Source organism: Schistocerca cancellata, chromosome 10, assembly GCF_023864275.1.
Source record: "Schistocerca cancellata isolate TAMUIC-IGC-003103 chromosome 10, iqSchCanc2.1, whole genome shotgun sequence".
Classification (NCBI taxonomy): Eukaryota; Metazoa; Arthropoda; class Insecta; order Orthoptera; family Acrididae; genus Schistocerca; species Schistocerca cancellata.
In genome coordinates, this window is record NC_064635.1 from 1914288 (window position 1) to 2202645 (window position 288358).

The following is a 288358-nucleotide window of genomic DNA, read 5'->3' on the forward strand; positions in this document are numbered from 1 at the left end:
GAACTGTGTGGTCGATGTTTTCCAAGAGTCTGATGGTGTATCGCCTGTGACACACTTTCTACACACCAACGTGGTAGTTACACAAATAGAAACATGGTCGCCGATTAATAGCCGTTTTGTTGCCATTTCCACCAACGACTTGAGAAATTTCGTTGGAATGTTATCTATTCCTTCTGCTTTATTTGACCTTAAGTTGTCCAAAGCTCTTTTAAATTCTGATTCTAATACTGTATCCCGTATCCCTTCTATATCGACTCCTGCTTTTTCTTCTGTCACGTTGTCAGACAGGTGCTCCCTCAGCAGACCCTCATGTACTCTTTCCACCAATCCACTTTCTTCTCTGCATTTAACAGCAAAATTCCCATTATATTCTTAATGTTACCGCCTTTACTTCTTACTCCACCGATGATTGTTTTGGCTGTCTCATATGCTGAGTCGATCCTTCCGACAGTGAATTCTTTTTCGATTTCTTCACATTTTCCATGCCCCATTTCGCCTTAGCTTCCCTGCACTTCCTGAGGCTTGTACTTCTGTACCCATGAATTTCTCTGAACATTCGTTGCACTTCCTTCTTTCGTCGATCATATGAAATAATTACTGTCTTACGCATGGTTTCTTGGCTCTTATCTTCTTTGTACATATGTTTTTCATTCCAACTTTTGTGATTGCCCTTTTTAGAGATGTCCATTCCTCTTCAACTGAACTGCGTACTCACTTATTCATTATCGCAGTATCTATAGCCTCATAGAACTCGAAACTCTAAACATATCTCTTCATTCCTCAGTATTGCTGTATTCCACTTCTTTGCACATAGTTTCTTGCTCACTAGTCTCTTAAAGGTCAGCCTGCTCTTTATCATTACTAAATAGTGATCTCGCTAATGTCTTACAATCCAGTATCAGATTTAGCAATCTCTGCCTGATCATGATGTAAGCTAACTGAAATCTTCCCGTATCACCCTGTCTTTTCCAAGTATACCTCCTCTTCCTGTTGTCCTCAAACAGAATATTCGCTAATAGTAGCTGTGATATGTTTTCTGACTTGTGTAGAAACGATGCCACTTTGATCTTGGCATTTCCGTGTCCGACTTAGAAATCTGGTGGAGACGTCATTACGCTCTGCAAGTCTTTAAGCAGCGCGTATGGAGTGTGTCGTATTCTGCTGTCGTGGTAGCGGTGAACCGACCGCGCTCTCGACAGAACCTCACCATTCTGTCGTGTGTTCACGGCTGTGCACGACTCTATTCGTACTCATCGTTATAGGAACAGAAAGCTGGCTAAACCCTAAAATAAGTTCTGCAGAAATTTTTACGAAGTCTCAGACGGTGTTCAGGAAAGATAGATTAGGCAGAATTGGTGGTGGAGTGTTTGTGTCTGTCAGTAGTGGTTTATCTTGTAGTGAAGTCGAATTGGCATGGGTGGAGATTATACTTAACAGCCTAACTAAGTTAATAATTTGCTCCTTCTACCGATCCCCAGACTCCGATGATGTAGATGCTGAACAGTTCAGAGAAAATTTGAGTCTCGTAACAAATAAATACCCCACTCATACGGTTATAGTTGGTGGGGACTTCAACCTTCCCTCGATTTGTTGGCAAAAATACTTGTTCAAAACCGGTGGTGGGCAGAAAACATATTCCGAGATTGTCCTAAATGCTTTCTCCGAAAATTATTTCGAGCAGTTAGTCCACGAACCCACGCGAATTGTAAATGGTTGCGAAAATACACTTGACCTCTTAGCCACAAACAATCCAGAGCTAATAGAGAGCATCATGACTGATACAGGGATTAGTGATCACAAGGTCGTTGTAGCTAGGCTCAATACCGTTTCTTCCAAATCCACCAGAAACAAACGCAAGATAATTTTATTTAAAAAAGTGGATAAAGTGTCACTAGAAGCCTTCTTAAGAGACAATCTCCATTTACTCCGAACTGACTATGCAAATGTAGACGAGATGTGGCTCAAATTCATAGATATAGCAGCAAAAGCAATTGAGAAATTCATACCTCATAAATTGGTAAGAGATGGAACTGATCCCCCGTGGTACACAAAACAGGTCCGAACGCTGTTGCAGAGGCACCGGAAAAAGCATGCGAAGTTCAAAAGAACGCGAAATCCCGAAGATTGGCTAATATTTACAGATGCCCGAAATTTGGCACGGACTTCAATGCGAGATGCCTTTAATAGGTTCCACAACGAAACATTGTCTCGAAATTTGGTAGAAAATCCGAAGAAATTCTGGTCGTATGTAAAGTACACAAGCGGCAAGATGCAGTCAATACCTTCGCTACGCAGTGCCGATGGTACTGTTACCGACGACTGTGCCGCTAAAGCGGAGTTATTGAACGCAGTTTTCCGAAATTCCTTCGCCAGGGAAGACAAAACGCTTGATACGGGCAAGTCGTCAGGTCCAGATTGTGTACCGATTAGGTTCCTTTCAGATTACGCTGATACAATAGCTCCCTACTTAGCAATCATATACAACCGCTCGGTCACCGATAGATCTGTACCTACAGATTGGAAAATTGCGCAGGTCGCACCAGTGTTTAAGAAGGGTAGTAGGAATAATCCATCGAACTACAGACCTATATCATTGACGTCGGTTTGCAGTAAGGTTTTGGAGCATATACTGTATTCAAACATTATGAATCACCACGAAGGGAACGATCTATTGATACGTAATCAGCATGGTTTCAGAAAACATCGTTCTTGTGCAACGCAGCTAGCTCTTTATTCGCACGAAGTAATGGCCGCTATCGACAGGGGATCTCAAGTTGATTCCGTATTTCTAGATTTCCGGAAAGCTTTTGACACCGTTCCTCACAAGCGACTTCTAATCAAGCTGCGGGGCTATGGGGTATCGTCTCATTTGTGCGACTGGATTCGTGATTTCCTGTCAGGAAGGTCGCAGTTCGTAGTAATAGACGGCAAATCATCGAGTAAAACTAAAGTGATATCAGGTGTTCCCCAGGGAAGCGTCCTGGGACCTCTGCTGTTCCTGATCTATATAAATGACCTGGGTGACAATCCGAGCAGTTCTCATAGGTTGTTCGCAGATGATGCTGTAATTTACCGTCTAGTAAGGTCATCCGAAGACCAGTATCAGTTGCAAAGCGATTTAGAAAAGATTGCTGTATGGTGTGGCAGGTGGTAGTTGACGCTAAATAACGAAAAGTGTGAGGTGATTTATATTACGTAAAGTTTTTTGAGATACAACACTTGGAAATTCACTATTGTCAATTGAAGGCAAGTCTTTCTGTTCTAATAGCACATTTAGCAGTTCAGAGGCGACCTCTACGGTACGCTCCTACCAGATTGTATTTCGCCCTGACTGAAACTACTCCATGAAAGTTTGCAATAAATGTTCAATGTGGTGTCATCGCCAGACACCACACTTGGTAGGTGGTAGCCTTCTAAATCGGCCGCGGTCCGTTAGTATACGTCGGACCCGCGTGTCGCCACTATCAGTGATTGCAGACCGAGCGCCGCCACATGGCAGGTCTAGTCTAGAGAGACGCCCTAGCACTCGCCCCAATTGTACAGCCGACTTTTCTAGCGATGGCTCACTGTCTACATTCGCTCTCATTTACAGAGACGACAGTTTAGCATAGCCTTCAGCTACGTCATTTGCTACGACCTAGCAAGGCGCCATATTCAGTTACTATGTCTTCTGAACAGATAATATTGTGAATCATGTACCGTCAAGAGTGACGTTCATCATTAATGGATGAAAGTTAAGTATCAAACTAATTACGTCCGCTTTCTGAATTCTCATTCCTTGTCATGTTCCAGACCTCACGTCAGTATAATTCTTCCGTCCTCACGCCAGCCTGCGTGAGCTAAAACGCGTGGATTTCGACCTCCACTAGTACCACGGTGTTGGCTCTTCTGCCAACACAACATTCAAAATTAAAGTTCGCCGTAAAAGTGGAAATAAAGTCACCACTTGGCACGCGGAATTGTAATTCACACGGCTCACTAACAGTTACTTTGGCAAATTCTAAGCGACCCAGTCCTCGCGAGTTCGCTATACGTTTTTATCGCAAAATACGCAACTGGTCACAGCTCGACTCTGACGTCCTCCGAGGCAGAGAGCGATCCGACGTTTGACAGACGTGCGTCTCACAGTGGCTGAGTGCGAAGTGAACCTCACCACTCCCTGCCTGCCGTGACTTTTATTAGGCTTCTTGCCTAGTTGATACGTAGGTTAAGCAGCCTACACTGCTATTCCCACAGCTTCCTATGTGTTCTTCTTCCATCTCTTTCTTGAATTGTCGTCTCGGTGTCACTAGTGAGGTCTTATTCTTCTTTTGCTGCCGGTGCGTGGCCGCTACTCTCGCAGCAGGTCCGGCCGGCGTGTGGTCGGCCGCCAGTGGAGTGGATTCCCAAGTCCTCTGACGAATCGGTTGTCGGCTTCACTCGTTGCCGCGTAAGAACTTGCCGCTGCTTACTGGAAATGGCGTGGCAGGTGCAGTGCGAGCCCGAGGGCTTTGTTCTGCACGCTGTGGAGCGTCTCCACTGAAGTGTCGGCCGCGTCTCCCCAGACTCCAACACTGGCCTGATGAGCGTTGGACAGAGTGTTCTGCCGCAGTCTGGAGGCAGGGTCGACTCTGGGCTCAGCAGCGGGTACAGCACGCGCATCCTGGACACCGCCTCTGCCCGCACCTCCACGTCAGGCGTCTGTAACCTCACTACTGCCTCTCCAGTTGTATTTACACAGGGTGTTACAAAAAGGTACGGCCAAACTTTCAGGAAACATTCCTCACACACAAATAAAGAAAAGATGTTATGTGGACATGTGTCCGGAAACGCTTAATTTCCATGTTAGAGCTCATTTCAGTTTCGTCAGTATGTACTGTACTTCCTCGATTCACCGCCAGTTGGCCCAATTGAAGGAAAGTAATGTTGACTTCGGTGCTTGTGTTGACGTGCGACTCATTGCTGGTTCAAATGGCTCTGAGCACTACACGACTTCACTTCTGAGGTCATTAGTCGCCTAGAACTTGGAACTAATTAAACCTAACTAACCTAAGGACATCACACACATCCATGCCCGAGGCAGGATTCGAACCTGCGACCGTAGCGGTCTCGCGGTTCCAAACTGAAGTGCCTAGAACCGCACGGCCACTCCGGCCGGCAAAAATGAGACTCATTGCTCTACAGTACTAGCATCAAGCACATCAGTACGTAGCATCAGAAGCTTAGTGTTCATCACGAACGTGGTTTTGCTGTCAGTGAATGTTTACAAATGCGCAGTTGGCAGATGCCCATTTGATGTGTGGATTAGCACGGGGCAATAGCCGTGGCGCGGTACGTTTGTATCGAGACAGATTTCCAGAACGAAGGTGTCCCGACAGGAAGATGTTCGAAGCAATTGACCGGCGTGTTAGGGAGCACGGAACATTCCAGCCTATGACTCGCGACTGGAGAAGACCTACAACGACGAGGACACCTGCAATGGACGAGGCAATTCTTCGTGCAGTTGACGATAACCCTAATGTCAGCATCAGAGAAGTTGCTGCTGTACAAGGTAACGTTGACCACGTCACTGTATGGAGAGTGCTACGGGAGAACCAGTTGTTTCCGTTCCGTGTACAGCGTGTGCAGGCACTGTCAGCAGCTGATTGGCCTCCACGGATACACTTCTGCGAATGGTTCATCCAACAATGTGTCAATCCTCATTTCAGTGCAAATGTTCTCTTTACGGATGAGGCTTCATTCAAACGTGATCAAATTGTAAATTTTCACAAACAACATCTGTGGGCTGACGAGAATTCGCACGCAATTGTGCACTCACGTCATCAACACAGATTTTCTGCGAACGTTTGGGGAGGCATTGTTGGTGATGTCTCGATTGGGCCCTGCACGTTTCAGTCGAAGTGTTCGTAGGTTTCTCAACAACAGATTCGGTGACCGATGGATTGGTAGAGGCGGACCAATTCCGTGGCCTCCACGCTCTCCTGACCTCAACCCTCTTGACTTTCATTTATGGGGCCATTTGAAAGCTCTTGTCTACGCAACCCCGGTACCAAATGTAGAGACTCTTCGTGCTCGTATTGTGGACGGCTGTGATACAATACACCATTCTCCACGGCTGCATCAGCGCATCAGGGATTCCGTGCCCCAGAGGGTGGATACACGTATCCTCGCTAACGGAGGACATTTTGAACATTTCCTGTAACAAAGTGTTTGAAGTCACGCTGGTACGTTCTGTTGCTGTGTGTTTCCATTCCATGATCAATGTGATTTGAAGAGAAGTAATAAAATGAGCTCTAACATGGTAAGTAAGCGTTTCCGGACACGTGTCCACATAACATATTTTCTTTCTTTGTGTGTGAGGAATGTTTCCTGAAAGTTTGGCCGTACCTTTTTGTAACACCCTGTATATAGGTGCCGGAGCGAACAGCCGAGTGAACATCTATTGTCTACGGCTATCTGCATTCTGCAGCAGCCTCCGAACGACCGCTTTCTCGGGCCATAAACTTTAATAATATAGTTTAAAATTGCTTCACAAACCTCTTAATTTTTATTTGTATTCAGTTAAGTTATTTCAAATCTACGAAAAAGTTTCAGCTCGCTAGAATGAAAATTTTGCCTTCTAGAATTTTTATAGTGGAACTAACGGTAGATCGTTACCACTCAATCATATCTTTACTAGAACTTATGTCAGCTGTTATTACTGCTACAACTCTCAAATTTAGTTTAGCCGTATCACTTGGTACGTTTTATCATCCGCTTTAACCAAAATTCTCTATCATTAAAATCACAGGTACTTAATCTACAACAATTGGGTACATTTTAGTTACGAAATTCCTTTTTACTTAATTACTCAAAAACTATAAGAGGAAGCTTAACGTGGTCTTTCAGTTATTAATTTTGGGGTGAACTGAAGCATAAAACAAATTTTCATGTTTCTATGTATTTACCGCCTCTCATTTTTCCTAAAAATTTGGATTTCGGTGTTAATTTTTGATATATGGTTTTGGGAGCCTGCACCACTTATTTATGAGCTCTAACTGCACCTTCTGACCAAATTCTCGCTTTCTAGCTTCATTATTGAACGCCATTTATTTTTCTCTTAAAACGGCATTTTTACGTAAACTATTAAGTCGAGAAATTAAAGATTTGGTATTTGGAACATTATAACACTAAACTATATTTTAACAAAGTATTAAACAGAAATTTTCATTTCTAGTTTCTACATCTACATCTACATGGATACTCTGCAAATCACATTCAAGTGCCTGGCAGTAGGTTCATCGAACCACCTTACAATTCTCTATTATTCCAATCTCGAATAGCGCGCGGAAAGAATGAACACCTACACTCCTGGAAATGGAAAAAAGAACACATTGACACCGGTGTGTCAGACCCACCATACTTGCTCCGGACACTGCGAGAGGGCTGTACAAGCAATGATCACACGCACGGCACAGCGGACACACCAGGAACCGCGGTGTTGGCCGTCGAATGGCGCTAGCTGCGCAGCATTTGTGCACCGCCGCCGTCAGTGTCAGCCAGTTTGCCGTGGCATACGGAGCTCCATCGCAGTCTTTAACACTGGTAGCATGCCGGGACAGCGTGGACGTGAACCGTATGTGCAGTTGACGGACTTTGAGCGAGGGCGTATAGTGGGCATGCGGGAGGCCGGGTGGACGTACCGCCGAATTGCTCAACACGTGGGGCGTGAGGTCTCCACAGTACATTGATGTTGTCGCCAGTGGTCGGCGGAAGGTGCACGTGCCCGTCGACCTGGGACCGGACCGCAGCGACGCACGGATGCACGCCAAGACCGTAGGATCCTACGCAGTGCCGTAGGGGACCGCACCGCCACTTCCCAGCAAATTAGGGACACTGTTGCTCCTGGGGTATCGGCGAGGACCATTCGCAACCGTCTCCATGAAGCTGGGCTACGGTCCCGCACACCGTTAGGCCGTCTTCCGCTCACGCCCCAACATCGTGCAGCCCGCCTCCAGTGGTGTCGCGACAGGCGTGAATGGAGGGACGAATGGAGACATGTCGTCTTCAGCGATGAGAGTCGCTTCTGCCTTGGTGCCAATGATGGTCGTATGCGTGTTTGGCGCCGTGCAGGTGAGCGCCACAATCAGGACTGCATACGACCGAGGCACACAGGGCCAACACCCGGCATCATGGTGTGGGGAGCGATCTCCTACACTGGCCGTACATCACTGGTGATCGTCGAGGGGACACTGAATAGTGCACGGTACATCCAAACCGTCATCGAACCCATCGTTCTACCATTCCTAGACCGGCAAGGGAACTTGCTGTTCCAACAGGACAATGCACGTCCGCATGTATCCCGTGCCACCCAACGTGCTCTAGAAGGTGTAAGTCAACTACCCTGGCCAGCAAGATCTCCGGATCTGTCCCCCATTGAGCATGTTTGGGACTGGATGAAGCGTCGTCTCACGCGGTCTGCACGTCCAGCACGAACGCTGGTCCAACTGAGGCGCCAGGTGGAAATGGCATGGCAAGCCGTTCCACAGGACTACATCCAGCATCTCTACGATCGTCTCCATGGGAGAATAGCAGCCTGCATTGCTGCGAGAGGTGGATATACACTGTACTAGTGCCGACATTGTGCATGCTCTGTTGCCTGTGTCTATGTGCCTGTGGTTCTGTCAGTGTGATCATGTGATGTATCTGACCCCAGGAATGTGTCAATAAAGTTTCCCGTTCCTGGGACAATGAAATCACGGTGTTCTTATTTCAATTTCCAGGAGTGTATATCTTTCCGTACGAGCTCTGATTTCCCTTATTTTATCGTGGTGATCGTTCCTCCCTATGTAGGTCGGTGTCAACAAAATATTTTAGCATTCAGAGGAGAAAGCTGGTGACTGGAATTTCGTGAGAAGATTCCGTCGCAACGAGAAACGCCTTTCTTTTAATGATTTCCAGCCCAAATCCTATATCATTTCAGTGATACACTCTCCCATATTTTGCGATAATACAAAACGTGCTGCCTTTCTTTGAACTTTTTCGATGTACTCCGTCAGTTCTGTCTGGTAAACATCCCACACCGCGCAGCAGTATTCTAAAAGAAGACGACAAGCTTAGTGTAGGCAGTCTCCTTAGTAGGTCTGTTACATTTTCTAAGTGTCCTGCCAATAAAACGCAGTCTTTTTCTGTATATTGCTTCCAATTTAAGTTGCTCGTAATTGTAATTCCTAGGTATTTAATTGAGTTTACGGCCTTTACATTTGATTGATTTATCGTGTAACCTAAGTTAACTGATTCCGTTTAGCACTCATGCGGATGAGCTCGCTGTTTTGTCTCTTCCCTCAAACAACCCAACCCGGATGACCTCGCACTTTTCGTTATTTAGGGTCAACTGTCAATTTTCGCACCATTCAGATATCTTTTCTAAATCGTTTTGCAATTTGTTTTGATCTTGTGATGACTTTATTAGTCGATAAACGACAGCGTTATCTGCAAACAGCCGAAGACGACTGCTCAGATTGTCTCCCAATAAGGAACAGCAAAGGGCCTAAAACACTACCTTGGGGAACGCCAGAGATCACTTCAATTTTACTCGATGACTTTCCGTCAGTTACTATGAACTGTGACCTCTCTGACAGGAAATCGCAAATCCAGACACATAACTGAGACGATATTCCATAAGCACGCAATTTTACTACGAGCCGCTTGTACGGAATCGATCTGAAATACCTTGTCAATAGCACTCAACACTTCATGTGGTTAAGTAGCCAGTTGTGTTTCACAGGAACGATGTTTTCTAAACCCATGTTGACTGTGTGTCAAAAGACCGTTTTCTTCGAGGTAATTCATAATGTTCGAACACAATATATGTTCTAAAATCCTGCTACATATCGACGTTAATGATATGGGCCTGTAATTTAATGGATTACTCCTACTACCTTTCTTGAATATTGGTGTGATCTGTGCAACTTTGCAGTCTTTGGGTACGGATCTTTCGTCGAGCGAACGGTTGTATATGATTGTTAAGTATGGAGCTAATGCATCAGCTTACTGCGAAAGGAACCTAACTGGTATACAGGCTGGACCAGAAGGCTTGCTTTTAAGTGATTGAAGTTGCTTGACTGCACCGAGGATATTTACTTCTACGTTACTCATGTTGACAACTGTTCTTGAATCGAATTCTGGAATATTTACTTCGTCTTCATTTTTGAAGGCATTTCGGAAGGCTGTGTTTAGTAACTGCTTTGGGAGCACTGTCTTCGGCAGTATCTCCATTGCTATCGCGCAGAGAAGTCATTGATTGTTTCTTGCCGCTAACATACTTCACATACGACGAGAATCTCTCTGGATTTTCTGCCAGGTTTCGAGACAGAGTTTCGTTGTGGAAACTGTTATAGCGCTAAATTTCGATCTTCTGTAAAAGAGCGCCGATCTTGGGGATCTAGCGTCTGTTTGAATTTGGCATGTTTGTTTCGTTGTTTCTGCAACAATGTTCTGACCCGTTTTGTGTACCAAGGAGGATCTGCTCCGTCGTTTGCTAATTTATTTGATATAAATCTCTTAACTGCCGCCGATACTATTTCTTTGAATTCAAGCCACATCTGTTCTACACTTATATTATTAAGTTGGAATGAGTGGAGATTGTCTCTCAGGAAGGTGTCAAGTGAATTTTTATCTGCTTCTTTGAATAGATATATTTTTGGCTTATTTTTCGGGGATTTGGCGATTACAATATTCAATCTCGCTACGACAAATCTGTGTTCACTAATCACTGAATCGGTTTTGATGCTCGTTATTTGTTGCTAAGAGGTCAAGTGTTTCTTCACAACCGTTTACTATTCGCGTGGGCTCATGAACTAACTGCTCGAAATAATTTCCAGAGAATGCGTTTAGCACATTTTCGATGATATTTTATGTGATTCCCTCCGGATTTAAACGTGTATTTCCGCCAACATATCGAGGGTAAATGAAAGTCACCACCAACTATTATCGTACGAGTCGTGTACGTGTTTGATATCAAACTCAGTTTTCTTTGTACCTTTCAGCAACTGTATCATCTGAATTGGGAGGTCGGTAAAAGGATCCAATTATTATTTTATTCCGGTTGCCAACAATGACCTCTGCGCATACTAACCCACAGGAAGTATGTAGTTCAGTTTCGAGACAAGTTGAGCTACGTCTGACAGCAGCAAACACGCCACCGCCAACAGTGTTTAGTCTAACCTTTCGGAACACCGTTAGGTTCTTCGCAAAAATTTCGCATGATCTTATATCCGGCTTTAGCCAGCTAGTGGCTATAAAGATTTGAGCATCAGTGCTTTCTATTAGCGCTTGGAGTTCTGGCACTTTCCCAACACAGCTACGACAATTTACTACCGTTATACAAATGGTTCCTGTATCTACGTTCTTTCTGTGTTCAGCCTGCACCCTTTGTGACTGAAGCCCTTCTTGTGTTTTCACGAGATCCTCTAACCTAAAAAACCGCCCAGTCCACGCTACACGGCCCCTGATACCCGTGTAGCCACCTCCGGCGTATAGTGGACGCCTGACCTATTCAGCGGAACCCGAAACCCAACCACCCTTTGGCGCAAGTTTAATACTTAATTGTGGTGTAATACTTGCACCACAAGAGCCAGTCCTGACAAAACGCTACCATCTGGTGAGCAAGATGTACGAGACAGGCGAAATTCCCTCAGACTTCAAGAAGAATATAATAATTCCAATACCAAAGAAAGCAGGTGTTGATAGATGTGAAAATTACCGAACTATCAATTTAATAAGTCACAGTTACAAAATACTAACGGAAATTCTTTACAGACGAATGGAAAAACTAGTAGAAGCTGACCTCGTGGAACATCAGTTTGGATTCCGTAGAAATGTTGGAACACATGAGGCAATACTGACCCTACGACTTATCTTAGAAGAAAGATTAAGGAAAGGCAAACCTACGTTTCTAGCATTTGTAGACTTAGAGAAAGCTTTTGACAATGTTGACTGGAATAATCTCTTTCAAATTCTGAAGGCGGCAGGGGTAAAATACTGGGAGCGAAAGGCTATTTACAATTTGTATAGAAACCAGATGGCAGTTATAAGAGTCGAGGAGCATGAGAGGGAAGCAGTGGTCGGGAAGGGAGTGAGAGAGGGTTGTAGCCTCTCCCCGATGCTATTCAATCTGTATATTGAGCAAGCAGTAAAGGAAACAAAAGAAAAGTTCGGAGTAGGTATTAAAATCCACGGTGAAGAAATAAAAACTTCGAGGTTCGCCGATGACATTGTAATTCTGTCAGAGACAGCAAAGGACTTGGAAGAGTAGTTGAACGGAATGGACAATGTCTTGAAAGGAGGATATCAGATGAACATCAACAAAAGCAAAACGAGGATAATGGAATGTAGTCGAATTAAGTCGGTTGATGCTGAAGGAATTAGATTAGGAAATGAGACACTTAAAGCGGTAAAGGAGTTTTGCTATTTGGGGAGCAAAATAACTGATGATGGTCGAAGTAGAGAGGATATAAAATGTAGACTGGCAATGGCAAGGAAAGCGTTTCTGAAGAAGAGAAATTTGTTAACACCAGGTATAGATTTAAGTGTCAGGACATGTTGGTAGGACATGTTCTGAGGCATCAAGCGATCACCAATTTAGTAGTGGAGGGCAGCATGGAGGGTAAAAATCGTAGAGGGAGACCAAGAGATGAATACACTAAGCAGATGCAGAAGCATGTAGGTTGCGGTAGGTACTGGGAGATGAAGAAGCTTGCACAGGATAGAGTAGCATGGAGAGCCTCATCACACCAGTCTCAGGACTGAAGACCACAACAACAACAACAACACTTGCGCGCTACGCGCAGATAGGTCAAGGTGACGTGGCGCTACTAGCAGTGAACTGCGGCAGGTCCCGGCACGCTCGCTCGCCCCTGTACGCCACACACGACACACGGCTTGCTTTTCTCCAGCTTGTCGCCGTGCGACTCGGCGGCCGCCACTTTGCTGGTGGTCGCGCGGCGGCGGCGGCTCGGCCCCCTCTGGCTCTGGCCGGCACGGTGTGCCTTTGCCCGGCCTCTGCTCGGGGCGGAGCCGCCGGCGTGGGGGAGGGGGGGTGAGGGGGGGGGGCCTGCTTCTTGTTTGAATAAAGGCGCATCCGGAGTTACGAGAAGCAGCCGTCGTGCACCTCTGAGTGAATGTGTAGCTGCTGGTACAAGGACTGAGCCACTATCTCGAATATGGGCCAGTGTGCCCAAATTTAACAGCGTTATAAAAGTAGCCCGACACGTTTGAGCTGCACTGTGACGTCATAAAGCCAGGCCCTAGTACCTAGAGTCTGGAGCAATATGGCGGAATTCTGCACTGTTATTATCACTTCGACAGGTCTGAACTCTCTTGTAACATCATAGAGGTGCGCCAGAACGGGTCCGGTCGTCTTGTTCGATCTCAGTCTTGGTCCCCAGGTCAGATTTGGATTCTGACGTCATAGTTAGGCCAGTGCTCGTCTTCGAAATCTCGGATTATTAGGTCACAGCACCTGCCCCAGTACATCTACATCTACACCTACATCGATACTCCGCAAGCCACCTGACGGTGTGTGGCGGAGGGTACATTGAATCCCTCTATCGGTTCTCCCTTCTATTCCAGTCTCGTATTGTTCATGGAAAGAAGGAGTGTCGGTATGCCTCTGTGTGGGCTCTAATCTCTCTGATTTTATCCTCATGGTCTCTTCGTGAGATATACGTAGGAGGGAGCAATATACTGCTTGACTCCTCGGTGAAGGTATGTTCTCGAAACTTCAACAAAAGCCGTACAGAGCTACTGAGCGTCTCTCCTGCAGAGTCTTCAACTGGAGTTTATCTATCATCTACGTAACGCTTTCGCGATTACTAAATGATCCTGTAACGAAGCGCGCTGCTCTCCGTTGTATCTTCTCTATCTCTTCTACCAACCCTATCTGGTACGGAACCCACACTGGTCAGCAATATTCGAGCAGTGGGCGAACAAGAGTACTACAACCTACTTCCTTTGTTTTCGGATTGCATTTCCTTAGGATTCTTCCAATGAATCTCAGTCTGGCATCTGCTTTACCGACGATCAACTTTATATGATCATTCCATTTTAAATCACTCCTAATGCGTACTCCCAGATAATTTATGGAATTAACTGCTCGCAGTTGCCGACCTGCTATATTGTACTCCAAATCGGCCAACATGATAATGCAGTATTTTGAATTTCCCGCCGATGCATACTCAGGCAACAGCCCTACTTCCATAGGAAACGCACTAACAAAACTGCGCAATTTTTTTATTTCACGTTAAAACTCTAGTTTCCCGCAAACACTCGAGTTTCCCGACATTTTATACGTGAGGCAATTATAAAATGTCATCGATGAAGTCAGCATCTCAGGAAATCACGCCAAAATGCCCCACAGAGCAACTACTGAGGCACCGCATCGATTTAGGAGGAAAAGAAATTTACGGCACCGCTCGACTCTCGCAGGTGACCGTTCTATAGGACGCGTCCTCACGCGTGTAGGTATGGTCACTTCGGTAATGGACGACCTTGCCGGCCAAACACCGGCGGAGAGAACTTCCCCCACCACCGGGGCTCGATAGGGATATCTCCGACTCGAGCATTAGTTATCCAGTCCCTCGGAATGCCGCCGACGTTAGTTTCACTTGTGCAAGAGATCACTGCGTTTTCGGACACGTCCTCTTCGTGTACACTGAGACGAAAGATTCTTTTGGGGTAGTCTGCGTTGGCAGATTGAGCCGGACAGCTGAGCCGCGTGCTGTGCGTGTGGGTGTGTGGGCTGGGCGGCTGTGAGCCGGTCGCTGCCAGCTGCGGCATGCGGGGGCGGGGGACCCCGGGCGCCGCCGCCGCCCCCAGCCGCCTGCTCCATATGGATGCAGCGGGGCTGCCTGCCTGCAGGCGCGCCTCGCAGGACCCGCCGCGGCAGCTGCAGCCCGCCGTGTCCGGGGGCGAGGCGGCGGCAAGCCGAGGGCCACCTACGCAGGAGACTTCCCCAAGGGTGTCATCATCGATGAAAGGTGGAACTTTGGAAGGCACATTGAGTCCGTAACCCAAAAAGCACTACAAGTACTCAATAACCTTATCTCGATAGGGCACAAAAGAGTTCACCTTCCACCACACCTAAGAAAGCTGTATCACAACAGTATACTAACTTCGATAGTGGGTTACAGATCGGGATGCTGTGCGCACAGGCTCACAAGGGTGGTGCCTGCCATGACAGTGATAAGAGTACAGAGGAACATGCTGTTAAGATCTGTATGGTCTTACAGAACATCCCCAGGAAGTGCCCTATTAGTAATAATGGGGCTCTGTCCTCTAGATATCAAAATACTGGAACAAGTAGCAAGGTATTTGGTCAAGAAAGGGAACGACATGAATATAGAGAATATCCTGGGAGATCTGGCTAGGGACAAGTGAGCAATACGAAGAAGGAGTGAGGACTTATGGCAGACTTCTTGGGAAATGGATGAATCTGGCAGAAGAACCTTCGGATTCCTGCCAAATGTTAAAGAAAGGTTAGGCATGAGGTATTTTGAACCAACACGGGGTCTAATACATTTTCTCACTGGTCATGGGCCCTACCCGACATATCTATGTCGGTTTCGGAAAAGGGCTACACCTGTGTGTGACTGTGGCGCTTTGGAGGGCACTCCCGACCATGTGGTTTACGAGTGCCCCCTTTTCGATGATGTAGCAGCGACATTAAGACAACAACTTCCAAACAACAACAGATACGACCTATTAAGACATGAAGAGACTTTTGAAACTCTGAACAACTTGGCAAATGACGTATCACGAAAAGTTCTGACTGCATACCTGAGGGACTTTCGCGACTAGAGACAAACACTGAACGCGTCCTAGTACCCTAGTCCTGTACCGCCTGTGCGTGGACAGGTCGACTTTCAGTTGGAATCCGCCACGTGCAGGACTAGGGGGACCGGGGTACATCTATTCTTGACTAAGATAGCACCGGATTTGACGTAGGTTAGTACAGTAGTTTGTAGCATTAGAAGTAGATACTAAATTAGGAACCTGCAGTGACAAGCAATTCTGGCCTTCCCGGTGTCAGGGGCACGCTCATCGGGATTAGCTCGATGAGCAAGGCCTTGGAGTAGGTTTATATCTAACCTGACACACCTGCAACGCTGCAGGCAGTTAGGAATTAAGAAGTAGGTAGGAAAATTAACAACTAGCTAGTGGCGTATAGATTAATAATTGTAATCTGCCTATTAACATGTACTGTGTCATACTGTCTGTAGCTCATAAATAAACATTGTAACACTGTAATAATAATAGCTGCTGATAACACATAATATTGTATTAACATTAGGACCCACTAATCACTAAGGTGGTGGGTTAATTTGTTTAACTATTATAGATGTTACTGAATAAAGATTTTAAAAAAGATGCGAATATGAGGGGCGACTTTCACCGTTTTACAAAAGCAAAACACGTAGTGAGGGAGGGTTTAATCCAGTATTTGAAACAGCAAAAGGAAAAGCCTGTCTTTGTCACCAAACGCGTTTAGTTTAAGTAAAACGTCATTAATCGGCTGTAATGAAAGATATTTACAATTGGACCTGGTTTTGGACCGAAAAGCAGTTCGTTGCAAAAGATGTTGAGTTTCACCTAATGGTATTTCATGCCTGGTTTTGCACAGTTTTGGAGTTTTTCTTCGTTTGTTGCTATTTATTCTGGCATAATCTCACGATGTGTTGCAGAAATAAGCATTTTCTGATGTTAAGCGTAACACAATGTTCTACTATCATCATCTATTTGTATCCTTCAGGCGAAATATGTATCGTGTCTTTTGTCTAGTGTTGCCAACTAAACCACTTCTTTTTATTTGATCTAAAACGGTTATTTCTTCTAGTGACAAAACCACGCATTTTCTTGCAGTTGCAAAGACGCAATTAAAGTGCACCCAATAATTGTAAAGCAACTACGGACAACACGGCCAAACAAACGAAGAATTTAGACACTTTATGTTCGGCATGGATTTGAGTCGTGTCTCTCGAATTGGAATTTCCTCTTAATTTTTTCCCGTGTTTGCGAATTACATTTGAGTCTTTGAAGCTCCGCTTTATGCAAAATAAAATATACGAGGCGTATTCGGAAAGTAAGGTCCGATTAGGGGCGAAATGGAAACCACTATGGAAATCCGATGGAACTTTGCACAGATGTGTTGGGCAGTGCCTTCAGTGTGCCTGTCGATCGCTTCACGGCGCTCTTTTCAGTTCAGAGCGCAAAGAGGTCACGTGGAAATGTCTGAGACAACAGTGTCTCCCGACAACTATGTGGATCTGGTGAGAGATTTCGCCTGAAGCTATGCAGCCCACATAACGTATATGTCATGCATTTCATTCTTCGCGACAATTTTCAGCCGCATTCTGCAGGGGCAATGAAGTAGCTCCAGCAGTGTATTCATAATTGTCAGGATGAGCATTACTGCAAAGGGCATTTGATTCTAAAGCATTATGTCAGGGAGAAAAACACTAAATAAATTACTTTTTCTCTCTTAACAACAGATGGGCAGGGTGGGTTCTTCCTAGGCTCAGGTATGAGGTAGAATGAAACAGCATTTTTACATAAGATAACTTTTATTGAAAGTTTTGTACAACGGTTTCCTTACTGGACTGTTCTGGCTGGGAGAGCGGCAGCTGTGTCGTTTGCGAAGCCTTCTGCTTGCGTGAGCGGCGGCGTCTGATTACGCCTGGCGGTGTGTATCTCGTGTCGCCGTCTCGCCCAGTTGACTGGAGACGCGCCTCGTCCGGTGGCCCGTTTAACTATTGAGAACGAAGTCGCGAATCGGATGGTGATACCTTGGGTGTGGCGTCCCAGTGTTTCTCTTCTCTAAGCGGTCGCGTGTGTCAGTGTCGTGCGTCGGCCAGCCGAGCCAGTGTCCCGGACTCGAACAACGGACTTCCGCTTCGGCTGTCAGATCTTCATCCCAGCTCACAGGTGACTGCTGATGTGAGGCCGTCTCCTTCCCGTCCTCACGAGCCACCCGGGTACGTAAAAATCAGACTTCAAATACCTCCTGACTTCTGTCTTCTGGCGGCGAGGTTGCTGCTTGCTATTCCATTACAGCGGCGGACTTGGTGCTTCTGTGTACGACGTAATCTCTTCCTGCATGACGGTCTTCAGCTCAGAAACTGAACTGAAAACTACTCTTCTTGGGCCCACTGCGTCTTGCGTATTTATTCATTTCAGTTCACTGGAGGTGAACGACTTCACGGTCACTGCCTCTTCTGTCACGTTGAAAAGCTTCTCGAAGAATCTTCTTAACGTCGGTCATTGGATCTTGGAATGTAGGCGCGGGCCTTTGATCACATGTGACAATTGAGAAACACGTGACCCGGTAGGGCGATGCCCTGACGGCTGAATCGACAGCAGCGTCCGCTTATGGGGGGAGGGCGATGGCTTCTCCTGACGTACTGACTTCATGGTCATTGGCTCTTCTGTTACTGCTGCTCTGAACGCTGTTTGCCAGTGTGTAATTCTTCTAAACTAAATTAAGTTTTTCATTTATTTTCTAATTTCTACTTCACTTCACACTGATTTCACTAATTTATTTACCTATCTTAAGTACCACTCAACAATATAGCCATTATCTGGCTCCCCCTGAGTTTCATCTCTGCTTCCGCAAACCGCTGGCTATGAAGACAACGAAAGGCAGAGCAGTGTAGAGAATTGTCGAAGGCACTGGCAGCTGCTTTCTCTGACGAGGGTACTGGAAAGTCTGTACAACGCCACGACAAATGTCTAACTAGGATCGGCGACTATTCAGATATGTAGCTGGAAGGTGTGGCTAACTGTTGTGAATAAAATGTTTCTGATTTTCACTGTGGTTCTCATTTCGCGACCGATCGGACCTTACTTTCCGAACAGCCCTCGTATTTATATTTAATTTACCAAGAAAGATTTCGACAGCTGTGTGTCATCTTCTATGAGTCTCCATTTATTTCTGTATGTTTTGTTTGCTTTATTCTCTCTCTCTCTCTCTCTCTCTCTCTCTCTCTCTCTCTCTCACACACACACACACAGATATATATATATATATATATATATATATATATATATATATATATATATATATATTCTTTCCTAGTACACACCCTCCAATAGCTCTCACCAATACATTAAAAATTAGCACCACGCCGAACTATGAACAAGAGAGCGGTGAAAAAAAAAAAAAATACGGCACCTCTCTAGCTTAAACTGTAATGCGCTCACACACGGCTGCTGCTACTCGAGGAGAGAGAGGATAACAGCATAATCGCGATAACCGCGGGAGACTAAACACAGAATAGCAGTCAAGGTTTAATCCGACGCATAACATGAGCCAGCCACGGCTCAGTGTGGTCTGTGATCTGAAGTTTCCCCGGCATACGGAAATCTTGAAAACTTGTCGGGTATTCAGCCGGGAGGCGTCGTCCAGAAGGCGCAATACAGCGGCAAGCCGACTTCTGATGAGGCCTGGAGACGGCAAGTAGTCGGCTCGCCGGAATGTCACGGCCTTTGGACGTCCTCACTCGGCTGGATATCGGAGAAATTTTCAAGATGTAAGCGGTCTGTCACGTGTGGAAACAGCCAGCTGGTGATTCTGTTCGTCCGGAACAGGAAGTCGTCCCTGGTGGAGCTTCTTCCAGCTGTGCAGCGGCCTCTTTCGGCCTTCTTCCCCCCTGCTACAGGAGCAACGAGCAGGCACAGAGCCCTCCAAGCCACTTAGCATTCTCCGTCCTGTTCATCTCTTAGGAGCAGATTTGTCAATGAGGAGTGGAACAACAGATGGAACAACAAGTGGAATATTCGGATTATCTACTGATTCTTGGTAAATGAGTTGTCACCTAACTTGACAAATAAATACAACACAGGTCATTCACATTTGCACAACGCAGGATACATCGTCAGCAACAAGTGAGCATGAGGCAGATGTGTATATTAAACAATGTTCCAAAGTGTGCATACCGATTGTGGCTTGAAATGGAAATGACGCATTACAGATGCATGAGTTTACCTACACTTCCTGCAGGTGTATCTGTCAATTTTCAGGATGACAGCACCAGAAAATTGGCTTACGTATCGTACTTCCGTTCATTTATGTAATATGGGCACGTAGACACAAAGTATTCATTCGCCAGAAATGTGTTGTAGCGACAATGCATGTCGTCCATTCTTAACGACAGCCGGTCAACTGTATAAAAAAAGCCAGGCAGGTCAGCAGTAGGTCCACTGTGCGTGTACTCGCTTACGACGTTTTGTTGCGAAGGACCAGTCACCATTTTCCTTCGTAAATACAACTTCAATAACTAAAACAGGCTCCATTATCGAGCACTTAACTTCAGCCCGCCATAGAAGGAAGCGAAGAACGCAGCCTACAAATGTGTACCCACCTCCCTTGTGAATTAAATGTGCTAACAGATGACGCAAAGTGTTTGAAAAACAAACTAAAATCAATTCATTAACATAATAATACTGTTACCGAGTAATTCATTCAGATATTTTCTTGATGGGCTTTAATTCTTATTATCGATTTCGAAAGTATACAATTTTGTTTTGAGAGGTGTTTGTGACAGTCAAATGCAACTGAAACACTGAAACTAAAACTTATCCAAAACGTAGCCACATCGAAAATCGGTAGTGCTACTGTAGCACTAAAATATACTAGCTCTGGTGTTCATTTAATATTAAGACGAAACGTAGAGTAACGTTTCATACCTACTAAACGACAACTGCCGCATTTTATGCTATCAGTAGCGACATTGGTTTTCGCTTCCATAGCGTTTTGCATCACTTTATGTACTTCAGTGTCTCTGTCGAGCTGGACTGCCACAAACATGTCTGAAGATGAAAGTGCATAATTCCGAAATCGATCATGAGATTCAAATACCTGCAAAGCTCCCAGTGTTTCATCCATGAAGATCAACTACACAAAAAATAGATAAATAATTTATTTCTGACATGTCCTTCTACTTCACAGGTTATTTTGTTTATTAATGTTAGCTTATGTGGCTATTTGACCTTTGTTAACTATTAGTGCAGGTGGAGATTGAACTAAAACTGTATCTATTTCAATGGCCATATGCCGTCATGATTTCTCACAGGAATATATATCTAGCTCTGTGCTGTGGGGGTAACAGCTGGCCTGCAACTTTAAAGTTCCGGATTTCAATAACCAGTCAGCTCCAAAATATTATTGTATTATTTGTCGCTTCTTTGACGTCAGGTGATATCAAAATGTGAAACCGCGGCGTTGCTTGGACTGCACACTAAACTGTACGTCCGTGCTGTGCCCTGGCGCTTAGGCAGCACTGCATTACAGATAGGTCCGCCGGGTCGCATAGCACAGCAAACGTCAGGAGCTGGTGACGTCCCCGACTTCCTCCTCTCAGCTGACTGTTCGCTCGAGACAGACGCCCAGCGCCCCTGGTGTTTTATTCATGAACTGAGTCTCATCTGTTTCGAGCGGTCATTTTTGTTTACACGTGAGCTCAAAATTGCCTGTGTTGTAAGAGCTGTCTGCCGTGCAGTTGGCATTTGAACGGTGAAAGTGAGGTTATGAGGGACAATCCTTTTCTCCAAACTATCGAAATATAGTAACAAAATGTAGGAGCAAGCAGAGATAATAAACAGCCCAGTAAATTTCGGGCATGCACCCGCGTAGATATTGCCTGCTGAGTTATCAGTCACGTACCGTCCGTCCATCCTGAGAGCGAGTCTTGCGACTCACTCCGTAGATGGCCAGGCGGTATGCGACCGATAAAACAAAAAAAGAAGTAGTATTTGCGTGGCAGGATGACCGAAATTTCGTGGATTATTCATTACGGCGTGAGAAGTTAAAAATCCACAGAGGTAATAGATATTATTAATCTAAAATTCACAGTGGATATTCTTGTCAAAGGTCCTGCGGTAAATTCGTTAGACTTCTGAGAACTGAGAACTAAAATAATAGGAAAAGTGTCATCCAAACGTTTCAGCATATACATATTTATTTCTCAGAGAAAATATATACTCCTAAACACATCAGATAATATGTAGAAAGCAGTATATATCGCCTTTTTGCTTTATCCTTTGTATCTTGCTTCTTTGCTAATTGCCAAATAATGTGGAAAATTATATTCCTCGCCAATTAGTTCTGATTTTTTAACGTCTGAATTAATTTTCATTAAACACTTTCATCTATTTACGTTCTTATTTAAGAATGGTGTAGGATTTTTCTCAATAAAATATATGCTTTTTTGCTTTCAAACATTTTGTCTCTCCTGTAGCAGGACACTAGTAAGAAAAAATACCGATATATTGCGTAACTTTTTAATAATTCAAGAAAACAAAGCAAACAACACATTAAAGATTAAGTAGACACGAAAGCACCAAATTAGTGCTACGTTCTGTCAACCAATTACATGAATACTTTTCTGTTCCCTTTTAGATGGTGATGTGGACTTGTGCGTACTGTATGACCATATTTACTCTCTGTGCCACGTTGTTATGTGATCTGCCTCCGTTTCTCCTGTTTTCGATGTTAACTTAATGCTAGAATTAGGCTAGTTTAGGGAATTTAGGAATTGAAGACGTTGATTATTGCCCATAGGCCCATATACAAGGTGTCATACGGATGTCGCTTGGAAACGCAGGTGCCATTTACGTAGATGTACGGCGGGACTCCTTTCTTTCTTTCTTTTTTTTCACTGTTTCGTCTGTGACTGCGTATTGCCCACCACCTCATTTTAACAAGTATAACGGTGCCTGCAGAGCGGTGTGGCTGAAGCATGGTTAAGGCAGGGACTGGACCCAGTACAGGAGCAACCGCCTTCCTACTCATATTTCGGTTCTCCGCGGTCTCCTTAATTGCTTCAGGTAAATGTTGGGCTGGTTCTTTTGAAAAGGGCGCGGTGTGTCTCCTTCGCCGTCTCCCTCAACCCGTGGTTTTTCTCATTTCGATAACAGTACAAAGGACAAGAGGATGGAAACATTCGGAATTTGATGTTAGAGAAGAATTGAAAAAAGTTAGATAGATAGATGGGATAACTAATGAGGAGTTAACTGAATCGAGTAGGAGGAAAAAGAATTCTGTGGCAGAGGCTGACTGAAAGAAGGGACCGCCGGCCGCAGTGGCCGTGCGGTTAAAGGCGCTGCAGTCTGGAACCGCAAGACCGCTACGATCGCAGGTTCGAATCCTGCCTCGGGCATGGATGTTTGTGATGTCCTTAGGTTAGTTAGGTTTAAGTAGTACTAAGTTCTAGGGGACTAATGACCTCAGCAGTTGAGTCCCATAGTGCTCAGAGCCATTTGAAAGAAGGGACCGTCTGACAGGACACACCCTGAGGCACCGAGCAATCGTCAGTTTTGTTGATGGAGCGAAGTGTCTTTACTGCAAACAGCAGGTTGAAGAAACGCATCTGGGCTGCAGTAGTTGGGGAGGCCTGCTCAGGATGGACTAACACTGAGGCCTTGAAACATGCCAGATAACAACATGGACAATAATAAAAACCGGAGTTCACCTGTTGAAATTCACGATGCTATCTTACACTACTGGCCATTAAAATTGCTACACCAAGAAGAAATGCAGATGATAAAGAGGTATTCATTGTACAAATATATTATACTAGAACCGACATGTGATTACATTTTCACGCAATTTGGGTGCATAGATCCTGAGAAATCAGTACCCAGAACAACCATCTCTGGCCGTAAGAACGGCCTTGAAACGCCTGGGCATTGAGCCAAACAGAGTTTGGATGGCGTGTACAGGTACAGCTGCCCATGCAGCTTCAACACGACACCACAGTTCGTCAAGAGTAGTGACTGGCGTATTGTGACGAGCCAGTTGCTCGGCCACCATTGCCCAGACGTTTTCAATTGGTGGGAGATCTGGAGAATGAGCTGGCCAGGGCAGCAGTCGAACATTTTCTGTGTACAGAAAGGCCCGTACAGGACCTCCAACATGCGGTCGTGCATTATCCTGCTGAAATGTAGGGTTTCGCAGGGATCGAATGAAGGGTAGAGCCACGGGTCGTAACACATCTGAAATCTAACGTCCACTGTTCAAAGTGCCGTCAATGCGAACGAGAGGTGACCGAGGCGTGTAACCAATGGCACCCCATACAATCACGCCGGGTGATACGCCAGTATGGCGATGACGAATACACCCTTCCAATGTGCGTCCACCGCAATGTCGCCAAACACGGATGCGACCATCATGATGCTGTAAACAGAACCTGGATTCGTCTGAAAAAATGACGTTTTGCCATTCGTGCACCCAGGTTCGTCGTTGAATACACCATCGCAGGCGCTCCTGTCCGTGATGCAGCGGCAAGGGTAACCGCAGCCACGGTCTCCGAGTTGATAGTCCATGCTGCTGCAAACGTCGTGCAGATGGTTGTTGTGTTCCAAACGTCCCCATCTGTTGACTCGGGGATCGAGACGTGGCTGCACGATCCTTTACAGCCATGCGGATAAGATGCCTGTCACCTCGATTACTAGTGATACGAGGCCGTTGGGATCCAGCACGGCGTTCCGTATTACCCTCCTGAACCCACCGATTCCGTATTCTGCTAACAGTCATTGGATCTCGAGTAACGCGAGCAGCAATGTCGCGATACGTTAAACCGTAATCGCGATAGGCTACAATCCGACCTTTATCAAAGTCGGAAACGTGATGGTACGCATTTCGCCTCCTTACATGAGGTATCACAACAACGTTTCACCAGGCAACGCCGGTCAACTGCTGTTTGTGTATGAGAAATCGACTGGAAACCTTCATCATGTGAGCACGTTGTAGGTGTCGCCACCGGCGCCAACCTTGTGTGAATGCTCTGAAAAGCTAATCATTTGCATACCACAGCATCTTCCTCCTGTCGGTTAAATTTCGCGTCTGTAGCATGTCATCTTTGTGGCGTAGCAATTTTAATGGCCAGTAGTGTATTTTATTTTTATTTTATACTTTTTATCTGATGAAGTTTGGTGCAGCAGCTGTGTTTCCTTTCTCCTACTGGAAGCTTTTTACAGCACCTAATTTTCTCTCTTCATTCAGTCGTTGTGCTGCAGAAGAATGTTGACAATTAGGTGCAATGGGAAAACGAAGGATGATGAGGTTCTTCGCAAAATCGGAGATGCAAGGAACACATGGGAAACATTGGCAACAAGAAGGGGCTGGACGATACGGTATCTGTTAAGGGGTCAGGGAATAACTTGTGTGGTACTAGAGGGAGCTGCGGAGGATAAAACTTGTCACTGGAGTAAATCGAATATGTAATTATTTAATACGTTGTGTGTATGTGCTACTCTGATATGAAGTTGGTACAGGAGAAGAATTCGTTGTGGGGCATACCAAGCCAATCAGAAGAATCGTAGCCCGAAAACAGTCTGTGCGTGATTTGAAATCGACGCGGTATTCTTTCTCTCGCTTGTGAGTACAGCATCGCTGCTAAAGACCGTGAGTGAGGTTTAAAAATGGCTCTGAGCACTATGGGACTCAACTGCTGAGGTCATTAGTCCCCTAGAACTTAGAACTAGTTAAACCTAACTAACCTAAGGACATCACAAACATCCATGCCCGAGGCAGGATTCGAACCTGCGACCGTAGTGGTCTTGCGGTTCCAGACTGCAGCGCCTTTAACCGCACGGCCACTTCGGCCGGCTCGGGAGTGAGGCGGTGGGGGCTTCGTGTCAGCGCCGGAGCGATAGGCAGTGCTGCCAACTTCCCTGTGATCGTTACCCCTCACAGCCTTTGTCACGGGGTGGACAGACTCGGTGTGCGGCGGTGAAGACGCGGCTGTGGCGAAGTGGACACTGAGTCCCGAGTTTGCTCAGCAGACGCCACGCGCACCCCCCACAGAATGCTTCGTGACTCACCTGGAGGAGATGTCGCTTTATGGCGCAGAATTGTTCACAACCGGGACGATAGCGAATGGGTAATTCAAGGTAAATACGCCAGCTGCCGAGACAGGTAAGCCTGTGTTTGAGCATCTGCACAAGTTTTAACGAGGTTATACATTTCGCATGCCGACGAGACGATTCCAGCTCGTTAAACTTTGAAATGACTGCCGATAACCAATCTGGCCGCAATTACCGCGGGTCCTCGTCCGACTGCCACACCCGCCGTTACGCGCGTGTCGATTACTTGTTTTCCGTAGTAAAAGTGCTTAGGGTGTAAATTTCATTCATTCATTAACGCTTGAAACGACCTGACGGGCTCCGCGGCAGCACGGGTCATATGTCCGTAATTAGTTTTCCAATTTTCCCCGCAGCGGAGTGTGTGCCGATCTGAACCCTTGTGACAGTTTAAAACTGCGCTCCGAGACGGGATTCGAAGTGGGGCCTTCCCCTTTCCCGCGGGAGGATGTGGGCCACGACTCACGCCCGCCCGCCATAGCTCAGACTCTTTTCTGCTGTGCGCTTACTCGTTCCTCGGGCAGCCGCACGTCTTTCGGTGGGCGAAGTTATTTGGCTCCGTCACGAATCAACGCCTCGTGCTGGAATAGTGCAAACATTTCACACATCGCACAAAAGTGTCGCCACTAAGCCCTCACACCTAACATATAATAACAGAGTTCGAATGACTTCGATGCTTAAGTGTCATCAGGTAAGATACGCGTTAGTTGACATGCTATTATAATACTCGTGCCGTTTAGCACATTAAAAATGGCTTACGAATGGATAAATGCATGATATTATTCCAATAAGATCACTGCGCACATTTTCAATGCTGAAGAGGTAGATCCATACAACAAATACTCTAAATCCTAGCAAGTCTTTTTACGGTCAAGCCTCAGTACGTGTCCACAGGCAGGGCCACCTGACACTGGAGGTGGGGCCCCTCCTCAGCGCGTCCCAAGTTTGCCGAGGCTCCTCAGGACTCACCCGATGTTTGAGTGACCTGATTTTTCTATTGTCTCCTGCTGTTCCACCTGCCAGGCCTCTTTGCCTTACATTTCAATTAACATTAATTTTAATTTTATCCACAAAAGTACGTCTCCCTTATTTATTCATCTGTATTTCGATTTTTGTATTGTTAATTATTAATTTTGAGTCGCTCAGTGTGCGTACGACTTAAAAATCTGGGAGTATGCGTACGGAACGATTTGAAGTGGAATGATCATATAAAATTAATTGTTGGTAAGGCGGGTACCAGGTTGAGATTCATTGGGAGAGTCCTTAGAAAATGTAGTCCATCAGCAAAGGAGGTGACTTACAAAACACTCGTTCCACCTATACTTGAGTATTGCTCATCAGTGTGGGATCTGTACCAGATCGGGTTGACGGAGGAGATAGAGAAGATCCAAAGAAGAGCGGCGCGTTTCGTCGCAGGGTTATTTGGTAGCCGTGATAGCGTTACGGAGATGTTTAGCAAACTCGAGTGGCAGACTCTGCAAGAGAGGCGCTCTGCATCGCGGTGTAGCTTGCTGTCCAGGTTTCGAGAGGGTGCGTTTCTGGATGAGGTATCGAATATATTGCTTGCCCCTACTTATACCTCCCGAGGAGATCACGAATGTAAAATTAGAGAGATTCGAGCGCGCACGGAGGCTTTCAGACAGTCGTTCTTCCCGCGAACCATACGCGACTGGAACAGGAAAGGGAGGTAATGACAGTGGCACGTAAAGTGCCCTCCGCCACACACCGTTGGGTGGCTTGCGGAGTATAAATGTAGACTTGCGATTCTGCCGCCAGGCTACCTTTGGATTATACCCAGAGCCGAATGCGGGGCTAAAGGCGATAAAGATAATTGAAAACTGCATAATGAATGTAGAGAATCCGCTCTTACCGAATGAAGGTTGTTATTGTGAGGTTATACAAGGTTGGAGAGCAACATCGACTGTTGTGAACTTCGAGTTAATATATGCAGGAACTCACTTCGTCTCGCTGTGTTATTAGTGGAAGAAAACCACTCTTAATGTAAGCTGTGTACCGGGGGAAGCGAGGTAGTGCAGAACTTTTGTTATGGTGTACACCTTACCGCCACCAGAGGTACAGGACTGCGGAAACCACCTGTACGTTACCGAAGGTGAGAACAAACAGCGTCGAGAACTAATGTACCGAACACGTTCAGAGACAATGGTTCAACGCGAGGAACAGCTTTTACATTCCTTGTAGCTCTTTGGCTAGTGCACTTTTGTGACTGTCGCTTTCTCGCCTTCTCGCAGATGAACAATTTCTTTTGCCTCTAGAGAAATTCTGTCTCAGTCGCCACGGCAGTGTCCTACTTGTTGTCTTAGTGCATCTTTTTCTGGCGAAACGTGCTGTGTGCACACACTGGGACAGGTGGGACAGTCACAGACGACAAACAGTAGAAGCTTAGCTCAGCCTCAATATTAACCAAGTTGGACTCCACACGGCACAGTTCTGCACAGCGAGTGTTTATTCTTGTAAGAAAGGACAGGAACACAGCAATCAGTCGGAACCCCTATTGGTTTTTATTACTCTATCATATCCAAGTTTCAGCTACAAATATCCGTCTTCAGTGCATCTGACTGAGTGAAAACCAACAAATTCATAGGAGTAAGTGTCACAATAAGATTTTATTACAATGAAGATGGCAATTTATAGCTCAAATCTTGATGTGTAACAGTAGGGAAAACCTATGGAGTTGCAACTGGTTGCAGTATTTCTTCCCTTCCTTTAACACTTTAAGTATATTCTTCAATAAGAATGACAAAACTGCCATTTTGGATACCATTAGTCCATAGTACCAGATTATTCGCTGCCTTCGCATATGTCAGACTAGTTTAAAGTTCCTGAAACTGCTGTAATTAATGCCGTATTATATGTTCTGATGAATTTTCGCCTCGTCTCCCAGTGGGACAAACACGTCTTACGGCGTGTGGTGATTACTTTTGAATGGAACCATTCCATGGTCTCGTTGTTTCGGGTGTCCGGTTTTCATTTGACTGCCCCTTGCAACTGCAACAGTATACGCAAAGAGCGTAATGTAGCGAAAATTCATCAGAACATGTGGAACGACATTAATTACAGCAGTTTCAGGAACTTTGAACTAGTTTGTCGTGTGCCAAATGCACGTTTCAGTTTTTTACGGCAGAAAAATGGTCGATATGCGTATTGCGTAACCTCCCTCCTGCTACGGTTTCACTAGTTCTTAATTGAAACAGTTTTGTTTGCGGCCGACGGACAAGGTTAAGGCGTGGTTAACACAGAGAGCGCACACCATACGAGATCCGACCCTTTCGCCCTGATCCATTTACTTCTTTTATTTAATTCGACAGTAACGCACTTCCTAGCATTCTTTATAAGAATGATGTTCGTGTTAGCAGCCACATTTAGTTGCACTTGCACACTGAAATTCCCCATCGTTCTATTGCTTTTGCGTATTAAACTGTCATGTTATAAAGACTCACTGTAGCGTTAATGATTGTTTAAGTAATAATACAGACAGCCAACGGATGTTAATGCGTGTGTGTGTTGTTCTTGGCATAAGTTAGCTTCAGTAGTGTGTAAGTTTAGGGACCGATGACCTCAGCAGTTTGGTCCCCTAGGAATTCCCACACTTTTGAACACTTTTTTTATGTTAATGACTCAGAATGACGATAGTGGATAGTCCACTGATTTTGGTTGTAATTACACGCACCTTCAACGAATGGACGGGGTAATGGCTAACTGTTACCCTACCACTCGACAGAAAGCTTTCCAACCCGTATTTTATGAACATCTGAAAACTATCCATACACTCTACCTGGCAAAACGTTTGCGGAGACCCCTACGTAAGGCGGCACTGACAAGCACACGTGACAAGAGGCGGACACGCCAGTATGAAAGGATGCGGGGAGCGTCGTGTCCTCAGTAGAGGCGCAGAAGGAGGGGTCACTCGCTTCGAACGTGGAGTAGTCACTGGGTGTCACCTCACGCCAGCGGCGTCACGGCTCTTCTGTGGCTGCCCAGGCTCCCTGTCGGTGAACCGACTGTGAAGCGGGAGCACGTGGGAGCGACGCCGGCTGAACCGACACGAGGCGCACGCCACGAACTCGTGGGCAGGGAGCGCCGCGCACCGCAGAGGCTGGTCGTACAAAACAGCACTAAGTCAGCGGCAGGAATCGCTCGCGAGTTCCAAAGTGCCACCAGCAGTCCACCCAGCACAATGACTGTGGAAAAGTGTGTGGCAGAGCAGATCTTCGTAACTTTTCTGTAGTCGATGCTAAGAGGCGCCCGAGGTGTCCTAAACAGCCACGCCACTGGACACTGGATGACTGGAAACCGGTGGTTTCTGGTGGTGAATCACGCTGTACCCTGTAGCGATCCGAGGTAGGTGTCTACGTTTCGCGAATGCCTGGAGAACGTTATCTGCCATCAAGTCTGGTGTGTACGGGGTAGTCTTAGGTAAGGGCTGTTTTTGTGTTTTGCGTGGCTACTGCGTTGCTCTTAAGAAAACGCTAACTGAGGAAGGATATGGACACAGTTTTACAGCGCTGTGTGCTGGGTACAGTGGAGGAACTGGTCGGAGATGACTGTTGGATAAGCACGGAAACGCTCCCCTTCACAAAGCAGTACCTGTGAGGCGACGGTCTGCGGACACTGACCAGAGTCCTGACCTCCACCCAGTGGGACGCCTGTGGGACGAGTCGGAAGCTCAGCATCCCTGCAGACCCCAGCGTCCGGTGTCACTGCCTCCGCTGCTTTCAGCTTTTGAGGGTGTGCGGGCTGTCAGTTGTCCACAGACATTCGGCCAGTGTACCCAACGGAGTTCAGACACCCCACAACAGTGTCCAGAAATAGCTGTCTGTATACTTCTGCTAGTGTAATCCTTATTCTTTTCTACTAATTTCCCGTATGCGCTCCGGCTATTTTCACTAATAATCTGGTATTATGGCTTAGAGGCAGCCAAAATGGCGGTTTTAACTTTCGTTCTTATTGAAGGATATATTCAGACTGTTAGGGGAAGAGGTTTTCATTACTCTTTCATATCCAGATTGTACAGGTGGGTTTCCTCCAACCTGTACACCAATCAAGTCGTACGGTGACATGTACTGCTGTGAATGCGTTGTACGTTAATAAGTTAATCGTGTGAATCTGTGCCGTGTTTCGAAAATATTGAGCGTGTGCGTTGTCGCAAAACATAGAAAGTGCGGTTTAAAGCTGTTGCCAGACAATTTAACAGCATTCACCTAGTCCACGTGCAAAAATGTGTTAACTTTAAAATCGACACCATTAATACAGGACTCATTCGCGTGCAAACATATGCACCACGTGAGTTTTAGCCACATCTCGTCTTTTAAAAACTTTAAAATCATTTCATTAATGTTCCTGTGAAGGTGAAACAGAAATAAAACAGCTCTCGCAGGTTTAGCGAACTGTGAAGGAAAAACCTTTTTATTCACCTTAGTACAGACAACCAGTGACAAGTACAAAATGGGACCCCATCACGAAAGTAAGGAGAGTTTTCACAGCCACCAAAAGATGGATTTCTAAGACATCTGAAACCAGTAATGGTTTGATTTAAATACAAAGTTTCAAAGGAAACTTGTGGCTGCTTCCCGTCTAAATTGTAAACATTGTAGCTGTACTAAAATTACGCTCCTCATCTGAGCTTTCCACAGGATCATTGTAAAAGTAGCTTGTGCATACGTACTTCGACCACTTCATCAAGTGTCCAGGGAAGGAGGCGACTGCAAAGCAACGCTTCACGCTTTACTCGTACGGTAGGGTCAGTGACGTGCGGCGTGAGCCAGGAGCTCTGGCGCACACCTGCTCCTTCCTGTGTATGGAAGGTGTCGCCTGCTCCAGCCACGGGCGAGTTCTGAAGATCTTCCGCGTCAACAAAGAGTTTGGTGTGAGGTGAGGTGAAGTGAGGTCTTGACTCAACCAGTGGGTAAACAGAAAAACGTAAGAACTGCTGTCTGTACATTAGCTGTACTCAATGCACGCTGTTCGCAGTTTTATATGCACTGAAGTACATGAATAATGTAGTAACTCGCTGCGATTCGTGAAATCACATGGGACAGCCGACGTACATTTCGTTTTAGTGCTGCTAACTCTCTCTCTCTCTCTCTCTCTCTCTCTCTCTCTCTCTCTCTCTCTGTGTGTGTGTGTGTGTGTGTGTGTGTGTGTGTGTGTGTGAGTGTGTGGGGGGGGGGGGGGGAGGGTTGGAATGATCTGTCATAGATCAGGCACGCTTTGTATATGCGCACTTTGTTATTCTTCGGAGACTTGACCTGAATTATGGAAATGCTACAAACCGAAAGGGCAGCCTCTGCGGATGCCACGAAAGCACTGTACAGAAGGCAATATTCTGCTAGCGTAACCAGATTGTGTTTTCGTATAATGACAGCGCGCAAGAACGCGTGTCTTGACTGGTGCACTCTTTATCGTGGACTCGCATGATGCTACGTAATGACGTCATCCGAGGTTTGGTGGAGCATGCCGCTCCAGTTACACGTCAGTCATCAACCAATTGTCGCTTCTAAGATATCCGTGCCAAAGATTGCGTGACTTTCTTCAGTGAACACATTAACATTTTTTCTATTTGTTTTTGCTTACCAAGCACACACACACACACACACACACACACACACACACACACACTTACTACATATCGTCCCAGAATTAAATTGAAACCAGCTGCCAACCTTGGGTGGTTCTGACCAAGCCCTTCGGACGGTGTGCCTTTGTTGTAAGGGAGTCGCGCCACCTGCCACCCCTTTCTGCCCCTCCCCTGCCCACCCCTCCTGCAAGCTTACCAGACCTTACTCTACCATGTGGGTGTGTCTCACTCCACCTCCATACGTACCGCTCACGCAGTAACGAGTAACAGGTGACAACGAGCCGTCAGAAGCGTGAAATATGTGCCACTGGGGCTCAGCAAGGGGCAGTGCATCAAGCAACACAAAAGAAAACAGTTTCCGACTATGCGCGCTCACAAAACTGCCTCTAAAATGTACTCCGGAGAAAAAAACCAACCGTTTCAAGACTACTGGTGATATTGGTGTTATGGGTATTAGGTCGTAGTGCGACGCATAATTCTCTGCGTGACTTTTCGTCTTACAATTGAGCCGTGGCGCCATTGAGCCGTAGACTTCTGTCTGGCGCCCCTCGCTCAGGTCTAGTACCGACTATCCCTCTTGCGGCCTCATTGCCAGTGTCTATGACGAAGAGATGGTATCTGTGAGTTGTGCCCTTAGAGGGTCTTTGCTTGCCGATATATATACGGGTTTCTCTGGCCAGAGAGGAAGGCACGAAGTTTGCGGATTGGCCTTTCCATTCTGGTTTGTACCCGATCATTAATGTTCTAATTAATCAGCTCTTGGTCGTAAATACAGCCAGAACAATTGTACTAAGGCACAGATTGCCGTTAAACAAAGAGGAACCTTGTGGTTGGATTTAGCTGTTAACCGGTTCAATTCTGTGATTGTAATTGCATTTCTCAGTCATTAGTTATAATCTGAACAACCTGTTGTACTAAGCTGTTCGTTCTGTGTTTGAAAGACCGGGTCATTATTGCTGTATTTTAGCTGGATCTTGCGCTTCCGCCGAGTGAGTTCTCTTGTAATCAGTATTCACAAGTGATGTTTTAAGACGTTCCTTCAGAGCAGTCTCAGTAACTGACAATCAGTTTAACTTTGAAAATATTAACAGAAAACTGGCACCAGGGCTTTAGTCACAATGAAATTGTCAGAAGGGACGGGCTGAGATCCAGTCGCACCTTGGTTACCGATTGAAATTAAGAGGTTGGTTGCTTTGAAGCAAACTTGACCACTGTCATATTGTTTGCCAATCTGTTTAACCTTTACGCGCAGGTGCGCATCTTAACCTCGAACCTCTAAAAGACAGCTTTCAAATTAAAAGTTAAGTCATCTGTTTTGAGTAACTGAATCACTCTTGTCATCGATGGTGCTTATATAGTTTTCATGTGTTGCAGAAGGGAATTTAATAAGATAGGCTGCGTCCAGCGCGGTAGCAAACACCGCCGTTTGACCAGATAATGGGCGGACTGCAGGTTCGGCCGTCTTGTAATCATTGTCATATTGTTTGCTCGTTTGCAATACAGCACGTCAGATTTCTTTTGCAAAGATTAAAAGCTTATTCAACTTATGGTTTGAGGTCAAAAGAATTTTGCAAAATTGTTCACTTTGTTAGAGAAAATTTTATGGTTAAATGCTTCGATTATCTTTAAAACACAGTTTATATATGTTGTTAAATAAACAGGTTGTGTGAAAAGAAAGTTATATTGATGGGTCCTCCTTTCCACGTTTTCTTTAATTCCAGTAAGTACCACGTATCAACAATGTCGAAGACATCAACAGGGGCTATGACGACTCGGAAACCAGTTAAAGTATCAAACAAGCGGTTCGTGACGTCATCAGAGGGCTGACTGGCGAATTTAAAGTATGTATCAATAACCATTAAAATTACGGGTATATCTGAATCCATTACTCTCATGTGAATATTCTCTCGTATCTACAACATCAGCCTGCCATAATTCCTCCAAACCTTTAATCGTAACATGCCTACGTGGGTGTGTTTTGCATGCTGGTTTGTGCAGTTCTCGAACTACTGTCTCCATATTTACGCGATTATACGTCTCTCTCTAAGCTCTGAAACTACGGCAGTCTCATTCGAATGAACGGTATTTCCCGCAACAGCTGATGCCATGAGCAGTCGTAGTGGATGTGTTCTCTCATTGGGTCTTCGTAGTACCGGGTGATCAAAAAGTCAGTATAAATTTGAAAACTGAATAAATCACGGAATAATGTAGATAGAGAGGTACAAACTGACACATACTTGGAATGACATGGGGTTTTATTAGAACCAAAAAAATGCAAACGTTCAAAAAATGTCCGACAGATGGCGCTTCATCTGATCAGAATAGCAATAATTAGCATAATAAAGTAAGACAAAGCAAAGATGATGTTCTTTACAGGAAATGCTCAATATGTCCACCATCATTCCTCAACAATAGCTGTAGACGAGGAATAATGTTGTGAACAGTAATGCAAAGCCGGTCCGGAGTTAGGGTTAGGCATTCGCGTCGGATGTTGTCTTTCAGCATCCCTAGAGATGTCGGTCGATCACGATACAATTGCGACTTCAGGTAACCCCAAAGCCACTAATCGCACGGACTGAGGTCTGGGTACCTGGGAGGCCAAGCATGACGAAAGTGGCGGCTGAGCACACGATCATCACCAAACGACACGCGCAAGAGATCTCCCACGCGTCTATTAATATGGGGTGTTTTTTTTGTTCTAATAAAACCCCATGTCATTCCAAGCATGTGTGTCAATTTTTACCTCTCTATCTACATTATTCCGTGGTTTATTAAGTTTTCAAATTTATACTGACTTTTTGATAACCCGGTATGTATCCTGAGGAGGTTCACTGCTGAATGTCAGTACCACACTGCTACACCCACCATCTAGTAACAATGGTTTTATAATGTTTCTGTATTTCGCACTCCATTGGTTTCCTGCTTTCCAGTGTACTCCGGTCAATTATAGTATTTCACCATACATCTCCAGATCTTTGGGTGAAAATGTTACTGTTTTTTGAGGGTTTTAGGAAATTGAGGTTGAGTAGACCTGGTGTTCTTCGAAGTTGCCTATCCGCTACCTGCATCGTTTCCTCATTTAAAGTTACAGGCTGCGTACCCAGCATATATGGTTTTTCGCCATTGATATCCTATGTTTTGTCTATCCTAGCGTTGCTGTGACAGCTAATGAAACTGTCAGTAGCTTTGTTGTCGCCTTCGTGTATTTCGCTGAGAGTTCAGCGAGAGATTGAGTAACTGGTTTAAACGTCTCTCGCAGTGTCTGCTCTCGATCCAAATGTCCTAACCTCACGGTCTTCCGTGCAGCGGTGACCTTACGCTTAGTCGACATCTTGCTGTATACTGAGCAGGTTGCTTCACAGGCTGCACGTTATATACAATTCCCTCAAACTTTACAGTTAAGTCATGTACGCACCGTTCAGTTCCATCAACCTTTACAGCTAAGTCGTATACTTACTTTCTCAGAATGATGTAGTTGTGCGTCTCTGGGTCCTTGGCCTTAACATCTAACTCGTTGATCAGTCTCAGAAGGGTCTCGGCATTCGTCTCTAGCTCGTTAACTTTACCTTCGAGAGACTGAAATTTTCCATCCATGTACACACGTATTCTCTGCACAGCTATTCTCTCGGGCTGAGTGCCTGACAACCTGCGAACTTGCCCATGGTGAGATGTATACTTGACATACTCATTACTTTCCTCATAGATATACAGATAGGAACTCCTAGAAGTTCACTCTATACCTGCCGTCATTCAGTTTTCCTGATTTATCACTAACAAGAAACACGTACTGTGCGTGTTTTCAGCAATTTTCACAGATCTTTACAAAATGATTGAATGACTTGTCTGTTCCTACACATGCCTGGTAAATGTGCTTTGGTTACAAGTTGTCTTGTCTCAAAGCTGTAATAAGATATGCGCTATCCATCACGTACTGTTTCGGGATTCTGAAATATGTCTAACTCAAATAAAATACGTCAATACCCATAAGACGTCCAAAACAGAAATATCGTAGAATTTGATCTCGGTTTCCCACAGCTACATAGTCAAATACGAACTTTGTGTTTGGCTTTACTCTTTCTGGTGGCGGAATTTGACATGTTTGGCTGAATGTCGTGTATGTTACACCTTCAACATCATGCAGTATCTTTTGCAGTAGCTGGTATTTGGGTTGAGACAGCGTTTTTGAACATCCACACACATGCTCAAAGCAGACTCCATCCGGGTGTGTTAGTAGTGACATGACAACATTTGTCTTTAGATATTTGGATGGACCTACACTTATCGCTCTAATGCTATCGCATAGGAGTACCCCGTTCTTCTTCTTCTTCTGCTGCTTCTTCTCCTCCTCCCTATCTTGTTTCACCCCATCACAGGACCAAAGTCCTGATGCTCCACCCACCCGGCCATTATACACTACAATGCGCCTTGTCGCCAAACCACAGTTGTTCGCCATCCAGATCGCCCAACATGGATCCCATCGAACATTTATGGTACATATTAGAGCTCCCCCTTATGAATTATGGACCTTACGTGCCGCAGTATACAGATAGTCATACCGTAGGTGCAACCACAACGGAGGGGTATCTGTTGAGAGGCCAGACAAACGTGTGGTTCCTGAAGAGGGGCAGCAGCCTTTACAGTAGCCGTAGGGGCAACAGTCTGGATGACTGACTGATCTGGCCTTGTAACACTAACCAAAACGCCCTTGCTGAGTTGCTACTGCGAACATCTGAAAGAAAGGAGAAACTACAGCCATAATTTTTTTCCCGGGGGCATGCAGCTTTACTCTATGGTTAAATGATGATGGCGTCCTCTTGGGTAAAATATTCCGGAGGTAAAATAGTCCCCCATTCGGATCTCCGGGCGGGAAATATTCAGGAGGACGTCGTTATCAGGAGAAAGAAAACTGGCGTTCTGCGGATCGGAGCGTGGAATGTCAGATCCCTTAATCGGGTAGGTAGGTTAGACATTTTGAAAAGGGAAATGGATGGGTCGAAGCTAGACATAGCGGCAATTAGAGAAGTTTGATGGCGGGAGGAACAAGACTTCTGGTCATGCGAACACAGGTTTATAAATACAAAATCAATTAGGATTAGTGCAGGAGTAGGTTTAATAATGAATAAAAAAATAGGAGAGCGGGTAAGCTACTACGAACAGTATAGGGGACGCATCATTGTAGCCAAGATAGACACGAAGCCCATCCCTACCACAGTAGTACAAGTTTATAAACCAAATAGCTCCGCAGATGAAGAGATTGAAGAAGTGTATGAAGAGATAAAAGAAATTATTCAGATAGTGAAGGGAGACGAAAATTTAAGCGTCACGAGGGACTGGAATCCGAAAGTAGGAAAAGGAAGAGAAGGAAAAGTAGTAAGTGAATATGGAATGGGAGTAAGGAATAAAAGAGGAAGACTCCTGGTAGAATTTTGCACAGAGAATAACTTAATTATAGCTAACACTTGGTTCAAGAATCTTGAAAGAAGGTTGTATGCGTGGAAAAGGGTTGGAGACACTGGAAGGTTTCAGATAGATTATATAAATGGTAAAACAGAGATTTAGGAACCAGGTTTTAAATTGTAAGACATTTCCAGGGGCAGATGTGGACTCTGATCACATTATGTTAATTATGAACTGTAAATTAAAACTGAAGAAACTGCAAAAGGTGGGAATTTAAGGAGATGGGACCTGGATAATCTGAAAGAACCAGAGGTTGTAGAGAGTTTCAGAGAGAGCACTAGGGAGCCATTCACAAGAACGGGGGAAAGCAATATAGTAGAAGAAGAATGCTTAGCTTTGAGGGATGAAATAGTGAAGGCAGCAGAGGATCAAGTAGGTAAAAATATGAGGGCTGGTAGATATCCTTGGGTAACAGAAGAGATATTGAATGTAATTGATGAAAGGAGAAGATATAAAAATTCAATAAATGAAGCAGGCAAAAAGGATTAGAAACGTCTCAAAATTGAGATCGACAGTAAGTGCAAAATGGCTAAGCAGGGATGGCTAGAGGACAAAAGTAAAGATATGGAGGCATATATCACTAGGGGTAAGATAGATACTACCTACAAAAAAATTAGAGACCTTTGGGGAAAAGAGAACCACTTGTATGAATATCAAGAGCTCAGATGGAAAACCAGTCCTGAGCAAAGAAGAGAAAGTAGAAAGGTGGAAGGAGTATATGGGTGGTCTACGTATAAAGAGCGATGTACTTGAGGGAAATACTGTGGAGATGAGAGGACATAGATGAAGATGAAATGGGAGATACGATACTGCTTGAAGAGTTTGACAGAGCACTGAAAAACCTAAATCCAAACAAGGCCCAGGGAGTAGACAACACTCCATTGTAACCTTGGGAGAGCCAGCCCTGACGAAACTCTCCCATCTGGTGAGCAACATGTATGAGACAGGCGAAATACCCTCATACTTCAAGAAGAATATAACAATTCCAATCTCAAAGAAAACAGGTGTTGACAGGTGTGAAAATTACTGAACTGTCAGTTTAATAAGTCACGGATGGAAAATACTAATCCGAGTTCTTTACAGGACAATGGAAAAACTGGTAGAAGCCGACCTTGGGGAAGGTCAGTTTGGATTCCGTAGAAATGTTGGAACGCGTGGAGCAATACTTACCCTACGAATATTCTTATAAGATAGATTAACGAAAGGCAACCGTACGTATCTAGCATTTGTAGACTTAGAGAAAGCTTTTGACAATGTTGACTGGGATACTCTCTTTCAAATTCTGAAGATGGCAGGGGTCAACTACAGGGAGCGAAAGGCTATTCACAGTTCATACAGAAAGCAGATAGCACTTACAAGAGTCGAGGGGCATGAAAGGGGAATCAGTGGTTGAGAAGGGAATGAGACAGGGTTGTAGCCTATCTCTGATGTTATTCACTCTGTATATTTAGCAAGCAATGAAGGAAACAAAACAAAAATTTGGAGTAGTAATAGAAACTATGAGGTTTGCCGATGACATCGTAATTATTTGAAAGACAGCAAAGGACCTGGAAGAGCAGTTAAAAGAAATGGACTGTGTCTTGAAAGGAGGATATAAGATGAATAACAACAAAAGCAAAACGAGGATAACGGAATGTAGTCGAATTAAATCAGTTGATGCTGAGGGAATTAGACGAGGAAATGAGACGCTTAAAGCAGTAAATAAATTTTGCTATTTGGGAAGCAAAATAACTGATGATGGTCGAGGTAGAGAGGATATAAAATGTAAACTGGCAATGGCAAGGAAAGCATTTCTGAGGAAGAGAAATTTGTTAGCATCGAATATAGATTTAAATGTCAGGAAGTCGTTTCTGAAAGTATTTGTATGGAAGTGAAACATGAACGATAACTAATTTGGACAAGAACAGAATAGAACCTTTCGAAATGTGGTGCTACAAAAGAATGCTGAAGATTAGCTGGATAGTTCACGCAACTATGGCACAACTTGACCAGAAGAAGTGATCGGTTGGTAGGACAGGTTCTGAGGCATCACAACGCAATGTTCTCTCTCTTTCAAGACTCAGAAAGCGCTTCAAATAGTTTCGAATTTAATTTTTTTTCTGTGACAAACTTTTCTCAATATTTCTTTTTCTTGACTAAATATAGCGTTAGTGTGGGTAGGTCAAAATTCTTATATACTGACATAGCTTGCCTTATTATTTTTCTGTCATTCTTTCTCTTATATTTTATTTTGGTTCTCATTGCACTTGCTTCTCCGTATCTTTCCGAAGGGTACGTTTCTGCATGTGCGTGTAGTGGTTCTGTTGATGCTTTTGCACACTGCCAAGTGGTATATTGTAGATTGCGTGCTCGCTCCACATCTTGGAATGGAGAACGAAAAGATTAAGATAGACATCCCATAATTAGATTGGAATCCACCTTTCTGTGGCGTCTGCCACTAATGTCCAAGCTCCGACCAATAGAAATAAAGCTATACACTTGTCATGGTAGCTAGCCGCAAAATCAGTGAGAACTTGAAATTTGACAGTCGATGAACTGTGAGAATTATGTATAGATTCTGTTGATTGTCATATTACAACATACTCAACGTCAAATGTCAGTTTATTTCCTGTAGTTATAACTGTGTAACATTACACCCTGTTCCACTATTGATGACAGGATTTTACAATAGATACACTTTTGGCTTCTGTTCATCAAATTCTGACACAGATCATTTCAGTAAATTTGGCAGTGAAGTGGGTTCTTTTGAATCTACAATAATCCAGATTTATTTTATTCAATTTTTCCACGTAGAATATTCAGATAAATTCACTGTTGGAATGCGCTTATTAGATGTCTTGAAACTAATTCCTTTACACAGTCTTCACATTAGAGCTGATAGACTCCAGGATAGATCACATAACTAATGAGGAGGTATTGAATAGGATTGGGGAGAAGAGAAGTTTGTGGCACTACTTGACCAGAAGAAGTGATCGGTTGGTAGGACATGTTCTGAGGCATCAACGGATCACAAATTTAGTATTGGAGGGCATCCTGGAGGGTAAAAATCGTAGAGGGAGACCAAGAGATGAATACACTAAGCAGATTCAGAAGGATGTAGGGTGCAGTACGTACTGGGAGATGAAGAAGCTTGCACAGGATAGAGTAGCGTGTAGAGCTGCATCAAACCAGGACTGAAGACCACAACAACAACACAGACTTCAACTGTATTGTGCTTGTGTTAGTATTGATTGTCTTCAAGTTTCCTTTGCATGTTGTTGCGGTCTTCAGTTCGAAGGTTGATTTGATGCAGCTCTCCACGCTACTCTGTCCTGTGCAAGACTCTTCACCTCCGAATAACTACTGTAAGCTACAAACTTCTGAATCTTGTTACTTTATTCATCTCTTGGTCTCAGTTTCTAAATATTACCCCCTCTACTTCTCTCAAATCCAAATTGGTGACCCCATGATGTCTCAGAGTGTCCTGCCAACTGATCCCTTCTTCCAGTCAGGTTGCACCACAAATTTCTTTCTTCCCCAGTTCTGTCCAGTACTCCTTCGTTTGTTACGTGATCTATCCATCTAATCTTAAGCATTCTTCTGTAGCACCACGTTTAAAAACCTTTTCTGTCTGAGCTGTTGATTGACCACGTTTTACTTTCATACATGGCTACATTCCACACAAATACTTTCTGAAATGGCTTCCAAACACTTAAATGTATATTTATGTTTCAAATTTCTCTTCTTCAGAAACGCTTTTCTCACTATTGATGGTCTACACTTCATATCCTCTCTCCTTCAGCTATCATCAGTTAGTTTGCTGCCCAAATAGCAAAACTCATCTACTACTTTAACTGTCTCGTTTCCTAATTTAACTCCTCCAGCAACACCTGATTTACTTCGATTACATTCAATCGTCCTTGATTTGCTTTTGTTGATGTTCATCTTACACCGTCCTTTCAAGACACTGTCCATTCCATTCAAATACTCTTGCAAATCCTTTTCTCTCTCTTTGTTTAAGAAACTGACATTTATTTATTGTTATCGTTGTTTCTTATTCCTTTCTGTTGTGTGTTTACGTTCTGTGTGTTTGTGCTTACGTTTTAGTGCTCATCTGATTGTTGTGTTCAAAAAGGTTCAAATGGCTCTGAGCACTATGGGACTCAACTGCTGTGGTCATAAGTCCCCTAGAACTTAGAACTACTTAAACCTAACTAACCTAAGGAAATCACACACATCCATGCCCGAGGCAGGATTCGAACCTGCGACAGTAGCGGTCGTGCGGTTCCAGACTGTAGCGCCTTTAACCGCTCGGCCACTCTGGCCGGCGATTGTTGTGTGTCTGGCGTATGTTTCATTTTTTAATTTCGTGGTTTATTTTGTTTGTCACGTTTGTTTTATACCAATTTCTAACAGCTGTTCGTTTGATAGTCGGCAGTTTATGCTTATAGTCGTCATCACTGACCGGAGGTTTATTCAACCTGTGTAGCATATACTGGAGACTCGTTGTTGGAAACTAGTTATTGGTGTGTTGTAGAGTGGTTTGAATTTTTGTGTATGGCTGTGCTGGTGGTGGGTTTCCGGTATAAGGAAAATTTACGTTTATTGCTGCATCTCTGTATTGTATTGTTTAAGAACCTTTTACAATTTTCTGTTTCCAGAATTTTATCTTTGAAGGGACTACGTTTATATCATAGTGGAGGCTTTATGCAACTGGATGTTTCACCTAGAACACAAATAATGTCATCCACGTAATGATACCGTTATATTATTTTGTACTGTTTACGTTTCACTGTGTTCTCGAATATCTGGTCCTCAGTGTGACTTAAGATGGTGATGGCGTGATGGATCTAAATCCACAGATTGGTGATACCATGGGGAGCCTGTTCCATTGTGAGCAGAATTATTTTTTAAATGAGAAATGCTTCGTTGTGTGATTAATGTCAGAATATGTGTTAACTCCGCTATGTGTGTGATCTGAGAATGTCATTTTGTTGTTGTAAGTGTTTTCGATGATGTCGATGGTATCTGTAGTGAGGGATGTCGGTGCATGAGGAAGTAATATTAAGATATTCAAAACTAATCTTGTAATCGGATTCTACACGGTTTATCCTGTTTGTTATAGGCTTTATCTTGCATTTATCCACATGTAAATAGAGCTGCTACACATTACTCCAAGCGGAAACGGATAAAATTTCTTTACTGTTCATTATTCTTTGCTGTGGACAACACTGTCTATGAACAATGTAATAATGCTGCTGATAAACTTTTTATGTATATCTAGAACTTTAGAGGTCCTATTTCCTGGGTACCTGATTTTACTCTAGTTTTTGTATAACATTGGGCACCGCGTAACCGCACACGCATACGCGCACACACACGCATACACACATTACATGTTGGACATAACAACAAGGGAGATGGAGAAACAGAAACACGAATCAGAGAAAAGGCAGGACACTGGAAGTACAAAGAAGGACGTTCAAAGAGTTTTGCACAGTCGTCTCTATTTTTTTTTCCAGGAGGAGAATAAAACTTTTTGTGAACATACTTGGAACTTTTAGCTATACGTTGAGCCTACTCAAGGTAGCCTCCATCAGCTGTGACGCATCGGGCCCAACGTTCTTTCCATAATGTCAATGCACTTTGGTAGAATTCTGGGGATTTACTTTCACACCATTTCTTGACACAGGAAATAATATCTTTCTCGCTATCAAATGTTTTACCACGCAGATGGTCCTTCAGAAGACCAGATAGGTAAAAATCAGACGGAGCCAAGCCCAGATTGTTGGGAGGATGAGGTACAATATTGCAACCCATTTTCCAGATTTTCTCCTGCGTCATAAGGGCTGTATGGGGTTTGGCATTGTCACAGTGCAGTCTGATCAGCTGACCCTGAAGTTGTGGTCTGTGGGTCTCGATGGCACGTCGCAGCTTGTCCAGTGACAAACAGTAACGGTCCCGGTTAACTGTGGAGCCCGGTTCCAAAAAGTCAATCCGCATCGTGGATTGTCCAGTAGAGAAAAATCACCTTCTTTAAACCTCTGCAACCACCGCTGAATACAGCTGTGATCCACTGCGTTCTCCCCATAAACAGGGAGCAACTTCCTGTGAATCGATGTGGTAGAGTCATCGCCGGTCTTGAAGAAAAACTCCATCACCGACCGTTGTCGCAACCTGACATCTACTTCACGGCCTATTATGACTCACCTGTAAATAAAAGAAAATACTTTTATATACCAACTTATAGCTACATGTCCCAAGTACGTTCACATAAAATTTCATTCTCCTCCCGCAAAAAATAAAAAAAAATTAGAGACGACTGGGTAAAACTTTTCGAACGTCCTTTGTATCAATTAAAAAACTCCTTCAGTCACAAATTTTCGAGTTTTATTAAATAAACGATGCATTTCGGACCCTGTGGATCAATCATCAGGCGTAATTTGTCTTAACACTTGATTTATATTGTCTCTTGTATAAGGTAAAATGCATATTTCTGGCCGGCCAGTGTGGCCGTGCGGTTCTAAGCGCGTCAGTTTGGAACCGCGTGACCGCTACGGTCGCAGGTTCGAATCCTGCCTCGGGCATGGATGTGTGTGATGTCCTTAGGTTAGTTAGGTTTAAGTAGTTCTAAGTTCTAGGGGACTGATGACCTCAGTAGTTAAGTCCCATAGTGCTCAGAGCCATTTGAACCATTTGCATATTTCTGTCATGAAAACTTTGATCTTAAGTTGTGAATTTCGTAAGTCAAACGCGGAAAATATGTGAGAAATCGTGAAAAAAATGAACAGTATAAACTTACTGCATAATCCAAGAAAAGCGTTTTTACCTTTTTACCACCATCGTACACTCTTTTCTCCATCCTGTTAGCACAAATCACTTCTCTCAAGAGTCATTGATATATGCAGGGAATAACTGGAATACGTCTTTAAAAGTACTGAAATAACAGTGACTTGCGAAATCTGATCATTTAACATAGATTCTAGGTTATTGATTTTGTGGAGATATATCTCCAGTTGTTCTAACAGACATAAGGTCTTGCCAGTGGCTCCATTATGTAGCACTACTAAATTGTCTTCTAAACTGTTGATATATTTCGTTTCCAACATACGTCGTGCAATAACTGATTTTTGAAGTGTTCAAACCTGATAGCATTTACTTGTTCTTGAAAAGGAGTTTTGAAGTTTCTGCCTCTTTTCGCTGCATAGTAAGCAGGACAACTGGAGCACGATACTTCGTACACTCCATTGTTGTTGTATGTTTGTGTATTTGATTTTATGTTATGGATGAATAAGTTTGCTAAGTTATTATTAGTTTAGAAGGCATCTAATACATTCCTTTTTGAAAAGGTTAGCGATTTTTTCTGATATGGGGGTCGAGATATGGGATACTGGAAAATATTTTCTCTTCTTTCATAGTACAGCTTTTTGTTGTCTTGCTTTTGTGTGTTTCTCTCTCTAAAGTGTCATTTTTTTGGCTGTGTAGCCATTGCTTATGGAAATGCTCTATACTGTATCTACCTCATTCAACGCTTTGTTGTTTTTGATCGCATGTCAGTTTATGTATGATTCATCGACAACAAAGTTTCCTCACATCTAACTGTTGATGTGAAATGTTTTGGATTTGACTCATACCAATGCTAAATGTCTCCCGAATATATTCGTAAAATGCCTGTCGACCTTCTTCAAGCATTGCTCGACGGGCGGTAATATTTTCATCAGTAACAGGAGTTCCTGACCACCTTCACGAAACTCGTCACAAAAAAATCTACTTTTAATTCCCTGCCGATCTGGTCGCGAGCCCAAAAGAGGCCCTGCAGGCGTCGTCGTGCTGTTAGCAAAGGCAGTCGCGAAGGCCGCCTGCTGCCGTAGCCCGCTAAACGCCAGACCTCTACACGCTATCCTAACGGATACGTTCCTCGTAGGTCTCTCATTGATTTCTGCGATTATCTGGCGTAGTGCTCCTTGTCAATCAGCGCTGGCAACTCTGTACAAGTGCCGCTGCTCTCGGCCGCTAAGTGGAGGCCGTCGGCCACTGCGCTGTCCGTGGTGGGAGGTGACGCCTGACGAGTAGCACTCTTCACACTGTGGATCTCAGAGTATTGAATTCCCTAATGATTTCTGATATGGAATATCCCGTGCATCAATCCCTAATCACAGTTCCCGTCGTGCAGCCATAATCACCTCGGACATCTTTTCACACGAATCACCTGAGTATAAATGCCGGCCTCTGTGGCCGAGCGGTTCTAGGCGCTACAGTCTGGAACCGCGCGACCGCTACGGTCAACGGTTCGAATCCTGCCTCGGGCATGGATGTGTGTGATAACCTTAGGTTAGTTAGGTTTCAGTAGTACTACGTTCTATGGGACTGATGACCTCAGATACTCAGAGCCATTTTTTTTTTAGTATAAATCGCAGTCCGGTCATTGCACTAGCCTTTTATACCTTATCTGCGCGCTGCTACCGCCATCTTTCTGTGTGCATCTCGCTATTCCATGACTTTTGTCACCTCAGTGTAGAGTGACATTCTGTTCTTTTCAGTAACAAATATTTATGTCTCTCCCCCACTGTCAGGATCGTGGCCAAGGTGTAAATAATTTAGAGCGTTAGTAAATCCGTTGCACATATTAAACTCACACTGAGGCTCAAGGTTGTGCCTGATTTACGATTAATTCTGATTCGGTTAAACTCTCTTACATACGTGGGGTTTTGCGACGTTGGATTAGTTTTATAGTATAAAACAAACCCCTTTCAGTCGCACATCGTGATTTTCATTTAAATCTACGATGCGTTTCGACACCCGGAGGCTCATTTTCAGGTGCTTGATCAGTCTAAATAAGTTTTTCAATGCACGATGCTACTGACACTGTCATTTGAACATAGGTATTACAAGATGGTTCACTGTGACTACAATTTTTACGAAAAACGGTCAATAACGAAAAATTACTTTCTGTTTCCAGTGGTGGTTATATAGAGTTTACGCGCAGTGTGACTAGACGAATGTACATAGATATATACAAATTTCGTCTCTCAGCACGCAAAAATCAAAATACAGCCAAGTCAAAGGTGCTACATTTCCACGTATACACAAATGTTGCGATTTCTAAGATGTTCAGATATGTTATTGTTTATACAAAATGTCATTTGCAAAACAAATTATCTCTGCAGATATCAGATGTCAACTTATGTTGTAAAATGCTTGAAATGTCTGAAGTTTTGCTTCTTTCGGAAAAAAATAAACTTTTGAAATTGCTGAAAATCTGTGGCAGTTGTACTCTATTTGTCAGCGTAATACTACATTATACTTTAACCTGCGAGTATATAAGATGCCATGATCCCGGTTTCACTGGCATCAAACATTCCCCTTCTTAAACCAAACCTGACTCATAAGTGAACAACAACAAGTTATAGTTACCGGGAACTGTCTCATAGCGCTACAGAATAATGATAATGGGATTTAATTTACGGTGCAACAAAATAACTTGAAACCATAACTTTCATAACAAACCTCATGTGACCAGTTCCTATCTCTGTGAGTGAATCACTCCTTACAGGAATATTTTCGAAATTAATTCTCTGACTGCTGATTCCTTGACATCAGCTGTATCAGGCATAAATCTGCTACCGAGTGCTGCACGGAAAGCCAGAGTGGTTGAGGCGGCCGCTCGCGATAAGCGGGAACTTTGGTTTCGAGTCCCACTCCGGCACAAACTTTCTACGTCATCATTCCATTATGCAGCTGATGGTTGTCACAATTCGCAACTGCGAATACGTTTCATGTTAAGTGTAATTTATGTAGTCCGCTGTGTTGGTGTTCGTACAGAAGTGCTAGTAACTTGTATTATATGATTTTAGCTGATTTTATACCAATACATTTCTCTTGTACTACAGGTATCTTCATTAGTAAAAGAAACAGTCGAATTATTACAGATGGCTCTTGAGGTGCTATTACAAATTAGATCTATGAGTGATGTTTGTCATCGGCAAGAAGAAAGTATTTAATTCAAGAATGATATTGTCTCTCTGCATCCGAGTGTGCGCTGATATGAAACTTAATTCGAGATTGTTTATCTATTTTGACAGCTGTGGATAAATTTGATGGTGAAAATCTTATAAACGAAGCATTTTACCATTTGACTGTTAAAAAAGATAGGGGTGTGTAACTAAACTGAAGGTTTTCTCGGAACCTGTGATTTGGGTTTCAGTTTCTGCTTATCAGAAAAATGAACATAGATGTGTTTATTTCTTGAGTAACCTTTACCCAGACAGCACAGAAAAAATGTATCAGATTCCGCTCTGCCCTTAGTTCGTGCGTTTTCCTATCATACATTGCTGTAGTTCGTCGTTAAGTGAAATTGCAGAATGATAAACCATTGTTCAGCATAGCTTTTAGGGTTTCGTAACTGAATCCGTAAAAACGGAACCCTCGTTGGATCACTTTGTCTGTCTGTCTGTCTGTCTGTCTGTCTGTTAAGACATCTTTTTTTCTCAGGAACAAGTAGAGGTATTAAGCTGAAAGTTACATCCAACACAAAGGTTTACATCCCCTGGACGGCACAAAAAATTTTATGTTCTGTGTCAATGCGATCAGAATACGGCCACGTTTACCACATATTTTGATTCAAATTCAAGTTATATAACCTACCTACCACCACCACCACCACCACCACACCCCCTCTCACGGAAAACAACAGCCATCGCAGGTGCAGCAGAAGTTGCCAATTCCAGTTTCGAACGTGCACAGCTACCCAACGACGAATCGGTTCGAAATCGGTAATAGCACTATTCGTTCTTAATAAATAGCATTACCGACAGCTTCTGGCTACTGGTTTCTGTTTTTTTGAAACAAATTATCCAAATTTTTGCGTAGCAAAGATTTCACTATATCAAACTTCAGCGCAACAGCGTTAACTACACAGCCGGAAAAAAGTAGTACACCCTGTTATAGGTTTCCAGTTCACTCATGTACATCTACATCCATACTCCGCAAGCCACCTGACGGTGTGTGGCGGAGGGTACCTTGAGTACCTCTATCGGTTCTCCCTTCTATTCCAGTCTCGTATTGTTCGTGGAAAGAAGGATTGTCGGTATGCCTCTGTGTGGGCTCTAATCTCTCTGATTTTATCCTCAAGGTCTCTTCGCGAGATATACGTAGGAGGGAGCAATATACTGATTGACTCCTCGGTGAAGGTATGTTCTCGAAACCTCAACAAAAGCCCGTACCGAGCTACTGAGCGTCTCTCCTGCAGAGTCTTCCACTGGTGTTTATCTACCATCTCCGTAACGCTTTCGCGATTACTAAATGATCCTGTAACATAGCGCGCTGGTCTCCGCCGGATCTTCTCTATCTCTTCTATCAACCCTATCTGGTACGGATCCCACACTGCTGAGCAGTATTCAAGCAGTGGGCGAACAAGCGTACTGTAACCTACTTCCTTTGTTTTCGGATTGCAATTCCTTAGGATTCTTCCAATGAATCTCAGTCTGGCATCTGTGTTACCGACGATCAACTTTATATGATCATTCTATTTTAAATCACTCCTAATGGGTACTCCCAGATAATTTATGGAATTAACTGCTTCCAGTTGCTGACCTGCTATATTGTAGCTAAATGATAAGGGATCTTTCTTTCTATGTATTCGCAGCACATTACACTTGTCTACATTGAGATTCAATTGCCATTCCCTGCACCATGCGTCAATTCGCTGCAGATCCTCCTGCATTTCAGTCCAATTTTCCATTGTTACAACCTCTCGATATACCACAGCATCATCCGCAAAAGCCTCAGTGAACTTCCGATGTCATCCACAAGGTCATTTATGTATATTGTGAATAGCAACGGTCCTACGACACTCCCCTGCGGCACACCTGAAACCACTCTTACTTCGGAAGACTTCTCTCGATTGAGAATGACATGCTGCGTTCTGTTATCTAGGAACTCTTCAATCCACTCACACAATCGGTCTGATAGTCCATATGCTCTTACTTTGTTCATTAAACGACTGTGGGGAACTGTATCGAACGCCTTGCGGAAGTCAAGAAACACGGCATCTGCCTGGGAACCCGTGTCTATGGCCCTCTGAGTCTCGTGGACGAATAGCGCGAGCTGGGTTTCACAAAGATCGTCTTTTTCGAAACCCATGCTGATTCCTACAGAGTAGATTTCTAGTCGCGAACACAAAACGTGTTCCAAAATTCAACAACTGATCGACGTGAGAGATATAGGTCTATAGTTCTACACATCTACTCGACGTCCCTTCTTGAAAACGGGGATGACCTGTGCCCTTTTCCAATCCTTTGGTTCCTGTTCCAACAGTGGATGTGGAGCACATGAAATGATAACATTTACAGATCAATGGCACCAGGTATCGACGCGTGCTGAGACGCCCACGTATTGTCACGTGATGTAGCCTCCACAGGTAGCAATGCTGGGGCTGACTCCGGCACCCTGTCGATCGTACAGATGGAAAAATGCTGTCCCGGGGTACGTTATGCCACGCCTGGTCGAACTGCTCACGTACTTATGTAAGAGCTGTTGACTGACGAGTCGCACTAATAACTTCTCGTCTGGTCATATCCCACAAGTGCTCGACTGGAGGTCGTGCCGGCCAGGGACGTCTTGCAGAGCACGTCGAGTTTCACACGTGGTGTGTGGGTGAGTATTGCCCTGTTGGAACAACACATCACCTTCCTGTTGCAAGAACGGCAAAAGAAATCTTCTAACAACATTTAGCTCATACCGAACGCTGGTCAGCATCTCCTGCTGAAACACGAAAGCTGAACGAGGGTCGAAGTTTGTCGCACCGCAGACCATAGGGGCTGTCTCTACGAGACAAGGTTCACCAGGTCTACGTTGTACGCGCAAAAGACCGTCACTTGCGTGCAGGCAGATACTGCTTTCATTGCTGAAGACCACGGCGCGCCATTCCATCTTCCAAGTGATCCACGCCGGTGCTGTGGCGTGGGTGGAAGACGGGCTGGAGGTGTTCGTTCCCGTAGTCGCACTGCTGATGACCGGTTCGCAGCAGTTCGTGTTGACACGTCTGGGCTCACAAGCCTTCTTATCTATGCTGTGGTAGCTGTACGGTCTGCCACTTGTGAGGTGACAGGCTTTGGCGGACGGATGTTGAGACCGCAGTTTCTGTAGTAAAAATCGCGGCAAAGTGGCGGTCGAGAATCTGGCGTGTTTACGTCTAAGATGGGTGTGTGTCAGCCGTCCTGACAGCAGCAGAATCGTCCTAGTTTCGGCACTGACAGGCAGGTGGCGGTACTTCAAAATGAGTACGGTCAGTTTGGCGTCCGGCCACGTGACGGGGAAACTCAACGGCAGGCACGCTGGCTCATGGCGGGCTTTCTCCGGGCCGCTTTTAGTATAGAGATAAAGTGAATGTATGATGTAGAAATAAATAAAAATTGACCCCAATGGGGCACAAAGGAGCTTGCAGGCTCATTTTAAAGCAGAAAATTAGCCGGTTGTGTTCTTATAAACGCGCCTCCAGTCGCCCTGGTAGTTTATGAATTATGATAAATGGAATATTTTAATAATTAAGTAAGATTGTAAATTGGACACCTTGGCCAGGCTTTGACAAAATTTTACGAACGAGGTGTCAAATGAAAGGTCTGAATGAGTAGTATTAAGATATCTATGTAACTTTCTTTACATGTTTTAAAAATTCAAATGGGGATCCAGAATATTGTTTTCGTGATTAAAAATGCAGAATTTTGATCAATAAAAATAGGAACTATAAAGATAGCGGCAGTACGGACAAATAGATATAAGTAAATTGGTAATTCAATAATAGTATCAGTTATTTATGCAGTTTTTAAATAATGAAAAGTTCTATATGAAGAACACATAAATTTTAATAATATGCGACTGAGATCCCGTACAGAAATTCTGATGATGAATCTGAATTCAGCGGAAAATTTCCGCCTGAATAGAAGTGTTACATGCATTTTATTGTCTCTATATTAAGTGTAAAAGTAAATTTTATGTGCAAACCAACTTTATTTGACTTCAGAGTGTTCAAACCGAGGGCTTTTACGGACGACCATTTTCTGTGGTAGGGGCAGTTATTCAGTTGAGTTGAAAGGGGTAGGACGTGTGACTGGCAAAAATCCGTGGACGAATTGGACTGGAAATATTTTCTGACCGCGAAGTCGTGTCGAACTTTAACTCAGAACAACCGCTGTGGGACCTTGTGATTTGAGGTTGCGGTTGGACTTGGGATTGTGTTTGGTTTATTAGTATTTTTCGAGAAGTATTCTCCGCTCGGGACTTTGATCATCTTGGAGTTACAGCTATTTTAAAAGAAACATTAAGTGAATAATTGCTGAACGATTGCGATGAATATTTGAGTGGCGCTGTTCAACTAACTCGGTAAATATCTGAGGTCACATCAAGTATTTCAGTCAAATCTGTCCTGAACAAGTTAAAATAAATTCCAATTAGTTAAAACTGTGTTGTGTTCGCTAAAAATTATTCCTGCCTGCTAACATTTCTTTTTGCAAACGAGCTCGTTTTGTATTATCGCGAAATAGGGAAGATAGTGTCACAGACACGATAAGTGAATTTAATTTTTTCTTTGCGACGGGAACTTCTCATGAAATTTCAATCACCAGTTTTCTCCTCCTATTGCGAAAACATTCTGTTGGCACCCACCTACATAGGGAGAAATGATCAGCACGATAAAATAAGATAAATCAGGGCTCGCACAGAAAAATTTAAGTGCTCGTTTTTCCCGCGTGCCATTCGAGAGTGGAACGGTAGAGAGACAGCATGAAGGTGGTTCATTGAACCCTCTGCCAGGCACTTTATTGTGAATTGCAGAGTGATCACGTAGATGTAGATGTAGACATTAATTTAAAATTACTGGGGATAGTGCAGCGGATGTAGTTGGCACCGCTCAGACCTAACGTAGCCAATTTAGTTAATAAGTCCAACCACATTTTACGCAACCCCAAGGGGATGCATGCTATATAGGTGCTTTGGTGATTTTTTTTTTTGGGGGGGGGGGGTTGGCTCGAGCCATCTAGTTTTACTAGATAACTGACTTTCAACTAAAATTATTGTGATCACCCAGTGCAACCAAAGTGTTTCGCCCGATCTCGCAGATATAGAGAAACCGTAGCACATCGCAAATGGTTTTCTCCACCCAGCGAAGCTCGCAAATGATGGGTATTTCTCGTCCGTAGCAGGTCGCACACTGCTGTCCTTACAGTACGACGATTGTGGCGTGGACGTCCACAGCCTCGTGTGAGGGTGTGAGAACGTCCTCGTGGCCACTGATACCAGCATCGTTGCACAACTGACACAGCGTGTCCAGCTTGTGTGGCAGTTCTCCGAAAGGACCATCTCACCACTCGGAACGTCATAATTTGGCCCCTTTTAGACTCGCTCAGTTGGCTGTAAGAAGCATGAGTGCACCTTCATGGCAGGGTTGTCTGCTTGCTTCACATGTCTGCACCACACTGAGCCTTACGGTTAAAGAGTAGACAAGTAGACACGGATGGCGCTCTGGTAGCCATCACACTACGATACCTGCCGGCAGACGACGCTGAAGCGATTGTAAGTCAATTTACAATCCCTCAGGTAGAATGTGCCGTTATCGGATGAATATCGATATCGTCTTTCCAGGTGTACTGTTATTTTCCGGCAGTGTATTTCGTGTTGATGCGGCTGAAATGGGCAATCAATGAGAGTTTCTCGGAGGACTTGATTCTGTTCGCAGAGAATCTTCAGATTCCGTTTTCACGTCAGGGGTCTGTGTGACGGGATTAACGTGCGAGCGCCGTTAATATTTACCAGCCAGCAGCTGCCGGACGAGGCGCAAAAATTGCCTCTGAAAGTTTCAGGGGCGCTCCCGCGAGACCTGCGTCGTAACCTCAGGCCGTTAATTCTGGAGATTCCTGGAGAACGCGAGAAGCCGCACGCTGACGCCGGAGCGGTGGCGAGGAGACGGGCTGAAATAAAACTGTGTGTGTGTGTCCAGGTCTCGTTGGTGCCTCTTTGTCCGAGTCCCCGACGTCTCGCAGATCAACATTTCTCGCAGATTACGTCCCATTAAATTTCGTTCTCGTTGTAAGCATTAGTCGGTTCATGAGCGACGTGTTGCATTTACAACCGAAAAAAGCGATGAACCTACGTGGGGTAATAGCTTCTGCTCCACCGATCGCAACAGGTCACCTACGTGTTTGTACGTATTTATTTGTGAGTGCAGTGGCTGCTTAGTGTCCATACTTCAGTCTGGACAGTGAAAAATGGTTCAAATGGCTCTGAGCACTATGGGATTTAGCATGTGATATCATCAGTCCCCTACACACAGAACTACTTAAACGTAATTAACCTAAGGACATCACACACATCCATGCCCGAGGCAGAATTCGAACCTGCGACCGTAGCAGAAGCGCGGTTCCGGACTGAAGCGCCTAGAACCGCTCGGCCACAGTGGCCGGCTCTCCGCAGTCACACTCTCGGTTCCTAGCCTTCCTTCGATATCTGTCACCCGTCTTATAGGCGGTAGACCTGGAGTCCTCTGTAATCCTCGTTGATACTCTCTTTGGCCATCTGTTACCGTCAAATCGTTCTAAGTGACCGTAGGAAGTAACGTCTTCCATCAACAGTATCCGTAACGTCCCCTTCCGCTACACCGGTTTTCCTGATCTCTTCGTCTACAGCACTCGGCCTCCGTCTACTCCCTTCGCTCGCTGCTCGTGGTGTAGCGGTTAGCAGCACCACTGGCTCTGGACTGTGGGGTCCCGGGTTCGACTTCCCGGCCTGGTCGGAGCCTCACTGCGCTCGGGGACCGGCTGCCGGTGCTGCCCTAATCGCTGCAGACCGTCACAGACACGCACAGATCTCTGAAGTGGCGGCAGGCGGAAAAATCTAGCTTTACGCCTCGCCTGGGTCTGTCAACACCGACATTGGACTGTTGAAGACTGGAAACATGTTGCCCTATCGGGCGAATCTCGATTCAAACTATATCCTCCGGACGGACATGTACTGGTATGGAGACAACCTCTTGGGTCCATGGACCCTGATGTCATCAGGTGACTCTTCAAGCTGGCGGAGGCTCTGTAATGGTGTGGGTCGTGTGCAGTTGGAGTGATATGGGACCCCTGATACGTCTAGATAGGACTCTGACAGGTGACACGTACGTAATCATCCTGTCTGATCTGCTGCATTCATTCATGTTGACTGTTTATTCCGGACTTGGGCAATTCCAGCAGGACAATGCGACACCACACACTTCCGGAATCGCTACAGAGTGTCTCAAGAAACACTCTTCTGAGTTTAAACACTTCCGGTGGCCATTCAAACTCCCCAGACGTGAACATTATTCATCGTATCTGGGACGCCTTGCGACGTGCTGTTCAGAGGGGATCTCCACCCCATCGTATTCTTACGGATTTGGGGACAGCCCTGCAGGATTCTTGGTGTCAATTCCCTTCTGCACTACTTCAGACATTTAGTCAAGGCCATGGCACGTCGTGTCGCGCCACTTCTGCGTCCTCGCGTGGGCCCTACACAATGTTAGGCAGGTGTACCAGTTTCTTTGGCTCTTCAGTGTACATCTGTTGATGACTCTCCATCCAAGGTAACCTGCTGCGTCCTTCCTACCAAAAAATCCTCAGTCCAGTCACAAATTTCGCTTCATATCCGATACGATCGTACTTTCGATGACAAATATAGATGTGATAGTGAGCCCAATAGTTTTCGCAAAACGAGATATACTGCGTCTACTCGACTTAATCCATGGCTTTCAGTATGTCGTGTAAAAAAAGTGCGGGTTGGGTTTCATACGATAGCTGTTGTCGAAATCTGTTGTGATTGACATCTAGCAGTTGATTCTGTTCGAGATACCTCATTACGTTTGGGCTCAGACAATGTTGTAAGGTTCTGCAAGGAATCGATGTCAAGGATACTGGATGGTCGTTTCGTGGGTCGCTTCTGCTACCCTTCTTGTAGACGGGTGTGACCTATGCGTTCTACCAGCTACTGGACACGGCTTTTTATTCGACTTATATACGAGACATTACAGTTACAAGAGGGATGAACTCAGCCACAAACTTAGAATCTGATAGGGATTCCATTGGGCCATTCAACTTTCTTCAATTTCAAAATAGCTGTTTCCGAAAGCCACTCGCGCTAATGTCTATTTCACTCATCTTTTCAGTTGTACGAAAGTTAAATTCGGACAATTCTCCTGAGTTTTCCTTTGTAAAGGAACATTCGAAAACATCGTTAAGCATTTCTGCTTTTTCTTTGGTGCCGTCCACTCAGTTCCCGTTTCATTCACAAGTGACTGGATGCTAACGCTGGTGCCTCTAGCAACCTACGACCAAAATTTCTTTGGGTTTTGTGAAAACTCATTCGATAGTATTGTGCTACGGTAGTCATGGTTCCGAGTATTCTCATATCTACGAGTCTTATGAGATGACATTTTCATTTTCTCGGAATTTCCAGTTTAATACCGATTTTCAGTTGCATTCCAATGAAACTTTTTATTATTTCCCTCTGGATGGCAGTACAGCTCTACAAATTCTCCACGATGACATCTGAATGAATGAGCTAGCTATGTGAATTTATCACTTCGTTGTTTTTGTTGTGAGGTCTTCAGTCCAAAGACTGGTTTGTTGCAGCTCTTTCGTGATGACTGGGTGTTGTGTGATGTCCTTAGGTTAGTTAGGTTTAAGTAGTTCTAAGTTCTAGGGGACTGAAGACCATAGATGTTATGTCCCATAGTGCTCAGAGCCATTTGAACCATTTGTTGCAGCTCTTCATGCTACTCTATCCTGTGCAAGCCTCTTCATCACCGAATAACTGCTGCAACCTACATCCTTCAGAATCTACGTACTGTATTCATCTCTTGGTCTCGCTCCGCGATTTTTATCTCCACACTTCCATCCAGTAATAAATTGATGACCCCCTGATGTCTCAGACCGACCCCATCTTTTGGTCAAGTTGTGCCACAAATTCTTTTTTTGCCCAATTCTATCGAGTTTCTCCTCGTTAGTTATTCGATCTACCCATCTACTCTTCTGCAAGTAACTTCACACGTACAACTTTACACAAAGCTAATTCGTGGCAATCACGCACAGGTGCCTACACTGATAGGATGACGTCATAGACAAAACAAATACTGCGCAACAAACACGTACTGACGCGATGTATCTGTTGATGGCCCGACCATTGTTTACGCACCGTTAGGGTCTCAGTTATTAGCGATTCAAATGTGACGGTATTTTGCCGCAGAAGAAAGTTCGTTCGCCGAGCGAACAGACGTTTTCACGTGGAAAGTTTCAAGGACTACGACAATGCGGCCTGGAGGAATCAGGAGCAACAGAGAGGAGCGTTTGCGAGGTGCGGCGCTTTCTCGTTCCGCCAGATGAGAGAAGCGCAGAACGCCAGCCAGTGAGGCGAGCAGCACCTGCATTCACACAAGAGAGGGGTTGGAAGGGTGGGAGGAGGAGGGGGAGGAGGAAATTGAAGCAGCGAGAGCGATAAGGGGGCCCGGAGACGCCTCAGGAACGCTGGGTGGCGCGAAGCGGTGGCAGGAACCGGGGGCCAAGGGCCAGACATCACGGACCAGATGCAATCGCCGCTTGCTGTCCTGAAGAAGTCAGCGGGGCGGAGGTGCGAAACGCTCGTGTTTCCTGTGTCTTGTCTGCCAGGCAGCAGCCCGGCACAGGTGGGGCAGGGAACGAGAGACATCCCACAACCTGCCGGAGCGCTCTTCCAGTCGAGAACGACTCGTGGGGCTCTCGAGAGCGTGGACACGCCTCTGACGTAATCAGATGGCATTAATACCAGCCGCCATAGATAATACAGAATCCTGAAACCACAAGTCCTATGGATAATACGACAGCCTTGTTTTGGCTGTAGCGCCATGCTCAGGTAAACACCTAGTTGAAATGGACGCCCATATTGCATCAGTGAGCTGTCGACTGTCTGCTTATTACTTGACTGTTTAAGTCGCGTAGTTTCTGTTTGAGTAGAATTACTCCGTGAAATGCTTTTGACAGCTAGATTGACAGGTAAACATAAAGCGTCAACTAGAATAAACTGCCAATCTAGCTGTTAAAAGTATTTCACGAGAAAAATTATATACAAATAGAAATTACGTGACTTACAACAGTCTCGCAATAAACAGACAGTCGACAGTTGACTCGCTGATGCAAAACGGGCGTTCACTCCAAGTAGACGCTTACCTGAGAATCGCGCTAGACCCGAAACAAGCTTGTAGTGAGGAAGAAGCACTACTAATTAAACTATTTGCATATTGCTTGGAGTAAGTCATTATAAAACGTCATATTATAGCATATTCTATGCTGCGAGTCCGGCCTAAAAGAAAAAAAGTTACCTTGGATGGTTATACAGGCATTTACCGCCCAGGCATTCAGGCGGGAAGCTTCATTTTACGGCTGAGGTGTTTCGGTGGAGCGAAAATAAGACCCCCTAGAAATTACACAGTGAACTTTCTCTCGATTTTCATACCCAAATGAAGAGTCAGAAGTCAAACAATATTACTTTGGTGTACATCGAATGACTCCGTTCAATCAGAGTTCTACGTAACTAAAACTGGATTTTTCTCTAGGTAATGAACTAACGGAGTTCTCGGTGTTTCTTTATCGTCGTAGTAATAGTAACTAAAACACTGTCTCTGAAGTAGAACTAGTCGAAGTGTTTTATCTTCGTGCTTTCATTGGAATACTTTGGTTGCCCCGAAAGGCTTTCCTACAAAAGAAACGTTTCAGCAGGCTTCCCGTGTCACGCTTGACGAAAGCCATCCACACAAAACGCGGTACGATTCCGACTTCCAATAAATGTTAGTAGTGCTGTCAATAATTACTAAGCAAGAAACCTAATGTGAAAACTTCAATCACACGAGAAAATCTGATAAGGTCATTATAAGTAAAAAGAACGATATGGAATGGGGACAGATAATTTCAAGCACTTCAGTGTAGTGGCCGAAAGTGTGTGTTACATTAGAACTAACGTACACTATTTGCAATTGTAGGTAATGTTTTACAAAGGAGTCTTCATCCAAAACAACTGACGAAAAGCTTAGACAACTAAATGCAACTATTTCCACACTGATTCCACATGCTCGAACGACATACACAGCTGTCCATTTCTTAAAAATAATTTATTAACAGTAAATGTGCAGTCTTTCCGCATGATACTGACATATCCACACCAAGTAGCACGCATAAATGTCTTCGTTATCAGCCCGTTATAAAAGTTCCAGGTTTTCTTCACACCAATCAGCGTTCCTCGTTCTCTCACAGTCTGGAGCCACAGCATCGCCACTTTCAGCGGTTCGATCGTCGTCGTCGTCGTCGTCATCATAATCATCATCATCATCTTTTTCTTCTTCCTCCTATCATCATTGTATTGTTATTATTATTATTATTATTATTATTGTTGTTTTTGTTACACTGAGATGACAAAAGTCATGGCATACCACGATATATTGTGTCAGACATTAAGCATGGCGTACTGCAGCAACTCTGTGTGGTGTGAACTCTACAAGTCGTTGGAAGTTCCCTGCGGAAATAATGAGCCATGCTATCTCTATAGCTGTCCATTGTTCCAAAAAGTTGCCGGTGCAGAATATTGTTCACGAACAGACCCGATGTTTATGTCCAGAAATACTGAATGCGATTCAAGTCAGGCGACCTGGGTTGCCAAATCATTCTCTTGGCTGCCCAGAATGTTCTTCAAACCAGTCGTGAACAACTGACATCCATAAAAATTCCATTGTTGTTTGGGAACATAAGTCCGTGAAAGTAGTAGGGTAAACCGTATTCTTGCACATTTGGCAGTGCGGATTGCATAAACTCAGGGGCAGAGAGATTTACGACCCCCATGCGGTAATCGATCTCTCTGAGAAACCCCCAAACCTGCCCCTCACCCTCCTACTGCCCCAGCCCTCTAGGGAATCCCCTCCAACACACTGATACAAGCACGCTTTTGATATCAAATTAATTGGTTAATTAATTACATCGATCAATTAATTATCCCCTTCCCTTATGGGAAATCTCCCCAGCCCTCCCTTCCCCTTCCCCACTCCTTCCCCATCTGAAAATTGGTGGGAAAAGGGCTCTGTCTGCACCGGAGAGGAACGATCCCAGGATATGAAATTGAAGTTAATGTCAGTTACGTAGTTTAGCATATAATGTTCATCTACAAAATATAATTTTCACGAATTGAACCTCTTCATTTGGTGGGAAAAGCTCACATCCAGCAAGTACAGATTTGGGCTGTTGTCTTTTTGGAACATTTTAGCGTGTGCACTCAACTTGACATACAGGAATCAACTGAGCTGTTGCACCAGAGGATGTTCCACCCCTAGCCCTCATCCCCCTTCCAAACTTCTCAGGAAAAGAATGTTCAAATGTGTGTGAAATCTTATGGGACTTAACTGCTAAGGTCATCAGTCCCTGAGCTTACACACTACTTAACCTAAATTATCCCAAGGACAAACACACACACCCATGCCCGAGGGAGGACTCGAACCTCCGCCGGGACTAGCCGCACTGTCCATAACTGCAGCGCCTGAGACCGCTCGGCTAATCCCGCGCGGCCTCCCAGAAAAGTAAAAAGACTTAGTCTGTGCAGAGAAGGGTCTCACGAAACGAAATTCATATGATTATCAATAATATATTGATGCTTATTCTTTATTTAATCAGTTTGTGGGAGACAGAACTCCCGACTCCTCCCCTCCCCCCCTCCCCCCCCCCCACACTTGGGTAGAGCTCAGCCTGATTCACATGATGTAATAACTGTAAGTACAGAGGAATGGAATGAAGTGTGGTATAGTATCCACCGTCTGGCGTATCTTGCGGTTATATCTGTCGCCTAGGCGTCGCCACGGAGCCCATAAACGCCCCAATGTTCTAAGTGTAGATTGCGATACTAAATACCCTCACTATGGACCGGCTGTCGGCTTCCTTTGATATCACAACCCCGAGCAGAGCACCAGTTGGTAGCATTCGGCTGACCGCAAAATTCCAAACTAGCTTCCTGTCGCTGCTTCTCTCATGTGGTTACATCCTGTCCCTGTGTGTGAACCAATAGCTACAAAGACCCCACACATGTTTTTACCACTTCTCAAAATACTTTGTCAGTGTTCGTTAAAGCTGGGGACAAAGGGAGACATGACACAATTTCAATATCATAAATAAAGGGAAATAGTCCACTTGCACTAACCTACCAAATTAATTTATTAGCAATTCACAGGAGTCAAATAGATCGTTAAAACACTCATCGCAGCCTTATGATTCGCCTTCTGCCTAATAAAAACGTATTTTCAACGTTTGTATGTCACATGCAAACATTATTCTAATCAAATAATTAAATTGCTGCCACAAATAGATCGCAGTGCTAAATATAAGTGTGGTCTTGTAAGCACTGATGTCTGAAAACAGAGGCACCCTCCCCCATGCAGCATTTCGCTTAACATCTCTGGTGAAAAAATCCTACCGATCACACACACACACGTGACCACGTAGGGCGCTCTGCCTGCCGACTGCTGGGAGCCGGGCTGCACCACCGGCGGAGACTTCACATCGTCTGACGTGCGTCAGTCAGCAGAAACCGTGGGGGCAGCTGCAGGCCCGTCTACAAACATCCCCACGTCGGCCCTACCGAATGCTCAGAGGTCGGAGAGACTCCCACCAGGCACTCGACAGATCAATTGATATGGGGGAATAATCACAAGTGGAAACACCCACTTACTGAACTTTCTCACACAACACACACGTCGTCAAATTCTTTGTAAATAATCAGTTATTTCCGGTCAATTGACACCTCGTGCCCACTTCTGCTACCCACTGTGGCACACTGTAAGACAAGCAGCAGTGGCATCGACGTATAGCTCTAATCCGCAATTGTACCCCGACACAGGCCCTTCCCAAATTAAAAAATCCACTTTACCTAATCCAAGACAGGGATATTGTTGAAGCCACACCTCGAACGTCTCATACTAAATGTATATTTCTTCCTTTTACACAAGTTATATCCGAGGACAGAAGAAATATGGGTATACACGCAATTTCACATCGCTAAAGTATCGTTACTTGTGAAAATCTTGTAACAGTATGACATAGACAATTCTTGATGACGGAGTGCTAAGATCTACCTCTGTAACACGATGCTTCCTCACTTTCAAACTCTCTAAAAGTAACCAAATGCTTTGTCACATGCCAAGTCTCTTAAGGTCACAGCACAGGGATAAATAAATTTCAGGATGTATCACATTCGGTAATACAATATATTTTATTAATCCCTGTGTAGGTGAGGGACTGAAATTACGTTGAAAGATCCTGTCGCAATGAAAAGACGCCTGATCACCGCTCCAGCTCCCGGATAATGTCCGTGGTACTCTAGCCCTCGCCTCTGTCCACGGAGCGACACATGAAATTGGTGGGCTGATTAATTAGACTGGTGGTGAGAGTCACTTTTCATGGTGAGTTATTTTTTTTTCCAAGTGTCGGATTACAACTGCCATGTAACTCAAATTGGAATCCCTGGAGGGAAGATTAACATCTTTTAAAGGAACACAATTAGAACTGACATTTATAGGTGACCGTACAAGGAACCTATCGCCGCCAACGTACATTTCGTGGAAGGGCTATGAACATAAGAGCGCAAGGCATAGCAGGAGTTAATTCGGGGTCTGATCCTTCGGCGTGAGGACACAATTGAAATATCCTCGTACCGAGATGTGATCATATCGGCCACGGAATAGGGGTGCAGTCTCATCCGAGCAGAACTGGTCATTCCTCCGTCGATTGTCAGGTCCGGAGGGTGCACGGATGTTGGCAATACGAATGCCTTTCACGGTCATCCCCAAACTCCGACTCGAAGGAAGATATACAGGTCACACACCGGAATCCCTTCCCGGACGACGAGCCTGCCGCTGTGGCCGAGCGGTTATAGGCGCTTCAGTGTGGAACCGTGCGACCGCTACGGTCGCGGTACTAATCTTGCCTCGGGCATGGATGTGTGTGATGTCCTTAGGTTAGTTAGGTTTAAGTAGTTCTAAGTTCTAGGGGACTGATGACCTCAGAAGTTAAGGCCCATAGTGCTCAGAGCCATTTGAAACAACACGGACCACGATCGCCATGCCACGTGCTACGAGTGGAGTCGGTGCTAGGTAACTGTTGTAACGACGCACGTATGGAAGGACAACACTGCAAGTTTACTGCACCTGCAGGATGTCCGTGTCCGCGGCGTACATCGTGACCCGGAAAACTCGAAACTTTGCAGGCGATCGTGCGATATTAATGTTCGCTGTTCTCACCCTATATGGTTGGATCGTTGTCGCCGCCATGCTCGTGTCGTGTCGTCGTAAACGCCACCATTCGTTGCCCACCAGCGTGCTTCCCTCCACTGCCCTCGTTCTGTGGTTTGTGTCACGTAAGTGAGCCATCATCAAGTGGGGCTGCCAACTCCGCTACCTCTTCGACTTGTTCTGTCCAGTCACACTGGTTATCAATCTCAGAAACGCCCTCTGCTGGATTTCGATGCGATTACCGGGACGCTATCCCTGACTCTTCCATCGGCCTTACTTGGTCAATTGGTGTCAATGAAGAGGGACCATCTGTAAGGCAGGGCATCCAGTCACCATCTGAAGGAATCGTTCAGACGTCCTCTGGAGGCACGTCTTCTCCTCGGCTGGAGAATCTTACGTCTCCGCCAGGCTAGGGGAGGACGTGTCGCCCGAACTGTGGTGGCGCTTTCTGACGGTTCGGTGATCGTTGTTTTCGCGCCCCGTTCTCTGCGGCCGTAGGCGACGCCTCGCGTTGTTCGTCGAGCGTTCGTTAGACCTTTTCACTTTCTAGTTATCTCCAAAATGTTATATCGACAGAGGCCGTTGTAATCCCTGACAGCACGGTAGACTGCCACATCGGAATAGGATGCCGTTTCCACGGCAACCCTCGATGTATCGTTGCGAGTAGCGTCTCCCTGTTGATTTAACAACCTTTGATGCATCTTCACAGAATAGACGTTAGAGGGCAGCATAGTTTTAGCTGATCTTAAAACAAGCAACCTTTATAGTTTATATTTTATGACGAATAATGATTTATAATGATGTTACGATGTAATTTAACTATAACGAACTTTTTTATCTCCTTGTTGTGCTTATCTAATCATAGAGGTCTTTCTGATTGGGCGTGACCGAGCCTATTTAACAACCGTTTCCTCCTCGTCCGATCAGTAGTTATCCCAGCGTGGAGGGTCGGTGCAACTTGCGCCACGGAGCCCAACCACCGTTCTGGGTACATTTATTTATTAGTTCTACATTTTGCTATATATACTTACTATTATAACTATCCCTCTACCTGGTTATATATTTTTTCAGAGTCTGAAGATGTTCTTAAATAGAATCGAAACCGGTCACTCTAATAAAAATAAAAAGTTGCCATCAAGACTGTTTTTAATGTTTAAATTTTAACTTTAAAGATCGCAGATAACGTTTTCAAAAAATTTTATGTTCGTTAGTCCGTGGCAGCCGCCACATTCTCGACTTTCACTTCCACGCCGCGCGGTACTTCTGAAAGTGCAGAAGTTTCCTCCCTCGTCTGCCGCGAGGAGGGCGTGGGCGCACGCCCTCCCCCCGTCACCTCCCTGCTCCCCTGCCGCGGCTCGCGCTCGCATCAACACGTGCCTGTCACGCCCCGAACTCGGCAACACCTCCCGGCGGGCCGCCGACGCGTACGTCATCTGCAGATGCGTGCAAAGTTCTGCCGTGGCGCTTCTCCACGTGGCAGTTGCGTGATACGGCTTTGTACGCACTCCTCCACCACGGCCAAAACGTGCTCGCGGCTGGCCTTCGTAACTCACGAGAGCTCGACGTGCTCCGACATGTATTTGTCCAAGGCGACCCGCACCTGTCGGACGCCGTTCAGTACCGGATAGGAGCCATAACTCGCCCAGCGTTCACGCGTATGAGTCATTACCGGCGAGTACAGTCGCAGCGACTCAGTAACCATCGATTGTGGTACCTCAAACGGCAGCTCAAAGGTCCGAATGATCCTCATTGTCGAGCTTGAATGAGCCACTGTTACGTCGTTGGTATGGCCAGCAGCGTCGAAATTTAAATCCCTTTTGGGCAACAGCGATAGTTCTTTCGCATGCAGCTTCGTCGGTTATCTTGACGAATATTCTGCTGCTGACGCTGGACAATACTGACCCTACGACTTATCTTAGAAGAAAGATTAAGGAAAGGCAAACCTACGTTTCTAGCATTTGTAGACTTAGAGAAAGCTTTTGACAATGTTGGCTGGAATACTCTCTTTCAAATTCTTAAGGTGGCAGGGGTAAAATACAGGGAGCGAAAGGCTATTTACAATTTGTACAGAAACCAGATGGCAGTTATAAGAGTCGAGGGACATGAAAGGGAAGCAGTCGTTGGGAAGGGAGTGAGACACGGTTGTAGCCTCTCCCCGATGCTATTCAGTCTGTATATTGAGCAAGCAGTAAAGGAAACAAAAGAAAAGTTCGGAGTAGGTATTAAAATCTATGGAGAAGAATTCTGTCAGAGACAGCAAAGGACCTGGAAGAGCAGTTGAACGGAATGGAGAGTGTCTTGAAAGGAGGGTATAAGATGAACATCAACAAAAGCAAAACGAGGATAACGGAATGTAGTCTAATTAAGTCAGGTGATACTGAGGGAATTAGATTAGGAAATGAGACACAAAGTAGTAAAGGAGTTTTGCTATTTGGGGAGTAAAATAACTGATGATGGTCGAAGTAGAGAGGATATAAGATGTAGACTGGCAATGGCAAGGAAAGCGTTTCTGAAGAAGAAAAATTTGTTAACATCGAGTATTGATTTAAGTGTCAGGAAGTCGTTTTTGAAAGTATTTGTGTGAAGTGTAGCCATGTATGGAAGTGAAATGTGGACGACAAATAGTTTGGACAAGAAGAGAATAGAAGCTTTCGAAATGTGGTGCTACAGAAGAATGCTGAAGATTAGATGGATAGATCACATAACTAATGAGGAGGTATTGAATAGGATTGGGGAGAAGAGGAGTTTGTGGCACAACGTGACTAGAAGAAGGGATCGGTTGGTAGGACATGTTCTGAGACATCGAGGGATAACCAATTTAGTATTGGAGGGCAGCGTGGAGGGAGACAAAGGGATGAATACACTAAGCAGATTCAGAAGAATGTAGGCTGCAGTAGGTACGGGGAGATGAAGAAGCTTGCACAGGATAGAGTAGCATGGAGAGCTGCATCAAACCAGTCTCAGCACTGAAGACCACAACAACAACGGTGGACAGGTGTATCCCAGCTAAATCTGTAGTAAGTAAATGAGCTTCATCCCACAAAAAACGTTCTGCTTGAAAAGCTTTGGATCTGGCATATTCGTTGTCAAATGTAAATGGGATCCTAGTCTTTCTGAAATTGTGTGCCGTGTCGATCTATTCAGACAACAACAGGCGGCTGTGAGCGGTGTAAACACTTCCTCTTCCGCGCGGCGCCCCTGCCGGTGCAGACTCCAGACTGGCTGTTGCGTTGTTGTGGTGTGGTGTGGTGTTGTGTGGGCTGGATACACGTTCCTCTGTACGTTCCGATGCGCTGCACGAAGTGACAGTGTTGCCAGCTCCTCGTTTCCGTACGTGTGTGTTCAAAATGTATCCAATCTGATTTTCCTCGATGAACTTCTTTTGTGTCTGGATCAGAAATAGCATGCCGACCTCGAAGTGCGGCTCCTTTTCTTCACCGTTTATATGTTGTAGTATGTACCAGCATCCACATTGTAGCATCGTTCGTTGTTCTTCGGTATGCGAGTCTTTCTGCTCGTATGTGTTCAGTTATATTTGCTTTTGTAGTCGCTGTCCTATCGATTACATCCGGTTTCTGACGGAGAAAGTTCCAGATATCTCTTACTTGATCACAAGTATCTCTGTTGATCGATGTATCGAAAGTCCTACACACAATGCAGCCGTCGGTCTGACTAAGGTGTACTCTGTATGGTTTCTCATTGACCAGTAATTTGCAACGACGATGATGTAGCATTTAGGTTTCAAGGCTGACGTGAAGTGAACATTTTGTGCACTTGTCAAGATGAAGACCATTTGGATGGAGGATATTTTTCTTCGATTTGGCTACAGTTGGTTGTTGCCGCCAGGTTATTGTAAATGTTTCTTGTGGTGTCACCGTCAGACACCACACTTGCTAGGTGGTAGCCTTTAAATCGGCCGCGGTCCGTTAGTATACGTCGGACCTGCGTGTCGCCACTATCAGTGATTGCAGACCGAGCGCCGCCACACGGCAGATCTAGAGACTCCCTAGCACTCGCCCCAGTTGTACAGCCGGCTTTGCTAGCGATGGTTCACTGTCTACATACGGTCTCATTTGCAGAGACGACAGTTTGGCATAGCTTTCAGCTACGTCATTTGCTACGACCTAGCAAGGTGCCATATTCAGTTACTATAATGACTATCTTCAATAATGTATTCTGAACAGATAATATTATGTATCATGTATCGTCAAGAGCGACGTTCATCATTAATGGATTAAAGTATCAAAGTAATTACGTCCGCTTTCTGAATTCTCATTCCTTGTCATGTTCCAAGACCGCACGTCAGTATAATTCTTCCCTACTCACGCCAACCTGCGTGAGCTAAAATGCGTGCATTTAGGCCTCCACTCGTAACATGGTGTTGGGTATTCTGCTAACACGAAATTTCTATATATAAGTGATTTCGGTTTGCTTGCCTTACTGCTTATATAACTGAACTGACGGTAGAAATAGTTGATTTAAGAATGTAAAACGTTAGTTTAGTCGGTGTCGTGGTAATTCTCAGGTTATGTTTGAGTACCAGTTTTTGGATTAGACTTCGATTTTGCTTTCTGACTTACGTTTCACGGTCTCAGGTTGACGCCTCCCTTTGAAACTGGTACAGTTGCCGTGTCGAACTGTACTTCAAACGCGTTGCCTCTCGACAAGAACCAGCAAAAGTCTCGTCGGTTGTTGTTGGCCAGTAGGTCTGGAACGGGCCCGATTCGCGCCCCTTGGCGTAGTTTAGTTGCTGCTGCTGCGTCTGTGGGCACCGCATTCCGAAGTGGCACTACACCGAGCCACAGACGGGAGCGCGGCCTTCTTTCTATTCGTTAAGCAATTTTAGTCAACGCATTGTCGATACGTCGTGCCAGACTTCAGGAAGAGGATTCATCACATCGCTTTTATATGCAAAATGAAAGCTTTTTGTGCAGGATTGAAAGATGTGACACAAATTTGCAACATACGTACATCTGGAGATTGGACTGTATTCAGCTGTTATACAGTTTTGTTCAGGAACACATAGCGAATCTGTATCATAGGGACTTGTGTTCAATAAGAGATCACCATTCACCTCCTGGTTAGTGAATCGTACGACACAATTTTTTCCTATGTTTGCTTGAAATTTGCACATGTTATGTTCGCGTAGGGAGTTTTCGGGATCTACTTGTTGTTTATAAATATGTATTTGAAATTTATTTTCTTATTATGCTTGTTCTGTTATATTCTGATAGAAAAAAAATCGCGACAAAATAAAATAATTAATAAAGAGTAACGAAATTTCGGAAATGCGTTTGTCTATTGGAAATTGAAATAAGAACACCGTGAATTCATTGTCCCAGGAAGGGGAAACTTTATTGACACATTCCTGGGGTCAGATACATCACATGATCACACTGACAGAACCACAGGCACACAGGCAACAGAGCATGGCCGGCCGGAGTGGCCGAGCGGTTAAAGGCGCTACAGTCTGGAACCGCACGACCGCTACGGTCGCAGGTTCGAATCCTGCCTCGGGCATGGATGTGTGTGATGTCCTTCGGTTAGTTAGGTTTAAGTAGTTCTAAGTTCTAGGGGACTTATGACCACAGCAGTTGAGTCCCATAGTGCTCAGAGCCATTTGAACAGAGCATGCACAATGTCGGCACTAGTACAGTGTATATCCACCTTTCGCAGCAATGCAGGCTGCTATTCTCCCATGGAGACGATCGTAGAGATGCTGGATGTAGTCCTGTGGAACGGCTTGCCATGCCATTTCCACCTGGCGCCTCAGTTGGACCAGCGTTCGTGCTGGACGTGCAGACCGCGTGAGACGACGCTTCATCCAGTCCCAAACATGCTCAATGGGGGACAGATCCGGAGATCTTGCTGTCCAGGGTAGTTGACTTACACCTTCTAGAGCACGTTGGGTGGCACGGGATATATGCGGACGTGCATTGTCCTGTTGGAACAGCAAGTTCCCTTGCCGGTCTAGGAATGGTAGAACGATGGGTTCGATGACGGTTTGGATGTACCGTGCACTATTCAGTGTCCCCTCGACGATCACCAGTGGTGTACGGCCAGTGTAGGAGATCGCTCCCCACACCATGATGCCGGGTGTTGGCCCTGTGTGCCTCGGTCGTATGCAGTCCTGATTGTGGCGCTCACCTGCACGGCGCCAAACACGCATACGACCATCATTGGCACCAAGGCAGAAGCGACTCTCATCGCTGAAGACGACACGTCTCCATTCGTCCCTCCATTCACGCCTGTCGCGACACCACTGGAGGCGGGCTGCACGATGTTGGGGCGTGAGCGCAAGACGGCCTAACGGTGTGCGGGACCGTAGCCCAGCTTCATGGAGACGGTTGCGAATGGTCCTCGCCGATACCCCAGGAGCAACAGTGTCCCTAATTTGCTGGGAAGTGGCGGTGCGGTCCCCTACGGCACTGCGTAGGATCCTACGGTCTTGGCGTGCATCCGTGCGTCGCTGCGGTCCGGTCCCAGGTCGACGGGCACGTGCACCTTCCGCCGACCACTGGCGACAACATCGATGTACTGTGGAGACCTCACGCCCCACGTGTTGAGCAATTCGGCGGTACGTCCACCCGGCCTCCCGCATGCCCACTATACGCCCTCGCTCAAAGTCCGTCAACTGCACATACGGTTCACGTCCACGCTGTCGCGGCATGCTACCAGTGTTAAAGACTGCGATGGAGCTCCGTATGCCACGGCAAACTGGCTAACACTGACGGCGGCGGTGCACAAATGCTGCGCATCTAGCGCCATTCGACGGCCAACACTGTGGTTCCTGGTGTGTCCGCTGTGCCGTGCGTGTGATCATTGCTTGTACAGCCCTCTCGCAGTGTCCGGAGCAAGTATGGTGGGTCTGACACACCGGTGTCAATGTGTTCTTTTTTCCATTTCCAGGAGTGTATTTAAGTGATCAACGCTGCAAGATCACAGGTTAATATAAGCGCGAGATAAGCCATAGCAAATGTGAAATGCTCGTATATTATCGAACGGTGTAACCGGCAGAATGTTGAATGCAAGCATGAAAAGGGTCATGCATTGTGTACAGCTTCCTGGTGTCCATTTGTAGGATGGAGTTCCATGCCTGTTGCACTCGACTGGGGAATACAGGAACAGTTAATGCCGTTTGCGGATGACGCTGGAGTTGTCATCCGATGATGTACCACACGTGTGCTCGAGTGGAGACGCATCTGGTGACTGTGATGCAACGACATAAAAGTGATGTTATTCAGTGGAAAAGTTGGAATTTGAGATTTCGCTTAATGTTTTATCAATCACAATTGGCGTAAGAATCATGGATTGACCATTGTCATAAAATATTGCATTATGAAATGTGAATAGTCTTTACTTGCAGTTTCACGTGGCTTGAAGCAGTCACCGCTAGCGTGCTTTTGACTCAGAAGTTGCATTATCGTCTTTCTAATTACTTCATGATCGTAGATACGATCATACCCGGTCGTGAAGTTATTGTTATGACAAGACAATTTCCTAAGGGACCAGAAAGTTCTTAAGGGCGCAAAAACAACTGTAACATCACACAAAAGGGAAATTCAATATTAAAGGTGAGGCAAGAAGACGATAAAACAGTTTTCTTTTTGTCAATGTAACACGCACATTGGACTGCTGATCTTGGCGTCTGTAATCTTAGCAAAATGCATAATTAAAATGAAAATAATACTGAGGAGATGACAGGAATGAGCACTGCTAAATGATTCAGTATTTTCAGAACAAATATTTATTATAACTAAAACATATATCGTACCTTATGCTTAGTACTACAATGACAGTAGATTTTGGTGTCCGTTTGATTTCCATTGAGCGCTCTTTTAGATAGCCATTGTCGTCTTGAGTCGCTCGTGCGTCGTCACGATAAGTTATAACACTTCTTCTTTTTACACTTCACTCAGACTTGGACGGAACACGTTTTTACTTATTTAGTAAAAAATTAGATCAGACCGCCACAAATCTGCGTCCGTCTTACTTAAGAAAAACAGTAACAAGTCTTTAGCGCTCAGGGCTTCATTTGTTGTCCAGCGAACAAGATAGTGAAGGACCGCATATCTATCCATATGCTTCTGTTTATGTTCCAGCCCGAAGACGACGAAGTACATTATTTTGGAAATTCCACCATCGCTATGCGAAACCTTATTATACAGTAACATTCTTTATAAACAAGTATTTGCCTTCTGGCTGAAAGTATTAACTATTTGCTGTTTTAATGAAGCCAAAAAGCCGGCCGCGGTGGCCGTGCGGTTCTGGCGCTGCAGTCCGGAACCGCGAGGCTGCTACGGTCGCAGGTTCGAATCCTGCCTCGGGCATGGGTGTGTGTGCTGTCCTTAGGTTAGTTAGGTTTAAGTAGTTCTAAGTTCTAGGGGACTTATGACCTAAGATGTTGAGTCCCATAGTGCTCAGAGCCATTTGAACCATTTTTTAAGCCAAAAATAGCGAATATCACATGATCGAGCAGGCCAAGTCAACATGTCAGCTGTCTGTATAGCACGTTGGGTTACGAGTGTGGTTTGTGACCGAGCGTTATCATATTGAAAAACACCTCCTGAAATGCTGTTCATAAATGGCAGCAGAACAGGTCAAATCACAAGAGTGACGTACAGATCTGCAGTCATGGTGTGTGGGACAAGGAAGAGAGAGCTCCTGCTGTCCGAGACAATAATTCCAGGTTCAGGCCAGCGTGACTAGCACACAACACACTGGTACCGGGGCAGAACCAGTTTTCATCAGAAAACAAGACAGACGTTCTCCCTGCCCTCGCTTGATACCACTGCAGTCGCAAATAGCGGCGGTTTGGGGTCAGTGGAGTGCACGCTACAGGGCGCGTTGCTCGGAGCTCTCCTCGAAGTAACCGATTTGTAACAGTCCGTCATGTCACTATGGTGCCAGCTGCTGCTCGGATTGTTGTTACGGTGACAGTACGATGTGTCAGAGCCCAGCACCGAATACGATGGTCTTTCCTCTCAGTAGTGCCACCTGGCGGTCCGTAGACCGCTGATCCTGGGACCGTACTTTCTGGTGGCCACCACTGCCAGAAGTCATGCGCAGTGGCTAAGTTTCTGCCATGTGTTTCTGAAGTATCGCAGAAGCAACAAGCAGCTTCTCGTAGCCCGATTACACGACCTCGTTCAAACTCAGTGAGGTGTTCGTAATGTCTCTTGCAGCGGTCTCTCCGCGATATTTTCAGAAATTTTATAAATTATATAACTCAGTACATACCTCGAAATATCTCTTCTTATCTTACCGATTCCTAAACTTTAATATACGATGATTATCAATGCAAAGTAGTTTCAAGCCCTATTATTCCTTGGAGCGTGCATTTACTCCATGGAATAGCTTCTCTGCTATCTATGTTTCCTCTTATAAAAAGAATGATTCAGATCTTGCCGATTAGCCGTGAAAGAATGAAGATGTATATGTATGTATTGTTGAGCTAGTCGCCATCTTGATGAGATTCTGTATGAGAAGGAATTTAATACATGAACTAAACTGAAGTAAGTGTGTTCGCGTATTATTTAACTGATTATTATTGACAGTGTCTGCTTACTACGCTGTGTTGCACGGGATCAGTGGGGAACGTCTGATTTACACTGGACGAACCTGCCGTTTTGTACGCTCAAGATATCCAGTTTATTACTTTCAATAAATGGGCTAACACGGTCTTACCAGCAGATCTCCGGTCTTCCCCATGTGATCACCGAAAGTTAATAATTATTACGAAAATTGTCAGTCGATCTTCTGAAAACATGGGCTACGGCAGCAGACGACCTAGGCGAGTGCCTTCGCTAACAGCACGACACCGCCTGCAGCGCCTCTCCTGGGCTCGTGACAGTATCAGCTGGACTCCAGACGCGTGGAAAACCGTGGCCCTGTTTCAGTTGGGAAGGGTAGATGGTAGGGTCCGAGTGTTGCGCAGACCCCAAGAAGCCAAGGACCCACGTTGTCATCAAGGCACTGTGCGAGCTGATGTTGCCTCCAAAATCGTGTAGGTTCTGTTAACATGAAATAGACTGGTCCAATTGAACCTCATATTGACTGGCAACTGTTATGTTCGGCTACTTGGAGATCATTTTCAGTCATTCATGGATTTCATTACATTAATAGTTGTTCCATAGGTCAGGAGCACGAATTTCGTAACGATGCGGAATGTGTCAGTTTAACCTAAGGCTTAGTTACACGATCTACACTAATGTTCAGCAAAAAACAGAACACCTTGCACCTTGAACGACTAGAGATAGTACGCTCGGCTCCTTGTCGCTATAAACCGAAGGTAATGGATCAGTGTGACCTGGGCAGACGTGCAAGATGCTTTGCAGACGTATGCGCGGACTGTACCGTCAAATCAGTCAGTTACTCGCATGAGAGAATGTGGTGCATCCATCCAGGAGACTGCTGCTCTTGTAGGACAGCTCTCGCACCAACCAGACTACACTCCCCCCCTCCCCGCCCCCAGAAGGTCGACACCTTATCCGAAGTCAGTGCGTCCTGTCGCCGTTTATTACAACATGGGTTACTTGCACGCCGTCCATTTCTCCACCTATGTTTGACGAATGTGCTGAAACATATTAGACAGCGGGGGACAGAAATGGCACCAGGGAGCGTTTTCGGATGATTTTAGTTTCCATTAGTTTGATAATGGTGGCCGCATTTTGGCTCACTGCAGAGAGGGGCAGAAGAATCACAGTGACCGCATTCGCACAAGACATACATACCAACTCAAGGCCTTATGGTGTGGGGTGCTATTGTGTTCAGCCACAAATCGCAGTTTTTGCCTGTCCAGGGCACTGTGACCATCGTGACCTACGTGAATGACATCCTGCTACCCACAGCCCAGACCCCATTTTTCAGCAAGATAATGCACAACCACTTGCTGCTGTACGAACGCGTGCCTTCTTGGTGTTACATAATGTTAGACTTTTGCCCTGGCCCGCCACATCACCAGACATGTCGCCAATCGAAAATGTGTGGGATATAGTTAAATGACTTGATGCAGTGCTGTGACCCAATGCAAACTACCATAGATGAACTGTGGAACCAGGTGAATGCAGCGTGAGTGGCTATACCACAGCACGCCATTCACGCCTTATTCACGTTGGTGCCATGACGCATAGAACAAGTTATCAGGGCTCGTGGCGGACCTTGTGCGTACTAGGCATCAAGACACATGCTAAACTGAGGTGACTGTAATGGTAACCATTTCTGTGGAAAATATGATATGCGTCTCCTCTGAATATGAGCGTCCTATCTCTACTATCTCTGGTCGTTCAAGGTGTTCCGTTTTTCTGAACATTATATATATAATACACAAAGACTTCTGTGGCAGCATAATTCATCCTTTTCTGTGACAAAGCCAAATTTAACTCAGAATATTGATCATGGCTCAAAAATGGTTCAAATGGCTCTGACCACTATGGGACTTAACATCTGAGATCATCAGTCGCCTAGAAGTTAGAACTAATTAAACCTAACTAACCTAAGGACATCACACACATCCATGCCCGAGGCAGGATTCAATCCTGCGACCGTAGCAGTCGCGCGGTTCCGGACTGTAGCGCCTAGAGCCGCTCCGCCACAGCCTCTGGCAATATTGATCATCATCCCATCTTCCAGTGTTGTAGCTATGCACCTTGCTATTGAACTGGGATGGGTTATTAATAACAAATGTCATAAGTCAATACATTCGTTGTGAATGTGCTGTGAATATCCCTAGTTGCTTGAATAAACGTCTGCAAGGTGATCTTGGGTGAGCTCCAGCTGTTATTCTGATTATATGCTTTTGCGCAATGGATACGTTTTCTCTTAATGATGAATTTCTCCAAAATATGATGGCACATGAAATCAGTGAATGAAAATAGACATAGTAGGCCTATTTACTGATATGTTTATCACCAAAATTTGCAATAACCCTCATAGTGGAATTATCTGAACTCAAATGTTTCATGAGATCATCAATTTTTTCCTTCCAATTCAATTTCTCGTCAATCCACACACCCAGAAATTTGGAATATTCTGCCTTAGCACCAGACACTTGTTCAAAATTTATATTTATCAATACTATTATGCCACTTAGTGTTCAGAACAGCATATATCGCTTTTTTTACAAATTTAGCGAGAGTCAATTTGCAGAGAACCACTTAGTAATTTTCTGAAAGACATTCACAATTTCCTGACCTAATTTTTATTTTTTGGGCTTGGTTACTATACTTGTATCATCAACAGAAAGAACTAGCTTTGCGCCTTCATGAATATAGAGTTGCAAGTCATTAATATATATTAAGAAAAATAAGTGACCAAAGACTTTTTGCAGGCTATTTGTACTGTTAATTTCAACCATCTGCATGCTAGTTAAATGTGAATTAAATAATTTCTGCACTGTCCCACTCATACCACAATACTTTCTATTGAAAAGCCTTTCTCAAAACCAAACTGACATTTTCTTAGTACTTTATTTTCATAAATGCGTGAAGCTACTCTTGAATACATTACTTTTTCGAGAATTTTGGTAAAGATGTCAAAAGTGAGATTGAACAGTAATGTTAGCGTCAGACCTACCCCCTTTCTGTTCAATGGTTTAACAATTGCATATTTCAATCTACTCAAAAAATGCCCTTTTCCAGTGTGCTACTACATATGTAGCTAAGAATACTATTTATCTGTTGGAAACAAGATTTTAGTACTCTGTTGGAAATTCCATCAATTCCATACAAGCTTTTACTTTTGAGTGAATTTATTCCTTTGCTAATTACAGTAGGGTAGTCGAGTTGAATTTCAGTTTTATAACATTGTATTGGTGTTACATTTTCCATATACAGCCTTGCATTTTCTAATGAACAGCTGGATACTACTTTCTCTACAATACTTAAAAATGATTATTAAAAATATTTTCTATGTCTGACTTTTTGTTAACAAACTTTTCATTGAGTGTGATTCAAGTACACTCTCCCTGTGCTCTCGGTTGCCATGTTTCTCTTTTAACAATATTCCAGATTGAGGTGCTAATCTCACACATAATGCACATACCTCTGGGTTTTTTAATAACTTTCCTTAATACAGTGCAGTAGTTTTTATAATGTTTCACTGTTTCTGGATCATTACTCCTTCTAGCTATAAGACTCATTTCCCTTTTCTATTTACAAGATATTTTTATCGCTTTAGTAAGCCATGGCTTTTTAGATGGTTTCTTACTATTATATTTCACTATTTTTTTAGGGAAACTGTTTTCAAGTATGCTCACAAAAGGTATTGTTAAATTTAAATTTAAATTTAGTATCACGTTTCCCATACACCTCATCTCAGTCTAATTGTTGCAAGCTTTCACTAAAATCTACAATTGTTAAATCGCTAATTGACTATACTATTTTGGAGGACTGTTTTTTATTACTGCATATACTGTAATTAGCTGTGCATCATGATCAGATAGAGCGTTCTTAACAGGAAAAGTTTTTATTTGCTTAAATTTATTTTGATCTTTAAAAACATTTCTATCAGTGTGCAGCTCCCTGTACTAACGAAATCGCAAAATCAGTAACTGATGTCAAACTGAAAGAAGCAAGTAATACTTCAAGGTCACTGAGACTCTTTCCGAAAATCTACATGGAAATCCCCACAATAATTTGTTTGTATAGATTAAATGCCGTCTTTGGCAACTGTAATAAATGACTTATTGAGACCAGATAGAATTCTTTGTTGAATTCCAAGTAATTTTGGCTAGTAATGAGGTGCAGGAGTGTGCTTATCTCTGTTATGTGTTATGTGGTAATTGATTGTATTTAGATCCTGTTTTATTATCTTGATTGTTTCTGTGACTGGGACTGTTACTCTGAATTCGACAAACAATTCTACCTACAAGAATAAGGACTGACAATGGTATCCCCAATTTCAGAGGAATTAGCAAATATCTTTATGAAAAAAACAGAAGAAAGAATTTTCCATACAATTTTACCAGTACAATATACTGTACTGGTGGAGATACATGGATGACAACGTCTGGTTGATAGTTGAACCAAAAAGTCAAATATGAAGATTACTTGCAGAAATAAACACATTACACAAAAATATAAAGTTCACCTTAGAGGCAGAACAAACAGGCCAAATAAATTTCCTAGATATACCCATCACCAAGAAAAATAACAAATACTCATTTAGTATTTACAGAAAAAATGCCATAACGGACACAATATTACATCAATCATCCAACGACCCACTACCCTCAGATATATGCTCCACTTGACAAAGAACACTATAATAACGAATCGAACATAATTATTCAGATTGCAAAAACTGATGGGTACCAAGAATTCCTAGAAAGAAAACTGAACAAAAAATCCAGAAAAACACAAAAATACAAAAACACCACACAAATACAGAGACCGACATCCCTCACTACAAAAAACATACATGCACACACACAATCACCATTATCACTACACAAGGGAACAACACAGAAATTCAACAGACGAGCTGGCACACACATGCAGAAATAAACTGACACCCTGAATTGGTAACATCCTCAAGAAAAAAGGAATAAAAATAGCATATCAAAGCAAGAAGTCTATACAGAAATGTCTTTAAAAAATGCAAGATCAAATGGAAATCTACCAAATATCTGGCATTTACCAACTCCAGTGTATTAGCTGTGATGCTCTACGCCTAGGACACGCTGCAGAACCTTTGAAATAAGATATAAGGAACGCAAAAGAGCGTGGATTATGGCATCAGCCAATCAATATCTGCACAACGCATCAACAAAACCACCAGCCTACCGCAAAAGAAAAGTGCATGAAAGTAGAATGAAAATTTCCCTCTACAGCGGAGTGTGCGCTGATATGAAACTTCCTGGCAGATTAAAACTGTGTGCCGAACCGAGACTCGAACTCGGGACCTTTGCCTTTCACGTAGTAAAGCAATAATTTACAACACACACACACAATCAAAGAAAAATACTACCAATAACCTCAATTGTAATTTTTAAAAAGTAAAAAATTACTTTATAGAAAAAGGGGGGGGGTGGCAGTACTTCACCGGGAACACATCTCATTCTGTCTCTGTCTCTGTCTGTCTCTCTCTCTCCCTCTCTCTCTCTCTCACACACACAGATAGATAGCAGACGCCTCCACCACTAAGAAAACACGAACTCATTGCGTAACAGCAAGACAAAACACAAAAAATGCTGTGTACAAAAGCAAGTAGTTAACACATACAAGTGGAAGACGAAGAAGAATGGAATAAACAACAAAAACCTTGAGTAACGAAAAGAATAAAAACTGTTTATAATAATAAGTAAAGGACATGAACCGTTAATGATCAAAACAAACCAAATTGCAGGAGAAAATACCATATCGTTACAGTGACGACTGAAGACGCTTTAAAATAAAGCGAAATGCGTCTGGTCTGGATAAGACTTTTATTACAGTTGCTAAAAACCATAATTAACCTTTAATCATGTATACCTGCAACTCCGGAAAAAAGAGGCCAAAAAAAAAAGGAAGACAACATGAACAATTTGCTTCCCTCTGTCTGACAAACAGCAGAACAAAGAATCCAAGTTTTTCAGAAATAGCTGAAAATTTCCCAGTGGGGACCTATACGTAACTACAATTATAAAAGTATTATTATTTAGTACAAGCTCACAGGCACCTGCTTCTATATGTTGCTCTACACTTTTTTTTTTACTTTCTAAATTGTTCACGCTATAATAAATTGAAACATGTGGCAACCTCCGCTCTCCATAGACTCCACTTACATGAGATGAAAGCTTATAGACACTTACATTTACCATATCTGTGGCTATATTATGTTCATACAGGCATTGTACATCTATTCTACCCTTAGTCTCCAAATCTAACAAACAAAGAAGCTTATCTACTGAGAGGCACCCACCTGCCTTTCTCATACTGTCGCATCAAGCAGTCAGGCCTGCAAGATGAGTGGTCTGCCAAGCGAGTGGATTCATTCTTATTTATCGAGTAACATGAACTCTCGTACTCACAATTAAGTTACAAATTATACTTCTGTATGAATAATACGCAACGGAAACACGCATCTGACTATCAGTAATTTACAGAACTCTGACTGTACACTACGCACTGGCAATACCACATTTTCTTTTCTTTTTTATTTAACGGCTTTTGTCTACACGTGGCCACCGCACTGAATATGAATGGCGCACACATTATAAATTCGGGACATTATGGCAACATACAATTCAATGGAAAAGTCCACCAATCTTTTTCTTTTCACTATCTTATTTATTCTGATAAATTCTCTAACCTAAACACACAAATTCTATAACCTACAACAATAACACATGATAAATTCCGCCCAGTGGGCATGACTTTACATTGGTGAATCTCTATATTATGGTCTCGTAATTATTTTAACGCTACAGTGCACTTTCTGGATAGGATGGTGGATCTTTTATTATACCTCACACTTCGACTCTCACAATCATCATCACGAAACTTTCCTCCAGACCGAGCGGTACAGAAGGAACAAGCATAACCCACTAACCTTTTGAAACTACCTCGCTACACTCCCATGCAAACCACACATACCCAAATTACATGACATACACCACACTACAATATAAAATACAAGACAGTGAACAGTCACAACATTATCACTTTCAGCTTTCCCACTTCAATTACTATTTATCCCAGTTTCACATGACACTGCCCCACTTCGTAATTCTACTTTCCTACTATGAACTCTGGAGATATGTGCGCGTCTTCCTGTGCAATGCAAGCCATGTGGCGTTGCTGGATAGACAGCCGACTCACCTTGCTTCTCTCTCAGAGTTTGAATCTAGCGTCACACGGAATCGTATCACCTTACTGACCAATGCAAAGTAATATTAAGAACTTATTCATCACACACGTGAGTCCTCAACTGATACCATGGACGAGTACTTCTCTTTATGCTTTGTCTCACACACAGTTTGAGACTCACACAGTACTCACCACGTGGAAGTACTCGTCTCTAATGTCAAGTCCTGCACACGCCATTTCTGAAATATTTCAACTTATGGTACACACGCTATTTCTTAAATACTTCAACTTATTGTACACACGCTAGTGATTCAGCTTAACTTAAGCACACGGAAGTATTTCAACTTATTGCTACACGTGGTTTCATTGTGACCGTTGGTCACTTCCGAAGATTACTACAATCCCATTAATATTACCTGCCTGACATTTAATTCTCCCCACAAAAGTTCCTGAAATAGAGAAATTATTATTTCAAACTACTCTTAAATATTCCACATGCATACCATGACTCCACTCTTTCGTCATTACGGAGCATAACTAAAACAGGTGTTAACAGCACAGGATCCAGCGGCAGAGTGCTGAAACATGGCCGTTCTCGAGGTCCTCTCACACCTCTGTCGAAGTGGGGGAGCACCTTACTACCCTATTGGTCAGCCACATTTCAGGCGCTCAAAGCTCAGGTAAATTTCATCTCTTTGGTCCCACCAAAGGTGGCCAAAGGATCGACTCAAAGATGATCATATATTCACATTCACTATGTGTGGTTAGCAGACGACCATACATTCATTCATTTCAAAAGATCTCACCAAACTGGACGTAGGGATTTACTTTGTGGGAGTGCACATGTGATCAATTAAATAAATAAATTGTCATTCTTTCCCACACTGGTATCCGGCTTCGCTGTATTAATTGAAATTGAGTTATTTTACAAAAAAAAATGTGTTGTTCTGACAAAAATAATGAATGTCCATTATAATTATCCGGGCTGTTATGCCGTGGTCGGTTGATGAATGCTGTGGTGATTCCCAACGTTTCGTTTCCGACTGCGGGAGACATCTTCAAGGGGGTCCGTAGCTTGATGGAAGGTCCAACACACACACTGGCTCGCTACTGTCAGTAGCAAGCCAGTGTGTGTGTTGGACCTTCCATCAAGCTACGGACCCCCTTGAAGATGTCTCCCGCAGTCGGAGACGAAACGTTGGGAATCACCACAGCATTCATCAACCGACCACGGCATAACAGCCCGGATAATTATAATGGACATGATATTTCCGGCCGTGAAAGTTTACATTTTAGTAAAAATAATGAAGTATGTTGTACCTATTTTCAATGTCGGGCGGTACTGTACCCTTTCACTACTTTCATTTTTAACCCCTGACATTTTGTTGCAATGTACTAACGATATTTTTCTTTGTACTTTCATGAGAATGTGGCGATATAGTAACATTACTTTTCACTGCATTTTTAATGACAATCTAGTGATATTTTAACATTTCTAGAACCTGCCTGTCTGAGATTCTTTTTAAGCTTAATTTCATTCAGTATTGAATCATTGGACACTGATCTTAGCCTAAAAGAGGTGGTCCCGTGAATTTCAGTGCCCTCCCTTAAAGATTTTGTTATCATCCCGACGAATTTACCTTTCCCTTCAACACTGAGATGCAGGTCACGCCTTCTGAAGTCCCACCTACCGATAGTAACAACATGAACCAAACCCATTATGACAAGGTGCAGCTGATCTAACTCCATATTGACCCTCCTGACAAAGCTGCTCAATTGGGGTCGGTTATACCGCATCAAACTAGGAACCAAACCGAAATTTGTATTGTTCGTTGCAGATGCTATTTTATCAGGCCACAGTCAATATTGTAGCGTTGAAACCTGTCAACACAGTTCCCTGCTCCAATCACTATCACAACACGATCCCGCTTTCTAAAACCCTTGCACAATGATTCTACATCCTCTGTCACATGGCTAAGACATGCACTGGGAGCCGGCCGGAGTGGCCGTGCAGTTCTAGGCGCTACAGTCTGGAGCCGAGCGAACGCTACGGTCGCAGGTTCGAATCCTGCCTCGGGCATGGATGTGTGTGATGTCCTTCGGTTAGTTAGGTTTAATTAGTTCTAAGTTCTAGGCGACTGATGACCTCAGAAGTTAAGTCGCATAGTGCTCAGAGCCATTTGAACCATGCACTGGGCTTCAAAAGACATGTGACCTGGTATATGTCTTCTAATTTTTCCTGCAATATCTGGCCCACATCTCTACCATGGCTAATACCCAACAACAGAACTTTCCTTCTACTTTCTACTTTTCTTGAAACAATTTGTTTCCTAGTGAAAGCCTACTGAGTATTAACTGCGCTTACATCTACTTCAGCCTCTTCCTTATTTAACTAAGCTAGCAAGTCAAATCTTCATGTTCCCAAACAGTGATGGAATTTTTATGGATGGCAGTGCGCAATATGAGGGGGCCACAGTTGTTTGAGATTGGTTTGAAGAACATTCTGGAAAATTCAAACGAATGATTTGGCGACCGAGACCGCGAGACATGAATCACATCGAACATTTATGGGGTATAATCGAGAGGTCAGTTTGTACACACAATGTAGCACCGGCAACAGTTTCGTAATACGGACACCTAAAGGGGTATCGTGGCTCAGTACTTCTGCAGGGGACGTGTATCGACTTGCTGAGTCCACGCCACGTCGAGCTGCTGCACCACGCTGGGCAGAAGGCTGTCCGACACGACACTAGGAGGAAACCCTTCACTTTTGTCACCTGAGTGTATTCCCGAAGATCAGCGAACGGTTAGGAACGAGACGTATGGACCCCAGTTGAGGCATGGTCCACTTCCTGACTGAACAGAGCCCTTACAAAATTTATTCACCCCACATACATCTCTCACAAAGGGAAGAATATACATGTAGGGGGAAACGGTTCCCCGGAGCACATCGTGACACAATGCGCCGTTGTCACACAGGGCGCACGACTAGAGCACAGGTAACGAGATTACATACGAAGCAGCATGGAAAGAACAACACGGCCCTGCACTTTCAATGCGCAAAAGAACAGCAAAATAGACTTTACATGAGACCTGGGACACAATAAACAGCCAGCATAGTACACACCTCACAGGAAGATGGCGAAACCGACCCAAGAGACAATGCATACGATAATGAGAACAACTTGCTTGATCAAATCACGTAGTACGTAAACACTGACAGGTTACTGTACCTAGAGTCACGTAAAACCCGTACTGTAGAAGTAAGGGAATAGCTTAGCAACAACAGGAACCAACGGTTGTCGCAGGCCTCCATGTTTTTCGGATGTGGATTATATCTGCCCTCTCGCACCCCCCATCACCACCACAGGTATCTCCGCCCACCCCCTGTCCCCGCCTGCCGAAAGCTGTTCTTTGATGGCGCGAATCTACAACCCATCTCTAATCTTTCCCACCATCTTTAGACTTCCTTCAGTTTCGATAAGTTAGTTTCTTACTTAACACCCTCAGTTTCCATTAACTAAATTTTCTTTGTAACTCATTGTTAGTACTTCGAGTTCTTTTTTTTTATAATATGGTTAGTGTGTCTGCCTAATGGAGTACAGTAGGGATTGTCTGTGCAATATTGTGAATTCTTTGCATGAAATATCTTGTAACTTATTACGTTGTGCCGTTTCCGCCCTGACTTTTTCTTCGACAGTCGACTTTTCGACCCCTTCTAACGGGATCGATCTACCTCAGGAAGTTTTCTGGTGTCTCCAATTGGCTGAACGTAATCTTTTTTTCTCGCAATTACCTGTGCTTAATAATGCTATTCAGAAATATTGCCCTTATCGTCGATACCTTTCTAGATCATCATAAATATGGACGTAAGTAACATGTCACTTACTGTCTGGAAGGAACCACTGCGAGGAAAAGAACGACCTGCCTCCCATAGGGGTGGGGATGAAAAAAAGTGTTCTTTACTGCGATGTCCGCGGTCCCTGCGCTACGGCTGTGCTTCGCAGATTGCATAACGACCCCTGCGAGTGAGATGCCAGCAAACGCTCAGTGCGTCCGCGACAGCTCTTTCGATTTATCGAGTCCGTTATTCAGGGCCGCCTGGCACATTCGTGAGTGTCCTGGTGACATTTCACCCCCAGGGACGGGAGAGGATAAGGGAAGTCTCAAGCACACGACTCGCACGCTATGTGGAAAAAACTACTGCAACTGTGAGATACTGCTCTGGGGGAGCGTTGGGCTGAAAAGGGCTGACACAGCGGCATAGGTCAGGAACGCCTGTGGCAATCTCTACCAAATTTGGTATATACGTGACCCATTTTTTAAAAATACTGTAGCAGTATTATACCCCTTACTACAGCTGCGGTGAGGATGAGAAGCGGCGACATGTAAAAATGTTAGGCAACAACTGTTAGTATTTCTTTCCTGCAACTAGTTGTCTTGGAATACTTTAAAAGTATTAAGCGCTATCTGTTGTCGTGTTGTTTAATACGTTGGCGACGCAAATCACGAATACATATAAGTTCCTGTCCGTAATCGTATAATGCAGAGCGACGGAGAATCGGTTGGGTGGCAGCGTGAAATATATGTGACATATGCGCATGTGGGCGTGGCCGCGGGCCAAAAGTTGGTGTGGAATGTGACGCTCCTGCCGTTGTAAGGAGGAGGACTGCGGCAAAGTTTCGCGGTCGCCTTTACATATGTATATTGACTGCTTGTCCTGAAAACAACTAACCAGACAACTGTGTTGCTAAATCTTCAACCAATAGACTCATCTTCCAAGATGTAATGTCCGTGCCAGATGCAAACAATCCCAGACACCAAACGGTACAAAAATTATTTCAAGTTCTGCTTCTTTATTACTCGTATATTATACCTCCGTTACCAACCGTACATTCCACATTACAACTCACGAGAGTTCTGACTTTCTCTTGACCAGAGACGTCACGGCACTTGTTCCTCCCCCCCCCTCCCCCCTGGTGTGGTTCCGTCCTCCGCATCAGCGAGTCTTCCAGGAGGGAGCAGGTGGCTCCAGGCGCGGGCGTACCGCACGCCTTGCGGATACGCTGCGCCCAACCCCGCCCTTAAGAAGTGGGAGAAAGAAGACAAAAATTAGACGCGCAATATGTGGGCGAAATCCAAAGACTTACGTACTGAGAGAAGAAGTTGCTTACCCAAAGTAAAGACTACCCTTCGTCGGTTGGAGTGATCGAGGGAATAACATATCACTTTCTCCGAAGTAAGTCCGGAACCGCGCGACCGCTACGGTCGCAGGTTCGAATCCTGCCTCGGGCATGGATGTGTGTGATGTCCTTAGGTTAGTTAGGTTTAAGTAGTTCTAAGTTCTAGGGGACTGATGACCACAGATGTTAAGTCCCATAGTACTCAGAGCCATTTGTCCGAAGTAATATGTTACAACTCAAGTGGAAAATGAAATTCACGCAATATTTGAAAAGAATTTTTCCGCCACTCCGCTAAGGAGTCTGCGCTGGGTTGGAACATTAAGACTGAGTGCCGTACCACGACTCTAACCTGCAGCCTTGGCCTTGGCGTACAGCGCGCTTTCTGACGGTTCTTTGAAATGTAGCACTAACCTTTTTACACATTCCAAGGAGATGATGGCGGAAATGAATATGTCGTCTTCTCTCTCTCTCTCTCTCTCTCTCTCTCTCTCTCTCTCTCTCTCTCTCCTCCTTGTTCTTTTCCTCCCCTGCTGAGACGTCGCTCCACTTTCCGCCGCCATTTGTCACAGTCGCCCACAGCGCCCCTGGAGGCACATCCAGGAAGCTCCGTTCGCATTGGGTGGGAATTTCTTCCGCAACGCATATGGAACGCTGAATTTCTGTTGCTCACGCTGTGTGGCGCAGTGCCACAAAGTTTGTATGCCGCTCTACTAGAGGTTGTCGAGAAAACTTTTCTGAAAGAAATCGAAAAGTTACGCGCCACACAAACAAATAGCAACAACAGCTATTGCCACCTGTTTCCACGTCGCAAACGACGAGTCAGGAGAACACAAAACTAACTGCTGCGTAAAACGGTCACACACTAGAGATTTCGTAGAGCTGATTCACCTGAACGAGGCACGTTGATAACAAACTGCGCGAAAAGTTCCAGTAATGACTGACGGAAGAGCCCGGGCAGGCGTAGCCACGTGTCTGCCTGTTGCGTCCACGGTCGGATTCCTGACAAAATTGACACGAACAGAAAAGCTGGGCGTTAATTACTCACTTAACCGTTGGCCAAACGAAAACTGGAACAGCAATTTTTTTTCTGCACAATATGTCTACTTCTTTGCAAGTGACGATCCGTCATACACCTTCGAGTCACCTAAATGTAAAGTTTTACATTCAAACATGTGTCCGGCAACTACCAGTTTCCATCTTACAATGAAAACAAAACCACGTCGCTGTCGCAACTCTGGCACTGCCTCGGACGATTTATATACAGTTAACTATACAGTACTTGCATGGAAAGAAGCTCTTGTCATCAGCTTGGTTCGGTGTCCTCATTCCCATCCTTTTCATCTCATACTCAAAAGGCGTCTTGCGGAAGTGTTCTCCCGTACTACTGCGAATAGATCGACATTGAAGGAGAGCTACAGAGACAAAACTGACGAATTTGAAATGTGCGATTGCAGGAGAATGGACAGAATAAAATGGGTCGATGAAGTGGAGTACACTCCAATACCGCGAAAGGTAAAGGAACAAACAACTCCCGTAAAGCTGGTTAAAAAAATTCGAAAGCAGAAGGTGTAGAAGACAGCCTACCTCGTCAGAAGTATGCGGACGCCAACATGTAATGCGGGACTGACCACTAGATGTGACGAGAGGTGTGGAGTGTGGTGTTGTCTGTGGAGAAACAGTGGCAGCAAATTGGAGGAGGGGAGGAGGAGATTAGTGTTTAACGTCCCGTCGACAAAGAGGCCATTAGAGACGGAGCACAAGCTCGGATTAGGGAAGGATGGGGAGGGAAACCGGCCGCGCCCTTTCAAAGGAACCATCTCGGCACTTTCCTAATGCGATTTAGGGAAATCACGGATACCGTCGTCCTCCCGAATGCGAGTTCGCTGTGCCAACCAATGTGCCACATCGCTCGGTCAGCAGAATTAGTCGGCCAGGAGAACTCAGTGCGGACTGGTCACTGGATGTCATCTGAGTAACAAGTCCGTCTGACACGTTCCGCCCGTTATCAAGGGGACCACGTCCACTGATGGTGATGAGGCTGTGTAGCGGAAGCGCGAGGGGACGGCCGCAGCTGAGCCGAGACCACGCAGTCCTCGCGTACTGGTGGGCAGCGGCCATCGAGCATCGCGGAGGCTGGTTGGAAAAAATTCGAATGTAATAAGCTTAAGAAATCATTGGCAAGTTCTAAAGTGCTGCGAGCAGTTCAGTGCCTGATGGTCGAGCAGTTCCTCATTAGTCACAGACTTCAGTTGGAGAACGCTAAGTAACGCTTGAGGTGGTGTAAAGAGGGAAACCACTGGACAGTCGATGACTGGGATAGAGTGATTTCCAGTGGTCAATGAACTGTACCCTGTGGCAATCCGACGGAAGGGTTTCGATTAGCGAATGTCTGGACATCGTTGCCTGCCATCATGTGCAGTGCTAACAGTAAGGAAGGGAGGAGATGATGTTACGGTATGGGGGCTATTTTTCGTGGTTTGTGTGTGGTCTCCTTTTTGTTCCCAAGGAAACGCTAATTCGGAAACATACGATCCCACTTTAGAGATCTGTGATATGTGTACAATGCAGGAAGAGTTCGGAGACAATGATTGTATCAGCATGACAGTCCGCGGCGACGTGAAGCAGCCACACTGAGGCAGTGGTTTGTGAACAGATGCATTTCTTTAATGAACTGGCCTGATTAGAGTCTCGAGCTGAGTCCAATGCAGCACCTGTAGAGTGAGGTACAAGGCCGACTTCGTTCCAGACAAAAGCGTCCAACACCACTACCTCCTCCAGGTTCCGCTCTTAAGGAAAAATGGGCATCCGTTGTTCCCCAGGGGAAGTCAAGCCACCTTACTGGCGAAGAATGGACACACACCGCATATTAACGTCCATTAGTAGGAGTCCGGATGCTTTTGGTCAAATGGAGTATATTGCGAGGAAAAGGAATCCTGACAATTGCTATCGAAGGTACAGTGTAGACTTGGCCACTGTTTGTATGTTTCGATACAGTGTAGCGATACGTGGAACTGTTTCAGTGTTTCGGAACGGCTGTGGTTCACTGTTTCGAAACAGTGGTGTTTCATTCCGCCACTGTCTCGGACAAGAGGACCAGATTCGATCTCGAGCCAGACACAGAAACTGTATCGTTGTTTCAAAATAAGGCTGTTTCAGTCCACCTGCGCTTGGAACGGACTAATTGTATCGAAACAGTGATGTTTCATTCCGCTCTGTGTCGTACGAGATTCGGGCTCGGCACAGATACTGAAACACAACATAACACTTCATGAAACACTCTCAAGAGTGTGGAATTCATTTTGACAAGCAATAGAATGAAGCTTAAGATATCCGAAAATAAAGCCTCGTTTCTAGCTGACTGTCCTATTACGAAATGGCGTAACATCTGCTTTATAAACACTAACCAAACAATGAAACAACGCGTACTATTCCCATTCAAAATAATAAATATGTGAAAATCATTCGATTAAATTACACTTTTTTTTATAAGATACGCTTCTCTTTTCATGTACAGTAATCGTATTAAGAAACGCAAGTAAGCCTACAACATTTTGAATTAAAAAAGGCTTAGAGTGACAGTTATTAGACATATACATAAATTTGATCTTAGTATAGTTGCAAGCAATCTGTTTGACATATCACTGATAGTGTAATGGTGAACGGGAAGGGCTGGGAAGCATGGTGACTTTATAGTAAAGGTTCGAAACACCTTGAAAGACAAAATTTTTTCCTGTTATATTTTGTTATTTATTCGAATTATTTGGCGTTATTTGTGTATAGTCACTGTGCCTATTATCCACAATGATTCCCTTTGTGTGCATGGAAATTAGCAGGATGGGTATATTACCCATACTAACGGAATGTGGGAATCCCAGTAGCATATCCGTTGTTTCTGCAGTTTGCTCCTACCTCCAGTTCCGTTCGTGGTGGTTCTTCTGTCTTCAGCTATGGCTGTCCTCAGCAAATTGAAAAGTATGAAAGTCACACTACACGAAAGCAGCGCATTTACTGCAGGAAATACGAAACTGCCAAGACGCCCAGGTGATAGTTTCATACTTTCTGCGAAATGATTACCGCTCTCGCACCTCATTTGTGTTTATATGGACATACTTATACAGTAGACATTCAAGATGATTAAATGTGTACATTTATTAGATTACAAAACACAAACTGTTTCACTGTTTCGAAACAGCGTATCGAAACATTACATTGTACTGTTTCATTTGTTTCGAAACAGTTAAGTGTTTCAGTTTGCCCATCTCTAGTACAGTGGAAGGAAAGAAGAAATTACTAGGGAGAAAGTAAGGTGACAGGAATTTATCAGACTACGAAGCAGATGTCCCGCAACAGGATCAGTTGCAGACAAGAATGGTGTCAGAAAGCTGCCAGTAGACGGAAGTCCTTAACGTGACGATGAACCTAATCAGAAAACACTCCTATCAGAACTCTCGTAACCTGCAACTCGCTTCCTTCGCAAAGTCAACAAGTCTTGTATCCCAGCCAACCGTCCACCTTGAGAGTTGCGAAATCGCTCACTGCCCTCAGGCAAAAATGCCGAACATCAGGGGAACACATTATGTTGCCGTTTTTCACCATTTTTTCTGTTTTTTGACAGAGAGAGAGAGAGAGAGAGAGAGAGAGAGAGGGAGGGAGAGGGAGTGAGGGAGGGAGAGGGAGGGAGGGAGGGAGGGAGAGATACCGCTGACATCGCGTTTACTTGTTGTGGGATCACTGCGGAACACCTTTATCACGACATTTTCGATATTGTGTCGCTCCTCCACCGCCAGTGTGATCAGGACGTATTGTAAGTCTTCACCTGAAAGGTTTGATGGAGCTCTGCAAAGGTCTCTGTAATTCATCCTAAATGCAGAACCTTACATTGAGATAGTATCTGGCGAGGCACGGTATAGCCTTAAAGGCAGAACTGCAAGTAATAACAAATAACGGCAGCACGAATGTTGACATTTGTTTTACCAAGAACAAAGAGTCACGGAAATGCTCTCAAAAATGAACCAGCAGACGCTTCGAATCGTCACCTACTGCCCCTTGCAAGCTCACTCAACGAAGTGTCAAGAACCAGTTTAAATGTGGGAAACCACTATGGTATGCATTGGCGGCATAGAGATTAGACTAATGACAGAGACTTTTAGACAGTCGTTTCAACAGTACGGATGTCGATGGAGAACTGCGAGTTGGCTCGGTTCGTACCATAAATAATGCAACTTACTTCCATAACCCTTAAATGCCAGACAGGAATAAGAAGATTTACGATACCATATTGCAGCGCCTGTGTTATTCAGAAGTATGATGCAGTACCGTATTGATCCGCCGACATCAGGCAAGTTTCAATTAAAATATCTCCCCTGTACAGGAATAAACATAACTGGTGTAAGAGTGCAGGTTGTAGGCACGTGGTTGACGACGTACGGAAGTTTGGATCTGGCCGTGAAGCGCCCTCAGGTAGCCCAATGGGAAGGCGGACCCTCGCCAAAAGCGGCAAGTCCGGGTTCGAGTCCCGGCCCGGCACAAGTTTTCATTGTCGTCACTCCACTAGACAGTTGTTGGTTGTCCGTATTCTCCGCAACTGCGAATACATTTCGTGTGTAGAAATGGAAGTGTTCCGTAGTGTCAGACCCCTCTGTCGGTGCCTTAACGGCCCCTCAAATTTGCTAGTGTGGCACTGAAACACCTCGAGTGTACAGTGTTGAAATGGTGCGCCTTTCAGTAGTGTAGCAATGACCAGCATGTTGTCGCAGGCGCGCGCGAGCGCTCACACACACACACACACACTGAATCAAATCTTTAGAAGCAGTCTGCAATTTCATTACCACGTCGTTTCTGTAGGAACGTCGTGAACGACACACAGAATCTGCATTATCTACCTAACAAAATATCACACTTGCTTCTAAACGAATCTTATCCAATCAGCCTGCCAGCTATACTCTTATACCAGCTCCTGTTATACATATTTTTGTTTATTTATTCAATTAATGTGACCACATAGAACCTATTGACCCTCTCTTTAATTGAACTTGGGTATTCTACATCGCGTATTATATAGTTTTTAAAATAATAACTACCAATAAGCTGATATTAACAGAGTTGAAAACGATGTGAATATATCTAATGACAATAATGAAAATGTGTATAAAAGTGCTAGCTAATAAACAATAGCGTTAATACTAGCGTTACTGCCACTTCTGCTCATTATTACTATTACTACCAAGCCTGGCAATGCTTCGCGATACATGTGGGAATTCGATATACGTTCTAATCTCTCTCCTCCTCCTCCTCCTCCTCCTCCTCCTCCCACCCCCCCTCTCTCTGTCTTCCCCTTCCCCTTCCGCTTCTCAGTGTTCATTTCCTCCCACCCTCTCTGTCTATCTCCTCTGCTGTCCCCGCCCCCCGGCTTCATTGTTACTACAAACGAAACCCTCAGTAGGGATTGAAGCCGCTTAGAATGAACGGTTAAATCAGTTGGAGTGATTGGTATAGAAGGTATGAGAGAGAGCTGTCCAGCTGCCGGCCCTGTGACGATGCTGGCTCCTGTGGCAGTATTTCGCGTAATTTATCTGCGAATGGGCACGATTGCAAACTTTCGGACAGTTCAGATTCCATAGTAGAACCCTAATCAAATGCTGGTATTCCACAAATACAACTTACCTGTATTCTGTTAAAGCCGACTGCGAGGAAGAAAACAAAGAAGCACCTTTGTACGTATACAATTTTTATTTAAAATCGTGTGTAAAGAGAATATATATGGGAGAAACAATTTGTCTAACCATTTAAATGGTCAGCTATCATATAGATACAACCGCGTATGGTAAAGAAAAGGGAATCACACAGTTTCACAACACAGCATTTTCTTTCCCTTAGTTGGTTTTAACGGAAAATCTAAACGCTGTTGTTTTTAAAAAGTCATAACTTATATTCGTCTGATAGTTCATTAGAGGACGGTGTAAAAATTTGAAGTAAATCGGTCCTGCAACACCTCCTGAACTTTCCATGTTAAACAAGGTGATAGAAACGTGGTCTTTTCCGAATGTACTTCCAACCAAAAAGCGAATCTGGTAGCTCGGGTCCAAGGTTTTTGTAGATCATGCCTTTTGCGCGTTCTTGTGGCAGTGGCGGATATCTATGATCTAACTCTCACCCAACACCCCCCCCCCCCCTTGCGGGGGAAAAACAGGCGCATAGAATTCATCATTTAAGGAAGATAATCACGATTGTGACTTTTTTTATATGTTAAGATAGCATTATCTTGTATTTGTGTATAGCCAGTTTAAGTGAAAGTTCCTTAAACTCGGCATGTGACTTGATTATTTTTTTATTACGGTAAAAGTAAAGGTAGCTCAAGGTATCTTTACAGCCCCCTGCTTGAGGTTTTTCTGTATCCGCCACTGTCTCGTGGTGATATTTCCATAGAAACTTCCCTCACCTAACATATATTTCCTTACATCTAACCGAGAAGTGAAATGCCAATTTTCATAAATTTAGCTTTAAATATTTTTAATATAACGAAATGTTTCCTTAAAGTTTTTCATCCCCTGTTTTACCGTTTTGGGTGTTTCACTTCCTGAAACAATGAAATAGGTATTTTTTATTTCTAACAGAGAACCCAAAATGCAAATTTCCATAGATTTAGTTTTGAAAATTCTTTCATAATAAAATAATTTCATAAAACACTTCATACATAATTTCATTCCGTCATGGAACTGAATTTCCAAAAACACTGAAAGCGAGAAGTCAAATACAATGCAGCTTTAAAATGCTTTAGTAGTTCTTTAAGAATAATTTATTTTCAAAAGAACTTTAACCCACTATTTCACACCCATAGGGGTTAAATTTCCAAAAATGCTGAAACGCGTATTTCTTTATTTGATCGAGGAACCAATTTCCGTAGATCTTGCTTAAAAATTTCTGAGTGGTCAGCACGACGGAGTGTTATGCCAAGGGTCCCGAGTTCGATTCCCGGCTGGGTCGGAGATTTTCTCCGCTCAGGGACTGGGTGTTGTGTTGTCCTTATCATCGTCATTTCATCCCCATCGACACGCAAGTCGCCCAAGTGGCGCCAACTCGAAAGACTTGCACCAGGCGACCGGTCTACCCGACGGGAGGCCCTGGCCACACGGCGTCTCTGTTTACCAGTTTCAGCAATGCAATGTGCCCTCTTCAAGCCCCGTATGCACGTCATGCGTAGACAATCAGATGTATCGATATTAGCGTACAGAGCCATCAGTATCTCGATACCGTGAATTTGTTACTGGGGTGCTTCATTCGAAGACTTACTTCGCTTTGTTTATGACCAGTACCGACAGTGACAGAATGACTCCGACACAACTGTGGATCTTGTTTACATCACATTTTAATATGTGCGACGATGCTATGCTGATTTTGTGTATATTTTGCACCGCTACCACTATGACTTTGTTATTGAGGGATAATTTATCAAAACGCGTCTGAAGATGTTCATTGCTGACCGATAGTCTGGGGACCAAACGTTTTCACTGTTTCTGTCAGTCAGTGGGAAGAAAATGGAAGTTGTTTCCTCTTCAATTCCCGTTCTGTTTTCTGTTTTCGCTTTTAAGTACAGCGTGCGAAGTGGCCGGTGGTAAGACAGTACAGCCACATTTCCGAAGAGTTCTCGTACTGAATGAGGGAAGGAATGTAGCGAAAATAAATATTGACACGGACGATGCAAGTGGCCATAAGATTGAGCTGGTTGTAAATGTTCGTCGGTTACGAAGGGGACGGTTATTAAGTATCTACAAAAACAGTGACAGAATTTTTTTTTTGTACTAATCCCTACCCTGTCTGACAGACATATGTTTCCCGTCGCTTTTCCTGAATCACTTAAGGTGAATGCCTGCGTGGTTCCTCTGAGAAGCACGTGATCACTATTCAGTATTAGCGCGTCCCTAATGACCTCGTCGTCGACGACCCGTTAAAAAAAACATTGATTTCTCTTCCTTTTTGAACGGCTGCATCGCCGAACTAACGGATGGTTGGGGAAAATTCAAAGCCGCAAGCATAATTTATGAATTTTGTAACTGGTCCTCAGTAGTCCCAGAAAATACTGGTGTCGAAGGCCAGTATTTCGAATAAGCATTGCCTGCAGTAAAAACACATTACCTTAACCACAACCTGTGATTTTAATAAAAAGTTTCGCAAGCAGGAACACAGCAGAAAACACGTCATCAGTGGCTATATACGTACCCGTTGTCGTAACTATAAAGCACACTCCCTCGTTTCACAGCTTTCTCAACAACTTGAGAGAGGTGTGTGGTTCAGGAAATTTTAAAACGTTACCCTAAAAACCGATGCATGTTGTGCGAGACTAAAACAATATACGCGAAGAGATAGCGGCCGAAGCCGCAGTCTTTGTTATTCTAACAGCTGCTGCAGGATGCTTCTGGAAATAATAACACCGCCGTGGCGGACCTCGCTGTTCAGAACCACGTCGTTTGTTCAAAACACGAGATTTTGTACTGATAAGGTGAATGTGGGAAAAAGTGTAGTGACAATAAATGTTCACGTGGATGTTGTAAGTGTTCCTCAGCTACGAAAAAGTGCCAAAAAAATACTTTAGAAAATCGTTTTATTTGGTACAATCGTTTTACTGTATCACAAAATTTTCTCCTTTAACGCTATACACTTTTATATACTTTATAAACTATTCTAATAAAACATTGTTTTTGACGGATTCGCCAGCTTCTGGAAGTGATGAAAGCTACTGTGCAGCGGAAACACTGCGTGACAGAACAGGGAGTCGTTGCGTGATAAGTGAGTCGTGGGCTGTGAGACATTAATTACTCCGATGTTCCTCTGCTTCAGACGATCAACTCTTTTTCATCCCCTGTGGATCTAGTATTGTCATTATGGAGAATGACGGCGCTTTTCCAGTGGGTTTTCCTGATTTCATCGGTGAAATTTGACAAAATAATTGGCGTGTAACACTCGCAAAGGGAAGACGTCAGACCCAGCCAAACCGATTCGGCCTGTGTTTGTCAGGTCGGGGTTTGTGCACGGCGCAAAATGACAGACTGTGAAGATATTTTGACTCCACAACCCGTAAAGCTTGTGACGTGCAATCGAGTCAGAATTGGCGGGATCGATGAATAATTGAAAACTGAATATATCGCATATGTATCAACATATATGGGGGTCCACAAACGCATATTTTACTAGAAATCGAGGAAATAAACTTTTGCGATTGCCCCTTATGTACTCATAAAGCAAGCAAGGGTTGTTCCACGAATGCGCTGCTAGTGTAGCGACCACGTCAACTGGCTGCGAAGTGGAGAACCTGACTTCAGTTTCCAGTTGCATTCTGCATTTTCTTTCTTTTTTGTGTTTCCTTCCGTTTTGAAATTTGTAGGCATAAGGGGTTTAATAATGTAAATAAGACAAGAGGGAATAATAAAAAGGTATGAAAATAAATGTTTCAAACGACATAGACTGATAAAGCAATAAAAATTTAATCATGGGCAATTTACATTGTCTATCTATTACAAGTCCCCAGTTTCCTTCAGACAACTATAGGAATGGTTAGTTTTGTAAATAAGAACCGCCTTTTCTTGCTGAAATGTATTTTATTTCTCCCAGATGCGTTTCGCCTTTTAATGTAAGCCATCTTCAGTGGGCTCTAGAATGATATAGTTTTATTTTGGTATGTGATATTTGAAGATTGCAAAAAAATTCACGCCAAGGTCTTTTTATGTAAGTAAGTGATTACTTACAGTTCCTCGAGTTTTTGGCTGCCACCTGCGTTCCCTCTCATGTAGTTACTTTCTGTAGGTAGCATAAAGACGTAACTACTGTGAGATCACTATCTGTCAAATACTGCTTGGTTTGTTTACGTACATGTGACCAACCTAACGAAGTATATGCTGAATACTAACGTCTTACATTTTCCTGATTATTCTGTGTAGTCGTTGTGGTACTGAGTGTTCATGAATGTGTATGGTTCTGTTATGTTGTTGTCTGTGGTTTTCTGTTTTTCTGCTTTTATTTTACTTTTAATTTTGTTGTTTAGCTCTTGTGCCTTTTTACTATTGTAATAATTGTGGTAGGCTATTTGCATTATTATGTCAAGTTCTTTTTGATAGTTTTCTTTGTTGAGTGCTACAGTGCTGAATCTAAGGAGCATGTGTCGAAGTGCTGCTTGCTTTTCTGAGTATGTATGGTTTGAGGACTGCGGAATGATAACGTCAGTTCCCGTAGGTTTAAGGTCAATTTCAAAGATATACTTACTGTTTTGTTTTTTATTGTTATATCGAGAAAGTTAATTAGGTTATTTAGTTCTCTTTCAAATGTGAATTTAATATTTTTATGTACGTTGTTGATTTCAGGATGTAATTTTTCAATTTTTGTTTGTGGCTCATTTATCAAACAGCGGATGTCATCCATATACCTCAATGAATGTAACATGTTTTATTCTTAGCTACTGTTTTTATGAAAATGATTTGTTAATTGTAGTTTACGAAATTATTTGCTAACGCTTCTGACACATTAGTAATCGATCTCCTTTTAAATGAAATTCATTACTGAATTGGAATTAATTTTGTTCAGTTATGAGCTTTATTTATGTAGTTCATAATCTGATTATCAGGGAGTTCACTATGTGTTTTCAGGTTTTTATCTAAGATATCTATTGTTTCTGGCACTGATATGTTGGAATACTTGCTTTCTACATCAAATGAAAATAGTGTTGCTCTCTCTGGGATTTTTGTATCTTTTATGTGTACTTTGAAATTTTCAGAATCTAATTTTAGGATGTATACTGAAAAATTGTGAGGGATTTTCTGAAATCCAATACTGGCCTCAAAAGGAGATTTAGATTGTGGATCTTCCGTTGACTTTGGAGGAGAGGTGCAGTGGGATTAATCTGTGTTAGCTTTCTTTTATCTGTGTTATCCAGCATGATGTCTATATTTTTCAGAGTGCTGCCTACATTAGTCGGGAACCTTTGTTGCGTCTGGTTTCAATTTTGTAATGTTACTCTGTGACACAAATCCTTGCGGTTTTTCAGTGTATTCTTTTTTGTTCATATGTACTAATGTGATCTCCTCATCTACTTCTGAAATGATGACTTTTCATTTTCAAGGTTTTTTCTAACTTCTCTCAGTGTTACCAATTCCATATTTGTGTTGCTGTTGTATTGTTGGGCTTCCATATTGGTTGTTATATTATGTATTTTTTTTATTGGTTCTCTATTTAATCCAATGTTGACGCTACGGTCTTCTCTCCTAACTTCTCTTACCAATACCCTTCGTGCTTCTATATTTAGATTTCCTATGTAATTTTTATCTATTTTTGAATTTACATTGTATTTTAAACCTGTCTCCAACAGCTGACTTTCCTTACTGTTCATTTGTTTGTCTGTACAGTTCACTAAACTTGAGTAAAATAAGTGTGTGTGTTTTTTCGGTTGTGTTTAGAGCTATAGTGCTGTGACTTAAGTTTCTTAAGTTGATAAACCTTCCTTCTATGAACAGTTTCCATTCTTTGTACAGCAGTTTCTGTGTGTCTTTAGACCTCATTGACCAGATGAGAGAAAAGTGCCATATTACCAATGATGTTTGCAAGCTGCAAATCTGTCTTGTACAACACATAATATTGTTCCCGTTTAGTAGAGAATAGGGATCTAATTTAAATTTTCACTACATTATCTGGGCAGCATTGATAGCGATGGCTGAAGTCTTTTTAATCTGTAAATTAATACATTTACGTAAAAGACCATTGAATTTTCAGATGATGTTCAATTTTATGTGTTATATGGTTTTATGAATGTTCAGATGATGTATTATGAATTTCTGGTGTAGATCACATGGAAATGCCTGGTATGACGTGAACTAAAATTTTATTTGCATGGCCGTCATCTGCAAAGACATAGAAATATTTATACTCTACAAATATCACATATCAAAACAATACTGTGTCATTTTACATCCCACTGAAGATGCCTTAAAGTACAAGGTGAAATACCTCTGGGAGCAATAAAGTACATTGCAGCAAGAAAAGGCGGCTTTTAATTTCCAAAACTACTATTTCTCTGCTTGCTGTGGATGGTGCTGAAACAATTTTTTTTATTTACACCATAGCAGGCATTACTATGTGATCTATACCGGAAAAACAGAAAAATTCACCTGAACGTACATAAAACCATAAAACACATAAAATCCAACACCATATGCAATTGTAATGATTTTGTGCCTAAACACATTAATTTCAAGATTAAAAACAGTTCACCCAGCGCTCAAAAATGAATGCAAGCTGCCCACAAAATGTAGTAAAAGTTCGAAATCAAATCAATATATTCCACTAAACGATAACTATATTATGAGTTATATAAGATGCATTTGCAGATTGCAAACATCGTAAATAATACGGCAGTTTTCTCTCATCTGGTCAACAAGATTGAAAGTCCCACAAAAACTGCTGTACAAAGAGTGGAAACAATTCATAGTATAAAGATCAGTCAACTCAAGAAACTCCAATCACAACACAACAACTTTAAACACAGTAAACGAAAGCCCACACACAAATTCCACCCAACATTAGTGAACCTTGCAGACACACAAATAACAGTAAAGGAAGTCAGCTGTTGGAGAAAGGATTAGAATGTAATGTAAATTCAGAAATAGGTGAAAGTTATATAGGCAATCTGATTATGTTCCCTTGTCAGTACACTTTCTGCTTCTATAAGAGAGAAAACAGCAATCTCAACATTGGATTAACTAGAGAATTAGTAAAAAAAAAATAAACCCATAGTATAATAACCAACATGGAAACACAACAGTACAAAAACAACTAGAACACAGAATCAGTAACACAGAGAAATTAGGAAAAACTTTGAAAATTAAAATGTCATCATTTCAAAAGTAGACACGGTGAACATAATCATACTTACACACAAGGAACAATATATTGAGAAAACATAAAAATTTGTGTCAGAAAGTAACATAACAAAATTGAATTCAGACCCAACAAACAGATTCCAAACAAACATAAAGATCACTTTCATAAATATAGACATCATACTGGATAACACAGGTAAAAGAAAGCAGACACAGATTAATTCCGCTGTACCTCTAGTCCAAAGCCAACCAAAGATCCACAAATCAAACCTCCCTCTGCGGCCAATACTGAATTTCGGAAAATCTCTCACGTACAAGCTTTCAGGATATATGTTAAAATTATAGTCTGAAAATTCAAAACTACATGAATAAAGAACCATTAAAAATACTGCAACGCTAACACAATACATAAAAGATGTAAAAATCCAAGAATCAGAAATAATACTCTCATTTGATGTTTTTGTTGTTGTTGTGGTCTTCAGTCCTGAGACTGGTTTGATGCAGCTCTCCATGCTAATCTATCCTGTGCAAGCTCCTTCATCTCCCAGTACCTACTGCAACCTACATCCTTCTGAATCTGCTTAGTATATTCATCTCTTGGTCTCCCTCTACGATTTCTACCCTCCACGCTGCCCTACAATGCTAAATTTGTGATCACTTGATGCCTCAGGACATGTCCTACCAACCGATCACTCTTCTGTCAAGTTGTGCCACAAACATCTCTTCTCCCCAATCCTATTCAATACCTCCTCATTAGTTACGTGATCTACCCATCTAATCTTCAACATTCATCTGTAGCACCACATTTCAAAAGCTTCTATTCTCTTCTTGTCCAAACTATTTATTGTCCATGTTTCACTTCCATACATGGCTACACTCCATACAAATACTTTCAGAAACGACTTCCTGACACTTAAATCTATACTCGATGTTAACAAATTTCTCTTCTTCAGAAACACTTTCCTTGCCATTGCCAGTCTACATTTTATATCCCCTCTACTTCGTCAATCAACAGTTATTTTGCTTCTCAAATAGCAAAACTCCTTTACTACTTTAAGTGTCTCATTTACTAATCTAATTCCCTCAGCATCACTCGACTTAATTCGACTACATTCCATTATCATCGTTTTGCTTTTGTTGATGTTCATCTTATATCCTCCTTTCAAGACATTGTCCATTCCGTTCAACTGCTCTTCCAAGTCCTTTGCTGTCTCTGACAGAATTACAATGTCATCGGCGAACCTCAAAGTTTTTATTTCTTCTCCATGGATTTTAATACCTACTGCAAATTTTTCTTTTGTTTCCTTTACTGCTTGCTCAATATACAGATTGAATAACATCGGGGAGAGGCTACAACCCTGTCTCACTCCCTTCCCAACCACTGCTTCCCTTTCATGCCCTTCGAGGGTATTTCGCCTGTGTCATACATCTTGCTCATCAGATAGTAGAGTTTTGTCAGCACTGGCTCTCCCAAGGCCGTCAGTAGTTCTAAAGGAATGTTGTCTACTCCCGGGGCCTCGTTTCGACTCAGGTCTTTCAGTGCTCTGTTAAACTCTTCACGCAGTATCATATCTCCCATTTCATCTTCATCTACATCCACTTCCATAATATTGTCCTCAAGTACATCGCCCTTGTATACACCCTCTATATACTCCTTCCATCTTTCTGCTTTCCCCTATATGCTTAGAACTGGGCTTCCATCTGAGTTCTTGATATTCATACAAGTGGCTCTCTTTTCTCCAAAGGTCTCTTTAATTTTCCTGTAGGTTGTATCTATCTTACTCCTAGTGAGATAACCCTCTACATCCTTACATTTGTCCTCTAGCCATCCCTGCTTATCCATTTTGCACTTCCTGTCGATCTCATTTTTGAAACGTTTGTATTCCTTTTTGCCTGCTTCATTTACTGCATGTTTATAGTTTCTCCTTTCATCAATTAAATTCAATATTTCTTCTGTTACCCAAGGATATCTACTAGCCCTCGTCTTTTTACCTACTTGATCCTCTGCTGCCTACACTACTTCATCCCTCAGAGCTACCCATTCGTCTTCTACTGTATTTCTTTCCCCTATTCCTGTCAATTGTTCCCTTATGCTCTCCCTGGAACTCTGTACAACCTCTGGTTCTTTCAGTTTATCCAGGTCCCATTTCTTTAAATTCCCACCTTTTTGCAGTTTCTTCAGTTTTAATCTACCAATAGATTGTAGTCAGAGTCCACATTGCCCCTGGAGATGTCCTACAATTTAAAACCTGGTTCCTAAATCCCTGTCTTACCATTATATAATCTATCTGATACCTTTTAGTATCTCCAGGATTCTTCTGTGTATACAATCTTCTTTTATGATTATTCAACCAAGTGTTAGCTACGATTAAGTTATGCTCTGTGCAGAATTCTAACAGGCGGCTTCCTCTTTCATTTCTTAGCCGCAATCCATATTCACCTACTATGTTTCCTTCTCTCCCTTTTCCTATTGTCGAATTCCAGTCACCCATGACTATTAAATTTTCGTCTCCCTTCACTACCTGAATAATTTCTTTTATCTCATCATACATTTCTTCTTCGTCATCTGCAGAGCTAGTTGGCATATAAACTTGTACTAATGTAGTAGGCATGGGTTTCGTGTCTATCTTGGCCACTATAATACGTTCACTATGCTGTTTGTAGAAGGTTACCCGCACTCCTATTTTTTTATTCATTATTAAACCTACTCCTGCATTAACCCTATTTGATTTTGTATTTATAACCCTTTATTCACCTGACCAGAAGTCTTGTTCCTCCTGTCACCGACCTACACTAATTCCCACTATATCTAACTTTAACCTATCCATTGCCCTTTTTAAGTTTTCTAACTTACCTGCCCGATTAAGGGATCTGACATTCCACGCTCCGATCCTTAGAATGCCAGTTTTCTTTCTCCTGATAACGACGTCCTCTTGAGTAGTCCCCGCTCGGAGATCCGAATGGGGTACTATTTTACCTCAGGAATATTTTACCCAATAGGACGCCATACAGTAAAGCTGCATGCCCTCGGGAAAAATTACGCTTGTAGTTTCCCCTTGCTTTCAGCCGTTCGCAGTACCACAACAGCAAGGCCGTTTTGGTTAATGTTACAAGGCCAGATCAGTCAATCATCCAGACTGTTGCTTGTGCAACTACTGAAAAGGCTGCTGCCCCTCTTCAGGAACCACACGTTTGTCTGGCCTCTTAACAAACACCCCTCCGTTGTGGTTGCACCTACGGTACAGCTATCTGTATCGTTGAGGCACGCAAGCCTCCCCACCAACGGCAAGGTTTCATGGCGGGGGGGGGGGGGGGGGGCATTTGACGTAGAAAGCATGTATTCCAACATATCAGCACTAGAAACAACAGACATCTGAGAAAATAACCTAAAAACACACAGTGAACTCCAAGATGAACAGAGTAATGAAATAAATTAACAAAGCTCATAACTGAAAAAATTACTTCCAGTTCAATAACGAATTTTATTTAAAAGTTTTTTTATTTAAAAGTTTCAGAAGCCTTAGAAAGTAGTTTTTATAAATCGCACTGAACAGATCATTTTCACAAATACGGTAGTAAAAGAACATATTGCATCGGTTCCGGTATATGGATGAAATCCACCATTTAATAAATGAGCCACATACAAAAAGTGAAAATTACATACCGACGTCACCAAGATACATAAAAATATAAAATTCACAATTGAAGGAGGACAGAATAACCTAACCAACTTTCTGGAAACAAAACTAAAAAACAACAAGAAGCGTATGTTTGAAATTAACATATAACCACAGCTACTGATGTTATCATTCCCCAATTCTCAAACTATCCATACTCACAAAAGCAAGACGCACATTGACGCATGCTCCATAGACTCGAAACAGTGACACAACAAAGAAAACTATCTAAAAGAACTTGACACAGTAATGGAGATAGTGTACCACAATTATGACAATAGTGACAAAGCTAAACAACAAAATTAAAAGTAAAACAAAAGCAGAAAACACAAAACCACAGACATCAACACTACAGAGCCAAACACATTCACAAACAGGCAGTACCATAACGACCACACAGAATCAGGGCGTAAAATAGCATACACAACAGACAATTCTGTCCAAAAATACACCCCAGAACTAAGAAAAGAGAGAGACATTTATCATAACACTGCAACACTTCTGATAGCGGATACATAGGATGAACGGACGCAACGTTTGGTGTCAGGTGCCAGGAATACGTGGGAGGCTGGAAGTCCGGAACAAATACTCCACTTCTGCAGAACACCTAAGAGGACCCAAACAACAACCAACTTACAGAGGAAAAGACGTGGAAATAATCAGAATCAACAATGAAAATCACCTCCTAAGCCTGCAAGAAAATTACAACATACAGAAAACCAAAGCAGAAAAGAAAACCCTCTTGAATGATCAAGTACACATGCCAAACGTCTCATTGTTTACACTAACAGACAAAATTATAGAAGTCCAGCAAAGAATAATATCAACAATAATAATAATGCCATCAAACCTCTTTCCACTTGCCCGAAACCAAAACTTTCAACCACTCCCCGACTTCATTAACGTTCATATTCAACACTCTACGAGTTGCACTGAATAACCACTGACACACACACACACACACACACACACACACACACACACACACACACACACATACACAGAGAGACAGACAGAGAGGGAGAGAAAGACAGAGAGAGAGATATAAAACGAAAATGAATATCCATTAGTTTTTAGCACATATTTCGTTAGGTTGATAACACGTATGTAAACAAACCAAATAGGATGAGACAAACAGTTTTCTGTCAAATATCTGCAACTAATGACAGAAGAGTAATAGTGCTCGACAGCAATAATGGCAAACAGTATGGAAACTGTGCAGAAAAAAGTTCAGAACAAATGGTTCAAATGGCTCTGAGCACTATCGGACTTAACATCTAAGGTCATCAGTCCCCTAGAACTTAGAACTACTTAAACCTAACTAACCTAAGGACACCACACACATCCATCCCCAAGGCAGGATTCGAACCTGCGACCGTAGCGGTCGCGCGGTTCCAGACTGAAGCGCCTAGAACCGCTCGGCCGCACAGGCCGGCAGTTCAGAACATGAAAACGTGGAGTTGTATTGTAGTCCGACCTCCAGCAAGTGACTAGATGAGAGGAAACACAGATGCCAGCCAAAAATGTGAAGGACTGTAAGCAATCACTTATTTGTGTAAGAAACGGAACGTGATTTTTTTGCAGTCTACAGACGTCACACATCAAGACAAAACTATTCTAGATCCCACTGAAAGTGCCTTAAAGGAAACGCGTCTGGGGGAAATAAAATACAAGAAAAGGCGATTTTTATTTACAAAACTAATATTTCTGTGCTTCTTACAAATGCAAACAAACTTGTTATAAGGATATTACTTATATAAACATTGGAAGTAAATTGACTAGTAGCAATATGAACTCCAACAAATGCAATCTCCGCGCAATTACATCGTTCTTTCTGGAGATTCGGAGGTAAACATACTTAATTAACATTTTAAAATAATTGTTTTCGAGAATTAATTTTTATGAATACTACGCATACGATAACATTATCTGAAAAATCGGCGTTTAAAGCTGATCATTAATTATGCTGGGAAACGTCACTGCATCCGCTCAGTTGTGTAATTGCCCCTGGGTTTCCAGAAGCATATTGTGGTTTTGAAGACCCAAGATAAAGTCCTCATCTTGCGATAAAAATAAACATCACGCTGCCGTGTCACAGGTGTGTACTTTTGAAGTATTACTTCCACCGCACCATTTGGTTGACCATCGTCATCTAAAAACGTGTTGTCATACATGATGGTGTCAATTTGTCCACCTCAGGAATTCGACATCAGGCAAAACCTGTTTCTGTCAAGAGTACATAGATGTATAAGAAGGTGGCCCTTCGTTACTACAACTTTTGGAAAAGTAAGGCAACGATGGATAATTCCTTACTGCTTTTCAGCAGCGGTTACATAGTTTTTGGGCACGGAATGTGTAGACATACTTACATACATTTAAGTATCTCACTTTTTTGCACTAATTGTGTACATAAAATATGTAACTTCAGTAAAATGCTCTGAAAATATTTTCTTTTTGTACAATATTTTCACCCAAGAGTGACCGTTAATGCTGCCTGACCTCAGTTTAATTGAAACATTCGGTACAGAAAATGATTTCATTTCGCGGAGGGGGGGGGGGGGGGGGGGGGAAACGGGGAGCCTGAGCAGAGATTTGAACGAGAATATCATGAAGATTACGCCCTCTAACTTCCTGGCGCTACCGACGAATATGATTATGACCTTCCTTGCAAGCAGATCACGTCTATAGAGGATCTGAAACCTATCTAGTAAGCGTAATACGTTTTTACAAAAAGAACATGAAATATTACAGTCACATGGAACATACTCTGCAGCAGCATGAAGGCTCGAAGAACCTCCAACAATGACTTATATTACTTGCTGTAATATGCACCCAAAGACCCAAAATATTTCTGCTGATGGCAAACACTTTTTTTTTAATAATAATAATTCCGCTGAAGCCATGATGAGCATTATAACTTTTTCTCAGACCAAATAGTGTTTCACGTGAAATTTATAAAAGCGCACTGTAACAGCTCAGAAAATACGTCGAAACAACTTTATAATCATTCCTTGTTGTTAATCATTAACTCATTAAACAATGGCAACGAAAAAATTACATTTGTCCTTTATTGGAACATGTTGAGTATAATTCCACGACACATGAGAATCTAAACACAAGAAAACTCTGTACAACACTATAATACTTGGACTAATGCTAAAATAGTGGTAAGATAATGAATACCGTACCCTGATCGCAGGGATGGGTAACTGCAATACCGATATTGTTCAGTGAAGACCGAACAGGATCTCTCGCTTTAGTCGATGGACATGGAGACTGGACGCGACAGAAGGTACACCCACCGCATTGAAAGCGCTGCAAACAAAAGATTACGCCAGTCTGCGCCAGCGCAGTCACAGCCTCACTACAGGCCACAGTTTACTGCATCGACTTACAAGGGAAATTCCCCTCATGTGTGGTAGTAAGATAGCCCGTCAAAAACTGAACACAGAAGCATGAAAACAGGAAGAAGGTGTTCTGAATTGTGAAAAAGCAAGCGAAATAGAAACAGTGAATGGTCAAAGCTCAATGTGAGCGACATCGAACGAATTTCAGTAGTCACGCCGTCGTGGTTGTGTGGTCACGGTGGATCTCTTTTTTGCAAATTGATGAACTGTCTGTCCGGTAATTTACGTGTCCGTTCTCCGTCTGTAGTCTTGTCAGTTGTCATACTGTACTTCGGTAACAGAATATGAGCCATGTAGTAAAAATATGTTACTGTCGGAAGTAAATGTGATGAATTGTGAGAACAGGCGAGATGCCGCATAGGCCTCTCATCGGAATGAAAACAGCAAATAAACAAGTGTGAACTATGCTACAGCAAAGGAATTCATGAACGAAAACTTCCAAAACGGGACGCAAGAGTCATTGCATGTGCTACTTGTACAGAGCGAACGGGAGGTACGTGCGTCTGGTGGTCTCTTCGTTACACCTCGCTCCTGCAAATGGACATTACATCACGACACAGACACAAATTTGAATACAGCGAACAGACACTTCAGTGACCAGACGGACGGTTCATAATTTTGTGAAAAAAGAAAAGAAAAGAAAAGGGAGACTTTAACACGAATCTCCCCTGCGCACTCCAGCACCGAGACCACACAACTACGACGCTGAGGCTGTTGAAATTTGCTCGATGTTGCACAGCTCGAACTTGGACCGTTCATCGTTTCTACTTTGCTTCTTTTCTAGCAGACCAGTACTCCTTCCTCCTGTCTTCACGCTTGATCTGTGTTCAGTTTTGATGGGCTGTCCACTGGGCAATCTTACCACTAAACCTTACACTTTCCCCTGTTAGCGCAACCGTACTTCCAAAGATATCTGCTACAGATACACCTCCACGTAGTAGCCGGTCGGAACTGATGCATTCCCCTCACAGAGTGGAGTATGTTTCTTCATTGGCGACCTTTGCTGTGCTCGTATCTTTCACGCCACATTGTGTACTCTGTGCAGTTTTGGTAGAAGCGTTAAGACTTACAGTACCCACAGCGAAAAGTAAATGTGTTCTTGGCAAAAAAAGCAATAGTGAAGTAATGTTGACACTACAAGTGGGATGAAAATACTGCAGAGAATAGATTTTGATAACTGGAATAGAAACTAAAGTGGTGTTTGTTACGTGCAAGTATTTCATGTGCTATCATGCTACTTTAGCTGTAGATTAGGTGATTTGGTTTACTTGGAAAAGTAACCTGAGGGGCTGCAACAAGTGTGAGAAAAACAAAATAAAGACGTCATAAGGAAACTACAGAAGTTTCCGTAATCTCCCAGGCCAGCAACCTTCAGGAATCTCAGAAAACAAATACGTCAGAAGCATGAGAAATTTTTAAATGTGGTTCAGTGTAAATATGGTCACTGGTCATGGACTGGAGTTAAATGAAATTTAATCGTCCTAAGCATCAGTCTCCATATGGACTGCATAATACGTACAGAAAAATACGGTGTTCCTATGTTGTCTGTAAGTTTTATTTTTTTTAAATCTGTAGTAATTCTATTACAGAAGATTGCAATGGTAAAAAGAGGATGTCAGGGAAAGGGTAAGTAGGTCATAATAAGAGTAATGTCACAACTAAGGTTGTAAAGAAGTATAAGGTGGTGCTGGATCCTTTAAGCAAAAATTAAGTCACGAAAAAAACAAAGTACCAAATGAGCCTATAATCTAACTACAGTACGAAAAACATTTCCACCTGTCACTGTCAGAAATAATGATCATTTATGAAACTACTGGTATGTCAACAGCTTACTGCAGGAAGCTAATAAATTGGTTTCCGTTTGTCAAAAACAGTGCAAATGTAAGCAAACTCTATTCTTTGGTAGTACGTTATGATATCACCATAGAAGTGCAATTATTTTGCGAAAATTTGTAGTGAGATGGGAAGTTATACATAATTTCTGTATATACATAACGTTAAAAGCTTTAAATATGTTAAAAAGGTAGAGTTAGCCATGGGAACAAGAAGTATTATACACCTCACTAAGAATATTAACAGTATCGCTATGTGTGTGTAGAGGAATTATATTTTTCAAAGCAAAAACGGGCCCTTTGTTACATTAGCATGTGTATGATCGCAAAACATTTTGTAAGAACAATTTCCAAAGTTGTTTATGATAGAAGTACAGAAAAGATGACCAGCTGAAATATACTCCACGCTTTGTGAGGAATGCATCAGATCCTGACGTCAAGTCCTTCACTTCACCAGCCAGAGACTGCAGAAAGTTAAGCAGTCGAGAAGACGAGTACAGAATGACTTTGCACTACTTTAGCTGCTCACAATTCGCGTAAATACGTAAAGATCAGAGTCGAAATATCTCTAGAGTGAGCATTCACATGCGCGCAGAAGTGATTGATTCTGTGTTGTCAAAATACGCTGCCACTGTGATCACGTGATGTCGGAATGGTGTAGGTCTGTCTGTAATACGACATACCAATTTTGAACGACATTATATCGCTAGCACAGGCATATTCCCTTCGTATGTGCTGTGGATTTCGTATAGAGATTTTGTAGACACCACAACAATTTGCACATGATACCTGGAATAAAGTGGGCTCTTAGCTTTGATGTGCAAAATGAACGGGCATCACGTAACTGTGCCGTTACGTCAGAGTGCGCGTGACGTCATCTCATCTCACCTCAACTCGCATATCACCGTCTGTGGCATAAAAGGTCAGAGTATAGTATCGGAGTTGAGGAACTAGCAACGAAAATGTTTGTTCATGACCAAAGCAAACTTCACAACATATGTTCTTGATCAAATTTGTTTCTTAAAGTGGCGAATAGCGAAACAACATTACAAAAAATGGGCATTTATTTGTCAGGGAAGCTATACACATACGAACAATATCTATGAAGGAATAAACGGAGGCTGTTTACCTTATCCATTATATTGTTTTCTTTACGTAAATAAAAACATCAGAAACAACTGTATTTTTCTCCTTCATTAAGGCTGACCTTTCCACTTAAAACGTTATCTACTGGAAATTGCTTCGTTAAATTATATTCTCATTTAGTTACACTGTGGGCATCAGCTCTGTTCTGTTATTGCAAAACCTAAATAATTTTTCGCTTTGATACCTTACCTTGCTTGTGTGAGAACACTGAATGGAAATAAATATCTAAGTCGTCGTGGAACATTGGCAGTTTGCCGCGAAAACAATGCGTAACAACAAAATTAAGACTAAGAAGAGACAAATGCCCGAAATCCACTACTCCAACATGAGTAACCACGGCGAAAGTTGTTGAAAGACGACGATGTGGTCAAAACTTTCTTCTCTAGAAACCTCGCTAGGAGTTATTGACGAAACAGGATTGAGCTACTGCCTAGTGCTCGATCAATGGCGACTACTCCTGCCCAACACACATTGTTTAAATAAACGTTATTCCGCACTGTCTTCACTTCTGTAAATTGTAGTAAATCAATTAACAATATCGCAGAAATTTTTTGAAGAATATTTCATACAGTGCAGTCGACTTGATCAGATATTTGCCGTGATATGACGTGGCGATTCGTTGGCGGCCTGTGTGAATGCCGCTATTAAAAATGAAATGTGACGTATTGTGAAATGCCACGAACTGACGTAACATGACAGTCAATGTGAATAGGCCATAAACAAACAAGTTCGTCTCTAGATCACATGACAATTCCAGCTTATTATTGAGAGTATGCACAGAAAGCAAAGCTCACTCCAGTGATTTTCTACTCTATGGTAGAAGTACATGATTTGAAAAGTAAGTTTCAATGAATTGTAAACAAAATTCAAATAAGTAAAAGATTGTCCAGATATAAAGGTGCTACATTTCCACATACACACATATGTAGTTATTTCCAAGACGATACAAAGATGATACATTATTATTTATGCAATGAGTCATTTGCAAACCAAATAGTCTCTACAGGTATCAGGTGTAATATTATGATGTAAAATATTTGCAACTATTAAATTCATGTATCTTTAGGAAAAAATAAACTTTGGAAATTGCTGAAAACACTGTCACTGTTAAACTGAGTTTGTTTATTTAATATACCGTAGGAAATCTTTTTCTCTTTGGAACAGTATTTCTAGTTGTCCTGGCAGATTAAGTTTTCTGTCAATATTTTCGGTGTGGATCTGTTTAACTTTTAGTTATGCATAATACCAAATTACACTAAATTCGTGACTAAAGTACCGACATGTAGATACACATCGAAATGAGGCAATCACTTATTCGTTTATTTAATTATTAATAACTAGAAGATAATGTGTTCATGTTCCACAATTTCATTAATTTATTCTCTTTCGAGGTAACGGACAGGATGAAAGGTACTCTGATGTCGCTCTTCAAAAACACTCGCCTGCACAGTGGCTGCAAAATCTAAATGCATCTGCATTTGGCGTGCACATACATTAAGTCATTAGCTTTGAAAGCAATATGCGAACTTTTTTATACCTCGTAGACAACGACAAACAATGCCAACGTGCCTGGAACGATCGGAATTTTCGTCTGTGTTTTATTCAGTGAGGAAACAGAATCGAGAAGTTAATACAGCGACAGAAAAAATGAAAATACCAAAAAATAATTAACGTAGAGTAAGGAAATTTCGGGAATACATTTGTCTAGGGAAAAATTTTAAGTGATTACCAACGCAAGATTGCAGGTTAATGTAAGCGCAAGATAAGCCATTGCGAATGTGAACTGCTGCTACATTAATAACCGGTATAACCGTCATAATGCTGATGCAAGTATGCAAACGTGAGTGCATTTTGCTGTACAGGTGCAGGATGTCAGTTTATGGGATGGAGTTCCATCCCTGTTTGCAATTTGTCGGCCAGTACAGGGACGCTGGTTGTGGATGACGGTGGAGTTGTCCGATGATGTCCCATATGTGCTCGACTGGAGCCAGATTTGATGATCGAGCAGGCCGAGGCAACACGGCCAGACACTGTAGGTCATGTTGGGTTACAATAGCGGTTTGCGGGCGAGGGTTATCCTGTTGGAAAACACTCCCTGCAATGCTGTTCATAAATGGCAGCACAGAAGATCGCATCACTAGAATGACGTTCGAATTTGCAGTCAGGGTGCGTGGGTTAACGAAGATAGAGCTCCTGCTGTCACACGAAATCACACCCGAGATCATAATTCCAGGTTTAGGTCGAGTGTGAGTAGCACACAAACGGATTGGTTGTGGGCCCTGACCTGGTCTCCATGCAAACAACACACGGCCTTCACTGGCAACGAGGCAGAACCAGATTTCTTTAGAAAACACGACAAACCTTCTCCGTGCCCTCACTGCACACGACTGCAGTCGCAAATGGAGGCGATTTGGGGTCAGTGCAACGCACGCTACAGGGCGTGTGGCACGGATCTCTCTACATCTACATACATACTCCGCAATCCACCATATTGTGCATGGCGGAGGGTACTTCGTACCACAGCTAGCATCTTCTCTCCCTATTCCACTCCCAAATAGAACGAGGGAGAAATGACTAGCTATATGCCTCTGTACGAGCCCTAATCTCTCTTATCTTATATTTGTGGTTTTTCCGCGAAATATAAGTTGGCGGCAGTAAAATTGTACTGCAGTCAGTCTCAAATGCTGGCTCTCTAAATTTCCTCAGTAGCGATTCACGAAAAGAACGCCTCCTTTCCTCTAGAGACTCCCACCAGAGTTCCTGAAGCAATTCCGTAACACTCTCGTGATGATCAAATCTACCAGTAACAAATCTAGCAGCCCGCCTCTGAATTGCTTCTATGTCCTCCATCAATACGACCTGATAGGGATCCCAAACGCTCGAGCAGTACTCGAGAATAGGTCGTATTAGTGTTTTATAAGCGGTCTCCTTTACAGATGAACCACATCTTCCCAAAATTCTACCAATGAACCGAAGACGACTATCCGCCTTCCCCACAACTGCCATTACATGCTTGTCCCACTTCATATCGCTCTGCAATGTTACCCCCAAATATTTAATCGACGTGACTGTGTCAAGCGCTACACTACTAATGGAGTATTCAAACATTACGGGATTCTTTTTCCTATTCATCTGCATTAATTTACATTTATCTATATTTTGAGTTAGCTGCCATTCTTTACACCAATCACAAATCTTGTCCAAGTCATCTTGTAACCTCCTACAGTCACTCAACGATGACACCTTCCCGTACACCACAGCATCATCAGCAAACAGCCGCACATTGCTATCCACTCTAGCCAAAAGATCATTTATGTAGATAGAAAACAACAGCGGACCTACCACACTTCCCTGGGGCACTACAGATGATACCCTCATCTCCGATGAACACTCACCATCGAGGACAACGTACTGGGTTCTATTACTTAAGAAGTCTTCGAGCGACTCACATACTTGGGAACCAATCCCATATGCTCGTACCTTAGTTAGGACTCTGCAGTGGGGCACCGAGTCAAACGCTTTCCGGAAGTCAAGGAATATGGCATCCGTCTGATACCCTTCATCCATGGTTCGCAAGATATCATGTGAAAAAAGGGCGAGTTGCGTTTCGCAGGAGCGAAGCTTTCTAATGCCGTGCTGATGCATGGACAGCAACTCTGTCTCAAGGAAATTCATTATATTCGAACTGAGACTATGTTCGAGAATAGTGCAACAAACTGATGTTAAGGACATTGGTCTGTAATTTTGAGGATCTGTCCTTCTTCCCTTCTTATATACAGGCGTCACCTGTGCTTCTTTCCAGTCGCTCGGGACTTTACGTTGGGCAAGAGATTCGCGATAAATGCAAGCTAAGTAAGGAGCCAATGCAGTAGAGTACTCTCTGTAAAACCGAATTGGAATCCCATCAGGACCTGGCGATTTATTTATTTTCAACCTATTCAGCTGCTTCACAACCCCAGGGATGTCTATCACTATGTCCTCCATTCTAGAATACGTATGAGACTCAAACGGCGGTATGTTTGTACGATCCTCCTGCGTGAAAGATTTCTCAAATGCTAAATTTAAAATTTCAGCTTTCGTTTTGCTGTCTTCGGTTGCCAGGACAGACTGATCAGTGAGTGGCGGGATGGAAGCCTTCGACCCGCTTACCGATTTTTCGTAAGACCAGAATTTCTTTGGGTTTTCAGCAAGATCTTTTGCTAAGGTATGACGGTGGTAGTGGTTGTAAGCTTCACGCATAGCTCTTTTTACAGCAGCACGAATCTCTACTAACTTTTGCCTGTCCTCATTCTCCCGATCTTTCTTGTACCGCGAGTGCAACTGCCTTTGCTTTCTGGCGTTCTCCGCATTGCGCTGTTAAACCACGGTTGGTCTTTCCGTCCGTAACGCACTTTTTCGGTACATACTTGTCCAATGCGTGATTTACAATGTGTTTAAAATTTGCCCATGATTCTTTCACGTCCATTGTACCGGAAGTAAATGAAGTCGATTCATTTACTAAGTGGGATGCTAACAACTGCTTACCTGCTCTTTCTAGTAAGAATACTCTCCTAGCCTTCTTGACCGACTTTTTAACTTTCGTAACCATAGTCGTAATGAGAACATCATGAAATCCCTGTCTCAACACTGACACCGTCGATGAGGTCTGGTCTGTTCGTGGCTACCAGATCTAAAATATTTCCATTATGCGTTGGCTGTCGATTTAGCTGCTCAAGACAGTTTTCAGATAATGTTTTGAAAAGTAATTCATACGACGGCTAGTCTGTAGCACCTGTAATGAATCCATAGACATCCCAGTCTATACTAGGTAGGTTGAAGTCGCCTCCGACTAATATAGCGTGATCAGGGTACTTCTGCGATACAGAGTGTAGACTCTCTCCTTGAAGTAACCGATTTGCGGCAGTTTGTTGTGTCTCTGTGGTGCCAACAGGTGCCAGACTGCTGCAGCAGATGCAGTGCGGTGCGCCACAGCCACACGCTGAACACGGTGGACGGTCTTCCCTGTCGGTAATGCCGAGTCGCCTTCCGGAGCCCGGGTACGTTCCCGTGACCTCGACTGCCAGCAATGTTGTGCATTCCTGACAGGTCTTTCTGCAGTATCGCAGAAGCAACATCCAGCTTATCGTAGCCCAATTACAGTACCGCGTTAAAACTGCGTGAGGCGTTTATAATGGCGTCTTTGTCGCCTTGAAGGCATTATTGACTAACATCAGCTACCGTCTCCAGTCTCAGAGGTGACCAACGCTCACGACCGTCACGGCGAGTATTTCAAGCAAACCTGATTCGCGCCGTCATAGTGGCAACACTGGCGCCATTCTTGTGCGAAATATGAACAGCCATCATGTTCCACATGTAGAAAGCTTCCCGTCTCCTCTATATCTCTTCTGTTAGGCAACCTTCCCTTCTACAATAACCTATGAAACCTTTCCTCAGGATTTCTATCTCTTGCTTAATAATAACAAATGAAATCTTCCCTTTGAAATAAATTGTCATTCTCAATAATAATAAGTGCAATCTTCGCATACAAATTGAAATGCTGCTTATTAAAAGTGTTTTGCTGATTATTTCGACGAAACATTGAATGCGTCGTCGTCGTGGCCCTCAGTCGTTACCTGCGATAACCCAAAACTGTGCCTTACCTTTTTTACTATTACTGGATCGCCATCTGACTGCTACATCGAACTGCGACACGAATATACTTACTCTGGTTTACTATACTCTATTAGCTGCTGGTGGGCTGTCATAATAAGTGGCTGTATTTATTACCAGAACTGACGTTATTCTTTAATAGCAAAGCTGACGTTATTCCTTAATTAATTTGACTGACGTTACGAAATTCGTTGTCAAGCTTTTTCTTGACAACAATAAAATTTTGCAAAGTTTTATGTTTATGGTTTTTGGAATGAATTATAATCAGTAATGCAATATTGCTGGCAAAAATTAATTATATTCTGAAAACGATTCTTCAAATATTTACTGTTGGTAATGAAATGATTTTACAAACGTTCAAATGGGACTTACGTTTTACAATAATCTTACAACTAGCATTGCTCAAACAAACCTTCAGTAGTCTTGAGTTTCTCAAAAAATTAATTCAATAATATTAGTTCCTATTGTGATAATATTTAGCTGATGTCTCTGTACATCCGTTTACAACCTCTTGTAAATCATAGCTGGTGGCTGGCAGGAACACCGCTCCTCTCAACCTCTCGCTTCAGACCTGCTACAGACTCGCTTCACATCTCGCTTACTATGACTTCCTAGGAACGCTAAATTGCGGTCTTTCCCGCCAACAATGCTTTCTGGTGCAGACAATCCCTGCTACCATTACAAAATGTGTTCATACGCGGTCTCTCCCGCCCTTTTTAAAATTATATCAATGTGCGGTCTCTCCCGCCAACAATACTTTGGTACAGACATTCCCTGCTACCACAATTACTTCCAAAATGACAAATATTAATTATTCCTACTTAATCGTATTAATGTGATATAAACGTGTTTCACAAATTGTGGTTTGACAATAGAGAATAGAAATATACACGTCTTACAACAGGTAGAAACACGCTTACCAAGTTTAGTTTATGGTTTCAAATGGCTCTGAGCACTATGGGACTTAACTTCTAAGATCATCAGTCCCCTAGAACTTAGAACTACTTAAACCTAACTAACCTAAGATATCACACACATCCATGCCCGAGGCAGGATTCGAACCTGCGACCGTACCGGTCGCGTAGTTCCAGACTGTAGCGCCTAGAACCGCTCGGCTACCTCGGTCGGCTTTAGTTTATGTCGCGCAGTTCGTTGGTATTGCAATTTTCTTCCCGTCAGGGTATTTGTCAGAAATTTTCGAAAAAGTCTGTATACATACAGCGGAGATACACCACAAATGCTCCGCAAAATGTACACCGATTAAACGGAAGATTGAGACTTGGGTCGCCTGGTGGCGTTCCGACCACGCGACGTCTCAGGAAAGGTACGTGAGCGGAACAGAAGCGAAAGGGACCGTACGGGGGCAGCAAACTACTAAACCCACTGACGCGAATGACTTGGACAAAGGGCAGCATCTGGGAAACGGGCAAGTTGGTCGGCTGCCAGCGCGTAAAGCATCTAGGAAAATTTGTTGCAGGACGGTGAAACTGGAGTAGGTGGGGAAGTGCATGTCGTCCACACTCCGTCACAGAACCGCGGAGGTCGAAGGCTTGCCCGCTCTGTACTTCGGGATGGCCGGCCCTTCTGTGGCAGGATGCAGGTGTAGGCGGGCGCAAGTGGTCCGCAGCGCGCCGCCCACCGCTCAGCGGCGGACGAGCCCCCCTGTTCCCACGTTGAACCGACCACATCCTCCACTAGTACTGCAGTGGGGACAGGAATACCGAAACTGGATTGTGTATCGCGTCGTCTGGGTGAACGAATAAGGAACGCTTCTTGCTATTGGAGAATTGTGGCTGGATAAGCTATCACCTAGGCAAAAGGCCGGTCGGAATACGCGCCGCGCCACGGCCGGTGTGGGGGTAGTACTGTACTGTGGGGACGTCCACCCGGGCCTCCGTGACAGATGTGGCAGCGCAGGCAGACGCCACAACAGCAGCGGACTGCGTGAAGAGTCCTGGGGACCACGTGCGTCCCTTCGTGCTCGATACTTTCCCCGACCACGATGGCGTCTTCCACCGGTATGCGTGCCTGTAATTCCAGGCCAGAATCGTGCTGCTGCTGTTACAGGAGCCTGCCGGCGTCCTCACGTTAATGTTTCGCCACCGGATTCAAGATTCGCCTGATCTCGGACCAATCGAACACACGCTTAGCACGCTGTCAGGTGTCAGCTCGGCACCCACACGTCGCCAGTTTACGGGAACTGCGTGACCCGTGCGCACGCACACGCCTGGTGCGGCACGCCTCCACTAACGCACGGACGTCTGTTCGAATCGGCGCCATTCAGAACAGGTGCTGCACTGCGTTCCACACACAGGCGGCCGTAACGTACAGTCTCGCCGTTCTACACGGTGTATCACTGCTGCAGAATCTCTTCCAGTCCATAATCCACTTTTCCCTTCACACGTAACTAATAGCAAAAATACTCTTTGATTACTTTATTTTAAGGTAAAACTTATATCAATACCTCATCCCATTTCGTAATGCCACAGCTTTAAGTAGTGTCTACGTAGCACTCCGTCTTCAGACCACAAGTGGCCCATCGGGACTATCCGACCGCCGTGTCTTCCTCAGCTGAGGATGCGTATAGGAGGGGCGTGTGGTCAGCACACCGCTCTCCCGGTCGTTATGATGGTCTTCTTGACCGGAGCCGCTACTATTCGGTCGAGTAGCTCCTCAATTGGTACCACGAGGCTGAGTGCACCCCGAAAAATGGCAACAGCGCAAGGCGGGCCTGACGGTTTCCCAACCAAGTGCCGGCCACGCCCCACAGCGCTTAACGTCGGTGATCTGACGGGAGCCGGTGTTTCCACTGCTGCAACGCCGTTGCCAGCGTCTACGTAGGCTTCCTTCCAATTATTTCATTTTCGTATGTCCTGGCTGACTGCTCTCGATCTGATGGAGCTGCAATTTTGCGTAAAAATCCGTTTCAGATGTGGCGAGCGGGCTTTGCTTTTAGCCGCAGCCGTCAACTGTGAGGCGGATGATTGAGCTGTGCCAGTTGCGCACTTCATCATGTTGACTGATCCTTCCGCCAATGTTCAGGCAGCACGGTTTCGTATTTATCGACAAATGTTCCTTAGTACTTATCTTACCCTGATGTTAATTTTTTCCGCTTACAAAGCCATCGCGAGGCTACAATTGCCGTATGGTATTGCTGTTCCTGTGTTTTAGACTGCATCGCATTTCTGAAGATCACAGGCACTGCAATATCGTATTTATACACTAACACCAAGCAAGACACTTTTCAATTAAAATGTCATCCCTGTACGGGAACATATGTAACTGATGTACGAGCGCAGGTCGTAGGCGAATGGAAGTTTGGGTGTGGCCGTGCACCGTGCTCGAATAGCCTAATTGCGAGCCGCCGCTCGCGAAAACTGCCAAATCTGGTTTCGAGTTCCCGTCTGGCACAAATTTTCGTTATCATTCCATTGTACAGCTGATCTTTGGAAATATTCACTACTGCGCATACATTTCGTGTAATCATTCTACTGCTTCCGTTGATAAAATGCTACCAAAATGTTATGCGTATGGTGTCAGAGTGTCAGACACATCTGATATGCCAACAATAAAGCAACCATCTCTCGGTTTCTCTCGTTATCGGTACATAATCTCATACACCATCACTTTTTGAGTAACTCATAATCTCCGGCTAAAGTTTTTCGAGCGCAAAAACGTGCGACACAAATTACCTGTGGTGTCAGTTTATGGAACTACATCTGCATCTATACTCGACCAGCAACCGTGCAGTGTGTGATGGAGAGTACTTTGTGGACTGGGGATACTTACTACTGCTTACCGATATATTTTTTCCTTCACGAAATTTGTTATAATGAAGACCTCTGTCTTTCAAGCCAAGAGATAAGTTCATAGTATCAGTATTAGAAATAAGAGTAATACTCAAAAAGATTTAAAGACACTTCCTTTGATCCATTAATCACGAAAACTGGTTTTCAGTAACTTTTCGAAAATCAGAAAATCTGTCCCCTTTATATAAACCTCAAGAGGAACCTGAGTGATTAATTGGTGGCCATCTCGTTCTCCTCCATAGACGAATTTGTTAATATAACAAGCTGATGTGTGTATATTAATAATATCAAATAACTTGAGTGTTTGGTAAAATTTGTCTTCCACACACCTACAGTGCAGTAATGTGATCAATGTAGATAAGTGTCTTAAACTGATTTTCTTTTTTTTTTAACTGTGGCTACAGTAGACCAATAATTGCATCATATTGTGTCATGTATCTCACACTCAGTGTATATACATTTACATGTTTGTAACAGAAGTGTGGTGTTAAATCTTAAACGAAAATATGTTTTCAAATACTTATTTCGCATATGTTACGTCATTTCATTAGGACGTGTGCTGGGAATTCTCTCTCTCTCTCTCTCTCTCTCTCTCTCTCTCTCTCTCTCCATCCCTCCCTCCATTCCACCCCCCTGTCCCCCTTTCTCTCTCCTCCATCTTTTTTTCTTTTCATACATATTACGTATTCTTGCTATATGACATATCCTACACACTTCCGGATCTCTGTTTATTTCTGAAAGATAAAGCGTACTTAGCGTATTTTAAAACTACTTGTCACTGAAGTTGCCTCCCATGCTTACAAATGTCAGTATATATGTACATGTTTTGACTGCTGGCATAGCGTTCCGCTCTGACCATTTATTTTTGAGTCAATTGAAAGCAATGTTCACTTGTGAACCGTCAGGTTGATTACGATTTGTGCAAAGTGATGGTTGATAGAAACTGCGCCAATACAGACCACGAATTACAGAGCAACATATTCGATCACAGGCAAGAAAGCACTTATGTTCGTCGTCACGTGACCACCTTTCCAAGTTTCCAAGACACTTGCACTCTTTACGTACGGTCTAGTGATGATGGCAGGTAAACTACCGCTTCCTGAAGTTTTTGCAAACTGCCATTACAAGGCGTACGCGCGAATGTATCTCTCACTTTCCTTTGTGCTGATTTGCCGAGGATCGCACGACACTCGAATCCGACAGCTGGTGTTCACGTGTCGGCACTGGTTTGTTTTCAGTACTACACGAGTTGCATGGGTTGCGCACGCCGGTGTAGTTAGAGTAACAGAGTGCATTTCTGGGAGCAACAACCATGTTACTATGTACTTGTAGCCGGCCAGGGTGGCCGAGCGGTTCTAGGCGCTACAGTCTCGAACCGTGCGACCGCTACGGTCGCAGGTTCGAATCCTGCTTCGGGCATGGATCTGTGTGATGTCCTTAGGTTAGTTAGGTTTAAGTAGTTCTAAGTTATAGGGGACTGATGACCTCAGAAGTTAAGTCCCATAGTGCTCAGAGCCATTTGAACCATATGTACTTGTAGGAACTATATTTGCCGGCCGTAGTGGCCGTGCGTTTCTAGGCGCTACAGTGTGGAACCGAGCGACCGCTGCGGTCGCAGGTTCAAATCCTGCGTCGGGCATTGATGTGTGTGATGTCCTTAGGTCAGTTAGCCGGCCGAAGTGGCCGTGCGGTTAAAGGCGCTGCAGTCTGGAACCGCAAGACCGCTACGGTCGCAGGTCCGAATCCTGCCTCGGGCATGGATGTTTGTGATGTCCTTAGGTTAGTTAGGTTTAACTAGTTCTAAGTTATAGGGGACTAATGACCTCAGCAGTTGAGTCCCATAGTGCTCAGAGCCATTTGAACCATTTGAACCTTAGGTTAGTTAGGTTTAATTAGTTCTAAGTTCTAGGAGACTGATGACCTCAAAAGTTAAGTCGCATAGTGCTCAGAGCCATTTAGGAACTATATTTAATGGCTGAGAATGATGTTTCCCTAAGTTTCTTGATCCTGATTTTCACATTCGGATAGAGGAACAGGGCGAGTGCATGAGTGCAGCTTTATTGCTTTTGAGCTGGACAGTTAGTTTAACGTCATAGTTTTAACGTCAGAGTCCCACACGGGAAATTAACTACTGTTAGAAAACACACTTGAGATCATACTGAGTGACCTATCGATGTTTTGTCAGCACTCGAATACACCGTAATTTACACTATTTAAATTCAGATGAACGTCACCGCTGTGTTAGCGTCTCCTTTGTTCTGCTCCACACTTCGGCCAGTAGATACCATACCACGTGATTTCGGTGCCCCAGTAATAAGTCAGACCAGTACTTTACAATAGGCACAGTCTTGGCAAATAGGCAGACAGCTCCCGAGGATAAAGGTAGCGAATATCTTTGGAAGTCCAAGTTTTTGACGTAAACACAGAAAATTGGGACAAATTAGCCTGAGTCAACCTAATCTGTTACGTCACAGTCCTCAGCTGGACGCAGTGGTCGTCTGCTGCCACTGCAGTCACCGAATTTGCTGACGGCTCGTCACAGCGGGAGGTAGATCAGTTGTAGGTGGAACAAACAGTCGATCGTCTTTGTACTGTGACGAACAGTCGCTCAGTTACGCGAGCAGCTCCGATTACTTCTGCCGCGTCGTGTCGTGTATGTGAGTACATATGAGAAATGTTTGTCGCAACAGATTTCTTTAAATCTGTTATTAAGGTATGGGCAAATACAAAACAGGCTTGTATAGCCTAACAGCCAAACGCTGCCTTTTTAAGGCAACGAATAGAATATCACAATATCGCAGTTATCTTAGTACGTATTATCGTGGGGTGTATAATATTTCGGGACAGGGAGAAACGTATCCGGTCATGTTTTCCTTTCGGAGAAGGCGCCAGTTACTGTCGAGCCGAGCAGCTGACGTCTGGGAAAACGTGCTCCGTTAAGCGACGCGCTGGCCGCCTGCCCCCTTGAGTCTGCAGCAGCCGCGCTGTAACTCGCCGGTGCGCCGCTGCCCGCAGTGTCTGAGGCGCCCCGCCCCGTGTGTTGCAGCTGTGGACGCCGCTGAACGTGATCCTGTTCAACCTGGTGTGCTCCGACTTCAGCGTGGCGCTGCTGGGCAACCCGCTGACGCTGGCCGCGGCCGTGGCGCACCGCTGGATCTTCGGCAGGACGATGTGCGTCGTCTACGGCTTCTTCATGTCCCTGCTGGGTACGTACCGCCTCGCCCACCGCGCTCTCAGTGTCGCTCCCTCCTCCTGCTGCTCACCTGGCTGTGTACCACACTGAAACGTCCCCTTAGAAAAATTTATGAATTACTGTGCCGATAAAACTCTTACGCTATTTGATTTTCAAACAGCTGAGCAAAACTGAACGTACTCAGACATTTCGCTCTTTACCTATTCTGATCAACACTAAAGTGACACACAATATTTTTAGCGTAACGCAATCTCACTTTCAATAATCCCTACAAAAGAATGGTCCTGACTAACATTAACCTATACCGTTCACAAATCACTTACCTCACAAAAATCTTCGCTACTCGAACTACTGCAATACGGCGAGCGCCACTACTGCCAGCTAAACAAAAGATTCAAACTACTGAAGGCACTAACTACTGATAGGCATACTTAGCAAATGAAAGATTTTGATAGAGAACAAACAATGTATTTACCTTAATAGTGTTCAAAAGTCATAATATATATAGCAGTTCATGACATCCAGTCTTACAAATTTACTGTCTCTGATGGACACACGTTCAGATCATCCGCTCTCAAAACTCCGCCATCTCACTCCCCACATCCACCACCTCTGGCGGCTCACCTCCAACTGCGCAACGCTACGCACTGTTCACATTCAGCTGCCCAACACTAGAATAGCAAACAACAATGCAAACCACCCACAGACTGCACACAGCACAGCCAGTGATTTTCATACAGAGCGCTACATGGCGTTACCAACATAAAAACCTAAACAGCCTACTTACAACATGACAACGTGCAGCGTCTACAGCTGCCCCGGTCACTTCTGGGTGTATACATTACGTCTGTGTGCATCGCCTGTGGCTTGTTCATGTCCCTGCTATGTAGCACCTAAGCTTCTCTGTGCTCGTCTTCTATACGAACCGTCTGACTCTGGGCATGATCAGTGTCTTCATGTCTCTAGTTGGTTGTCTACCACAGGTGTTGGGTGTACTTCCCGGGCACACTATCCCTGTGAAAAGGAGCGTGATGCCCAGTCTGGATTCTCTTGAGGAATAGTTCATTTGTGGTCAGTGCGAAGCTGTAGAGTACTACACTGAAGATGTCTTTCGAAACCCTCTTCTTCCTCTAGCGTGGGTAGAATGGGTGGTTGACCTTAATCCACAGCTGGGTGAAGGTCTTTCCTGGACCTTCTGCGTGCGATAGAGTTTTCGCCAAAGCACATCCAAATTGCTACACCATGTCTTCTAGTGTCATCGACAGACTTTGCTTTCGATTTCGAGGCCGCTTACTCTAGCAATCTCAAGAGCGCTACGGAGAAGAAGTTCAACAAATTGTACTGTCAGACGGTGCGAGAGAGAGGCGCTGAGTGTCTGCGCTGAAATTCCGACAGCGTACGTCCTGTGAACGGTCGGAGAGCTCAGCCCACTGTTCCCGCTGACACAAACCTCGCGAAATGGACACGGCGGGGAGCTCTTCCCGTTCACTACACACCACTCAAAAAGGAAAGGTGTTAAATCGTGGTGACATCAGAAGCATCCTCGCCACACTGGTTGTGGAGTACGCATGTAGATGTAGGCCAGTGATTTTAGGCCCTTCAACAGAAAGTAAAGTGGGTCGGTATACACTGAGACGTCCGCGGACGGCAGTCTGCGCTGGACTGAGGTGGTGTGTGGCCCTCCACCACCAGTGGAGGTTAGGGGGTGGGAGTGTCTCTACGGCGGGAGCTCTTCCATCTCCACTTGGTCTGCAGATGACTTCTCGCAGACGAGGTGGTGCTCAAGATGGCTTTACTAGCGAGGTCAGCGTGCCAACAGAATTTTTACAAACAGTTTGCAGCGATAGGTTCGACGAGCTGCTTTACCAGCCCACCAATTACTGTAATAGCTGTATCCACTGGTAGTCCTAATACCTTACCCTCGCGAACATGGGTTGTAATAATCCGGTTTAGGTTCGACGAGCAGCTTTACCAGCCCACCAATTACTGTAATAGTTGTATCCACAGGTAGCCCCGATACCTTACCCTTGGCAACATGGGTTGTAAAAATGCAGTTTAGGTTCGACAAGCTGCTTTACCAGCCCACCAATTACTGTAATAGTTGTATCCACCGGTAGTCCCAATACCTTACCCATGGGAACATGAGTTGTAATAATTTGGTTTAGGTTCGACGAGCTGCTTTACTAGCCCACCAATTACTGTAATAGTTGTATCCACCGGTAGCCCCAATACCTTCCCCTTGCGAACATGGTCTGTAATAAACCGGTTTAGGTTTGACAAGCTGCTTTACCAGCCCACCAATTACTGTAATAGTTGTATCCACAGGTAGTCCCAATACCTTACCCATACGAACATGAGTTGTAATAATCAGGCTTAGGATCGACGATCTGCTTTACCAGCCCACTAATTACTGTAATAGTTGTATCCACAGGTAGTCCCAATACCTTACCCATAGGAACATGAGTTGTAATAATCAGGTTTAGGTTCGACGATCTGCTTTACCAGCCCACCAATTATTGTAATAGTTGTACCCTCGGGTAGCCCCAATGCCTTACCCTTGGCAACACGGGTTGTAATAATCCCGTTTAGACTATAACAAAGAAGTGGTGGGGAATGACTTGGTTAGCCACTAAAGTAATGTTGCCAAAATTACGGCTATGATGGTTTTCACTAACGAGGCGTGTAGCCCTCTCATCGTCAGTAATACTCGCACGCTAACTGATTAAAAGCAAGGGCACACCTGTTAGTTGCGGGGCTTGTGCGTGGCGTCAGGTCTACTGGGCACACTTTCAGCGAGGTATGTGGAGCAACGGCAGCCCAGTCTTCTTCAGTAGCCGAGACCAAACAAGTTAGTGATGTTGGACGCTCGAATCTGGAGCGAAGTCGAAGTCTTCCCAAAGGTGTTGCATTCTGTCCAGGTCTGGACTGGGCACGCCAGTCCACTTCAAGATCGTTGTTGTCCGCAAAACACTGGCTCACAGACAGGGCACAGGGCGCTTTGTCGTGCCGATACAAACAATCATCCTCGCCGAACTCTCCCTCTACACCACGCAGTACACAGGGCTGCAAAACGTGTTCACGTTCTGCAGCGTTTAGCGGTTTCTCGAGCGCAATACGGGAATCACACCCCAACCGTGAGAAAGACCTCCCTCCACGCAGTAACACCACCTCCTCATTGCTGCACGTCCTCCACGCATTCGCCAAAACCAAACGCCACTCAGAGTCACTGGCTGTCAGTGATCCACTGTCCGCTGGCGTCGCGCCCCTCAGCAGCGGCTGCAGACACACGACTGCTCCACCGTCGTACATCGTTCTTTTTAATTCCCGACACACAGTCATTGTACTGTCTGGACTGCTGGTAGCAGTTTGCAACTCGTGACTGAGTCTTTCCGTAGATTTTACGCGACTTTTTTTCTGCAATGCACGAAGGTACCTCTTGGGCATTATGTGAAGTGTTCCTTCCCGTGACGGTTTCACAGTCTCAGCACCAGCAGTCCACTGGGGTGGCTTCAGAAGCGTTCAAATTTCCCTGATGGATCTGCTGCTCACGTGACATCCTGCGACTAGTCCACATTCGAAATCACTGAGTTCACCTTACCGACGCTTTCTGTTGTCTGCCTCGTTTTGTACTGCCGGTTTCGCCTCTCGTTACATGTGTGAGCGTGAGGTTGATCTGCTATTCCGTTATTCTGCGCAACGGATTAATCTGAGATGTACCCTTTACCCTGTGGCTCCTGCAAGATGCAATTTCTACCCCCACACTACTACAGAAGTCAGGCAGAGGCTCCTAACGTTCTAAAGAGAAATGCCTGAAAAACTTTCACCAATAAATATCTTCTGGAGTCGTCCGCTGTAAGGAAATGACACAAAAATTAACAAAATTTCTTACGTAACTAGTGGGATACTTGGGTACTGGAGTAGTGCTATTTAGTGCAAGAAAAACATGAAACTAACGAAAGTTATTATTTATTTTGCAAAAATTCTGAGAAATCACAAAGGCACTTTTAGTTATGAATTGAACAAGTTATATCCTGGTTCTTTTTGAATATGAACTTACCTCACAATGATAGGATTCACTAATGAGACTTCTATACAAAGTTTAAGATTGTTGTTGACTTGGCAGAATGGCTGAGAGGCGCGCCTACTCAACTTGAATAATTATCCTTTAGAATGTTGCTAGGTACAGTCGAGGCTGTCACGTGTGAAATGCAGTGAAGTGTACTGTTGTGGAGGAAATATGGGGCTCGCAATAGCTGTAGCGCACAATACCGTAAGCTGCGATGACTGCTGTCTGCGCCGCTCGCTGCTGACAAATAAGATAACTCTCGTTTTATCTGGATTGGCCTTCGCCAATCAAACTCTCCCTATGCCTCGATAAAGTCAAGGATTCCTATTCGCCCCTAGTCTAACTATTGGCGTGGTACACCGGTCAGATAACCAGTCCACCGCGATGCCACTCAGAAATTCGCTCGCAGGCGTTTAACTATAACTCTGTCTGTTCACACCGCACAATAAGTGTATCGGCCAGCACAGTGAACAACACTTAATCACAAGGACTCAATATAGAGAGTCGCACTTCGATTCGCTCTCGACACAGGTGCTCTCCCAGTGAAGTACTGAGGAGAGACTTGTACCTCGCTCCAAGAGCGACAACGGAACGGCGCCTCTCCACGCCAGACGTGAAGGGGTATATCTTTCGGTCTCTTACATTACTCCTTCAGCTCAAGACGTCAGAAATATTGTCTGCCAATCAGCATTGCTCTTCTAAAACGGGAGAATGACGTTTCGTTTAAGACGACCAATCCGGAAATCTGTAGCATCGGCGTTTGGCGTTTGCTGTCTCCCTGTGAAAATCTCTGAAACTGCGTGCTATGTGTAAAGAATGCGTAGGCTGGCCGCTCCCACACAATGTAGCGGAATTTGCTTTTAAGCCGAACACGGGGTCGTTCCTCCTCTCCCTCGGGCGAACGCTGTCCGCTCCACGGGCGGCCACCGACCGACGTAGATGGGTTGGGAACGGCCTCCTGGCGTGCAGTTGCCTCTCTCGAACTAAAAGCTCCTGTGACCGCCGTGTCTGGAATGTATGTGTGTACGCCAGCCTCGAGTATTTCATCCACGGTGCGCACTTGCGATTTATTAGTTCAAATGGTTCAAATGGCTCTGAGCACTATGGGACTCAATTGCTGAGGTCATTAGTCCCCTAGAACTTAGAACTACTTAAACCTAACTAACCTAAGGACATCACACACATCCATGCCTGAGGCAGGATTCGAACCTGCGACCGTAGCGGTCTCGCGGTTCCAGACTGCAGCGCCAGAACCGCGCGGCCACTTCGGCCGGCTGCGATTTATTAGTTATTTGCATATCGTTTACATGAATTGATACAACATTGACTTCATCTTATCGAGTTTGGGTTCGAATGAAGCGTCTTGATGTGCGGAATATGATTGTGAGGGCGGAATATGTAAGCAATGAAGGTCAGGAGACCACGACGTCTTACACATGTAGTGGTCAATTCCTCATTGGTGCGTGTCTCCGAATACTTCTCAGAAACTTGGGTATATAAGGGTTTGGTAAGTAAAGACACCAGACTGCAACGGCGCACGGACGGCGTTTGCCTCGGGTATCCACCTTCCGAGGCGCGCCTCAGTGAAATGGCTGTCACTGGTGCTTATGGAAGTTCGTGTTAGCAGTGTTGACACAGCCAACGGCCTCGCCGCAATGTTGACACGGGTTCCCGTCAGATCACCGAAGTTGAGCGCTGTCGGGCTGGGCTAGCCCTTCGACGGGTGGCCATCCGGTCTGCCAAGCTCTGTTGGCAGGCGGGGTGCACTCAGCGCTTGTGGGGCAAACTGAGGAGCTGCTTGACTGAGAAGTAGCTGCTCCGGTCTCGTAAACTGACATACGGCCGGTGTTCTGACCACGTGCCCCTCCATCTTCGCATGCAGTTATAACACTCCTGTCTGCTACTACTGTACCATAACCTCAATGCTAGAAACAGGTTGTGACATAAAACTATTTTGTAAAAGCAACTATGGCACAAAGCAACAGAGCAGTGTTACCCTCTGAGAGGAATTTTGTTAAGTTGACCGTGTTGTTCCTAACGGAGGTGGCTTATCGGAAATGAAAGTCAGAATTTCGTTAATATTGGAATGGTGACAAACAAAATTTTGCCTAGCTATACTGTTTATAGAATAAGGGAAACGGTCGCCAGCCTAATTAGGCAAGAGAAAGATTAACGTTCTCGTTTATGAAAGTAGGTATAAGTAACTATAATGGACAAACACAACCTAGACTTAGCCACACGCGAGTGCAATGAACTCTGACACACATATGTTTTAAGATTGAAGCTAACAACTGGAGCAGCACAAACTATTTGCAAAATTATAACATGTACCGAAACACACTATTACTTTCAGAGCTTACACAAAGTGAATGGTCTTTATAACATTAATATTAATATGCACTTCTAATACACAAGAGAGACAAACACTTAGCAAACATGAGAAAGTAACGTTTCACAACTGCAGCTTCCTCACTTTTACTACAGCGAAACACAATGTTGACAAAATTGCAAGAAACTGACTCACCTTTTAGAATTTACTACAGACAATAATGTGATCATTTGCCTTATAAGCCTCAGTCTTAAGAACTTTTAATATTGAAGTTAGCAACAGCACTTTAAATAGCAGTTTTAATAGGAAAATTATTTTGAAAAATAATATTTACTTTAACTCACTCTATTGCCACATTAACTTTAACTTTCTTTTTACTAAGTTCAAGAGGTATTAATTAGCAAAACTCTGGTCATAAATGTTCTTTCAGTAGTGACACTCGGTAATTACTTTAGTTCAAACGGAAAGGAACCTGAGAGGTGTTATGATGAGGAGAAAATCAAGGTAGGTACATAAATTCAGATACAAATTACCTTATATTTCAGCACATTAGCACATCTATTAAGCTGATCCTTCACTGTACATCATTAAAGTATTACGTTGCAATGATTGCGCAATGTGGTGGCAACTGCTTGTTGGTAGGTGGAATTGTAGGCAGAATTGCTGGACTCTGTCATTTCTTGGTGGCGATGATATATACAAACTCCAGAATAGTTCCAGCTATTTATCCATCCATCCGAGGCATTGTAAAGCGGCAGGAAAAGCCTCCCTCGGAACCATCACAATATGCATCGGTTACTTGGCAGTCCCCGACTCGTAGCTCGTCTCCGACTGCTGGCTCGTCCCCGACTGACTATCAGTTCCACCTTTTCCACCTAGGCCAACCACAATTTGCGCGCGCTACGCAGTTCCGTTCTCGAGGGGAACCACTACACCATTTACATACAAACTAACTAAGAACCCTAAGTGAGGATCAGCAATTTACATAACAGCAACCAAATACATTAAATAAAACAAAACATTTACACATATTGACACTTCTACAAAAAATTATTCACACAAAATTACAATTATATACAGTAAGTTTTGTTCCCTCCAAATGGGACAAAGAATTTTAAATTACAGATACACTACTTTGCATAGAATCAAATCACGACATCAAAGGTTTGACAAAGAAAAGAGTATACAATTTTGTGTTATCTGTTCAATCAAAAACATTTACAGGAGCTTAACGATGTAATATTAAATGAAACAAAAGCAAAATAAATCAGTAGAGCATAAGAGCTGTGGTGTTACACAGTGACGCTTGTGGTCTGAGGATGACACGGCGGCCGGTCGGTGCCGTTGAGCCTTACAAGCTCTGTTCGGACGGAGCTCAGATCTAGTTTTAGTGCTGACAGTGGGACAAGGATTTAACGTTACCTACAATACAGCTACATTTGTTACTCATTGTTGTTGTTGTTGTCTTCAGTCCTGAGACTGGTTTGATGCAGCTCTCCATGCTACTCTATCCTGTGCAAGCTTCTTCATCTCCCAGTACCTACTGCAACCTACATCCTTCTGAATCTGCTTAGTGTATTCATCTCTTGGTCTCCCCCTACGATTTTTACCCTCCACGCTGCCCTCCAATACTAAATTGGTGATCCCTTGATGCCTCAGAACATGTCCTACCAACCGATCCCTTCTTCTGGTCAAGTTGTGCCACAAACTTGTCTTCTCCCCAATCCTATTCAATACTTCCTCATTAGTTATGTGATCTACCCATCTAATCTTCAGCATTCTTCTGTAGCACCACATTTCAAAAGCTTCTATTCCCTTCTTTTCCAAGCTATTTATCGTCCATGTTTCACTTCCATACATGGCTACACTTCATACAAATACTTTCAGAAATGACTTCCTGACACTTAAATGTATACTCGATGTTAACAAATTTCTCTTCTTCAGAAACGCTTTCCTTGCCATTGCCAGTCTACATTTTATATCCTCTCTACTTCGACCATCATCAGTTATTTTGCTCCCCAAATAGCAAAACTCCTTTACTACTTTAAGTGTCTCATTTCCTAATCTAATACCCTCAGCATCACCCGACTTAATTCGACTACATTCCATTATCCTCGTTTTGCTTTTGTTGATGTTCATCTTATATCCTACCTTCAAGACACCATCCATTCCGCTCAACTGCTCTTCCAAGTCCTTTGCTGTCTCTGACAGAATTACAATGTCATCGGCGAACCTCAAAGTTTTTATTTCTTCTCCATGGATTTTAATACCTACTCCAAATTTTCTTTTGTTTCCTTTACTGCTTGCTCAATATACAGATTGAATAACACTGGGGAGAGGCTACAACCCTGTCTCACTCCCTTCCCAACCGCTGCTTCCCTTTCATGCCCCTCGACTCTTATAACTGCCATCTGGTTTCTGTACAAATTGTAAATAGCCTTTCGCTCCCTGTATTTTACCCCTCATTACTAAATTAAAATTATGATTTAGAACCTAAAACCGAACAATATAATTATTGCAGTGCGTTATATTAGACTGTTCCCACAAACGGCAGATGGAGCTGAGCTTTTCATTATACTCTTCTGCTCACTTGCATCATCTGCACTGGGTACCTTACAGGGAATGGAACTCCAACACGCAGACAGAAGGTCTTAAACAGGTGTGAAAGCCAAGCAGCATCAAACAGACACTGACGGAAAAAAGTCGCAGCACCGAGGAAGAGTTGGTAGGCATGCTTCTTCGTCTGAAAAATGACCCCTCTTCAAATTTCACGCCAGTGGCTCACGAGTGGCGCCAGTAGCACCACTATGACGATGCAAATCAGATCTGCTTCAAACACGCGCTGCAGCGGGCGTGGTCTTTAGTTACCTATGAGACTGGACGTAGTGAGTTGATGTTAGTCAAGAATACGTTTATGGTGAAAAAGACGCCATTATCCACACGTCACTGACTTTGTGTTAGGTCGTGTAATTGCGCCACGAGAAGCTGTACGTCCTTTCTGTGACACTGCATGAAGACCTGAAAGGAATGCAGCCACTGTAGGTGATTGCTGGCAGCGGTGCTCACGAGAATGTACGGTCGCAAGAAGACGGAGATCTGGGCGCCCACGTGCCACTACAGAGAGGAAAGACCATCGCGTCCGGCGTTTTGCTCTGGCTCCAGCAGGCGGCACCACACTGACACAACGAGCTGTTACAGGTCGGTTACTTGGAGGACAGCTTCCGTCCAGACGCCCTGCAACGTGCTGACCACGCACCTCAAACTACCACCATTTGTGGCTCCAGCGATGTCAAGCGAGAGCTCACTCGATGCCAGGGTGGAGGTCTGTTCTACATCTACATCTACATCTACATTTATACTCCGCAAGCCACCCAACGGTGTGTGGCGGAGGGCACTTTCCGTGCCACTGTCATTACCTCCCTTTTCTGTTCCAGTCGCGTATGGTTCGCGGGAGAACCACTGCCGGACAGATTCCGTGCGCGCTCGAATCTCTCTAATTTTACACTCGTGATCTCCTCGGGAGGTATAAGTAGGGGGAAGCAATATATTCGATACCTCATCCAGAAGCGCACCCTCTCGAAACCTGGAGAGCAAGCTACACCGCGATGCAGAGCGCCTCTCTTGCAGAGTGTGCCACTTGAGTTTGCTAAACATCTCCGTAACACTACCACGGTTACCAAATAACCCTGTGACGAAACGCGCCACTCTTATTTGGATCTTCTCTATCTCCTCCGTCAACCCGATCTGGTATTGATCCCACACTGATGAGCAATACTCAAGTATATGTCGAACGAATGTTTTGTAAGCCACCTCCTTTGTTGATGGACTACATTCTCTAAGGACTCTCCTAATGAATCTCAAACTGGCACCCGCCTTACCAATAATCAATTTTATGTGATCATTCCGCTTCAAATCGTTCCACACGCATACTCCCAGATATTTTACAGAAGTAACTGCTACCAGTGTTTGTTCCGCTATCATATAATCATACAATAAAGGATCCTTCTTTCTATGTATTCGCAATACATTACATTTCTCTGTGTTAAGGGTCAGTTGCCACTCCATGCACCAAGTGCCTATCCGCTGCAGATCTTCCTGCATTTCGCTACAATTTTCTAATGCTGCAACTTCTCTGTATACTACAGCATCATCCGCGAAAAGCTGCATGGAACTTCCGACAGTATCTACTAGGTCATATATATATATATATATATTGTGAAAAGCAATGGTTCCATAACACTCCCCTGTGGCACGCCAGAGGTTACTTTAACGTCTGTAGGCGTCTCTCCATTGATAACAACATGCCGTGTTCTGTTTGCTAAAAACTCTTCAATCCAGCCACACAGCTGGTCTGATATTCCGTAGGCTCTTACTTTGTTTATCAGGCGACAGTGCGGAACTCTATCGAACGCCTTCCGGAAGTCAAGGAAAATAGCAATTACCTGGGAGCCTGTATCTAATATTTTCTGGGTCTCATGAACAAATAAAGCGAGTTGGGTCTCACACGATCGCTGTTTCCGGAATCCATGTTGATTCCTACACAGTAGATTCTGGGTTTCCAAAAACGACATGATACGCGAGCAAAAAACATGTTCTAAAATTCTACAACAGATCAATGTCAGAGATGCCTATAGTTTTGCGCATCTGCTCGACGACCCTTCTTGAAAACTGAAACTACCTGTGCTCTTTTCCAATCATTTGGAACCTTCCGTTCCTCTAGGGACTTGCCCCCTTCTAACAGCCGTGTACCGCAAGTTCTTTCGCGTACTCTCTGTAGAATCGAATTGGTATCCCGTCAGGTCTAGTGGACTTTCCTCTGTTGAGTGATTCCAGTTGCTTTTCTATTCCTGATGAAAGCTGGTTCTGCCCTGGTGCCAGTGGTGGACTTGTCTCGGTTAGGAGTCCAGTTGAGACCCCGCCACCAACCTAACTGCATGCCAGATGCACTGCACCTACACCTATGGTGCGATTCCGTGAGGCAACAGCTGTATTCTTGTGGGTATCCCACGCACCTTGACTGCGTGTCTGTACGTCAATCTGGTGACCTGACCTGTTATGCTGCCACTCACGAACAGCACTCCACGGGTGTTTCCCGCCGGGATAACGCTCGCCCACATGCCACAGGGTGTCATCATGGTGCCTTGGCCTGCACGGTCACCAGGCCACATGTGGAGCATCATCGGACGATCCCGCATTGACCGGACAGCCGTGGAACTCCATCCCACAAACTGACGTCAGGCAGCTGTACAGTGCAAGCACGTTTGCACGTTTGCATTCAACATTCTGGCGGTTACACCGGTTATTAATGTATCAGCAGTTCACATTCGCCATGGCGTACCTCGCACTTACATTAACCTCCAATCTTGGAATGTTAATCACTTAAATATGTTATTTAGACGAATGTATTCCCGAAATTTCATTACTATACATCAATTATTTTCTGGTGTTGCGATTTTTTTTCTGTCAGTTCATTACACAACTGTGAAGGCAAAGGAAACAGTCACTTACCCACGTCGATATACCTGCGTTCCGAGCAACGAATGGGAACTATCGTCGTTCTAAATTGCGTCGCAGACGAAAATATACTTATCACGGACAAAATGCACTACCTGACCGACATGTAAACCGACGTCTATACTGTGTAGACGGATCATAATCCTACAACTAATGAGAGCCAGTTCGGAACACTCGGCAAAAGCTCATTAGCAGCGAGGCGAGGCTAGTAAGCTACGAAACAGCGGTTCAGCTGATACATCTGTGCGTTACACGGGCCATTCATCGATCCTCTGCGGTCTGCCTGCCAAACGCGTTAGCAGCCGAGCCGCCCCTTCTTCGCTACGTATAACTTTGTGCAGTTGTCGCATCAGTCACGAATACCGTGAACACTGGGCTATCTGAAGCGTTAACTAGTCCAGAGTAGTACTTCGTGACATCATGGTCGTAGTGTGTTCGGCAATGACGACTGCATTGTCTCCACTATCAATGGCTGGAATACTTTTCACTGTATAAGGTGTATCAAATCCATTATCCCAGCTTCATCTGCCGCAATACTTGAACAGACACAGGGCCTTAAATTGTCTCCCTCTGCAACGGAAGTAGGTTAGCTAGGTCTTAGAGAACTTCAGATAATTCAAGATATACCAAGCAATTTATTCCAACACTTTGTTGTTCTACACTTGAACATCATAGACCGATTCCATGAGATACATTCACTCCCACCATGCAAGATGTAAATTGGATGTGTGGAAAGTGGCTCCAGTCAGTTCATCCCACTCTCAAGTGCCAACAATTCCGGAGTAGAAGGTGTTTCTAAAGTTCACGAGTAACACAGTTAACGGTGAAAGAACTGCAGTATCTTCCTCCTCATTGATGAGTTCACCACCAAGTGACTACAAGGCAATTACGCGACTTTACAATACGCTGTTAATGATTGCAACTAGGCGTCACGTTTACCAGTCCAGTTGCTTTCCCGCCAACACTTCAATCTCACTTACAAGATCACTCTTGTACATTATAAACTTCTCAGCCGTTGTATATAGTAACGCACTTTCTGTAAAAGCTCACACCACAATTACAAAAAAATACTCCATTTAATAAAATGAAAATAATACCCCTATATAAACACGAGTTCAGTGAAGTTATTTTGTCTGCTCACATAGGAGAACAGGACAGGGAATGCTGGACAGCTACAGTCTGGCTGGAATGTGGAAGGCGGGCTGTAATGACGGTGACGGAAGTCTGCTTTTCCTGGGAGGACGCTCAGGATGACTGCAGATCATTTCCCCTCTAGTTGTGTGGAACAGTGTGCACAGATTTACATAGTTTCCGTCCATACAAGTTTCTCAAGTTTCTTTTCTTGAGTTAGTATTATCAGTAACTCGTAACTCATATCTGTGTTCCGCGTAGCGTCAGTGCACTGTGTCGAAAATAGAAAATAACCCTCCCCTGCCCCCCCCCCTCCTGCTTCGCTTCTCTGTGTTATACCCTGTAGTTGCCTCTCCTAACATAGTGGTAGTGTGGTAGATAGAGTGGGGAATCACGTGGTCACAGACGTATGAGGAAGGGAAGGGAAGTGCATGGACACAGTCTGGCGACCTATCTTCCCTCGCGTTTCTACCATCCGTCCCCGCCCCCACCATGTTACATTCACAGAAAACAGTTTACCGGTTAATAAAGCTCTACTGCACTTCCACGTGATACATTTGATAGTTGTGATTAACCCACTTCATTTAACAGTAAACATTAATACTACACTATTAAAACACTAATTTTTATAATCAGCAGCCCTTACATTCCATGCAACGCGGAAACTATTAGTCCTAGAAAAAAATTGAATAGGACATTTTCTGTAGGAAATTTAATGAAGTTTAATTTTGTACTGGGACAGACATTCGCTAGAAGCCCCGGTTTTCGAGAAATTCGAGAAAAACATAGAGAACTTACCTTTATAATCACACTCCACCCCTACACTCACACCACACCAATGGGGATTTTTAGTGTGTTGTTCACTGTACTACTTCCTACCATTGTACAAGAATTTGTGACTACACGAACTTTTACCATAATTTTCCTTTGTTGGTTGGACTAACAATGGCATTGTCGTAGGGAGCCCCCCCGCGAAGGTGTTGAGGAGGTTACTGTTTTGCCGCACGTGAAAAAGCGGAACCCTTTTAGGCCGCATGCGGTCACCAGGGGTCGGCACACTCGTACATAGTGGCTCTCCTGGGGACACGCGTACTTGTGGGTGCTACGCGGCTATTCGCACGTAGCACACAGGCACACTAAGTGTTCTCGTCCTGTCAGACGGTGTAGTACGGCGTTGCACTAGTCTACGGGACAATTTTATGAGAGTAACTCTAATGCAAACTTTTGAAGGGCGAGGGTGGGGTTGGGGGCAAAACATTTACGCAATACTGACTGATATCCGTAGTTGCTACGCTGCGGTATGCCCGTTGAAAGATCCGCACCTAAAAATTGGAAAATTGCACAAGTCGCACCAATACCCGAGAAAGGAAATAGGAGTAATACGCTGAATTACAGAGCCATATCGCTAATGTCTATCTGCCGTAGAATTTTGAACGTATACCGTATTCAAATGTTATGGGTTACCTCGAAGAAAACGATTTATTGACAAGCAACCAACAAGAATTCAGGAAACATCGTTCATGTTAAACACAAGCGACTTTTAATCGAATTGAATGCTTACGAAGTATCGTCCCAGTTGTGCAACAGGATTCGTGATTTCCTGGCACAGACTTCATAGTTCGTAGTAATTGACGGAAAGTCATCGAGTAAAACGGAAGTAAAAGAATGGTTCAAATGGCTCTGAGCACTATGGGACTTAACATCTATGGTCATCAGTCCCCTAGAACTTAGAACTACTTAAACCTAACTAACCTAAGGACAGCACACAACACCCAGCCATCACGAGGCAGACAAAATCCCTGATCCCGCCGGGAATCGAACCCGGGAACCCGGGCGTGGGAAGCGAGAACGCTACCGCACGACCACGAGATGCGGGCAAAACGGAAGTAATATCTGGCGTTCCGGAAGGAGATGTTACGGGCCTTCTGGTGTTCCTGATCTACGTAAACGATTTAGTAGCTAATCTGAGTAGCCCTCTTAGACTTTTTCCAGATGATTTTGTCATTTGCAGTCTTATAAAGTCATCAGACGATCAAGACAAGATATCTGTATGGTGCGCAAAGTGGCAGTTGACTCTAAACACTGGGAAGTATGAAGTCATCCACATGAGTATTAATAGGAATCCGCTATATTTCTTCTACAAGATAAAATGCGCAAACGTAAAGACTGTAAAGTCAGCTAAATACTTACGGATTACAATTACGAACAACTTAAACAGGAACGATCACATAGATAGTATTGTCGAGAAAGATAACCAAAGACTATGATTTATGGACAGGACACATAGAAACTGCAAGAAGAGACTGCCTACACCACGTTTGTCCGCCATTTTCTGTAGCATTGCTGTGAGGTGTGCGATCCACATTACATAGGATTGACAGAAGACATGGAAATAGTTCGAAGAAGGGCAGCTCGTTTTGTATTATCACGAAATACGGGAAAGATTGCCACAGACATGATACGTAAATTGGGGTAGCAATCATTAAAACAAAGGCGATGTTCGTTTGCGGCAGGACATTTTCACGAAATTTCAATCAGCAAATTTGTCCTCAGGGTATGAAATTATTTTGCTGGTGCCCGCCTACATAAAGAGGAATGGTCATCATAATTAAATAGGCGAAATTAAAGCTCGCACGGAAAGATTTCAGTGTTCGTTTTTCTCACGTGCTGTCCTGAAAGTAGTGTGAAGGCGGTCTGAAGAATCCTCTGCTAGGCACTTAACTGTGAACTGCGGAGTAATGAAGTATGTTGTAGATGCAGACTCTCACTGCAACTCCATCGCCCGTCGCCCTTGTGGTGACTCAGTACGGAGCGAGAGTCCTGTCTGAGCGGGATGTAGCTGGTTGGACGTTGTACTTGTTCCGCCGAGGCCGTCCTCGTGTACTCGCATTTGAGTGGCGCGTTGGGCACGCAGCACGATCGAGCAGAAACAAGGGTCGCATCCAGCATATTTGCCGTGTCGCTAGAATAAACGTGCTGTTCGCCCGGGAACACGGGGCTGAACAGCCACTCCTGGCGGAGCGCGCGGCCGTTCGAGTTGTCGGTAGAGGGGCGTTTGCATGGAGCGGGCTGTCTCTGAAAGTGTCGCGGAACCACTGATGTTGGGGGATCTTCCGCGTGAGCTCGAATGACTGTAGTTTTACCTTCACGATCCTGTCTCGAGATATAATGTACTGAATGACAGTTTTAGGATCGTATGCTCTCGGAATTTCAACAGTAGGCCGCCCCTGTTGTGAACTGTTCCTCTCCGGCATCGCCTGCCGTTTACTGCTGCAGTGAAAGCGACGGCAGCAGGCGCTGGTCGCCTCTGTTCGCTCCAGTACCGGCCGAATGAGAGTCTGGTGAGCCACCCCCTCCGTAGCTGGATTACACTGCGTCAGGAGTCTTCCAGTGACTATAAGTGTGGTATCTGGCTTTTATACAGTTTCTTTATGCTGTCGTTCCCTTGCATTCTCACCGTGAGCACACTGACAGACACTCGATGGATCTGAATTTTTCCAGTAATTATACGTCAATGGTGTATTCATCTAGTAACGGGATTTTTGTCTCTATATGTTCAGGCTCGACTTCCACTACGTAAACCAAACGGGGATCCTCTGTAGGTCTTCTTGCGCTTCGCTAGAATTTTCTAGCGTTGCGACTCACTCGTACGTATACACATCAGCATCATTTGCAAGCAGTCCCAACATTCCAGAATGAGATTTTCACTCTGCTGATATGAAACTTCCTGGCAGATTAAAACTGTGTGCCCGACCGAGACTCGAACTCGGGACCTTTGCCTTTCTCGGGCAAGTGCTCTACCGACTGAGCTACCCGAGCACGACACACGCCCCTTCCTCACAGCTTTAGTCCTGCCAGTATCTCGTCTCCTACCTTCGAAACTTCACAGAAGCTCTCCTCCGAACCTCGGAAGGTAGGAGACGAGATACTGGCAGAAGTAAAGCTGTAAGGCAAAGGTCCCGAGTTCGAGTCTCGGTCCAGCACACAGTTTTAATCTGCCAGGAAGCTTCAGTCCCAACATTACCCACATCTTTTGCACAGGGTGATTACATGATGCTGTTACAGACTTTCAGGGATGGTGCAGGATAAAGGGGCTGGCTCTGAGCACTATGGGACTTAACTTCTGAGGTCATCAGTCGCCTAGAACTTAGAACTAATTAAACCTAACTAACCTAAGGACATCACACACATCCATGCCCGAGGCAGGATTCGAACCTGCGACCGTAGCGGTCACGCGGTTCCAGACTGAAGCGCCTTTAACCGCACGGCCACATCGGCCGGTGTAGGATAAAGGGTAAATGAAGGGTAAATGTATCAGTCTGAAGTAAGGGACCTTCGTCCGGCAACGACCGAATGGAAATTTATAAGCGAAAATCGTTCTGGTACCGCTGGCAATGCAATACGTGTACTGGTAATGTCTTTTCTAAGGCTGTAGGGTGGGCAGCTTTCAGGGGTTCTGTTATGAACCGAAACAAGGAGAAAATGCTCAGTAAGCACGGGCTCTAGAATGCGTACAGTAAGAACCATGAGCGCTTGTTCACCTTCGCTGCTGTGAAACACATCTCTTCTGCTGAACACGTTCCCATAGGTCTCAAGGTAAGCATTCCAGAGCCCATACACAATCGAAATTTTTTCCCTCTTTTGATGCATTCTAACACTTCTGAAAATTGGCAGTTGGCAACTCCATGCACTCTTAGCAGCAACGGTACAGGTACATGTATTCCAGTGTCACAGATATCAGAACGGTTTTCGCATGTAACTTTGACTCTGTCATTGTCGGACGAGGGTGTCGCAGTTGAACTTGATACACTTTTGCCCTTCATCCTCCATCATCTATGAAAGTCTGTATCAGCATCACATAAACACGCTCTATACTTTATGAACAGTAACGGTTCTATGACTTAATCTTTTGATCTGATGTCATTAAATTTTCCTGGAGACATACTGAGTCTCAGATTTATTTTCGATAAGGATAGAAGCTGAAGTAACGAACTAAAATTTGCACCGAGGCTGAAGTGCCAACTGGAGCTTCTATTAAGGAGGGCCTTGGTGCAGCGTACAGCGGATAACACAGCTGCCTAATAAGCAGGGGGCTCAAGTTCACGTCCCGCTCTTCGCACGAATCGTAATTCGTTAGTTCAGATTCTACCCTTACCAATTCTATAACGATGACTTGGGTTCAGCCCGAATCTACTTTACAAGCTTTGTTTTATTAAACTCTTGGCCGTCCTTGGGTGCATTCTAATCTCTGCATGTTCCTTTCCCTTGGCGCCTGCTATTTCCAACATCGTTCTACGCCTCTAACATTCGAGCGCTTGCCACCTGGCTACGGCAGTATTACTCACTGGGCCCGCATCCGGGCGACGTCGGGTGAAACCCTGTTCCGCACATCCACAGTTATGTCTTCCGTGGTCTCCTTGAATCGCTTATGCTGAATGCTGGGACGCTTCCTCTGGAATGGACGCGGCTGCCCTCTGTGCCCACCTTCTCCAGTGCGGGCTTCTGCAGCGTCTCTAATCAAATGGCACGTTTTACGCTAACCATGATTTCTGCCTCCAGTTTTCCTACACCTTGGATTTTACTTACATCCCACACACCATTCCGCATATACACTGTAACGAATTTGTTTATCTCCTCCACGCCAGTATTCCGTGATGAAAGTGCTCTTCTCTTAAAGAAATTTTTATTCACCTTTGGCAATTAAGTACAGATATCGTCCATAATCGGAACATCTTCTGCAATCTTGCTCAATGAGAGAATGGTTCTCCCCCTGTTTCTACAATGCCCATGTTTATCTAGTCACTACTCACATTTATGCTTCACTTCCTGAAATTTTCCTTATTTGGTTAATCCTCAACATAAATTCTGTGTACTTGGACGCAGATTCTGTGTCAAGTAGGGCGTCGATTCTATCCGGCCGTTCATCTAATTCCTCCTGAACCTTCGTGAGACAGGGCTATACTTTCCGCTAATCTTATCACTGGTATTTGTTCCGCTAGCATCTGTACTCGTCTTTTGATATATTCTCTCACTTTTTCCACTGGTTGCAAATCGTGTACGTTAAGAAACGCTGCTTATGAGCTGCACACCTCAACAAAAGTTTGGAATATCATAGGCTTTACTACAATGCCTTTTTATAGTGCATCCACTGAGGTTTGTACAATGCCTTATTACCAAAATAAACACAATTCCTTCTGAAAACAATAACAATTTTGGTTACTTACAAAAAATCATTACAAAACCAGGCTGTCTCCTAAATGTACATCTTGATAACAAAACACTGAAAATCTTAATCTTATAATGATGACTATCACTCTTGAGTAGTATGTCCTCGTTCCTCGCAGAGTGGAAGAACTCACTTCCACTCTGCGAGGAATGAGGAATGTTCTGGAAGAGACCGCCAAGTTCATCGTGCGGTATGAGGTCCCGCTCCCCACTGGTAGCTTCAGCCAGGTGGATCCGGACGCTGTGCGGTGGCCACCTTCAACGCGTCCCATGCATGCTCAGTTGCATTCGTGTCTGGGGCCTGTGCTGGCCAATGCATTCGGTTGATATTGCAACTTTGAAGGTACTGAGACACTGATAGAGTAAGGTGCGGTCTTGCATTGCCATCGACTAGGATGAGCTTGTCACGGACTCCAATCGTTTGTATGACCTCTTGGAGGTATCGGAGACCAGTCAAATTGCCGTAGTTGGAAATTACAGGGTTTGGCATCCCATCATTATCTTCGTCAAGAGCATTACACTTCCAACGGCAAACGAATGGACTTTTTGAATGTATCTGTTTTCCTGGTGTCATCTAGCGCTTCTCCAAACCCTAACACGTCTAGTGTCCGGCCCCAAATCGATCGAGGCCTCGTCACCAAACATGACATTATCCCATTGTGCAATGATCCAGTGTTGATTTGCAAGAACTCAGATACTTCGACTGCGTCGGTTCCGTTGGCTCGGTGCAAAATTTCTCATTGATCATCTGGAATGAAGACACGCTGGTATAATCTTCTATGCACTGTTTGGTCTAAGATACAAATCCTTGTTGCTCGCCGGCCGGTGTGGCCGAGCAGTTCTAGGCGCTACAGTCTGGAACCGCGCGACCGCTACGGTCGCAGGTTCGAATCCTGCCTCGGGTATGGATGTGTGTGATGTACTTAAGTTACTTAGGTTTAAGTAGTTCTAAGTTCTAGGGGACTGATGACCTTAGAAGTCAAGCCCATAGTGCTCAGAGCCATTTGAACCATTTTGAACCTTGTTGCTCACGCGACATCATTTCGAATATTTCTGGCACCTGATGTTGGGAGCCTGCGAGCCGACAGTTGGAGAAAACGATATTGCACTGGTGTTGTCACACGAGGACGTTCACTGCGATGTCTGATACTTCACATTTCCGATCTCTGAGTTGTGTCGGCTGCTATAGAAGTCAGCACCAGCACAAACAAGCAAGGAGAGATGTTGCGATGGCTGGTGGCAGGAATCCAAAATGATCTGTACATAACACTTTATTTCTAAAAAGGAAAGAAACATAACTTATCGTTGTGAGGTGGCTTCGTCTGCTTACTATATTCAATTGCTTTTGCACCCTATTACTACTCTCAGAAGGCTGGATAAGTATCGTCTTCCTATTACTCAGTGCTGATGTTCTCGAAGTCTGCGACCGACCTCGTGGCCGACCAGCGGTGGGTCGGAGCAGCGCTGACGGGGGGCGCTGCAGTCCCTGGGGTGCGGCGGTGCCGCTCTCACCATTGGCGCGCGGGTCAGCGCCTTCTCGATGACGTTCGCGACGCTACGCTGGTCTGTGTGCAGTCGATGTTTTAGGACTGCACACTACGTAGTTTCTCTATACGTTAGACACACCGCTGTGAGAGATATGTTACCGATCGCTACCATCTTGCTGTGTCTGACCTGATGTAGTAAAGACCCTATCATGACTCGGTCAAAGTGTCGTATGCCTCTACTTGGCGTGTTACTGCAGTTCTGAACACAAACTGAACGGAGCTCTTGTTGGTACTGGACTGCTCGCGGTGTGTCGCTGCGCCACCAGTATGTTTACATCATTGATAAACGGCCACGAAGCATCCCAGCAGTAGACACCGTCCAGTATATGGGCTCCAACTGGATACTGCATGAAGTGTCTGGGTCAACGACACCTCTAGTCCAGTATACTACAATTTACGATAGTATTCAAAACCTTTGTTCAGCAGTGTATCATTTTACCGTACTCCTTTCCTTAAGGTTAACTTTTCCCTTTCGTTCTTCATTTTTATCACCCCCACATTGTGTGCATGGACGCTGTAGATTACTCGACTGTTCCTACAGTTTAATGTTCAAATGTGTGTGAAGTCCTAAGGGACCAAACTGCTGATATCATCGGTCCCTAGACTTACATGCTACTTAAACTAACTAAAACTTATGATAAAAACAACACACACTCCATGCCCGAGAGAGGACTCGAAGCGGTTTAATTACTTTCTTGTTAGGATTTTGACTTTCAGTACGCCTTTCATTACAGAATGCTGTCTCTCGGACAACAAATCATATAAAAGATATCTCGGTTTTATTATTCAACCTTCTTTCATTACTATGAACAAGGATAGACTTGCTTTTCTGTATCTTGTGTATCTTGTCAGTTTCTTAAGCCAAACTTAACTTCATCCAGTACCACTTCAATTTTTTTCACTATACTTCTTCTTTATTTTTCAAGGTCTGAAATGTTAGACTGGTCATTCGATAATCCGCCCACCGATTCACATTAGACCTTTCTAAGGTATCCTGACAATATTTTTCTGGAAATCTAATGGTTGACCCACTGTTTCATACATGTGGGATACTATTTTTACCACAAGTTCTTTCATCGTACAACTCTTTGAAGTTCTCATTCCGTTCAGATGCCCTCTCTTCTATAATTATCAGAGATTTTCACTGTTCCTCTCCAAAGTATACCCTTTACTTTGCTAAAATTACTTTCAAGAATCCTTCATCCTTGGCCAAATTTTCCTTTGAGCATTTCTTTCGGAGTATTTATTACAAATACCTCTCTCTCTCTCTCTCTCTCTCTCTCTCTCTCTCTGGCACATACACATCTTTACTAATTATGCTTCTTTCTGTTTTAATTTTTTTCTGTGCAAACTTTACTTCCAACTTCTCACGTAATCGACTGCACTTTTTGTGGTAACAGTATTTCCTTACTTATTTACAGCTAACTGTCGCCAACTTACAAATGAGTATATACAGTAAAAAATATTAAGCTTAATCAGAGAATTATTCTCTTTACGTCATGAACTACTAAGTGTAATGTAAAACTTATTCTAGCTAGCAGTAGCAGAACGTAGAAAACACATTTTCAGTTTGCTATGAAGTCCACTTCTTTCCTGCCAAGCATCATGTGAGTGACAGAAATACCGTTATTTACTCTATTGATATTCAAATTCATTATTAATTAAAAATTATCGAAGTAATTTGTAGTAAGGTAATTAGTACACATAATTTGTTATGTAGAACTGTATGTATAGTAACAATGAAGACGGATAGCATCATATGCCCCCCACGGTTCAGTGTGAATCCTGACACTTTTCTCATTGAAGGTCAGCCGGGTTCCCATTAGGAGAGCTATTGAGTGAATGCAGCATCAAACAGGACATACGGCTAAAGCTCGATCAGTCGATAAACCAAGGCATTATGGTTTGTTATTCTGTGCTCGTTATGTCAAAATTTTGTAAATCACACCCAACTTTAGTCCTACGTGATTCAAACATAAATTTCTGCCCTTCAGCTAAAAGTAGCGGAGTAATACTACATGGAATCCTGAACTCGGGTAAACAAAAACGCATCGCTTGGAAGAAGGGAACAACATTTCTTAATACCCTACAGAAACGTAATAAGATTTTGTCTTTCGAACTGAAAGAGAATTAGCAATCGTTGTGACCGCTTTTATAGAACATTTCCACGTACACGAGGTGCTTTTTTTAACTGTAATTTTTTTATTTCTGACTAACCTTTGTATGAAGTGCTATATTTTACCCCTCATAATGCCGAGATTGCATGATACTCTATACCTGACAATGAACAGGTTTAGTAACAAAAATTTTTGAAGTCCGGAAGATGACACTATATCTCTCGAAACCAGGTATAAAAATCAAGACGAATTTATGCGATCTTGGCGACTGGAAGCTTTTTACCATTAAAAAGAAACTTGTAAAAACGGCCATGATTATGAATGTTGATTGCAGCAGTGTCGTGCTGCTAGGCCTACCTCAGGAAGTGAATGAGCAGGGCACCGTCAGCTTCTCGTGTCATTAAATGAGTTCTTTGCGACGCAGTGCTGTACTCCAGGGAAAAACCGAATTAGGGCTCCTCTGTTATTAAGCAGACTGGCCTCGGAGGCTCGAGTCTCCATCCGGCCACCCTTGGTTTAGGCTTTCCGCAGTTTCCCTAAATTATTTCAGGCAAACTCCGGGATGGTTTCTACTGTGAGGCCGTGGCCGACTACCTCCTCCGTCGTTTCTTTGTCAGTCTGGACCTGGAAGTATCTAACTACCAGCGTACAAGGTGTTTCAAAGTCTTTGCGTCAAACGTCTGGGAGTGGTAGATCTCGTCACGGGGAACAAATTGGCTCAAATGGCTCTGAGCACTATGGGGCTTAACTTGTAAGGTCATCAGTCCCCTAGAACTTAGAACTACTTAAACCTAACTAACCTAAGGACATCACACACAACCACGCCCGAGGCAGGATTCGAACCTGCAACCGTAGCGGTCGCGCGGTTCCAGACTGTAGCGCCTAGAACCGCTCGGTCAACAAGGCCGGCGGGGAACAACTTCTGCAACAGACAAAATGTTCGTCGATGGTAGGTCACAGTTCGTGTTCACCGGCCGCGGAACGACGAGATTTCACCAGGGAAACAGGGTCTAACGGACAGGTGTGCTGCATACTGCCTACCACAGTAAACTGCTAGAGCTATTTGTAAGAAGAATACCACAAGAATGAGTGTGTGTAAGCGAAGAAATTATGTTAGAAGCGAGTCAGGAATTTTAATTTTGCTCGGCCCAGTACATTTCACACGGAGCAACCCCTACGCCCTACCACCTGTCATGGGCACAACCTATACAAAAGAATGCCTAGGGTCAGCAGACAATTTATCTCTAACAACAGTTGTTCTAAGTGACATGAGATACCACCTGTACGCGTTTGATGCGAAGACTTCGACACACCCCATACGTGAATTATGTTTCCTGTTCTTAAATTTTAATACCACGACGTGTCCAGTACCTTTATGAAACCATCAACAGGTGAACAAAACTACTACTGGTAGCTCCACCACCACTGGTGCTACTGCTGTTACACCTCGTCATGGCGCTTCTAGCTGGTGGTGTAACGGTTGCGGTCAGTACACGTGTGACGCCGTAGGAGGCGGAGTGTTCAGTGCTGGCTCTGGGTGAAACCAAGCTAATTGTTGAATGTTTTTATCGACCACCCGATTCTTGTTTGAATGACTCTCGAACTCTCATAATAGGTCAAGAGTCATTCAAAGCAAATCTACGGTCAGTGGCAAGTAAAATCCCAAATAACGCCTTATTATTTGGAGGTGACTTTAACCTACCGAGTATAGACCAGGACGCCAGCGGATTCATTGCGGTATGGTACAGACAGACAGACAGACAGTCACGCAAAGTAGTTTTGAACACGTTTTCTGAAAACTGTCTTCAGCAGCTAATTCGGCTGCCCACACGAAGTGGAAATATCTTGGACCTCTTGGACCTCATAGCAACAAAGAGACAGACCACACCTTATCGATAGCTTCAGTGTACAGAGGGTGATAAGTGATCATGATCTCATCGTAACGACTATGGTTACGGAAGTTAGTAATTCGGTCGAGGCTCCTAGGACACTATTTCCGCCAGAATGAGCAGATAAACAGTTGTTATCGTCCCACTTAGAGAATGGACTGACATCATTTAGTTCCAGCAGCATGGCATTGTGGGTCCGCCTTGCTGTGAAACATTTCTGTTGTTTATTTATTTATTTCCAAACGAGTTTCAGCGACGACATCGCTATCAGCAGTGGGCTGTGGCTCTAAAACATGCTAACATAGCAACTTATAAACAATGTAAAACATGTGATTCTTCCGTTTCTCCCGGCGTATTTGTTGCTCGAACAGTCCACGGCTATACTGCCGGTCCATAGTGCCCAACGGGCACAATATTTCGGCGATCAGACACGTCGCCATCGTCAGGTGCGCTGACGAACTGAGCTCCTGAGGGCGGGCGGCCGATTTAAGTCCGCTCCCCCCGCGGGCCGCTCTCTTCGCCGTCCGCGCCCGCGCGCCGCCGGTCGCGAAGACGTGGGCGTCGGAATCTGCCGTGTCGTAGCGTCGACGTGCTTGCTGCGTCCGCCCTGGTCGCCAGTTCGTGCTTCTCGCTGAGAGTCTTCTTAAACATTGTGCCCGTTGGACACTATGAACCGGCAGTATAGCCGTGGACAGTTCGAGCAATGTAAAACATTATTACAAGCGTACTGTTTGGTGCTAAATGTGGTTTCTTTGAACATTTTCATAATACCTTATTTACTTTACGTCACAGCATGGATTCTGACATTGTTGTCGCTGTTTCCGGCATATTTTCTGCGATTTTTTCATCGCGGTTGTCCTCGGCATACATCATGTCATCTACGACTGTAATAGCAACTGTTAATAAACAAATACGAAACGCGAACTTACAAGGTGACAATTATTGAACTATATGAAATAAAATCGCCATAACTTCTGAACGGTTTGCGTCGGAAAGTTCAAGCTGCACGGTTGGCCGCGGAGCATGATGGGAATTAGTATGCGCATGTGCGTTTGGTTTAGCGACGAAGCCCACTTTCATTTGGATGGGTTCGTCAATAAGCAAAATTGGGGAGTTTTCGGCCTGAGAATCCACATTTCGTGATCGGGAAGTCTCTTCACCCCTAACTGGTTATTGTGTGCTATGCGATGTTCAATCACGGAATAATCTGTGCGATATTCCTTGATGGCACGATGACTACCCAACGGTTTGTGAACGTTTGGAAGATGACTTCATCTCCATTATCCAAAGTGACTCTGATTTCGACAAGATGTGGTTCATGCAGGACGGAGCTCGACTCCATCAAACCAGGAGTGTGTCTGATGTCCTGGAAGAACACTTTGGAGACCACACTCTGGCGCTGGGGTACCCAGTGGCCACTGCCATGGGCCTCGATTGGCCGCCATATTCTACGCTTCTGAACACATGTGATTCCTTTGTGTGGGACCATATTGAAGACAAGATCTACACCAATAATCCCAAACCACTGCTGCTCTGAAAACAGCCATTCATGAGGTCATAGACAGCATCGATGTTCTTACACTTCAGCAAGTCGCGCAGAGTTTCCCTATTCGCCAGCGCCACATCATCGCCAATGCTGGCAGGCATATCACACATGTCATGACCTAAATATGAATATCTCTAGTGACGTTTACATGTCGAATAAAGTGTGTGCACGCCGTAGTTTGTAAATAATTTACGTTTTTTTCACATTGTTCAATAACTGTCACTCTGTGTGTGCCAGCGTTATACAATTGCGGTAGCGTTGTGGATAAAGTTTTGGTGTGTACGACGTTGTTACGTAGTTTGCCATGTACTCACATTTGTTAGACGGCTTGCAGCCGCTTTTGGACGCAGAAAAACAAAACTTTGCTCCTTGTTCGTAATCCAATACATCACGCTATCTTCCGTTTAGCGTGTGTCGCGAGAAATGTGTCGCCTCTGTGTGTGTGATGCGGGATTAGTTTGTGTGTGTTTGTGTTTTTGTGTGTGTGTGTGTGTGTGTGTGTCAGCTCTCTTTGAGCGGTAAAGAATGTGTTGTTGTAAAGTGTCGTGTTTTCGATTATTAGTTTTTCCCTTCCACTACAGCCTTTTGTAGTAATAATTTTCTTTTATTGTTAGTTTTCGGTATAAACTGTTGCTGTATTTGAGGATATGTAGATCAGTTTCGATAGTAGAAGAATTGTAGTTTTTTATTCATTATGTGTTCCGCGAAAGTGGAAACTGTGCTTGACTCTTTAGAGCTCTGATGTTCTCTGTGTACATTGTTCAGAGATTTCTGCTTGTTTGTCCTATGCATTGGGCCTGAGATGAGGTACACGTGAGTTGGTATTTTCCGGCTTCGCTGACTTTTTGTGAGGTTCCTTTTCCTGGTCTTAGCCTTTGTTGAACTGTGTTGTTTGTTCTGAATGTTACTGCGATCCCTTGCATTTTCGATATGTTCCCAATTCTATGTGCAATTTTATTACTGTATCTCATTGCGTACCATCTTGTTCTTTTTAACAACGGCAACAATCGCAAAAACCATGCTGTGACGCAATGTAAAAAGCTGTAATGAAACTACTCACAGAAAAATATTTGGAACCAAACACTACACAAATAATAATGTTTTGGAATGTTAATAAGTACGCTATTTTTGAACGTTTTAGTATTAAAGAACCCAGTAATGATAGCAATATTGTCGCTGAAATTGGGGAATAAATAAATAAATAACAAGAGTTTTTTGCATTAAGGTGAACTCACAATACGATAGTGTTGTTTTTTTGCGAACACGGTCCAGTGGAAGTATTTCAAGATAAAATTATTATTTAGTTCCAGTATGAAGAACGTAGAGAAATTACTGGCAAAGTTTAAATGGATTGTCATTCATACACTGGAGATGTACGTCCCAGCTAAGTGGATTAAGAACGGAAATGACCCACATCTACGTGTACGTGATTTCTCTGCTATTCACAATAAAGTGCCGTGGCTTAGCAACGAAATTTCGGAAATGCTGAGGCAGCAGAGGCCGTTGCACTCTGAGTTTAAAAGAGAGAACGTAAATGAAGATAGGCAAAGATTGTTAGATGTAGATGTAGATGTAGATTCGTGCGTCTATGAAAAGGTCCAAGCGCGAAGTGTACAACAACCACCGTCATACCTTAGCAAAAGATGTAGCCGAGGACCCGAGGAAACTGTGGTCCTGTGTAAAATCGTTAAGCGGGTCTAAGTCTTCTATCCAGTCACTCTTTGACCAGTCTGGTGTGGTAGTTGAAGATAGCACAACGAAAGCCGAGGTTTAAAATTATGCGTTTCAGAAAATCTTCGCGCAGGAGAATCGTACAACTACACCGTCTGCCGGCCATCGAACAGCCTCCCGTATAGACGGCGTCGTTGTAAGCATCCGTGGCGTAGAGAAACAATTGAAAGAGTTGAAAACAAATAAGTAGTGAGGTACGGACGGAATCCCAGTTCGGTTTTACAAAGAGCACTGGTCCCACACCGTTGGGTGGCTTGCGGAGTATAAATGTAAATGTAAAATGTAAGTGAGCTTAATGACATTATCTGTAGAATTTTCATCTATCAGTCCGCGTCAGTCCGCGTTAGTCTGCATTCATAGCGAATCCCTCGGCCAGCACAAAGTGCCAAGTGACAGGAGAAAAGCGCAGGTGAGTCACGTATGTAAGAACGGTAAAGTGACGAACCCGCAAAATGACAGACCAGTATCCTTAACATCGGTTTGCTGCACAGTTCTTAAATCTATTCTCAGTTCGACCTTAATAAAATTCCTATAGACCGAAAAGCTTATGTCCATGAACCGACAAGGTTTCAGAAAGCATCACTGTTGTGAAACTCAGCTTGCAACAGGCAGGTTACATATTTCTAGATTTGCGAAAACGATTTTACATGGTACCCCACTGCAGACTGTTAATGTAGGGGCGAAAATACGTAATAGGTTCCCAGGTATCTGAGTGCCTCTGAGATTTCTGAAATAACAGAGGCCAGCATACTGTCCTCGAAGGTGAGCGTTTATCAGAGACAAGGGTATCGGCAGAGGTGCCACGGGAACTGTAATAGGGCCGCTATTATTTTATATGTACGTAAATGACATGATGGACAGGGCAGGCAGCAGTCTGCAGCTCTTTGTTGATGATGCTGTGGTGCACGGGAAGGTGAGTCACTGTAGGAGGATACCAGATAACTTAGAAAGAATTTCTAGTTGGTGTGATTAATGGCAGATACCTCGAAATGTAGACAAATGTAAGTTAACGCAGATGAGTAGGGGAAAACAACGCCATAATGTTCCGGTGTACCATTAGCATATCCTGCTTGACAAGTCACGTCGTTTAGATATCTGGGAGTAACGCTGCAAAGCGATCTTAGATGGAACGAGCATGTGTCAGATTGAAGGAAGACATCGAAGCAATTCAGAGGCGGACTGCTAGGTTTGGAATTGGCAGGTTCAAGTAGTACGCAAGTGTTACGAAGATGTTTCGGGAACACAAATGGCAATTCCTGGGGAGAAGGCAACGTTCTTTTTGAGGGCCACTAATCAGAATATTTAGAGAACCGGCATCTGAAGCTGACTGCAGAACGATCCTACTACCGCCTACATACATTTCGCGTAGGGACCACGAAGACAAGATACGAGGAATTAGAGCTCATACGGAGGCGTACAGACTGTAGTTCTTCCCTCGCTGTATTTGTGAGTATGTATGTAAACGTCGACATTCGACGTTTGTTTCATATTTCACCCTTGCCTGCAGAAATATCCTAGATACATGCAGCCAAGGGCAGAGATTCCCTCGGGCTGTGCCTGCTGCACCTCACGGCTTGTACTGCCTCACACCTTCACAGCAGGAACAGCCGCTTCCATGGGCGACTCTACTTCACAGCTGCTCTCTCTAAGCAGGGACCCGACTTTTGATTGGTTTTTCTTGTTGTATCAGGGATCGTTAACACACACCCAGCTTCGAGAAGATCACTAATAACGTATCTGCTAAAGAAACAGAGCGCCTACTCCAATTACGGGGTAAAAGGCGCGTTTATAAACCACTACGTACACTTGTTTTCACCTTTAGCCTGGACATCTTCATTTCCTAAAGGTACTGTCTGGGGTAGTTCACCTGAATGCCTGTTGCTCTCGAAACCTGTTTCGCCAAATGCCAGTTTTATGCGCTTAGTCTTCATTAATTTTTGAGTTTTATACTGCCACTGCTGTTATTATCAATTTTATTGTTATGTAAGTCTGCAGGCTTTCGTGTCCGTTGTCACCGAAGTTAAAATGTTCTGGGTTATTAGGCTGCGTCATGTTTCTTCTAAAATGTTCGACGTTTCGACCCCTCTGCTGGGATCTTCCTCAGGATCTTTTGGTGTCCACTATTGCTAGAATTGTTGTTAGGGACGTTAGTGGTGGTGCTATTATTGTTATTACTATTATCATAGCCAGCACCAGTACTTAACGTGACCTTATTAAGGCATGGGCAGATAATCTTTCTATTTCTATTACTACTATTATCCATAATAATAATTTTATACATTTAATAATTAAGTAAATTGGAATACATTACAAAGAAGCACCTAGTCCTATTGCACTCTACCTGCACGCACGCTATATTACACTGGCTGAGGAGCTCGTATTACTTGTAACGAATAAGATTTTGTGCACAAATACTTTAGAACTGAAAAATGAGCCCCTACATATTTACCATAATATCAGATTAGTGAATGAAAACAAGTTAATCTATTCAAGGGAACTGATTTACTTCTCTATGAGTTTCGCAATGAATTATGGTGCAAAAGTAGAGTAACTGAATTTTGTGATATGCTCTTCCAAACAAATGACTAGCAAATTCTGATTTGTGAAAATGCAAAATGAGCACGTTGAGACAATGGTTCTACATGAACTGAGTTCAGTTCACTTTTCATGTGGTCTGTACACTTCAGCTGACAATAATGACACGATCACAGTGTGTAGGAATACGCACGAGTGTGAACTCATAGATTCACTTGTGACGCAAGGCTTGAGTTCACTGACAGCCTCGTGCGAAATTCTTGTGAGCTTACTAATAGGTTGCTTATAAACCACTTAATTGGTCCGTAACGGCCACTATTAAGGCGTGTAGTGTCGGTATAAGATCGGAGTGATAGAACGGGCAGCGTACTCATTACGTGATACACCTGCGTAATGAAGAACTGTCCACTAGACGTGACGAGGGGGGGGGGGGGGGGGCAGTGCAGAACGAGGTCCGGGGAGGGGGGGGAGTGTCATGTTGTCGGTGAAGGATGAGTCAGCGACACCAAAACGGGTCGTTCAGCAGAGCTGAGTCGCTTCGCCCTGTGGACGCAGCGGCCGTCACGAAGGCAGAGACCTCGGGGTCACAGCCAGCTCCTGCAGTCCACAGTGGCTAGCTGCCGTGATTCGCGCAGTCCGTACTTCGTTGCCAGACTGCCAGTAGTGCAGCTGATGGGCGGCACACGCTGTTTCGCTCGGTGCATTGACGTGTGTCAGGTAGGGAGCATAATTCAGCAGCATCGGCCTATACGTACTGCTATTCCAGTCGGTGTGTGTAAAGGGCGAAAAGACATTCGAAAACAATGTAAAATTTTAGTATCAAATGTACTGCTTTTCACTGATCTGGCCAACAGTGAAGAAACCAACAACAATACATATTTTGCGCAAGTTCATAAAATGACTACAAAATATTGTGGTATTTCAGAATCGACTGTATTCCTTATTGGCAGTGCAGTAAACTTGATAGAATCTCTAGATATGAGCATGCGGTTTGGTTCTCTAAGGAAAACATACAAAAGTAAACGAAATTATGGAATTTAACGATTTTGACAAAAAGTTAGATCGCAGAACTTTACTTAGCTATTTCAACAGCTGAGCGTACCCTATGCCTAGAAAAATACAGGGTGACCTCGGCGAAAAAAATAATTATTGTAGCTCAGAGACGTCTGTTCTTTGACTTGTCCGCTCACACTCTTTGAGATTCAGTAAGCGTGATAATGGACGACAATTTTTAATGGAATGCATAAAAATTGCAACAGCGAGGACGAAGTTTTGTGTGCAATGTGCTGATGCTCTGCTCAGGACATAGTCTTGTAGTATACTTTGATGACCCTTGTGTCAAAATCAACGCCCAAATATATTTTACTCGACTTCAACGCAAGTAGTCGCCTAAGAGTACCTGCAGTTAGTTTCGTATAGTGGAAATCGGAGATTTGGATGATGAGTCAACTGACGAATCGCCAAAAAGAACTGCAAATTAAAACTTTTCCGGACGTGGAGAATATTCTCGGTCGTATTAAGGAGATGCCGGCCGCTGTGGCCGAGTGGTTCTAGGAGCTTCAGTCCGGAACCGCGCTGCTGCTACGGTCGCAGGTTCGAATCCTGCCTCGGGCATGGATGTGTATGCTGTCCTTAGGTTACTTAGGTTTGAGTAGTTGTAAGTTCTAGGGGACTGATGACTTCAGATGTTAAGTCCCGTAGTGCTCAGAGCCATTTGAACCATTATTAAGGAGAACAGTCGGAACAAACATTCCAGTGTAGATACCCAAGTACTCGAACGTACCCGCGCAAGGAGTTCTTCACAAATAAAATTCGTTCATAGGCGATATTATGCGATAATGATGTCTCAGGTGTTAACAAAATTAATTTTATACTTTTCTCAACAACTCTTTCGGTGGAAGTTTTTACGGGGTCCAACAGAACGGAAATTTGTCAATGACAACACCTTTTATTACACTTAATGAGCAGTTTTGCACCACTTACGGTACTTTATTTTTAATCTCGTTAAAGTCTTATATTTTCACAGAAAAAATGTATCGCGCACGTACAGTGACAGTGTTAACATATATTTTTCAGTCAAAATGTGTAAATGGTTCTGTTCTGTCAGTACGCTGAAATAAAAAATTAATATATTTTTCTTCGAAATTTCTTGTAACGTCAATTTTTTTATTTGTTTTTTCGCAGCAGAAGACCAAATTTTCTTTTAGAAAGTATTCCATGGTACTCTAAACTAAAAATATTCGTGTGTAATATTTTTTTCGGGATTTTTTTCTAACGTTTGAAATTACCACTAACTGGCATTGCTGTGAGACAAAGCTGAGGTGGCTATTTTCGTGACGGCCGGAACAGTCATTGGACGTCACCTGAGTGACAAGTCCACTGGGACATTTCGACCCTCCTAAAGCTGCCCAGGTCGACTGTTGATGACGTGACTGTGAAGTGGAAACGAGAAGTAGGAAACGCAGCTAAGCCGGAGCCGGGCTGAGCCAATGTACTGACAGACGGGGACCGTCGAAAACTGCAGAGGGTGGCTGCACAAACAGTCTCGAAGTCAGCAAATCGAATGACTCGTGACGAGTTCCAGTGTGCTACTATCCGCAGTTCAGCTAGCGCTATGACCGTGTGTAGGAGATAGGTGTAGAACTGTTGCGGAGCTCCCCATATATCACACGTTGCTCTTTGTCCTTGGAGTCTTTCGCGGCGGCATACATGAATATAACGTTCTCGGTTTTCCAGCAGCGCCAGTTCGAATAAAATCCTCGAGCTTTCGATGGCCATTTCCGCCATCGTCGTCAGGAGTTCACTGACTGCCGGTGCTACGCTACACTACGCAAATTCACGGAGCATCGTACTCTGGTGTGTTGTAGGGTGAGCGGACCACGCCTTTCCTACTTCTGCCTTAGTGAGTTGGAAGTTGTCCTCTCGTCGGAATCTTCCTCACGGTTGCACAGCCATGGGATCACCACTGTCTCCAGCAGTCGCAAATTTCTTCATGGAGCACTTTGAGGAGCAGGTTCTGCAAACTGCGACATTACGGCCGTCTTGCTTTCTACGATACGTTGATGACACCTTCCTGATATGGCCTCATGGTGAAGATATACTACAGCAGTTCGTCAATCACATGAATGTTGCCCATCCCAACATTACATATACTGTCGAGATGGAGAAGCACGGCAGGCTATCATTCTTGGATGTTTTGGTTGTGCGAAGGGCATGAGGCCAGCTTGGTCATTCACTATACCCTTAACCAATACACACTGATCGGTACTTGAACGGTAATAGTTACCACCAGCCTGTAAACAAGAAAGATTATCTCTGACGACGACCTCCTACAGTCTGATTTGCAGAACTTAAAACGTGTTTTCGGGGAAAATGGACACAGTAAAAGAGACAAACGCTTTGAAGGGCCGCCGACGAAAGACACCAGGTGAATCACTAGAAGAGGCCAAACGGACTATTCCTGCTGCCATACTGTTGAGCAACTAGCAGTTAGTTAGGACGTCTGCTGCAGAAACATGGGCTAAGACCAGTGTTCCGGCCCGCCCCCAAGATACGAGAAATGTTGCGCCCTGTTAAAGACGACATTGCTCTTAGTGTCCGGCGTGTATGGCGTACCCAGTGAATGTGGCAGCATGTGTATCGGACAAACAATTCGCACGGTTGCGGAGCGTTGTACTGAGCAGAAGCGCCGTATAAAACGAAGGGAGCTTGACAAGTCGGCCATAGCGGAGCATTGCCTAGAAAACGAACATAAAATACATTTCGAAAATACAAAAGTGTTGGCCTATGCGTCTACATATTGGTACTCCGTTATAAAGGAAGCGGCCGAGATTCGTTTAAACAACAATAATTTCAACAGGGACCAGGGACACACACTCAGCAGGGCATGAGGGCGGGCGTTGGACATCGAAAGAAAGCAGAGACAGAGGCGTGACGCGGGAGCGGCGGTTTCAAACGTGGCGCCTGCCCCTGGCGCCCCCTGACGTCACAGGTGCTGCTCCGCTCGCTGCCCGGGTCGACTTACGCGCTCGCGCCACGTTGTAGCGATCTAATTGGCTGGTGAAGATGCCATCAGACCTATATAGACGAGAAACCGGAGCAGCCCCAGCAGTCAGTGAACTTCTGACGACGATGGCGGAGATAGCCATCGAAAGCTTTAGGATTTTATTCGAATTGACGCGGCTGGAAAACCGAGAACGTTTTATTCACACGTTTCTGTAGTCAGTGCTAAGCAACAGGTGAGGTCGTGTGTAAGGACTGGCCACTGGATGACAGGGATGGAGTGATATGGGGTGACGAATCACGTCACACGGTGTGCAATGTGGCGGTAGGGTTTGGGCTCGGCGAGTTCTCGGGGAACCTTACCTGGCCGCCATGTTTCATGGTAATAGCGATGTACAGAGCTGGTGGTGTTGCGGTGTGTGTACATTTTTCTCGTGTGGTTCTGGTGCTGCCCCGGCCTGCGGGCCGCCTGCTGTGCCCATTCCGTGACGCGCGCCCGCCTGTGTGCTGCAGGCATCTCGAGCATCGCGACGCTGACGGTGCTGGCGTTCGAGCGCTACGTGATGATCTCGAGGCCGTTCCAGGCGCGCCGGCTGTCGCGGCGCGGCGCCGCGCTGCTCGTGGCCGCCATCTGGCTGTACTCGCTGCTGCTGACGGCGCCGCCGCTGCTCGGCTGGGGCGACTACGTGCACGAGGCGGCCAACATCAGGTGAGAGTGGGGGAAGCTGGGGCGACTAAGTGCACGAGGCGGCCAACATCAGGTGAGAGCGGGAGAGGCTGGGGCGACTACGTGCACGAGGCGGCCAACATCAGGTGAGAGTGGGGGAAGCTGGGGCGACTACGTGCACGAGGCAGCCAACATCAGGTGAGAGGGGGGAAGGCTGGGGCGACTACATGCACGAGGCGGCTAACATCAGGTGAGAGTGGGGGAAGCTGGGGCGACTACGTGCACGAGGCGGCCAACATCAGGTGAGAGGGGGGGAGGCTGAGGCGACTACGTGCACGAGGCAGCCAACATCAGGTAGGAGCGGGAGAGGCTGGGGCGACTACGTGCACGAGGCAGCCTACATCAGGTGAGAGGGGGGAAGCTGGGGCGACTACGTGCACGAGGCGGCATACATCAGGTGAGAGCGGGGTAAGCTGGGGCGACTACGTGCACGAGGCGGCATACATCAGGTGAGAGCGGGGGAAGCTGGGGCGACTACGTGCAAGAGGCGGCAAACATCAGGTGAGAGCGGGGGAAGCTGGGGCGACTACGTGCACGAGGCGGCCAGCATCAGGTGAGAGAGGGGGAAGCTGGGGCGACTACGTGCACGAGGCGGCCAACATCAGGTGAGAGCGGGAGAGGCTGGGGCGACTACGTGCACGAGGTGGCCCACATCAGGTGAGAGTGGGGGAAGCTGGGGCGACTACGTGCACGAGGCAGCCAACATCAGGTGAGAGCGGGAGAGGCTGGGGCGACTACGTGCACGAGGCGGCCAACATCAGGTGAGAGTGGGGGAAGCTGGGGCGACTATGTGCACGAGGCAGCCAACATCAGGTGAGAGGGGGGGAGGCTGAGGCGACTATGTGCACAAGGCAGCCAACATCAGGTAGGAGCGGGAGAGGCTGGGGCGACTACGTGCACGAGGGAGCCAACATCAGGTGAGAGGGGGGGAAGCTGGGGCGACTACGTGCACGAGGCGGCATACATCAGGTGAGAGCGGGGGAAGCTGGGGCGACTACGTGCACGAGGCGGCAAACATCAGGTGAGAGCGGGGGAAGCTGGGGCGACTACGTGCACGAGGCGGCCAACATCAGGTGAGAGAGGGGGAAGCTGGGGCGACTACGTGCACGAGGCGGCCAACATCAGGTGAGAGCGGGAGAGGCTGGGGCGACTACGTGCACGAGGTGGCCCACATCAGGTGAGAGTGGGGGAAGCTGGGGCAACTACGTGCACGAGGCAGCCAACATCAGGTGAGAGCGGGAGAGGCTGGGGCGACTACGTCCCCGAGGCAGCCAACATCAGGTGGGGGGGGAAGCTGGGGCGACTACGTGCACGAGGCGGCATACATCAGGTGAGAGCGGGGGAAGCTGGGGCGACTACGTGCACGAGGCGGCAAACATCAGGTGAGAGCGGGGGAAGCTGGGGCGACTATGTGCACGAGGCGGCCAACATCAGGTGAGAGAGGGGGAAGCTGGGGCGACTACGTGCACGAGGCGGCCAACATCAGGTGAGAGCGGGAGAGGCTGGGGCGACTACGTGCACGAGGTGGCCCACATCAGGTGAGAGTGGGGGAAGCTGGGGCGACTACGTGCACGAGGCAGCCAACATCAGGTGAGAGCGGGAGAGGCTGGGGCGACTACGTGCACGAGGCGGCTAACATCAGGTGAGAGTGGGGGAAGCTGGGGCGACTACGTGCACGAGGCGGCCAACATCAGGTGAGAGCGGGAGAGGCTGGGGCGACTACGTGCACGAGGCGGCCCACATCAGGGGAGAGTGGGGGAAGCTGGGGCGACTACGTGCACGAGGCAGCCAACATCAGGTGAGAGGGGGGGAAGCTGGGGCGACTAAGTGCACGAGGCGGCCAACATCAGGTGAGAGCGGGAGAGGCTGGGGCGACTACGTGCACGAGGCGGCCAACATCAGGTGAGAGTGGGGGAAGCTGGGGCGACTACGTGCACGAGGCGGCCATCATCAGGTGAGAGGGGGGGAGGCTGGGGCGACTACATGCACGAGGCGGCTAACATCAGGTGAGAGTGGGGGAAGCTGGGGCGACTACGTGCACGAGGCGGCCAACATCAGGTGAGAGTGGGGGAAGCTGGGGCGACTACGTGCACGAGGCAGCCAACATCAGGTGAGAGCGGGAGAGGCTGGGGCGACTACGTGCACGAGGCTGCCAACATCAGGTGAGAGGGGGGGAAGCTGGGGCGACTACGTGCACGAGGCGGCAAACATCAGGTGAGAGTGGGGGAAGCTGGGGCGACTACGTGCACGAGGCGGCCAACATCAGGTGAGAGAGGGGGCAAGCTGGGGCGGCTGTCAGCGGAGTGCTGGAATGGGGCAAAAGTTCGTGCCGTTTCTGTTTACAGTGTTGGTGTTCCACTTACTACAAGTTTATTTATCGAGTGTCATTTTGTATTTGTAGTTCAATGTTGTTATTTGAGTTTGCATATTGCCATGTTATCGTGTGGAGATAGTGGGTGTATTACGGCCCCCTGCTTCCCGGGATTTGCGAAATTACGAGTTGACAATGACCGTGAATTATGATTTTTGACCCGCGTCGGGATAAGGCATCCGAATCCGAAGTAAATAATGATTATTCTGCGGGAAACAGGAGATGTTATAACTTGATCGTTATTGAATGAGTAATTTCAATAACGATCGGTAAATGAAATAATGGGAATAATTTGGAAATAAATTTTATCAGTGGAAATTTTGCCGAAAGAAATAATCAAGTTGTAAAATCAATTAAAAAGTCGGTCGCCAGCTCAACTGATGAGCGACAGTACTGTTAAGTACCTGAATAATTGTGTCAAAAATAAAGTTTACCTGTTTGTAGCGCACCAGGTGGAATGGGAACTTTTACGTAAGTGCTGTGTCAGGTTCAGTAGTCATACAAAACAGTATTATAACAATCTAACTAAACTTAAACATTAATGGTTAACTTTCAATAAGTATTTTGATAGTTATTTTGTTCATAATTTGTCTGCTAAGTGCAATGCTGACAACACAGATAATTATCTATCGAGATTTTGAATAATGGACTGTCATTCTGTCTTTAAAATTAGGTACTTTGCACAGTTCAATCTACCGATAATGAAATATATTGCCAATAATTGATTAACTATGTTTTGAATGATAATAATTCATTAATTGGGGGATTGTCAGGTGGAATAAGCTTTATAGTTTCATAAAATATTCTTGAACTAACTTCAGCTGAATATGCATTGAAATAAATCTTAATAATCAAATTTATTACATCAGTCTGTTATTTACTGCGGTTGGCGTAAGCTTATTAAGTGCAACAATTAACTACGATAACCAGACTGAAATTTACTCTTCACCGTCTATGCAAATAATTTGATAATTAACATATTTTCTCTTGATAATAGCGTGATACACTCGGTTCAATAAGGTAAAGATCGGAAGGAACCTACTTGGTGTTATTGTCGGGTGGAATGTAACTGCAACACTTCGATTATAAAGTGCTTGTTATTAATTGTTCAACTTCAGAGAAAGCGCAGTCACTGGCAAGCCTTCTACAACTTTATCCTACGAAAATTTCGTAGATCTTACTTCCCTCGTTGTCGGTGGATCGACGGAAGTCGACGGCAGCGACACAATGTGGCAGCGGGCTTTTACTGTTGCGACGTGGGCCCACAGTGCGCTTCACATTTAAGCCCTCGTTTGTTCAGCACTATGCCCATTAATCCATAATAACTTGCCCGGCCATGCTTCCAGATATGCCGACCATTACTTAGATCCACACACTAGCCGTTAGATGTAACACAGCTAGGACTAGCAGCACTCGACTGTACGTCTTACTCCGAGCACGGCGTCACTGCTACTACTGCCCGATGGCGCGCTCCCGCGCCCAGCGGCACGACAAAACAATCTCTCTGACTTCAACGTTAACTAAATATGCCCTGACTTGCCAGTGTTAAAAGTCTCCTATTTTTTAGAAGTAGCTGCTGTTTGATTCTTCGCAAACATTGGCTCGTATTTCGCACACAGCCGCGGTCTCGAAAGCGTCCGTTTTGACAAGACAGCGGCAAGGAAGTTGGAATTGATAGTGAGAAACTAAATTTTATTCGTGGCAACAGCAGGGCAGAAATACAGCATTAGAGTACCGGCAACGCTATAGGACCGAAAAGGCATTTTGCGAATAAATGGCACTCTGAATTTTTCCATTTCCCCTGTTCAATTCCTTGTATATGTATAACATATATTGGAGCAATGGATCTGTACGGCACGGGGCCACATACTATCTCGTATACCACGCCGAGCGCACGTGCACACCTATTGTCTCTCCACAGAGCGACTAGTTACGTGAGTGCATCCCGTTAGAGAGACCGGGCGTCTTTTTGTTCGGCAGCTGCTCGGTGAACTGGGAGAGCCGGACGCTGGGCGCCACCTCCTACATCGTCTTCCTGTTCGCAATGGGGCTGGTGGTGCCGGTGGCCGTCATCAGCTTCTCCTACCTCAACATCGTCCGCACACTCAAGAAGGTGAGGCCGGCGCTGCCGTTTGCAGTGTGTCTGCATTTTTATGAATTCTTCCTAGATCGAAAACTTTGAAATAAAGTAACTTTTGAAATACATCATTTGCAGCAAAACTAATTAATACCAAATGATCAGAACAATGAATTTCATATTCTGAACAAATAGGTTTTACATTTGTTTGTAAATTCATGTCGTGTGCTCTCAGATAACGGAGTCTATCATGATATAACAACAAGAAAACAAAAAAACTAGCATAAACCTCAGCTATTGTAACTAACCGTGCAAAAGACTAAGCAGGATAGCGAGGGGCTAACCCTGCTTTTTTCCAACGGCATCAATGTGCCTGTGGATGTCTACTGCTCTCTGCTGGCAAATTGTTACGAACTGGAGTAAGAGACGAAACCAAACAGCAGTTTGATGATACGGATATTTTCCACAGATATCTTCATAGATTGTTAATAAAATAGTCTGATTAATATAGACTGCCTCACACACACAAAACGAAGCACCCAGAAAGGAAGGAGCAAACGAAACGAAATTTCACGGGCTGAGAGGGTGTTTGACGTTTGCGGCGATTTGCAGTAGGATTCTGGAACGTACACTCCGTTCGAACATTGTGGGTCACCTCGAAGAAAGCGATTTATTGACAAACAGCCAACACGAATTCAGAAGATATCGTTTTTGTAAAAGACAACTAGCTCTTCATTCTCACGAAGTAATGAGAGCTATCGAAAGAGAACGTCAAACTGATTTCACATTTTTAGATTTGCAGAAGGCTTTTAACACTGTACGTCACCAGCGACTTCTAATGAAACTGCGTGCTTATGGAATATTGTCTCAGTTAAGCGACTGAATCTGTGATTTCCAGTCAGAGAAGTCACAGTTCGTCTTATATGACGCAAAGTCACGAGCCAATCTGAGCCAATTGTTTGCGGATGATGCTGTCATCTACCGGCCGCGCGGGATTAGCCGAGCGGTCTCAGGCGCTGCAGTCATGGACTGTGCGGCTGGTCCCGGCGGAGGTTCCTCCCTCGGGCATGGGTGTGTGTGTTTGTCCTTAGGATAATTTAGGTTAAGTAGTGTGCAAGCTTAGGGACTGATGACCTTAGCAGTTAAGTCCCATAAGATTTGACACACATTTGAACATTTGCTGTCATCTACCCTCTTATAGAATCAGCAAATGATCAAAACGAATTGCAAAACAATATAGAAAAGATACCTGTATGGAGAAAAAACTGGCAATTTACTCTAAATAGTGGGAAGCGTGAAGTCATCCACATGAGCAGCAAAAGGAATCCCATAAATTTTGGCTACACGATAAACCGTACAAATCTAAAGACTGTAAAATCAAGTACATACTTAGGGTTGCGGTTACGAATAGCTCTAGCTGGTACGATGACATCGATAATGTTGTGCGTAAAGCAAACCAAAGACTACTATTTATTGGCAGAACACTGAGGAAATGCAACAGATCTACTAAACAGACCACCTACGCTACAGTCGTACGACATCTCCTGGAGTATTGCTGTGAGGTATGGGATCCGAATGAGATAGGATCGACGCAGGACATTAAAAAAACTTCAGAGAAGGGCAGAACGTTTTGTTCTACTGAGGAGATAGAATGCCACAGATATGATACGCGAATTGGAGCGAATTGGAGTGGCAATCATTAAAAGAGAGGCAGGATCTGCTCATGAAGTTTCGATCAGTAACCTTCTCCTCAGTGCGGGAATATAGTTTGTTGGCGGCCACCTATACAAGGAGAAATGATCACTAAAATAAAATAAGAGACATAAAAGCTCACACAGAAAGACTTAAGACTTGGTTTTTCTCGCGAGCTGTTTTAGAGTGGAACGGTAAAGAAGTAGCTTGATGGTGGTTCAATGAACCCTCTGCCAGGCACTTAACTGTGAACTGCAGAGTAATCATGTAGCTGTAGAATAGCAAGTGAAATTTACTCAGAACTTGGCAGTATGGGACTATTTGTAAGTATGAAGTTCCATCCTCTCTGACGTGGATCCTCGCTCTGTTTTATTCTACCCACATTTTGTTTCTGTGCCACTATTTCTGGGACGTCAGCCCCGTTCTCAAAGTCTCATTCTTCTAATTATCAAAACCGTCACCGAACGTGGCGTCGTCATTGTTGGCGCAGTCAGAGTTTGTGAGCAGTGCCGGCGCTGGGGCAGGGCCGTCGCCAGCTTCGCTGATGACAAGGAGACCTGAAGGTGGGGCCACCGTCCCTAAACTGTTCGCAAAGGAATGAAATATAAATAAATAAAGTAAATAAGAGCAATACACTGCAAATACTTCATCAGTTACTGACCCATGAACAGGGTGCACCCTTTAAACTGAACTCTCCCCTCCCGTGCCCTCTCACAGTCTGAGCGACTTTCACGGATGGCACAAACTTGCTAGGGCAGTATAGATCTCAGCTGCCGAGCCAATCTCTGCAAGTGCGTTTCGCCATTAAAGCAGCTCATCTGTCGCGCAAACTCGAGCAAGACGTTCGCCTCCTACAGGAGTAGGTAGACCGGCCAAGTGCAGGCGAGAAAGGACTTAGCCGGACACCTGTTCCCCGTGTAGCTAGTGCAGCGGCAGTGGTCGTCAGAATTTTTTTAGAATTCTTTTTTGTCACAGTAGGGCGACACATCGCGCCGCAACAAAAGTGGTGGGGTAACGAGCCTTCTCGAGCAGAAATTCATTCCTCACCAAACCATCATTATTGGCAGAAGCTCACCACTTAGATATTTTGAGTTTTTATTTGTAAGGTATTACACGAAATATTGTTAAGTGAAAAATAAAATAACATATTACAACTACAGACATTCATCTGACGGCTTACTGGTGGCCAGGTTTCAGTAACTAAGCTGATACTATCGCCAGTTCCATCGTAAAAGAGTCTCCTGTTTGTTCTTCTGATTTCCCGACACATTTCCTAGCCACATTCACGCCCTAGAATCTGAAACAATACCAAGCGACTACGGCAGACCATTTTCAATAGGACTTGTGCATTATTCCAAACAACAGAACAGACATGATTTTAAACAATATAACTTAATAATTCAAAATTTGTTGCAAAGGGATTGGATGGCATGCGCACAAGGTACGCACGACGAGCAACAGCAGAACCCCAGCAGCACCGTGGACAAGGAAAGACGTGCAAAGTGGTCTGCATCCGCGGCGCCGGCCTCTCTTGGCAGTCGGGAGCAGCGTGTGTCCGAGGCCTGGCGATCGTCGCAGAGCGGTGTGGATGCAGGCCAGACGGCGACGCACGTGCCGCACACGTGCAGTGCCACGGTGTCAGCAGTGATGGGCTGGTCGGCACTGCTGTGTTGCGCCGGTGTGGGCCGCCCCTCGTCGGTAGTTTGAGGCCTGTGTGGTGTCGGGACACGGCGCTCGACCTGCTGTCCAGCCTTACAGCCAACCACTCGGGCGATGGTTTCGTCTTCCAGCACGATAATGCATCAGCAGACATAGCTTATCTCGTTAAAACGTTCCTCCAGGACAAGGGAAAGGACCCGCAGTATGCGTCGACATCAACCCGAATGGCCGTGCCTGGAACCACATGAATCTGTCAGAGCTCCTTCGCAGCAGCCCTCTTCACATACTGCACTTCCTCGTGAGGACCGCTGTCGGAGAGTGGAGCAGGCTTGTGTCGCGACGCCTCGAGCTCTCTGTGGACAGCGTGAGGGCGGAGGTCCGGTCCAGTCCAGCCCAGTCCAGGTACTCCTGGCCAAGCTTCTGCAAGCCCAGCCCAACATGTCTACTTCATAAGAAGTGCAAATACTCTGGAATAGTGCTTTATAGACAACACACTTTTCTCTTTCATTCATTTTCGGTATCCAAACATAGTTTGATACAACGTGCACGCTGCTATCATCGGACGCCCATCTTCTTCTTCTTCTTCTTCTCTGCCTAGATATCCACTCCTGGACAGAGGCCTCTCCCAGAAATTTCCATGTCCATATGGATCCGTGTCGCTGGATGCCCTCTCCGACTCGCCAGAGGACGTCCGACTAGCCGGCCGAAGTGGCCGTGCGGTTAAAGGCGCTACAGTCTGGAACCGCAAGACCGCTACGGACGCAGGTTCGAATCCTGCCTCGGGCATGAATGTTTGTGATGTCCTTAGGTTAGTTAGGTTTAACTAGTTCTAAGTTCTAGGGGACTAATGACCTCAGCAGTTGAGTCCCATAGTGCTCAGAGCCATTTGAACCATTTGACGTCCGACTTTCTATTTGACTGCACCGAACGCCACGGCATCAGCGCTTTGGTCCGTTTGCACTGGTTCCTACCCAACGCCACTTCAGTCTCGCTATCCGATCGACAGACCCCTGTCTTTCACCTTAACCTTTTCGTTCTTGATACTGTGAGTCAGACCGAGCGAGGTGGCTTAGAACACTGGACTCTTTAGGTTCTCCGTGATTTCCCTAAATAGCTTAACCCAAATTGTGGGATAGTTCCTTCGAAACAGCATGTCGAGTTCCTTCTCTTCCATTCTCTGATCCGAGCTTGTGTTCCGTCTCCGGTGGCCTTGTTTGCCGAGGAAACCTTAAACTCTTCGTTCCTTCCTTTGTGTTCCTCAGACTCGCTTCAGGCATAGCTCTCTCTATTCCCCTTTGACAGACGCGGAGTCGATTTGTGCTGTTTGTTGTTTCATTGTTCCTGGCAGTTCCATGTGTCATAAACCTTTCTCTGTCACTCTGCAGAGAATGTAATCATGTTTCCGGAATGCCACGCAGGTGCGAAGCCAATTTCTCATTCATCTCTGGTGTCTGATCATCTTTTCCAAGTTGGATTTTGTGTCCCAGATAAATCTATTAATTTATTACTTCCAGAGTATAGTTTTCGATGGCAACCGTAATACTGACAGGGCTGTGGTCTTTTGAAGTTTGCTTTGGAGACCTACACCTTACAAAACATCTTTGAGTTATTGGATAGTTGTTGACAATCCGTTTGTGTCGCTGCTAAATAGGATAATATTATCAGCAAAGCGAAGGTGATTGAGATGTTTTCCATCTGTGTTGATACGAGTACCTTTCTTTCTCCAGGACAGACGCTTGAACACATCCTCCAGAGCCAAGGTGAATAATTTGAGTGAGATTGTGTGTCCTTGTCTGCTGCCTGTTACCACGGGAACCTTTCTAGTGATCCAGTCTTCTTTTATTTTCACATGCAGTACATCTGCAGCCAGCGCGGATTCTGTTTATCTGACTCCTGTCTGTTGTCCTTCACTGTCTGGGGTACCTGATGGAATACGGATTTTTATTCTTTTTAAAACCAAACAGCCTCAGTACATCAAACACCCGAATTTAAGACGTCGATAAATACTGCAGTAATTACGTTCTCTTCCAAGTTCACCGTTTAGCACCACGAGTACCACTTCCTGCGCTTTTCTCTGCGCGTGTGTGTATGTTCGGTGCGTGAGGTCATGTGTGAGACACTCTCCATTATTCATGCATTTAAAATTATTTTCCGCCATCGGACAGTTCAATCGCAATACGTGCACTCTCCATGTGTTGTGAAACATACAATAGGCTCTCTTACAGCATTCACGCAATCTAAATGCAAACAAAAGGAGAAAAGGAATTCCTTGGTGGGCAGACGATTTTAATATAAAAACGAATTCGTTAGGAAAATACACGATATCTGTTGCCTGCAACATTTGTTTCCCGGGTTTCAGTAATAATGTAATTCTTTCTGCAAAGAATTTCATTATCTACTTTTATAAAGCGTAGGTACAAACAGATGAATTTGTATAGTGACTCAAATGATCAGTACAAACTTATATGCTTTGACAATGCTTGAAATGACAATGGCGGCTGAATACAGCGGTACGTTTTGCATAAAAATCCTGTTGTCCGACAATATTTAAGCCTTGAAAAAGTGAGCTTTGTACATACTTCTTTTTTTAAAAAACTTCGATCTCTTGAATAGCACGTATGAGCGTTATAAATCATGGGTTATTCCACCGTTCACCTTTTTCTTTATGTAAATTTAATTATTATTTTTTTTCGTTTGAAATTCACAGTGTTTCATTGGGCAGTCAGAATAACAAAGTGTGCTACAGAATAATCAAAAGTATGTAAGAACCAGTCGAGATGGCCGCCCCCGGTAGCTGAGTGGTCAGCGCAACGCAATGTCGTACCTAACGGCCCGGCTTCGATTCCCGGCTGGGTCGGAGATTTTCTCCGCTCAGGGTCTGGGTGTTGTGTTGTCCCTATCATCATAACTTCAACCCCATTGACACGCAAGTCACCGAAGAGGCGTCAACAACTCGAAAGACCTGCACCAGGCGACCGGTCTAGCCGACGGGACGCCCCGGCCACACGGCGTTTCCATTTACCGGTCGGAATGAGGAGTAAGTTAAGTGACTCAGTATCCTACATCTGCAGCCAGAAAACCACCTTACGGTGTGTGGCTGAGGGCACTTTGCGTTCCGTTGTCAGTTCCCCCTCTTTCTGTTCCAACCGTGAATGGCTCGTGGGATGAGGTGCGAGTGAGCTCGAGTCTATTTCATTTTCCCTTTGTGGTCTTTTCTCGAGATGTACATAAGAAGAAGAAATGTAGTGGTTGATTCTTCTGGAACAGAATTTTAATACTAAGCCCCATTGCGATACACAACGCCTCTCATACAACATCTGCCAGTGGAGTTAGCTGAACATCTCTGTGACGCTTTCACTCTTGCTAAATGAAGCCGTGACGAAAAGGGCTGCCCTTCTTGGGACCTTGTCTACTTCTTCCAGCAACGCATCTCGTACTGATCCCGACACTGGCGAGCGATATTCAGTTTTTGGTGGAAAGGAGGTTTTGTAGGCAGCCTCCCTTTCTTGGTGAACTACATTTCCTGAAGATTTTTCCAATGAATTTCAGTCTAGCATCTGCCTTACCCGCGATTACTCTTAAATCGCTCTGTACGCATGCTCCTAGACATTTTATGATTGTGATGTTTCCAATAGTTGTTCTGCAGTCGTGTAGTCTGCCTGTTTATGGGCAATACGTTACATTTGCTTGTGTTTGGGGTCAGCTACCATTTCCTGCACCAACCGTGTGTCCTTTGCAGATGAACAAGCGACGTGGCGCAGTGGTTATCACACTGGACTTGAGTTCGGGAAGTCGACGGTTCAGATCCGCGTCCTGCCATCCTGATTTAGGTTTTCCGTAAATTCCCTAAATCGCTTGACGTAAACACCAGAATGGTTCCTCTGAAAGGGTATGGCCGACTTCCTTCCCCATCCTTCCCTAATTCGATGGGGCCGATGACCTTGCTCTTTGGTCATCTCCCCCGAAACAACAAACCAACCTATGCAGATCTCTCTGCATTTCGCTACAATTGTTTAGTGTCGCGACATGTCTGTGTACAAGAACATCGTCAGCAAAAAACCTTACGGAACTTCCGACTACATCTACTACTTCTTAAAATTCCGCCCGCGGTATCTGAGTTGTCAGCGTGACGGAGTGTCAATCCTAAGGGCCCGGGTTCGATTCCCGGCTGGGTCGGACATTTTCTCCGCTCAGGGAGTGGGTGTTGTGTTGTCTTAATCACCGTCATTTCATCCCCATCGACGCGCAAGTCGCCGAAGTGGCGTCAAATCGAAAGACTGGCACCAGGCGAGTGGTCTACCCGACGGGAGGCCCTCGTCACACGACATTTCATTTCATTTCACTTCTTAAAAAACGTCATAGTCGCCGTTGGCTGTATCAAATATTTATTATTGCGATTGCAATTTCGGCCTTAGGGCCATTTTCAAGTAACATTGCAAAAGTTACCTTTTTAGCTCGCTTTGCTGCTGCAGATTTCGTCTTAATTTTGACATTGACATAATTAGGAGTTACATCGTTTGCTGTACATTTCTTATTACATTTTATACAGCAGCAAAGCGAGTGCAGTGTTACTTGAAAATGGCCCTAAGGCCGAAATTGCAGTCGTAATAATAAATATTTCATACAGTCAACGGCGACTATGATGTCTTTTAAGAAATATTATACGACTGTGAATCCCAACCATGAGAAGTTAATTATATCTACTATGTTTCTGCCCGCGCCGTGGTGTCTGTCGAGTCTCCTAAGTCTGTTCCTGTTCGTTTCAGTTTTGACAAGAGTACGCGTCGTGTGCAACCTGGCTCCTTAGAAATTCACGATTGGTTGGCTGATGTTATCCGTGTTGCACCTGATCAGGTAGACACTGTTTACTTTGATTCTGATTTGTATGCATTCTTTGTGAAGTTTTATGATCCCGTTCAAGTAGAAAGACTTCTCTCCCGGGTTGGTTCTAAAGTGTTGTTAAAAGATGTCGTGCGACTAGAGCCTCCCGTCGCGTAGACCGTTTGCCTGGTGCAAGTCTTTCGATCTGACGCCACTTTGGCGACTTGCGCGTCGATGGGGGATGAAATTGTAATTATAAGGACAACACCCAGTCCCTGAGCGGAGAAAATCTCCGACCCAGCCGGGAATCTAACCCGGGCCCTTAGGATTGACATTCTGTCGCGCTGACCACTCAGCTACCGGGGGCGGACTAAAGTGTTGTTTACACATCGCGATGGTTCCGTTAGTCAAGTCCTCCTTTAAAATGCCGCACCCGAGTATACTCCGGTTAGAGTTTATAGCCTTCCTCCTGGAGTGGACGATTCATTTCTTAAAACAGCGTTACTTCCGTTTGTAGTCATACGGCATATCCGATGGGAACGCTGGTCAGCACAACGTCGCTTCCAGTGTTATAATGGTATCCGGACTGGGGACGTGTGCGTCGAAAAGAATATTCCTTCCCACTTAGCTCTTTGTGGTTGCCGAATTCATCTTACGTACACAGGGCAAGAAGGAACTTGTTCTCTCTGTAACGAAAACGGACGTCTCAGATCTGATTGCCCGGGCTGTGCTACTGTTCTGACGTGGTCTTATCAAAAAGGTCTTCATTTAACGTTAGCAGACATAGTAACTTCGCAGTCAGCTGTCAGTCAGTCTCCAGCTTTAAGCGATGTCGGGACAACATTACCCCCTACCCCACACGAATTTCCGCCGTTACCGACGCGTACACCCCCTGCGGGCCCGAGGGTAAGAATAGGCCCGTGGTATTTCTGCCTGTCGTAAGAGGCGACTAAAAGGAGTCTCAACTGTTTCGGCCTTTAATGTGATGGTCCCCATCGGGGTTTGACCTCCATTTTTCCAAATTCAACAGAGGTACGAGCCTTTTGGGGATGGACACCGTACGTGGTGCCCCGTCAGTCCTCTGTGCCCTAAGACCTTGCCACTCTTTATCGTCTTGGTGTCGTAACTACACCTTCCATCCCTCATTTTGGGCATACACACCTGATGGATTGCGTAAGTTACATCATTAGTGCGTCACCATCTGTACCCACGATACCTATGGACTTCCCATGGCACCCAAAATCCAGCACAGTAGCCAGTCCGTTGTGGTGGGGTCGTCATGTACCCTCTAGGTTGTAGCCCCCTGACTACACAGGAATCGTACTGCCGATGCCTGAGCTGACACCTCCCCACGTAAGCCAAGGAGTAGATGCTCGTCTCTCTGGGGCATCAGGACTCCCAGCAAAGGCCATCCTACCAGGTGGCCTTTGCTGTGGCTGGGTGGCGCCCGTGGGGAGAGCCCCTGGTCGGAGTGGGTGGCATCGGGGCGGATACCCCGCAATGAAGCGGGTGAAGTCTCAGGTGGTCGCCTGACCGCCAATGTCTCTCAGCGTGGTAAGGTGGAATTTAATGCTGTGACATATAACCCGAACTCGTTCCCTTCCCTCGCCACACCATGGGAGGAACGCAGGGCTGCGGAAAGACAGGAGCCGTATTCACCGCGATACCTTGTGTGCAGCAGAACTGATGAGGATTCATTTTTGGGGACTAAGCCTCTGTTCTTTGTGACCCATCTTGAAGATGTTTGGGGAAGTGGTATCTCTTTCCAAAATGCGGAGCGGGGCCATTTTGATACAAGCAGCTTCCTCTGCACAGTCAAGGGCGTTACTCGCCTGTGAGAAGCTTGGTGACATACCCGTTAACGTCACTCCCCATAAGTCCTTAAATTTGGTCCAGGGGATTATCTTTCATAAATATCTTCTGCTACAGTCTGATGACGAGCTACGGGAGAACCTGGCACGACGAGGTGTACACTTCGTTCGTCGTGTCTTTAGGGGACCCAAGGATAATAGGATCGCTACCGGTGATTTCATCCTGGCCTTTGAGGGCGACTGCTTGCCCGAGAAGGTCAAAGTCATGATCTACCAGTGCGATGTCAGCCCCTATGTCCCGCCCCCTAAGCGATGCTTCCAGCGCTGGAAATTCGGACAAATGTCCTCCAGATGCACTGCCAGCCCCACGTGTCGAGATTGTGAAGGACCTTCGCATCCCAATGCTCCGTGTGCTCCACCTCCCACCTGCGTTAACTGTGGGGAGCATCATTCTCCCTGCTCGCCAGACTGCGCAGTCTACCAACGAGAGCGGAAGATACAATAAATTAAGACCCTGTACAATTTAACTTACCAAGAGGCGAGGAAGAAATTAGAACGGCTATGTTGAGGAGTTATGCTATGTTGAGGAATTATGCTGCTGTAACACTGCCGCCACCAGTTCCTGCAAAGACTCCTTTCACAGTTCACCCACCGAACAGTCACGTTACGCCTGCCCCACCAAAGGTGGGGGCCACTCTCTCTTCCACTACTCCCAAAACACCCAGTTTGGGAGCAGTGCGCCCCGCACGCCCAGGGACGTCAGTCCCCACCTCTCAGCCAGAGAGGCGACAGCCCTCTCCGGCTGCTCAGCCGGGGACGCAACAGCCTCCTCCGGCCTCACTTGTTCGGAAGAGATCCCTTGGGGGAGTCCCTTCCAAGGACTTCCCCAGTGTCTCACTAGCCAGTGGCTGAAGAAGCCACCAGCTGCTGGTCGAAGGGCTTCACGCTCTTCGTCTGTTCCTGATAATGCGTCAGGAAAGCCCTCCCAGCATGCAAACCCTCCTCCCAAAGACAAGAGAGAGAAGAGGAAGCTCTCTAAGAAGGATAAGGACCCAGTGGTTCCCGCACCACTGCTTCCTGTCAGCTCAGCCTCTGAGGATGAGGTCGAGCTCTTTGCGTCCCCTGATGACTTAGATCTCGCCGTCTCCTCAGAAACTATGGACGTACCGACGTCCGTCACTCAGTCAATGGCCGCATGTGACCCTGCAAAGTAATTTGCCTTTTCAGTGCCTGCATGCCCCTACAGGACACGCTTTGTACGAGCCTCCAGTGGAATCGTGGCGGTTATTTTAGCCATCTACCTGAGTTACGTCAGCATGACACCTGGTTTATGCATTGCCCTCCAGGAAACCTGGTTCCCAGCAATGCGGACCCCTGTCCTTCGTGGTTACATGGGCTATTACTGTAGCCGTAGCGTTTACAACAGTGTGTCAGGTGGAGCCTGCGTGTATGTCCTTACATCTGTATATAGTGCACCCGTGCCCCTTCACACATTATTGGAAGCTGTGGCTGTCCGCGTAAGGACTACCCAGGACATAACCGTCTGCAGTGTCTATCTCCCTCCAGGTGGTACTGTCTCCCTGACTGAATTGGCTGCACTTGTCACCCAACTTCCCACGCCTTTTCTTCTGATGGAGGATTTTAACGCCCACAATCCCCTGTAGGGTGGAACGAAGATTACTGGCCGAGGCAGAGATGTCGAGACTCTCCTCTCCCAACTCGACCTCTGCCTGTTAAACACTGGCGCGGCCACACATTTCAGTGTGGCGCATGGCACGTTCTCGGCCATAGATCTGTCGTTGTGCAGCCCAGGGCTTGTACCATCGGTCCACTGGAGAGTCCATGACGACTTGTGTGGTAGTGACCATTTTCCCATCTTCCTTTCACTACCCCAGCCTCGCTCCCATGAACGCTTGCCCAGATGGGCATTTAGCAAGGCAAACTGGGAAACGTTCTCCTCTGCTGCCACTGTTGACTCTCTCCCTCACGGTACCATCGATGTGGTGGTTGAGACACTGACTGCAGCGATTGTTTCCGCTGCGGAACGTACCATTCCTCGTTCGTTAGGGTGCCCTCGGCGAAAGTCAGTGCCTTGGTGGTCTCCAAAGATAGCTGAAGCCATTCAAGAGCGTCGGCGGGCTCTTCAGCGACATAAGCGGCACCCGTCTTTGGAGAAACTCATTTTATTCAAACGTCTCCGTGCTCAGGTCCGGCGGCTCATCAAAAGGCGGAAGCAGGAGTGCTAGGAGAGGTACGTTTCCACCATTGGTTCCCGTACTTCACCCTCCCAGGTGTGGATGAAGATTCGGCGCATCTTTGGATTGCAGCACTCTACAGGTGTCCCAGGCCTTACCATCAACGGGGCGCTATCCACCGATGCCGATGCAATCGCCGAGCATTTCGCACAGCACTATGTTCGGGCCTCTGCGTCGGGGAATTACCCGCCCGCGTTTCGCACGCTGAAACGCCGGGAGGAAGGCAAACGGCTTTCTTTTGTTTCTCGCCACCCTGAGGCGTATAACGCCCCATTTAGTTTGTGGGAACTCCAAAGCGCCCTGGCACAGTGCCCCGATACAGTCTCTGGGCCAGATGGCATCCACAATCAGATGCTCAAACACCTGTCCCCAGACTGTGCAGTGTGGTCTTGCCATCTTCAACCGCATATGGGGCGATGGTGTCTTTCCGTCGCAGTGGCGAGAAAGTACCATCATTCCGGTGCTAAAGCCTGGTAAGGACCCGCTTAATGTGGGTAGCTATCGGCCCATCAGCTTGATAAATACTCTGTGCAAGCTACTGGAACGTATGGTGAGTCGACAGCTGTGTTGGCTGCTCGAGTCTCGGGGTCTTCTGGCTCCGTGCCAGAGCTGCATCCGTCAGGGCCTTTCCACCGCCGATACTTTGGTCTTCCTTGAGTCTGCAATCCGCACTGCTTTCTCCAGGCGCCAACACCTCGTCTCCGTCTTTTATGACACGACGTGGCGGCACCATATTCTCGCCACGTTGCACGGGTGGGGTCTCTGGTGCTCTCTCCCCATTTTTATTCAGAATTTTTTATCTGTTCGGACATTCCGCGTTTTAATTGGCACATCCCATAGTTCACTTCATATCCAGGAGAACGGCGTTCCACAGGGCTCTGTATTGAGCGTGGCCCTTTTCCTTGTGGCCATTAATGGCCTTGCAGCAGCAGTAGGGTCGTCTGTCTCACCCACGTTATATGCTGACGATTTCTGCATCTTTTTCAGCTCCTCCACCATTAGTGTTGCAGAATGTAGGTTGCAGGGAGCCATGCGCAAGGTGCAGGCGTGGGCCCTAGCCCATGGGTTTCAATTTTCTCCTGCGAAAACTTGTGTTATGCACTTTCGTCGGCGTCGAACTGTCCATCCCCACCCTGAGCTCTATCTTCAGGATGCCATGCTCAGGGTTGTTGACACTTACCGTTTTCTGGGATTGCTGTTCGATGTCTGGCTTACTTGGTGGTGGTGGTTAGTGTTTAACGTCCCGTCGACAACGAGGTCATTAGAGACGGAGCGAAGCTCGGGTTAGGGAAGGATTGGGAAGGAAATCGGCCGTGCCCTTTCAAAGGAACCATCCCGGCATTTGCCTGAAACGACTTAGGGAAATCACGGAAAACCTAAATCAGGATGGCCGGAGACGGGATTGAACCGTCGTCCTCCCGAATGCGAGTCCAGTGTGCTAACCACTGCGCCACCTCGCTCGGTGGCTTACTTGCCTTCCACATATTCGTCAGCTCAAATGTCAGTGCTGGCAGCATCTGAATGCCCTTCGCTTCCTCAGCAACACAACTTGGGGTGCAGATCGTAATACGCTGCTGCAGCTCTACAAAGCCCTCATGCTGTCCCGACTGGATTATGGGAGTGTGGCGTATGGCTCAGCGTCGCCCTCAGCGTTGCAACTGCACCAGCCCTGTTAATAGCCTACTTGCTGAGGCTGGGGTTCCTCCACTTCGCATTCGGCGTCAACAACTGTTAGCCAACTATGCTGCCCACGTCCATTGTTCGTCCCGTCACCCTAACTACCGTCTCCTTTTCGCTGATGCGGCAGTCCATATCCCACACCGGCGGCCGCGATCAGGCCATACGATTGGGATCCGTGTTTGGTCACTCCTTTGTGAACTCGAGTCTGTGCCTCTTCCATCTGCTTTTCAGGTCCACCCACATACACGACTTTGGTGTATTCGTCGGCCGCAGCTTCGGCTGGATCTCTCACGATGGCAAAAGGATTCAGTTCCTCCTGCAGTCTTGCGCCGCCAATTTCTTGCTCTCCTCGACGCATCCCATGACTCAGAGGCTACCTACACGGATGGCTCGATGGTTGATGGCCGTGTGGGGTACGCTTATGCTCATGCGGACTATGTAGACCAGCACTCCTTGCCGGAAGGCTGCAGTGTTCACACCGCAGAGCTAACAGCCATTTTTCGTGCCCTTGAGCGTATTCGTACCAGCACTGGAGCGTCTTTTGTCATTTGCAGTGACTCTCTCAGTAGTCTACAGGCTCTTGACTAGTGCTACCCACGCCATCCCATGTTTGTTGCCATCCAGGAGTCCGTTCATACTCTTGAACAGCGTGGACGTTCAGTGGTGTTCATATGGACCCAGGGACACGTTGGGATAGCGGGAAACGAACTCACCGGCAAGTTAGCCAAGGAAGCTACCCGCAAACTGACGTTGGAGATCGTCCTCCCGGCAACTGATCTCCGATCGGTGTTGCGCCGTTGGGTCTTTGAGATGTGGAGAGACGAATGGCGCACTCTGTCTGCACCCAACAAGCTGCGGCGAGTAAAGGAGACCACGAATGTGTGGGGTTCCTCCATGCGGGCCTCTCGCAGGGATTCTGTTATCTTCTGTAGGCTGCGCATTGGTTACTCTTGGCTGACGCATGGTCATCTGCAGCGTCGAGAGGACCCCCCTCATTGTCGCTGTGGTGCAACCATGACGGTGGCCCATCTGTTGTTGGAATGTCCTCTTTTAACCGCTCTCAGGCGAACTTTTAATCTCCAGGGTGATTTATCATCTCTTTTAGGTGACAATGTGTCTATGGCAAATCGGGTTTTAAGTTATATTCGCGCAAGCGGCTTTTATAGGCCCATTTAATTTTATTACATCACCCTCTTTTGAGCTGTATATTTTAATTCGTTTTGTGTTGTAATTCGACTCCACCCTAATCTTTTAGGCTGGAGGTTTTAACGTGTTGCAGAGTGGGGCTCATCCTTTTATTCTCGTGATCAGCCAGCTACGATCCTCTGCTGTACAGTTTTAATTCTTTCTGCCTTTCTTCTCTATGTTGTTTTTGTTGCTGTGCTCCATTTTCCATGTTGCTTTATTATTCACCATTGGGGTTTTCTTCCCCTGGAATTTTTCTCTTGTACTTCCCATGACTAATGAATGGTTTCACTGTGCTGTGTGTGTTTATGAAACAAGGGACCGATGAACTATGCAGTAGGGTCCCTTTAATCTTCAAACCAACCAACCAACCAATCAACCGATTCTTCCAATTATTCTCAGTCTGGCAACTGCTTTACCAACGATCAACTTTATTTGATCATTCCATTTTAAATCACTCCTATTGCCTAATCCCTGATAATTTATGGAATTAACTGCTTCCAGTTGCTGACCTGCTATATTGTAGCTAAATGATAAGGTATCTTTCTTTCTATGTATTCGCAGCACATTGCACTTGTCTACATTAAGATTCAATTGCCATTCCCTGCACCATGCGTCAGTTCGCTGCAGATCGTCCTACATTTCAGTGCAATTTTCCATTGTTACAACCTCTCGATATTCCACAGCATCATCCGCAAAAAGCCTAAGTGAACTTCCGATGTTATCCAGAAGATCAGTTATGTACACTGTGAATAGCAACGGTCCTACGACACTCCCCTGCGGCACACCGGAAATCACTCTCACTTCGGAAGACTTCTCTCCATTGAGAATGACATGTTGCGTTCTGTTATCTAGGAACTCTTCAATCCAATCACACAATTGGTCTGATAGTCCATATGCTCTTACTTTGTTCATTAAACGACTGTGGGGAACTGTATCGAACGCCTTGCGGAAGTAAAGAAACATTGCATCTACCTGGGAACCCGCGTCTATGGCCCTCTCAGTCTCGCGGACGAATAGCGCGAGCTGGGTTACACACGATCATCTTTTTCGAAATCCATGCTGAGTCCTACAGAGTAGATCTCTAGTCTTCAGAAAATAACTGTGTGCATCTGTGATGCGGTCCACCGCCGCGCCCCTGCCACAGCGGTGACCACTGTGTATTATGGCGGGTGTCCGGTTTTCACTTGACTGACCTTTATACTGATCCTTCGAGCACCAGATCCTTTGAATTATACTGTGGTCCCACAGTATTTCTATTCCCGGTAGTAATTTACGTATGTAGGAAGTGTGCTCCGTATTGCTGCCAGAGTTCCGCAGCCGCGCTGGTCGGTTGCCACGGCCCCTCCACTGCGTGCCCCGCCGTGCCGGCAGCGGCCCGCACCCCCTGCCCCGGTGACAGGCGGCGCCCGCACGCTGTTGCAGAACACGCTGCGGTTGGGCCGGGCGACGCGCGCCGAGTCGCGCGTGGCGCTCATGGTGGCCGTCATGATCGCCGCCTTCCTGCTCGCCTGGACGCCCTACTCGGCGCTGGCGCTGCTCATCGCCTTCGGCGACCACCGGCTGGTCAGCCCCGGGCTGGCCGTCGTGCCGGCGCTCGTCGCCAAGTCCTCCATCTGCTACAACCCGCTCATCTACGTCGGCCTCAACACGCAGGTACGTCGCGCCCCGGCCTCCCGTGGTGGCGCGCCGGGTCCACAAACACTCTGCGGTGCACGCCGCGCGGGACAAGTTAACTGACTTATTACACCAGCCCACGACACCAGACACACTGATAATGTGATTAGGGAAAAAACTGAATTAAGCGAAAACAGAACAGTGACAACACGAATTATTTGATTACAGGAAATCTTTTAATGCAGGGGAAAATGATTTTAAACAAATATCGCGGACAAGACTAATGCTATTAAACAAAAGTTAATCGTATGCAAAAACCTACTTCAAGTTAATGGCTTGGAAAATTTGTCGCAACTTCTGGACCAGACATGACTACCTTCGTTCCAGTCACTGAAAAATGTCGTCACGAGTCCTCAAAGAGATCTGAAGACGTTGCACGTTTAAGACTGATTGCGATTTATTTGTTCCCCCCAGGGGCTCAGCATTCATTTTCTGAGTACGGGCTTGGCGACCCCGGGGTCCTGAGCTGGGGACTGGTCAGCGCCGCCAGTCTCCTGTCACCGTAAACCCCGGACATGCTTCAGCGACCACCGTAACCTGCAGCGGTGGAATGTTGTGTGCTGCGGGGAATGGTAATCTTGGCTTGACCACCTGGATTTCGAGGACGGTAAACCTCTATAAAAACCCCTCAATCTTACGGTGTGCTGCGCGCCTATAAGATACATGGCTGTTGGGGTGGAACAGTCGCAAGCGAGCAACCTCTGGGGCACCTGCAACACCCCAATTGTATAAGGTTTACCTAGGCATGCGGGGTTCTGTCTAGGTGGACTTCTATTTCCCTAGCTGCTCGTGGGACCGAGATGGATCCTTCGAAATCCTCTTTTCTTTCTCCCAGCGGAAAGGGTGGGCCGCTGGAAGATTGTAACACCCAGTCTCTTAAGAGAGCTCGTGCAGTCAGTCCCCCTGACTCCGGCACTTCTTTGACAAGTCGAGTCTTCAGTAACACAATGCATTCTGGTAACCCGAATGTATTTCTCATTGTGAAACGGAAGGAGGGTAGTTTCGAGAAGGTTTCGCCCTTCTATATACAAAAGGGTTTGGAGGGAATCTGTGGCTCCTTAAAATCGGTAAAGCGCTTACGTAATGCTACCTTGCTAGTGGAAACTTCCACTTCCCAGCAAGCAACTAACCATCCATCATACTCCCCTGAGATACGAGGCTATACACTCCACAAAAAGGACGACCTGCGTGGAGAGAGAGCTAGAGGAGGCGTAGGTATTTTCGTCAGGACAGACTACCCCTCCTCGCCTCTCTCACTTACGACGACTTTACAGGCCATCGCTGTGTCTGTGCACGTGCGTCATCCATTGACTGTATGCTCGCTTTACTTGCACCCACATGATGCCTTGGAGAGTATGCCATAGACACTGAACTGCACAGCACCTTGAACTACAGCAAAGGTGTTGTGACGTGCCGGGATCTAGTTGCCATTCCCAAGGAAGAACTGCAACGTGAGTGGGCTCTGGCAGGTATCGTTGATGTTCAACATATCATGAGGAGGGTTGATGGCAATCATGTCAAATCCGACTCCTTTATTCTAACCTTCAGTATCACGAAACTTCAGGAACATGTTAAAGCTGGCTTCCTTCGCCTTAGTGTGAGGTCTTATTTCCCGACCCCAATGCGCTGTTTCAAATGCCAGCATTTGGGCATACCACCTTAGGATGTAATGGCGAAGCGACTTGTGGAAACTGTGATAAGGCTACTCATGAAGTAGTTAGTTGCTCCTCTCCAGCCAAATGTATCAATTGCTCTGGGAACCATCCTGTTTGGAGTAGGGACTGCCGAATATTTTTAGAGGAACGCAAAGTCCAGGAAATAAAAACAACCAAGCGTATCCCCTATGGTGAAGCCAAGAAGATCTTTAAGTCGATGCAACCTCGCACATTTGCTACATCTTTTGCATCCCTGGTTCAGAAGCCTACTCCAAAAGTCGATGCCTCAACACAGACAGAGGTGGTGAGTGTTGGCACTAATACATGCAGCTGTCAGTGCACTTGCAACGCAGACAGTGTTTCAGAGCCAGTAGCCCCTATTCGAATGGCAGACAAAGGTACAGTGGCGAACTTGGGCCAGCCCCTGACGCCTCCAACAGCTGAGGATGTTCTGAAGCCCAGTACAGCCATTACCACTCCCACATCAGCTCCCCCAAAGCCCACCAAACCGCAGAAAGCTCCCGTAGAGCAGCAACAGCGGGTCAAATCCCGTGGTAAACCGTCTGACCATGCAGATGTTGTTTTCCGTGAGGCTTCCTCTGACTCTTCCCTAGAGTTGATTGAATCCGATGTATGTGTGGGGAAATCATCTCGCCCCACGCCTGCCCCTCCACCTGCTGCAGTCTCCCCGCCCCGTCGGAGAGACAGGATGAAGGTGCTACCCCCATCATAGATGGCTCCCATCCTTCAGTGGACTTGCAAGGGTTCAGGATGCATGTGGAGGAACTTCGTCTACTATCGCAGGGTAGACCACTGTGTCTCTGTCTCCAGGAGACTTATTTCCATCCATCATACTCCCCTGAGATACGAGGCTATACACAAAAAGGACGACCTGCGTGGAGAGAGAGCTAGAGAAGGCGTAGGTATTCTCGTCAGGACAGACTACCCCTCCTCGCCTCTCTCACTTACGACGAATTTACAGGCCATCGCTGTGTCTGTGCACGTGCGTCATCCATTGACTGTATGCTCGCTTTACTTGCCCCCACATGATGCACTTGATGAAGCGGCCCTCACCGACGTTCTTACACAGCTCCCCCAGCCATTCATTATTTGTGGTGATTTTAATGCTCACAATGTGCTTTGGGGCTCTGCAATTATCTGCCCCAGGGGTAGAGCAATGGAGAGGCTTCTGCTGTCATCCTGTGCCTACTTGCTCAATGGAGGACAGAGTATTCATTTCTCCACAGCGACTGGGTCGTTCTCTGCCATTGATCTCACACTTTGCTCTCCAGCTCTTGCCGCCAGTGCTCACTGGGAAGTGGTCGCTGAATTGCACGGCAGTGATCATTTCCCAATCTGGATTCACCTGCCAGATGGCCTGGGCCCCGAAAAGAGACCACCACGATGGGTGCTCAGTGGAGCTGACTGGACACTTAATAGCCAGTTGGCCCAATTCGAACACTGTGCGAATGTTGAGGTATAGGTGGATCATATTACCAAAACGGTCCACCACGCCACTACAGCATCCAGTCCAGAGGCCACCGGAAGAGGCCACCTGTGCCTTGGTGGAATGCCGAATGCCGCTCTGCAATCAGGACCAGGCGTGCAGCTCTGCGTCGGTTCAAATGTCGGCCGACTGCTGAGAATCTTGCAGCCTTTCGGGTGGCGAGGGCAAGATGTCGCCACATTATTCGTGAGAGCAAGAAGAGGCCATGGCAACAGTTCCTGAACACCATTAATCGTTCCACCAACAGTTCCATTGTGTGGGACACCATCAGGAGAATTTCTGGCAGAGGAGGGAGGTGCCCCATAGCTGCTGAAATGCATAACGGCACTCTCCACACGGATCCGCGAGACATTGCCAGGACTATGGCACCGTATTTTGCCACAGTTACTGCAACAACCAGTCAGGATCCAGGTTTCCAGCGCCATAGAGCCGTTGCTGAGAGATGTAGTCTGGACTTCCAGTCCACTTCTCATGAAATTTACAACTGCCCATTTTCTATATGGGAGCTGGATTCTGCATTATCTGGAGCTCGTGACACATCCCCTGGTCACGACAGGATCCGTTACAGTATGCTATGGCACCTCACAATGCGCAACAGAGAAATACTCCTCGCACTTTTTAATGGCATTTGGGCGTCGGGTCACTTTCCTGATGCGTGGCGTGAGGCAGTTTTAATCCCTTTTTTAAAACCGGGGAAAGACCGCACGCGCCCAAGTAGCTACCGTAGTGTTGCCCTCACTAGTACCATAGGGAAGACCTTGGAGCGGATGGTCAACCGCCGCCTTGTCTGGTTGTTAGAATCCCGGCAACTCCTTAGTCGCTTTCAGTGTGGGTTCAGGAGGTTTCGTTCCACCTTCCATTACCTTGCCCTCCTGGAGGCGGCAATACAACAAGCTTTCCTACGCCGTCATCACCTTCTAGGTGTATTTTTCGACATCGAGAAGGCCTACGATACCACTTGGAGGCGTCTCATCCTCGAGCAGCTTCACGAATGGGGTTTTAGTGGTTGTCTTCCTCTTTTTATTCAGTCCTTCCTCTCGCCACGATATTTTAGATACCGAATTGGTGACGTCCTGTCTGACCGCTTTGCGCAGGAGAACGGTGTCCCTCAGGGTAACGTTTTAAGTGTGACTCTCTTTGCCATCGCTATTAATAGCATTACGTCCATAGTGAAAAGTTCTGTCCAGTGTTCTTTGTTTGTGGATGATTTCTCTTTGTTTTGCTCTTCTTCAAGCCTTGCAACGACAACTCGTCAGTTGCAACTTACGATTAGGCGTTTGGATGACTGGGCGCAGAAGAGTGGTTTTAAGTTTTCCACCGCGAAGTCTGTATGTGTTCTTTTTAACCGTACTCGTTCGATTTTAATCTATCCTGAGTTGAGGATGAGGGACACTATTCTTACTTTTAAAGACACGGTGAGATTTCTGGGGCTCATTTTTGACTCGAAGCTCACGTGGTTACCTCATCTTAAAGACCTGAAACGGCGGTCACTTAAGGCTTTAAGTATTTTAAAATGTCTTAGCCACAGTACATGGGGAGCTGACAGGACTTGTCTGCTCCAGTTTTACAGGGCGTTTGTGCGATCTCGGCTCGATTATGGGTGCACGGTGTATGGGTCTGCGTGGCCTTCTTACTTAAAGTTGTTGGACGTTGTGCACCATGAAGGGCTTCGGTTGGCCACTGGGGCATTCCGAACTAGCCCCATACCAAGCCTCTGTGCAGAGGCTGGTGAACCGCCACTTCATATGCGGCGACGGCTACTTACAGTGCGCCAGGCGTATAAAACTTTGTCCACACCATACACCCCTGCATACCATACCGTTGCTCAGCCTCCTCTGGCACGATTGTTTCATAACCGGCAACGTGCGACGCAGCCCTATGGGATTCGCGCACAGGATTGCCTCGGTGCGTTGTCTATGGCTGGTCTTCGTGTTTTACGTCGCGGTTGGAGCAGATCTCCACCTTGGCTCCTCCAGCGGCCCAAACTTATTTTAGATTTGACTAATTTTAAGAACGATGGCACACCAGATTTTACATTCCAATCTCTGTTTTTTAACATTTTAGATGTGCATCACGGTTTCACCGTCGTTTACACTGATGGCTCCAAACAGGAAACTTTCCTTGGCTGTTCTGTGGTGTTCCCTGATCATGTTACCCGGATTCGCCTCCCTGCTGAATATACCGTTTTCGCGGCGGAGCTCCACGCGATCCTGAAGGCACTGGAGCAGATGCATCGTGTTCGGGGCGATCGATTTCTTCTCTGCTCCGATTCTCTTAGTGCCTTACAATCACTGCAGAACCTGTACCCGGCTGAAGAGATGGTCCAGCTGATACATGACCAACTGTACTTGCTCCAACGGCGGGGTAAAGAGGTATCCTTCTGCTGGGTGCCTGGTCATGTCAGCATATGGGGCAATGAACAGGCTGATCGGGCTGCCAAGGAGGCCTGCAGAGAGCAGGATGTGGTCCAGTGTCCTATCCCCTTGCAGTCAGTCATCGCTGCACTCCACAGGAAGTGCATGGAGTCGTGGGAGGACGAATGGCTGGCGGTGACGGCCAATAAACTGCGGTCGGTAAAGTCAACCACTCGGCCGTGGCGTTCCTCCTGCCGGCTGCTCAGGCGGGAAGAGGTGGCGCTCACACGTGTTCGGATCGGGCACTGTCCTCTGACGCATAGCTATTTATTACGGCGGGAGGATCCTCCGTTTTGTGATGCTTGTGGTGTGCACATCTCTGTCCGGCACATTTTAACAGACTGCATTTTATACCGTGATGCAAGGGCAGAAGCACAAGTTGATGGGGACCTGGCTTGTGTTTTAGTTAACGATGAGACGTGTGTGTCTAGGGTTTTTAAGTTTTGTGATGTGTCTGGACTCTGGCCTCAACTTTTAGGCTGGAGGTTTTAGTGTATTGCAGAGTGGTTGACTCCTCCCTTTTTTCCTTGCGGTCAGCCAGCCACTTCCATCTGCTACATTGTTTTAGCTCCCTCTACCATTTTCTTCCTGTGTTGTCTATGTTTTACTGCTGACGCCCTGCTTCATCCCACGCTTCGGTGTGGGTGAGCACATATTTTTCAATGATTGTTCCCCGTGTTTTATGTTCCGTTTTATGTAAATGTTCTGAGTTTTTTTCTTGACTCCCGTCTCACTATGGTATTGAACGGGCGCTGAAGACCGTACTGTCGTGCGCCCAAAAAACCCCTCTACTACTACTACTACTACTACTACTACTCGATTTATTTGTCAGACCGTTCTGGCTTGTGGCTATTGATATACCTCCCCATTACCTCCGACTTGAGCTGATAGATGAACAGTGTAGCACTTGGCCCAATGTCCTGTTTGTCCAATCCAGTTATTGGTAACTGGAGTATAAGGATCTTGTAAATCATACTTTTTGCGTTCTTCTCGACGTAATTCCATAGGAACTTTTACCCCCTAACATTCATTTCTGTGCATCTAAATGAGAAGTGAAATACCAATTATCATCGATTTAGCTTTAAAGTACTTTAGTGGTTCTTTAATAAGGATTTATTTACAAAAAAGCTTTCATCCCCTACTTCACCCCAATACGCGTTACATTTCCAAAAATACTGAAACACGTATTTCTTTATTTCTGACCAAGAAACCAAATACTAATTTTCGTAGGTCTGGTTTCAGAATTGCCTCACCAACGATATATTTTCAGAAAATTTCAACCCTTAACGGTGGGTATTTCCAAAAATCCCTTCTTAATCGACACCTACAATACAAGATCAACACTCTCTCCAAATTTCAAGTTTCTGTCCTTATCGGTTTGGGCTGGATGATGATGGGTGAGTGAGTGAGTGAGTGAGTGAGTGAGTCAGTCAGTCAGTCAGTCAGTCAGGACATTGTCTTTTATGCAGGGTGAGTCACCAATTAATGCGACCTAGAATAACTCTGAAAGTATGATAGGAGCTTAAAAGTTTGTGGGACAAATGTTGCATGGAACGACGTGGGCCGTAACATGACGTTGGTTGTTTGTTGCTAGGTGGGGTCGCTTCAGAGATATGAAGGTCAACATTTTTAAAAAAATGGGATGCTATATTTTGGCGCTTATTTTCTGGTAGCGGCTATCGACACGAATCCAATGATGTGTAACAGTAAGGTCTTTGAAGGTTAGCGAATGTCGAAAAGGTGGCATGAACGTCCATTTACAGAAGGTGTTCAAAGGGATGACCATTGGTATCAATGCAGTGCTGCAGTCTTCTTACCATGGATTGAGTGGTATTGCTTTGACTCCGGCACTTATCGAACCACCTGCTCTGACAATACTCTCTCGTATATCGTGAAAATAGTAAATATTCTCCAAATACGGCGTATCCATCCAATGTGCCATTGACATGTAAACACCATTCGATGGTTTCGCAATACAACACTAATAGGAACTGTAAGACTAGTATCGTGGAATCAAGCGAATGTGAATGATGTATTCCTTCGAAGAACAAGTCGATATGCTTCTCATTTACGGAGAATGCCAACGAAATTCAGTGAGAGCTAGAGACTTATACACTGAAAGATATCCTCAACGTACTCACCCTACACGTGGTACATTTGAACATGTGCATGATAAATTGAGAACAACTGGATCTTTAACGCATCGGAAACATATTCGGCAGAGGAAAGTCACTAACGAGGAAACGGAAATTGGTACTCTTGCCACTGTGGTTCGACATCCTTCTGCTAGTTCGCGTCAAATAGCAAGGGAATCTGGTTCAAATGGTTCAAATGGCTCTGAGCACTATGGGACTCAACATCTTAGGTCATAAGTCCCCTAGAACTTAGAACTACTTAAACCTAACTAACCTAAGGACATCACACACACCCATGCCCGAGGCAGGATTCGAACCTGCGACCGTAGCAGTCCCGCGGTTCCGGACTGCAGCGCCAGAACCGCACGGCCACCGCGGCCGGCAGGGAATCTGGCATGAGCCACAGTAGTGTTGTTTGTGTTCCGCATCGCCATAAATATCATACTTACCATATCAGTTTCCACCATGAATTAACTGATACGGACTGTATGCGTCTCACTGAATTCTGCCGATGGGCTCAACATATTCAGAGGGATGACACATTAATTTGATTTTATTTGTTGACGAAACTACATTCACGAACCATAGAAATGTTAATTTGCGTAACATGCATTACTGGGCAACTGAAAATCCATATTGGCTGCGGTAAGTCACACACCAAAATTCGTGGTCGGTGAATGTATGGTGTGGGATCCTGGAGAGCACAATTATACGCCCCTATTTCATCGAAGGAAGTCTAAATAGAAGGAAGTAAACCACATTGCTGCAAAAATCATTAGGTCTGTTACTGGAAGAAATACTTTTAGGAACAAGGAACAGAATGTGGTATCAACAAGATCAGTGTCGGGCACATTTTTCGCCGATGGCTAGAAATGAGTTGCAGAGACAATTCCCAAATGGTTGGAATGGACAGGGAGGAGATGTGTCATGGCCGGCTCGTTCGCCGCTCGTTGTGCGCATTCGAAAAGAAACATTGTTTATAAAGACGTTCCAACTACACCTGAAAATATGCGAGAGAGAATTATCAGAGCATGTGCTTCGATAAGTACCGACGTGATAAGGAATACCACTCAATCCATTGATAAGAAGATTGCAGCACTGCACTGATACCAATGGTTATCACTTCGAACACCTTCTGTAAATGGACGTTGCTGCCACCTTTGTGACCTTCGAAGACCTTACTGTTACATGTCATTGGATTCGTCTCGATAGCCGCTATCAGAAAATAAGTGCCAAACAATAGCATCCCATTGAAAAAAAGTGTGTGTGTGTGTGTGTGTGTGTGTGTGTGTGTGTGTGTGTGTGTGTTCCCTCCTGTACCGTATAGATTTGGAACGTGCTGAGAAATTCCGGCTAAAGCCGAAAACAACCAAGTGCCTTCGGATTATGACGAATGCTACATTGAGCTACTCCAAATATATTTCCCCTATACTTAGAATTCTGTTTTTAATATGACGCTGCTGCTGTTTCTGTTGAAAGAGAACTTGTGGTTACCACACTTTGCCTCAACTGTGGAACTTGTTTTGTAATTAGTGCTTATCTTGTGACATAACGCCTGCTCCATATAATCTAGTACTGCAGGACAGTAACCAACCCATCCACGATTCTTTAAATGCTCCAACTCTTATGTATAAAAGAACTTCAAACGTCTGATTACAAGTGAGTAGGTGTGTTAAATATTTAATGTTAAGCATGTAAAACCTTCGCTGAAGACGCCAACACCAATTACATTCGTTGTGTTGATAGCAGACTATACACCCATGAAAATGTCAAAATCAAATCTGGTAATTTGCGCGCCTTGAGCTACACTGCTTCAAGACACGCACCTGCCTTATTGTGTTACACTTTATGATATTATCGACAGTTGATTACACACAGGTGTGCAGAACTTTAGGAAGATAGTAACTTTCTACAATGCGATATTGTTAAGAGGCATAGCTTGAAATTTGGACCATACACAAAAAGAACTGTTAATTTGTAGTAGAAAAGGTAAGTTCATGAAATACCCGATGAGACAAACAGGAATGACACGTTCAATCAAAGATAGTAGTTGCACTGAAATCATCACAATTGGGATAATCGTCAGTTATAAGTGGGTACATTGAATGCACTTGGCACGTTTTTAATGCATAAACCTTTTTAATGAATTAATTAATTTCATTATATTATAAATCTATATATTATTAAGTTTTGGCTTTTTTATCTTATACAAATGATTATATAATACAACACAATTAATTTAATTCATTCATAAAAAGACTATGCATTAAAAACGTGTCAGGTGCGCCCAGTGTACCCACTTAGTAATATATATAAAAATCCAGGCCAATTTTGAGTACACTAATTGAAATCTGTAGAGAATGAAAGCATTCTACTTTAAAGTAATAGGCATTTTGAGCACATTAGAATTAATTTTAAAAAATGCATTTTGGTTATCAAATCCAGAGGGGAATGGCCATCTCCCACGAGATTATTACATAAAATGACTTTAATATTTTCTACTTTTTTCAGTGTTCAACGACCCTCCAACACTGGTTTACTGTGAAAAAATCAGAACAATAAGTCTAGGTCATGAAATTCATTACCATTATTTTTAAGTTTCTTCGTTCCTTTATGTCTCAATTTAATATCCCATACTTCAATAAGTCGAAAATCCCAACTACTAATTAATTTTGAATGTCATTTTTCAGTACCAAGCATACCATATGTTAATGGCTAGTATTCTGATATTCACATTCGATAATCTTATATATAAAATTTACTTATAGCCTGCTGTGTAATAATCCTCATAACTGTGCTTCATCTAAACCATATTGCTATCAATAAAGTTTATATTATTATTATTGAGTCTCATAAAATTGTTCTAAATCTGTCACATATTCAGTTTTACTCATATTTTTCGTTGGCCAAATTTTCCGCATACTGAATTTAGATATATCTCAGCAGCAGCTCGCTTTCCTGGATTTTCCTGTATGTTAGCAGCACCTAAGTCAATAACTAGGTTTTTTACACATTTTGTATACATATTATTAGTTTCAGACTCATGGGGGCTGGTTTCTAATTATATTTTAATAAAGCCATTCAAACAGTTTTTAAACAGCACATCGCTTTTATTTCTACAATTTCACGTTTTGTAAATTTCTAAAATCTTATATCCTCCTTCTACAGCTTTATTTACTCCATCAGTTGTCCAAGTTCCAATAGAACGTCTTTCATCATCATCATTGTGATAACGTTTATTAATTCTTTCTTCTGTACATTTTACATGCAAAGAGAACGACAGTTTTTCATTTGTTTCAATGTTCATTCATACCAGTAAAACAGGATGATACACTTCTCCAGGTGCTACTACTTAACATTTGATAAGCCCATACCATTTTTTAGAATAACACCATGATCATGTTTGATATATTTTTGTTGGATGACGTACAGTGCAATAATCATAATATTGTACAATTGGATAGAGACTACACATATCAATATATCTTATTTTCATGTTAACACCATGTGCTTTTGCTTGTAATTTAATTGTGTTTGTACAAACTCCTTAAAATTTCTCTCTTGGACTCAATCATTGACACCTTCAGGTAACTGAAGCAATTTCTTAAGGTCTTTATACACAGCAGAGTTAATCTAATTAGCCACATGGGGTAGCTACGTGGTCTGAGGTGCCTTGCCACAGTTTGCACAGCTCTGCCCACTGAAGCTACAAGTTCTCCCTCAGGCATTGGTGTGTGTGTGTGTGTGTGTGTGTGTGTGTGTGTGTGTGTGTGTGTGTGTGTGTGTGTGTGTGTCTATAGCATAAGTTACTTTAAATGAGATTAATTTGTGCTTAAGCATAAGGGCCAATGACCTCAGAAGTTTTCGCCCCATAGAAACTTAAAACAAATTAAAAATTAAATCACATTCCAACATCTCCACAAAATTATATCCAGAACTTCGTTCTTCTATACTTCTTGATAATGGCTTTTGATGTAGATCATCCATTAATCTCGATTATGTTGTTAACTATTTAAGTTTTAAAACATTTTTTAAAATCATTCCAAAAACAGCCATGGTATTGATAAACAGCTTTTGGTTCTTTACAAAGCCATCTGCTATACCTCCACCTATATTTACTTCGCCACCATTCAGAGAATGTTGAATATCATTACTGCTTAAACTATTGAACTGAACTGTTTGTTATTTATTATAATCTTCCTACACTTCTTTTTGCTCAATACAACAATTCTTCTATTAGGTAAATATTTAACAATTTCTGGTGTTTGTATGGCTATATACAGATCTAAATATTTATGTAATAGAAGGATTGTTGTACTGAGCAAAAAGAAGTATAGGAAGCATAGGAAGATTATAGTAAAGTTCAGTTCAATAGTTTAAGTATTAATAATATTGAACATGTTCTTAATGATGGTGAAGTAAATATAGCTGGAGCTAAAGAAGATGGCTTTGTAAAGAAACCAATACTGTTTATCAATAACATGGCTGGTTTTGGTAAAATTTAAAAAATGTTTTAAAACTGAAACGATTAATGACATAAACGGATGGTTTATATCAAAAGCCATTAACAATAAGAAGAGAAGAACGAAATTCTAGATGCAATTTTGTAGAGATGTTCGGTTGACTCAGCGGTATATAAAGAACTTGAGGAATTGGTACGGTTATCTAAAGTTGGCGAACCACTGAAGCCAAGATATGCTTTGTGGAGACCGTACAAATACAATTAAATTAAGAGATAAAGCAGATATTGTTAACACAAAAATAATACATATTGATGTGTGTAGTCTCCATCCATCTGTACAATATTATGATTATTACCCTGTAGGTCATCCAACAAAAATATAAGAGAAGATGTTCAAGGTATTGATCTAAAAAATGGTATGGGTTTGTAAAATGTGAAGCAGAAGCCCTAGAGAATTGTATCATCCTGTTTTACTGGTACAAATGAACATTGATACAAATGAAAAACTTTTGTTTCCTTCGTATGTAAAATGTACAGAAGAAAGAATAAATAAACGTAATCACAATGATGATGAAAGAAGTTTTATTGGAACTTGGACAACTGATTAAGTAAATAAAGATGTAGATGAAGGATATAGATTTTAGATGTTTATAAAGTGTGAAATTTTAGAAATAAAAGCGATATGCTATTTAAAAATTGTGTGAATGACTTTATTAAAATAAAATTAGAAACCAGCACCCACGAGTTTCAGACTAATAATACGTATACTGAATGTGTAAAAAAAAGTATGTATTGACTTAGAAACTTCTAAGATATAAGGAAATCCAGGTAAACGAGCCACTGGTAAGATATATCTAAATTCATTATGGGGAAAATTTGGACAACGACAAAATAAAGTGTAAAACTAAATATGTGACAGATTTAGAGCAATTGTATGAGACACTGTTGGATGATCGATTAGATAATATAGATGTAAAATTTATGAATGAGAATATGGTTAAAATGAAGTGCTGCTTTGAGGACTATTACAGACCTACAAATATTTTCATAGCAGCATACACAACATCTAATTCAAGGTTTAGATTATATGATATTTTAGATAAGCTAGGAAAAGCTGTTATATATTTTGATTTATTGCTAGTGGCGAAAATGCTATGGAAAAATGTATGTTAGGTGAATGTACTGATGAATTACGAAATAACTGGATTACAAACTCATTATTTTGAGAAAAATGATAAAAATAAAGTTATGCACTTTAAACTATAAGAATATTCAAAAGTTGAATGCTGAATCTGTGATCAGATTAACTGAGGATGAAGTGAAAGGAAAGACACAGTTAGGGTGCAGCAAAATAACAAGCTATGTGAATAAAAAAGTATAATAAACAAATCAGTTAAGAAAGAACCACCATTTCAGTATGATACAGGCTTTAAAATTTATTAATAAATTTTATGCTATGTGAATGGAAGCCTCACTGAAGCAGCTCAACAATGCTAGAAATACCTTTTTTTTAAAAAAAGGTTTTTGAGCTACAAGTAAGTTTTTTTCTATAACGTTGCTGGTTGTGAATATTTGAATACTAGACATGGAAACAAAATATCCTTGTTACTGAATAATGAATTTAAAATTATTTTGCTAGACAGATATTCGAAATTAATTAGTAATTCATACTCTAGACTTGGTGAAGAATGGGATATTAAATTGAGATGTAAAGGAATCAACAAACTTAAAAATAATGGTAATGAATTTCATGACCTAGAAATCTTGCTCTGATTTTTTTTTGGATGATGGTCCAACACTGAATTAAATGCTAAATATTAAATACGTTTCATCTAAACATGTCTTGTGGGATGGCCATCCCCCACTGAATTTGTACATCAAAATGAATTTTTTTTAAATTAATTTTAGTGTGCTCAAAACATCTTTATTTTTAATTAAAATTTTATTTTGTTCTCTAAAGATTTTAATTAGTGTGTTCAAAAATTGGGTTGGATTTTTATACATAATAGTAAGTGGGTACATTGAGCACACTTGGTGTGTTACTAATACATGAACTTTTTGGTGAATTAAATACATTAATAATGTTATATAAACCTTTTTATAATATTATATATAATATTAAATAATATAATTAATTTAATTTATATAGTTAATTTGTTAAAAATGTTACACATTAAAAACTCGTGAAGTACACTCAACATACCGACTCACTAAAAGGAGTAATAAGATGTGAGGGTGTGTGATCAGCATGGGCAGAAAAGCGTGTGTTTGGACGTTTGGGGACCGGGCATGCCAGTCCATTAGCTGAATGTCGTCTCACTCGAAGAGCTGCCCGATGTGTGCTGTTGGATGTGGTCACACACTGGCTTCCGCAAAATGAAGTCAGAGCCGAATACACCCCTCAAAAGAAGCATATGGGGAAGGAGTACAGTGTCACGATGAAGCTGACCTGATGAGCATTTCGTGTTGAAAGATTTGGTGGTCCATTTTGTATGATGTTATATCTTGAGCAGCGTAAAATGTCTATAAAAAAGTTACTGTATGTGAGAAAGTTGAATGCACCTGATTTCAAAACTTTTCTCCTCATGTAATGCGTACTTTAGATATGAAATTTAGTTGCTTAGCAAAACTGCCTGTTGTTTGGCCCTGTATTACACATGTGACTACTGTAGTGAAATAAAACTTTAAACTTCACGACGTGTAAAATCTGAAATAAAGAAAATGAATGTATTTAAATGACAAATGAAGCTAATTGTGTGTTCACAGAAAACTATGAAACTAAAACACAGTAGCAAAGTACGTTGTGAACGTTGCGTGATACAAAGTCCACTGTTTGACTTGGAACATCCACAAAAACAAATTACTGCCCTACTCGCAAGAAAATAACTGTCTGCAATTACCAACACTGTTCACTGAAAGTTAATCTGTTTGCTAGGTCGAGATCTGACAATCCCGACTGCACACTGTTTTCAAGAATGCAAAATGCCCTGAAATAGAAGTGACTCACCTCTTGCTCAGCATGCTGCTTTTGTGTCTGGGGTAGTGACGTTCTCGAAAGCAAATACAAATTAGCAGGCGCAGCAGCTAAAGCAAAATAAAAGCAAAAAAATTAGTAATTTATTTCTTTCCATTTATCAGAAACAGTCTTTGAATACGTGTGGCGTAACGTGCAATGCACACACGACAATCGTTCTTGAGAAATCAAACTCTGATTATTGGCAATAAGACTGCATCACATAAGAAGACTTAAACAGTTACAAAATCTTGTCAATACATAACAATTATTCCAGCTAACTGAGTTATCTGTGATGTAGTGTAAAACAAAGAGGTCAAATAAACACTAATTGCGTTCTCTGATGGACTAATAGTTCTGACAAACAAACATTTCATTCTTGCGCATGCACTGGTTACCTGGAAAAATTCCTATAGAATTTTTCTCCATCGAAACAAAACAATTATGTGTGTTTATGAACAATTTTTCATCTCTGGAATAAAGTATTCCAGATAATTTCTTTCAGACTCACATATATCAAATCTCTTTCTCAAAAAAACTCATGCAGTGCACTCATTCGTCTTTGTTCCAGTACAGTAAAGGTGAATTATATACTATAGGAGGAAAGAGGTGGGAACCTTGCAGGAGGTATAGCGTCGCATGGGCGTACATACGGGACCTGCAGGTCGTGCAGCGTGGCACGCTCACCAGTGAACGTCACTGTCAGACTGTACCACTTCCGTGCGTACGACTTTTGAGGGCTGGATTTGGGCCTGCCTTCATCCTTGTGGGTGAGTGTGTGCAATGACTGTATCCAAGGAACATAACTCATGGTGACTTCAGTGTAATCATTGTCTTTGAACGAAAGTGTGATTCCTGTTGTTCTCATTGGGTATTTGTTTCAGTTACCATCTTTACTATACCACGACAATTCCTCCTACGTATGGCCCAAGTTTCATCGAGATATTTTTCTTGGTAGCGACACATCGTGGAAAGTTACCTTCGTCTCTAAGTTTTCCATGCCAGTATTTCTCGGTGTGGGTAGACTAGTACAGCTGTTTAGATTTTTAGATTCGGTCAGTAACTGTATGAAGAGCTGGTAATAAAGTTTTTGCGGCTTCTTCACGCCACCATACGGCCTGCCTGCGGCTGGGCCCTGCTGGCGGTGTTTACCCGTGTAGTACTGTGGACGTCGCCAGATGGCTGGACACCGACTCATCTGGCCATACCCCTGCCTCTGACTAAATGTCAGTAAGTCCTTAAAATGATGTACTCTGGCGAAAAAAAGTCCCAACACTAAAAAAGTAATTAATGTAGTGTAATTAAATTTAGGGAAAATATTTATCTAGGTGACTTACGTAAGTGATTAACAGTCCAAGACCACAGGTTAATGTCATCGCGAGATAAGCTATTGCAGATATGAAACGCTGGTACATCAATAACCGGTGCAACCGTCAGAATGTTGAATGCAAGCGTGCAAACGTGAACGCATCGTGTTGCACACGTGCCGGGTGTCAATTTGAGGGGTGGAGTTCCATTCGTGCTGCACTTTTTCGGTCAATACAGGCACGGTTAATGCGGGCTGTGAATGACTCTAGAGTTGCTGTCTGGTGATGTTCGGTATGTACCCGAATGCAGACAGATCTGGTGATCCAGCAACCGAGGCAACATGTTGACACTTTGCAGAGCATGCTGGGTTACAACAGTGGTGTGTGGGAGGGCGTTATCCTGTTGGGGAAACACGCCCGTGACTGCTGTTCACTGACTGCAGCACAACAGCTATGATCACCAGTCTGACGTACGAATTTGCAGTTCAGGTGCATCGGACAGTCACGAGAGCGGTTCTGCTGTCATACGAACTACCACAACTCCTGTGTGTCTAGCATGCAGACAGCTGGTCTGTTGGGCACGCTCTCCACGCCGGAGACCAACCTCGTACTGATAAGTGGGCTCACACTGCAGAGATCTTTGTCTACATCTACAACTACATTTATACTCTGCAAGCCACCAAGGCACCCAACGGTGTGTGGCGGAGGGCACTTTACGTGCCACTGTCATTACCTCCCTTTCCTGTTCCACTCGCGTATGGTTCGCGGAAAGAACGACTGACGGAAAGCCTCCGTGCGCGCTCTAATTTTACATTCTTGATCTCCTCGGGAGGTATAAGTAGGGGGAAGCAATATATTCGATACCTCATCCAGAAACGCACCCTATCGAAACCTGGACAGCAAGCTACACCGCGATGCAGAGCGCCTCTCTTGAAGAGTCTGCCACTTGAGTTTGCCTAACATCTCCGTAACGCTATCACGCTTACCAAATAACCCTCTGACGTAACGCGCCGCTCTTCTTTGGATCTTCTCCATCTCGTCTGTGAACCCGACTTGGTACGGATCTCATATTGATGAGCAATACTCAAGTATAGGTCGAACGAGTGTTTTGTAAGTTACCACCTTTGTTGATGGACTACGTTTCCTAAGGACTCTCCCAATGAATCTCAACCTGGCACCTGCCTTACCAACAATTAATTTTATATGTTCATTTCACTTCAAATCGTTCCACACGCATACTCCCAGATATTTTACTGAAGTAACTGCTACCAGTGTTTGTTCCGCTATCATATAATCATGCAATAAAGGATCCTTCTTTCTATGTATTCGCAATACATTACATTTGTCTATGTTAAGGGTCAGTTGCCACTCCCTGCACCAAATGCCTATCCGCTGCATATCTTCCTGTATTTCGCTGCAATTTTCTAATACTGCAACTTCTCTGTATACTACAGCATCATCCGCGAAAAGCCGCATGGAATTTCCGACACTATCTACTAGGTCATTTATATATATTGTGAAAAGCAATGGTCCCATAACACTCCCCTGTGGCACGCCAGAGGTTACTTTAACGTCTGTAGACGTCTCTCCATTGATAACAACATGCCGTGTTCTGTTTGCTAAAATGTCTTCAATCCAGCCACACAGCTGGTCTGATATTCCGTAGGCTCTTACTTTGTTTATCAGGCGACAGTGCGCAACTGTATCGAACGCCTTCCGGAAGTCAAGGAAAATGGCATCTACCTGGGAGCCTGTATCTAATATTTTCTGGGTCTCATGAACAAATAAAGCGAGTTGGGTCTCACACGATCGCTGTTTCCGGAATCCATGTTGATTCCTACAGAGTAGATTCTGGGTTTCCAAAAACGACATGATACGCGAGCAAAAAACATGTTCTAGAATTCTACAACAGATCGACGTCAGAGATATAGGTCTATAGTTTTGCGCATCTGCTCGACGACCCTTCTTGAAGACTGGGACTACCTGTGCTCTTTTCCAATCATTTGGAACCTTCCGTTCCTCTAGAGACTTGCGGTACACGGCTGTTAGAAGGGGGGCAAGTTCTTCCGCGTACTCTGTGTAGAGTCGAATTGGTATCCCGACAGGTCCAGTGGACTTTTCTCTGTTGAGTAATTTCAGTTGCTTTTCTATTCCTCAGACACTTATTTCGATGTCAGCCGTTTTTTCGTTTGTGCGAGGATTTAGAGAAGGAACTGCAGTGCGGTCTTCCTCTGTGAAACAGCTTTGGAAAAAGGTGTTTAGTATTTCAGCTTTACGCGTGTCATCCTCTGTTTCAATGCCATCATCATCCCGGAGTGTCTGGATCTGCTATTACCATCCATTCGACTCGACCTCGCAACCAGTGAAATGCCATCGTGCACCCTCTCAACCCGTGACGCTTCGCTCCGTTTCCCCCTTCCTACTGCATGCTCCACCTGTTTGCTGTTCCCGCGGCCGCTGCGACCGCTGCCGCAGCAAACCGGGCTCCGCTACCAGCGACGCCGCACAAGCCGGCAGCTGCGCTCCCTGGCGCTCCGGCCGTCTGGCCGCAGTTCCAGACCGGGGGGAGGCGGGCGGCCGAGGATTCGTTAGCGCGAGGATCTCACGTGGAACAAGTCCCGCCCACTCACCCCCGGTTCTCCCGGTCTTTGTTCGGCGCCTGGGCATCGTTTCAGTTGACCCACGTGGTTTACCGCGTTCGGCTGCACTTCGAGTGACTGTTGTAACCTCCCCACAAAAATAATGAAAAACAATTCAGTACTAATGAAACTTCAGTGATAATGATAATTCAATTAAACCGAAATATCGGTCTTTGGCCCTGTGCAAATCAGAATTAAATTCTTACCTCATTGTAACTGCTAGTCAAATTTCTGCTCTTATTCTTGCGCACAGCTTGGAGGAAATGCATCGCAAATATAATTGTTATATATATATATTTTTTTTTTTACTTTAAGGGAAATTTTTTCTTTAAGGAAATGCAACGGAAATGTTATAAAAAAAAGAATTGTTTATTAAAAAACGCTTAGCTTGAAATCAAATTATTATTGGGGCACTTGTTGGAAATTAATTACAATAAATGAACTTTACATTATCTGATGATTACCTTAATTAACAATATACCTCATTCAGTATCTTGACCAGTGTTGCCGACAGACTACATCACACAACCGCACTGGGCTGCTACTACTGACCGACCGCTCTGCATGACGACTACTACAGAACTGCTCTCAACGACTACTAACTGAGTACTGCCCGCAACTAGACAGAGCTACAGACTCGCAACGACTGACCGACAGACTGAGAACCGCTCGCAACACTCGCGCGGTCAAGCGCATACTCTCTGGTCACAGATGCTACAATGCCTCGCCATCGCTGCTATGTTACATACGTGTTTCATAACCCTCCACTGGGGGGGCAAAAATTTGGCAGCGATGGTGAGTCATTTGGACTTGCCAAGCGCGGCAAAATTTTTCTTTAATTAACAAACTTCTACAACTTACAGAATATTTAGATGTAGTACATGAATTAAATGTTGTGCACACGCACTAAGTACCAAATATATCAAAGACAAAATGTGAGTACAAAACATAGTAGCAAATCAGAAAAATGTATATACAAATTATTTGACAGATAACAAAGTGCACAGGCACTGAAAAAATTCTTTAGCATATTCAGAACAAATAAACAGACTGGCAAAAAATATTATGTTGACAAGTGACATGAGTGCACATGCACTGCAGTTGAGAACATATCAGTAAATGATGAAATGTATATACAATTAGTAACAAATGACATAAGTGCATACGCATTGAATATACAGAATAGTACAAATCATATTGAAAAATGAGAAAAGTGCACAGGCACTGGAGTTCAGTAGAAAACATATTAACACACAACATAAGTGCACATGCACTGTAGTTCAGAACATATCATTAAAATAAAATACTAAAAAAATGTATATACAATGTAAAAGACAAGAGTGCACATACTGTACTTGAGAACAAATCGAAAAAATGTCTTAGGTATTTTTGCAATAAATAAACATAATGGCAAAAATCATATCGACAAGTGACATAACTGTACTCGCACTGGAGTTTAGCAAAAAATTATTTTCACTATGTGACAAGAATTAGGATAGGAAAGGGAAGGATTGCATCATGGTTGTAGCACTTTAGATTGCACACAGCTGTTCTGAAAGTCCATATCTTTCCACAGAAGTACAACACCAAGTGACACAATTTGCAGTTCTTTTCCCATCAGAATTCATCAGTGTAGCCAAGACACTGAACTCTCGTAGTAATATTTCATGTTCTCATTTTGGCAGTACATTAGGTACACCAAACAGTGGGACCATAATAATGTCTTCATCGCTCATGGTGGTGGACAGCATGTCGTGTCAACACCACGCTTTTACAAGACACACCAACGTAGAAGTAGTGCAAACCCAAAGGTAGTGCTCCATGATCACTAGGATAGACAGGACAAATGGACATTGCAGTAATTCAGGGTAGTTAGCTCATGAGGTGAAGGACATTAAGTCACATAATATTGACAATTACAGTTTTCATTTGGGGCATTCATAGCCCAGTGTTGAACATTTCTGTACCATGAATGTAGTATTACAGAAAAATGTTCACAAAATTAAATTATTGGCATCATGGGTAATCGTATTACAATAAACAGTGGCAGTCCTTGGACGGTTACAAAGCATATTTAGTATGACAGAATAATGTTAATTATTGGCACTCAGTGGCCAGCAAGTATTGAATATTACAGAACATTACACTCATTCTTGGCACTCAGTGGCCATCAAGTACTGAATAGTACAAAACATTACACTCATCATTGGCACTCAGTGGCCAGCAATTACTGAATAGTACAAAACATTACACTCATCATTGGCACTCAGTGGCCCAGCAATTACTGAATAGTACAAAACATTACACTCAATCATTGGCACTCAGTGGCCCAGCAATTACTGAATAGTACAAAACATTACACTCATCATTGGCACTCAGTGGCCCAGCAATTACTGAATAGTACAAAACATTACACTCAATCATTGGCACTCAGTGGCCCAGCAAATATTGAATAGTATAAAACATTGTTCCTCATTCAGTATTATTCAGATCATTAAGAAGTAATAACAATTCATTGAGTGACATTCAGATCATTACGAAGTCATTATTAAAAATCAGCTAATTACAGTCATAGCATTAATAATCATACACATTATAAGTAGTCTCATTACAATAAACAGTGGCAGTTATTAGCCAGTTACAAAGCATTATTTTATACATATATTTTTTTTGTATCTTTACGAAGTCATTACTGAAGTGACATAATATTCAGAGTTGATCAGTATTATTCAGAACTTTCTCCAACTGGTATCACTATTTGGGAGTGGTAATACATTTTTTTGTTAGCAATGCATTGCGTTTGGTAATTATAAGAGAAAGCAAGAAGAGAGAAAAAAAAATTGGTAGTGGGTTGTTCCTGTAAATCAAAAATGTGTAACGTCATTCGTCATGAGTCAGCTGTAGCAAGATTATGTAACAAGGCAGTATATGTGATCACATTTATAAATGATAAACACAAATGGGTAAAAAAAATGCAAGTACTAGAACAGGTATAATAAGTAACAGGTTTAGTATCATGAAAAGCTTCTCCTGGAAAAAATACAAAATGGATTATTGACCTGAAAGAAGAAACGCACACTATGCTGAAAAGTAGTGAACTTCGAATTAACAAGTAGTGAAATGTGTATAAACATGTGTTCCATAGCTGTCCTTTCCAAAACTTTCCGTCATCCTACTATGCAATATAACACCTGCTGTCAGAACAAACTGCAACAAATACTTAAACAACTACGTAGCATAAATACATAACTTCAACATTATCCTCATCTGCAAAGAAAAAACTTCATTATTCATCACTTCATTATTCGTAACTCCATCATTATCATCACCTGTAAAGAAAAACTTCATTATCCATAGTAGCATATTCTTCATCATTATTCATCAGTATTCATTATCATCTGCAAAAATATCACTTCATTACTCATTATACAACTATTCCTTATCTCTAGCATATTTCATCACTAAAACTAAGATGTGTAGTTCTGTCTGACAGCCTGCATCAATCACCTTGTATTCTGAAAGAAAAAATTAGTTAAGACTGCTATTCTACGATGAGTATAGTATATTCTTGTTAATGCTTGTTAATCCTGATCCATTTACTCTTCCTCATAAAATTATTGCATCTTCTATCGTTTATTCCGTAGGTGAAATTCCCATTTCTGTTTAATTTATTTTCTTTACACGTTATTTCTTTCTGAAAATGATGAACAGAAATTAACGTCTTGCATTTAAATCATATACCCACTAAATAATTACTGATTAACGGTAACATACTTAAGCATACAGCATAACATGACAGAAAACGTAATATGTCGAAAGCACAGACAGTGTTCAAAGGCAAAAATGTAAGGCAAAAATGTCAAAGTCAATTGGTGTGTGTTATATCTTAACTATTTCATAATGCATACTAACAAAACAGAAAAACAATCATACATACAAAAAAATGGCAAATATGCACGGTCTGAGGTGTATAACGACAAGAAAAGCGACCTGCTAACCTTACCTTGCCGGGCACTTGCCAAGAAAAAATACGATAATCATCAGTAAGTATTCATGAGAGTATAATTGCATACGTGATCGTAAAATTAGCAAATGGCATTATAGCTTGTTAAATCATAAAGTGATTTCATTCAATAAACGGTTTAATGTTTGAGATATGGTGGTTGCCTTTCGATTTTCTGGTTCTCAAAGTTTCGACGTGTACAACATTGGGGTGAGGGATGCTGCGAATCCGATATGGACCTGCGTATAGAAGTTCAAATTTACTGCACTTACCTTTTAATTTGCTGGATAAGTAGTGTGTACGTACTAATATTTTCTGTCCAACGTGAAAGTCGCGGCATGTACAAACCTGTTTTTGCTGTCTTCTCCGGCGCTCTGCGGCACGTTTGATGTTGTTCAGCGCAATGTCAATTATTTCGTGGTGTCGTAAGCGACGAGATGTGGGAAAATTTACAAATTCTTTAATTTTGTTTGGTGGTTCAACGTTTTTCAGTATAACAGACGGAGATAGCATAGTGGATTCATTTGGAATGGAATTAATTACATCTTGGAATGAGAGTATGTGTGTATCCCAATCAATATGTCTTTTGTGGCAGTATATTCGGCACAGCTTACCAATTTCTTTCATTAATCTTTCACAGGGGTTTGAAGAAGCGTGGTACTTGGATATATAGATCGGAGAAATATTTCTGGCTCGTAACATGCGTGTCCATATGCTACTACGAAATTGAGATCCATTGTCAGAAATTACTCTCATCACATGCCCTACATGAAATAGAAAATGTTTTACAAATGCTTTCGAAACAGTTTTAGCAGTAGCTTTGCGTAACGGAGTGAAAGTAACAAATTTTGAAGTGAGCTCAACAGCGACAAAGATGTAGCAAAAACCTCTGTTAGTTCTGGGAATCGGACCAAAAATATCTACTGCGGCCATGTGTCTTAATTTAAGAGGTACAATGGGATATAATGGAGGAATATGTGAAGTGGTGTCTGATTTAGCTTTCTGGCAAATTTTACAAGACGCTAAAACTCGTCGTATACGTTTCTCCATGTTGTTAAAATAACAGTTCTGTCTCAGTATAAGAAAACATTTTCGTGCTCCGTAATGTGCGTAGCTTAAATGAGTATACCAGATTAGTTTGTTAACCAGTTCGTCGGGAATGCATAATAACCAATTGTTGCTGTCTGGATGAGAACGGCGAAACAAAATGTCATTGCGTACAGTGTAATGGTTTCTAATCGTAACATTATTCCTATCTTGCCAAAGCTGTTTAATTTCTTTCCACACATTGTCTTTATTTTGTTCTTGTGCTATGTCTTGTAATGACGATGAAATAAAATTTTCAAATGCAACTTGCTGAATGTACATGACACTGAAATTTGTTTTGCAGAAGTTGGTTGCTACATCTTGCTGATTGTTGCCGAGAGAACGCGATAGTGCGTCTGCTATAACATTTTGCGTACCGGGAATGTGAACTATTGTAAAATTAAATTCCTGTAAATATAGTTTCCATCTACTTAATCTGTCGTGCGTGAATTTGGCTGAAAGTAAAAATTGTATCGCTCTGTGGTCTGTGTAAACTGTAGTGTGCCTTCCATAAAGAAAGTGCCGAAATCTCGTAAAAGCCCAAACAACACATAATGTTTCAAGTTCAGTAACGGAATAATTTCGTTCAGCAGGTGACAAAATGCGGCTTGCAAATGCGATGTTTTTAATTACTGTAGAACCATCTTCTTCAATTTCCTGAAAAATATGTACGCCTAAAGCGGTGTTAGAACTGTCTGTGGCAATGGAAAAATTTCTGGTAAGATCTGGGTGCGATAAAAGTGGAGCATTCAACAAAGCATGTTTCAAATAACATTTTCGTGAACAAAATTCTGCGTGTCAAAAGTATTGCTTGCGTTACTGGAATATGCAATCTGTACTGTATTTAATCAAATTCTATCTGACGTGTTATTGAATGTATGCTGAAAATTGTGCTAATTAATTTTACGTATGTCGTGATAGTCATTTCCATACGGCGCATTGCGATAGAGATTGAAATACTGTTTTTTTTCTGTACGTAGTTATTTCCTCGTGGCTATGCGTTACTATTTGTTGTACCAGGGACTATACGTGCACGCGGCGAAACATTAAAGCTTGGTTGACCTTGTAGACTGCATTGTTGGTTAGGTATGCTAAGCGGCTGACTTTCATGCTGTTGTGGTGAAAAACGTCTATTGTTACAAAAATGTGTTTACTGTTACTGATAATTTTACACGTACTGATGATTAAGATTTTCCTTGATGTCAAAATTACGCTAGTAATTCTGGAGTGCCTAATGAAAATTGTCACTTTCGGTAAAAATTTGTCACATCGGGTTTTCATTACATATTCTTAATTCTAGGTAGAGCAATAGTTAAAGAGCGGTTTTGATAGATATAAAGTATAGTAGAAGAGAAGGCAGCAGTGCAGAAAACTAAAGATGAAACAGCACTACTACAGCTCGGGGCCCTATGCTCGCTACGGCACATATTCATTAAAGTGTAATGAATCCCCTGAGGTTAATTACGCACTGCAAATACTTTTCAGCTTTTGCCTTACAGGCAATGCCGGTAAAAATTCACAAACAAATTGCTGTATCCATACTAATTCAAGTTTCCTCATTACAGGCAATGCTGATAAAAATGCAATAGCAAATTGTCGCATCAGGTTCAAAACTCGTTTCCGCATTACAGGCAATAGCGGTGAAAGTACAATAATAGATTGTCGCATACAGTTCAAAGCGTGTACCTGTACGCTGTCATTATTAAATTCTTTACATTTTCTTGCTGATAAAAATTGCTCGTAATCTACGTTCTCGTCATTGAATTTGAAAACACGTTCGGGTTTGTGTGTGAATCTGTTCGTCTGTGTCATTTCGGATTTCAAGTTGCGTAGCCTTTCAGATTTTAAGTCGCGTGGCTTTTCGGATTTTAATTCGCGTAGTTTCTGTAAATTGTTCACATTATACACACTACGTGACTCTGACAAATGTTCGCAAAGTAGCGGATTCTGTGACGTATTGGTGACTGAAATAGTTTTCAACTTTGTTACTGTAACATTTTCGTCAATTTGGTTGATCTGTCGTGCAAATTTCTCGTTAACTTCCGTATTCGGAGTGTGTGAAACTTCCACTGACTCTAAATTAAACTCGTCGCGTATCTGTACTGAGTTTTTACGGCATTGTTCAGTGACTGCATTAATCTTGTCTTTATGTGATTCTGTTGTACCTACGCGTGTGCTACTCACTTCTTGTGCAACAGTGCCAACTTCTTTATTACTGTTTTTAGCACAAGCCTCAGTATCCTCACGTAATTGTTCTTTAATGTCCTGGCATTGCACGGTAACAGCTGTATTCTGTTCACTAACTTGTATGTTCTGTTCGTTAAGGTTGTCTAGTTTTTCGCTCGTCAGTTTGAAACTCTCATCAATCGTTTCGCTAAGTTGTTTGAAATAGTTGTCGAAACTTTCATTAAGCTGTTTGTTATGGTTGTCGAAACTTTCATTCTGTCGTCTGATCTGTTCACTAAGTTTGTCTAGTTTCTCGTTCTGTTCGTTCCTAAACTGTAGCATTATTGCCATAAATTGTTCTAAAGTAACATTACCTACTCCATTATCTGTGCTGTTTGATTGTGTACCTGGAATTGTCGCGCTTTGTGTGACCATTTGGTCATTCTGCAATTTACAAAAGGGATTATCATTCGGACCTACACTGTCACTCACTATTTCGGAATGAAATAAATCCGTCGTACCTTGTGTATCCTGTTCATTTTCATTAGAAATATTTGTCTGAACGTTACTTGAATTTTTTAAACTGGGTGTATTAAGCTGGGCAGCGCTCATTGCCATAGTGCGCTCCGCGTCATCAATTGTCGTCAAATTCACAGAGGAGACAATTGAGTTCGTTTGTTCCTCATTAAGATAAAAGTCACCATTAGTGGTTGTAATGCACTGATTGTTAGTGAACGCAGGATTGTCATCATTACACTGCGTGTCACAATTACTATCGGTCACGTTGTTTAAGTCGGTAAATTCATTCATAATACCTCGCGATACACTATTCATAGTCTTTCGCGGCATTTTTACAGTAGTCACAATTATTCACAAAACAATAAACACAAATGCAAAAACAACACATAAATACAACAGAGCAACCTATTGCCGTTGACCTGTAGATGGAAAGTCACAAGATTAGTACAAGCGTTGCGCCAAATCCTAATTATGTCTAAGCAAATAAGAGCAGATATCTGACTGCTGTTCAAAAGACTCTCAATGAAATACGATCCTGGACTGGGTGTCGCCAAGTGTAACCTCCCCACAAAAATAATGAAAAACAATTCAGTACTAATGAAACTTCAGTGATAATGATAATTCAATTAAACCGAAATATCGGTCTTTGGCCCTGTGCAAATCAGAATTAAATTCTTACCTCATTGTAACTGCTAGTCAAATTTCTGCTCTTATTCTTGCGCACAGCTTGGAGGAAATGCATCGCAAATATAATTGTTATATATATATATTTTTTTTTACTTTAAGGGAAATTTTTTCTTTAAGGAAATGCAACGGAAATGTTATAAAAAAAAAGAATTGTTTATTAAAAAACGCTTAGCTTGAAATCAAATTATTATTGGGGCACTTGTTGGAAATTAATTACAATAAATGAACTTTACATTATCTGATGATTACCTTAATTAACAATATACCTCATTCAGCATCTTGACCAGTGTTGCCGACAGACTACATCACACAACCGCACTGGGCTGCTACTACTGACCGACCGCTCTGCATGACGACTACTACAGAACTGCTCTCAACGACTACTAACTGAGTACTGCCCGCAACTAGACAGAGCTACAGACTCGCAACGACTGACCGACAGACTGAGAACCGCTCGCAACACTCGCGCGGTCAAGCGCATACTCTCTGGTCACAGATGCTACAATGCCTCGCCATCGCTGCTATATTACATACGTGTTTCACTGTTAAATTAATGTGTTGCTAGGTCTTAAATTTTGCCTGATAGTTAAAAGACACGTTACAAAAAACGAGTACAATTGGCCTCAGCTGTGCCAGGCACTTCCACAGCAAACATAAGAGAAAACAATTTAGCACTGAATTCTTTAAATACGAGAACTCATTATTCAGATGAATAGCCTATGAAGGAACATACTTCTATGTGGGAAAAAGCACCCAAAGCTAAAACAGGAAAAACCTACTCTCAAAGAATAATTTGCTTGGAGAAAGAGGAACCACGGTATACTTGACACTTGAGTTTCAGAACTCAGATAGTATACGCGAAACAAGCACCAGTGTTCACTATAATTCCAGAGGGCATGAAAATTACTTTGTTGTTGCTAGATCCAGCCAGGCTGTTTTTGAGTGTTATTCACTGAATAGTTTTGCTGAAAAGTTTTAGGGGTGGAAGAAGAGCTAGCACAGCATGAAGGATGTTTTACAGCGGTGAAACACTAGAGCATTTATTTCCTCCATAACTGCCCTGTGACAAACATACACATCATCATTATTATTTTTAAAAAATGGTTTGAATGACATTTATGAAATTAATAAATGTTTTGGTTAAAAATATACAGGACAAAGAATAACGACAGATTATTTTCCTGAGACGTTTGCAACAAGATATAGGACACTAATCACGCAGAAACAGCCACAATTTTTTATAACCTCGTTTATAATGCGCAGTTATGGCATTGGAAGAATTTACAAGTTAAAATTCACCCATTACGCATCAAATATTAACGAAATTGTCATCTAAGCAAATATCTTACTGCTTTCATTAGGCATTTCTACTTTATGGCATTCTTATATTCTTTAATTTTAGACAACAGAGTCAGTAGACTGCATCCGTGGCTTTACTACCGACATGACACATTCAAGACCATTGTTTTCGCATTGTGTGTTTGCTCTGATGTTTCCCTCAAGTAAACGTATTATAATAAGTGAATTAGTTAATGAAAATTTGTCCTTATTGCCCTTAAATAACATCACGTTATTTTTTGTTTTCTATTGCTGGCGATGCTTTCAATTGTCTATAAATGTTTTTATTTCTTTAATAATGCAAATTCATTTTATGTTACTATCCAGAAAAACTTAATTTTCTTATCATTGCTGGATTTCATCACAGTGTAACATGTGTCGGACTGTGACGATAACAACTTTGATGTAGCTTCTTCCAGTTTGCGGAACTGGCGGCTGTTTAGGGGAGGGCCTCACACTATGGATAGGCGTGGAGGGGGTGAATGGGCGGGACTTGTTGCGGGTGAAGCCCTAGCGCTGAGGGCGCGCGGCCGGCCCGGCCGGCCTGCCAGCAGCCGGCGGCCCTTCTGTGCGCCCTCGCGCCCCGGACCACCCCCACGGGGCCGCGGCTGCCGGGGCGGGCTCCGCGAGTGAGGCGGCCAGTCGCCGCCGCGGCTCACAAACTGAGGCGCCGCCGTAATTACGCGCCCCCCGCACGCGCCCGCCTTTCCGACGCGCCCGCGCCTCCACTGACACTCGTCGGCGGGAAATTGCCTCCGGTGCGCTCCAGCGCCCGCCGCTGGAGGCCGCAGGGAGCGCGGCGCTGGACCGCCCGCCACACGCGTCGCGCCGAAGCAGACTGCCGCCCACTCTGCTCCCCGTAACATCCCCGGCCCTCAGGTCCGCCGCCTTATTCCCACAAATTACACCCGTAAAGAGCGGGAGTAGCGCCAGAGGCCGACGTGGCAGCAGCAGGCAGCAAACGGGAACATCGTCTTTCCAATTCCGTGTTTACAGAACTGTTCACGCAGGTGTATCGTACAGACGTACTGCTGCGCCACCGTCGTCGAGGTCGCCCTACGGAAGACACAGTGGTAGGCGTCCCTGCCGCTCAGATACAGCTAAAATAGCTAAAAACAAATAAGTTGCCAGGTCCGCACGAAATCCCACTTCAATTTTATACAGAAAGTCCTCTACGGCGCTGATCTATTATCTAGCGCTCAGTCTGAATATCTCGCACGACGAAAAGTCGCAACCGACTGAAGAAAAATGCAAGAAAGTTCAGTATATGAGAAGGAGAAAACAACTGTAACGTCCCCTTAGAAAAATTAATGAATTACTGTGCTGATAAACCTCTTATGTTATTAGATTTTCAAACAGCTGAGCAAAACTGAACGTACTCAGACATTTCTCTCTTTCCTTATTCTGATCAACACTAAACTGACACACAATATTTTAAGCGCAACGCAATCTGACTTTCAATAATCCTTACAAAAGAATTGCCCTGACTAACAATAACCTGTACCTTTCAAGAATTCTTATCTCAAAAAAATCTTCATTACTCGAACTACTGCAATACAGCGAGCGCCAATACTGCCAGCTAAATAAAACATTCTAAATACTGATAGGCATAGTTAGCAAATGAAAGATTTTGATAGAGAACAAACAATGTATTTACCTTAATAGTGTTCGAAAGTCATGATATATATATCAGTTCACGACATCCAGTCTTGCAAATTTACTGTCTCCCCACATCCACCACCGCTGGCGGCTCACCTCCAACTGCCCAACGTTACGCTTTGTTAACATCCAGTTGCCCAACACTACAATACCAACAACAATGCAAACTAGCCAGAGACTGCATACAGTACACTCAGTGATTTTCATACACAGCGCTATGTGGCGTTACCAATAAAAAAACCTAAACAGCCTACTTACACAACGAAACCGAAAATTACAGACCATTCTCCTTAACATAGGCTTCCCGCCGAATTCCTGAGTACATTCTGCCTTCGAATATTTCTTGAGACGGAAAAGCCCATGTCCACGAATCAGCACAGGTTCAGAAAGCATCGCTCGTGCGAAACTCAACTTGCCCTTTTCCCGTATGATACAACGTAAACCGTGGATGGTGGGCAACAGGCAGATTCCGTATTCCTAGATTTCCGGAAGCGTTTGACACAGCGCCCCGCTGCAGGCTGTTAAGGGAACTGCGAACATACCGAATACGTTCTCATATATGTGAACGACCCGAAGACTTCTTCAATAAAACGATCCAGTGCGTGCGTTGTCCTGGACGCCGAATGTTCGTTAGAGACAGAGGTATTGTCGTAAGTGCTCCAGAAGAGTGTTACAGAGCCTTTTCTTCCTCTCTGTATACATAAAAGATATGACGGATGGTGTGACTGTTTGGCGATGACGCTGTAGAGTACGGCAGAGTGTCATCGCTGAGTGACATCACCGTAGGAGGATGCAGGATGACTTGGTGTGGTGAATAGCACCTCGCTCTAAATCAAGAAAACTGTAAGTTAATGCGCAAGAGTAGGAAAAATAATTCTGCAGTGTTCTAATACAGTATTAGCGGTGTTCTGCGTAACACTCCTGTCGCTTAAATATCTGGGTGTAACGTTTTAAAGCGATATGAAATGAAACTAACCCGTAAGGTTTGTTGTAGGAAAGGCGAGTGGTCGACTCTGATTTATTGAGATAACTTTGGAAAAGTGCGGTTCGCCTGTAAAGGAGACCGTATGCAGGACAACGGTTCGACCCATTCCTGAATACTGTTCGAGTGTTTGGGCTCTCCAGCAGGTCGAATTAAAGGAAGACATTGTAGCAGTTCACAGCCGTGCTGGTAGGTTCCATCAACACGCCAGTGTTACTGAGGTGCTTTGTAAACTGATATGGTGATCACGTGAGGGAAGACGACGGTCCTCTCGCAAGGCGAAAGGTACTCGCAGCTGACTGCAGAACGATCCTGCTGACGGCAGTGTCCATCTCACGTAATGGGCGCGAAGGCGGGCTGAGAGACGTTTGGGTTCGTACGGAGCCCCATTAGTGAGTGCACCAGGAAGCGAACTACACTACTGGCCATTAAATTAGCTACAGCACGAAGATGACGTGCTACTGACGCGAAATTTAACCGACAGGAAGAAGATGCCGTGATACGCAAATGATTAGCTTTTCAGAGCATTCACACAAAGTTGGTGCCGGTGGCGACACCTACACCGTGCTGACATGAGGAAAGTTTCCAACCGATTTCTCATACACAAACAGCAGTTGACCGGCGTTGCCCGGTCAAACGTTGTTGTGATGCCTCATGTAACGAGGAGAAATGCGTACCATCACGTTTACGACTTTGATAAAGGTCGGATTGTAGCCTATCGCGAATGCGGTTTATCGTATCGCGACATTGCTGCTCGCGTTGGTCGAGATCCAATGACTGTTAGCAGAATATGGAATCGGTGGGTTCAGGAGGGTAATACGGAACGCCGTGCTGGATCCCAACGGCCTCGTATCACTAGCAGTGGAGATGACAGGCATCTTATTCGTATGGCTGTAACGGACCGTGTAGCCACATCTCGATCCCTGAGTCAACAGATTGGGACGTTTGCAAGACAACAACCATCTGCACGAACAGTTCGAAGACGTTTGCAGCAGCATGGGCTATCAGTTCGGAGAGCATGGCTGCGGTTACCCTTGACGCTGAATCGCAGACAGGAGCGTCTGCGATGGTGTACTCAGTGACGAACCTGGGTGCACGAATGGCAAAACGTCATTTTTTCGGATTAATCCAGGTTCTGATTACAGCATCATAATGGTTGCATCCGTGTTTGCCGACATCGCGGTGTACGCACATTGGAAGCGTGTATTCGTCATCGCCATACTGGCGTATCACCCGGCGGGAAGGTATGGGGTGCCATTGGTTACACGTCTCGGTCACCTCTTGTTCGCATTGACGGCACTTTGAACAGTAGACGTTACATTTCAGTTGTGTTACGACCCGTGGCTCTACCCTTCATTCGATCCCTGCGAAACCCTACATTTCAGCAGAATAATGCACGACCACATGTTCCAGGTCCTGTACGGGCTTTTCTGGATACAGAAAATGTTCAACTACTGCCCTGGCCAGCACATTCTCCAGATCTCTCACCAATTGAAAACGTCTCGTCAATGGTGGCCGAGCAACTGGTTCTTCACAATACGCGAGTCCCTACTCTTGATGAACTGTGGTATCGTGTTGAAGCTGCAAGGGCAGCTGTACCTGTACACACCATCCAAGCTGTGTTTGACTCAATGCCCAGGCGTATCAAGGCCCTTATTACGGCCAGAGGTGGTTGTTCTGGATACTGGTTTCTCAGGATCTATGGACCCAAATTGCGTGAAAATGTAATCACATGTGAGTTCTAGTATAATATACTGTATTTGTCCAATGAATACCCGCTTATCATCTGCATCTCTTCTCGGTGCAGCAGTTTTAATGGCCAGTAGTGCAGAAGCGGCGCAAGGTGTGCGCTGCACCGCGCACGGCCGCCTGCTGGCTGCCGGGACACGGCTGTGGAGTCAGGTGTGAGGCGGAGCTGCACTCACGGGAAATTCGGCCAGCAAAACTGTTCTACCCTGTGATTGGCTGCTGTAGTGAAAGCTACAAGGATTATCCTCTTGTCTGCGCGCAAACTGGTTATTTTCATTTATTAACGATAGCCAAGTTAACATTTAGGTATAGGCCACAGTAGCACGGGATACCATCTCACTATTAGACTAGAGTTAATCTTTTAGTCAGTATTAGATAACTGACTTACGAAAGAGACACGAATCACTTCGTGCGTCAACGGCAAAGTTACAAACAACTGCCCAAGGAAACGGTGCTCGCCTGTGTAGCATGTGCTGACAATAACTCTGATGGGACGGCTTTAGGGAGGGTGTGGTTAACTTCCGTCATCTGCGAGCAAAGCAGACTATTTTAAGAATTTAGAAATGTGTAATTTCTCTTTTTATTTGTTAATTATAGGCTCAGTTAAAAGTGATAAATGACTGTGTTTTGACTAGTGAGAATGAGGTGACTTTGCAAGTGAAATGGATATGCTTATGCAACATTGTACTGCAGTTTGTTTTTCATCTGAATATAATGTTTATAATAAGAAATAGCTGGCATCCCTACGAAATATCGACTTCATTATCTAGAAGACACAAAAGTCTTAGCATCTGATAAGAAGCAATGGATTCGAGGCCTAACGCGCTGCTTCTGAGTTAGGACAGGGATAATGTTGACAATTTTAGACCTATTTCTATGCCATCGGTGTTTGCTAAAGTTATGGAGTAGGTTGTATATACAAGGTTTCTGGGGCATTTAAATTCACATAATTTGCTGTCAAATGTACAGTTTGGTTTTAGAAATGGTTTAACAACTGAAAATGCTATATTCTCTTTCCTCTATGAGGTTTTGGACGGTTTAAATAAAAGGTTGCGAACGCTAGGTGTTTTCTTTGATTTAACGAATGATTTTGACTATGTTGACCACAAAATATTACTGCAGAAGTTGGACCATTATGGAGTAAGGGGAGTAGCCTACAACTGGTTCGCCTCTTACTTTAAGAACAGAAAGCAGAAGGTAATTCTCCGCAATACTGAGAGTGGTAGTGATGTTCAGTCCCAATGGGGCACTCTTAAGTGGGGTGTTCGCCAAGGGTCGGTGCTGGGGCTGCTGCTGTTTCTTATTTATATAAATGATATGCCTTCTAGTATTACAGGTCATTCAAAACTATTTCTGTTTGCTGATGACACCAACTTGGTAGTGAAGGATCTTGTGTGTAATATTGAAACATTATCAAATAATGTAGTTCATGAAATAAGTTAATGGCTTGTGGAAAATAATTTGATGCTAAATCACAGTAAGACTTAGTTTTTACAGTTTCTAACTCACAATTTAACAAGAACCGATATTTTGATCAGACAGAATGGGCATATTATAAGCGAGACGGAACAGTTCATGTTCCTAGGCGTTCAGATAGATAATAAGCTGTTGTGGAAAGTCCATGTCCAGGATCTTGTTCAGACACTAAATGCTACTTTATTTACCATTAGCACAGTATCTGAAATAAGTGACAGTTCAACACGAAAAGTAGTCTACTTCGCATATTTTCATACGCTTATGTCGTATGGTATTATTTTTTGGGGTAATTCTTATGATTCAAAAAGGGTATTTTTGGCTCAAAAACGGGCTGTTCGAGCTATATGTGGTGTAAGTTCGAGAACCTCTTGTCGACCCCTATTCAATAGTCTGGGAATTCTGACGTTCCCAAGAGTTAGCAGCTTTTACTCAGTTAATACTAGGCAGAAATCAAATCTGCATGTGAAATGCGCTTCCTTGACTCTTGTGCAGAAAGGAGTGAAGTATTCTGCTGCATCCATTTTCAATAAGCTACCACAAGAACTCAAAAATCTTAGGAGTAGCCCAAACTCTTTTAAGTCCAAACTGAAGAGTTTCCTCATGGCTAACTCCTTCTATTCTGTCGAGGAGCTCCTGGAAGAGCTAAAAAATTAAGCAAATTCCAGTGATACATTGTTGATTTTCTTTATTTAAAATTACGAATTGTCGCGTGAATACGTTTCTTGTGTTTCATTTTATCTGTTTCTACTATCGTGTTATAATTTCATGTGTTGACTCGTTCGATCACCATGGAGACTTCTCCTTAATTTGGTCCCACGGAACAATAAGTAAATAAATAAATAAATCGCTTGAAGACGCCAGGTCAGTGGAACTGTGTCAGTCCTTTAGCGTCTCGATCTGACTTGGCAAGAGACCACTGAAGACAACAAACAGCGCACTGAATCCTTAACTGGCCCCACATTCAATCCTCTGTCAATAGCCATACTACTCGATTTCGCAATACATGGCATCGATCGTGATAAGAGGCGAACTGTTCGAAAATGTGGCGTAACCTCTGCGCGTAGTACTGACAAAATTTCTTCCAAATTTCAATTCATCGACTTTCCGATAAATAACTCGATTGATATCGAGGCTGCTGATACAGCGAACGTTAAATACCGATATTCTGAATATAGTGTTTACTGGATACACGAGACAAACTGCTTCTTGGAATTTCCTCTCAGATTAAAACCAAGTGCCTCACCAGGACTCGAACCCGGAGTCGTGCATTGCGTGGACAGTGGTCCACCAGCTGAGCTGTCGCCACCCACCGCCACACAAGAGCCCCCAGGCTCCCAGCAGTGCTGGATGAAAGGGTACAGCGACAAAACGGCTTCGCAGCTGCACACGTGATCGCTTCCCGAAGCCTTAAGGACCGGCTGTTGGCTGCGCCAGCTGAACAGCACAGTCCGTAAGGGGGTTTCCTTTGTTTCCGTTCCCTTGAAACCTTCCAGTCTCCTCTACATCTCTTTTGTTACGCAATAAGCGTCTCCTCAATATCTCTTTTGTTACGCAACCTTGCCTTTTACAATAACGTATGAAACCTTCCCTTAGGATTTCTACCTCTTGCTTAATAATAACAAATAAAATCTTCCCTTTGAAATTAATTCTCTTTCTCAATCTTCGCATACAAATTTAAATGCTGCTTATTAAAACTGATTTTCCGATTATTTCGACGAAACATAGAATGTGTCGTCGTCGTGGCCCTCAGTCGTTACCTGCAATAACCCAATACTGTGCCTTACCTTGTTTACTGTTACTGGATCGCCATCTGACTGCTACATCGAACTGCGACATGAATATACTTACTCTGTTTTACTATACTCTATTAGCTGCTGGTGGGCTGTCATAATAAGTGGCTTTATTTATTTACAAAGCTGACGTTATTCTTTAATAGCAAAGCTGACGTTATTCTTTAATGAATTTGACTGACGTAACGATTTCTTGACAAAAATAAAATTTTGCAAAGTTTTACGTTGATGGTTTTTGGGATGGATTATAATCATTAATGTAATATTGCTGGCAAAAATTAATTATATTCTGAATGAAACGATTTTACAAACTTTCAAATGGAACTTACTTTTTACAATAATCTTACAACTAGCAATGCGCAAACATACCTTCAGCAGTCTTGAGTTTCTCGAAAAATTAATTCAATAATATTAGTTCCTCTTATGATAATACTTAGATAATGTCTCTGTACATCCGTTTATAATCTCTCGTAAATCATAGCTGGTGGCTGGCAGGCACACCGCTCCTCTCAACCTCTCGCTTCAGACCTGCTACAGACTCGCTTCACATCTCCCTTACTATGACTTCCTACAAACGTTAAAGTGCGGTCTCTCCTGCCAACAATGCTTTCTGGTGCAGACAATCCCTGCTGCCATTACAAAATGTATCAATACGCGGTCTTTCCTGCTCTTTTCTTAAAATGTATCCATACGCTGTCTCTCCCGCCCTTTTTAAAATTATATCAATGTGCGGTCCCTCTTGCCAACAATACTTTGGTGCAGACATTCCCTGCTACCTCAGTTATTCCAACATGACAAATATTAATTATTCCTACTTAATCCTATTAATAAAATATAAACATCTTTCATAAATCGTGGTTTGACAATAGACAATAGAAATATACACGTCTTACACCCTAATCGTGAGAGCAAGGCGGGCTCTTGTGGAATAGAACTCTGTTCTTTCCAGCCACATATCCGAATACCCTCTATAGTCTGGGAGTAGGATAGAGCGTTCTCAAATTAGGATGATGATTGCTATGTGATTCCCAGTTCCGGTATTGGATTTATGAGCGAGGGAAACCCCTTGTGTGTGTGTGTGTGTGTGTGTGTGTGTGTGTGTGTGTTGTGTGTTGCGTGTTGCGTGCACGCGGTCGCGCTTGTTGTGAGGCACAGGGCCTAGATGGCGTAACAGGGTCGCCAGTAAAATGCAAGGTTGTGGCTTCGAGTACCGGTCGGGATTTTTATCTGCCAGAAAGTTTCAAAACAGCGTACAATGGACACTGATTGATTCATTCTTCAATTATAATCCATGCCGGACTCACAGGATAAAGAGGTATTACATTTGTTTGAATGAGAACCACAAGTCCCCATCTCTGTTCGTTGTTGCCAAGTTGACAAAAGAATTGCATCCACAGATGAATTCTTATTATTATCATTTGAGGGGTACATAAGCGTGGGTTGCATTTACTCATTGCTGAAAGCTTTATTTAATTCGAAATTACTGATATAATTATTACGAAAAAAGTCACTAGGTTTGGGACAGAAAATTAATTTCACCCACCAGCTTATCTAGTAAGTTACCTGTTTCGTAATGATTTAGACAATTTTAATGCGGCAGTATTTTCCTTCTCGCGTAGCACAACACGTCTCAACAGTTGTTCACTTTTTGTGATCTTTGAAAGCTTACGTAATAACTCCTGTGTGTCTTCCTGCACTTCATTCTGTATAATCGTCGTCTTATGTTTCTACTAGAACCGGACAGGTGGACAATAGTACCCTCGACTTCAGATGCCGATGCTGGGTGAGCGCGACAGAAGCGGACATGTGTGTGTTACGTGAGAGAAGACTCAAAATGATGGACGTTTGCGCTGAACCTATTGATGACATCCGAATTCCTGTCACTCCCATCGTTCCCGGATGCTCTCACGGCCAGGGTGGTGCAGTCTGGCGCGCACGCGCGTCTGCGAGCGCGCCTGCTGTCGCGGCGAAAATGTTCACCGACCTCTTCACGTCGGTGAAGGCGGTATACGCGGGGACGGGCAGACTGCGTGTGGACATCGACACAGCAGCACCCGATATGTGTGTTTTCAGCCGTCTCTGACATCTACATCTACATCTACATCCATAGTCCGCAAGCCACCTGACGGTGTGTGGCGGAGGGTACCTTGAGTACCTCTATCGGTTCTCCCTTCTATTCCAGCCTCGTATTGTTCGTGGAAAGAAGGATTGCCGTTATGCCTCTGTCTGGTCTCTAATCTCTCTGATTTTATCCTCGTGGTTACTTCGCGAGATGTACGTAGAAGGGAGCAATATACTGGTTGACTCCTCGGTGAAGGTATGTTCTCGAAACTTCAACAAAAGCCCGTACCGAGCTACTGAGCGTCTCTCCTGCAGAGTCTTCCACTGGAGTTTATTATGTTCAAAAATGTTCGAATGTGTGTGAAATTTTATGGGACTTAACTGTTAACTTAAACACTACTTAACCTAAATTATCTCCGTAACGCTTTCGCGATTACTAAATGATCCTGTAACGAAGCGCGCTGCTCTCCGTTGGATCTTCTCTATATCTTCTATCAATCCTGTCTGGTACGGACCCCACACTGCTGAGCAGTATTCAAGCAGTGGGCGAACAAGCGTACTGTAACCTACTTCCTTTGTTTTCGGATTGCATTTCCTTAGGATTCTTCCAATGATTCTGAGTCTGGCTCTGCTTTACCGACGATCAACTTTATATGATAATTCCATTTTAAATAACTCCTAATGCGTACTCCCTGATAATTTATGAGGCAGGATTCGAACCTGCGACCGTAGCAGTCGCGCGGTTCCGGACTGCGTGCCTAGATTCGCGAGACCACCGCGGCCGGCGCCAAAAACAGACACAGACAGTTTTACTGGGGGAAAATCGGAAGCCGGGTTCGATGCTCTATGAGTGGAGGTGGTCGAGACATCGTTGAAAACGTCGTTCAACAAGGCTGGTCAGTTGAGAGCTGTAGTAGATTGTAAAATCGTCGACAAAGAAGCAGCCCGAATCATACGGAAGGAGGCAATCCATGATCGGATTTATGGCGATGGCAAACAGTACAACACTTAACATGGAGCCCTAGGGCACGCACCTTAAATGAGCGATCTGTCAGAAATTCACGGCTGAAAAGAGATAGCCGACTTCGAAAGTCCCGAGATAACAGTGTGCAGATGCTGCCAGTCCTCAAACAGGTATCGTATGCCCTCCTCATATCAAAAAACATAGCTACCGTTTGGCGTTTCCTGAGAAAATTCTTCATGATGTAAGTGGAGAGAGCAACAAGATGGTCAACTGCGGAACGATGCTTTCGGAAACCGCATTGGGCAATTGTTAAAAGGTCTCGGATCTCCAGCCACCACCCTAAACAGCAATTCACCATACGCTCCAAAACCTTACATACACTACTCGTGACAGAGATTGGGCGATAGCTAGAGGGCAGATATTTGTCGTTCTCAGGTTTCGGAATAGGAATGACGATAGCTTCCCTCCAACTTCTGAGAAAGGTACTGTCGGTCCAAATTCGATTACAAAGGTGAAGGAGGTAACGCAGACTACGGTATGATAAACTGGGCGTGGATGCCATCCGGTCCTGGGGCTGAAGAGCGAGGCGAAGAGAGTGCGTGTTGGAGTTCCCGCATAGAAAAAACGGTATTATAGCTTTCGCGATTTTTAGAGGAGAAAGCAAGAGGTCGCACTTTCGCTGCTCGTTTCTTCGGGTGAAAGGCTGGTGGGTAATTTGAAGAGTTCGAAATCTCAGCAAAGTGTTGACTCAATGAGTTAGAAATTGCGATTGGGTTCACTAAGGTATCTTGCGCGACAGTTAGCCCAGAGATCGGGGAGAAACTAGACGTGCCGGATAACCCTCGAAGTCGGCTCCAAACTACAGAAGAGGGAGTGAAGGTGTTAAAGTAGGTGGTAAAGAAATCCCAGCTTACCTTCTTGCTATCGCGTATGTGACGGCAACACACACATAACTGCGTATAGCGGATACAGTTGGTCAATGTAGGATGATGGCGGAAAACGAGAAGAGCACGTCTCCGCTCGCGTATTACGCCACGGCACGCCTTGTTCCACCAAGGAACTAGGGGGCACCAGGACAAAGGGAATGTATTGAACGTTCCGCGGCTGTAAGAATAACTTCTGTCACATGAGTGACCTGATCGTCGATGCTAGGAAACTGACTGTCATCTAATCTTGCTAGAGAGGAGTAAAGCTCGGGAAATTTTCCAGCGTCTTGGGCGCATAGATGGCAGTTGTGGCTGTAATCGAAGGACACATGGAAAATAGTCACTCGAGTGTTTGTCAGCAAGAGCGAACCATTCAAAGCGCCTAGCTAGCCGAACAGTACCGACCGGAAGGTCCAAATGAGAGTAGGTTGACATGGAGGCAGACAAATACGTAGGTTCTCCAGTGTTGAGGCAAACAAGATCCGCTTGGTGGAAGATGTCAATCAATAGGGAGCCTCTCTGACAAGGACGCGAAGCTCCCCAAAGAGGGTGGTTTGAACTCCCCAACCAGCAAATATGGGGGTGGGAGCTGACCAAGGAGATGAAGAAAATCGGCTCTTGCCATTGGTGTGGACAATGGAACCCATATAGTACAAAGAGAAAATTTGAATCCAGAAAGGGAAAAAACGTACAGTGACAGCTTGAAAGGAACTGTGTAAGTGGATTGGTGATAATGGATAGTGTCATGGAGAAAAATCATACGTCCCCCATGTGCCAGAACGCCAGCAACAGAGGGGAGATCAAATCGGACTGATTGGCATGAGGGAAGACAAAGCGAGCATGGCGATATAGCTTTGTTTCCTGAATACAGAGGATGACCGGGGAATAGGATCGTAAGAGGATCAGCAGTTCATCTGAATATTGAGATTCCAATGCATAATTGACGTAAGGTGGACGAAAACGGGAAAAATCTCACCACACTTGCCATCAACTCAGCGACAGCTGAGAGCCAGTGGCCGACGATGTGGAATGTCATTCATCCAGAGGCAGAATATCCTGACCCACAGGTTGCTCGGGGGCAGCTCCTGCCACCAGTGATCGGCTGGTTGATCGGGCGCCAACGGTGCCGAGGGCGGCTACCGTTGAGTGGTGCTGGGGAAGAGACACACTGTGGCGGAGAAGGAGAGGAACTGTGTTTCTTATGAGCCTTCTTGAAGTAGGGCGTTGAGATGAAGGAGGAGTTGAGGGTTGTGAGGTCCGGGACTTAATAAATCTTCATGAGTAGGCTCTTTTTGGAAGTCCAGGCATCCGATTTTGGGGCTCGTGATTTAGTAGGAGCTGATGAAGGGCTTAGAGTGAGCGGATGGAAGTGGGGAGGCTGAACGGGCGATCTTTGGGCTGGCCGATTTGGCGACAGTGGCGCCATAGATGAGATCGCAAGTCTGCATGGCCACCTCCTTAGTAGATCGAGAAGGACAGTGCTATATACACCCACTGGGAGCACAGTGAGCTTTCTACTGCCGAATAACTTACAAGCAGCAAAGATAGACACCTTTTCCCTCACTCGGATTTCCTGAATAATTCGTTCATCTTTAAAAATAGGGCAATCTCTAGAGGAAGCAGTGTGGTTGATGCAACGAGGGGAAGGTAGTGGACAAGCACCCTCATGGGCATCCCTGCCACAGTTAATGCATTTGGCCAGATTGGGACACGATTGGCAGGTACGATTAAACCTTTGACACCGATAGCAACGCGTAGGGTTTGGGATGTAAGGGCGAACTGAAATTATCTCGTAGACCACTTTAATTTTCGATGGTATTTGAACTCTGTCAAATGACAAGAAGAGAGTAGTAAGGAAGCTCAGAGTGCATGTTTGCATGTTCTTGTTCTTGTTACACATAAATGACACCGTGCCTTACACTTCAGTGTTTTGGACCACTCCTGCCTTGCTACATACAGAAGGGGCCGTTACTCGCGGTCGAGTGTCTGCCCCACCGGCGGCGGTCTCGCTAAGAGTACGGCTGTCGCGACTCGATGTGCGAGTGACTGGTGTGTGTGTGTGTGTGCGGTGGTCCGCAGTTCCGGTCGGCGTGGCGGCGCCTGCTGGGGGTGCGCACGCCGGCGCCGGGGCCGCAGTCGGCCGAGGCGGGCCAGGAGGTGACGTTCGTGAGCCCGACGCGCGGCTGCTCGCAGAGCGGGCTGGGCGCCGCCGGCGTCGGCGCCACCACGACGCTGCTGGCCGTGTCGGCCGCCGCCTCCTCCACGCTGCTGCTGCACCAGGACGCGCTCGCCCAGCACCACCTCCTCCACGAGCAGAAGGCCGCCGCCGCCGCCGCCGCCACCGCAGCCTCCGGCCTGCCCCTGCCGCCGCCGCTCGCCGCCGTCAGCCAGGTCCACGCCAGGGGTGGGTCCGGCAAGGTGTGTGCGCTCTGGGACGCCCGCGTCACCACCGAAAAAAATGTAGTAGTCTAACGGGCGGCCATGTTACGTGGTCGCCAATACGTTCTTTCTTTCCTCCGGCTAAGGAGCTAAATTACACAATCAAATTCGTTCCGGTTTCTACCCCTGGCTCTTCCCCTGCCACGTTACGACCGCCGTGCAGGGACAACTCAGGTTTCGTACACAAACGGTGTAGCTATTGTGCATCACACACGAGATGATTTATAGAGTGGACTATACATCTTACAACATATAGCACAAGAATATTGACTCGCAATGCCTCCACTTAAATAACAAATAATAGTATATCTGGGGAAAAAAATAATAATATCTAAAATTGAGGTAAATAGCAAAATATGTCCATTTTTGAATATCTTGGATACGAATACCCCAACAACATATCATGACAAAGAGAAGTTTGCAAATTAAAAATATAACTGGAACAATCCATAGAACTTTCAGGTAAGAAGACAGGAACGAGTTGAAGGTGAAGCTTTATAAATCAACAGAACTACCCATCATATTATGTTTGCATATATGGGGTAGCAGCTGGAATCAGCTGATAAATAATCATTGAAATTCACAGTCAAAACGTTCAGTTGTCGTTTATTTTGCACAGCACTACAAGTTTCGGTCATTTTCATGTGGAATCTCGATAACTTTGACTGTCAATGTCAATATGCCTTCTGGTGACAATTGCTCAGTCGAATATATATATATATATATATATATATATATATATATATATATATATATATTGTTTATCATATACTTTTTTCTTTAAGATTATGTAAATCATTTAAGTACTGATCTAAATCTGTTTCACTAGCATAATTGTTCAAATATGTTAAAATACTTTTATATTCAGATTTTGTAACATTCTTTTTCTAGATACTGATTAGTAACAGCATCACAACCATTTATTGTATTAGTTATATCCCCAATTCATATACATCAAAGATCAATATATCCTTCAGTTACCTTAAAAATGAGAAATAATTCTTTAAGAAATTGTTTAATACAACTTTCTATTTTTGCTTCATATTGATCTACTGTGGTTTCTAAATTTATCTGACATTTAATTGTATGACCTTAAGACTGCACCTTATTTCCAAAAGTGTCCATTTAATAGATTTAAATTATCATTAAACTTATAATTCATACACAATAGTTTCTTAACAGATAAACACAAATGTCCACAAATTACTTCACTGAACTTTTGTATTCTTTTCATTTTGTAGTAAAGATCAATTTTTCTCAGATAGTTAACTAGTTATTTTACAATATTTCTTCCATATGAATCGAAAAGAAATTTTATTTCTTGATTTTTATAACAATTTCAATCACTTCCAACATTATCAGAAGTATCTAAATTTATTTTTCCACATTCTAAATTTTTTGGTTCATTGGGTAATTCATCAATTATAAAACGCCACAAAAATCGTTAATTTTCAGTTGTTTAACTAATTCTTCTATTTCAAAATCATGTAAAAGATTATTAAATTTATTGATTATTTCTTTGAAATAACTCTTTACTCTTTTTCATGTCTTTCCATTTTCAAATTATGTCTTTTTTCTAACTTATAACTGCATTTGCAATTGCTGCAGTTTCACCATCAAGTGAACCAATTGTTGCTAAATAAGGTAATGTATTTAATAATAATGGTAAAAATCCAATTCCATATTTTTTCTTTTCGTTTTTTATATATTCAACAACCTTTTTCACAACATGAAGCTATTTCCATCAGTTTTTTTTTCTCTTTGTTTCTTTTGAGAACATCAGTTAAAAATTGTTCAAAAATATTTAATTGCACATTATTGAGTATAAATTTAATTGATTGTGGTTTAGTTTTGCCACTGGCAAAAAAGTATAATTAATTGATAAGTTAACAATTTATACAGATCAAGAATAATAAAGAATTTTATAAACCCTATCCATTTTTATCAAGCCACAGGCTTAACCCTGCTACAGCTGGTACAGCATTTATACCCATTCCTCATTTTTGTTTCCTATATATAACTCCTCTAAAAGCAGCTGCTGCTATTTTTTCACTTAATGATGCATCACTAGCATGCAATCTTTCTTTTGCAACTATTTGAATTTTCTTATCAGCTTCATACGTTTCTTATAATTATTTCTTTGCATGCTTCATTCACTGGATTAATTCCTTGATCTCCTCTACCTTATCTTTCTTCTAATATGGTTTCAGGCCACATAATCGATTTGTTAAACAAGGTATTAACTAAACTTTTTTCCATATTTTTCACTTTTCGAAAATGTATACTCAACAATCTGATTAAAAAGGAATTCCTTTGTGACCATTAATAACAAAATCACTAAATTTGTTAATTAATATTTGTGGTATTCCAAATTTTTCTTTATGATTATGTTTATTTCCTGATAATTCTTCACCATGAATAACTGCTAATCAAGCAATTAATTTTCGAATATCATCTATCCAAACATATTCAATCGGTATTTCTGAATATTTCTTTACTAACTGCTCACCAACTTTTGCTAATGAACCATCAAGATTTATTCCTGAAGAACTGGGAAAATATTCTTATTATATTTATTTCTTTTACTTCACTTTATTTTATTTTAATTACTTTCATTGTATACAGCATCTGAATGGAATACAATTGTAACAATTTTGTAAATTGGGAGATTAACTTTAAATGTGAACCTTTACTGTGACTGTTATTGACATTAAATGAAACAACAAGTTTACTGTTACCAGTCACCATAAACTTGCTGTTTCATTTAACAAATTGGGAGAATCAAATTCTGTTCCTAAATCAACTATAGTTATTTCATGTTAGTTCAAGGTATCATTGATCCATCTGCTCCTTCATATTCTTTTCCACCAATTTTTAATTTATCATCATCGAAATCTGCAGGTGCTAATTTGCCAACATATTTAAATTCACCAACAAGTCTAAATCCTAAATTATTATCTTCACTGTAATTAACATTTTCTAACTTTTTCACTTACATTTATTTTTTCAACATCACTGTCCATTATTATTTAACAGTACATGTCTTATTCTTAATTTAGATGTTCTTGATAGTTCTCTAATACATTCTGTATTTCTGATTCACATAATACATAATCTCTTTAACCACTTTTATAATGTTGAATTGTTGGAATATCATTATATTCTTCTAAATAGAGTTCATTATAAGAAACCATACATTTTCCAACTTCTCTATCTTTTCAGTTGGTTTTAGAACTTCTCCTAATAGTTCAATTCCTTGATTAACTTTTTCTATTTTATTGATAAGGGATTGATCTTTTCCATGTTTTTCATATTCTGTTTTTGTAGTCTTTTCCATTTCTCAATCTCTTCTTTTAATTGTTTTTTATTTTCATATTGTGTTTGGCTTTTTGAACAATTTGGGATCGAATTTTGCAAAATTTATTAAGAATAAAAAATGAGATAATGGCTTTTTTATTTTATTGTTCAGCATGTTGTTGTTGTTGTGGTCTTCAGTCCTTTCAGCATATATGTTCAAAATTTATGTTCAATGTTTAAAAAAATCTTAATCTCTTCTGTATATCTACCTCCATCAATTTTACTTGTTATATCTATAGTAATGAATCATATGTATCTTTATTCCAACATATACTACATATTTCTTTAAACTCATCAAACTTTAAGTTACCAAAAAATTCATCATAAAATAATTTAAATTTGTATCATATTGTCTAAAGATATTTAAGAAAATTATTTCTAACTAGTTGTTTTAGAATTTTTGAATATTTTGGACTTCAATAATAACTGTAACCTTTTGTCTTCCTCTACTAAAACATTTTCAACTATATCTTGATATTCAAGATTGAAATCATCAAAAACTGCAACTGAATTTTTTTCACATTGATCTAATGGAATAATTTCATCATTATTTTAAAAAAATCAACAATTTTTTCATTAATTTTATCTCCAATTTTTCACATTTTTCCACTTTTTTGGTTAATCTGAACTTTTTGAATAAACATACAAGTTATTAATTTTTTCCCAGTTTAGCCAACCAGGTGCTGAAATATAATTACCACTCATAACGTTGTTTTTCCACATCTATGTGGTCCAATGACTGCACATCAATTTAAATTTGGTAAAAGTTTACCATGTTTATTTCTATGTTTCTTTTTTGAATTTTTAGTTTTTGTTCCCAATCTCTCATTTATTCATATAATTTTTACTAATACAAATGGTTAGATCTTTTGAATTGAGTGATAATTCTTCAGTCTGGAAAATTATCAACTGGTCCAATAAGGGAAACTTCTAAAAGTGTTTAATTAGTTGGTTTTCAATTAACTTTTTTAACTCTTAATATTCCATCAAAAGGTAATAAATATTACAATGATGCAGGAATAGTAAGATTTTCAGAATATAAATTAAATTACCATGAAGAAACAATAGCAATTCCTATTGGTGAATATAGTTAGAAAAATTTAGAAAAATTTATTCAATCGAAAAAGGCAAAATATTCATATTAAAGCAGATGAATTTTTAAATGGAGATGTTATTGAAAGTGATGTCAAATTATTTATGGATAAAGAAGGTAGCTGATCACATTTTAGGTTTTAGAAATCAAATTATTGAACCTAATGCAAAAACTTTTGCTAAATATGTTTCTAAAATTATTTCATTTGAATTAATTTATGTAAATTTTAATTTGGCTGATGGAATGGTTGTTAAATGTAATGATCATTTTCATCAAAAAACTAATGACATTTCTTCATTTAAACCTGATTCTGAGTTTAATAGTGCAATAATTTATAAGCCAAATCATCCCATAAAAATTCCAATTTTTTATTTTATTCCAAATTCAGAAATAACTATATCTGATGAAAATGATAATTTAATTGACTTGAATTGTTCTTATGTTGTTTTAGAAATGAATTAATAAATTCTTACCTTAATAAATCATAAACTGAATCAAATGTTATCAATTTATATCTTCTTACAAGGAAACAGAAATTAATATTAATATTGGTGACGGTTGGATTCATCCTAATTTTTCGGAACTTTATATGACTTTGGAAGTTATTCACACAGATGGAACTGACTTTTATGCATATGATTATAAATTAAGTACTACACTAACTCATAATGATGTTTCAAAATTGTATGGTGTTATTGCAATTAAAAAAAAGAAATGATATTTTATTTAGAATCGAACATCTTTTTATTTCTTGAACTCTATTTTATCTAACTTCTTCCCTTTTAAGTGTACTAAATATGGAAGAACATATTCTTAACAATGAAAAATTAAAACCAAACAAAATGAAGTTATTTATCCTGTAGAATTATTTGGTGGATTTTTTAAAGATTATAAAGAAATAATGTTTGAAGGTCAGTTATGTGGAACTTTTACTTGCACTCTGAGAAATGATCAAGAAGATACAATTCTTCATGGGACTGCAGAATATGATAATTCCACACTTCCAAAAGAAGGTTAAAATTGTTGTTGAAAGTATGGAAGTTTGTGTTCCTGTTGTTAAATGTGAACCAGGACATTCACTTGAATTAGAGCAAGAAAGACAAAAAAATCCAAAAATTCCAATATCTTTCTTCGGACTCCAAACAATATAATTTGCTGGTTTACAGGGGAACAGAAATTTAGAATTAGATATTACTAATTAGTATAATTCTACAGAATTCGTCATATGTTACTTTATTTTCGTTGTTTTCAATCTAATAGAAAAATAATCTATTACATGATCTTCTTTTTATTTGATCATGTTAAATTGCAAAATATATATGTTAAAAATGGAAGAACTGAAGTTTTTCTTCAAGAATTACGGAATCTTGAACCACCATATAACTTCCTAAAAGCTTATGAATCCCTTAGATGTCTTAAAAGAATAACTCAAATAATGGTGTAAATATAAGTCCATTCAATTTTATTCAAAATTATCCTGTTTATGTAATTAATACATCTAGAAGAGTATTTGTTTTAACTGCTCAAAAAACAACAATGAAATTATGTGGATTCTTTAATGAAAATATTCCAAATCATACAGTTGCATGTGTTATTATGTATGGTAAAAAGAATTTAACATATGATTCACCACACAGAGTGCTAACTGAAAATTTCTAATTAAATAAATACATGAAAAATTAGAAAAAATTAAGGAAATTTTAACTTATTGTTTTCATTTCCATTTGAAATATTTTCAAAAAATGAGAAATGATCAAACTAAAAGTATTCAAAGAACTGTGACTGAACAACAGGGAACTGACATGTATTGACTAGAAAATAGTGCACTGATAGATAATAGCTAGGAACTAGCTCAAATCTGGATCTTCCAAACAAAAGAGGACAACTGACAACTTTGCTCTATAACTTAAAATTTATAGAAACTTAATAGTTTAGTTCCTCAAAAATTAAAACATTGTCCAAATTTTTCAGCCATAAATTTTTTTCTATATAAATTAAAATGTCCACGATTGATAGTATTGAAAATCTATTACCTGAACTTAACAGTTATGGAGATGGTTGTTCAGGGGTGTTCACTAAATTATCAGAAGTAAAAAACATGAATCTTGCATCATTTCGAAACTAAAATTAGTCTTCCAGATCGGTATACTAAAATCTTTACAAATGGTGATAAATTAGATAAAACTGCAAAATTAGATTCTTGGTTTGTAACCAGAAATGTTTACTTGGAAATGCTCTTTGCAAAATAACTCTTATCAATGTACTATTTGTAATTCAATAACAATGAAACAGTTCCTTGTTTATTCCCTGTAGTCACTACAGAAATAAGACGCGGCTACTAGGTGACGAAAACAAACATTTTCCTTATAGGAGGCACACCAGATAAAGAATAACTTAATGCATTCGTGCACTTCACAGTAGTTACCAGTTTTATCCAGACAGAATTGGAAAGCAATAATAAACTGTTGTGGCTGTTGTTCTGGATACTTTGCTGTGTAGCAGGCATACCTCATCAAATTCGTAAAACGTTGTGATGCGGACTGACTATGCATAAATTATTCTCTCCCATTTTCTCAGATTCTACTGTGTCGTTTACAAGATTTTTGCAACCTAACAGTCCTTTATTTAATTTTTGGTGTTAATTTGCGTGTCATAGCATTCATCAGTTCCACCATAATTTTCTCTCTCGAAATGAGAAAGTGCTCGTTCCACGCTGTTCTTGCACGAAACTCTACTGATTGGCATTATATACGGTGTTTTAGGGTACAACAAAAACCTCTTTCTTCACGTCAGTTACGAATTTCTCGACAGTGTTACCTATTAACGACATCTCAACTACGCTATTACTTGAAGAAAACTTCGCAATTTTGCAACCTATTCGTACTTTATCAAATACAAAGGCGTGCTGAAAAGTAATGCCTCCGGATTTTTATGCAAAACCCATAAAATATTTTAAATAAACAAATGTTATTAACAACGGCGAACACATTTCTTCTAAGGAGAGATCACTTCGTTGAAATTTCTCAACATAGTTACCCAGACAGCAAACACATTTCTTCCAACGAGAGTTCGCTTTCTTGATGCCGTCACTGTAGAATGTTTGATTTTGTTGACAGAGCCACAACATGATCTCCGTTTGCACTGTTTCATCGTTGTCAAAGTGAAGTCCCCAAAGGCGTTCATTAAATTAGGGAAACACGTGAAATTCGGATGGGGCCAAGTCAGGACTGTATGTGGGATTACCGATGACTGTGAACCCGAGGCGTCGGATTGTTCCGGACGCTGCAACGCTCGCGTGTGTTTTGACATTACCACACTGAAGGAGAGGGCGCCCCACGTGTGGACGAACTCTTCGAATTTGAAATTCGATTACAGCATGCTGTTTCTCACGCACCGACATAGTTGCGTTACATTCCGCCATGTTGCATGTTGCAATCTGGAGCCCTCTTGTGGGAAAGGAGTGCAGATACGAAGACATGAAGAAAACAGATGGAGACCGTTAATAATGTTCGCTTTATTTACAAAGCTTTAATAGTTTTCACATAAAAAATACAGAAGCTTTACTTTTCAGCACGCCCTCGTAACTGCCTAAATCTGATTAATCAAATCGAAGAAGCCTGGAAATCAGCAGTGTTCGCCTCACTTGGAATTGGGTGGGCCCAGTATCATATATCTCCCTGCATAACGCTGCATTCAATTTATAAATCTTTCCAATAACTTTTCTCTCAACTTTTGTGAGTTTATTTTTGGGCCATATTTCGTACTTCGTGTATATCTTTCTTCAACTGATAAAACTCACGTTCAGATTTTACTAAAACAAACCAGCTTTGCACTCTGCTTAACTCCAAGCACTTCCTCCGTCATTCGTTTAAAGGAAAATATAGAGACTTTTCTTTGTAGCTAAGAGCTATAATTGTTCAGTTTTCTTTGTACTAGGAAGGTACTGGGTTTACGTTCTGATCTTCAATTCGTAAAACAGTAATCTTACGAACCTCACTTCACAAATTGTCATAGTTTTTTTCCGGTTTCTTCTAGTGTTTACACAATTTGTAACAAAATGTGGACATCTCTGGAATGAACGTCCAATAAATTAAGAAATAAATATCACATACAGTGCTAAGTCAGAACATTAGAACCGCTGCCCACCGCGGGATGGGAGAATTGAGGGAGCGTGACGCGGTAACAAAAGTACACGGGTCGGTCAAACAGGGATGAAGAATCACTGTAGCGACGACATGTGCCGCAAATGGGGAAATATACATCAGCAACTTTAACGAAGGCGATATTGTTTTTACCCAGAGCCTTTGAACGAGTATTTCGAAAACTACGTAACTGGTCGAATGTTCACATGCTACTGTTGTGAGTATCTATGGAAAATGGTAGATCAACAATGAAACTACCACTGGGTGATAAGTGTTTGGACGTTCACGACTCTTCACAGAACGTGAGGTTCGGAGGATGGTCTGCTCTGTAAAGCAAGATAGATGGCGATCTGCGGAATCTCTGCCGAAAAGGTACAATGGTGGTTCACGCACAAGTGTTTCGGAAAACACCGTTCATCGTGCATTGTTGAACACGGAGCTGTGCAAGAGACCACACCTACGTGCCCACATGTCGACCCAACGAAATCGTCACTTGCGATAGTAGTGGGCACGGGACCACCGGGATTCAACCGTCGACCAATGGAAACGTTCGCCTGGTCGGATGAATCACATTTTTCTCACACCAGCTCGGTGACCGTCTCCACAAACGCCGACGGCGGTTCGAAACGTGCAGCGCGCCTCGGACTGAGGCTGATGGGAGCAGTGTTATGCTATGGGAGAACTTCTCCTGTGCTCGCCTGGGACCTGTGGTAGTAGTCGAAGACCCACTGACAGCTGTGGACCACCTGCGCCACTTCGTGCTTGATGTCTTCAACGCCGGCGATGTCATCATTCAGCTGAATAACTGCCCGTGTCTCAATGCCTAAACCGTGCTACAGTGGTTTGAAGAATATGACAATGTTCTCGCATTGTCGTCTTGGCCACGAAATTCGTTTAATGTGAATCCAATTGAACCCAATCGGGTCGTATCAGGCGCCATCACCACGTCCACAAATCAGCGGCCCGTTGTTTAATGACACAAGGTATGCGTGGACATCTGGTGCGACGTATCTCCACAAACCTACAAACAAACTGTAGAATCCATGATACGCAGAATCAGTGACGTATGGCGTTCCAAAGAGAGACCAACAAGTTATTAAGCAGGTGGTCGTAATGTTCTCATCTTTTCAATGTTGAATACCATAATTATATTCCACATTACTGTGAAACTCTGAAACGCACTCTAAGACAGATGCTATTAGCAGGCATATAACGAAGGAAAGAAAATTGATGCTGTTTAAGGAAACTAATAACTTTTGTAGATATTAAATGAGTTATAAATTCGGGTGAATAGATACCAGGACCTGTGCCTACGGTGTTGTGAAGGAGGTATATTTCCCCAGCCGCCTGGCGAGCTTCGAATTTGTCAAATTTCGTTTCATTCTTCGGGTGTATCTTAGCAGCTAAACTTTTGACAGTGCATTTCTTTTGCTGTTTTCTTCTCGTATAAAAACTTGAGGGCAGGTTTCGACATTTCGGACTGGACCGTTGTCTTGTGATATGAAATTCTTCAGGGCAGTCACTGAAAGACAGATTTGAAATATAGAGATAAGACAAGAGCTACAGATATTCAATTTGGAAATCAAAATTAAAAGTTAAACACTCAACTGGTGTACCGAAGTAGGAAGAATGGAGCGAGATCATCTGCCTCTAATCTCCTTGAACTACGAGTACACTGGATGTCGGAGGACGAGATGGTCTCCAGAGCAGACTGTGCGGCCTACTCCATGATGTGGAAGGTGTTGATGATTAATTTCTTAATTATAAGAAATCTACAGTTGAGAGCGGATTGGAAATTAATTTCAAATAAATGGATAGCTTATATCTGCTGCAGGAATGTAATTAAAGTATACTGCAATTACATTTATGCTAACAAAAATGTGTCTAGGACAGTAGCTAGATGGAAACTCCCTGATAGATCGAAACTGTGTTAGGGACTGAGACTGAACCCAGAACATTTATTTTCGAAACCTTCACTTTGAAATGTACATTGTAATAGTAAAAAAGCTACTGAAGAGGGAGTTAACTTTATTATTATTATTCTTAAGTTTTCCATTTCTTTCACTTTCTCGATTTCCTAGTACTAGTCATATGGCTACCACGAAAAACACTTGTTTGTATGGCTACATACTGCTAATCTACACGTTTATAATTTAATTATTTTTCCTGTTGTGGAATTCCACCGTAGCAGGATGAGCTATTAAGAATAATCAAGTTTTAGCTACATTTCAAACCACGCCTGCTGTTTGTCAGACATTTTAATTCCATGATCAGATCGTTCAAAAGTTTTACATCTGTCTATTTAACTCATTTCTGTGCCAAACATAGAAACACTAGAGGAAAAAATGGCTCTGAGCGCTATGGGACTTAACTGCTGAGGACATCAGTCCCCTCGAACTTAGAACTATTTAAACCTAACTAACCTAAGGACATTACACACATCCATGCCCGAGGCAGGATTCGAACCTGCGACCGTAGCGGTCGCGCGTTTCCAGACGGCAGCGCCTAGAACCGCTCGGCCACTCCGGCCGGCACACACTAGAGGAAAGTCCAAATCATTTCATTTCTAACATTTGTGAAAATGTGTTTGTAAGCAAAATTTCAACAGTCGATAAATGTTCTCTGGGACTACCGTTAATATTTCCAATTCCTTAAACATATTCTTGTAATATTTTGGTCGGTGAACAAGGCACAATTCTTCTCAGTTTCTTTTATGCACTGAATTTTTATTAGTGGAAAGTCACCCAGAACTATAAAAATGCTTTTGTTAGTGGTAGAAATGAGTGTCTCTTGACTGAAGTAAAACAGAATATAATTATCAGAGCAATAACAGTAGTAGACCCACAATCGAACCATGCAAAACAGTCATTGTGATTTGTGTGACGTGTAGTCACTGCTCGCGTCATTCAAATATCCTAGCATATCTTGCCGCATTCCGTTCCTACACACGAACTAACACAGACAGGTGCTGAACCATGAACCACATAGTAACAGGAGGGCTACTCGGAAAGTAAGATCCGATCGGTCGCGAAATGGAAATCCCACTGGAAATCAGCAATGTTGTATTTGCAACAGTTTGCTTCAGCTTCCAGCTGGTTCTTCACATAGTCGCCGCTCTAACTTAGAAATTTGTTTTAGCTTTCTACCAACTTCCCACACGCTCGTCGTACAAGGAAGTCGCCTGTGCTTTCTGCCATTTCTTTACGGTTGTCTACAGCTCGTTGTCTGTCCAAAATTTTGCCTTCATAGGCAGCAATTCATGTGAACAGGGGTAAAACTCAGGGGAAGCCAATTACGGGCTGTATTGACGGCGATCAAATACTTCCCATCGAAAGCACATCCTCATTGCCGCTACAGACTGCGGCCGAAAATTGTCATGAAGAAGGAAACTCATAACAGTTATGTTATGTGGGCTGCATGACAGGAGAAATCTCTCACCAGCCCCTCGCACTTTCCGGAAGACTATTGTTCTAGACATATTTAAGTGCTCACTGTGCGCTCAGAACTCAAAACAGTGACGTGAGCCGATCGACGGGCACGCTGGAGACACTGCCCAACACATCTGTGCAAACATGTGGTTTCCATTTCGCACTCGGTGCGGCCTTACTTGTTGCACGGGCCTTGTATATAAAGCAAAATTTTCCGCATACTGGCCTTAGACGGGACAGTCGAGTTCGACCGACCGCCGTGTCTTCCTGTGTCAATTGCATCACTGCAGGTGGTATGGAGGAGCATGCGGTCAGCACACCAGTCTCCTCCCGGTCGTTGTCGGGTTTCCTGATGTTGAAACTGCTACTGCTCAGTCGAGTAGTTCCTCGGGTACCCTTGCAAGGCTGCATGCACCCTGTACCAGTCCTCCCACCGAGGAAAAACCCCTGGCAGTACTGGGAATGGAACCCATGTCCTCCACATCTCAGTTGACCACTCAGCTATGCAGGAGGGCTTAGAAATATATGCTGACTGGATGACACATTTCTGACCCACATAAAAGAGGACTCTGATCCCTTTATATGGTTAACCACCCTTGACATATGTCATACTAGTGAAGCGGGGAGTATGTGAGAGTCGGTTATATGAGCCATTGTGGAGGTGTGGTACAATGCCAGAAAAGAGCCACCATTTGGTTGACCATGTCAACAGGGTGAATCAAGTTTCGCCGTTTCTTGGCATGTCGGAGATGAGTGTCCAGTCTCTATGCAAGAAATGGTGTGACATTTGCAGCCATGTTTTAAATGCCAACAGTGGCCCTAAGTAGTATTTCACTGATGGAGGGCGGAGATGCTGTCATGCCTTGCCAGTGACAATGTTTTTTTCAAACCCGTTGGGAAAACTGCTGTAAGTGGCTACTGGTACATCACAGCCATTTTCCAAAGGTTATTGCATGCTGTAGGCATTTGGAGTCGGGCATCACAAAGGTCACCTGCGCTTCTTCGTGCAACACAAGCTGGACAGCAGCTGACAATAGATTATAGTGTCGCCCATGGTGTTGCCGTCTTTTGCCTGCGAGGCATCATGTCCGCTGACACCCGAGGAGGCCTTTCGCCTGCAGTGCATGGGTTTAGTTCTGACCTGAGGTAGTTTTTTGATGGACCCTCCCGTCTTGCAGGATGACTACAGCACCAATCACAGAGTCATATAAAGGAACATTCTTGTTTTTGACGAACACTCAGGCACACTGCATCGCTCATCGACTGGGCCACTAAATCACCTGACCCCTTTTACACCGAAAATTACTGTGACTATTTCGAACACCGAGTGCAACTTAGGCATCATCATCCCTGCAATTTAGTAGCTCTGCGTGATCAGATCATCGAAGAGTGTCTTCTACAATATATGGAATACCTGTACACACTTCTGGACTCACCTTCACCGAACCAGGCCATCGTCAATGCTAGAGATGGTGTTTAGCAGTATCAGCGTAATGTCTGCTGAGCAGTGACCTACTTTTATATCCACTGCACTTAACTTCTCTAACAAATTCACTATCTGATCAAAAGTATCCGGGCATCTATTAGTGCATATTAATATGGGGTCTGTCCCCACTTCACCTTCATGCACTCTGCTGTGGAGGGTTTCAATAAGGCGTCTAAATGGCTGTGGAGGAATGACAGGCAATTTTTCTTCAACACTCGAAATCGGAGAAAGTGGTGACACTGGACGCTGGGGTTTGGAGATATTTCGACGTCTTAACTCATCCCGCAGGTTCAGGTCCAAATTCTGGCCAGACCAGTTCATTTCAGATATGTTATTGTTCATAAACCATTGTCTTGCAAATGGTATTTTATGACAGGGTGTAATGTTGTACTGACACAATCAGTCATGGTCTCCAAAGTGTTTCTCTCCTGTACACAGTATGCAGTGCTGTAAAGTGTAATCACATCCTTCGGAATTTAGCGTTTCCTCAAGAAGACTAAGGGGACCGTCCCCTACCACGAGAAACATTCATGAACTGTAATACCATCTCCTCCATACTTCACTCTTAGCAGTACCTGTAATGTGTGCAGTACATCTGATTGACACAGGATATAGCGTGATTCACCACTCCAAATCACTATCTAGTGGCATCACTCTTTATATCACCTCAAACGTCGCTTTATAGTGACTACGGAAATGTGTGGCTTGTGGAGAGCTGCTCGATGTTGTACCGCATTCTGTGAATTCCTTGTTCACAGTCACTGTGCTCGCTCACCTTCTGGAAGCGCTTCACAACGCACAGATGATTCACTCTGTTGATTTGACGGGATTTCCGACAACCACTCTCTGCAGCGTTCAACGGTCCCTGTCCATCAGTACATGATGTCTGTCTGGTCTCGGGTTGGCTGCGACTTCGCGTTTATACCTCACAGTCACATCACCGACAGTCGACTTGTGGAGCATTAGAAGGCTCGAAATGTCCCTGAGGCATTTGTTACGCAGATGACATCCGATGACCAGTTCGCATTCAAAGTCACTGTGCTCTCCTAAGTGACGCATTCTCGGTTGCTGCCTCTCTCCTGACGATACAATACTCCCCGTCTGCTTTAATACTGGCAGATACGCCTCTAGTGACATCTAGTGGCCAACTGTGCACTGCACATGGAGTGTACATACTTTTCATCAGATTGTAATGACTTATACGACCAGATGCCTCCGAAATCTTGCAAAGAACACGAAGTGGTGATACTTTGTCCCTTAAAAATTGCATTATGTGCTCAGTGAATGTACAAGTTCCTACCTCAGTAAAGCATCTCTTCTGAAAAATATACTACGGTGAATGTTTCAGGTGTCCAGTGAGGCCACGCCCGGTGCGGCCGACACGTCCAGATCTGGAGGCCAGAGCAGCAGCAACCGCAGCACCAGCAGCAGCGGCAGCAGCAACGCCGACACCCTGCTGCTGGCCCCCGGGTGCTCCGTCCACCCTCTGCAGGACGGCCCACCCTCCAAGGCGAAGCGACCCACTGTCAAGCGCAAGTGGTCGGCCGCCATCATCTTCGAGAAGGGTACAGCCTCCAAGGGACCGTCCGACGCCTCCACAGACGCACCACCACCACCACCGTCACCAGCTGACAGCCAGGCTAATGCTTCGGATCAGAGTGCGAGCCCGACTCACTCCGAGGAGTCCACTGCTAGAGTCACATCGATTGGCAACAATCCATTGCAAGGGGTCCATTCTTCGAGCAACGCCGAGAGCGGAAGCGGAAGGCTCCAAAAGCGTCCCGGCCTCGTCACAGAGGACGCTGACCACGAACAGGCACAGACTGGGGCGAGTCCGTCGAAGACTGCGTCAGATAACGAAACTAAAGACTGCAGTCCAAGTTCGCCCTCACGAGGCTGTAGCGAGTGTGACTCGAAATGTTTAGACCTTCCATTGGGCCAAAACGTCGATCTATTCCGAAGTGATTTGGAGTGTTCTGACAACCCTTGCAGTGAAGCTGTAGATTCTGCTGAAGGCTCACCCAGTGCTGCAAACGCACCGGAAGAGAGACGCTGTAGAGATCGTCTTGCCAGTAACAGTCAGGTGACGGACACTCCAAAAAAGGCCAGTAACAGTGAAGAGGAGCCGGACGACGGCGGCCAGCGCGGCAGCGCCGCGGACGGGCTCCCGGGGCGCGCAGTGCTGGAGCTGACCGGCTGCCAGGGCGGCAGCACCTGGAGCCTCCGGGGGCCCTCCGAGGGCGGCGGCTCTCCCGCAGAGCCCGCCGTGTGCGCGCTGGCGCTGTCCGCCTCGAGGTGCGCCAGCCGCGCCGTGCTGGCGGCGGCGTCCTTCCGCGACAACAACAACAGCCGCGACGTGCCCAGCCGCTACACACCTGACGAGCGCCGCGGCCACAAGGACCTCCAGAAGGGCGACAGCACCGACGCCGTCGCCGCCCTGGTGGGAGCGCTGCGCCACAGGGACGCCGCGGCCCCGGTCTCCGAGGCAGAAGCCATCGAACTTCAGGAGCTGGCAGTCTCTGCCACACAAGAATGACAAGAAGGTCCACTACATATCACTTCCACCTCCCACCTTACACTTTATGCAGACGAGCTATGTAAAATTGTCCTCCTCCTACCGACCAATAATTACAATGAAAGACTGCAGAAATTTCTACAGACAGCAGGAGTAATGCCATTTGTGACGATCCCAGCTGTACCTGGGCTCTCGTTTGTGAGAACGGCAGTTTAGCTCACCGTCCAGCCACTCAGAATTCTGTGATGTACCTACATCGCTTAATGTGAAATCTGGGATGGTTTCTTTCATAGGACATCGAGGACTTCCTTCCGTAATCTGAACCTGTGCTCCATCTGCAATGATCACGTCATCGATGGGATTATAAACCCTAATTTTCCTTTCCCAGGTGTTCCCAGGTTTGCTTCAATGACAAAACGAACGAATCGTATGCTCTGTACCTCCCAACTGCAGAAATATGTAAAGGTACCGTGCAAAGGGCGCTGACCCTGACACCGCAGGGCATGCCTGTCTGATGTGAGGGTTGTCACGTATTTCATTTCTTCCCGTCAGACTAGCTGCACGTTGCGCGTCTGGCAGCCGTCGGGAGGCGTAGCTACTTCACACGGCCTCACTGGAGAGTTGGTTTCTCGTATTTGGAAGTCACCGAGTTACTGTGCTCCAACACGAGTTAAATGTTTCAGTGAAATGAGAATATAAATGCCATAAGTTGTAACGTCGTCCTTCCAAGTCAGTGACTGATACAATTAAATTGAACGAATACTGAAATTAAGTTATCTTACAGTAGGGCATCCTGTACGTTTGAACAAATAACAGTTAAAACTGCCTGCGAATAAAACTCTCAAGAAGATGAATTTGAAAGGTACTTGGGAGCAACCATTTCAACACTAAAATCTACAATGAGACGACTACAATACGGTGCACATGATGAGACTAAGAGTTTGTAATTGACTTCTGTGCTAATATATTTCACTTTAGCGCAACACGACAACTTAACAGTTAAGACGTTTCAGTGTATGCACAGTGGAAACGAGAGGTAGCAGACAACACTGCTTTGAAATGTCACTGAACTTGCTACGAATATTAGCCATCGTTAAGTGCTTAACGATAAGCATACCCGAAAACTTAGTAATGTCGTCTGTACAGTAGTCTCTTGTATTATAATGTACGTATGTAACAAACTCTGAAGCATTTTCATGTATCTGCATGGGACAGTTAGTTTGCATCTCAGATCTGCAAGTGAAACAATCACCGCCTGGAGCAGTTTCAAATAAAAATCTGTCAGTCACCAGCACTCTCAAAGCTGGGTAACAAAGAGCAGCAGTGTGAAAGCGCTGCACAGCGAGGCTTGCCTCACACGCAGATGTGAAATTTCAGTACGAAGGGCGATAAGGACCAGACGACTGGTCTGGAAAGGAACTGTGTTGTAACCACTCCTCACTTCCAATCCAAACGGGAAACATGAAAATTCGACGTAATGTCAGATTTATATACTTGGATGTGAAATAAACAAAATTATTTGAAACAAATTTTCCCCAAAGTACTCTCAGTTTTAACAGATCGACAGTGCTCTCAGGAACTGGACTGTGGAAAACAGGCAGTTTGAAGATCTTATAGTTCCAAAGGTGATGGAAGTTAATGGAGATACGAAGAACTTCACAGAAGAAAAATGCTTTTTATTTTCTCTTTTCGTTATCCGCTCGTAGTTAATGACTTCAAATTCGTATGCTGTCGATTCCAGATCCAAACAACTTCCTCTGCAGACACATTTCTTCGAATCTCGGGCCATCTGATCGGCAGTCTAGTTGCGTGGGTCAGATGAGGCGTACTGTGGCGTGGTGATGCACGGGAACCAATCACGTGAGGAAATCATATTAATGGCGTGTTTTCAGGTACTCAGACGAACTGTTGATTCCATTATCATTCGCGAAACATCTCGACTGAACTCCCTAAAACACGCCAATGATTACACCGGGCGTTCCTGAGAGATCGAACGACATGATATTTCCTGCGGGTGAAGGTCGATTCTCGCATCTTTGTAACGTTGACAGTAAAAATAACAATACTGATAATAATAATTAATAATAATAATATTTTCCGGTTCCAGTTTGGAACGCTTCCTGAACTACATACCAATAAGTCAAACGCAATTTGAACTACATCCACACGTGCATGTGAAAGATATGTAGTATGAAGGATTGTCAGCTCATTTTGGGAAATTCCTATGAGTGTCTAGGACGAGTTTTACATGTCAAACTTAGATGTTACATCAACAGCGCGCTTTTTGGGCAGTGTGTCTAAAAATTAGAGTCTCAGCAGCCTTTAGGAACGAGTATGTGGGTGTGAAAGAGGCGATATTTGAAAGCATCGCAAATCTGTAAGGGAACCAGGTGCAGACTGAAAAGCTATCACAGCGTTTTTTTTTTTTTTTTTAGCAGAAAGTGAAGAAGGAACACCTGATTCCATTAGTCCCGTTCAGCGCAGCGCTTCGTTGCATGCAAATTTAGTCGAGAATCACATAAGGAACGTATCAGTGAGAGCATCTCGCAAAAGAATTCCCCTTTTTCCCAAGATGGAAGTCATCGTGCAACCTGCTTTGGCACTGCACTATAATTCTTTCTGTTGTGTTGCATGTCTTTCGCTAGAAAACATATGAACCTAGAAAGAATTTTGTCTTTGTAATAGAAAGATGATATTAACATAGCACTCTATTTCCAATTCACTGTCAACACTTACAGGTGCTTGTATGATATAAGACTGATCGGAATACTTATAGTGAATACTGTCTGTTCTTTCTCGTCTGCCATAAACTTACCGTACTTCTTAAACTTCATCCACGTTTATTACCTCATACTGTGTAACTTTAAACATTCCTTATTGTTAAAAGACCTCTCATTTTCTAATTCCAGCTATAGTGCAAACACTCTTATTGTACACAATATTTTACACTTATACATCATTTTCATGTCATTGTGGTGAGAAATGCACAGTAGCGTAATTCGTTACTCTGTAAAGTTATGTCCTACAAATACTATTGTACTTCAGACTGGTTCAATACGTAACTATTAATTATATTTTAGAACTGATTCAGGACTTGATTACTCTATGCAAGTAATTACTAAACTATCAGAAATGTCAACAGAAACAGAGACGTTAATGAACAAATCTTCTACTGAATATATTTTATTTTCAAACTATATTATCCAGGTAGAAATTTAATACAGTGGGGCAACATCCTCGCTATTTCTTTGTAATATTTCATAAAAATTATTTCTTTAAGTAATTTCACATATGGTATATGTACCAATATCTATATCCACCATAATAATATGTAATAATACTTCAAAATATCCTGTCTAACGTAATAACGAAAAATTTGTCTTTTCTGTAACTGCGGGCTGTGATAATAAGGGAAGCACCGATATAGCATATATGTGTATATAGAATAGATCACACACGTAGCTTCTCTGTCAACATCACAGATAGATGACGTCTGATATTGTAATACACAACAATAAGTTTCTGCCTCGCCAGTATGCGCACAGGAATTTATGCCTGTCTGAAGTGCCACTATGCAACACTGAAATTTCTTCGTGTAATATTTGCGTAATCTGTAGGAATCCTTGTGATCTTTGTCCGAATTATCAGTGCAATAAACTCTAAGAGGTGTGTACAGTCCGAATTAAAAACGAAGAAATGTGTGTACATTTTGCGCACAACAGCATTTCCGTACCCCTAAAGTGTACATTCATTGAATTATCCATTTTTACATATTTTCTATAGATGGGAGTTATATTTTGGAAAAGACTTTGCGAAGTGGTTAGTAAAGTAAAAATCAAAAGTTCGTCATATTCGTCAAATTACAGTTTTCAACGATTTTGTACTTTTACAGACTTAACGATTTTCATCATGCTAACTAGTAACAAAAACAAAAGAAATTATTGTACTCCGAAGAAAACATGCCAAAGATTAGATTTTACTGCAACGCTTTCGCAGTTATATTCCTTATCCTCCAATGAAGAATTTGACGAGCTTTTATCAAGAGTCGTGTGAAATATAGCTCAAAAGATGTGTTGTACGGTATTTTTTCCACTGAAGTGATACTATATTGTAATGTTGATATTTTAGAAAACTATGTATTTTATGTACGTTTTCCAGCGAAATGTAGTTTATTTCCTGAAGTTGGTGATCCAATTATATGTATATATATGCACATTCTACTCTTTATCCCTGTACATGTCTTTCGTATGGTAGATCTACCAGTGTGTTCGTGGTGAACATTATCTACGCCATTATACATCTGCTTGTAGAAGAAATCTTTACAACAGATGCATACATTCACCCACCTTGTAAAATGCAACTTTTCTTGGAATGTAAATGGATTCAAATAAATTATTTTGGAAAAACTTGCCCATCGATTTGAGTTCTTTTAGTGTCATATTAGTTCATATGATGCTCTTCGTATTGTGGAACAGGTAAAGTATATCATGCTGTTAATTTTGATGAAACGAGTTTCGTAGAGCCTGACAAGAATTTGAGAAGCACATTAAAAAATACAACTATGTTTCTAAAATATCGACTGTTTTCTTTTTAAAGCTGAATAAGGATATGGTTTACATACGACTGAGGCAGAAAGAAAGCAGACACACACTTTCATAATCTCCAAACCTTTTTATCAGCAATTAAAAACATAGCTAAGGTAAAAAAAAGTTTTAAAAATGGCAGTATTTCTTTTCTGTGCTATATAAAACAAAATTTCAATCTTCTGTCCTTCAATCGATGTCGTCATTGATTCAAAATTCGCGCCGACGACGAGAACAGTACCTCAGATGAAACGCGTGCAGATCACTGTCAAATATTTAAAGATGATTTTACACACTTTTGGAAATGATACGTTATTACTTTCTCGAATTTCTCATATAAACTGAAAATTCATCATAAATACAAACTTCAGAGTTGCTGCTTTTTTCCAGTTTCGATGTACTAATTTACGAATGAAAAAAACTTTTCATTTTCATCATAGTAATCAGGGTCATATTTTGTATCCTCATTTCGATGCAGATCGGTCTTTTTGAAATGTTTAATTTCTGCTACAGTACAGTGAACGCTTACCTTCCCCGTTGTTATCTTTTTCTTCTCTCTCCCAGTCGATGTCGGAGCGTGCCGGTTGCGTGTGTGCCAAGGCATCTCATATACACGCCGCTTATCAGCTTGGTTCGATGCTAGGAAGAATTCATTGGAAGGGGACCGGCGCGAAGTTAGTATTTGATTATCATATTACGATTTCACAACGGATAAAGCGGGGGAGGGCTCAAGCAACCAAGTGGTCAAGTAATAATTACCACTCTCTAACATGATCTATATTCTCTATCCCTGTTAATTTTCATTCCCGCCAGATTATCATGACTTCCACTTAGTACTAAATTTGTTTTCTACGCAGAATTGGAGTGTTATGAACAGTCATGAATCCATGAAATTAAAATCATACGACATTTTTATTATTTACCCAGAAACTTTACAAATGTTACAAACATTTTTTTCACTCGCTACTTAAGCGATTTCACAATTGCAGTTACCAAAGCAAAGACGAATCAATTCTATCTTATCTAGCACTGAACGTGCCATATTATCAGAAATCTATTCAACACTCTCTCGCACTGAAGGTGCTTGTACTACCAGAAATCTGGTCTCGTTTGTAATACTGTGCACTGGGAAAGGGGAGGGATCTACAGTACGTTGCTGCATCTGCAGTCCGTCTGCTTGGACAGTGATTGAACTTCATACTCCATGTTGTTACTTGGACCGAATCGATACGAATTAATGAATCGCGCTTCGGTTCCTCAACGGTCACCCCATTACTTCTTAGCACCGTTCCCTTAGTCAAAATTATAGAAAAGATTCGTGATGGGAAAACGAGGAAGGTCAAAGCAGACACAAACATCTCCAGTACAGCACCCGTGGCTGCCGCATCGCGGTCGCGAAGTGGGGCCGAGGCAGCTCCAGATAAGTTTTATAATCTGACGATAATTTATGGATCTGTAGTTTTAGCTTGACGATATCCACTATGGACAAACTGTAGTTACTCTTATTCTGAAGAAGGCTGGGTTATCCCGACTGAAACCAGGTAAATTCTAGGTAAACGGTGCAACTGAGGCTGTTGATTATTAAAATTAAAATTAATATTTATACAGTTGCTGACAGGGCCGCGAAATGTTGAAGATATTTAAACCACAGAAACGCAAGAAACAGGTAGAAGAGATTAAAACGACAAAAGAGATTACCATGGCTGACTGACCTTGAGAATAAAAAGGACAAGCCACTCACGCTGCAAATGCACGAGGGTGGAGGACACAGGGGGACAAAGGACATGCGCTAAAACTTAGATCAAGTGATAAAACCCACCCTCACGAATAAAACGTAAAACTAAACCACCCACTGAGGCGTTGTCAGATGAAATTAGCGGCAACGAGTCTGGTAACCCAAGATTCTGTTGCAGGGCAGTCGAAGAGGGAAAGTGCATCAGAATATGGCCCACTGTCAACCAGGCGCCGCATCGACACCAGGGCTGGTCTTCACGGTGCAGAGGGCAGCCGTGGATCGCCCAAGTGAGGCCAATACAGAGCCGGCAGAGAACCACACAGTCCCTGCGAAAGGCCCGCATGGAGGGCTGCCGCACATTCGTAGGCTCCTGAATGGCACGCAGTTTGTTGTGCATACTATGCCCCTCCGTCCCCCAAAGCCGAAAAACATGGCGGCTTAAAATAGAATGCAGGCCAGTTATTGGAATGCCGATCTCCATAAGAGGTTTCCAGGTAGCCTGTTTGGCCAGCCTGTCGGCAAGTTCGTTGCGTGGGATTCCGACGTGTCCTGGGGTCCACACAAACACCACTGAACGACTGGACCGTTCCAGGCCATAGATGGACTCCTGGATGCTCGCTACCAGAGGATGACGAGGGTATCACTGGTCGACAGCTTATAGGCTGCTCAAGGAGTTAGTACACAGAAGAAACGACTCCCCAGCGCATGATCGGATGTGCTCAAGAGCACGAGATACAGCCACCAGCTCTGCAGTGAACACACTGAAGCCATCCCACAAGGAATACTGTTCAATATGCCCTCCACGGACATAAGCGAAGCCGACGTGACCATCAGCCATCCAGCCATCGGTGTAAACCACGTATTGGCCTCGATCGGTATATGTCAAGAATCGAGAGGAAGTGACAGCGGAGAGCCGCGGGGTGAACTGGGTCTTTCGGGCCATGTGAAAGGTCCAGGTGAAGCAGCGGCCTAGGTGAACACCATGGGCGTGTACGTGAATGGACCTCAAGTATAGGTGGTAAAGGCAAGCACTCCAGTTGAGATAGAAGGGATAGGATGCAAACAGGAATTGTTAACCCTGACATGGGCCACCGTCGTGGGATATGAACCGCCGTGGGTGGGAAAAGGAGACGGTTATTCGGATGCGGTGGAGAACGACGAACGTGTACAATGTAACTGGTGAGCAGTTGTGCACACGTGACCTACGATGGAGGGACTCCGGCCTCAGTCAGGACGCTGGTCACTGGACTCATTCTAAAAGCTCCCGTCGCTAGTCGAACGCCACAGTGGTGCACTGAGTAAAGAAAAAGAAATGCTGATGGCGCTACCGAACCATAAACTAGACTCCCATTGTCAAGGCTGGATTGAAGAAGGGCTCTCTAGCGCTGCAGCAGTGTAGAGCGATCTGCACTCCAGTTTGTGTTGCTCAGAATAGCAGAGGGTAATGAGGTGCTCCAAGCATTTCCGCTTAAGCTCACGAAGGTGAGGAAGCCAAGTCAACTGGGCGTCGAAACCAGTCCCAAAAATCGATATGTCTCCACTACAGTGAGAGGATAGTCAGTAATGTAAAGTTTTGATTTCGGATGAACTGTTCGACGCCGACAGAAGTGCATAACACACGACTTTGCGGTCGAAAAGTGGAGGCCGTGGGCTAGAGCCCCTGAATGCGCCTTGTGGATGGCTCCCTGTAGTCGCCACTCAGCTACACCAGTACTGGTGGAGCAGTACGAAATGCAGAAGTCGTCTGCATACAGAGAGGGTGAGACGGACGGCCCTACAGCTGCTGGTAGACCGTTCATAACTACTAGAAATAGAGATACACTCAATACAGAGCCCTGAGGGACCCCATTCCCCTGGATATGGGTGGAACTATGGGAGGCACCAACTTGGAAAGTACGAATCGACAGGAAATTCTGGATAAAAATTGGGAGCAGGCCTCAGAGAACCCACTCGTATAACGTGGCAAGGATATGGCGTCGCAAAGCTCGTGTCATACGCTTTTTGTAAATCAAAAAAGACGGCAACAAGGCGTTGGCGTCTCGAAAAAGCTGTTCGGATGGCAGACTCGAGGGACACAAGATTATCAGTGGTAGAGCGACAAAGGCGGAAACCGCGCTGGTTTGGAGCCAGTAGGCCATGTGACTCCAGAACCCAACCCAACTGCCGACACACCATACGTTCCAGCAGATTACAAAGAACGTTGGTGAGGCTGATGGGCCGATAGCTATCCACATCGGGAGGGGGGGGGGTAATTGATCGGGTTTCAGCACTGGTATGATGGTGCTCTCATGCCAGTGCAATGTAAAGACCCCATCGCACCAGATGAAGTTGAAGATCACGAGGAGATGTCGCTTGCAGTCAGACGAGAGATGTCGAATCATCTGACTGTGGATCCGATCTGGCCCAGGAGTTGAGTTGGGGCAATGTGCAAGGGCACTGAGGATCTCCCACTCTGTAAATGGGGCGTCATAGGTTTCACTGTGAGGTGTAGTCAACGAGAGGACATGCCCTTCCATCCGCGATTTGAGAGTGCAAAAGGTTGTGTGATAATTGTCTGATTCAGACGTGCAAGCATAGTGATCCACAACTGCGTTTGAGTCGATAGATAACACGCCATTTATGTTAACACCAGGAGCACCTGTTGGGGTGTGGTACCCAAAAATTCGGTTAATCTTTGCCCAGACTTGAGAAGGTGACGTATGGCACCCAATGGTCGAGACATATCTCTCCCAACACTCCTGTTTTATTTAAAGGTTATGAGGTGCTGCAGGGAAGAGAGCCGCTTATGCCGCTATAGAGCTCGCCGACGCTCCTTAATTGCCTCAGCGACTTCCAGTGACCACCAAGGGACTGTCTTTCCACGGGGGCCCCCTAAAGAACGAGGGATCGCGTTTCCCGCGGCAGAAACGATCGTTGCACTGACCTGCTCAACCACCACATGGATGTTACCATGTGGCGGAGATTCAGTGGCGACAGCAGAGGTGAAGGCTTGCCAGTCTGCCTTGTTTAAAGCCCATCTCAGCAGGCGCCCTTGGGCCTGACGGCAGGGCAGTGACTGGAAGATGGGGAAGTGGTCACTACAACACAGGTCGTCATGTGCTCTCCAGTGGATAGATTGGAGAAGGCCAGGACTGCAATTATAGAGATCAGTGGATGAATTTGTGCAATGTGCCGCACTGAAATGTGTGGTGGCACCTGTATTTAAGAGGAAGAGGTTGAGTTGTGACAGTAAATTTTCGACACCTCAGCTGAGCCACTAAGTACGGTGCCACCCCACAAGGCGTTATGAGCGTTAAAACCTCCCAAAAGTAGGAAAGATTTAGGGAGTTGATCAATCAGTGCAGCTAATACATTTAGGGGTACTGCACCATTTGGAGGAAGATATACGTTGCAGACAGTTATTTCCAGTGCGTCCCTATCCTGACAGCCAGAGCTTCAAGAGGGGTTTGAAGGGGCACATGTTGGATGAATGGGTTAAAAGAGGGGCAAGGGGACCAACCTAAGAGGCCATCGGTCCCTTGTTCCTAATAAAACAATGAAACAAGTGTGAGAATAAAACAGGAAGAAAGAAAAGACCACAAGAACGACAGCAAGACAACGAACACTAAAAGGAACAAAAGAGGACAAGAAAACAACACAGAGATGCAAGAAACAGTTAGAAGAGAGTAAAACGAGGAAGCAGATTACAATGGCTGGCCGACCACTAAACTAAGAAGGAAAAGCCAGCCACCCTGCAACACATTAAAACCTCCACCCAAAAAGCACTAGGGTGGAGGACACAGAGGGACAAAGGACAAGCACTAAAACTTAGATCGAATGATAAAACCCACCCTCAAAGATGAAACGTAAAACCAAATCAGCTGATGAGGCGGTGTCTGCTAAAATCAATGATAACGAGTCCAGCAACTGAAGATGAAGTCACAGGGCAGCCAAAGAAGGACAGACCAGAAGAATACGGGCTACTGTCCACCGGACGCCCCACCGACAGTGAGGTGGGTCTTCGCGACGCAGAAGGTAGCCGTGGGTCGCCCAGGCATGGCCGATGTGGAGCCGGCAGAGAAACACAGTCCCCGAGAGAGGCCCGCGTGGAGGACTGCCAGACATTCGTAGTCTCCTTAACGGCACTCAGTTTGTTGTGCATATTGAAGTTATGCCATTACGTCTCCCAAAGCCGCAAAATCTTGCGGTGTAGTACTGAATGCAGGTCCGTTGCAGAGCAGCAGATCTCCATAAGCGGTTTCCATGCAGCCTGTTTGGCAAGACTGTCGGCAAGTTCGTTGGCTGGGATTCCGACATGACCTGGGGTCCAGACAAACACCGCTGAACGACGGGAGCGTTCCAGGGCGTAGATGGACTCCTGGATTATCGCTAACAAAGGGTAACACTGGTCTATGTCACTTGTAGTCAGATGAGAGATGTTTAATCATATGGCTGTAGATCCGATCTGGCCCAGGAGCTGTAATGGGGCAATGTGTAAGGGCACTGAGGAGCTCCCACTCTTGTGAATCGGGCGTTATAGGATTCACTGCGGCGTGTAGTGAATGAGAGGACGTTCCCTTCCAGCCACCGTTTGAGAGTGCGTAAAACTGAGGAGTAATTCTCCGATGCAAAGTGCTCAGCGAAGTGCTCGGCAATCGCCTTTGTGTCGGTAGATAACACTCCATTTATGGTAACACCAGGAACACCTGTTGGGGTCTGATACCTGAAAAGACGTTTAATCTTTGCCCAGACTTGGGAAGGTGACGTATGGCACCCCATGGTCGAAACGTATCTCTCCCAACACTTCTGCTTCCATCGTTATATAAGTAGGCGAATGCGGGCACGGAGCCATTTAAAGGCTATGAGGTGCTCCAGGCAAGGCTGCCGCTTATGCCACTGTAGAGCTCGCCGACGCTCCTTAATTGCTTCAGCGACTTCCGGTGACCACCAAGGGACTGTCTTACGCCTCGGGCAACCTAAAGAGAGGGATCGTGTTTTCTTCCGCAGAAACAATTGTTGTAGTCACCTGCTCACCCATCAAATCGATGTTACCATTTGGGGGAGATTCATTGGTGACAGCAGAGGTGAAAGTTTCCCAGTCCGCCTTGATTGAAGCCCATCTGGGCAGGCGTCTGTGAGCCTGACGCTGGCGCAGCGACAGGAACATGGGGAAGTGGTCACTACCACACGGGTCGTCATGTGCTATCCAGTGGATAGATGTGAGAAGTCATGGGCTGCAAACTGATAAATCAATGGCCGAGTAACTACCATGAACCACACTGAAATGTGTGGCAGCCCCAGTAGTTAAGAGGCAGAGGTCGAACTGAGACAGTAAAGTTTCGAAATCTCTGCTTCGGTCAGTAAGCACAGTGCCAGCCCACAAGGGGTTATGGGTGTTAAAATCTCCCAAAAGTAGGAAAGGTTTAGGGAGTTGGTCAACCAGTGCAGCTAATACATTCAGGGGTATTGCGCCACCTGGAGGAAGATATACATTGCAGACAGTTATTTCCTGTGTCGTCCTTATTCTGACAGACACAGCTTCAAGAGGGGTTTGAAGGGGCACAGGTTCACTACAGACTGAGTTTAGGACATAAACTCAAACTCCACCTGACTCTCGATTATAGTCACTGCGGTTCCTGTACCATCCCTTATAGCCATGGAGGGCAGGGGTCCGCATTACTGGGAACCAGATTTCCTGGAGGGCAATGCAGATAGCAGGTGTAAAGCTTAACAGTTGCTCTAGCTCAATCAGGCGGTGGAAAAGACCGCCGCAATTCCACTGGAGGATGACGTCATCGTGAGACTGGGAAGGCATAGAGCATTCAGTGAGGTAGTTTATGATTCAGAGTCACCTGCAGCCTACAGCCAGCAGCCTGAGCAATCTATATCCATTGTGTCTGAGAGTCTGGCGAGATTTAGGTCCTCAGTGGACGCCAAAATCTCCACTGCATCCTCAGACGCAGCGCTTGCAGGTAGCAGTGGTGTGGGTGCCACTGCAATTTCCGTGGTGTTAGGGGTTTTCTTTTTGGATTTATCTCGCTGCTTCTTGGGTTTCCCTGGCTGAAAGGACTTCACTGGCACAACCTCCGGGACTGAAGATGAGCGTGAGGCCCTATGACCAGCTGCTTTTGGGCTCTTCAGCCACTTGTGGCTGTCATCTTTCCTACTAGCTGAAACCTGGAAAAGGAGTGACCCAAGGGATCCCTTCCTTGCGAGAGAAGCCAAAGAAGACTTACGTTTCTCCAGCTTAGAAGTGGGGATGGATGTCCCCTATGGTTGTGAGGTGTTGCTCCTGAAGTAAGTGGTGCAGGAGCAACAGGGAGGGAAATGCCCCCTCCCCCTCACCATCAAGGGTGCAGGTGTAGTCTTCCAGCTCTGAGAGGCGACTGGGGTTGACGGAACTGATGGTGCCAGAACTGTTGTAGCGGCGGCGTAAGACGATGTCATATGCACAGGATGCAGGCGTTCAAATTTTCTCTTAGCTTCAGTGTAGGTCAGTCTGTCCAGGTTCTGGTACTCCATGATTTTCCTTTCTTTCTGGAGAATCCTGCAGTCTGGCGAGCAAGGCGAATGATGCACTATGCAGTTGGCACAGATGGCAGGTGGGGCACATGGAGTATTGGGACTTAATGGGCATCTGCAATCTCAACATGTGACGCTGGAAGTGCAGCAGGAAGACATATGGCCGAACTTCCAGCACTTAAAGCACTGCATCAGGAGGGATATAGGGCTTTACATCACAGCAGTAGACCATCACCTTCACCTTCTCCGGTAATATATCACCCTCGAAGACCAAGATGAAGGCACCGGTGGCAACCTGATTATTCCTTGGACCCCAGTGGATATGCCAGACGAAATGTACACCTCGCCTCTCTAAATTGGCGCGTAGCTCATCGTCAGACTGCAAAAGAAGGTCCCTGTGAACTATGATACCCTATTTAAACTCATATGGGGCATGATGGTTACAGAAACATCCCGCAGCTTGTCACAAACAAGTAATGCCTGTGGCTGGGCAGAGAATGCTGTTTTGATCAAGACTGACCCAGATCTCATTTTGGACAAGCCCTCCTCTTCCCCAAACTTGTCCTCTAAATGCTCAACAAAAAAACTGAGGCTTCATCGTCATGAAAGATTCCCTATCAGCTTTCGAACATACAAGGTACCAGGGCAAATAAGATCTGCTGCCTTCCTTAGCCTGACGTTCCTCCCATGGTGTGGCCAGTGAGGGGAACGATTTGGGTTCGTACTACTGTGCACTGAATTTAGCTCGTGTTCGCTTAGAGACTGCTCGTGTTTCACCACCAGCAAGAGATGAAGGACTACGCTTCATCGCAGGACATCCCCCCTGATGCCGCCCACTCTGACCAGGGTCTGGGCGCCACCTGGCAGGATGGCCATTTCCGGGAGTCCCGATGCCCCAGGGGGATGGGCATCTACCCCTTGGCATACGTGGGGAGTTAACGGCGAAGGCATCAGCAGAGCGATCCCTGTGTTGTCAAGGGGCTACAGCCAATAGGGTACATGGTGGCCCCACCACAACGGACTGCCTACCGTGCTGGATATCAGGTGCAGAGAAGTCCATGGTAATCGTCGACGCAGAAAGCGACGCTGAATAGTGCATGATGGAAAACGCACCCAGGAAGGCGTCCTCACCCAGGAGTTGGAGAATGGGCGGGACTGCAATGCGACGACGAGAAAGTGGGCTAAAGATCTCAATGCACGATGGACGCAAAGCACCATGTAAGGCGCCCTTCCGCGAGTGGCTCACTCTTCGGGAAAATTTTGAAGAATGGAGGTCAAACCTTACAGGGGACCGTCACTTAAAGGCCGAAACGTGTGAAACTCCTTTTGGTCGCCGCTTACTACAGGCGGGAATACCTCAGGCCTATTCTGACCCTTGACCCGCAGGAGGAGAAGGGGTACAGGTTCAGTGCACACTGCGTTCAGGACATATACAGAAACTCCACCTGACACAGTATTACAGTCACAATGGTTCTTGTAGCAGTGGAGGGCAGGGGTCTGCATTTCCGGGAACCAGTTCTCCTGAAGGGCAATGCTGGAAGCAGGTAAAGCATAACAGTTGCCGTGGGTCAGTCAGTTGGTGGAAAAAACTGCCACAATTCCACTGGGGGATGACATCTAACGGTTCTCTTTTAATATTCTATATTGGTTTTATGCTTTTGATACTATGTAAGATGAGAGGTTAGCATTAATTATTTTCTTTACGTAGGTGACACCGTTAGAGGCAGAGTATATTACAGGAAGCCAAAATAAATGTTTGTTTTCAGTTTAAATGAGCGCCAGGCTCCCTACAAGATTATCGTAAATGGTTTTCATCTAAATACAGTCTACGCTAAAGTTCACAGATCTACGACAAATGGTATCTCTGTAGGTATCTGAACTCTCGCAAAATTAGCTCATGGAACTATTCAGATTTAAATAATGTTTTAAAATGATTTTATCACTTCTGCTCTTGTGTAAAGTTGTAATAAAAGTTAGTATTGAGTCCGCCGCGTAATGGCGGCCAATTGTTGCCAGTCAGCGATCACTGCTTTCGTCTTCTTGATAGCTGAAAATACTAATTATTCTCTCTTTTCAATTAAAACATTGCGATTAGTGGCTGGAATGTTCTAGAAATAATACAATGAACTCATTTTTACACATATATTTCCATCAATAACCTGATACACACCTTTTTATCGTCTGGTCGAAAGAACAAAAAGGACATCTGCTAGCGTTCAACGCTACACATAATATCTATCTCACAATAGTAACATGAGTATCAGAAACATCAGAAGAGCGAGTAATAACTTATCTTTTCCGTCTTCTATAGTTATACAAAGATATAAATGTTTTATTTCACCCTATTCTTTACTGTGATATTGTTTATCATCGTTATTGTCTTTCCCTATCGTAGTATCGCTATTATATTTTTTGTAATTTTTTTTTTTTTTTACAATTTACTTTCAGTCTGGTCTGTTTGGTCTTATTCAATATTTTTATACACACTTCACACGCACTATTCTTAAACATCGCAGAAGGGACACTGCAGACCTTATCGTGAGGCTGGTAAGGCACGAAGCACGCAAGGAGGCACGTTATGCCTCAGGGTCATCTGCTCGCACCGATTGAGTATTTGTAGCCGTTACTGTGGTGGATGCGGCATCAGTGAGATCCAGGTCCGGCGGGGACGCTAAGATCTCCGCCGCAGCCTCAGATGCAGAACTGATAGCGAGTGGTGGTGTCGGGACCACCAGAGGGTCCTGTTTCTAGGCAGACTACTTCTTAGTTTGCTTGCTCTCTCACTTCTCTTTAGGGGTTTGCTGGAAAGATTTCTCCAAAGCAGCTTCAGGCATGGAGGAAGACTGAAGCTCTTCATCGACTAGCTTTTGGCTCCTTGAGCCACTGGCGAGTGTCCGCCATGGCATTAGTAGAGACCTTGGAAGAGAGGGCTCGATGGGGCCCCTTCCACATGAGAGGAACTGGAGGAGGCAGGGGGGAGGGGACAGATGTACCGCGTGTTTAGGGGGCCTTGCTCCCGAAGTAGGTACTCTGGGAGCAACAGAGGAAGATTTGCCCCATACCACCAATGAGGTGGATGTATTCTGGTGGTCCGTAGGGCACACTGTTCGTGGCACAGAGTGAGGAACCACTGGCACTTGGGACAGCGATGGTGGCGTAGCTGGAGCACATGTCGACGGCAACCAAATGGGGTGTGATCTTCCAAATTTGCGTTTAACCTCTGTGTAAGTCAACTGGTCTGGGATCTTACACTCCACGATTTTCCGCTACTTTCGGAGTACTGCGCAGTCTGGCTAGCAGGGGGAGTGGTGGTCTCAAAAGTTGATGCAAGTGGGAGGTGGTATCTGGGTGCAGTGGACGTCCGCAGTCTCGACATGTGGCGCTGGAAGTGCAGCGAGAAGACATGAGCCCAAACTTCCACCACTTAAAGCACTGCACAGGGAGAAGGACGTATGGTTTAACGTCACAGTGGTAAACCGTCACCTTGACCTTCTCAGGCAATGAATCACCCTCAAAGGCCAAGATGAAGGCACCGGTACCAACCCTGTTGTCTCTGGATCCCCTGTAAACGCGCCGGATGAAATGAACACCCTGCCGTTCTAAGGCGCGGAGCTCGTCGTCAGACTGCAAGAGGAGCTCGCGATGGAAAATGATCCCCTGGACAGTGTTGAGACTTTTATGGGAAGTGGCGGAAACAGTAATATCACCCAACTTGTCACAGACGAGTTAACACTCTCGATTGGGCTGACGATGCTGTCTGAATCAAGACTGCGCCGTTTCACATCTTGGACAGCGTTGTCACTTCTCCATACTTATCCTCAGGGTATTCAACGAAAAATTGAGGCTTCTTAGGTAGAAAGGAATCCCCTTCAGTTCTGCTACCGGCTAAAAACCGAGGCGAATATGGCTCTCCCCATTCTGTAGCCCTACATTCCTCCCATGGTGTAGCGAGGGAGGAAAACGATTTAGGGTCATGGCTGTCGGCACTGTATTCAATCTTGCCCATCTCAGAGACTGCTGGTACCGTACGGCCACCAGCAAGAGATGACTTAGTCCGCTTCGCTGCGGGTCATCTGCCCTGATGCCACCCAGTCCGATCAAGGGCTCTCCCCAGTCACAGCAAAGGCCAACTGGCACGATGGCCGTTGCCGGGAGTCCTGATGCTCCAGGAAGACAGGCCTCTACTCGTTGGCATACGTGGGGAGTTTACAGCTCAGGCATCAGCAGTGCGATCCCTGTGTTGTCACGGGACTACCACCAAATGGGTACATGACGGCCGCGCCACAACGGACTGGCTACCATGCTGCATATTGGGCGCAGAGAAATGGAATATTGTCATGGGGGCGAAAGAGGACAGGAAGAAGATGACATACCCCAGAAAGTTTCCTCGCCCAAATAGTTGAATTGCAGGTGGAGATGCAAAGCCGTCACAAGAGATTCAGGAGATCGAATCTGAGGGCGCTGTGGATAACTCGTGCACCACGTAAAGCTTCCTTACCCATATGTTCCGCACTTCTGTAGAATTTTGAAAGTGTCAGATCAAACCATAGAATGGGACCTGAACTAAAAAGGGCGGAAGAGTGGTCCTTTAGTCGCCTCTTACGACAGGCAGGAATACCTCGGGCCTATTCTAACCCCCGGACCCCCGGACGTGGTAGACGACACGAATCTGCAGGCACGTGCGTGCTCAGAAAGCGGAGCTCTCAACCCAGCTAGCACGTAGACGACGCGACCGTTGTCACAAATCGTAGTAGCTGGCAACAAATGCACTACCTGAGAGAAAAGTAATAGACTGAGAGGTGGAGGAGAGGGTATCTGATAGTATTTAGGCGATTACAAAAGCGAGTGAAATTTAGACAGAACTTACAGTACGAGTGCAGTTATCACTGTGGCGTCGAACCCCATCCGCCGCGGACTTGTGTGCTGATTCCAGGGGAGGGGCGTCACGAAGGTGTTGCACCCCTCGTCCACAGGAATGCCGGACATTTGCCACACTTGCCCCTTCGCCAGGTAGCTTGAGTAGCGATCCCTCAGGTAAGGGACGCCCTTCCTCGTACTTCTTCCGTCCGCTTTTAAACCGCCGTCTTCACATCTTACTCGACACAACCAGTACGTAAGGGACCTTCTTCTTCGACATCTTGGCCAAATACAGAGCTTCTTTTCCGAAACTGAAATATTTATAAATTTTGGGAAACGAAAGCAATACCGATGGTTATGTCAGTATATAATTAGTCCTGCCAGGTATAAATATAGATCCCTCTGTCTGTACGGTAGCTTCCTTTCACGCTTACTGATTCCAATAGAAACAGTCCATCGCCATGGGAGCAAGAAGAAAGGAACAATGTAAAGAGAATGCGAATGTACGCTAATCATTTCTTTCTGATCACTGCATTTGTGCCTACTTTAATTACTACAACTGCAAACCCAAAAGACAATAATGAAATAAGAAATAGGTATGTGAATGTTTGAGAACGACATACTGCACATTAATTTACTGTCCAAAATCCGATATCGCTTGCGGCGAAACATTAGTTAATAAAGTGTAGCGGGACAGTGTTCAAAACATGACTGAAAATACGTTCACTAAATAGAGATAAGAACATCTATGACTGACATGCCATCTAAAATCGACGTACAATTTTAAAATGTTACACATAAGGCAATGAAGTAATACAGAATGCTATGCTTGTAACGTACGGTGTTGATCTCCATTGTTTAGCTCTGGTATTTACAGTGTCACAGAGAAAGCATCCTAGGTTTTGGATGGAAGAGCCGTAATTGTAATGATCTGCCCTACAACACAAACAAGAAGCACAACTTTAGGAAAAATAATGTAATGTGTGTTCCAGCTCACAGGCGACATTGAACCAGATAGCTTCTGTGACTTAGTATGGGTAGAGGTTATATTCGATAACGGAATAAATTAATAACTGGCTGCTCCTTTTACCGACCGCCGGTCTCAGATGAAACAGTTGCTGAACAGTACAAAGAAAATTTGAGTCTCATCACAAATAGGTACCCTGCTCATACAATCATAGTTGGCAGTGACTTCAGTCTACCTTCCGTATGTTGATAAAAATACATTTTCAGACGCTATTTTAGATAGAAAACAACTTCCATCATTGTTCTAAATGATTTTTTAAATTTTGTGAACAATTAGTTCACGAGGCCATTCAAGTTGTAAATGGTTACGAAAACACACTTGATCTCATAGCCATAAATAATCCTGAGCATCACGACGGATACAGGGATTACAGTCGTAGTGAGTCTCAATTCCGTAACAAAGAAATTCACCAAAACTAAACGCGAAATATATCTGTTTATAAAAGCAGCAAAAAATTCTGTTGACGTCTTTCTAAGAGACAGTCTCGAATCCTTCCAAACTATGTAAGTGAAGACCATATGTGGCTTACGTCAAAAGAAACAGCATCAACGGCACGCTAGAGATTCATACCAAATAAATTAATAAGAGACGGAACTGATCCCCCATGTTACACAAAACACGACAGAAAAGCTGTTGCAGGAGCACCGAAAAAGGCACGTATAATTCAGACGAACGCAAAATCTTCAAGATTGGCGAAGTTTTACTGAGGCTCGAAATTTGGTGCGGATTTCAATGTGAGATGCATTTAATAGTTTCGACAACGAAACTCTCTCTAGAAATGTGACTGAAAATCCGAAGAGATTCTGGTGCTATGTAAAGTAAACCAGCGGAAAGGCTCAGTAAGTACCTTTACTGCTCGACGGCGACAATAATGTTACCGATGACAGTGCCACTAAAGTGGAGTTACTAAATGCGGGTGAGGAGGAGGAGGAGGAGGAAGAGGAGGAGGAGGGGGAGACAAGGGACCCGACCCTTCGGAGCAGGTAAAATCGTGGCAAATGTCCGCAGCTGCAGACAGTCCGCCGTATCCTGGACACTGTAGTTCCTGGGCGGGGCTGACGTCTGCCCTGGCCCCTCCCACTCGCGTCTCTGGGCCAGAGGTGTGGGGGCCTCGCTCGCGACGAGAGCACGTCGACACCACAGCGCACAGCGCCGTGTCGCTGGTCGACCATCGGAGGCACGACACTGTCGTGAGCGGTAGCACACGAGGACGCAGAGAGCCGACCACGTAACGCTGCCCCATCACAGTTCCAGCAGTGACCGCAGCACCGGCAACAGCGTCCCTGTGCCTCTCCAAAACGATGGGAGGGAGGAACCTCTCGCTCGCACCCAGGTCAACAGCAGCCTGCGCGTGCGACGGTCACTCCCTAGTATGGCAGCAATAGCGTGGGATGAGACATAACGTTGCAGAGAGCCCATTACTCATTCTCGGATGGCAGGTGAAGTTTTTACTGTATACTTGGTGGCCAACGTGGCGATTCTCTCCCGTGGTGCCCAGGTATGGCCGACCGAAACCGTCACGACGAGTACCCTCGCCCTCAGTCCGACACCGGGACGCCGCACAAATCTGGATGCTGCACGAATCGACCGGCCAGCCAAATGCAGACTCACAGTCGGACCCCTTCCACACTCTGTGAGGTGCTGATAACGCCGTCTCACACGTGTGCATCTGGGCGTCCTTCACAGCGCTCACTCATCACCCGACACTGTTGACGCCAGTTATATACCGTGCAACGCCCGTCAACAACGCTAAAGACGAATAACACTACCGCACTCTGACGTTTCGCAAAGCCTCGCAGCTCTTAACGATTTACAGGCCTGACTATAGTGTCTACGCGTACCAAGTTCCGATGAAGTCAGGTTACGTACTCCTGGTGCTCCACTTTCATCGTCAGGCAGTGTACTTGCCGTGATACTGTTCTCGAGTGGAATCGTCGCAAAATATTCTGATTGCACTAGGTAGAAATAAGACAATATGTGGATATGTCCCTGTCTCCGTGTTAGGATACAGCAGTTGTTACTGGGAACAGAGACTCAGCTATAAGAGGTGTTTATAAATTTGTGTCCATAAATGTAGAGGTGTGATCCTGACACCAAAAAGCCCCTCCATTAGTGACTTACGAAAGGAATTCCGTCTAGTAACCCCTGATCAGGCGACGTACCTCAGGCACATGTTTTTACGAGCATTGAAGCTATAACGCGTTAGATTCATTTCCTAAGGACTGGAAATAGACAGAAACATGAGGTTTATATTAAAATACGAGTACATTCACTGAGAGAGACAGGATAATTTCACAACACTCAGTAGTCTAGCGGCTGCAACGACAATGAGGACTGTATTTGATCCTCAAAATGGCGACGTTTTCAGTACAAGAACAGCCCGTTATCATCAGTTTCCTCCGCTTTCGTGGTGTAATACCGATTTAAATTCGGCGCCAATTGAGTGAGACATGTGGTAATGCTGCGACGGATATGTTCGGTGGGTGCGACAGTTCAGAGAAGACAGAATGTCGTGTAACAACAAACCGAGACCTCCTCAGCCTCACACCAGCCGGTCTGAAAATGATCGAGCGAGTCGACAAAGTTGTTATGAAGGCTGCGGGCGCGACATGTTGACGGCACAAATGGGGCATACTTTTCATCGTCTGTGACAGCGGACGACACGTGGATGCCGTTTTCCGATCCTGTAACTAAGCGCCAGTCATCTCAGTGGAAGCACACACACACACAAACACGCTCACCTATCCACATAAAAAATTCCGAGTAAGCCTCAGTACTGGAAAAATTGTAGTGGCCATGTTGTGGGAGAGCGATGCCGTATTTGTTATTCATTGCGTTCCAGAGGGCACACTATGGTGATAGGCGCATCCTAGCAAGATGTTTTGAGAGACAAGCTCCTTCTAGCATTGCGTGGAAAACGGCCGGAAAAGGCTTCGCTTGTGCTCTTTCACTGGGTCAACATACCAGCCCATCGGGCGAGGGCGACGCTGTAGATTTTTCGTAACAGTAACTTCGAAACGATTTCTCCTTCTCGTTACTCACCTCACCTGTCTCCTGCCGATTTCTGGCTGCTTCCGACGGTGAAAGATAGCCTATGTGCTGGGACGTTCGAAACCTGTGACGCTATTGCATCGGTGATTTTCCCACGCTCAAACCATACTCCAAAAAAGAAGCATTTGCAGCGGCCGCAGAATCGTGGAGTCGACGTTGTGAAAAGTGGCGCGGCTGCACGAAGATTACGTCGAGGAGTGACACGCATTACACAGTTTGCATGTGATTGGTTTGGGAGAACAAAAAATATCGCAGCTGTTATAACACGAATGCATCTCGTAAGTATATTCTTCTTTCCATTCGGCCTTGGCATTTGTTTCTAGTTTGTCTCATTGCCTTTTTGGGGTGGAATAATTCGAGGTCATCTCGTCTGCTGGCCTATTACTAAACGGATAAAACGGGTGTACTGTCCAAGCTTCAGGTTGTCTATCTGACGGCTACCAGGGGACAATAAGAATTTGAGTATTTCGTATAATTACCGACCGAATTTAAAATTTAAAATTGCTGTCGTATTCGACTCGTTAAGACATAAAATTTTATGTTGATGGCTCGACACAGTAAGACGGGTATTCCAGTTAGGAACTGCGAATGTCGTGGCTTGAGGCAGCGCACGCCACGGTGCGCCGCGTACCCAGACTTCACTCGTCCAGTATTTGAGAATGAGGGCACTTAGCGACTTGAAATGAAGCTCACACATGATTTCAAACCTTTAGGAATTTTTTTCTCAACAACAAAATAATAAAAATAGCTTATTACTTATTACATTTGCGCTGTTCATGTAGTAAAACTACAACATCAGACATGACGTTTTAATTCGTTAATAGCACATCTAGGGTTTCTCAGAAATCCGATGTTTCACGCACTTGATAACGTAACTCTAGACATCATTCAACGGTTCAGATTTATGCACCATAGCCGCGCAGGATTAACCGAGCAGTCTAAGGCGCTGCAGTCATGGACTGTGCGGCTGGTACCGGCGGAGGTTCGAGTCCTCCCTCGGGCATGGGTGTGTGAGTTTGTCCTTAGGATAATTTAGGTTAAGTAGTGTGTAAGCTAAGGGACTGATGACTTTCGCAGTTAAGTCCCATAAGATTTCACACTCATTTGAACATTTAATGCACCATACTACTCCACATCAGTTTGAAAGTTCGCCAGTATCTCAACAACCACTTTTAGTATCTATCGATTGATCCAGCTGGATCCATTGCGTAGTACGCCAGATGAGGAGATTTGAATCAAGTACATTCTTACCTCCGGAGACATTCGAAATCTTTGGCATATTCAATCCTGTACTTCGTGCCAGTGATCCGAGGTAGCGTACTCACGATGGATTTGATTAACTACTACCCAGTCTAGGAATTTTCAACAGTGTGGTAAAGTAGCATGCTTCGAAGAAAGAGGACGTTACTTCCAAAACCTTTTGTAGACGTACGTCGTCAAATGAGCGCCTCAGAGCGACTGACTTCGCTGGTGGAGACCCGACTTCGGTTCCCGGTACCGCCAGGGATTTCTCCTCGGTGAGAGGACTCGAGCGGAAGACAGTGATCCACAGTCGTGGACAGAGGCGGCAGCAGCAGCCGGCAGGGCGGGGCGCTGGCTCCACACCCAGCCAGCCCCCAGGCCGCGTCCACGTGAGGCCACAGGTAGACGTCTGAGGCCACAACGACGGAGATGTGATTTAATGTTGCTAAATGTATTACGTGCAATATCAGCTATGCACCCGTGTAGCTCCGTAACAAAGTCATGGGGACTGTCTGTAATACCTTGATGTCAGAAACACAAACTTGTAAACACCCTGTATGAGCAGGGTAATGCCCAGTCATCAAGCGCTGGATAAACGTCACACGCAGAATTAATTGGGCGGGAGCATAACATACGAGTCCCACGTCATCCAAATGCCACCTACTGAAACGATCCGAGAAAACTGACAAATTATGTTGTGTTTACATTATGTACCAAGGTATTATTCAAGTTGAAACGTCCCCTTAGAAAAATTATAAATGACTGTGCTTAAACTGACACTCAATATTTTTAGCGCAACGCAATCTCACTTTCAATAATCCCTAAAAAAGAATGGCCCTGACTAACAATAACCTATACCTTTCATGAATCACTTATCTCACAAAAATCTTCATTACTCGAACTACTGCAATACAGCGAGCGCCAATACTGCCAGCTGAGTAAAAGATTCAAACTACTGAAGGCACTAACTACTGATAGGCATAGTTAGCAAATGAAAGATTTTTATAGAGAACAAACAATGTATTTACCTTAATAATGTTCAAAGGTCATCATACCGTATATATATATCAGTTCATGATATCCAATATTACAAATATACTCTTTCTGATGGACACACTTTCAGATCGTCCGCTCTCAAAACTCCGCCATCACTCTCCTGGCGGCTCACCAACTGCGCAACGCTACGCGCTGTTCAGATCCAACTGCCCAACACTACAATAGCAAATTCCAACAATGCAAACCATCCACAGAGTGCACACAGCACAGCCAGTGATTTTCACACAGGGCGCTAGGTGGCGTTACCAACATAAAAACCTAAACAGCCTACTTACAGTGTGTTCCTGGGTAGAATCCATGTGACTGGACACAGACCGTGACACTTCAGTTGAAATACCATCCCCAAAATCCCGAAGGTGGCTGGTACAGATACATGGGAGAACTATCGCACAGTCAGCTTGACAGCTCGTGCATCAAAGTCGCTTGACGAGAAGATACACGGGAGATAAAATTGAGGATTTGTTACGCACCATCAGTTTGGCGTTAGGAAAGTTAATGGCGCCAGACAGGCAGTCCTGATGTTGTACTTGGTAACTGAAGCGAGGCTTAATAAAAATGAAAAATCGTTCGTAGGACTTGTCGACAGAGACAAAGCGTTTCACAATGTGAAATGATGCAAGATGGAAAGTCTGAAAAAAGTACGAGTAATCTATAGGGAAAGGAGAGTAATGTACAATATGCAGTAGAACCGAGAGGGAACAGTAAGACTGGTAGACCGAGAACGAAGTATTTGCATTAAAAAAGGCGTAAGGCAGGTATGAAGTCTTTCGCCTCCACTTTTCGACGTATACATCTAAGGAACGATTACAGAAATGAAAAAAATATTGAACAGAGGGATTAAAATTCGAGCTGAAATATTATCAGTGGTAAGACTTGCTGGTGACATTGCCATCGTCAGTGAAAACTACAGAGTGTTGAAAGGAATGAACAATCAAATGAGGACAGAATATGGAAGGAAAATCAATCGTAGAAAGATGAGAGTAATGAGAAGTAGCAGAAATGAGAGCATCTAGAAACTTAACAACGAAGTTGCTGATGACGAACTAGACGAAGTTAAGGTATTCAGCTACCTTGCAAGCAATGTAAACCATCCGAAGGAGGCAGTAAAAAGCAGACCGTCACTGGCAAAAAGGCCATCCCTGCACAAAAGAAGCTGATGTGTGACTGCCAAGTAACAACGGTCGATGAAACTTGGACCATACATAGAAATGACTTCTACACTATAGTACAGAATATAACTGAAAGCCGACCGGTGTGGCCGAGTGGTTCTAGGCGCTTCAGTCCGGAACCGCGCGACCGCTACGGTCGCAGGTTCGAATCCTGCCTCGGGCATGGATGTGTGTGCTGTCCTTAGGTTAGTTAGGTTTAAGTAGTTCTCAGTTCTAGGGGACTCATGACCTCAGAAGTTAAGTCCCATAGTGCTCAGAGCCATTTGAACCATTTTGTAACTGAAAGAAATACGCCATGATACAGACACTAATGATATTAGAATCGGCGCCATTTATGACGGTGCCTTGAGTATCACATGGAGACGGTTCTTAACATGGTGTGTGACCACCACGGACGGCAATGCCTCCTCTGCAACATGCTCACACCCTGGCCACAAGGAGCGGCTCACAAATGCTGGATTGTTCCTGGTGCGTGCGGTCGGGCTGCAATACGAATCCCCCACCCCTCGGCCACGTGCTCAGTTGATCAGTCGATGGGGGGGGGGGGGGGGGGCGCATTCAAGTCCATTCCACGAATGCACTTCCTTTCATCGCTGCGGAGCCGCATTGTCATGTACAAAAATGAAGTCAGGGCCTAAAGCACCGCTGAAGAGAACCACGCGGGGATCGAACACAGCATAACAACAACGTTGAGTGGAGACCAGGCCGTGTTCAAAGATTTGGGAGTCAGCAAACCCATGCAACACGACACCTCCCTACAGCTGGATCACCAAAACGAGCAGTTAGACAACGTTTTCTGAGTGCACCTTCCTCTATTTGAAGGTGCGTGCAGGTACATGTCGAACACGATGGTTTCGGTGGGTCAGGTGTCATTGTGTGGGTAGGCACAATGTTGCATGGGCGTACTGACCTCCACATCTTTGACACTGTACTCCTTCCCGACGTGCGTGTTTTCAGGGGTACATATTTCCCTGGCATCAGTTTTATAGATGAGAAGTGCGACCGCATCGAACGGCGCAGGTAGAGCAGCCCTTGGAACGATAAGGTACTCCGCGAATGGAGTGGCCTGCCCGTTGCCCCGACTTGAAGGACACGGAACACACGTGGGGTGCGTTGCAGAGCGCGTCCAGCACCATCAACCACGCGGGCAGAAGAATGCGAAGCCCTACCACAAGACTCGTTAACCACCTTGTGGCCAGCGCGCGGGCGCGTTACAGGTTCAAAAAATGGTTCAAATGGCTCTGAGCACTATGGAACTAAACATCTGTGGTCATCAGTCCCCTAGCACTTAGAACTACTTAAACCTAACTAACCTAAGGACATCACACACAACCATGCCCGAGGCAGGATTCGAACCTGCGACCGTAGCAGTCGCGCGGTTCCGGACTACAGCGCCTAGAACCGCACGGCCACCAAGGCCAGCGCGTTACAGGTCACGCGTTGCTGTCCGTGTTGGTTACACACCGTGTTAAGAACCGTTCTCACCTTTGGAATGTTCAAGGGGCCGTAATGAATCTCGTTGACTTTAGTGACATTATTTGTTGAATAAGACTGTCACTTCTGTTCGTCTCATTGAATATTTGTTTCAGTTGAAACGGAATTTGTTGTACCGTTCCAATGTTTTATTACATTGCTAGCACGCAGAAATTATTAGCAAGAGTTTCTTCTCTTGAAGGTAATACCTCAGCTGGTGTCCAAAAGGAGAGAATGGCCTAAACAGTGTTATTTATTGAATTTTTTTCTGTTGTGTACCACGTTTCCCATTTTCCTTTCCTTTGTGCGGCCTGGACGGTATAAATGAGTGAGTGTGTGAACTAGTAGAAAGCTTTAGGCACAGACTGTAACACTGCATGAATGGTCGTTGTGGGGTAGGGTAGTACCAACCAGCCTGCCGCGGTGGTCTCGCGGTTCTAGGCGCTCAGTCCAGAACCGCGCGACTGCTACGGTCGCAGGTTCGAATCGTGCCTCGGGCATGGATGTGTGTGATGTCCTTAGGTTAGTTAGGTTTCAGTAGTTCTAAGTTCTAGGGGACTTATGAGCAGAGATGTTAAGTCCCATAGTGCTCAGAGCCATTTGAAATTTGGTAGCATCAACAACAAGTTTAGCAGAGACCAAGTTTTCAGGTCAGGGCAAAGATGACACGTAGGCGCGCGTATTGGCTCTGTCAGGTTGGCGCGCCACCCCCACCACGTTTGTAAGCAAATTCGGTTGGAAGAGCACTTGTTCTTGGGTCGTGGTGCTGGACAGACGTGGAGACGCAGCTCTCGTTTTGGTAAGGTTAACATAGGTATTAGATTATCTGAAATCTGCTCTGTAATGAAGTCCAGATGTTGAAATCAGGTGCGAAATTACCACTGAACCCCATAAGGGAATTGATTTTCTTAATTTACTCGAATTTCAGAAGGCCTTGCGTTAGTGCCTTGTTCAGGCAACGCACCATGTGCCTTAAGCTCACGGTCACGTTATTGCTCTGTGCTTAACGGAAATCCACTCATTCAATGTATTTTAATCTGCTCTTCCATTTACAGTAATATTTTGGGGATTTCTGTTTATTGTCCATACGTTTTCTTTGTGAACTTGCTTTCGCGCCACGTGGTCGGTTGGAGCAACCGCCGCATTCATAAATTGTAGTTTCGGTCTGAAAATATATTGTACACGATGAATAATCATACGATAGTGAGCGAGTGTAAAATAGGGAAGGAATAATGGCGTGTGTCCATATTTTTCTGGGTTTCTGGTGGCTACTGAAACTTGGCCATGTGGGTCGAATAGCATTGAAGTGATGTCTCTTGTTCACCCTCATAAGGATTTGATTTGTTGAAGATGCTGTGCGTTAAGTAAAATACTCGTGCCACTAGGAAAAGTATCGGATTTCAATGCCCACTGATTTGATAAAGATTTCCGCCCTGACCTAGTTGTGCATGTATTGTCTTTGCGGAACTTGTTCTGAGTAATCTATAGCAACTGAATGTAATAACCGAGGGTTTAGGTATAATTGTGCGGTTGGATAAAATTACGTTGAAGCCAGGTCTGCGCTCCTCTGTCCCATTCCATAATTACGTGGCGAAACTGAACCATATTAAGTAGAGACCGGTTTTGATGATGTACATTGCAAGAGAAACACGACTAGTTGTTGAAATACCATGGGTTCTGAATAAATATCAATTAATCTCTAGCCTCGACTGATTATTTACTCCTTCCATCATAAAGAATAGGTGGCAGTCAGTATCATAGTCGATTTCTGGATCATGAAAGCAAATAAAAGCTATATACTGCCTATTAAGGCAACATCCTCCGACCCAACCAGCCACATTTGTTGAGCACTTTAACACCCTGTACAGAGAGAGCCTGTGACAGTGTCCCCAGGCACTCGAAGAGAGGCAGTCCGTCGACAAGCCTCTCATCCCGCGTGCCTACTGGCAGGCACAAGAGCAGCAGTGTAGCCTGCCTACAGGGGCCTAGGACTCTTGTAGCGGATTGTCCCTGTACAGGTACATCTCTGAAGTGCTCAACACATCTCAGTGGGTGGCACCGGGGGTGGTGACAAGCTGAGTGGTCTTTCGTGCACCGGTTGCTGTTCAACATTTGTCAATGCCACACACCCCCTCCCTCTGTGACCGTACGTAAGGAGGGTGAGAAGTAAGAGCGCTGAAAATGCATAGTCACCCTTTGCTGCTTTGGGTCATGTTCAGATATCGTCGAATGCTTTTGAATGGTTCCTAGTGACATCACCCGGTATGCTAGAGCAAAAATTGTGGTCACCGTACACTCCAAAGTGTACGAGATCACATTCAGTGGGGGTTGAACCCCGCCCAATGTCCTTATAGACGGGATGTTTCATCCGGGGCGTGACGGCAGTGGCAAACTTTGCCAAGAACGGCGCCCTGTTCCACATAGCACTAGACAGCGAAATGTGTGGGAATCAGAGCTCCGAGGGTAGGGGTGGTTTCATTGACGCACCTTATGCCACCCTCAGAGGGCTTTTAGTGTCCCTTCTGAGTGCCGGCAAGTCTCAGATGTTTTCCTCAGCCACCCATAAGAAACCGCGTGATTTAAACAATGGGTGTCACCGAACTAACCTCCATCGCAGACGGATCGAAAGAAGGGCTGGAATGTTGGTAAGAGGGGCTATGGCGACCTTCTGGTGATGTGCCACGCCTTCAGTGGTGCTGGGTAGAACTGTGGTGAAATTCGGTGCCAATTTCACGTTATTAATTCACCTTACATTTCACATGAATTTCCATGTTGTGGCCTTTATTTTCTGGGATGTTATTCTGAAAACTGCGACTGCGACTGCGTGACACGTAATTTCTTGCCCACCGGTAGTTCTCTTTGAGAGGTCGTCGACCACAAAGCATCGGTATGTGTTGGTTGCAACTGCAATGACAAAAATTTTCGGGCGACCAGTTTAGAAACTCAAAAAAGTTTTCGACAGTCATCTTCGTGGTCCCTAACGCTAAGCAGCGGCGTGTCTGGACATGTGAGTTCTTCGCTTCTTGAACTTCAACTTCGAACAGTCTCGATGTCCACTTCCATTGGGATTCTTCCGCACCACGACCGTATTATTGTGAATATAGTTTGCATAAATGGCAGCATCGGTCGTAAATATTGAAATCCTTTAATTTACAGCTCCATTACGGTCACTGTGTGACCATCTCCGCCGGCCGCGGTGGCCAAGCGGTTAAAGGCGCTACAGTCTGGAACCGCGCGGCCGCTACTGTCGCAGGTTCGAATCCTGCCTCGGGCATGGATGTGTGTGATGTCCTTAGGTTAGTTAGGTTTAAGTAGTTCTAAGTTCTAGGGGACTGATGACCTTAGAAGTTAAGTCCCATAGTGCTCAGAGCCATTTGAACCATTTGACCATCTTCAGTGCTAAAAGTACATAAGAACCATCAGACATGACGATCTTAACACAAATGTGGCCCTATTTATAACCATCATCAGAAAAATTCAGAAACCAACTCGATAAGTGAGCGCAGGAGAACAAAATGGAAATTATTGTATGCAGTTATCGTCACAGTACATATAACGCCTCATAGAAAATGTTGTGCTACTATGATATGGGCCTACAAGGTTTGAATAATTTGGTATGTACGAGAATCTGTATATTTCTATATATATATTTCTGTTTCAGTATGTTTCTGATGGTGGTAAGATCCTCATGTGTGATGGGTCTTATGTATTTTTATCACTGAACATGGTCACATAGTGGCCGAAATGAAGCTATAAATTAAAGTATTTCAATATTTACGACCGAAGATGCCATTTATCTAAAGTATATTGACTTCGAACAGTGTGGTGGTGTGCCGGACTTAGTACTTCCGTAATCTAACTAGTGACTCTTATCTGCCGTTGTTTCTTTAATGACAGTAAAGAAAGGTTTAACAAACATTTTTTATTTGTAACCAATAACTGGCTTGTATTTAGAACATTATTTACGCCACCGACCATAATCCTGCCTTCAGCTGATAATTGTCAGAAGTTAACAGTTTACAGGGAAATGCAACACGTGTGTGACCCTCGCATAGATGCAAACTTAGTCGAAGAATGTTGAATCGAACACTCAGTAAATGAAACATTTTACTTGCCAGAACTCTAGTGTGGGTGACGGCATGCCCGTTGCATCTGTAAAAAGCTGCATCTCTGTAAACAATAAAAATTTAACACATGTCACGCGGAATGTCTTATTTGAATTAGTCTATGCTATCAGCCCCCAAAAAATGTACTGTGTTTGCTGCAACATCGTGTGTATCTGCAGGGGGTGAACAAAAATATAGGAACAGCACAAGAAAGAGATGGTTGAACATAAATGCACGTGCAGGCAGCCAAGAAGTGGCACCCGTGGTTACAACAGCGTTGTGTGTAGTCGTGGGTGCATTATGTTGGAGCTAAGTGAATTCGAACGTGGGCGAATTGTTGGTGTTTGTACGGTGTGTGCTTCCGAAACCCAGGGAGCCAAAGTGTTTGCTGTTTTAACAAGCTGTATCGAAGATTCACACAGCATAGAGGAAAAGCGGAAAATATCACCCTCTAAGTCACAAAGAGGACGAAAGTGCGGGTTGAGTGATCGTGACACACGGTCACTGAATGCGACTGCGACGAAAAATAAGAGGACGAACAGCTGCAAAAATCACTCCAGAACTGAATGTCGCACTCGCGAACCCTGTAGTAGCGACGCAATACGAAGCAGGAAATTGCAGAGCGAGGTGAAATTCCAAAACCGTACGTCAGTCGTGCAGATTCCCGCAATAGGGAGACGTGTTTCTGGAGCCTTATAACCCGGATTACGGAGCAATGTATGAAAGTCATTTGGTGAGATGAGCCTTGTTTCAGACTGTATCCAACTTCTGGCCGAGTTTACGGCCCGAGAGTGAAGCGTGGCGGCGGTTCTGGTGATGGTTTGGGCAGGCACATCGTCGTGTGGTATGCCACGGGCCCCACGGCTACCCTGCAGCGTCGCGTTACTCGGCCATCAGGTCCACCCCGTTCCAGGAGGACTGGGCCCTATGCGCACAGCTCGCATCGTCCACGACTGCTTTTGTCAGCACGAGGACGAATCGTCGCATCTCGCCTGGCCACCAAAGGTCCCGATGTTATTAAGCCTTTGCCGTCTACTGTGAAGAGAAGGGTGTGTGATCGATACTTACCTCCACCATCATTATCTGAACTTGAGACCATTTTTCCAGAAAGAGAGAACCTGTTTCTATCCATTGCGAGACGACTGTAAGCTGCTTTAAATGCCAACAGTTTTCCTACATCGTATTAAACATAGTAATGTTTCTTGTTTACATAGTTTTCCCGGCCCTCTGTATGTATTGACTGAGAAGCGGGAGAATTATGACAGTCCGCTTAATAGCGCGCCTGTCCAACTCTGGAACGAGGAGCCCACGAATTGGATTAGTCCTTGTTCCATAGATCATGAATACGACACGTCGTAATGATGTGGAACGTGTCAGCTTAATAAAAGGTGTCTATACAAGGTATTACATTAGCCAAAATATTACATGACACTCAATTAATTTTTTTTTTTTTTTTTTTTGTGGAGGTTGGGAAATTACCCACTTACTACATCCAAAAATTCATCTAATGAGTAGAAGGAGTTGCCATTAAGAAATTCTTTTAATTTCCTTTTAAGTGCCATATGGCTATCTGTCAGACTTTTGATGCTATTAGGTAAGTGACCAAAGACTTTTGTGGCAGCAGAATTTATCCCCTTGTGAGCCAAAGTTAGATTTAACCTTGAGTAGTGAAGATCATCCTTTCTTCTAGTGTTGTAGCCATGTACACTGCTATTACTTTTGAAATCGTTCGGATTGCTAATAACAAATTTCATAAGTGAATATATATATATATATATTGTGAGGCTACAGTGAAAATTTCTAGCTCTTTAAATACGTGTCTGCAGGATGATCTTGGATTAGCTCCAGCAATTATTCCGATTGCACGCTTTTGTGCAATGAACACTCTTTTACTCAATGATGAGTTACCCCAGAATATGATGCCATACGAAAGCAGAGACTGAAAATAGGCGTGGTAAGCTAATTTACTCAGATGCATATCGCCAAAATTTGCAATGACCCTAATAGCATAAGTAGCTGAACTCAAACGTTTCAGCAGATCATCAGTAAACACTTCCGGGCTAAGTTTCCGTGATCGGTCTGTACAACTTCTTCTCCCTGACGTTTCGTTCTCAACTACGGAGAACATCTTCCGAGGTGAGTCGACGACTGGCTGTGTAGCTACACATCGACGCCACGTGACGTGCGTTGGCGCCCTCTACGATCTCCATATAAGCGGCGGCCCCAGCTCCTAGCAGCCAGTCGTCGACTCACCTCGGAAGATGTTCTCCGTAGTTGAGAACGAAACGTCAGGGAGAAGAAGTTTTACAGATCGACCACGGCAACTTAGCCCGGAAGTGTTTACTGATGAAGACGCCGGCCGTGAAAGCCTACACGGGATGTTTCAGCAGATCCTCAGTGTGTTTTTTCCAGTTCAACCTCTCATCAGTGCATAAACCTATAAATTTTGAATATTCTACCTTATCTACCGATTTCTGATCGAAGTCTATATTTATTAATGGGGTCATTCCATTTACTGTGTGGAACTGTATATACTGTGTTTTGCCAAAGTTTAATGAGAGCCCATTTGCAGAGAACCACTTGATGATTTTCTGAAAAACATCATTTACAATTTCACCAGTTAATTCTTGTGTGTCGGGTGTGATAGCTATACTTGTAGCATCGGCAAAAAGTACCAGCTTTGCATCTTCGTGAATATAGAGTGGCAACTCATTAATATATACTAAGAACAGCAGAGGACCCAAGACCGAACCTTGCGGCACCCCATTCTTGATTGCTCTCCAGTTTGAGAAATCACCAGTTTTTTGCATATTATGTGAACTGTTTATTTCAACTTTCTGCACTCTTCCAGTTAGGTATGATTTAAACCATTTGAGCACTGTCCCATTTATACCACAGTACTTGAGCTTATCTAGAAGTATTCCATGATTTACACAATCAAAAGCCTTTGATAGATTACAAAAGATCCCAACGGGTGACTTCCGGTTACTCAGAGCATTTAATATTTCATTAGTCAAAGTATATATAGCATTTTCCGTTGAAAAACCCTTCTGGAAACCAAACTGACATTTTGTTAAAACTTTATTTTTAGAAAGGTGTGAAGCTACTCTACAATACATTACTTTTTCGAGAATTTTGGATAAGGCAGTCAGAAGAGTGTCAGAAGAGGTATGTCGTACCGGGTGTGGACGCACAGGGCACGCCTCTCCCTGACATTACAGACTAATCGTGCATGGAAATGAACGTAGTGCTCAATACCATACACCGTTTGTCTATCGTGTTCAGATCAGAGGATTTTGGAGGCCAAAATATCAACGTACGTCCACTGTCGTGCTTCTCAAACCATTGTGCCACTGTTCTGGCCTCGTGACAAAGACGGTTAAGCTGTTGTCAGACGCCACCGCCGTCGGAGACGCAGGTAGTCCGCAATGGTGCTCACGTTGTCCGCAGTTATCCTGGTGCCTTCGATTGCCGCCACAGGTTCCGTGGAAGCCCAGCTGCATGTCTCCCGTGGCACAATACTGCCCTGTGTAAGCTTGCACAAATGTAACACGGAATAACAGAAATACTATCTGTCAACTATAAATAAGAATAAGTCCATTCACGACAGTACCAATATGTTCCAAAAAGCTACGCGGGAATGCAATTTTTCAGGGGTTAACTTCTCGGGTTTTAATGATCAAGTGTTTTGGATACCTCTTGCCTAGGCGACCATTTGTATACCTACCGGAAGAAAAGACATACTGCTGCTGTTCTACGGAACAGGATGGAAATTTAAACATTACACAGTTCCCCCAGACCAGGCAAACTGAGTAAACCGGTTGGTTCTCCTGCGTTAGATGTGGTTTAGATTGGACCTTACGCGGATTTTAAAAGCAGCATTTCTTCACGGGCCGTTCGTGAGAAAACCACCACGACTTTTGGGTACGAAAAGCGTCAGCTGGGTGCAAGGCCACTTTTTACAATTTCCATTCGTGACAGATCGTCGAAATTTATGACATACACTCCTGGAAATTAAAATAAGAACACCGTGAATTCATTGTCCCAGGAAGGGGAAACTTTATTGACACATTCCTGGGGTCAGATACATCACATGATCACACTGACAGAACCACAGGCACATAGACACAGGCAACAGAGCATGCACAATGTCGGCACTAGTACAGTGTATATCCACCTTTCGCAGCAATGCAGGCTGCTATTCTCCCATGGAGACGATCGTAGATTTGCTGGATGTAGTCCTGTGGAACGGCTTGCCATGCCATTTCCACCTGGCGCCTCAGTTGGACCAGCGTTCGTGCTGGACGTGCAGACCGCGTGAGACGACGCTTCATCCAGTCCCAAACATGCTCAATGGGGGACAGATCCGGAGATCTTGCTGGCCAGGGTAGTTGACTTACATCTTCTAGAGCACGTTGGGTGGCACGGGATACATGCGAACGTGCATTGTCCTGTTGGGACAGAAAGTTCCCTTGCCGTTCTAGGAATGGTAGAACGATGGGTTCGATGACGGTTTGGATGTACCGTGCACTATTCAGTGTCCCCTCGACGATCACCAGTGGTGTACGGCCAGTGTAGGAGATCGCTCCCCACACCATGATGCCGGGTGTTGGCCCTGTGTGCCTCGGTCGTATGCAGTCCTGATTGTGGCGCTCACCTGCACGGCGCCAAACACGCATACGACCATCATTGGCACCAAGGCAGAAGCGACTCTCATCGCTGAAGACGACACGTCTCCATTCGTCCCTCCATTCACACCTGTCGCGACACCACTGGAGGCGGGCTGCACGATGTTGGGGCGTGAGCGGAAGACGGCCTAACGGTGTGCGGGACCGTAGCCCAGCTTCATGGAGACGGTTGCGAATGGTCCTCGCCGATACCCCAGGAGCAACAGTGTCCCTAATTTGCTGGGAAGTGGCGGTGCGGTCCCCTACGGCACTGCGTAGGATCCTACGGTCTTGGCGTGCATCCGTGCGTCGCTGCGGTCCGGTCCCAGGTCGACGGGCACGTGCACCTTCCGCCGACCACTGGCGGCAACATCGATGTACTGTGGAGACCTCACGACCCACGTGTTGAGCAATTCGGCGGTACGTCCACCCGGCCTCCCGCATGCCCACTATACGCCCTCGCTCAAAGTCCGTCAACTGCACATACGGTTCACGTCCACGCTGTCGCGGCATGCTACCAGTGTTAAAGACTGCGATGGAGCTCCGTATGCCACGGCAAACTGGCTGACACTGACGGCGGCGGTGCACAAATGCTGCGCAGCTAGCGCCATTCGACGGCCAACACCGCGGTTCCTGGTGTGTCCGCTGTGCCGTGCGTGTGATCATTGCTTGTACAGCCCTCTCGCAGTGTCCGGAGCAAGTATGGTGGGTCTGACACACCGGTGTCAATGTGTTCTTTTTTCCATTTCCAGGAATGTATGTTCTAAAAATGATATTTGCGGGGAACCTTGCAACTTTTTTCAATATTTTTTCAATATTATTGTCCAATACCGACATTAACAGATTCAAAGTTATCTGAAGTATGCACGTAAAATACGAGTATGCACGTAATATCCGGTCTGCGGCATAAGCGTTGTTTTAACTGACCTCGTGAACACATTGCAAGGATTCTAGTGTCACTGCAAGGGTCCTGAGGGCACCACACTGTGTTCACTCAGTATTTCTTCACCAACAAAACTTTATGACGCGCTGTATAAAGGGCATTTCGTGGCTGTATAACTATGCCCGAATTGGCACTGCAGTGACAAACAGATGGGCTAACAAGGATTTTCACGTGCCTGAAAACAACTTAAAACGACTACGAAAACTTATGTAAAACTGGGAAGACTGCAAAACCAGTCAAATATTTCCAATAACATTTTTACTCTTTTGAGATACAAATCGTAGAACAGGCGTTTTCGATGAATTGCAAAAGATGAGCAAACTGTCCAGAAAAAATGTAAAGCTAACGAATTTGTGTCAACCTTACATTATGTTTATTTATTTGTTGTTTATAAAAAAGTATGTAAACGTGTCGATGTATACAACTCAAAATTTTTCTGATCTATAGAACTCGTTTTGTATAAGCAGGACACCCTGATATTGCAGCAAAAGGAAGGAAACTGGCGCAAAAATGTTCCTGTTGGAACACGAAAAAGGCTGATCAGTTCCTCTTTACAAGAGTCTGACAGAGGAATAGGGAAACAGCCGCCTGAATCATCATACCGCCTTCCTCTCCAAAATTTTGCCACGCGAACGTGTTCACCTTTCTTGTGCTGAAAGAAAGTAGTAGAGAGACGTTGACGGTACAAGACCGAGGAGAGGGTGCCAATGGGAGAGAAGGAGATAGGATGCAGATAGTATCGGGGGAGTGAAAAAGAGGAGACAGTGGAAATGAGAAATACAGATGGGTGGAGATTATGTACAGGTTTGACGGTATGGATCCTCCCAGAACGACAAACTTTAACACGCGGGTATACGGGAGAGCGCGTTTTGAACCGAAATTTTAGACACACGCGTATAGGGAAAACGTAAGTTGGGTTCACCGGAATTTTTGAGCTCCCGAGGTACCACGGAAACAGACAAAAAAGAGAAAATATAGGTAAGAGACGAGACAGTAGCAATGGGATATACGCGAGTTAGACTCACAAAGATAGCGGCCGTGAAAGGAAATGCCGGTGGTTCAAATGGCTCCAAGCACTATGGGACTAAACATTTGAGGTCATCATTCCCCTGGACTTAGAACTGCTTAAACCTAACTAACCTAAGGACATCACACACATCCATGCCCGAGGCAGGATTCGAACCTGCGACCGTAGCAGCAGCGCGGTTCCGAACTGAAGGTCCCAAAATCGCTCGACCACAGTGGCCTGCGGAAATGCCGAGTGTTAACGCTTAACTACAAAGAGAGACTGGGTAAAATTATTATAATGTTCTGTGTTAAAAGAGTGCTCGCAAGGCAAGTGGTTTGATGAAGGTGAATTGAGGCAGCTGGTTCCCAACTTTTCCGTCAAGAGTTTTTTAAAGAGGAACACAATTATTCACCTTTTTTGTGTCCTGACAGGAGCACTTGGTACAACTTTACCCCAAAGTACATGAGTGTCACGTTTGACCGTACCTTCACCCTTCAGTTACATCGACTGATGATTTGTCCAAAGGAAGCACCACGAATAACATCCTCCAAAAGCTGCAACCTAACGGCCCACAACTCTCCGCCTGGACTTGTGCGCAGCTAGTGACGGGAACAACCGAAACGAAGACAACCGACTGAATCAATTCTCGAAAAACAGCTCATTAGGTTGTTCTTTTAGGTATCGGGTCAATTATTCATTCATTCCTTTGAGTGAAACCAGACGCTGCGAGCAACCGAGTGACAGCAGTGGATGCAGTTCGCGACAGTACGAGTGCAGTCGCCAGTCTCAGAGAAAATATCAGAGCGTTCAGCCATTGTTAAATCATTACTGTTGCCTTCACTCTGTTAGTGCCTTTCGTCGCTGTTATTGCCTTTCGTCGCTGTTATTGTAGTTCCGATATTTGCATTTCACTGAGAGCAAAAAATAGCTTTTAACTAAGTGCTTCGTGGATCTCTATTAATACGCGTTTACTTAATAGTGAACTATGTCTCGATCTACATGTCGAAACGCTCAGTGGTGTGGGAATCGAAGAAATCACGTGATTGCTAAAAAGCAGTTTTCGAGACAAATTCGATGTGGTATACAGTATCTGCAAGTATGAGTCATATTGCGAAACCATATTAATTACAGAGTCGAAGAATATTAACAAACGATGACAAATATTTCTCGAGAACTACATATAAAAAGAAAATGACTAAATAATCGAACTGTTAAAAGAATATATCTCACACAGTTTCTGTTCACATCACCTCAGGATTTACCGAAAGAAAATTACCACTTAGGGAACAAACCAGTAGAAGGAGAAAGACAGAACTTCAGTAAATGAAAATAAAAAAGTAAGTTCATTTATTAGAAAATAAATGTATGGTAAACGAGTAGTTAAAACAACTTTCAAAACCAACAAAAAATCCATACTTAATTTCACGAAAAATTCGCATTAAAGTAACTAACTTCATAAATTTTGAAAATATTTCACTTTATACATTTTACTCACCTCTCCTTGAAATAAGGTACGTTATTTGTCTCAAAAAAGTTTATTAAGTTACACACGAGTCATGTGTAAACAAAAAGGCGGAAAATCATGTAACTTGGAGCCATTGAAAGCCGCCGACTCAGTGAGAACAAGTACCCTGACCGTCAGAGGCCTGTGGAGCTCCTCAAGCCCGCAGAGCGAGTGGGGCTGACGTGGCTGCACGGACTGCCTTCATTCACTTCTCCATTCGACTGAAAAGCCGAACTGAACAAAAAAAAAAAACAGTTGACTGAGCAGTCTGTTAAACCCAGTGTGGGCAGCACCGAAGAATACTACACGGTAGCACGGCGCGTGCGACTACTGGCTGACACCTGCTGTAAGTCATGTGGCTCCACCTCAACCTGAAAGGCAGCCCGATTCTGGCTGCGCCCCGAATGCTGCACGGGACAGGCAGCACTCAAAACTGCATATGTGGCCAGCCTCAAACGTCACAGTAATTTTGTTGCTACGGATACAAATCGAAATTTGTCGCAACAGAAAACGTGGCCTTTTATAATGTTCATTCGCTTCGTGTCTTCTCTTACCTACCTACGACGAACATCTGTCGGGTTATTCTGCGTCTGCGTGACGCCTGGAAGTTAGTTGCGCACCTCACCGAAACAAAAGTTATTACTAATTATTGCATTATTACAGCTTCACCGCTTTTTAGTTTACTGTAAGAGTAGCGGCGTGTGAGAGAAATGTGGACGTTGCCGTAGGTTACTTACTACTGGAGAAACTTGTAAGGACTGTGCGTTGGTGTAACACTGGGGACGCGAGAAAAGCGTCGGATGAGGTTCTTCGATAACCTGTAGACGATTTAATCGAGACAAGAAAATCGTGGAATATGGTGAGAAGACTTGCGGGCTTCAGGCAGAATTAGAAATGGCGTTTTTCCAATTAGATAGCTTGAAGGGGGGCAGAGACAATGGAAGCTGCGAGAAGGTGAGAAGTAACAGGTAAAAGGAGCAAACTTCAGAAATCACATTTAAAATTTCGATTAGCAGTCAGTCCTGACTCGCTACTTGAAACAGGAGACGAGCCTCAGCCAGTTTTTGCGAAAGTAGAGTGCAGCAGATTCGTAGGAACGACTTTAAGGCTAGGGCGGTAGAAACTAGGAGGAAAGAAAGAAAGAAATAAAGGAAGTGACGGGACAGGCGTAGGCCAAGTGCCACAGGAGAACCTGGCTGTACAACACGACGTCACGAGCTCCGTGAAAGCTGGTGGGTGGTCACAGTGGGCGCAGGAGGGGTCAGCCCGGCGTTAAGGTGACCTGCAGGGAATACGCACCATCCCCGGGTCAACACGGCAGTCAGTGTTGTGAACAAAGAGCTCAGCGAATTGCTTTTGACTGAAGCAGTTTCGTGTTTGTGCCGCGCGTTTTGTTGCAGTTGGGAGATGGGGATACACAAATCGCACTTTTATTAGAGGCAAAGATTAGCTGAGTATCTTGCATAATGGGTTAGGAGGAGCCACAAGCACACGAGCCAAATTTCTGTCATTACTGGACCCAAAGAGGCACATTTCTTTACTTACAGGATGCTTTTACAGGCACATCGGTTGCACAAATTTTTTTTTCAGTTGACCACGGTTTCGATTGCACTAGGGCGATTTTCATCATAAGAAAAACGACATCGAGGTTAAAAACGTCTGAGCAAAAGTGCTCTCGTCAAATGAGCAATAAAAACAAAAAAGTAAAAATATAACAAGATTGTCAAATAGATAAAATACTCCCTGCGATACAATGACAGCCACAAGGTCGCTTAGGGCCAAAAGCGGCAAAACACAGCCGCTACCGTCAGACGGATGATTACACGTATTCCATGTGTTTTCTTTTTTATTATTATTCTGATCACTGCCCTAGTGCAATCCAAACCATGGTCAACTGACAAAAAATTTTGTGGAATCGATGTGGCTGTATATAAATACTGTAATTAAAAAGCGGACGGTTACTGGATCACAGCCAATCAAAATGTTAAAAATTCCACACTTCATTACGTTAGAGTCAGGTTACAGATGGACAGTACTGAAAGAAACTAGACCACAATAGGGCAATAGTATACAGGGTGTTACGGCCAAACTATCAGGAAACATTCCTCACACACAAAGAAAGAAAAGATGTTATGTGGACATGTGTCCAGAAACGCTTACTTTCCATGTTACAGCTCATTTTATTACTTCTCTTCAAATCACATTAATCATGGAATGGAAACACACAGCAACAGAACGTACCAGCGTGACTTCAAACACTTTGTTACAGGAAATGTTCAAAATGGCCTCCGTTAGCGAGGATACATGCATCCACCCTCCGTCGCGTGGAATCCCTGATGCGCTGATGCAGCTCTGGAGAATGGCTTATTGTATCACAGCCGTCCACGATACGAGCACGAAGAGTCTCTACATTTGGTACCGGGGTTGCGTAGACAAGAGCTTTCAAATGCCCCCAGAAATGAAAGTCAAGAGGGTTGAGGTCAGGAGAGCGTGGAGGCCATGGCATTGGTCCGCTTCTACCAATCCATCGGTCACCGAATCTGTTGTTGAGAAGCGTACGAACACTTCGACTGAAATGTGCAGGAGCTCCATCGTGCATGAACCACATGTTGTGTCGTACTTGTAAAGGCACATGTTCTAGCAGCACAGGTAGAGTATCGCGTATGAAATCATGATAACGTGGTCCATTGAGCGTAGGTGGAAGAACATGGGGCCCAATCAACACATCACCAAAAGTGCCCGCCCAATGAGTCCCATGTCAACACAAGCACCGAAGTCAACATTACCTTCCTTCAATTGGGCCAACTGGCGGTGAATCGAGGAAGTACAGTAAATACTGACGAAACTAAAATGAGCTATAACATGGAAATTAAGCGTTTCCGGACACATGTCCACATAACATCTTTTCTTTATTTGTGTGTGAGGAATGTTCCCTGAAAGTTTGGCCGTACCTTTTTGTAACACCCTGTATTTAACAGTGTGCACAAAAATAAAATTACTCTGTTTCATCAAAACATTAGACGGTTGTAAAACAAGAGAGATGAGCTTCTTGCGGGCTTAGAAGATGTGAGAAATTTTGAAGCGATATTTCTTCTGTGCGTCTCTCAACACCGTAAAACCACGGAAATGAAGAAGTTAAATATCGTGGATTAGAGACTACTCTCATTTTCGTGTGGAGCTATACTTAAAAAGGAAGAGTTCCAATATACACTACTGGTCATTAAAATTGCTAGACCAAGAAGAAATGCAAATGATAAACTGGTATTCATTGGACAAATATATTATACTAGAACTGACATGTGATTACATTTTCACGCAATTTGGGTGCATAGATTCTGAGAAATCAGTACCCAGAACAACAACCTCTGGCCGTAATAACGGCCTTGATACGCCTGGGCATTGAGTCAAACAGAGCTTGGATGGCGTATACAGGTACAGCTGCCCATGCAGCTTCAACACGATACCACAGTTCATCAGGAGTAGTGACAGGCGTATTGTGAGGAGCCAGTTACTCGGCCACCATTGACCAGACGTTTTCAATTGGTGAGAGATCTCGAGAATGTGCTGGCCCGGGCAGCAGCCGAACATTTTCTGTATCCAGAAATGCCTGTACAGGACCTGCAACATGCGGTCGTGCATTATCCTGCTGAAATGTAGGGTTTCGCAGGGATCGATTGAAAGGTAGAGCCACGGCTAGTAACACATCTGAAATGTAACGTCCACTGCTCAAAGTGCCGTCAATGCGAACAAGAAGTGACCGAGACGTGTAACCAATGGCACGCCATACCATCACGCCGGGTGATACGCCAGTACGGCGATGATGAATACACGCTTCCAATGTGCGTTCACCGCGATGTCGCCAAACACGAATGCGACCTTCATGATGCTGTAAACAGAATCTGGATTCATCCGAAAAAATGACGTTTTGCCATTCGTGCACCCAGGTTCGTCGTTAAGTACACCATCGCAGGCGCTCCTGTCTGTGATGCAGCGTCAAGGGTAACCGCAGCCACGGTCTCCGAGCTGATAGTCCATGCTGGTGCAAACGTCGTCGAACTGTTCGTGCAGATGGCTGTTGTCTTGCAAACGTCCCCATCTGTTGACTCAGAGATCGAGACGTGGCTACACGATCCGTTACAACCATGCGGATAAGATGCCTGTCATCTCGACTGCTAGTGATACGAGGCCGTTGGGATCCAGCACGGCGTTCCGTATTACTCTCCTGAACCCACCGATTCTAAATTCCGCTAACAGTCATTGGATCTCGACCAACGCGAGCAGTAATGTCGTGATACGATAAACCGCAATCGCGATAGGCTACAATCCGACCTTTATCAAAGTCGGAAACGTGATGGTACGCATTTCTCCTCCTTACACGAGGCATCACAACAACGTTTCACCAGGCAACGCCGGTCAACCGCTGTTTGTGTATGAGAAATCGGTTGAAAACTTTCCTCATGTCAGCACGTTGTAGGTGTCGCCACCGGCGCCAACCTTGTGTGAATGCTCTGAAAAGCTAATCATTTGCATATTACAGCATCTTCTTCCTGTCGGTTAAATTTCGCTTATGTACCACGCCATCTTCGTGGTGTAGCAATTTTAATGGCCAGTAGTGTATGTACAAGTTAGACATAAAGTCAAAAATACCGAAAGGAATAGTTTTTGTGTAGATCAGAACTTAGAAGCATGTACTTGTCAGTTGTTGCGGCAGAATACTTCCGGAAAAATGAATTTGATTCGTTACTTGGCTGTTTCAATATAATCTCCATAGTCCATTATCCAACACGTGTGCAGCAAGATAGTAGGACACTGAATGATGACAGACAGTGCTCAGGCTGAAACAATGTACCCAGTTGTTAATAGACTATCGGATCATGATGCACAGTTAATGAAAAGAGACAATATGGCACCTTACAACCCTGAGCCAGGAGTACACAAAGCGTTGAGGTTTATTAAAGGCAACGGGATACACTGTCTTAAGAGTAAGTTTAAATTGGTGGTATGGGATGAGGTATATATAGAAAGAGATGCTAATGCCAAATTCAATTTATCTCATACATAATTTACACCAGCGTTTGAATATTGCTTCCCTTAAACGTTATCCATAAAATTTATTAAAAAACAAATTAGCCACGGGGAATAAAAATCTCATTTAGGAGGAAGACGGAAATTTATACAAAGGCCAGAGTATGTCAAGATCCGACATTACTTCCATACTACAAAAATAGTGTACTATTTTAAAAACAGTTATTAAAATGTCCTGATGTACGCACCTCGTGACAGAAAGAAACAGTGCAGTTAGTATGATTAAAACAATATGGGATATTTTCAAATGGAAGACAGGACAGTGACTGGGGATAAATCACAAAGGGAGTTCTATACAATTCAATCTTGCATCCGATTCTGTTCCATAGATATGTGAAGATTCAGCAAGCAGAATTGGTATTCTTTGCAGACGATACTAGTGTGATAATAAATTACAGAGAAAGCAACAAAATAGATGGTAAATGATTCTTCAGAGAATTATTATGTGGTTCTCCGTGATTTCTGAAAAGAATGCATTTTATTCAGTTCTGTAAAGAAATAGTCGCACGAACAACTGATGTAACACGTGAGCAGGAGTCAGTAAATACGGTAGATTGCTCCAAATTTTTGGGTGTACATACTGATAAAAATTTGAACTGAAAAAAGAACATTAGTGAGCTTCTCAAACAACTGAGTACAGCTACTCCTGCTCTTCATATAATTATAATCTTGAAAACAAATGAATCGGCCTTCATCCGTATTTTGCATACTTCCACCCAATAACGTCTTGTGGAATAACTTTCTGGTACAGGTCATCGCTTAGAGAGGAAATACTGATTGCGCAACAGCGGGCAGTGAGAATAGTATGTGGTTGTCGATGACGGCCGGCATGTAAGCGCCTCTTCAAGGATTTAGGTGTTTTAAGTGCGTCATCACAATACTTATATTCGCTGATGAAATTCGTCATAAGTAATCCATGACGATTTTAGCACAGTGATGTCCATACCTACAAGACTGGAAGAAAAAATTATCTTTATCACCTATTATTAAAACTGTCAGTGACTAAGAAAGAAGTTCAATGTGCAGCAACAAATATTTCTGATCATTTGCCCACTACCTTAAAATGTCGGACTGGAAGCAAAACAAGTACACTCCTGGAAATTGAAATAAGAACACCGTGAATTCATTGTCCCAGGAAGGGGAAACTTTATTGACACATTCCTGGGGTCAGATATATCACATGATCACACGGACAGAACCACAGGCACCTAGACACAGACAACAGAGCATGCACGATGTCGGCACTAGTACAGTGTATATCCACCTTTCGCAGCAATGCAGGCTGCTTTTCTCCCATGGAGACGATCGTAGATTTGCTGGATGTAGTCCTGTGGAACGGCTTACCATGCCATTTCCACATGGCGCCTCAGTTGGACCAGCGTTCGTGCTGGACGTGCAGACCGCGTGAGACGACGCTTCATCCAGTCCCAAACATGCTCAATGGGGAACAGATCCGGAGATCTTGCTGGCCAGGGTAGTTGACTTACACCTTCTAGAGCACGTTGGGTGGCTCGGGATACATGCGGACGTGCATTGTCCTGTTGGAACAGCAAGTTCCCTTGCCGGTCTAGGAATGGTAGAACGATGGGTTCGAAGACGGTTTGGATGTACCGTGCACTATTCAGTGTCCCCTCGACGATCACCAGTGGTGTACGGCCAGTGTAGGAGATCGCTCCCCACACCATGATGCCGGGTGTTGGCCCTGTGTGCCTCGGTCGTATGCAGTCCTGATTGTGGCGCTCACCTGCACGGCGCCAAACACGCATACGACCATCATTGGCACCAAGGCAGAAGCGACTCTCATCGCTGAAGACGACACGTCTCCATTCGTCCATCAATTCACGCCTGTCGCGACACCACTGGAGGCGGGCTGCACGATGTTGGGGCGTGAGCGGAAGACGGCCTAACGGTGTGCGGGACCGTAGCCCAGCTTCATGGAGACGGTTGCGAATGGTCCTCGCCGATACCCCAGGAGCAACAGTGTCCCTTATTTGCTGGGAAGTGGCGGTGCGGTCCCCTACGGCACTGCGTAGGATCCTACGGTCTTGGCGTGCATCCGTGCGTCGCTGCGGTCCGGTCCCAGGTCGACGGGCACGTGCACCTTCCGCCGACCACTGGCGACAACATCGATGTACTGTGGAGACCTCACGCCCCACGTGTTGAGCAATTCGGCGGTACGTCCACCCGGCCTCCCGCATGCCCACTATACGCCCTCGCTCAAAGTCCGTCAACTGCACATACGGTTCACGTCCACGCTGTCGCGGCATGCTACCAGTGTTAAAGACTGCGATGGAGCTTCGTATGCCACGGCAAACTGGCTGACACTGACGGCGGCGGTGCACAAATGCTGCGCAGCTAGCGCCATTCGACGGCCAACACCGCGGTTCCTGGTGTGTCCGCTGTGCCGTGCGTGTGATCATTGCTTGTACAGCCCTCTCGCAGTGTCCGGAGCAAGTATGGTGGGTCTGACACACCGGTGTCAATGTGTTCTTTTTTCCATTTCCAGGAGTGTATTAAGCATAAATTAATACCATTTCTCATCGACATCTCCGCAATTCCATTGACGAATTTCTACTTAAAAACCGATTTGAAAGAAATAAAACAAATGTTTGAAGTGTATTTGATTGAGTAGGATTAAAAAAGTGTGTTCATTATTATTGAGACTGATCACGTATACATAACTTGTAACCTGACTCGTTCATATAATTCCTATAAAAGAACCGTTCAAATGATCTCTGGAGCATGTAACTAATTACGTAGCTCGACAACTACTTCGTGAATGATTTGTTGCAGTCCACGAACGGGATCTGGGAAACAGGTTCGTAGCGAGGGGGTGGCGTAGTAGGTGCAGAGGCACAGAGGGGCGCAAACAGTGACCAGGAAAGGAAGAGCATAGCATCGCCATTGAATCATGCACTTTACCTGCGTGCCACCTTTACTTCCCCCTTGCTTTCAGGCGATCGCTGAAGCAGCGCGGCAAGGCCACGCAGGTTGCTGTCAGACAACAGTCAGTCAGCCCACCCTGACTGCAGCGCCTTCAGCTACTCAGAAGGCCGCCGCCCCTCTTCAGGGAAGACCGGTCAGCGTGCCCCCTCCACAGGTAATACTCCGCTGTGGTTCAACCTGTGGTATGGCTGTCTGTGATATCTTTGCAACTGAAATTTAATTTTGACAATTTCCTTTTTTCTTCTGTGTTAACTTAAGTTACAGTTATGCGAATACTAGACTAAAATTCTAAATTCACCTTTATTTTACATCTTTTTTTTCAGTGTAACAGCTTCCGCTAAAACCTCTTTTTATTAAAACTTTCTTTTCTAAACATTCCACATCTCGTCGTTTTACGTACGACCTGAACGAGTAATGTCTGTGTAAGCAGTATGTCAGTGCTTGTGGCATTCAGTTGCCTCCTGGCCAAAATCCTATTCGTGACCAAATAAATAATATTTTGCAGAACATCAGGTAAGCGTTTCCTATTGAATAAAGTATTTTTGCTTTCACGTCTTCAGCAAACAGTTTAAGCGTTCACTTTAACAAAATAATTCTGCTTTCGAGCCATCATCACGTGCCACCGATGAAATATGAGAAACAAACAAAATGTTATTCTCTACCTCTTGTCTGGTAAGCAGTCTTATCGTACTGACCCAATTCAGAAGAATGCTCGCAAAACAAACCTAATTCTGTATCATAATTGCATTGCTTGCAGTTTTTAAAATCCTAAAATCATACTGGTATACGGCCAGATCAGTAAACATCTACATCTACATTTATACTCCGCAAGCCACCCAACGGTGTGTGGCGGAGGGCACTTTACGTGCCACAGTCATTACCTCCCTTTCCTGTTCCAGTCGCATATGGTTCGCGGGAAGAACGACTGTCTGAAAGCCTCTGTGCGCGCTCTAATCTCTCTAATTTTATAATCGTGATCTCCTCGGGAGGTATAAGTAGGGGGAAGCAATATATTCGATATCTCATCCAGAAACGCACCCTCTCGAAACCTGGCGAGCAAGCTACACCGCGATGCAGAGCGCCTCTCTTGCAGAGTCTGCCACTTGAGTTTGTTAAACATCTCCGTAACGCTATCACGGTTACCAAATAACCCTGTGACGAAACGCGCCGCTCTTCTTTGGATCTTCTCTATCTCCTCCGTCAACCCGATCTGGTACGGATCTCACACTGATGAGCAATACTCAAGTATAGGTCGAACGAGTGTTTTGTAAGCCACCTCCTTTGTTGATGGACTACATTTTCTAAGGACTCTCCCAATGAATCTCAACTTGGTACCCGCCTTGCCAACAATTAATTTTATATGATCATTCCACTTCAAATCGTTCCGCACGCATACTCCCAGATATTTTACAGAAGTAACTGCTACCAGTGTTTGTTCCGCTATCATATAATCATACAATAAAGGATCCTTCTTTCTATGTATTCTCAATACATTACATTTGTCTATGTTAAGGGTCAGTTGCCACTCCCTGCACCAAGTGCCTATCCGCTGCAGATCTTCCTGCATTTCGCTGCAATTTTCTAATGCTGCAACTTCTCTGTATACTACAGCATCATCCGCGAAAAGCCGCATGGAACTTCCGACACTATCTACTAGGTCATTTATATATATTGTGAAAAGCAATGGTCCCATAACACTCCCCTGTGGCACGCCAGAGGTTACTTTAACGTCTGTAGACGTCTCTCCGTTGATAACAACATGTTGTGTTCTGTTTGCTAAAAACTCTTCAATCCAGCCACACAGCTGGTCTGATATTCCGTAGGCTCTTACTTTGTTTATCAGGCGACAGTGCGGAACTGTATCGAACGCCTTCCGGAAGTCAAGGAAAATGGCATCTACCTGGGAGCCTGTATCTCATATTTTCTGGGTCTCATGAACAAATAGAGCGAGTTGGGTCTCACACGATCGCTGTTTCCGGAATCCATGTTGATTCCTACATAGTAGATTCTGAGTTTCCAAAAACGACATGATACTCGAGCAAAAAACATGTTCTAAAATTCTACAACAGATCGACGTCATAGATATTGGTCTATAGTTTTGCGCATCTGCTCGATGACCCTTCTTGAAGACTGGGACTACCTGTGATCTTTTCCAATCATTTGGAACCTTCCGTTCCTCTAGAGACTTGCGGTACACGGCTGTTAGAAGGGGGGCAAGTTCTTTCGCGTACTCTGTGTAGAATCGAATTGGTATCCCGTCAGGTCCAGTGGACTTTCCTCTGTTGAGTGATCCCAGTTGCTTTTCTATTCCTTGGACACTTATTTCGATGTCAGCCATTTTTTCGTTTGTGCGAGGATTTAGAGAAGGAACTGCAGTGCGGTCTTCCTCTGTGAAACAGCTTTGGAAAAAGGTGTTTAGTATTTCAGCTTTACGCTTGTCATCCTCTGTTTCAATGCCATCATCATCCCGGAGTGTCTGGACATGCTGTTTCGAGCCACTTACTGATTTAACGTAAGACCAGAACTTCCTAGGATTTTCTGTCAAGTCGGTACCTAGTATTTTACTTTCGAATTCACTGAACGCTTCACGCATAGCCCTCCTTACGCTAACTTTGACATCGTTTAGCTTCTGTTTGTCTGAGAGGTTTTGGCTGCGTTTAAATTTGGAGTGAAGCTCTCTTTGCTTTCGCAGTAATTTCCTAACTTTTCTGTTGTACCACGGTGGGTTTTTCCCATCCCTCACAGTTTTACTCGGCACGTACCTGTCTAAAACGCATTTTACGATTGCCTTGAACTTTTTCCATAAACACTCAACATTGTCAGTGTCGGAACAGAAATTTTCGTTTTGATCTGTTAGGTAGCCTGAAATCTGCCTTCTATTACTCTTGCTAAACAGATAAACCTTCCTCCCTTTTTTTATATTCCTATTAACTTCCTTATTCAGGGGTGCTGCAACGGCCTTATGATCACTGATTCCCTGTTCTGCGCTTACAGAGTCGAAAAGTTCGGGTCTGTTTGTTATCAGTAGGTCCAATATGTTATCTCCACGAGTCGGTTCTCTGTTTAATTGCTCGAGGTAATTTTCGGATAGTGCACTCAGTATAATGTCACTCGATGCTCTGTCCCTACCACCCGTCCTAAACATCTGAGTGTCCCAGTCTATATCTGGTAAATTGAAGTCTCCACCTAAGACTATAACATGCTGAGAAAATTTATGTGAAATGTATTCCAAATTTTCTCTCAGCTGTTCTGCCACTAATGCTGCTGAGTCGGGGGGTCGGTAAAAGGAGCCAATTATTAACCTAGCTCGGTTGTTGAGTGTAACCTCCACCCATAATAATTCACAGGAACTATCCACTTCTACTTCACTACAGGATAAACTACTACTAACAGCGACGAACACTCCACCACCGGTTGCATGCAATCTATCCTTTCTAAACACCGTCTGTACGTTTGTAAAAATTTCGGCAGAATTTATCTCTGGCTTCAGCCAGCTTTCTGTACCTATAACGATTTCAGCTTCGGTGCTTTCTATCAGCGCTTGAAGTTCCGGTACATTACCAACGCAGCTTCGACAGTTTAAAACTACAATACCGATTGCTGCTTGGTCCCCGCATGTCCTGACTTTGCCCCGCACCCGTTGAGGCTGTTGCCCTTTCTGTACTTGCCCGAGGCCATCTAACCTAAAAAACCGCCCAGCCCACGCCACACAACCCCTGCTACCCGTGTAGCCGCTTGTTGCGTGTAGTGGACTCCTGACCTATCCAGCGGAACCCGAAACCCCACCACCCTATGGCGCAAGTCGAGGAATCTGCAGCCCACACGGTCGCAGAACCGTCTCAGCCTCTGATTCAGACCCTCCACTCGGCTCTGTACCAAAGGTCCGCAGTCAGTCCTGTCGACGATGCTGCAGATGGTGAGCTCTGCTTTCATCCCGCTAGCGAGACTGGCAGTCTTCACCAAATCAGATAGCCGCCGGAAGCCAGAGAGGATTTCCTCCTATCCATAGCGACACACATCATTGGTGCCGACATGAGCGACCACCTGCAGATGGGTGCACCCTGTACCCTT

At 44.3% G+C, this 288358-nt stretch overlaps 1 protein-coding gene and 1 non-coding gene across 2 annotated transcripts; one reads left to right on the forward strand and one right to left on the reverse strand.

Moving 5' to 3' along the window:
• The first annotated feature begins 14794 nt into the window (after positions 1-14794).
• Positions 14795-178398, forward strand: LOC126106689 (pinopsin-like). The gene is made up of 5 exons (XM_049913066.1): positions 14795-14938; positions 121602-121761; positions 156894-157089; positions 161459-161591; positions 178084-178398. Exons 1-5 carry the CDS (start codon positions 14795-14797, stop codon positions 178396-178398), a joined length of 948 nt encoding a protein of 315 aa, XP_049769023.1.
• Trnas-aga (transfer RNA serine (anticodon AGA)) lies at positions 138534-138608 on the reverse strand. The gene has a single exon. It is a non-coding gene; the product is annotated as a tRNA-Ser (tRNA).
• Positions 178399-288358: the final 109960 nt, after the last annotated feature.

Bases quoted from the DNA above. Each gene is read 5' to 3' on its own strand.
- LOC126106689 (XM_049913066.1), top strand. From the start codon at position 14,795: ATGCGGGGGCGGGGGACCCCGGGCGCCGCCGCCGCCCCCAGCCGCCTG. The intron at 14,939-121,601 runs GCAAGCCGAGGG...CGTGTGTTGCAG, and splicing joins TGTCCGGGGGCGAGGCGGCG to CTGTGGACGCCGCTGAACGT. The intron at 157,090-161,458 runs GTGAGAGTGGGG...TTTGTTCGGCAG, and splicing joins CACGAGGCGGCCAACATCAG to CTGCTCGGTGAACTGGGAGA.